The sequence below is a fragment of the Sus scrofa genome, chromosome 9 (genome assembly GCF_054392235.1).
Source record: "Sus scrofa isolate SSC_HxYL_T2T_F1_AM1 chromosome 9, Sscrofa_HxYL_maternal_Yorkshire_Landrace_v2.0, whole genome shotgun sequence".
NCBI lineage: Eukaryota > Metazoa > Chordata > Mammalia > Artiodactyla > Suidae > Sus > Sus scrofa.
Window position 1 is genome coordinate 41426481 of NC_139391.1, and position 288358 is coordinate 41714838.

Below are 288358 nucleotides of genomic sequence, written 5' to 3' on the forward strand. Positions count from 1 at the left end.
CCTTGACTTGTAATGGGTGGAATAGTTCTTGGAGCTTTCTGAGATGCTGGTCCTGGGTTATAATCCTCAATTTGGCTCAAATAAAATTTTCCATTTCTTTCTTAGATCAATTGATTAAATGCTCATCAACGCCTTATATTAGGTTAATGCCTAGACAATCCAGACTTTTTTTTTTTTTTTTTGCTTTTTAGGGCTGCATCCACAGCATATGGAGGTTTCCAGGCTAGGAGTCAAATCAGAGTTACAGCTGCCGGCCTACGCCACAGCCACAGACAGCAACAGCAGGTCCGATCCACATCTGTGACCCACACCAGAGCTCATGGCAATGCGAGATCCTTAACCCACTGAGCGAGATCAGGGATCAAATCCGAAACCTCATGGTTTCTAGTCAGATTCGTTTGCTCTGTGCCATGACAGCAACTCCAGGACCTTCTTTCTTTAAAGCAGCAATCCTCCAAGCATGCTGCCCAGACCAGAAGCATCAGCTCCACCTGGGAACTCATTAGAAATGCAAATTCTGGAGTTCCCGTCGTGGCGCAGTGGTTAACGAATCCGACTAAGAACCATGAGGTTGCGAGTTCAGTCCCTGCCCTTGCTCAGTGGGTTAAGGATCCGGCGTTGCCATGAGCTGTGGTGTAGGTTGCAGATGCGGCTCGGATCCTGTGTTGCTGTGGCTCTGGCGTAGGCTGGCAGCTACAGCTCCGATTGGACCCCTAGCCTGGGAACCTCCATATGCCGCGGGAGCGGCCCAAAGAAATAGCAAAAAAAAAAAAAAGAAAAGAAATGCAAATTCTCAAGGCCACCAGAAATAATCCTATAAAGTCAGAAACGGGGAGAGGGGGTGCAACACTCTGCATCTTAATAATCCCTGCAGGTGATTCTGGTGCATGCTAAAGCTGAGTGGTCAGGCTTCTGTTTGGACCTAATGGGGAGAAGCCCAGGCAGAATTAGGGAGATACACGTGCACAGAGCTGGGCAAGGTAAGACATCCGCCATGGAGCCCACTTCCATGTGGCTAGGACTGAAGAAGCCTCACTCCAGGTCACAGGAGTCTGTGCATCTCCATCACTGGCCAAGTGTGGAATTGTGGAGAAAGGAGCCAGAGAGAGAAGCATTGTCTGGAGTAATGGCAGTGACCTCAGACCTCAGAAGATCCTAGATCCGGGCTCATAGCAGGTTCCCATCTTAGTGTTCCAGCTGATTGGAGGTGTAATGTGCTGATTTCAACATAAACTCAAGATCAGAACGAGAGTCCTCCTCCCCCAGGCTATGCCTCTTATCCCTTTAATTGGGAACTGGGATGTTCAGTCCTCCTGTAGCCTCGGCCCGAGGCCAAGATGGTTCTGATTTCAGAGAGACAGCAGCGAGTGATAGCTTAAAGGGAGATCTTAATTCCCTGCTCAGGAATGGAACCAGAGCAGCCTGGGTGAAAACCAGGAGTCCTAGCCGCTCCACCCAGCTAGAGGCTAGGGGCTAAAAGCAAGTTGCCCTCAACCTTGCCCAGCTTGAAAGCAAAAATGTTTCAAGGAGGCAAAAACTGTAAAAACAAGTACAAAGTTTATTATTGCAAGCACAGCACATGTGGGAGAGCACACAAGGAAGCAGCTTAGAAGCAAAACAGCACATTCAGAGGGGGGTGTGGACACCCCTACTAGTAAGAAGCTGCCAAAGGGGTGATTTGAATCATTTACATAGGGGCAAATCTTCCAGGTCGTAGTTTCCCTCTGGCCGATTATCTTGCTTTGTTTCTCACACCGGATTGAACCCAGGGCCCTCCCCTCTATGCATGTGCATCTTTTAGCTGAGATGAATTTCAATGCAAAAACTTGTGGGAGGAGATCCCATCGTGGCTCAGTGGTTAATGAACCCAACTAGGATTCATGAGGATGTGGGTTCAATCCCTGGCCTTGCTCAGTGGGTTAAGGATCTGGTGTTGCCATGACCTGTGGTGTAGGCCGGCAGCTACAGCTCAGATTCAACCCCTTGCCTGGGACATTCCATATGCTGCAGGTGCAGCCCTAAAAAGACCAAAAAGAAAAAGAAAAAAGGAGCTTGTGGGAAATTTGACAAGCAATGGTGCCCCCTCCCTTTTTGACCCTGAGGAGTGTTTCTGCACAGGTATAGTTGCCCTGACCCAGGATGGGAAGCATGTGACCTCTTGATCCTTTGCCTGAACAGGGCTTAGTTATTTAAAGTATCCACAGGAGAAAGAAGCCCCATTATTTACTGTGTTCCTGCTGTGATCTCTGTCTCGAAGTATAAACAAGTGGCTAGTTGTAAATATCTATCCTGCCGCCCTCTTCTGGGGCACTGGCTCGTGGCCTGCCCTCCCCTCCATCATTCCCTGGCACATGGCGGGCTGCCCGGGCCTTGCATCCAAAAATTACCTCCTTTCTTATGCTGGCACAAAAGGTTTTGCCCCTTAAATGGATTTTTTTGTCATTCTTTCCCACAACAACCAGACCAGACCCTGAAAGAAACTTAACTTTTCCTCCTGGCTGAAGAGTGAGACCTTTCTTCATCGTTCAAACCCAGAATTTGAGGGTTCAACATTCCCCCCCGAGATCCACACAGGCACATGTGCAAGAAGAGAGGAGTGAACTCACTGGGCCACGTAAGGCTGCTAATTCTGTCACCAAAAAGCCCCAGGTAAACATGTCCTTGATGGTGACAAAGGGCTTCTGCACATCTGCTTTCATCTTCTATTCACACAGCCTTGAAAGGGGCAGGGGAGTGGGTGATTCCCATTCTCTGTTGGCAACTGAGGCTCAGAACATCAAATAACTTGCCCGAGGTCAGGGCAAGGACTGATAGCCTCCGACCCCCCCCCCCCCCCCCCCCCCCCGTGGGGAACATTCCGGCTCAGGGCCTGCTGGAAGGCACTGTGCTCTCTGCTCCTGGGCTCCAGGGAAAGAGGTGAGCTTCTAGCCTTCTGCTTAGGAGGCAAAGGGAATTTAAAAATCACAAATTTTGGAAACCCCCCCCCAAAAAATGTGTAGTTGAACCCTGTCCCTCCCCCTCCCCAGTTGCATGACCTTGGGTGTGTTACTTAGCCTCGCTGAGTCTCAGTTGCCTCATTTACACAAAAAAGAACAGACTGCCCCGTGGGAGGGTTTTTGTAAAGAGTCAGTGAGCCAATGTAGTTGGCACGCCCGGCTCAAGGGCCTGATACAGAGGAGGAGTCCCCAGAAGCATTGTTTTGAGCTGGGGGCAGTGGTTTGGTCACAAGGAAAGGGACCATGCACTCAGTTTTCAGCCGTGGTTAGGCTGGAACTGGTTCCTTGCTCGTGGAGAGACCAGGGCTCAGCGTGACCTGAGAAGCTGACACCCTGAGGTTTGGGGCTATGAGTAAGGGGTACGAGATCCCTGAGCAGGATGCTCCGGGAGTGGGTACCACACACCAGAAGCTGAGCAGAAGCCCTAGAGAGTCGTGTGGCATCATCACTGGTGTCCACTTGGGTGCCCAGGGGCACGAGGGCTTGGCGGCGGGGGTGGGGGGGATTTCCTGCTGCTGAACTTCACCGTGACCATCCATGAGCTCAGGCAGCTCCCCGCACCCCCCCCCCCACTCCCCTTTACAGCCCTTTCCCGCTCTGCGCTCTGCTCACCGGGAACTCATTAAATCCTTCCTTGGCCCTATTCTCCTCCTCTGGCGTGAACACCAGAGATAACAAGCCCCATACAATTGCTCCCAGCAGGAGACGCCTTTTGTCAATCCTGAAATAACCTCTTTTCAACTTCAAGGTGGGGTGGCCTCTCTGAGCAGGTCAGCTGCCATCCTGACCATGACCTGATGCTAGAGTGTGCAGGTCCTCTGGTCCTGCCCAGCTCTGCGGCTCTGACTGATTCGTTTATTCGGTGTCTTCATTTATTCAGTCTGCTCAGCTTAGCGCTTGTTCTTGAGAAAAATCCATCCTGGCCTCTTGGGACCTTCCCTTAATCAACGGGGTTCGCGGTGGCTGCCCCTTGCCCCTCCTCTGCACCCGCCTAGCAATGTGGCCTTTTTGCCAACCCATTTTCATTCCAGGCTCCTCTTAAGCTTTTCAACCTCCTACCTTCAGTGAAGCCTTAATGGGCTGTTTCTCTTTACTTGGAAGGGCCAAGGTCAGAAAACTGTGGGGCTGGGGAAGCTTAGGAGCCAGAACCACACCCCACCCCTCGCCTCGGGCTCCCACCACCAGTCTACACCTGGTGAGCCCCGCCCTGTTGGTATCTTGGATCCTGCAATTAAAAGAGAAACAGAGGCTGCCTGGCTCACAGACCCCCAGGACAGTTTATTAACTTTAGGATATCTGATACTTCATGATAGCATCATACACCAGACCCGAGAGGGCTCAAGCCCAGCTCCACAGAGTCCATTTTCCAGACGTTCCCACACATGTTAAGTCCCCCTCCCCAACCGTACTGCCTGTTGCACGGTGACTCCTGAAACCCCATCCTGAACCTCATCAGAAGAACCCACCTTCTACAACCAGCTCCGAGGGCCTTATTGGGAAAAATTAAGGAACCAAGGCAATGTTCATTCCCAACGATAAGGTTTTGACCTCAGAGGTCTAATGTGAATTCTTAGGCTCAAGAGGTATAAGAAAACACAGTGATTAATCATGAAGGCTCTAGAGCTAGACTGTGGATTCAGCTCTCAACTCGGCCACTTGCTGTGTGGCTTTGAGCAAGAAGATGCTTAACCTCTTGGTGCCTCAGTAGCCTCATCTGTAAAATGGAGATAATAATAGCAATCATTTCATAAGGTTGTTGCAAAGATTTAAAATGTTAGTACATACAAAGTGCACAAAATAGGGCCTAGCACATAGTAGGTGCTCAGTAAAAGGAGCTGTTACCGGGCTTGAAGTCTGTCTGTGGAAGCTCCATGCAGGTAGGGGTTTCCAGCTGGATGAGAGGTTTCTCCATAGCCTGACAGTTGGCTGGGGTTCTCCCAAAGCACACAAATCATAGACCAGACAGGTACTAAGAGTATGCAAATGCCACATGCTGTCCACGGGAAAGATGAACCCAGTGTAGCCACATCCATACACACACACCCCTGCCTGTCTTGAGAGAAGCACCTCTCAACAGCCACACTGAAGAAGTGGTACTGGTACAACCCTACTTGTCTGACTTCAGCCACGGCCAGGGCCGACTTCTGTTCCTCCATGAACGACAGACACACACACGTCACATAATACCCTTTACTCTCAGGGCAGGAGTGATCTCGCATACTTTTAGTTTTCATATAGTGCTTGGGATTTCTCAAATATTTGGTTTAAATTTGGTATAAAATATGTTTTAACCATCTAAAGCATAATGAAAATGTGATCTAGCCAATGGTGGTACATGGAGAACACCAGCCCATCAACCTAGGCTGCCAGAATGACTCATTTCTATACAGGCCGCTGAAGCACGTCTCCTTCTTCTTCTTCTTCTTCTTTTTTTTTTTTTTTTTTTTTTCTTTTTAGGGCCACTCCTATAGCTTATGGGATTTCCTGGGCTAGGAGTCAAATTAAGCCACAGCCACAGCAACACCAGATCCGAGCTGCCCCTGTGACCTACGCTGCAGCCTGCGGCAGTGCTGGATCCTTAACCCACTGAGCAAGGCCAGGGATCAAACCTGCCTCCTCACAGAGACAATGTCAGGTCCTTAACCCATGGAACCACAATGGGAACTCTGAGTTTTCCTTCTTAATTAGAGACTGTCCTGACACTAAAAGTCAAGCTGTGAAAAACTTATTGCCGTTTACAACTACTTAACTATAAAAATCAGGATTTCTCAGTGCTACAGGACTGTTATGGACTCAGTGTTTGTGTTCCCCTAAAACTCGTATGTTGAAGCCCTAACCCCCAATGTGATGGTATTTGGAGGTGGGGCCTTTTGGGGGGTAACTAGGTTCAGACCAGGTGACAAGAGTAGGCCCCTGTGATGCAACTGGTGTCCTTATAGGAAGAAAATGAGAGCTCACTCTCTCTCGCCACCATGTGCAGACAGGGTGAGAAGGCGGCCAGCCTCGAGCCAGAGAGAGGCCCCACCTGAAAGCAAACCCGTCTAGACCTCAGTCCTGGGACTTTCCATCCAGAACTGTGAGAGAGCAAATTCCTGTTGCTTAAGCCACCTAGTCTATAGAATTTGTTTTGATAGCCCAAGCTAAGACATATAAAAATATGTTTTATAGCCAATTTTGGTACATGGAGACCCTCAGTCAATGAACTTAGGATATAATATTAACTCGTTTTTATGCAGGCCTCTGAATGAAGTCTCCCCCATTAATTAAAGAGTGTCCTGAGACTAAAGTCTAGCTGTGAAAAAAACCACTGATGTTAGCAACTGCTTAACCATGTAGGTCGGAATTTCCTGGGGCTATGCAACAGTACCAAAACCTGGAGGTGAACCGTGTCCAGAAATGGATAGAACTCCGCCGTTTGATGGACGACCCCCCAGCTTCAACTTCCTATGCTCATCGAAACAACATCATTGTTCACATTGATTTTACGCTGAGTAGGTAACACCAATTTGGAATTGTAAGATAAATGTATACTAACAAAACACTGTTTCGTTCTCATATATTTAAGAGTTCCAAAGAAATATTTTATCTTTATTCTTTTTTTCTTTTCTTTTCTTTTTAGGGCCTCACCTGCAGCATAGGGAAGGTCCTAGGCTAGGGGTCGAATATGAGCTGCAGCTACCGGCCTGTGCCACAGCCACAGCAACTCGGGATCCAGCTGCATCTGCGACTCATGCTGCACGCAGCTTGTGGCAATGCCAAATCCTTAATCCACTGAGGGAGGACAGGGATCAAACCTGCATCCTCTCAGACACTATATCAGGTTCTTAACCCACTGAGCCACAATGGGAACTCCAATTTATCTTTAAAAGAAGCTTGAAATCCAATTCTCATGGTTATATCACTGTGTTCCCCTCAAAGCCCACGTGCATGCCTCTCCCAGAGCAGCCTCTCCGTTATACACTCACAGGCTCCCGTTGCATGTGGCTCTAACTCTCTTCTGGTCTAACAAGTGGCTCTCCTTACCCAGCATCCTATCTTACCGATGCTCCTGTAGCACCTCGTTCCTGGCCCTGTCCTGAAATGCACATCTCCAAGTTCCCACAGGACTGCGAGCTTCTACTGAAATAATGCAATAGTTATCTCTACATCCCAGCATTCAACAGGTCCTCAGTAGCCCCGAAGGGATGGAAGGAGAGGAGGAGGAAGGGAAGAGGAAAGGGGAGAGGGGAGGACAGGAAAGAGAGAGGAAGGGGTGGTCCAAGGCCAGCAGGGGAGATCCAGCAGGACTGGGTCCTCCAAGTGACAGTCCTAACAAAGCAGACACAAAACAAAATGTAGCCTCTCCTGCCATGGCAGCCCACCTTCTAGAAGCCTGGGAAAAGCCCCTCCAGATTGAGCTATGTTCTGGATGACCCGTGAGACTATTCTGTTAGTCCCTCTCTCAAGATACTAATACATTTGATCTCATTTTAATTGACAATAAGCCATAGGAGGCAGGATTATTCCTATTATACAGATGAGGAAACTGAGACTCGAGGACGTAAAGTGATGGGCCAGGGTTAGAACCCAGGATTCCAAGAAGAGCCTGATCTGACCCCAGTGAGGGCCCCAGTTCACCTATCATTGTGTTTGCGTGTATGTACATGGGAGCACGCTTTGGCCAGGTGCTGGTGGCTGCCGTGGTTGAGGGACTTTGCCTTTTCTATTAAAAACATGAGTCAACCAAGGTGAACCGTAGCTTTGTCTTGGGCTTTTCATTCTCACAAATATGCTGGTAAGGAAACCACACTTCTGAGGTTAAGATCAAAGCACTATTTGCTTCCATTGTTCTTGAAACCTTATAAGGTGGGAAGCTTCCACATTGACCACATTGATTCTCTCTTGGCAGCAAGCATCTGTCTGTAAATGGTTATAAAGCAGTTGTGGCAAACTCCTTCAAAATATTCATGTTTGTGCTGTTTAGCAAATAATAAACATAACCCATTTCTTTCTTTCTTTTTTTTTTTTTTTTTTTTTTTTGTCTTTTTAGGGCCACACCCATAGCATATGGAAGTTCCCAGGCTAGGGGTCCAATTGGAGCTGCAGCTGCCAGCCTGTACCTCAGCCACAGCCACGCAGGATCCAAGCCACATCTGAGACCTACACTGCCGCTTATGGAAACACCGGATCCTTAACCCACTGAGCAAGGCCAGGGACCAAACCCGCATCCTTATGGATACTAGTCGGGTTCATTACCACTGAGCCACAGTGGGAATGCCAAACATAATCCATGTCTAATGTCTATCTCCAACTAGATCATAAACCTTTGAAGGCAGTGCATTTTATTCAGTTCTGGGTGCTCAAAGCTTAGCGGGAACATGGTCCTAAGAAGCCAGTCAATACATGATTTAACTGAGTAGATATGACAGGTTGGAAACAATGACCTTTTACATTTGTCTAGATTTGCACAATCTCCAAAGCCTTCTCATCATTTCGTGTTCCTGGCCTTCCCATCTGTTCTATGTGTAACATTATATTATTAGTCCCATTACATAGAGGAGAAGATAGAAACCAGCCAAGTCCAGTAGGAGCTGGGCTCATTAACAAGCCATGGAAGCCAGGTTAGGACCAGACTTCAGCGCTCCGGGGCCACAGGACTCCTGTCTCCTCCTGCCCCCCCCCCATGCCTCCCCGACACACAAAAGGAGGGTCTGAGCCCCAGGCTCCATGTCAGGCTGGAACACCCTGGGCTGCTCTTGCATTTATTCTACTGTTTTATGAGTGTCTCTTCTCAGGTGACTTAGTTTTCTGTTCGTCCGCTACAGGCGCCATAACAGAAAACCACCGGCTAGGTGGCCAAAAAACCAGAAATCTAGGAGTTCCCTGGTAGCCTAATAGTTAAAATCCAGCATTGTCACTGCCATGGCTCAGGTTCATTCCTTGGCCTGGGAACTTTCTAGTGCTGTAGGCCCAGTCAAAAACAAAACTAAACAAAACGGAAATCTATTTCTCACAGTTCTAGAACTTGGAAGTCCAAGCTCAAGGTGCCAACAGGTGGGTTTCTGGTGAGAGCTCCCCTCCTGGCTGGCAGATGGCCGCCTTCTTGCTGCGTCCTCACATGGCCCCTTGTCCGGGTGAACCAGGAGGGAGCAAGCTCTGGTGTCTCTTCCTCTTCATAAAAGGACACCAGCCTATCCTTTTAGGGGCCCCCTCCCTGAAGACCTCATTTAACCGAATTACCTCCCTAAAGGCCCTGATCCAAATACAGCCACACTGGGGGCTGAGGTTTTGACCCCTGCCTGGGGAGGGGGGGATGCAACTCAGCCCATAACGAGTTTCCTCCAGATCGCTTCAAAATGCACACAGATCTGAATCCCAGCTCCCGTTGCATAGACTTTCCTTGACCCTACACATCCATTGTCCTAACCAGCTTTGCTTCTCTTTGGTTTTTATTGAATTCTGTTCTGTGAGAGAGTTCTGGAGGGCAGTCTCGGGGCACACTAGCATTTTCCTCCATGTTTAGCCTCAATTTCTGAGAGACCTCACGAATGGGAATCATAAACAATTGCTCCGGATATTTTTCCACTGGGTGTGACCCTGAGACCACCGTGCAGCTGGGCTCACGCGGGACGGAGCTCCGTGAAAGGCGGCAGGGGGTGCGCATACTACAGGACTTGAGGGAATTGGGGTGCCCAGGGAGGCTGCCCACTTCTGTCCTGCCTCTGTCTCCCCTGATGTGCTGGAAGCCAGGAGGCGAGGCCAGAGAAGCCCTCCCTGTTCCGGGCTGCTCACTGTCCTGTGGGGTCGAGGCCGGGGTGCGGCAGGAGCCAGCCTGCCCGGTGTGACCCTGAGAGCCTGCCTCCCCACCCCACCCCGGTCCCAGCCCTGCTCTTCCCAGCAGACCTGCCCTGAGGGGGGACCCACTGGGGCTGACTCTGGAATTCAAGTGACCCTGGGGGTTCCTGGCCTCCGACCTGGAGGGTAGACCCCACCCAGAGGGCAGACCCCCTACACACATACACACACCCTCACATACACACACCCCAACATACACACCTTAACACATACACATATATACATACACACACACACACACACACACACACATCCTACTATAAGCCTGTGTTTCTGGTCGACAACCATTGTGATTAATTCCCTCTAGTAATTTACAACCAGGTCTGCCCGGGGAAAGTGTTGGGGGGTGTGTGTGTGGGGGGCTAGCATGGTCAGCCAGAAGGACGAGGACACTTTTGGTGAGGAAGGAATATAAACTCTGCAGGAGAACTCCCCTGCCATTGACCGTGGAGGCAGCAGTGAAGGGGATGGGGCCCTGTGTGTGGAAACGGCCAGGCTCAGGTCTGCCTCATCAGCCTTAGGGGATAAATTCTGCAGAGCTGCCCCGACTCCTCCCATTTCACCTCCTCCCTCTTCTCCCCCCGGCCCTCAAGTTTCCCACAGGACACACGCACGCATGCACCCACACACACAAATACACACTCAGCAAAAAATATACCCAATGGAGTTCCCATTATGGTTCAGTGGGTTAAGAACCTGACGTGGTGTACATGAGGATGCAGGTTCAATCCCTAGCCTTGCTTAGTGGATTAAGGACACAGCACTGCCACAAGCTGTGGTGTAGGTCACACATACAGCTGGGATCCCACATGGCTGTGGCTACAGCATAGGCCAGCAGCTGCAGCTCCAGCTCCAATTTGACCCCTAGCCTAGGAACTTCCATATGCCACAGGTGCGGCCCTAAAAAAGACCAAAAAAAGAAAAAAGAAAAACCCACCCAGACACACACAGATACACAAACACAGACACATACACACAGGCACACACACATACACACACTCAGCGAAACACACAGGCACACATACACACACACTACGGATTGTGTCACCTCCCAGGGGCCACCCCTGGTCTCTCAGACTTGCCCTTTCTCCCTCTCCCCACCAGTTTGACCCATTAAAATTGATGTTTTTTGTTCAAAAAGTGGCTCATTTTTTGTGGCCCCAGGAGACGTACGATGGGATGTTGTCAAGACATGGGCTGGATAGCCTTGGACATACATGCAGAGCTAACACTGGACTCTGTCCACAACCGGCCACCTTCAGCTGAAAGGTTCCACATCACAGTCCCAGGCCAGGGTAGGCCGTGATAAAAGTCATTTCTTGATTGTGCCATTTCCAAGGCCATGAGTAACAGACCAGCCCAGCCTGAGGCCTTTTCTTTCCAGGCCCCATCAGCAGCACCCCTTCTCAGGACCACCGCGTGCCCCTGGGGTTAAAGATTCCAGGACCCAAGTGGCCTGCTATTGGTTCCTGCAGCAGCAAGGCTGGGGGTGGGGGGAGGGGACACTCTGGGCCCTGGTGGTTGAAGAGTTGGCCTAAGTGTTCCTCTCCCAGCCTCACCATCGGCTGTACCCCGGGGTCCTTGCAGAAAGACTAAGTTCTTTCGTTGCATCCCAGCATCACCCCACCTGCTCCAGCCCCTCCCCCCATCCCCCAGATCCACTGTACAAACACAGGGCTACTGCCAAGCTGTGGGAACAGTAAATCTTCCTCACTCTTTTATTCATGCCCTCGCCTTGGCAGACAGTGCCGAGGAAAAACAAACCCCACCAAATCCCCCGGGCCCTGGCAGTCTGGCAGCCTCTTCTTTGCTCCTATTCGATTCCCCCCGGAAGGCAGAGGCCAGGAAAAGAGACCCACCCAGCTCCAGTGAGGGTGCCCACCCCCATCTCCTCCTCCTGAGAGGGCTCAGCGGGCACCTGCCACATGCCGAGCCCCGTACCAGGCTCTGGGGACCAGAAATCAGCAAGACCTGGGGAAACCAGGCAGGCAGTATTCTTGGCTTCCAGGAGGAGCACCACGTCTGCCTCACCCTCCTTGCCTCCCCCAGGCTCCAGAAGAGCTTCTGGGCTGGGAAGCCCCAGCTGTTTGCTCACAACATAGGGCAAGATGAGGTCTGCTGCCTGGGAACCATCTGAGGAGCCGCCAAGGGGAAGGAGGGGCAGCCGGGTCATCACGGAGGGTCCTGCTGGAGGGCCTCTAGCTCCAACATCCTCAGGGCAGCATCTGCTGATGTAGCAATCTTTGCAAAACATCCAGATCTCAAGAATTCCCAGGAGCCTTGTCCTGCAACTCTGGGCACCAGGAAAGGCTTCCTTTAAGCTCAATCAGACCGAAGGGGGCTGCAGGAGGCCAAGGGGCACTGGATTTTGCAGAATGCCTTTTACACAGAAGAGAGGCAGTGGACTTGGTGTGACCCTCTGTCCCTGTTTGCCCAGGACTACAGGAGTTTGGGGGATGTGGAACTTTTGCTGTTAAAACCAGGACATCCTGGCAAAGTGGGGTGCCCCTAACTGAGGGGCCATGGGAAAAGCTCCCCACTCTGTGAGCCTAGCTCATGGCTTGGGACAGTGGACGGCTAGGACCCAAGCTGCCTGGTAATGGTTCTGCTTTAAAACTTAAAAAAAACCTTCCTTTTCTACTGGGCCTCATGCTGGAGGAAAGGCTGGGGGGCAGAGGGTCCCATGAGAAGCTTAGGAGCATCAAGGGGAAGTAGGCAGAAAGAAAGTGTCCACAGTCTTCAGGGCAAGGAGGAAACTCCCTCACTGTCTTTAGGGTGCTGGCACCCATGGGGCCCCACTCAGAGCCTGGGGTGTTGGGAAGTGAGCAGGGGACCCCCTGAGAAAACCTGTCCTTGAGCCCTTCACCAGGGTACATGGGACAAGGGGGAAGATGGCTTTCAAATCTTTCGTCTGGTGCATCATCCTCCCAGGGACCCAGAGGGCAGTGGGAGCGCGGTCCTGCTGTGGCCCAACGCCAGAGCAAACGTGTTCCTTTACATCTGTCCCAGGGAAGAGGCTCTCACCCAGGGGTGGTCCAACTGGAAATGGTCGGGCAGACAGATGTCTCCAGGGGCAGCAGAGGTTTGCGTTAAAGCGGGTCTGACAAGGCAGATCCCACGGAGACCACCTGGCCCAGGCCTGCTTCTTTGACATAAGAGAGGCCAGGCTCCAAGGAGGCTGAGTCACTGGCTCAGGGCAGCATGTTCTCAAGTAGCTGGAGACCCGGATAGGACCAAAGGGAGGACGCTCAGAAGAGAAGCCCAGCCCCAGAAAAGCCCCTGTGTTCCGGGCACATTAATGCGATACGGCACCTTCTGGAGCCAGGATGCTTCTCTCCATCCTGTCTGAGTCCCCAGCTTGGTCCACCCCAGCAGCAACCCCAGGAGGAACTCCCCAGCAGTGTCCCTGCACTGCTCGGGCCTGGGGGCTTCCAGGGCGCTAGAAATCTGCAGAGGGGGCCTGTAGGCTCTGCCTCACCCTTTCCTGGCCTTGTAATGTGTTAGAAAGACCAGCCTGACCTCTCAGTAGGAAGCTACTGCCTCCATAGGACAAGGAGCCTTCTAGAAGTTGAGGTATTTAGGACAGTTTAAAGGGCCATTAACCATACTGTGCTCCAATCAGCTTAGCAGGAAGCAGAGCCCCAGAGAGAGGCAAACCCAGAGATATATTCTGGGGTGTCCAAGGAGGGAGGTGGAGAGGGATCCAGACCCAGGATGCTGCAGGAGGCTTGAGGCGTGGTGGCAGGTGTAGGTGGGTTCTCCTTGGAGCAGCCAGGAGGCCCCTAAGTGCATGACCAGGAGAGGACAGAGGACGGAGAAGAGAGAAGACGATGGAAAGACTCCAGAAGATCATCTCCCGATCCAGCTTTCGGCACTGATAGCATTTCCAGTTTTGTTCTATTGTGGATGAACCCAATGTTCCCAAAAATAAAATGCAGGAAAGAGCCTGAGAAATGTTCCCGAGGAATGACAGGGCTTCCCCCTTGTTCACAGCAACTCTGCCACAAGAAGCAGGACTCCAGGGAAAGAAAGAGGGAGAACCTGCACCCCACCATACCCTCCCCAGACCCCAAAACACAGAGAAGTAGTTAAGAGAAGGGCTCTGCCCTGGGCCTGGCAGCCAGGAGCCACCTTCCTGGGGAGACTCAGGAGGCTGGCAAGCTCTGCCAGGCAGGTGGGATGAGAGACGGGTTTCCTGCACACAGAAATGCCCTGACTCAGTCAGCAATAGGCCCTTAGAGCTCCCTTAGCAATTACAATCTCCCCACTCGACGTCATGCCCGGCTGGCCACTAATAATTTATTGCAAATAAGTCTCATCACTCCAATAAAGCAGCCACTTCTCTACCTCCGAATTCCCTGCAGAGCTTAACACAGCTGGGCACCCAGCTGGTCCTCATTAAAATCCTTCTGGACCTGAATCTTCCCACCCTTCCTTGTCCCCATCTCCAGCCCTGCTCTCTAGCAGCCGGCACAGAGCACTCACTTCTCGCTTTCCTAAAGGCTGAGACCAGAAGGTGCCAGTGCAGGAGAGGGCAGCCGAGAGTCTCTGAGTCTGTAGATCTCAACTAGCGGTCTGGCAAAAAATAACAGAACCTTCTACAGGTAACCAGGGAATCGCTATTAGCAAATTCTCTAATGAGGGTTCTCTTTATCGTCTTCCTGTGGAAGAGCATTTGTAATGTTTAAGTCAGACCATGCACAACTGGAAATCTGTAAGAAGCTTGCCCAGGTACGGTCTCTGGTAGGAGCCCCTTAACTACTCAGGTTTTGGTTACCTCATCTATAAAAAGTCGGGATGCCGAGTTTCTGCTATGGCACAGTGGGATCGGCAGTGGCAGCATCTTGGGAGCCCTGGGATGTGGGTTCGATCCCAGCCCCGCACAGTGGGTTAAGGATCCAGTGTTGCTGCAGTTGCCGCTTAGGTGGCAACTGCGGCTCCGATCTGATCCCTGGCCCCAGGAACTCCATGTGCCATGGGGCAGCCAAAAAGAAAAAGAAATGAATAGGGGTGCAATGCATTGCTATAGACAGGTGACTAAACCAGGTGAAAAACTGCCTTCCTTTCTACACTTCAGTGCAATATTGGACCATCTCACTCATCTGCGTGCAAAACAGTGATGTGGATTTGAAGGAAAAAGACCCAAGGCTCACATCTTGGCTTTAGCACTTATTAGCTGGCTGGTCCTGGGAAAGTCACTTAATCTTTCTGAACTAATTTTCTTGCCTGTGAAATGGGCACCATAACAATATCTTCACCACCCAGAGATGGTGTGAGATTTAAGTGAGAAGCCAGTGTGAGCAGGATTGATAAACTGGCTTGACAAACTGGTACTGTGGTTTCCGAATGTTACTGATTTTTATTAACAGGTCATAATGACTGTGGCAAATAAAAACCTCACTTTAAATAAACAAATGGGGAGTTCCCTGGTGGCCTAGCAGTTCAGGATCAGGTGTAGACACTATTGTGGCTCAAGTCACGGCCATGGCACCTGGTTTGATCCCAGGCCTCGGAACTTCCGCAGGCTGTAGGTGTGGCCAAAAAATGCACATGGAGAACACCTCATGTGAACATAGCTGATGGATTTGCTGGCAACTCTTCCCCGTCCGGGAAGATCAGTGGCCTGAAACTCCTCTTGAAGTGGGAGCTTAGCAAAGTCAGGTAGTAAATGCTGATCTCAGGATGGAGGCTGGAGGTCAGGGCTCTAAGAGCACAGGGGAGGCCATCGGCCACCTGCCAGGGCCTCTCCCACAGGGCTTCTGCAGGTTGACAACAGACTCCCAGCAACCACTTCCCCAGGTAATAAAACAAGAGTAAATTGCAGCCCTCGCTTTTTAGTGCACTTCTGGCAAAGGAAGTAGACACTCCAGAAATGGAGATTCATTTGTACTACCCCTCCAAAAAATGCCGATAAACTCGCAAAAAAAGTTGTGTTATTGCTAAACACTAATTGCATTTCCTTGGGTAAGCACCATAAAAAATTCATTGCAGTTTTTAGAAACAAGATGCCAATTGCATTTTAATTGCTAGAGCGGAGAGAGTGGGGAGAAGCTTAACCAGGAAAATGCTAACTGGGCAGAAACTCAGAAAGATATCTCCCAGAGTCCAGACGGCCCCAATCCTGAAACAAGAGGTGAGGAGAGATGGGTCTGGTGCCGAAGCCAGACCTGCCTGGAGACAACGCCGACTCAGGGGTGCTCGATCTTGCAGAATCAGAGCACCTGGACGGGTGGGGCTTTCTGTCACCAATTGCGACATGGAGAGTTAACAAGTGTAAAGAATCATACAAAGAAGTACATGGCGGAGTTCTAGAGAGATAAGCGGGAGCCAGTTCCAGAGCTTTAAGAAGCATGTAAGGGAGAAACCTGTGATCCTCCTCCCCTTAACGTGTGTGTGAGAAAGAGAGAAAAGAGGATGGGCTGGGGGGAGGCCGGGACCAAGACCATACATCTCTTTGGGTTTTTTTGGGTTTTTTTTTGTCTTTTTTTTGCTATTTCTTTGGGCCGCTCCCACGGCATATGGAGGTTCCCGGGCTAGGGGTCGAATCGGAGCTGCAGCCACTGGCCTATGCCAGAGACACAGCAACGCGGGATCCGAGCCGCGTCTGCAACCTACACCACAGCTCACGGCAACGCCGGATCATTAACCCACTGAGCAAGGGCAGGGACCGAACCCGCAACCTCATGGTTCCTAGTCGGATTCGTTAACCACTGCGCCACGACGGGAACTCCCCATCGCTTTGTTTTAATAACGAACGTCTTGGACCAGTTCACAGAAGTGTCATTTTAAAACCTATACCCGATTCCAACACCAACCAGTGTGATCTTACAATGTGTTCTTAGCAGGTCCAACCGAAGCCAGTTGAGAGCAGAAAGCAGATGAGACTGAGAGAGGATTCCATGGCTTTAACCTGGGCTGGGCCAGCCTTGACCCTCTCTGCCCAGGAACTTCCCAGCCTGGATCTCTAGGAAGGCACACCCCCCTCCTGAGAGCACAGGGGGAAGGCAGGCCCAGGGCATCCCTAAGCATCCACCCAAAAGATGTGGACTAGGGCTGGGGCGGGGGGGGGGGGGGGCGGCGGTGCTGAAGGGCAGGCTCCCAGCTGCTGCCAGCAGCTTCTTCCTTTCCAGATGCTTCCTGCCATCTCTCTGTTCCTCCACCTTCCCAACCCAGCCCTGGCGTCTCTCCTGTCATTGAGGCTCTCTGGTGAGATGAAGGGATGCAACTCAGGGCCCAAGGGGGAGGCCCTGTGACCCGGAAGCTGGCCCATGGGTGGTGACTGTCCCTTGTGCAGTGATAAGAGATCCATGCCTTCTGCATCCAGGGCTGCTGCTTCTCCTCCATCTAGTGGACCTGCCAGAGACCCCAGGAAACATGAGGCTTGTACGCAGTGAGCTGGAGAGAACAACGGGACTAGTGGAGGGAGTTCTGGGTGGAAAGAGAAAGGAGCTGGTCCACAGTGTGCCTTCACCCACCATTAGATGAGTAACCCGCATTTTACTAAATCACTCAGCCACTTAGAACCTTCATGTTCACTTCTGTCAAATGGGGCTAAAATATCTGCTCCTCTAGGTTGTTTGCAAGGTTTGAACAAGAAGATAAATGTCTTCTGTAAACTTTAAAGTTTATTATCTTCCACCTACCCTGAGCCCAGCCTTGCAGAAAGGTTCTTCCCATTCCTCACACCCTGCATTTGTAAAGTTCTTTATACAAATCACATGTTTTTACACTTAGTCTCTTACTTGGCTTTCCCACCGAGTGGATGACGTGGAGGGGCTTGCCCAAAATCACACAGAAGGAATTCGTTGCTGAACCCATTACTGCTAAATGCTAAGCTCTCTCCCTACTGCAGGCAGGGCACAGCACCACCAGGCGTGAGCAATAGTCATAAATAAGTTCAAAATAAAACCAGGCCAAAAAAAAAAAAAAGGAGCTCCCATCATGGCTCAGTGGTTAACAAATCTGACTAGGAGCCATGAGGTTGCAGGTTCGATCCCTGACCTCACTCAGTGGGTTGGGGATCCGGCGTTGCGGTGAGCTGTGGTGTAGATTGCAGACACGCTCGGCTGTGGTGTAGGCCAGTGGCTACAGCTTGGATTAGACCCCTAGCCTGGGAATCTCCACATGCTGCGGGCGCAGCGCTAGAAAAGACAGAAAGGCTAATAATAATAATAAAACCAGGGTTTTGACTCACTCTAAGCCTACCACTGGGCAGGACTTACTGCATGTTATCAACACATATAAGGTAGCAAGGATGGTAACTAGGAAACTGAGGTTTACCAAGGTTGGGAATTTGCCAGAGGGTCACACAGGAAATGACAAATCTGAACTACAAATTCAGGCCCACGCTTCCCTAGCAAATGCTTAAATTGGTGGAATGGATTTAACGTTATAAGCATTTCTCCACCCTCCACTTTGGGAATATTCTCCAGCCCCAGCCGAGCCCAGCCCTAAGGGGGTCCCGGTTTCTGAGGGTTGGGTCCTTTACAAACCGTCTGCCCATTCGCCCTCCACTCACCTGCGCCGTGTCCTGGATCCAGTCCAGGAATTCAGCAACCTTGCTGTAGACGCCCGGGTGGTTGGGCTCCGCACAGCCGTGGCCCCAGCTGACCACGCCCACCAGGCGCCAGGTGTCCCCGTCCAGGCACACCAAGGGGCCCCCGCTATCCCCCTGAGCCATCCAGACCACAAGGAAAACAGGCAGTTAGTCCTTCCTGGTGCAGAGGCGCCAGACCTCCCGGGGCGAGAGAGCACCCTCCATCCCGGGCCGTCCTGCTTCCAGGATGTGTCCTGGCTTGCCTCGCCCCTCCTCAGTCCTCAGCGCGCTGCCCACTCCCTGGGCCCCCTGCTCCCCGCAGGCCCTGCCCACCCACGCACCTGGCAGGCATCGGCCCTCCCATCCAGGTAGCCGGCACACAGCATGCGGGGCGTCAGGGCCCCGCTGTACACGCAAGAGCTGTTGCAGAGCTGGGTGCTGAGCAGGGGCACCACCGTGTCCTGGAGCGTGTCCGAACTGTGGGCTGGGGAGGCAGACGCAGCAATGGGGGGACACAGAGCGAGGCCCCGGAAGGCAGAGCAGCAAGAAGGGTTCGAGGCCCCGGACGGAACCACGAAGACCCAAGGACGAGAGCCCAGGATGGGAGTCTCGGACTTTGGGCAAGGAGGTAGGAGTCTGACAGACTCCGGGACTGGGAGGTAAGTGGGGTAGACCTCACACATACACCCCGATGCTGAGGCCCTGGCACTCCTGGGACCAGGGGAAGGGAAAGAAAGGGCCTGGGTTGAAGGGAAACACTGGGCTTTTTTCTCAGAAAGACCCAAGCCGGGGAGGCTGGGGCCCTGGGTCTGGCCAAGGGGGATACCAGGGGAGAAGGGGACTGGCGGTGCCCTGTGGCCGGGGAGGAGGAGGTGGTGGCGGAGGTACCCCACTTTGGGGAAGGACCCCTCCCCCATCCCCACACCCCTTTGCAGCCAGGGCCCCGGGGGGCGGACTCACTGTGGCTGGGGTCAGTGTGGCCCCAGCCAGACACCCAGCACTGCGAGCCCCTCGGAAAAGCCTGCTCTTCGGTTGGCAGGCACACGGCTCCCACGGTGTCTGTGGAGAGGCAGTGGTCCTGGACCCCACTCAGGCTCGGGCTCCCTGCCCCCAAGTCCGGCCTCCTGTACAGCTGTGGGGGTCGGGCCCTGTACCACCTGGGGAGTCACCATTCACACAGGAGACAAGGGTGGAAACTGCAGTGCGCTTGTGCCCTAGGCTGGGTGGGTACTTACAGTGCAGCCCCCACCAGGGACAGAGGGGGGATAGAAACGTCTAGGTGTTTGTACCTAACCTCTCCAATGAGGACCATTTTGGATTTTCCCAGGGGGTTTGGACCCTCGTTAGGGCATCGTTTCCAAAAGCGTGGGACCCATCCGGTGAGAGGAGCCCAAGCCTAATTTTAGGTAGTGCATAGACCTGCCATTAGATAAACACCCCTTTGCTGGGAGAAAGTATTTCCTCTTGGGTTCTCTTTTAGCCTCTCTCCTGCATCAAGGAGAAAGAGTCAGTCTGATGCCACTCTGTGCCTTTCTCCCTGCACCCGTACCTGCTTCTAGCACAGAGAGAGCGGCCGGGCGCAGCAGCTCTGCAGAACACAGCACCTCACTAGGACCTGAGCACTGGTTTACTCTCACTCTGTGTTTTTGTGGTTATTATCTATTTACTATAAATTATATGCATTCTCCAGTTAGGTAGTAACCTAAAGTTTCCCTTTAAATATATTTAAGTGAATTCAGAAGTATTAACTGTGGATCAACAGTGCAGAGAGCACCCACATATGATAGAATTTGTGAACAGCATATAGCAACAACGGTGTTTGCAAAATCCAAGGCTCCAAGTAACAACAGGATGGAGGAGTGCTCAGCGTGTGTGTATGTGTGGGGGGGTGTGGATGTGGTTGAGGGTGGGGGTGTAGGCATACTTACGTGAGCCTTGCACGAGCGTGGGTTGTGTGAGGGCATGCTCATGTGTGCGTGTGTGTCTGTAGGTGAGTGCGCCTGGCACGTGCATGTGGCAGAGCTGCCCTTTGAGGGAGGGCAGGTGCTGTGCAGGAGATGCCCTGGCCCGGGAACTGTTTGCCTCGTGAACTTGAAGAGTCACTTCCCTCCCTGAATATCAGGGTTTTATCTGTGTCCACCTGGCTTGTCAGGATGTGATGAAGATTGGGTGAAAGAATCCTGGGTCAAGTAACTCTTACTAACCATAACATGGTGCTAGTTATGAACTGTTATTCTCTTAACTATATGGTTACTATTAGCAACTATAACCCAGCTGGGACCTGGCACCCGTCTGGGGACGGGGTGGAACAGCCGGTTGGCAGATGGAGCCCCCGTGAAGCTCTTCCTGGGACCTTGAGGCAAATCCTGCCTGCAGCCCAGCTGTGAAACAGGGCCAGAACCTTTGTCCCCAAAAGAGCCCATGGGAGAGTCAGTGCAACCTCCAGAATCCACGACAGTTACCACGTGCCGTGAATGTCGTAAGGTTCACAACACGAGGGACTCTTAGCAACCAGCCTGGCTCTCCCCCTCCCGGTGCCAGCTCTCCCACCACAGCCTCACCTGAGAAGTGAAGCGGGGTCCGGAGCTGCAGGAGGGCGAGGTCGTAGTCGTGATTCTGGGCGCTGTAGAGAGGGTGGGCAATGATCCGCTCCACCACGGCCCCCTGGTGTGGCCTGACTGTGCTGTGGCTGACCAGCCCCACGTGGACCCGCCAGCTGGACAGACGGGACAGCCTGAAACTGCACACAGGAGCCGTGCTGAGCCCGGGGGCCAAAGAGAGTGAATAAGGTGACAAAAGTGAGTTGGGGGGTGGAGGAAGCTGCCACCAGCCAGGTTATTAGTGACAGCAAGAGGAGAGGCCATTACCAGACTGCAAGCTCCCAGAACCCAGGGCTCTTAGAATCCCCCCAGCAACTGGCAAGACACTGGACATGCAATAGGTGCTTAATAAATGCTCAGGCACTGATGGATAGAGAAAGGAGACACCATGGGTCATGTGCAACAACCAGCCCTCTCCCCTGTGTAGCCCCCTTCAGGTGTTACAGTAAACACGGAAAGGCCTTGTGAGATGTGACTCTAAGCTGAGTCAGCACAGTTCCCATCAGTGTCATCTCCCCACTTCCTGGTGTCATCGTGGGGGAGGCGCTTCAGCTCTCCCAGCCTCGGTGTCCTCAGTGTCGGAGGGGGTCACACTACCGCCCTGCCCCCCACCAAAGAAAAAGGCTGAACAGCACATTCATTCCTTGCAATAAGTATTTATTAAGCACCTACTATACTCTAGAACTGTTCTAGGCCCTGGGGACGAGGCAGGGGAAAATCAACAAAGGGGTTCAGTACTAAACAAGCCTCTTCCCTGCTCCCCTAGAGCTTCCGGTCTAAGAGGAAGAAAGACATTAAACAAATAATTACAAGGAAAAGAATTTCATTACAGATTAATTGAGAAGCACGGAGTGCTGTGTGCGTGAAAGCATTTTAAAATAAAACCGGACAGATCTAAAGAGCCAACACTCGTATTATTACTGCTCTTGGGCAGAGCAGTTCTTGGCACGTAACAGGGAGAAGCTCACAAAGACACCCGTGCCTGCCCGCAGTGCATGGGGGAGGCAGGCAGCTGGACAAGGACACTTAACACAGGACATCCTGGCGGCCAAGCAGAGAAGGCCCTGGAGGCACTCTGCCCCGGTGCAGCCCCACACTTGCCTGTGCGTGCAGTGTGCCGCCGTCACCACCCAGCTCGGGGCCAGCACGGAGCCTCCACACGTGTGCCGGGAGCCCAGGGCCACACTGGCCTGCCAGGGCCAGCGCCCGGGAGCTACCGCCTGCCCGCCGACTATCCTGGAAGCCAGGGGCCTGGCCCCACACTCTGCAAGCAAACAAGCACCGGCAAGAGGGAGAGAAAGAGGGGTGTCAGCGTGTGCCAGCTGTTGAGAAAGCGGCCGGCGGGAAGGTAGAACTGCTGGTTACCATCACCTGGCCCATCAGGTGGTGAGCTCGCTGAGAGCAGGGACTGTGCCTGCATTCTCTGGGGGGGCCCCAGGACCTAAGAAAATGCCTGGCCCTTGGGAGGCATCAAAGGCTGGTGCGTGCACCGACGCATGGAAGGACAGAGGAAGAGAGGGTTAGATGACTCGGAAGACGAGTTAAAGGAACTCCACAGACTGTCTCCCATCTGGCCCCTGGTTCCCCACCCTCCCTAGTCTCCAGAAGCTGCTGGTCCACCTTTGGGGCGTTCCAAAAGAAGGGGGAGTGTCACAGGCCAGGGAGGGGGTGTAGCAAGGTCACACGCCCAGCCCAGTGGCTGGTGGGGGATGTGACAGAGGCATAGACAGGGCTCTGCCGAGGGCAGAATTGTGTCTGCAGGAAGGGGTCTAGCAGGCAAGTGGGCCAGGAACCCCACCCCAGGCCCAGCTGAACCTCCCAGTGGGCATTCCCACCCTTGGGGCACAGGGCAGACGCCCTCCTTCTACTGCCACCATCCCGGACCCCAGTCAGGACTCACCAGAGCATTGGAGGGACACGATTTGCCCAGAAGTACAACTGTCCCTGCAAAGCAGAGGTAGCTCTAGCAAGAAGCTGGCCCACCCCCTGCTGCACACCCAGCCAAGAGCCTGGAGCCACAGGCATCTGCCTCCTGCCCCACCCAGCACCAGGTCCCTCCCTGTGGCAGGTCTCCCCAACAGTAGGCACTGGCTCACCAGGCTTCACGCTCCTTCAGGGTCAGTTTGGGCAGGGCCCAAAGTTACAAATAAACATTCATAAGTGTGAAAATTCAGCTATTCCCACTAAGTCCCCCCCCCTCCCCCGAGTAAATGTGTGCTCAGAGGAGTGGAGAAGCCCGGGGGTGGAGGGTGGGGGGGGTGAGAGGACCAGGTTTCTTGTCCCATGTCCCTGCCTCAGCCGACTCTGCTCTACCCCCAGCCCCTCACAAGGCCCTTCGTACTCAAATGCCTGCTCTCCTCGCTCCCCTCTTCTTTCTAACAACCTCAGCTCCTTTTGGACCTAAGTCCTCTGCTCTTTCTTCACTCATCTCCAGCTCCCAGCAGCCCAGTGTCTGGAGCCTAAGTTTCTCCTAGTTGCCCAAACCCACAGCCCTCTGGCTCTCCTGGCTGAGCCCATCCCACCCTGACCTCCCTTTGCTCATCCAGGTGTCTGAGACCGGGTACCACATTCCCCTGATGGACCCTCAGGGACAGAAGCTGGACTGGAGGGAACTGAGGTGTGGACAGAACAGTGGTGTGGGGGTGAGAAGGCTTCAGAGCAGTGATGGGAGGATGCCCTGGCAGGGTGCCTGCTCAGCTTGCACCCACCCCAGGACTGGGAGGAGGATCCATCACAGAGCCCTCTCTTTTCTGGAAGGTCTCCCAAGTTCCATGTAGTCAACCACCTCTCTCCTGAGATACCAGAATTATCCAAATGAAATGTGCCAGTGGTGAGAAATGCCAAATCCAAGCCATGTCTGTGACCTACACAGCAACTCACGGCAACACCAGATCCTTAACTCACGGAGCAAAGGCCAGGAATCGAACCTGCATCCTCATGGATATTAGTCAGGTTTGTAACCTACTGAGCCACCACAGGAGCTCCCTTTTTTTCTTTTTTTGGCTGCCCTGTGGCATATAAGGTTCCCAGGCCAGGGATCAGATCTGAGCCATCGTTGTGACCTACACTGCAGTTTTAGCAATGCCAGATCTTTAAGCCACTGTGCCAGGCCAGGGATGGAACCTGCATCCCAGCACTCCCAAGACACACCGTTCCTGTTGTGCCACAGTGGGAACTCCAATCCTGCCATTCTTACAGGCGGCAAACAAGATGACATATGTGAAACCTTGGTAGAAAGAGAATCATGTCCATGGAGAGCAAACTTGTGGTTGCCAAGAGGGAGGGGGAGGGACGGGGAGGGACTGGGAATTTAGGGTTAATAGATGCAAACTATTGCCTTTGGAATGGATAAGCAATGGGATCCTGCTGTGTAGCACTGGGAACTATGTCTGGTCACTTGTGATGGAACATGATAATGTGAGAAAAAATAATGTATACATGTGTGTGTGACAGGGTCACCTCACCATGCAGTAGAATATTGAACACTGTAAACCAGCTATAGTGGAAAAAATTAAAATCATTATTAAAAAAATAATAATAAATAAAAAATAAATTGTTTTAAACCTTGGTGGGCAGGGCTCCTGTGAGCCGAGTTAATAGATCCTGGTGGGAAATGCTTCTCATTGTCATCCTGTCTCATACCTTCAGTGTCCTTGCCACCAGGCTGCCCTGATAGGAAGATTTTTGCTGGGTTGTTCAGCAGGAAGTGAGGGACATCCCTCAGCCTCCTGAGAAGCCCTACCTGGGCTGCCACACCTCCTCCAAGAGGCCTTCCAATCTAGGAGAGAGCTGAGCAAACTCCCTGGAGCCGTTGAGCCTGATGTCAGACAAGTTCACTGCCTTATGGTGAGTGAGTCTTGGCAGGAGAAGGGAACAGAACAGGAAGAAATTGGCTTTAAACTGCAGCGCAAGAGATGGGGTCAATCAAACCAGCATGTCAGAGATACAGGCATAGCGACCAAACAAGGCTTTGACCATGACCTCTTCAGGGATTTATATTTATTAAAAAGCAGGGATGCTCAAAGAGAAACAGGCTGGGGCAGCATCGTGCCCAGAGGCCAGGAGATGACCACAATGACCTCTTGCCATTTCCTGAGTACTTTGATGGTGACAAGCAGATCGAGGTCACCAGCGCCCCTCCTCCTGCCCACCAGCCCTCCCCAGGCCCAGGTCTGGCCCCAGTTACCTGAGATGCCCCAGGCTCCGGCAGATCCGCACCCCCAGGGCAGCGCTCCAGCCTTCGTGACAGACCAGGAGCCAGTCTGGCCGGGCCCTCACCTGTACTTCCAGTAAGAATTCCTCTGGGTTTATCCTGAAAGATACTGAAACCGAGGCATGAAAGCCACACTCCCCGCCTGCTGTGGGATGGAGGGGCAGTGCGGGCAGGGCAAGCCCAACCTGAAGAGGCCTTCATACTAGCATCTGAGTCGCTGGACGTCAGGTTCCCTTTTGCCCAGCCTCTTCCAAAAAGAAAATAACCGCTCTTTGTGTTCCTTTTGAGCTTTGGCGGGGGGGACCTTTTTTTTTTGGCTGTCTCAGGGGTCTATGGAATTCCCCAGCCAGGTATTAGATTCAAGCCCCATCTACAACAGCACTGTGCCAGGCTGGGGGCCGAACCTGCGTCCTAGTGCTCCAGAGACGCTGCCAATCCCATTGCACCACACTCCTAGTTTTGGGTTTTAACCAAGTGCTTTTAAACGTGCTCCATCACGAAGTGTCAGGCAGCCCTGTGGGGGGAGCATTCCAGTCCTCCCCACACTGCAGAGGGCAGTAAGGCACAGAGGTGAGGTTACCTGTCCAAGGTCACAGGATCTGCAAGTGCTAGATCCTGGTCTTCGGATTTCTAGTCTTGTGACAATACTAATGATGGTCCCCATTTATTGCACATCTGCTTTTTCCAAACCCTGTGCTAAGCTCTTGAATATTAAGCTCTTACTATGCTTACAGCTTGGTGCAGTAAATACTTTTAGCTCCATTTCACAGAGAAGGAAACAGAAGCTCAAAAAAGCAACGTCCCCGAAGGCACACACAGCTAGAAAGGCAGGCTCCAAGCTGCACCTAACTAACCTCTGCAATGGATTCTAACCCCAGCTTTGGCAGCACCGTGTCTTCTGACCCCCTACACTTACCTGGAGCAGAGGGGCTGAGATTGGGGTCGGGGAGGGGGAGATGGTGTGGTGTGAGGTCCCCAGCCCTCGATGTGCTCTTTGCCGCTGGGCCAAGACCCCTGCGGATCACACACCAGCTCCCAGACACACCTGCCCCCTCCCGCCACCCTGCAGGCTCATTGCCCCACATGGCAAGTCGCCATCACTCCTGCCAGCCTGGGCTCTCCGCCACCCGCAGCTAGAGATCAAGACAGTCCCCAGAGTGCTGAAAGCCCTAACTCAGAGGTCAGCTCTTCAAAGCTGGACGGCAGCCCCCCCTCACACCGCAGGAGACAGTGGATGACAGCGAACGCCTGGCCCGTCGTGCTGGTCCCCTCGCCCCCAGGAAGAAGAGACAGTCCCACAGCTCTGCAGGGCCCTGGCCAGGGTGGAAGTCTTGCTTCCTTGGGGGTGTCACCTACCTGTTCTGGGAAGCGAGGGATGCAGGGCTTCCTCATCACTGGCCTCTGAGCAGTTCCAAGTCATCTCCTCATCCTCTAGGGTCCCGGGGACAGGCTGAGAGGCAGCTGGCCACAGATACAGCACTGCAGAGGACAAAGACAGGAGAGGGTCTCAGAGAAGAGGCTGAGGAAGGAAGCGATTCCTGTCGGAGGATCAAGGAGCAGAACAAGAGAGCTGCGGCAGAAAGGGGCAGAGGCTGCCTCCTGGGGACTCCTCAGCACCACCCTGCCTTGGGCGGGTCCCCCCAGCACACAGAAGCATGGATCACACTCTCTCCGTCTCTGTGTCTGTCTCCCCTGCTGCCTGGGAACAATATCTGCGAAAAGTTTGACGAGGGCCCTGGGCCATCCATTTGAGTACATTTCTCATGGCAGGACTAAAACTTTTTTTTTTTTTTTTTTTTTTTTTTTTGCTTTTTAGGGCCACACTGAATCAGAGCTGCAACTGCCGGCTTATACCACAGCCACAGCCACACCAGATCCAAGCCACATCTGCAACTTATGCCACAGCTCATGGCAACACCGGATCCTAAACCCACTCAGCAAGACCAAGGATCAAACCTGCATCTTCATGGACACTGATCAGGTACTAAACCCACTGAGCCCAAACAGAAACCCCCAAAACAGTCTTCTTGATGTAGAGCCCAAGCCCTGCCTCCGGTACCCCCGGCCCACCTCCATTTGCTATCTGCTTAGAGTAGATGCAGAAGATGCTCGTTCTACCTGCCTTTAACACCTGCCAGTCTCTCCCCGCATCCCCAGATCCTGTCCTTTGCCCCTCCCCCATCCACTGAGGGTCCCAGCACTGACCTAGAAGCCAGGAGCCGATGCTCACACCAGCCAGCAGCCCTAGGGCTCCCAGCACCGCCCAGCCATGCCACCCGGTGCAGCAGCGCCCTGCCGAGGAGACTGTTGGGGAGGGCAGAGGAGTCTGGGGGCCCTGCCCCTACCTGCCAGCCTCACTCCACCCCGAGGCACCCCTGGGGCCAGGCAGCCCCTGAGGGGCTGCACCTGCCCCCCTTCCCCTGCCCCTTTGTCCTGGGATGCGTGGGGGGCACAGCTCTGATCACTGGATCCCTCAGCACCCACTCAAGCCCCCATGTGGGAAACAGAGCAAAAGCAGGTCGGGGATAGAGAGTGAGACAGCCTCTCCCCCTCAGTCATTTAAGGCTGACCAGGAAGATCTGGGGAGAAGGAATCTGGGGATATAGGAAGAGTGTCCCTTCACTGCCCGCACCCAGTCGTTCCCCTATGGCCCAGTCTGGCCTACTGGGTTGCTGCTGGGCCTCCGGGCTCTGTAGGGGGTCTTCTGGCTCTTCTCTGAAGATCCCAGATCCTGGACCCTCCTCTGCATACTGAGCCTCCACAGGGGCTGGGCCATCCAGCATCAGGCTCTGGGGAAAGAGCTGTCAGTCACTCACCACGGAGAGAAATCACCATCCACCACGAGTCCCTGTGGTGCACCCTCATTGCCACTTGAAAGCCTTTTTTCCTCTTGGGGACTCCATGTGTGTTCCTGTCGACGCCCCTCAGGGGTCCCCACTCTCCAGGAGCCCCTACCCCTACCCACCTTACTCTGACACAGCCAGTAAGTGTTAGAACAGGACGTGAACCCAGACCTGCGGACTCCAAAGCCCACACACTTCCCTGCCCCCTCCCCTTGCCTCCCACCAGCCTGGAGGGCATCGCTGTAACCTTCACTATCCCGCCTCGGATCCTAAGATCCCGCCCTTCCTCATTCCCTCCTGTCTCAGAGGAAGAAATGCCCCTCCCCAAGAAACCATCCATTCATTCACCCAGTAAACAGTCTTTAGCCCAAGTGGCTAGGCCATGATGGAAGATACTGTAAGGAGCGCAAGATAAATGAACTTTGACCCCACCTCCACTGCCTCAAAGAATCTGTGTGTGAGTCCTGAAGATAAGGGCATGTAAACAAAGCAGTACATGCTCAGTGACAGTTCAGTTTAGCTGCCACTGGACTAGGAGAGCTTACTTCTTGTTGGGGAGATCCAGAAAGGCGACCTCACAGGTGAATCGGGTTTGACCTGATAGGTGTGGACATTGGGGGTCCCAGGAAAAAGGTAGGGAGGAGGCAAAGGCATGGGGATAAGCAGGCATAGAGTGGGTGGGTCAGACATTTCCCTAAAGTTCATGTGCCATGAGGGGGAGTAATGGGAAATAAGATCTTGGCAAAAACACTAGACCAGCAGTTCAAAGATAGGTCTACAGCCTACTTCGTGAACTTGACAACTCGTCAGCCCTCCAAACTTCAACTTTATCACTTATGAAATACGAGCGATAAACCCTTCTTCCCGATGAGTGGTCTCCCCTCTGGCCTCTTGTCCATTCCTTCTCTGAGCCAGAGCAATCTTTCTGACATACGAACAGGAGCAAGTTAACCCCATCTCTCAAGTATCCAATGAGCTTTGCAGCCTCCAGGATAAACCCAAAACTCCATGGCAGGGCTCAGAGCATCCTCTGTGCTCTCACCCCTCCTCTCCTCTCCATCCTCACCTGCCAGCACGAACTCCTCCGCAGCAGAGCCCAGGGTGATACCAACACACGTGCCCATCCTTGCTTGGTATCTTCACACCCTCTCACACCATGGGAGACGTGGCACCTGCTGTCCCCTTCCCCACACACTGACTCCTGTGACCCTTCAAGACTCAGCTGAAATGTCATTTTTCCAGGGAGCTTTCTTCAACCCATATGGCACAGAGTGTAACCCTATATTATGCTCATTTATTTCTCTCTCGCTCCCTCCTCTCTGGTCTAGGCATCACAGGATCTAGCTCAAGGCCTAGCAAAAAGTGGGAATTCAGTTCATGCATATTGAATAAAAGGAAGGAAGGGAAGAAGGGAGGGAGGGAGGAAGAAACTAAATAAGTTTATGCGATTAAAAGGGCTTTATAAAGCACAACACGATTAGCAAGTATAAGAATATTACTAAGAAATATGTACACACTATGGCTCCTTTCTTCAGTGAATTTCTGGTCCAGCAGGGTAGAGAGAGCCCTTAAAGTTAATGTTGCTATCATCTCCCTTCCCGGTCAGCACAGCTTGATGCAGAGATAACTCCGGGACCGCTCAGCTCTTCTTCTGGTCTCGGTATCAAGGGAGCCTGGCTTGAAGTTCAGCCTGTGAACAATCTGGCCTCACCCCAGGTCCTGCCCGACTTCAACACTCGCCAGTCCAAGCTCATGTGTGGCAGCCTGGGAAAATGGTCTTTCATGATACAGGACTCCTTGGTCCTCCTCCTTTTGAGGAGGAGTCGTCCACGTAATAATGATTTGCTAAGCGCTGCCTGCAGCCCAAGCACCTGGCCAGGTATGTGGGGGACAAGGGAGGGATGTAGGAGTCCACCCCCGGGGAAAACAAACCCAGGAGATTGGCCACAAGGACCCCCTCTAGGACCCAGATCCTGCACCAGAGCTGCCAGAGGAGGCTCTTTCCCAAAGCCTAGAATCCCAAGGGTGGGGTCGGGGTGGGGGTTGAAAGAGAGAGAGGCCAGATTAGGGATGGCACAGAGTTGTAGCCTTACCATATGGGTCAGTGGCACCGATGTATAGCCTCAAGGTCTGCTAGGCAGCGCTCTGCCCTTGATCTTGGATCAGCATTGATTAAATAGCCGGACCAGCTTGGCTGAAGTATAAGGTCTCCCCAGTTTACACATGGCTCCTCCCTTTATCGCCCTACACACACACACACAGACACACACACACAGACACACACACACACACACACACCGGAGAGACAATGAACTCTGCTCAGAAACCATGAATAGACCCCTTGTTGCAGGAAAGAGGACCAAGGGCTAGGCAGGGGCTGGGCAGCCTCAGCCCCTCCCATTAGCTCACTGGAAGCTTAGAAACAGAGAAAAAGGTTACGAGGAGGAGGGGAAACCAACAACTGTTGCTTAGCAACCAGGTCCCTTGTGCCAAAAAGTGTGCCCCATGCACGCTAGCACAGTGCCCCCTTCCTGCTGACAGGGCTGCATTCAAGAAACTGATATTAGCATTTGTTGAAATGTTGCTCAGTCCTCTGGATTAGATCTCCCCTTTGTGTGGGTTGGCTCTCCCAGCAGTCTGGGGCTGTCACCATCCTGGAATGGGGATGATGAGGAGGAGGCATCTTTGTCACCTCCCTCCTTGGGCTGCGCCTGTCATCCAAATGCCAGGGAAAGGGCACCACTGCCCTTGGGGCCAGTGACTACAGGAGCTCTCAGTACTATGCTGCATCAAAGCACAGGGTGGCCCAGCTGAGCCTGAGATGGGCTGGGCACACCTGGGAGCTATATCTCTTTAGTCAAGGAGGCAGAAGAGGTCCCAGGGAAGGGAAAGGCTGATCTGGTTCCCCCTCTTCTAAATGCCTCTCACAGGTCCTGCAGATGGGCCAGTGAAGAATATGGACTTTAGAGTCAGGCCTTCCTGAAATCCTAGTTCTGCCTCTTCCCTTTCTCAGCCTCACCTATACAATTAGCGCCTACTTCCGTAGAGTTGATGCTGTAATTAAATGAGCTATTGAATATAAAACCCCTGGCTTTCTATCTATTATCCATCACAGACTCTATTAAGTAAATATTAGCTGCTATTGTTATTACGATTAATTATTATTACTGTTGAACCTCACTCACACAACCTTTATTTTCCTTTTTGGTCCCTATTTTCCTCCCATAATCAGTGTGTCAACTTTCACATCCTCATAGATACTAGCTAGGTTCATTACTGCTGAGCCATAATGGGAACTCCCTATCCTTCCAGAAATAGAACAAACAAGCCTAAAATTAGTGTGGATCCACAGGAGACTCTCAAATAGTCAGAAAAAAAGAACAAAGCTGGAGGGATCACACTCCCTGGTTTTAAACCATGTTACAAAGCTACAGTGATCAAAACAGAAGGATGCTGGCATAAAAACAGACACATAGATCAATGGAATAAAATAGAGAGCCCAGAAATAAACCCTTCATCAATTAATCTGTGACAAGGGATGCAAAAATATACAACGTGTAAAAGACAGTCTCTTCAATAAATAGTGTTGGGAAAACTGGACAGCCACATGTAAAAAAATGAAACTGGACTCCTACCTTATACCACACACAAAAGCCAACTCAAAATTAATTAAAGACTGGAGTTCCCGTCGTGGCGCAGTGGTTAACGAATCCGACTAGGAACCATGAGGTTGCGGGTTCGGTCCCTGCCCTTGCTCAGTGGGTTAAGGATCTGGCATTGCCGTGAGCTGTGGTGTAGGTTGCAGACGCGGCTCGGATCCCGCGTTGCTGTGGCTCTGGCGTAGGCCGGTGGCTACAGCTCCGATTCAACCCCTAGCCTGGGAACCTCCATATGCCGCGGGAGCAGCCCAAGAAATAGCAACAACAACAACAACAAAAGACAAAAAGACAAAAAAAAAAATTAATTAAAGACTTATATTTAAGATATGAAACTGTAAAAATCCTAGAAGAAAACATAGGGTATGAGCTCCTTGATCTTGGTCTTGGCAATGATGTCTTAGATTTGACACCAAAAGCAAAGGCAACAAAAACAAAAATAAACAAGTGGGACTATGTACAATTAAAAGGAAAGGCTCTGCACAGTAAAAGAAGCTATCAATAAAATGAAAAGGCAACATGTAGAATGGGATAAAATATTTGCAAATCATATATTTGATAAGGGGTTAATATGAAAAACATGTAGAGAACTTTACAACTCAACAGTAAAAAAAAAAAAAAAGTCCAATTTTAAAATGGACAGAGGATCTGAATAGACTATTTTCTCAAGACGTACAGATGGCCAACAGGTACATGAAAAGATGTTCAACATCAATAATCATCAGAGAAATACAAATCAGAACCACAATAAGATATCACCTTATATCTGTTAGAATGGCAGTCATCCAAAAGACAGGGGATAACAAGTGTTGATGAGGATATGGAGGAAAGGGAACCCTTGGGCACTCTTGGCAGAAATGTAAATTGGTGTAGCCACTATGGAAACGGTACGGAGGTTCCTGAGAAAATTAAAAATAGAACTACCATATGCTTCAGCAACCCCACTTTTGGGCATATAGCCAAAGGAAATGAAAACAGGACATGGAAGAGATGTCTGTACTCCCACATTCACTGCAGAATAGTTCACAATGGCCAAGGTGTGGAGAAACCCGTGTCCATCAATGGATGAATGGATAATGAAGATGGGGTTTATATATATACAAGGGAATATTATTCAGCCATAAGAAAGAAGGAAATCCTGCCATTTGCAACAACATAAATGGACCTGGAGGGCATTATGCTAAATGAAGTAAGCCAGACAGAGAAAGACAAATACCTTCTCCTGCCTCAACTGCAATCTAAACAGTTAAACTCACAGAGATAAAGGGTAGAAACGTGTTTCCAGGGCCTGGGGTGGGAGAAATAGGGAGAGGTTAATAAAAGGGTACAAACTTTCTGTTACAGGATGAATAGATCCTGAGCATCTTATAACTCATAGAAGTTATAACATGGTGACTATGGTTTATAGCACTGTAAGATGTAATTGAAATTTACTAAGACAATAGAACTTAAATGTTCTCACCAAAATTTTTTTAAAAGGTAAATAGATGAGGTGATGGATGTGTTAATGAACAATATGGGAGAAATCTTTTCACAGCATATACGGATAGAAAATCATGATACACACTGAACTATTTTATAATTTTATTTGACAGTTATACCTGAATAAAACATTTTTTAAAAGAGTGATTCTTGAATGCTTGGTGGCTCAGCAGTGTTGTCACTGCTGTGGCTCAGGTTTGATCCTTGGCCTGGAACTTTCCACATGCCACATGTACAGCCAGGAAAAAAAAAGTGATTCTAGATTAAATTGAGGTTGGCCCTTTCTGGCCATCCTCTCTGCCTGGCTGTTCAAGCAGTCTCTCTTCTCTATCTCTCTGATACGCCTCCCATTCCAGATGAACTCTTCTGGGTTGCCCTGAACATTTCCCTGGTTTGGACAGAATACCCTCCTCTAGAGTAAGGTGGCAGGAATTTCAGGCACTCACTAGCAAGGGGAGTGCCAGCACCTGAATCTAAGGGTGATGCATTCTTCAATTGTGTGCCCTAGGGTGCCTTATCTGAAACCAACTGAAGCATAGCCCCTTGGTATTCCTACCTGGTGATTCAGATGTAGCCTTACCCTAGTCCTGGCCTCCTCCCCATGGACCACTCCCTGACACCCCAGGACCACTTCTGTGGATGAGCCTCCATTTATGAGCCCTGAAAATCTTGCTTGCTTTCCTTCTTCAATCACTAATCTCAAAAACAAGGGACTTTTTCTTATTTATTTATTTATTTGTTTGTTTTTTAAGTCCATATGGAAGTGGCATATGGAGGTTCCCAGGCTAGAGGTCAAATTGGAGCTGTAGCTGCCGGCCAATGCCACAGCCACAGCAACGTGGGATCTGAGCTGCATTTGCAACCTACGCCACAGTTCACAGCAAGGCTGGATCCTTAACCCACTGAGTGAGGCCAGGGATCAAACCCAAATCCTCATGGATACTATTTAGATTCGTTTCTGCTACAGGGCCACACCTAGAGCATATGGAATTTCCCAGACTAGGAGTCGAATCAGAGCCGCAGCTGCCTGCCTATGCCACAGCCTACACCACAGCAACTCGGGATCCAAGCTGCATCTGCAACCTACACCACAGCTCACAGCAGTGCTGGATCTTTAACCCACTGAGCAAGGCCAGGGATTGAATCTGCATCCTCATGGCCTGCTGCACCACAATGGGAACTCAAACAGGGCATTTTTTTTTTTTTTTTTTTTTTAGGGCCACACCCAAGGCATATGGAGATTCCCAGGCTAGGGGTCAAATCGGAGCTACAGCTGCCAGCCTACACCACAGCCACAGCAACACCAGATCCAAGCCGTGTCTGCCACCAGCTCATGGCAACGCCGGATCCTTAACCCACTGAGCAAGGCCAGGGATTGTACCCGAAACCTCATGGTTTCTAGTCAGATTCTTTTCCCCTATGCCACAATGGGAACTCCCAACAAGGGCCTTTTCTACCTGCCCTTCAGCTGGGTCCTGGCACCTCCAGACAAAAAGCACTGCGGTCTTCTCCTCCACTCAAACAGAAATACCCAAGTCCAAGTTATACAGAATTCTCGGGTTTTGTTAAAGAGATCGTTGAATCTACTCTCTCTCCTATCAGAGGAGGAAAGTGATGCTCTGAAAGGTGACTATGCCACAGCACTTGGAAATCATCCAAGCCCAGGTCTCCTGATATCTGGTCCAGCGTCTCTCCCCCACTTCCCATGATGCCCCAAATCCACGTATTCACTGAACAGGCAGACTCGGAGAGAAGCAATTCCTCCTGTGGATCACAGTTCTGGCCAGTGCCTATTGAGTACCATCTGGATCATCATTTCCCCCTTGTGTCTGCCAGTGGATGATAGCGTCAACTTTGGTGTGGATTTAAGCCTGCCCATGATCATCTCTTCCTGACCACCACCCTTCCAGATTTCGGACTTGCTTAGATAGCCTCCAGAATCACTGTCTCTTTATCCTCTGAAAAGGCAAAGCTTGGTGTTCCAGGTGGAGGTGATGAAAGCATAGATGGTATAAGATGCAGACTCAACAAGACATGGAAGCAACCTAAATATCCATTGACAGAGGAATGGATTAAGATGTGGTCCTCATATACAATGGAATACTACTCAGCCATAAAAAAGAACAAAACAATGCCATTTGTAGCAATATGGATGCAACTAAGGGAAGTATGTGAGAAAGAGAAAGACAAATACCATACCATATCACTTATATATGGAATCTAAAATATGGCACAAAGGAACCTATCTACAGAACAGAAACCAATTCATAGATATAGAGGACAGACTTATGTTTGCTGAAGGGGAGGGGGAAGGACGTGGGATGGACAGGGAGTTTGGGGTTGGTAGATGCAAACTATTACATTTAGAATGGTTGAGCAGTGAGGTTCTGCTCTACAGCATAGGGAACTGTGTCCAGTCTCTTGGGATAGACCATGATGAAAGATAATATAAGAAAGGAAATGTATATGTGTGTGTGTGTGTGTGTGTGTGTGTGTGTGTGTGACTGGGTTGCTTTGCTGTGCTGCAGAAATCGGCACAACATTATAAATCAACTATAATTTTTAAAACGTGAAAAGAAAAAAAGATGCAGTCTCGAGATTCTGGGATGCTCTGTACACTGCCTTCAGTCCCATCCCTCTCCCCTCCTTGGCTCTGTCCATCAAGGATGCATCCCCCATCCTCACCCCCTCTCTATCTGTCGCATGGTCCATCAGCATCCATGATACCCCCAGATCCCCTCAAACAGCCCCCCACCTCCTTCGTATTGGGTTTGGATCATCCCACTGAGGTTACTTCAAGCCACCAGCCCCTCCACTACCACCCCACTGCCTCATGAGAGCCAATCACATACCCTTTCCATCCAGCTCTCTGGAGAGTGGTTTTCATAGAGAGAGAAGTGATTCCAAAGTCTGATAAGAGAGAAATTTTAATAAGGGAAAATTGGGAAAATGCTCCATCCAGTTACCGTATCCCAGACCATTACTGCATATCAATAAGCAGCGAAGATACCTCAAGTGTCTGTTGCCAGTTTGCTTGCTTTGAATACAAAGAAATGGATAAACGTGGATTTAGAAGGGAAAGAAATCTATGTGGTCTCATATGCTAATCAGCTGCTTCCTCATTAGCATATTGTCTCTGAGCACTCTCATGTCTTGTTATTCTAAGTCTAGAATAGGCCAAGGCCAAGCAAGTGCGGAGGGTCAGAGGGTCGGAGGGTCGGAGGGTCGGAGGGTCGGAGGGTCGGGAAAGCGTCTCTCCTCCCCACACAGGAGCCTGCATTCCCGGGGGGAAGGAAAACAAGGCCACCCTTGTTCAAATTTTCAGACCAAAAAAAAAAAAAAAAAAAAAAGACCCAACTTGTATTCTAGGAAATGATTTCTAAGCCTATAAAGAATCATCCATTGTTTCTGGACAATTTCTCAAGCTTAGAAAAAAAAAAACCACATTTGTAATTTACACACTATAAATAAAAGTGACCCCCCTCAAATTGCTCATTTTGTTAGGCAACCACTTTTTTTTTTCACTTTTTAAAAAGCCGTTTACTTTGGGAGCCATTCAAATTTATAGCGAAAGACTTAAACTTATGAAATTCTCAGCCAAATATGAACTATGAGAAGAATTCCCCACATGATGAGTCAGTGGTATCACTATTAGACACAAAGGGCATTTTTCATCTGCCTTAATTAAGATGCAAAAGAGTAGCAAAAATTATCAATCCTGTGTTAATTAATAGTACTTTCCTGGAGTTCCCATTTTGGCTCAGTGGTAACAAACCCAATTAGTATCTGTGAGGACGTGGGAGAGATCCCTGGCCTCACTCAGTGGGTTAAGGATCCAGTATTGCCCTGAGCTATGGTATAGGTCACAGCTCAGATCTGGCATTGCTGTGGCTGTGGTGTGGGCCGGCAGCTGCTGCTCCGATTCAGCCCCTAGCCTGGGAACTTCCATATGTCACAGGTGCAATCCCAAAAAAAGCAAAAAGCAAAAAAAAAAAAAAAAAAAAAAAGACCTTCCTCGGAGTTCCCAGTGCAGCACAGTGTGTTAAGGACCTGGCATTACCACAGCTGTGGTATAGGTTGCAGCTGCAGCTTGGATTCAATGCCTGGCCTAGGAACGTCCATATGCTGTGCGTGGCCATAAAAAAAAGTACCTTCCTAAACGTCTGCTCAAGGTCAGCAATAGCTAACACCTTAAATCAATGTTAAGCTGCCCTGACTGTAAAACCTTTGTCGCTCAGAGAAAGTAAGCCACTCTCTCCATGTGCAACTTTCTTTGATATCTGTTTTGTTACCCACTGGTCTTTTCTTTCTTCTCCAAGACATCATTTATCTAAAACTCATCAATGGCTGGTTGCAGACTGTGAGGGTGAGGCCCTGTGCAAAATTCTCTGCTCTTTTGGAATTCACCGTCCAACTCTGACATACTCGTGCAGAACAGAGCCAACCAAATGGCCCCAGTAACATACCATTCAGATCATACAACATAAGGAAAATCAGTTTTCTTTTCTTTTTCTTTTTTTTTTTTTTTTTTTTTTTTTTGCCTTTTTTAGGGCAGATCCTGCGGCATATGGAGGTTCCCAGGCTAGAGGTCCTATCAGAGCTGCTGCTGCTGGCCTACACCACAGCCACAGCAACGTGGGATATGAGCCACGTCTTCGACTTACACCACAGGTCACAGCAATGCCAGATCCTTAACCCACTGAGCAAGGCCAGGGATCGAACCTGCAACCTCATGGTTCCTAGTCAGGTTCGTTAACTACTGCTCCATGATGGGAACTCCAGTTTTCTTCGTTTTCACATCATTTTGTATGAGCACAGCTCCTTTGAAGTTTCCTCAGTTTTCATAACCATCCTGGGAAGTGAGCTAGGCAGGGATTTCTGCCTCCATTCGATTTGTGATCATACTGAGCAAAGGGGCTAAATGGTTTGCCCAAGTTCACACTGGTGGGCAAAAGGTAAACCTGAATATATACTTTAAATCCAGAGTTCTGGAGTCCCTGTTGTGGCTTAGCGGCAATGAATCTGATTAGTATCCATGAGGATGTGAATTCTATTCCTGGCCTTGCTCATTGGGTTAAGGATCCACTGCCATGAGCCATGGTATAGATTGAAGATTTGGCTAGCATCTGGCATTGCTGTGGCTGTGGTGTAGGCCAGCAGCTACAGCTCTGATTTGACCCCTAGCCTGGGAACTTCCATACTGAGCGGGTGTAACCCTAAAAAGCAAAATCAATTAATCAATCAATCAATCTGGAGTTCTCTCCCCCAGCCCCCCTCTCCAAGGCTGCCTCCCACAGACCTAGGAAGCCCAGAGAGAAACTGACAACATCAGTGCCCTTGGAGCAAGAGGCAGGTCTGGGGCTGGGATTTATGTGGAAGAGACAGGGAGAGGCTTGAGGAACCACACCAGCTTGGACAACTGCGGGGGAAGCAGCTGATAAATCCGACTGAAGGAGATTTTCAGGAACCTTGTAAATTATGGGAAAGAACTGACTTGACCTGAGACAAATGAGGAAAGAGACGGATGAAGCTGCAGGGCCTTGACTTTTACTGTGGTTCCCAGGTAATTTTAAGACTCATTCCAAATGCCTGTTCAGCTCCCCTCTCTTTTCCTGCCAGAACAGGAGCAAAGATCCTAGGGCCTGGGGCAGCTTCAGGCTGCCTGGAATCAGCAGTGCGCTCTGCCAGTCTCCTCTCTGATCTCTGCCAGCGCCTGAGCCAGTTACGAAAGCAGCTGTCCCAGTAACTTGGCTAATTAAATTAGAGCCACTGAATGCTTTATTGACCTGAAGCTCAATGCAGTGGGCAGGCCCACTTAGAAGGTGACTGTGTTCATGGCTGTTCATTCACGGATTAAATAGAATGGGCAAAGACAATAAGGGGCTGTAGGAAAAGGCCTGTCACTGTAAACAAGGCATCGAAAGCACAGCTGCTAGAGTGTGACCTGTAAGAGATTTATCTGATGTTATGGGTTGAACTGTATGTCCTCCCCAACATTCATATGCTGAAATCCCAACCCCAGGGCCTCCGACTACATCTCCTCACATCTCTTCCTCCCTCTCTCTCTGACTGGACACTTGAGCTCTATGCTCACAAGCCCCATCCTTCAGCTCTCCTGCCAGACTCGGGCCAGGAAGGAATTCAGCAGCCCCCAGGGCCTGCCTCTCACCACTTCACTCGAGAGCTCACGCCTGGAGACAGCCATGTGGACCTAGAGAAAAGAAAAGCACTTTGATTTGCCTTTATTTTTGCCTGCTTTTTAAAAAATGCCTTTTATTTAAACCCTCCTACCTCCACCCAAAAATAATCATGAGAATAAAACCAAATGGAAAGACACTTCCAGTAATAATAAAATCACAGAATAACGCCCTATTTTGGATTTTCCTGGTGATTCCGTGGGTTAAGAATCCAATGTTGTCACTGCTGTGGTGTAGGTTCGATCCCTGGCCCAGGAATTTCCACATGTCATGGACATGACAAACAAGAAAAAAAGGAAAGAAAGAATAAAGCTCTATTTGTCCAGATTTGTTGAGAGGTTGGCTCTTTTGGTTAACTGTCTATTCTATTTAAATGTTACTCTATCAAAGCTGAAGTCTGACTCCTTCCCAAGAAATAGAATGCAAAGTAAATATGCTAAATTCCAAGTACACTGGGACGGTTTGCTCTTTAAGGGTTTAGAAGCCTTGCAGAATTTGGCAAGGGTTGTTGTGAGGGCTTCGGTCGGTGCTGAAGAGTCCTGATAACAAGAACTAGAGGTAACTTGTACTACCAGGTGGTATACATTTTAAACAGGTTTTTATACATAAATAAAAATATCCACACACAGCCAAAGAGAGGAGGTTTTCTGGGAACTTATGCCAAATCCTTCCCATATTAGGGGTCTCACGGGCTACTGACAAGGACACTCCAGCGCTTGCCACAAAGGTTCCCCACTTTTCTCTTTATTTGGGCAGTGTTGCCAGTGTGTGGGGCTGACCTTAAATCAATCTATATTTATTTCTGATGCTTGCTCTGCCCAAGAAAAGCATTAGGCACCATTTCTGTCCTCAATTTAGTTGGAGAGCTACCTATTAAACGCTGAATTGAGTGCACTGGGCTCCAGGTGCTAAACACTAGCAACATGTCTATGACAAGTATTCGGTGTCAGGCCCTGTGCTGCGTGTTTCACATAAATTAACTCATTGGAGTTCCCGTCGTGGCTCAGTGGTTAACGAATCCAACTAGGAACCGTGAGGTTGTGGGTTTGATCCCTGGCCTTGCTCAGTGGGTTAAGGATCCGGCCTAGCCGTGAGCTGGGGTGTAGGTCACAGACACGGCTCGGATCTAGCATTGCTGTGGCTGTGGCTGGCGGCTACAGCTCCAATTGGACCCCTAGCCTGGGAACCTCTATATGCCGAGGGAGCGGCCCTAGAAAAGACAAAAAAAAAAAAAAAAAACACATAAATTAACTCATTGAAACTTCAATGAGGTCAGTTATCTTATTAACCCCATTTTACAAACAAAGATTCTGGGTCCGAGAGAGAATAATTAATTTGTCTGAGGTCGCAGAACAAAGTGACTATGGGCTTGAGTACAGACCCCAGGTCAATGTGACCCCATAGTTCCCTCCGACCCTGCCTCTCTCACCCTTCCTCTGACCCAAGTCCAGGTAGACCTGCTGGCCACCGCAAGATCCTCCAGAGGATCAGAGCTGGGTGCCTTCCGCTCCTTCTTCCCTTCTCTTTACAACATGCTCACCCACAGCTCCTGCTATGCTTTCCCAAGCAAAGCAAAAAAAAAAAAAAAAAAAAAACAGAGAGTGGAGAATAGGGGCTTCTAGGGAACCTCTTTCTTCTGCTCTGAAGCCAGTGCCAAGGGGAATATGCTTCGGTGCAAATCAAAAAAGGTTTTTACTGTCTTTGCTTCATGGAAGAATACTATTACTTTCTTAATGAGCCCATGATTTTATAAAAAAAATAGTTGTCAATACAGGTCTGTTTCTCCTCTAAATGAACTACTCTCCTTACACTCTCCTTACTGCTTTGCAGAAGTTAGCAACAGACAAAAACCCAGAAAGTTAAGATTGTATGGAGTTCTCAGGGAACGTCACGTTAAATTTTCATAGGTTTGGAGTTCCCGTCGTGGCGCAGTGGTTAAGGAATCCGACTAGGAACCATGAGGTTGCGGGTTCGGTCCCTGCCCTTGCTCAGTGGGTTAACGATCCGGCATTGCCGTGAGCTGTGGTGTAGGTTGCAGACGTGGCTCGGATCCCGCGTTGCTGTGGCTCTGGCGTAGGCCGGTGGCTACAGCTCCGATTCAACCCCTAGCCTGGGAACCTCCATATGCCGCGGGAGCAGCCCAAGAAATAGCAACAACAACAACAACAATAACAACAACAACAACAACAAAAAGACAAAAGATAAAAAAAAAAAAAAATTTTCATAGGTTTAATAAAGTAAATGTTAAACAACCAGGCACCTGGGGTAAAAAGAAACAGAAAATTAGAAACACTCCATCTGTGGGAGTTCCCGTTGTGGCTCAGCAGGTTAAGAACCTGACTTAGTATCCATGAGTATACAGATTCCATCCCTGGCCTCACTCAGTGGGTTAAGGATCCTGCATTGCTATGAGCTTTGGCATATGTCACAGATGCCACTTGGAACCAGCATTGCTGTTGCTGTGGCATGGGCCAGCAGCTGCAGCGCCAATTCAACTCCTAGACTTGGAAATTTCACACACTGCAGGTGCAGCACTAAAAAAAAATTAAATTAAAAAAAAAATCCACATGTGTGTATACAGCACCACCCAGCCAGATGGAAGAAGGTGGCTGATTTGTTGTTGTTGTTGTTAATGAACAGAGGTTGACACAGGGATACAGGAGATTTCAGCTTTCCATAAGTCTACTGGAGGTCCCACTCTTCTAAAAAACCGGAATGACCAATATGTTTTTTAATTGCCTTGCTAATAATTGCTTTTCATAAAGCCAAAGAAGCAAAGAGGGGAACATTTTATCCAAAATATCAGCTGGAGAATAATTGTGAATGTCACAGTAGGTGAGAAAGAAGTGATTTGGCCCTCGCCACAGGCCGGGCTTTAGGAAAACTCAAAGATCACAGAAAAATGCCAGAAATAATTTCATGGCCACAGACTTTTTTTTTTTTTGTCTTTGTCCTTTTCCTTTTTTTTTTTTTTTTTTTTTTGTCTTTTGTTGTTGTTGTTGTTGTTGCTATTTCTTGGGACGCGGCATATGGAGGTTCCCAGGCTAGGGGTTGAATCGGAGCTGTAGCCACCGGCCTACACCAGAGCCACAGCAACGCGGGATCCGAGCCACGTCTGCAACCTACACCACAGCTCACGGCAACGCCGGATCGTTAACCCACTGAGCAAGGGCAGGGACCGAACCCGCAACTTCATGGTTCCTAGTCGGATTCGTTAACCACTGCGCCACGACGGGAACTCCTCTTTGTCCTTTTCTTAGGGCCACATCCGAGGCATATGGAGTTTCCCTGGCTAGGGGTCTAATTGGAGCTGTTGCTGCTGGCCTACGCCAGAACCACAGCAACGTGGGATCTAAGCCACGTCTGCAACCTACACCACAGCTCATGGCAACACTGGATCCTTAACCCACTGAGCAAGGCCAGGGATTGAACCCGCAACCTCCTGCTTCCTAGTTGGATTAGTTTCTGCTGCACCATGACGGGAACTCCAATGACCATAGACTTTAAAAGAAAGACATCAGATATTATTTATACTTGGAACCCCCCCAAAAAATACAAAGAAACTTATTTACAAAACAGAAATAGACTCACAGCCATAGAAAATAAACTTATGGTTACCAAAGGGGAAAGCGGAGGGGAGGGATAAATTAGGCATGCAGGATTAATAGATACACACTACTACATATAAAATAAAAAGGATTTACATTATAGCACAGGGAACTATATTCAGTATCTTGCAATAACCCTGTAATGAAAAGAATCTGAAGCTGAACACCTGAAACTAACACAATATTGTAAATCAACTATAGTTTAATAAATTAAAAACAAATTTTTTAAGAAAGACATCATACTATGTGGGGAAAAGGGAAGGGGACTAATTGAAAACTGAAAATCTGAGCATATAATAAACATGACAACACAACAAAAAACAGGAGTGTAGCTGCAAATGAAAACCAGCAGTGAGTTCAACAAAACAATAACAACAACAACAGGACCTTCATAAGCAAAAGTATAAGAATACCCTGAACATGGAAAAATCGTGTCAGGAAAATGAAGGTGCAGAATATGCTGAAATTTATGAAAAACATGATTTCAAGGAATATTGGGGGACAGGGAGAGAGAATGGTCAGTGAAAGAAAAGGAACAAAAAGAGTTTGGCTGATAATATGATGTTAAAAGAAAATCACACAAAAGGAACTGAACAACTCAAAACATTATTTTGCTTCCCTGTTCCTATCAAGGAGAATTATCTTCAACACGGAAAAGCTAGAGCAAACATATTTGAAAGGAAAATGAAGGCTAAGATAGGCAAAAAGAAAAAAAAAAAAAAACCTGGCTTTTAAATGAGTTCACAGTTCTAGACAGGTGCACTTATATTCCATGGGACTTAAACTTCAGATGTAATCACAAAACCAGGTTCCACTGTCCTTGAGATAAGCACATGTCCCAATTTTCAAAAGGGGTGCAGAAGATCTACTGCTGCTTCAGACCAGTGAGATTAAAGTTAATTTTACAAAAGAAAAAAATTACGGAGTTCCCGTCGTGGCGCAGTGGTTAACGAATCCGACTAGGAACCATGAGGTTGCGGGTTGGGTCCCTGCCGTTGATCAGTGGGTTAACGATCCGGCGTTGCCGTGAGCTGTGGTGTAGGTTGCAGACTGGCTCGGATCCTGCATTGCTGTGGCTCTGGCGTAGGCCGGTGGCTACAGCTCCGATTCAACCCCTAACCTGGGAACCTCCATATGCCGTGGGAGCGGCCCAAGAAATAGCAACAACAACAACAACAACAACAAAAGACAAAAAAAAAAAAAAGAAAAAAAGAAAAAAATTACTAAATAGATAGATGGTGAAAAAGAAATCCTAATTTTTTAGTTTAAGTAATAATAATGTAGATACAGATATGGCAAACTATTTAGATTACACATTTAGTATGGAAATTAAATGAAATTTATAACAAAGTTAATCTGACATATTTAAATGTTATGCATAATTTTTATCATGCTGCATGGTAATTAAGCATAAAGGGAGTCCTTCAGGCACATGAAAATAATTAATATTCTTTTAAGGCAGGATTTCTGAAAGCAGAAAATGGTAATGAGACAGAAGCCAGCAAGCAGCTGCCCCATTCCTGACACCACTTCAACCAGACAGACCTTAGGGAAGGGCGTTGCTCAGCCTTAAACTAAGCCAGTCCCAGACTCCAACCAACACCCAGTCCTAGGACCCAATAGCTGGAGCTGGGTTACCATGTCTACAGGGATTCTCTCTGAGAGGAACCCAGGAGAATCTGGTTCTAAGGGGGCAGGAGATAGCCTCTCTGATGAAATAATCAGCAAGAGGAGTCTTTTCTGGGCACATTTTGAAGGTTTAGAAGTCCTGGGATTGGGTCACTTGGAGCAAACAGCTGGGCAGAGGGAAGGAAGCAGCTATCTGCTACATTTGAGGCATTTCTTATTTAATAGCAGGGTTCCAGGAATGGGAGTGAAGTGGACAGAGGGGGAACCTGAGTGAAGAACTGAGGTTGGGGGAAAAGGGAGGGAGGGAGGGGGGGCAGCTAGAGGACAAGTCCTACAGGCAGAGGGGAAGGGGAAGGACAAGGCAGAAAGAGGGAAAGAGAAAGCAAAATCCAGTTTCACAAGAATAAGCCCTGGGTTTAAAATGATACACCATCTGGCATTTGTTTCAACCATTCACTGTGGGTTTGGGGGAGGAATGAAGCGGGAAGGGGCACAGAGGAAACAAGATTGGCTGGCTGATCACAATTGCTAAAGATGGGTGGTGGGTACCTAGGGGTTTACCACTCTATCTAATGTACGTTTCCTTTTTGTTAAATTTTTTATTTAATTACGAGTTCACCACACTATTTTCTCTAATGTACATTTCCTTATTTTAATGTTTAACTAATTTTTTTACTTTTTGAAGCTACCCATTTGACTCCCCCAAGTCCTTCTAATGGCCTACACAAGTGTTGCCCCTCCTCTCCTGTTCCTTCTCTAAGCCTTCCTCCCACTCTCTCCCTCCCTCTCTGCTCCTCCACCACCAGGTACTCTCCTCCCACCTTAGGGCTTTGCAAGGGCTGGTATCTCTGCTCAGAGCTGTCTGCATGCAACTATCCACATAGCTGAGCCACCTTCTCAAGGAGGGGTCCCCTGACCATCCCATTCAGAATGTCAGCTCACTCCTTTCCTCTGGAACTCCAGTAGAGTTCACTTTTCACCTAGGTTTATTTTTTCCATACTTAAAACCTTCAAACATACTAATTTACTTATTTTATGTTATTAACATGTCTTTATCACTAGGATTTAAATCACCAGAGAAACCGGAAGTAGGGGTGAGGAGGGGTTGTTCAGTGACTAGATCAATGCCTGGCACCCAATAAATTTAAGTAGAATCGAAGTTTCCATCGTGGCTCAGGGAAAAAGAATCTTACTAGAATCCATGAGGACGCAGGCTCCATCCCTGGCCTTGCTCAGTGGGTTAAGGATCTAGCTTTGCCGTGAGCTGTGATATAGATCTCAGATGTGGCTCGGATCCGGCATTGCTGTGGCTGTGGTGTAGGCTGGTGGCTACAGCTCCAATTCGACCCCTAGCCTGGGAACCTCCATATGCAGCGAGTGCGGCCCCAAAAAGACCAAAAAAAAAAAGTAAGTAGAATCAACGGGGAAGGTTTAAAACCACTTAAAAGCCTGAGACAAGGAGGGAGGAAGTGTCTTCAGCCCTGGTACCAGTGTCTTCTTCAACAGCAGGAGTAGCTGAGACCCATCCACTCCCACCTGTCTCTTTTGAACTACAAGAAATCTGGGGCACCTGATTTCTGAGGGGGAGTGAAGAACTTATACATAGCTCATCAGAATTATTGCTCTCCTCCCCAAACTCAAGGCAGATTTCATAACATGGATTGGAGACATCTCAGGCTATCTCCAGTTACATCATGTGACATCACAAAATTCTTAACCAAACTCCCCTTGACAAAGTGAGGAATTTCTATCTCAACCGTAGAACTTAAGAACTCAAAACTGGGGCTTTATAAATTCCAGGAAACTTTAGGCTTTAGCAAAATGCATTATTTTTTTTCATTTTTTATTTTTTTTAGGGCTAAACCTGCAGCATATGTAAGTTCCCAGGCTAGGGGTCAAATCGGAGCCACAGCTGCCAGCCTATACCACAGCTATAGCAATAAGGGATCCTAGCCGAGTCTGTGAGCTACACCACAGTTCATGACAATGCCAGATGCTTAACCCATTGAGCAAGGCTAGGGACCAAACCTGCATCCTCACAATTGCTAGTTGGCTTTGTTACCACTAAGCCACATTGGGAATTCCAGCAAAATGCATATTTTTAGGAGGAAGTTAGCACAAAACTAATTCACAATCAATTCTGTGATTAGAAAGAATATGGGCATCGCAACCCAATTTAAAAGACAGACTACTTTTGCGCCTTTTTGTATAGGAGGCAGTTTTTATACAGGAGCCAATTTCCAATAGCCTCATTCCTTCCAGAATTTACAGCTACCTCCTCTCACTAAGCAGTCACTCCTAGTCATACCTTCATTTCCCCATGACACAAACGAGCCATGGAGCTTGGGCAAATTACCCTTTGGACCAGTTTTCTTACAATGAAAACTACTCTAGAGGATATGTGTACCTCTCAGAACTTTCAGAAGATAGACTCCTGGGAAGTCAAATAAACCCCACAAAAGGCTGAGTCACTGCCTGAAGTGATGGCATAAGTATTTGCATGCATGGCAAGGGGATTATCCACATTTTTTAATGTTATTAATCAAAGAAAATACTATTTGATCTATTTACAAGGGATTGTTTGGCAAAGTTTATAATATAGATTCACCAGAGTCTGGATGACATTTCTGGGCTGATCAAGGCCAGAATATAAACCTGGACAGGCTCCCTGGCTCCCATTTGCACAGACCAGGCCTAGATGCCTTGTGAGGCTCCCAGGCCTGAGCAAAGAGTGCCATCTGGAGGATCCCCATTTCAGAGGGAAACCCAGTGCATTTCAGAGGGAAACCCAGTGCAAAACTGACCGTGGAACAGGTCACCAACAATTCAAGACCCACATCGTAACAGCAGCCACTGTCAAGTCACCTCAGCGATGAAGGTTCTCTGCAGACTTGCCTTTTTAACAAAAACTTTCCTTTTTACTAAAATCTTAGGGAAACTTCCTTGAATTTCATTTCCCAGCCATTTGTACGGGTCTGGATGTTATTTGAGAAGAGGTTTCTTCTTGGCCTGCAGATCCAGAATCAAGCCTCTTAAAGTTCCCTCACTCTGGGAGTTTCCGTTGAGGCTCAGTGGTTAATGACCCGACTAGTATCCATGAGGATGCAGGTTCAATCCTTGGCCTTGCTCAGTGGATTAAGGATCCAGTGTTGCTGCAAGCTGTGGCACAGGTCGCAGATAGATCCTGCGTTGCTGTGGCTGTGGTGTAGGCCAGCAGCTGCAGCTTCAATTTGACCTCTAGCCTGGGAACCTCCATATGCCACAGGTACAGCCATAAAAAGAAGAAAAAAAGAAAACCAATCAGCTGTGAACCACCTTGGCCAGGGAAGAGGATGGAGTCTGCCTGCTCCGTGTGCTGAGATACAAACTGTTCATTAGAGGAAGCAGTCCTGAAGGGTGGATGTACACAGCCTCAGAACTGTGGTGCAGTTCTCTGTGCTAATGCAGGGAAGGAAGCAGTGAGGAGCCTACTTTTCAGCTACAAGAGATCCCACCCCCAAATTGCTGTACCTGTCAAGCAACAGGAATAGCTTCTATGAACAAAAGAAATCTGCTATTGTGTGTAACAGGCCTGTAATGCACTTCTTTCAGTTCTGTCCTTAGTTCCCCATTCTCTCAATTGCTGAAAAACGACTGCTACCTAAAATTCTGTGGATTTTTCAAAATCAGATATTTTCTTCACCTGTGAAGATGGGCCCTTCCTTCTCTCTCAAAAAAGATGTCTTTGTTCTCAAAAAACTAAAGTTGGTTGAGGCAAACCTCTTATCTGTGCATTCTCATGGTAGGATTTGCCGAATATAGACAAACAGCTTGCCACTAACCACAGCTGAGTTCTGTTATAAAAAGAAACCAGTCTTCTTCCTTCTAATGCATTCTTCCATAAACCCTAAATCGGTAAAAGAAAAACTAGCGAACAGAATGTCTAGGGGCTGTGCCTGACTAAGAACAAGGTGAGGGCAAGACACTTGAAGGCAGGAGGAAAAAACCACTTGTCCTGTGTGCCAGGAATTGATGGTGGTTGAAGCCTAAGGAAGCAGGCCCACTGTGCTGAAAACTTCCTTCACATGGCACCTCCTCCAAGGCACACAAAGATCACAGCTTTTGCCCTCCTTCCACAAGAGATCATACTTCAGTATGAAGAGACAATCCAGAGTCCTACAGAGAGTAAATTTAGCATAATATATATTTCCAACGGCTGCAAAGAGTTAAAAACGCAAAAGGTTGAGCTGAAGGCTTACCCGTGTCTGCCAAATAAAGGAATAGGCTGCAGAGCCCTGAGTTAGCATCTCATGCACAGCACATACATGCCAAAGGAACACTGGCAATGTAAAACTTTTGCCATTTGATAAGCTACAGAAACTGGAATTTGACAAACACCCCCCCCCAAAAAAAATCCAACCAATAAAATAGAATTTAGTTGAAATAGCAAAAAGTGTCAAAAACTTACACTGAAAGTCCTGGGAGTCCCGATAATGTTAACAAGTTAACAGAGGGTATATGAAGAAAGACAGTAAGTTGGTGGATCTTCTGTGAGGATCATAAATGTCAATAAAAAGAAAGGCAGAGCAGATAGGAAAATCAATGGGCTCCTTTGTCAAAGCTTCCATGTTATTAAAGACACTCACCCTCAACTCTGAAAAGCATTATTTATTGGAAAGAATATTAAAGGAAGGCTTCTTAATCCCTGCAAGACCAAATACGGTTCCTTTACCCTCCCAAATAACTCCCATTTGCTCACAAATTCTTTACCTCGACTTGTGGAATGTCCTGGATTCCTTGACCCAAGGCCAGGGCTTATATTTTCAAGGGATAAAGTTCCCAGAGGGAAGCAACATGAAATACTGTCGCCCGACAGTTTCTTATCAGGGGAGGGAGACTAAAAGGTCATCGAATTGAGGTGCTTCACGTGACATCTTAACACCCAGTTCTTCCACAAAGCCTCACACAGGCCAGGCGAAACCAAACTTGCATGACATTAGTTCACCAAGACCAATGGGTGATTCCAACAAGTCTTGAAAGGAAAAATTATGTCAAGAGAGGACTCCACATGGTCAAGACATGGCTTTCTCAGGAAGATGGAGCTATTTAATCTTAGCAAGGGCAGCTGCTCTTCTTTCTGTGTTCTGGAACAAGGCACGAATTAAAGCTTTCACTTCACTGGAAGAGAATGCAGCTGCCAAGGGCCCTTTTCCATCTGCCCACCTGAAAAATAAAAAATATAATATCCATTTTCTATGAAACACAAGATTTTAATCTTGCTTATCTGACCCCAAATGTGTACTTGTTTTAAACAGAAATAAAACAAAATCTTGGCATGCTTCCCCTTCTTGATGAATCTACCACTCAATAGCTTTGACTTCTTGTTTCTTGGCGGCATTTTGGTATCAGCAGAGACAGATGAAGAGATCAAGTTAGGAAGATGAGACTGTTCTCCCTCATCCTCTTCTAAGCTCTGTTTGAACTTGACAATTATGACCACATCCTCACATGGCTATATAGAGTAAGGGGATCTGTAACTACTTTAAAAAGTAAACCACAGGCAACACATTTTAACTGACAAAGAACAGATAAAAAAACACATATATGGAATCAAAAACAACCCAAGAGAATAACGGGTAAAAAATATGAACAGCCCATGGATACAGAGAACAAACTAGTGGTTACCAGTGAGAAGAGGGGGTGGAGGAGGGGCAACATAGGGGTAGAGGACTAAGCGATGCAAACTATTAGGTACAAAATAAGCTAAAAGGATATACTGCACAACACAGGGAATATAGCCAATATTTCATAATAACTATAAAGGGAGTGTATAACCTTTAAAAACTGTGAATCAGGAGTTCCCTCTGTGGCACAATAGGATCGGCGGTTCTCTGTGGCACTGGGACACATGTTCAATCACTGCCCAGCAGGGGGTTAAGGATCCGGCATTGCTGCAGCTGTGATGTAGGTCACAACTGCAGCTCAGATCTGATCTCTGGCCCAGAAACTCCATATGCCAAATAGGCAGCCAAGAAAGAAAAAAAAAAATTGTCAATTACTATACTATACACCTGTAACTTAGTAATATGGTATATCAACTATGCGTCAAAAAAAAAAACAAAACTGATTCCCAGTATTCAAAAAAATATATGAACAGGCTTTTTACAATAGAAGCAAATGATCAATAAAAAGATACTCAGTGTCATTAGAATTTAAGGAAATACAAATTAAAATGAGAATGAGCTACCATTTCATACCAACTAGACTAGCAAAAATGTTTGAGTCTGATAATGCCAAATACTGGTGAAAATGTGAAGAAATAGGATAAATAAACTATGAAACATGTAGCTATAAAGTAGTCATGAGAATGTAACGTACACATAAGGAATATGGTCAATAATGTAACAACTTTGGGTGATGGACGGTAACTGATTTTACTGCGATGATCATTTCAAAATATATAAAATATCAAATCACTATGTTGTGAAGCTAATATAATATTGAATATTAATTGTAATTCAAGTTTTTTAAAAAGCTATGAAATATTTATATAATGGAATATATGATATAGGAGTGAAAATGAACTGTAACTACACATAACTTCATGAATGAATTTCTTAAACAAAAGAAGATTCCATTTATAGAAAGTTCAAAAACAGGCACGTCTAAACTATATTATTTAGGGATATGTACAAATGTGGTAAAACTATAAAGGCTAGAAAACATACAACACAAAATTCAAGATAGTGCTAAGTTCCTTTGGTGAGGCCCATTTGGAGAAAGGTACACAGATTATCTTCAAAGGTAGTGGTTAATTTTTTCTTATGCTGGGTAATAGGAACATGAAGTTTTTTTTGTGGTTTTTTATTTGTCTTTCGTCTTTTCAGGGCAGCACCTGTGGCATATGGAGAATCCCAGGCTAGGGGTCTAATCGGAGCTGTTGCTACCGGCCACAGCCACAGCAAAGCCAGATCCAAGCCACGTCTGCGACCTACACCACAGCTCACAGCAATGCCAGATCCTTAACCCACTGAGCGAGGCCAGGGATTGAACTCACAACTTCATGGTTCCTAGTCGGATTTGTTTCTGCTGCTCCACGATGGGAACTCCAGATTTATTGTATACTTTTTCTTTTTTTTTTTCTTTTTCAGCCACACCCTCAGCACATGGAAGTTCCCACGCCAGGGATCGACTACAGCTGTGGCAATGCTACAGCTATGGCAATGCCAGATCCTTAACCTGCTACACCAGGCCAGGGATCGAACCCACACCTCATAGCTGTCTGAGCTACCACATAGTATCAGATCTTTAACCTGCTATGCCACAGCAGGAACTCCTTTACTCTTTTCCTTTAAAGTGTGAATATAGGAGTTCCCATCGTGGTGCAGTGGTTAACAAATCCGACTAGGAACCATGAGGTTGCGGGTTCGGTCCCTGCCCTTGCTCAGTGTGTTGTCGATCCAGTGTTGCCGTGAGCTGTGGTGTAGGTTGCAGACAGGGCTCGGATCCTGCATTGTTGTGGCTCTGGCGTAGGCCGGCGGCTACAGCTCTGATTAAACCCCTGGCCTGGGAACCTCCATATGCCACGGAAGCGGCCCAAAGAAATAGCAAAAAGACAAAAAAAAAAAAAAAAAAAAAGAAACAGCAGCTGAGTTACACCAATATTTTCATTTTTCTCATAACAAAGAATTAGTGATCATTCTTTGGCTATAAGAGGGCCTTTAAACAAAAGAAAGAAAATTTACCTGCTGGCCTCTGATGTATTGACCTGAGGCCATAACCCACTAAGAATGTGAAAATAACAAATGAATAAATCAAATTTTGAACCAAACATAGTTAAAGATATTTTGATGTGACTTTTTCAAGAAAAATCTCATTTACCTTGTTTTAGAATGGACAATATTTGCTGAGAACAACACAGAAACACCTAGGATGACTCGTCTTATATAATTGGTCATGTGTAATAAATCAAGCTAAAGCAGATAGACAAGTAGCTACAGGGATAGATACGACCTTAACACTTATTCAGTGAGTTTCCTATGCCAGGTATGAATGCTTGCTGATAACATACCCAGACAATAATAAAAGCAGCTATGGGTGTGTAACCAACCCACATCTATCCTGTTTTGCAGAGTATCAATGACCTGTTTGCACACAGTATGACATGACATAGCACACAACTACTGGGCACAGCAACGTTAACTGGTGGTGTTGAGAAAAAACCATCCACTCTATTTAGGAAGATGAATCCTCTCTATGTGTATGGTGCTGAATCTCTCCAACTACTTTACTCCCTGCAGAAAAACTGCCGGTCAAACAAAGGTTTGATGCTAAACAGTCTTACAGATAAAAGTCACTTCTCTGTCAACATATCAAAGCCAATCTTAAAATGCATTCACTGTTGGTTAAGATGGGCACACCTTTCCACCTGGGTGTCAGAAGGTTGTACTTCTTACAAGTGCAAGATCATCTACACAGCATGACAAAACAACATGTCTGAGACCAAACTAACAGAAACAAGTCTTTCTGTTATCAAATATGTGACAGTGGTCATGAGAGCCACACTACGATAGTTCATGCAAAGGACCCAGCTACCTCTATTCAAGATGAGAGAGAGAAAAAAGCACTGCTATCAATAGCACTAATACTCTCTTATCACTGTGAAGAGATATATAAATCATATAGAGGGGTTTTAACCCACCGATCCCCAATTTCTTGCAGACTCGCTTGCAACATTATCATCAATTCTTTGAACGGCATCCATTTTGGCACATAGACTGGAACCTCTTCTTGATATTTCCTGTTCCTGCTTTCTTCAGACAGAGGTGCAAATACTTGGGGTCCTTCATCCATCACTGTTTTACATAGGGAGTACAATCTATCACCATCTTCAGTAGAGATGTCCTGGTTTGACATAAAGGGAACACAAAGGGCCAGAGTAACTAAAGAACAGATCTTTGATGCATGTTATCCAGGGATCAGCTATAGCAAGATGTTTTCCAACCAATTTCACACATCTTACTAGACACCAGATTTCATCAGCTCTGCCAATACTCCTAAAGCTAGAATGACACAAAAGATGTTTCAAAAGATTGTCAGTAATTTAGTCTGCCTGCATGAAACAATCCATTTCTCCAGTAGAATACAGCACAGCTTGCTGCAAAGCAGGGGATATTATTACAAGTAAGGGTTTAGCCAATCTGTTCTTCAGAGGTATCAGGTGGCAGAGTCCAGGGAACTTGCCTTTAGGATCACACAAACAGTCCCAACCACAACAGTGGGTTGGTAAAGTGGTACCTGTACAAGGCTGCATTTCACTTTACTAAATTCAACCATTTAGTTCACTTACATTTAAATAAATATATGACTTCATGCTTTACATCTTGGGAGCACTGCTCCATTTCCAACCTCCTCATTCATAATTTACACAGATGCTAGATGGAGAAGCAGTATAATCCTACTTTCCTTTTTTTTTTTTTTTGGGGTCTTTTTTTAGGGCCGCACCCACAACATGTGGAGGTTCCCAGGTGCCGGAGGCCAGCTCCGGCAGCCAGGGAGTGTACACCTTTTCCCGATAGGAGAGGGACACGCGTTGGCGAATGTACATACGGAGACAGCCTCTTTGTCCCTTCTTTCAGGGCGCTGGACTGCTCAAATTTTACTGGCATAAGTCGTTGATTATATAGACAGTTTTTCACTACAGATTACATCACAGTGTTAAAAGTATATTGGTTAACTATTACATGGTATAGCAGCTATACATCATGTTTTAAGATCTTTATCTTAACTAAACTTAGTGGGTACAATTTAGGGGCAATTAGGTACACAATACATCATGTTTTAAGATCTCTATCTTAACTAAACTTAGTACAATTTAAGGGCAATTAGGTACAATACATCATGTGGAAAGGAGGAGACTCAGTACAAATCATCCCATGGCCAGCCAGTCTTTACAATTTGAAGACACAAGAATTTGGCATTCACAAATCTTGCTTTTAGACTGGTGCTTATCTTCAAAGCGTTATGGCAGGGAGACAGTGTAAGAAAATATAAACCAGAGTTCCCGTGGTGGCGCAGTGGTTAACGAATCCGACTAGGAACCATGAGGTTGCGGGTTCAATCCCTGCCCTTCCTCAGTGGGTTAAAGGGTTAAAAATCCGGCGTTGCCGTGAGCTGTGGTGTAGGTCGCAGACGCGGCTCGGATCCCGCGTTGCTGTGGCTCTGGCGTAGGCCAGTGGCTACAGCTCCGATTAGACCCCTAGCCTGGGAACCTCCATATGCCGCGAGAGCGGCCCAAGAAATGGCAAAAAGACAAAAAAAAAAAAAAAAAAAAAAAGAAAATATAAACCAACTTAACTAGCTATCACTTAAAAGCTTCTGTAACTCATAGCTAGGTGTCTTTTGGTCATGAATAATATATGTCTAACTTCTATGAACCTCATTAAAGTACTAACTCTAAAGTTTACTGTATAACTAGTTAGTAGATAAACACTATGTTTTAGTAGATAAACACTATGTTTTAACTAAGTTGGATTTAATAGGGGAAAGTTCTTCAGGATGAAATTCTTACTATATTATTGTTGTAATTTTGTTAAATCACAAATCACCACAGGAAAATTAGAACGGAAAATAAGAATAATAAGCAAATAATCAGGAAAGACTGAGGAAAACTGAATAACAAGTTAATAACTAAGTCATCCATGGAACAATCCCCACTCAGTAACACAAAATGGAAATTGTTTCCTAGAAAAATCACTTCCCCACCAGTATCAGCAGGCAAGCTTTATTGTCTTCTGGGGCCTGTCCTCGGAATTGCGCCGTAGAGGCAGACGTCTCCTTGTTTAGCAATCTGCCCTTGGAATTGCACCATTGAGACAGGCCCCTTTTTCTGATTAGGAGCCTGCCTTTGGAATTGCACCGTTCAGGCAAGCTCCCTTCCTCAGCTCCTTGTATCGTCTCGGCTCCCCACACCCAGGCTAGGGTTTGAATTGGAGCTGTAGCTGCTGGCCTACGCCACAGCCAGAGCCATGCCAGAGCCATGCCAGATCTGAGCCACACCTACAACCTACTCCACAGCTCACAGCAACACCAGATCCTTAACCCACTGAGCAAGGCCAGGGATTGAATCTGCATCCTCATGGATGCTAGTCAGATTTGTTTCTGCTGAGCCACAACAGGAATTCCCTTATCTTTTACAAAGTATGAAAGATAGAGCTCAGCAATTCTCCGGCAAAACAGAAGATCAAAGTGAAAAAAAAAAATAACAGTATAAGGTGTTAGACATAAAACATGAACAATTTCTTCTACCATCCATGTGGACTGAAAATGAGACTTCAGTCCACATGGATGTTCAATGTCACTAGGAAAGTAACAATCTGAAACAAGAATTTCATCTCAGGTCTGGTGAGGCATCTAATGGTCCTTACCTCTAGGGCAGTGATTCTGCCAATCATCTCAGAAATTGCTGTATTGAGTAAAGTCCCCATAGCCTTGCAATATACATTTACTGGTAGGACATCCTGCCACACGATCCCAAGTCTCTTTAGTTGGTGCAGTACCTGTCAGAAGAATACAGCTATTTACATGGAAGAGAGAGTGTTACAACTCATATTTTCTAGATTTACATTTATCATTTGTGTGCGGAGAAGAGGTATTATAGAAAGGTGAGAAAAGGTAATTAAGAATATGTGCTGGAGTTCCCGTTGTGGCACAGCAGAAATGAATCCAACTAGGAACCATGAGGTTGTGGGTTCAAGCCCTGGCCTTGCTCAGTGGGTTAAGGATCCAGCATTGCCTTGAGCTGTGGTGTAGGTCATAGATGAGGACTGGATCTGGCGTTGCTGTGACTGTGGCAAAGGCCAGCAGCTGTAGCTTTGATTAGACCCCTAGAGCCTGGGAACCTCCATATGCTGCAGGTTCAGGCCTAAAAAAGCAAAAATAATAATAATAATAATAAAATAAAGAATACGTGCTTCTTGAATACTCAACTTTAGTGATATCCCTGTTAGATGAAAAACAGACCTATCCTGAGGATGGGAAAACTGTAGTAAAGATAAGTCACTTAGGAGAGAGAGGCATTTTTTAAAAAAGAAAACCAGTATTTCAAATTTCCCAAACCCAAGTTCATGGGTTAAATACTTGCTATCACAGATTTATTAGCTATAACTAGTCATGCTATTGGCTTGATGAAAAGACAGCTTCCTGTTGACTTTGTGGGGCAGGGAAAGGAAAGGTTGTAAACATGACGATAAAAGCTACTCACATTTTCCAATGGGAGAACTACCTGTTACATATTCTCTGCTGCTTAAAAAACAAGGGTAGGAGCATCTAAAGAAAGAGTACAAATTCCAGAAATAATAACAGCCTCCCACCTGCCGGACTGCTTTACTCGCTGCAGAATAATTCTCCTCATCGTCCATGTTGGAAAAGTTTCTAGCACTTGATAATCTTTCCAGCAGTTCTCCTTTCTGTGCCCGCATTTGGGCCAAAAAACACTCTGTCCCTGTGATGAGAAAACAAAGAATTCTTAAAAGCGGTTCAATTACACACTGCAAAACCAGGGAGGAAGAGGCGAGACAAGCATGAACCATATATATAACTGTTCTGCCTATGTAAAAACAGCTGCTTGTTAGATAACATCATAAAGTTATACTAAGGTTACTAGAAACATCACTTATTTTATTTATTTATTTATTTAGCCACGACCTCAGCATGTGGAAGTCCCGGGACCAAGGATCAAACCCGAGCCACAGCTGCAACACAAGCCACAGCAGTGACAACACTGGATCCTTAACCTGCTGCACCAGCAAGGGAACTCCCAGAAACAGCACTTCTAATACATTAGTCAGTCCCTCCAAGCCCACCCTCAGGATAATAAGTCTTTTCCAACAGTTTGTCCAGAATCAGTTAAGAAAAGTTACTTATACAGAAGAAGCAACTGTTTTTTTTTCTGATATATCTACACCACCTAAGGGAAAAGTCAGGAATTGAAAAGCTGAGTAAGTCACATAGATTTTCTGCTTTTCTTAGGCTATCATAGTAAACATATTGACCTATCCCACATTTCATTTCGTTTCTCTCTCTTTTTTTTTTTTTTTTGTCTTTTTGCAATTTCTTGGGCTGTTCCCGCAGCATATGGAGGTTCCCAGGCTAGGGGTTGAATCGGAGCCATACCTGCCAACCTACACCAGAGCCACAGCAATGCCAGATCCAAGCCACATCTGCAAACTACACCACAGCTCACGGCAACACTGGATCCTTAACCCACCAAGCAAGGCCAGGGATCGAACCCACAACCTCATGGTTCCTAGTCGGATTCATTAGGACTGAGCCACGATGGGAACTCCCCACATTTCATTTCTTTTGATTTTTAATAATCAGAAGTAAAGCTAAGGGAGGTAGAAGAGAAGGGAGCTAGCTTGCGGTTTTGCAAAAGCATAGACACTGACATTAGTGAGCTCTTACCAACAATGCTAACAGAACTGTCACACTACAAATCCTGGTATGTGTCTCTCTACTGACATAACTCTGATGGCGCAAATTCAATACACTCCAGTAATGCAGTCTGGAACTTCAAAGTACCATCAAATCATGTCATGAAAATGTAATGCTTTCAAAAGTCTGCATTCACTTTATAAAGCTGAAAACTGGGAACACCTGCAAATTAAATGCCCTCCCACTTCCCAATACAGTTCAGGACCACCACCTAATATCTAACTGCCTCATTCATAAATTACAAAGCTACTAGTCTGAGAAGCTGCATTATCGATATGCTTCCCTAAATCTAAGGTATCAGTTACCAAGTCTCCTGAAGCCAGGTACAAGATCCACAAAAGTAGCAGTGCCATCACATAGAATGGGGGCCAGACGTAATCTGAACTGATGCCCGAGGGTCAGCAAGTGATGAGCAATATACATGCAGTTGTTGTGGTGAATGGCAGCCAGCTGGGGCAGTTTTTGAAGGTTCTCCCTAGGTCAGGAAGAAGCACAGGAAAAGAAAGAAATCACCTGTTACTGAAGGTGGGGTTGATGAAAAACTTACTCTTTTAATGTATTTCTAGGCATTAATCACTGTATAAATGCTGTACATAACAAGGGGAGACCTCATCCCTCCCACTGCCATTCAATCAGTGAGGTTCTGCCTGCATGGGATCTTATTCTATAAAACTATCCCAGTGATTAACAAAAAAGAGCAAGGGAATCAAGAGGTTTACCTGTGTCAACTCTTTGTACTAGAAACCTAGCAGAGCTGTACATAATAATTTCCTTGAAACTTAACACTGTTAAGTCTGTGGAAATACAGATTTACTTCTCCTTTCTCCACATTCCTATTTCATTTATATAATGAAGAACTTAACTATTTTCTACACTTGATTTTAGCCAAAAGGCCGAGAAGCGATAGCACAACTATTTTCTAATTCACCAGTTTTCAAAGCTGGCTATAGATTATACAGTCACCCAAGAAATTTTAAATATATGGATGCTTAAATTTCATCTCAAACAAATTAAATCACAACTTCTGAGTGAAGCCAGGGCATTTATATGTTTTAAAATCTTCACAGGTGATTTTAAATCTTCATGAAAGGTGGAAAATCACTGCTTTAACTCTTTTGCACATATTAGCCTATCTAGCCAGCTTGGGAAGAGATCTTGTCTTGTGCTTCTCCTGCATAACGACTAGCAGTTCTTCAATCCAATTAATACTTCCTACTTTGCTGATTCAATGTCAGGTTAGAATATACAAAGTCAGAAACTCACAATCTAAGACAGCTCTCCTCACTCTGGGCTACAGATCAGAAGCATAAAAAACAAAGCCACACATGTAAATCATACCTATAAATCCAAATTTCTACAGGCAAGATCTTAGCAATTTTTTTTTTTTTTTTTTTGGTTGTACCTGCTGCATGGGATCACACCCATGTCACAGCAGTGGCCTAAGCCAGATCCTTAACCACTAGGCCACCAGGGAACTCTCAAAATACATATTTTTTCTTTTTTTTTTTGTCTTTTTGCTGTTTCTTGGGCTGCTCCCGAAGCATATGGAGGTTCCCAGGCTAGGGGTCGTCGAATCAGAGCTGTAGCCGCTGGCCTATGCCAGAGCCACAGCAACGCGGGATCTGAGCCAAGTCTGCAATCTACACCACAGCTCACGGCAACACCGAATCCTTAACCCACTGAGCAAGGCCAGGAATCGAACCCGCAACCTCGTGGTTCCTAGTCGGATTCATTAACCACTGAGCCATGATAGGAACTCCCTCGACATACATATTCTTAAAGGTCCATAAGAGAGTCTAAAATACTTCCAAAGCTGACAACTCTAATCTAGAACAATGGTTTTTAAAGTTTGGTCCCCTGACAGGCAACATCACCATCACCTGGAAATTTGTTAAAAAATTCCAGGCTTTTCCCTGGCCCTACTGAATCAGAAATCTCAGGCATGGATCTGGTAAGGCTTCTTGGTGATTCTGATACAAATTAAATTTTGTAAACCACTGGTCAAGTATAAAGTTCCCAGATCTGGAGTTCCCCTTGTGCCTCAGTGGTTAACGAATCCGACTAGGAACCATGAGGTTTTGGGTTCGATCCCTGGCCTTGCTCAGAGGGTTAAGGATCGGCGTTGCTGTGAGCTGTGGTGTAGGTCGCTGACACGGCTTGGATCTGGCATTGCTGTGGCTCTGCCATAGGCTGGCAGCTATAGCTCCAATTAGACCCCTAGCCTGGGAACCTCCATACACTGCAGGTGCGGCCCTGGAAAAAGACAAAAAATAAATAAAGATCCCAGATCATAGAAAGGGGAAAGAGAGGCAAATCTAACTCTACATCAGTGTGAAAAATGTTTCTAAGCACAGAAACTCTTAAGCCAATTGTCTCTGAATCTCCAAGGACATGGCCCAAAGATGTTTTCTCTTTTCCTTTTCCTAAGTAGAAAGTAAAATTAAAAATTTAAGCCACAGGATCTCCCATTGTGGCGCAGTGGAAACAAATCCGACCAGTAGCCATGAAGTTGTGGGTTCAATCCCTGGCCTCGCTCAGTGGGTTAAGGATCTGGCATAGGTGTGACCTGTGGTGTAGGTTGCAGACACGGCTCAGATCCTGGAAATTTGTTAAAAAATTCCAGGCTTTTCCCTGGCCCTACTGAATCCTGTGATGTTGTGGCTGTGGTGTACGCCAGCAGCTATAGCTCTAATTAGACTCCTAGCCTGGGAACTTCCATATGCCGTGAGTGTGGCCCTAAAAAAAAAAATTTAAGCCACAGCGAAGAGAATACAAAAAACAAAACAAAAAAAAAAAACAACAAAGTTTACGATAAATAAGCTTTCTTTTCAAGCAAAAAACAACAGCTGGGCCTATTTAAAAACATCTCAATTGTCCAAAAATCTGAATTAAAAAATACTACTCTGGTTTGAAAACTTAGTCCTTGATTAAGGAATTGCTTTGTTGATATATCATTTAAACATTTGGGAGTTCCCATCATGGCTCAGCAGTAACGAACCTGACTAGGATCCGTGAGGATGTGGGTTGGATCTCTGGCCTAGCTCAGTGGGTTAAGGATCATCCAGTGTTGCCATCAGCTGTGGTGTAGGTGGCAGATGCAGCTCAGATCTAGCGTTGCTGTGTCTGTGGCATAAGCCGGCAGCTGCAGCTCCAATTGGACCCCTAGCCTGGGAACTTCCATATTCCACAGGTGGGGCCCTAAAAAAAAGGCAATAAAACAAAACATTTATAAGAGTTCCTCTGTGGTCCAGCAGGTTAAGGACCAGGCACTGTCACTGGTGTGGCTCAGTTTATTACTGCTGTGGCTCAGGTTCGATCCCTGGCCCATTAACTTTCACATGCTGTGGGTGTGGCAAAAAAAAAAACGAACAAACAAAAAAAAAAACCCCACAACACAACCACTTATAAAAGGTATCCAAAACACTTAATTTTGATAGCAGAGAGAACTCCTAGAGTTACGAGTAACTTTTTAGATTAATATTAAAAGAAACTTTAAAACTCCAAGACATTAGGTAAACACAGGCTAAGACAGCTAGGAAGAGCAGCTGATCAACAGTTAAATAGCAGTCTCTTGTGGTATTAAGTCTGCAAAGCCATGAATGCCAAGGGAAAACATGGTATGTTTACTGGACAGCAATATGGAATCATGGGTGACCTTTTGCTTTGTAACCAAGTAAAGTGAGGCAGTTTTTAAAATACCCACCATCAATTACAGGGTAAGGTTCTTTTGAGTTTTTAAATTTGTGTCACCTACTATACTGCAGGATTAGAGTAGCTTTACTAATTAATAAACCACCAACGTCCTTTAAACATATATTTTAAACGCATGTTTACCGCATTTTATTGTGAATTTTAGTAATTTTATATTCTTTGGTAGGAATATAAAATTACTGGTTTTAACCTGACTCAAGCATTTTAGGCCTACAATACTACAGAGAAGTCAGATGCAGTGGCACTTACTTGTGATATGTTGGTACAACATCATGGAACAAATGGAAGATATTTCTCACTGAGTAGAAAAGCTGAACAGCACTAAAAGGAAAACACAGTTTCAACAGAAATCCATAAGGCTATATTGGCAATGAGAAAAAAATTCAAACTAAGCACATCAGTTGGAGAAAACATCTGCCTTGGTCACTGCTGAAAACAGCATTAATCTAGATAGAGTATATTCTCAACCGACTAGACTGCAGTTCTAAAAACCTGGAACCATTAGTAATCTTAAGAATAGCAGCATTCAACCCAAAGCCTCTTTTCCATTTATCAATTTGTGTTCTGCCAGTACTCAGAGTATCCTTTCAGTAACAAATGAAGCTAAGCCTCAAGCAAATGTCACTGCTCACTGACGCACTGTGCAAAGGGCAAGGTATCAATAAAGGCACTCACTGGTGCTGTCAGACCAGTCTGCCTTTCAACCTCCACTTTTTCTCCTTCTTACCCCAATGCAAGGAGATGAATCAACATTTCTAGGATAGAATCTATCCTCAAGTTTCCTTGCCCTTTAAATCTGGTCTTAGAACATCTAAAGATTATTATTAAAAACCACTTCGAAAGAGCAAATATAAGGTTTGTGTAGCTTACTTCCACAGAAGAATATCTTAAACTATGTATCCTGAATAAGTCACAGGAATTCAACAAATATTTTTAAAAAGTAAGTCATGGTCACTATACCCTAAAACACTGTTACAACTTGATAACTATGATAACTAACTAAATTATTTTATTTTTGTTGCATATGTTGCTGTTTGACATTTGAAAATAGGCAAGTGAATTGTTTCAGTGTAGCTGAGCTTTTTTTTTTTTTTTTTGTCTTTTTAGGGCCTCACCCACAGCATCTGGAGGTTCTCAGGCTAGGAATCCAATCAGAGCTGTTGCCACCGACCTACGCCACAGCCACAGCAACGCAGGATCCAAGCTGCATCTTCGACCTACATCACAGTAACACCAGATCCTTAACCCACTGAGCAAGACCAGGAATTGAACACTCATCCTCATGGATGCTAGTCAGGTTCGTTAACCACTGAGCCACAATGGGAACTCCTGTAGCTGTACTTTTGTTTGTCCTGTTAAAACTATTTTTTTTTGGTGGAAAGAATGTCCATTAACATCCAGTATACAAAAACATTGTTTGGTGTTCTTTTAGGAAAAAGTGCTTTGCATCCCCTGATCTGGTATATTTCAGGTGAATGCCATGTGAAGAAATAGTCACTCCTATATTTTATTCTGCCAAAGGAGTATATACTTCCTTTTACATGTATTTTTTCTTTCTACTTATATTTAAAACCAGAGGGACTTGTGAATATAACGATTCATTAAAGTCATGGAAATATCCTAGTAAACATGCTCTTTCCAGAGCAGAAACAATTAAAAGGGTTTTGCACATGGAGATACAAATTGAAACTCTGGAAGTCCATCTGAAGATGCAATTGATTATGGCAGACCCTAGCTGAAAGTGTTTGGTACTGTGAGGATGAGAAGTAAAAAACTACTACACACAGATTCAAACTAAAGAGGCTTTTATAAATATGTTTTACAATCGACTTGGGCTACAGCCTATCATTTTCTCCTCAATTTAGTTTAGGAGTAGGGGAAGAGCCTATTAAACAAAAAGAGATTCAGTACAAATGAGGAAGTTTGGGTACCTTGAATAAAATGTTAATCAGAAGAGGTATTCTTGAAAGGGAGAAATCAGACTTTGGCGTATTCCATTCTTTCTCTTTACCTTTGGCTACCCAACAAACTATTAGTTTCATAACTAACATTTTGAGAATTCCCTGGTGGCTTAGCAGATTAAGGACTCAGCATTGTCACTGCTATGGTGCAGGTTTGATCTCTGGCCAAGGAACTTCTGCGTGCCATGGATGCAGCCAAAAAATAAAAAATAAAATTAACATTTAAAATGTAAATTAATTAGGGCCTAGATTTCAAAAGGTAAAAGTTTGAATATTAAGCTAAGGGGCCAGCTGACTTAGATGGTACACACTAGCACTATGACCACCACCACCAATGCTAAGAATAAACATCTGAGTATCAACTGTTTCCTAGGTGGCATTCTAAGTTCTTTACAAGTGCTTTCTCGTGTAATATCATTCAAGTCAAATAAAAAGTTAAAAGTAGATAAAAATTAAAGAGCTTTTTGTTAAAAAGTGATTAACAATCTGTCCATCCATACACATGCTTTTATTTCTCATACCTCTGTAAGATGCATATGTTATTATAAATAAACATGAATGATCAATGCATACATGTGCTGTTTCTCTACATTACTACACTGTTTCTCTAAGGGAAAAATATTAACTAGCAGAATAAGAAAACCCAAAGAATTTCAGTCAATTTTCTTAATAAATATCTAGGTTAGATATGCATTTAACCAGATCATTGCCATTTTCAGATGACTCAGAACTCGTACCACTGATCACTGCTGGTTGTTGCCTCCACTAAAGTCTGATAGGCAAGTTCCATTAATTTCTTCACAGATTCACTGATGCGGCATGTGGGCAGAGAAAAGGAATGTTGGTCCAATGCATTTTCAGGCTCTAAATTCACCACTTCATTGTACTGCGTTGTAGATACTTTCTGTACTTGTAGCTTGTCATCTTCATCAGGACTAGGTAAGTCTGGCACACTTATCTTAGAAGCAGGAGTGATCTAAGAGTCAAATACAAGAAATGCACTGTCCTCAGCATGTCACATGCAAGCACACAGCTAGGCATAAGATACTGGTTGCTTCCATGATGATTAAGCTGTGGATCTACAGAGGAATGAAAAGATGGGAGTAAATACGGCAGTACTTTAATGACTGCTCAATCTTGGGTGAGAGCACATCATAAGAAATAAGCAATCTCCAGGAGTTCCCGTCGTGGCGCAGTGGTTAACGAATCCGACTAGGAACCATGAGGTTGCGGGTTCGGTCCCTGCCCTTGCTCAGTGGGTTAATGATCCGGCGTTGCCGTGAGCTGTGGTGTAGGTTGCAGACGCGGCTCGGATCCCACGTTGCTGTGGCTCTGGCATAGGCTGGTGGCTACAGCTCCGATTCAACCCCTAGCCTGGGAACCTCCATATGCCGTGGGAGCGGCCCAAGAAATAGCAACAACAACAACAGCAGCAAAAGACAAAAGACAAAAAAAAAAAAGAAAAGAAAAAAAGAAAAAGAAATAAGCAATCTCCTTTGCTGTGCCATTCTTCTAATTCTTCTGTGCACTCACTCTTGGTGGAAACAGCAAAGCTCCGAAACTGGCCCAAGATTTTAGGTAAATGAAAGGACTTTTAAAAATCCTCTTCCTGGAGTTCCCATCCTGGCGCAGTGGTTAACAATCCGACTAGGAACCCTGAGGTTGCGGGTTTGGTTCCTGGCCTTGCTCAGTGGGTTAAGGATCCGGCATTGCCATGAGCTGTGGTGCAGGTCGCAGACTCAGCTCGGATCCCACGTTACTGTGGCTGTGGCGTAGGCTGGCGGCTATAGCTCCGATTTGACCCCTAGCCTGGGAACGTCCATATGCCGTGGGAGCGGCCCTAGAAAAAAGGCAAAAAGACCAAAAAAAAAAAAAAATCCTCTTCCTCAGACTAGACTGTTAGCTTATTGCACACCAGTGTGATTTTGAGTTCTACTGCCATAAATTATTTCTCATCAGAAACATGCTGGCTTAGTCAAAGAAACAACACATTCAGGCTAGCTTATCCTCTTAAAATCCAAACCCAAAGAAAGCAAGCCTCCCTAACATTTATATAGAATGAAAATTCCCAGACTGGTCAAGACAAAAGCAAAGAACACTAGGCTTCTCGTCTGGAAACATCAGTGATATTTTTTCCCCTAACTTTTAACAAAGTCACTTAACCTCTCTGGATCTCAATTTTCTCATAGTAACATGAAGAAACTGCACTACAGTAATGGTTTTCAAACTGTGCTTCTTAAAGATACCTCAGAGACCAGAAGAGAGACAGAGTGGGTGGAAGCAGCGGGTTCTCTACTCGCACTGCAAGAAGAGCAGCTCTGCTCTGCGAAGACTGGACCTCCACAAAAAATTTCCAATAGAAAATGTTCATTCCAGTCTAATAAAAATGTTTAAGTAACCAGACCTGCCTTTCTAATCTGTAAAATGGTATAATACTGTCTACTTTATAAGGCTTTTGTGATGTTTAAATGAGAAAACAGGAGTTCCTGTCGTGGCGCAGTGGTTAACGAATCCGACTAGGAACCATGGGGTTGCAGGTTCGGTCCCTGCCCCTGCTCAGTGGGTTAACGATCCGGCGTTGCCGTGAGCTGTGGTGTAGACTGCAGACGCGGCTCGGATCCCGCGTTGCTGTGGCTCTGGCGTAGGCCAGTGGCTTCAGCTCCGATTAGACCCCTAGCCTGGGAACCTCCATATGCCACGGGAGTGGCCCCAAAAAATAGCAAAAAGACCAAAAAAAAAAAAAAAATGAGAAAACAAATGGCATAACCGGGAGAGGTATAACCCACATCTAGTGAGTAGAATTTGGGATGCTACTAAAACATCCTACAGGACACTCCCCACCCCAAGCAAAGAATTATCTGGCCCCAAATGTCAACAGTGGCACTGCTGAGAAACTAATCTAGAGGAAGCTACATCATTAGAATTTGGGTACTCGAAGGAAAGTACACTCTTAGAGAATGTCAGTATTAGTTGATCAGGAAGCTCAGAAATTATCTAGTTCAATTCTGCCATGTTACAGAAAAAGAAAATGAGATCCAACAAAGTTAACAGAGTCACAGAGCAATCTAGTAATAATTTATATTTGCTATTTATAACAAGGAGTTATGACAGAGCTAATGTGATATACATTAATTCATTTACCAAATGTTTACTGAGAACTAAGCGCATAGGAGTATGCACCAGGTATTTTCTTGATGCTAGAGATACAACAGTGAACAAAAGAGTAAAGAAACAAAAACAAATAGGAAGAAAAAAAACCTGCCCAAGGGGAGGAACAATAATTCATACAGAAAATGTTCACTGATAAGTGATATGAAGAAAATTAAAGCAATGGGGAGGTCACAATTTTAAAAACAGTAGTCAGGAAAGGGAGCAAGTCATGTAGGTATCTGCCGAGAACTATTCAAAGCAGAGGAAAAAGAGATTCAAAAGTTCTGCAGTCAAGTAGGCCTGGCAAATTCAGGGAACAGCAATGAGTCAGAGTGCCTGGAGCAGAGACTGAAGAAGAATGCAACAGCTAATGGAGTCAGAGAGGCAGTAAGGGGACAGATCACATATGACCTTGCAGGTTACTCGACAGCTACTGGGTCTTTCTCTGAATTAGATGGGAAGCCACTGAATTTTATCCAAAAGAGTGATATAAGCAGAACTTCCCTGGTAGCTGAAGAGGTTAAGGAGTCAGCACTGTCATTGATGTGGCTGAAGTCACAGCTATGGCGCAAGTTTGATCCCTGGTTTGAGAACATCCACATGTTACAGATGGGGCCCAAAAAAAGTGACAAGTGATATTTACGTAAAAAAATCTGCAGCCCAGTGGCCAGTACTGAATGCATTTCAGCTCCCTTAGCAACCAAGCTTACATCAGAAATACGTGTGCACTTCAAATGGCTAACTAAATAATTTGCTAAAGTGGACACAATAACATGGCGCCCCCGAGGGAAATGGGTGGTAGCAGAAAGGAAGGAGGAAGGACACAGTCCTCTCAGTGATAAAAGAAAAATGGCTGAGGAATTTTCTATCAATAAGGAACTACTTTAGTCTGTTTGTTGCTTTAAGTAATACCTTATATTTGCTATGTAAGATAATAAAAAAAAAAAAAAGAAAAGAAAGAAAGAAACCAGAAAAAAAAATACACAGAATTATCTAAGGTCAAAGGACTAAATTACTCACAATGCATATTAATTTGGTACTGACTTTGCTGATAACTGCTCATACCCTACACAGATTACATATTTTTGTTTTATTAATTTTAAAATTAGTGCCTCTATCAGTCTAAGAGATGAAGTCAACAATTCCACAAATAGGATATGATATCTGGATATAACAATACCTGTCACAAAATTGTGTACTAAAATCTTAAGTGATAAGTTGAGAAAAATTTGTAGGTTGATATACTGTCTGATTTCAACAACAATTTATACAATCCTTTTATATGTATTATCTTATCTGGGCCTCACAATACCCTATGAAAGAGGCTGATATTAGGGCCACATTAAAGATGAGAAAACTAATGTATAAGAAGATTAATAACTCAACTCAGTGAACTCAGCAACTGTCACATGCTCTTCTACTCTACCACAATCATCTTAGAAATGAGCTGCTTCCTAATACAGTGCAACACACTATAACCCCAGTACCTTCACAGTGTTGTGAATTTCAGAGGTCATTAGGTTTCTAGCTGCCACAATCACATCCTGACACTTCTTGTTAGCAAAATGAGAATTGATATTTCGTGCATATTTCAACAAATCAGTTGTATTTCCTTTTAAAAACCTCATCTCCTTTAGGGCATTTTCAAATTCTTCAGTGGATTGTATGATCTGAAAAAGAAATGCAAGGAAAAAACATATATATATACATACATACATTCCATTTCCACATTAAAATTTCAAATCCAATGTACAGAAAAGAACAAGTACCAGCCGGTCAGTTAAGTTTTGGAACAGACCATCAATTACTAGGTATAAAAATATCACACATTTTTCTAGCCTTAGAAAAGGAAGAGCATTTTCAATAGAAATCTCTGACTCTACTTAGTAAAGGTGCAAAAATCTTTAAAATAAAAATACAGTAGCCCCCCCCATCTTTGATTTCAGTTACCCACAACCATGGTCTGAAAATAGTAAGTGGAAAATTCCAGAAACAAATAATTCCTAAGTTTTAAATTCTATACCATTCATTCTAAGGAGCATGATGAAAACTTGCACCATCCCACTCTGTCTTGCCCATGATATGAATCATCCCTTTGTCCAGCATATCCATACTATATACACTACCTGCCTGTTAGAGTGTGTGTGTGTGTGTGTGTGTATAGTTCAGTGCTATTCCTAGGTTCAGACCTTCACTAGGGGTCTTGGAACTCATCCCCAAAGATAAGGAGGGGACTACTGTATTTATTTTAGTGTTTGAGGAAACACTAAAAAGAAGCCAAAAAGTAAAGTGTCGCATATAGCTGACACAAATATAAAAACAATTGTTCTTCAAAGGTGTCTTACTAAAGAAAACATATTTAATAAGAAAATATACTTCCCCAATCAAAAGGGAAAAAGCCAGAAGAAAAATGAAGTTATAGGGAACTCGAGTCCACACCTTATTTATAAATTTTTTAAAGATGTCACTAAACAAGATCTCCAAGGTAAACGAATGACACCAACAGGTACCTATGGTCTCTTCAAACCTTCTGTGATACCTCTGCTCTTACCTCTTCATATTGCTGTAATTTGCTGCTGTTTGTTGGGATAGAATAAACCAAACAATTTTTAATGAGGCACTCAGATAAGTCCTCCCAGATCATGTCACCAAGCATCTCAGCCAATATGATCTTAGACGTTTTTTCATTTTCTAGGTCAGCATCAAGAGGCAAATCTGATTTCAAAAGAAAAAGTTTTAAACAAGAAACCATTCACAGTTTGAACATATTCTCAAAGTCCCCAGTTTTCTAGAATTCTTTAAGATGATATGGAAGAAAGCAGCACAGATAATTCTACAGCTATCTCAACTGAATGTGTGGGAAAAGCATGACACACAATTATTATTTAATTTGCACTGCTCAGATGAATCGTCTGCACTGTATGACTGCCTGTTCTCTATAGCAATAAGGTATTGAGCCATCTACATTATAATCATCTATTGCTAATCTACAGATCTGATTATATGACAAGCACTGAGAAGTTCTGCATACCAAGTTGAAACCAGTTTACAATAAAATCTCAATTATTCAATAGCTAATAAACACACGTTTTTCATCACTGCATAGGATCTGAGTGTTTATCCATAAACACTTTACATTATAGCCTAATAACTAGTCTATCATACAGAATATTTCAATGTCTGTTCTACTGTATATTTTATAGTGGCTTTTTTCCAACACATTTTGAGGGTGTTACATTTAGAATATACCATTAATTAATTAAATAATACATGAGAATCTTAAAAGAAAGTGACCGTACTACCTCAAAGCCTTGAGATACCTTACAATATCTGAAGTCTAGGCCTGTACTATTCGATATGATAGGAACCAGCCGCATTTTGATACTGAGCTCTTGAAATGTGGCTGGTGTGACTGAGGAACTCAATTTTTTTTTTTAAGTTTAAAAATAGAAGGAAAGGTGTGTGGTTATATGGGTAGCACTAGTGAGCCTTGTGGTGCTAGTTACATGAACCTACACATGTGCTAAAGTTGCACAGAATCATTCACACACACACACACACAAGTTCAAGTAAAACTGGAGAAATCTGAATCAGCTCTGAATCGTGCCAAAGTCAATCCCCTGGTTTTGATACTATACTATGGTTACACAAGATGCTAACTGGGTGAAGGGTACATGGGACCTCTGTACATTTTCTGAATAAAGATTTTAAATTTAAAAAAAAAAGAAAGAACGAAAGCATAAAATACTTTCCTGTTAAACACAATTTTGTTGCACTGGTTAAGACTACATCTCACCTCAACCATCACATCACAAAGCTGTTATGTTGTACTGTAGTGCTCACAACAGGCACATATGACATTTCTAGTTACATACTTATCATATAAAAACATTACCAATCTGGTCAGTATAAACAGATTTATCAGTTCAAAGGACTTTTTTTCCCCTCTGCACCAATGTAACTTCTGTAGTGTGTTTATTCAAATATTTTATGCATACAGCACAAATTAACAGTGACAACTGTGAAATGTTTAAATTGAAACTTTTTAAAATTATGACATATTTTTGTAGTTACAGAAAATTAACTATAATAGACTTTTAAATTTAAAACCAAGGTACACACACTACTGATGCAGAATCAAGTAAAGATGCAGAAGTTAGTAGAACAGGTGGAACAGCAAAGGCAAAAAAAAGACTGGAAGAAAATATGTCACAAATTTTATAATGAATGGCAGCTGCAAAGCAAAACCTTGCTTGCTGAACAAAAGAAATATTTAAGATAATAAAGCAGATAATATTAAGAGAAATTTTCAGCAAACATACTATAGGGAATTGTTAAGTTTCCTCTCAAAAAAGAATTGACAAAATTAGTCACCTGAAATCACGGTTTAATGTCTAATCCAAAAAAATGTGATTTTAATGAGATCTGAATTTGTAACTTTTGGCTAACCATAAAATGACTTGGTAAAATCATTCTATGTTTTCTCTGTGTGTACATTTTGGTATTAAATCTATGCTGATTCTTTAAAAATTAATTAGTGCACTTATCCATCTTTTTTCTATGGACCAAAAGAAAACAAAGGGATTGTCTATAATTTGAAGAGTACCTAGAATTTAGCAATAAACCATATATGCCTGATGGTGGCCTTTTTAGTGGCAAGTCTTTAACAATGTTTCAAATTTCCTCTACAACTATCTGTATGTTCAGAGTCTTTACCTCTTGGTAAATTTTAGTAATTTATACTTTCTAGGAAATCATTCACAGCAAAGTGCTTGTTGTAACAAACCCAACACCACTAGCATTTATAAAGAAAAAGCCAAATTATCCCTCTCCATACCCTTGAGCTTCTCGCTCTCTCTCTCTCTCTCTCTCGTCCAAGTGACCAGTGCTAAAACTTTGGTCTGTATTCTTCCTCCCTTGTAGTAATAATACATACACACAGACACACAAACACAGCACACACTCAAACACATACACAAACACACACACAGACACTTGATATGGACTGAATTGTGTCCCCACAGTTCATATGTTGAAGCCCTAGCCCCAATGTGACTGCATTTGGAGCTAGAGGTCACCTTTAAAGAGGTCATAAGGGTGGAGCCCTAATCCACTATGACCAGCGTCCTTATAAGAAAACAGAGACAGCAAGGACGAGCATGTACACAGGCGAGGCCATGTGAGGACAGTGTACAGGTTGTCTACAAGGCAATGAGACAGGGCACAGGAAAAAACCAAATCCACTAACACCTTGATCTTGAACTTCCAGCCACCAAAATTGTGAGAAATTAAATTTTAGTTGTTTAAGCCACACAATCTGTGGTATTCTGTTATGGCAGCCCTAGCATACTAATATAATATTCATATAACACTCCTTTTTTCCAAAAATGGGCTCGTGCTTTTGCTTGTACACCTAATTTTTAAATCTCTTAAAAATACATCACTGGAGTTCCCTTGTGGCTCAGCAGATTACAAATCCAGCATTGTCACTGCTGTGGCTTGGGTCGCTGCTGTGGCTTGGATTTGATCCCTGGCCCAGGGACTTCCACATGCCAAGGGTATGGCCCAAAAGACAAACGGATTATGGCTATCTCTGAGGTCAATATACCTAGCTCTACTTCATTTCTTTTTGGTTTTGTTTGTTTGTTTTTGTTTTTTTTTTGTCTTTTTATGGCCACACCAGTGGCATACGGAGGTTCCCAGGCTAGGGGTCCAGCCAGAGCCAGAGCTGCAGGCCAATACCACGCCCACAGCAACGTGAGATCCAAGTCGCATCTGCGACCTACACCACAACTCACAGCAACACCAGATCCCCAATCTACTTCATGAGGCCAGGGATCAAACCTGCATCCTCAAGGATACTAGTTGCATTCATTAACTGTTGAGCCACGATGGGAACTCCCTTCATTTCTTTTTAATAGCTGCATAATATCTCACAATATGGCTCAACTATAAGTTATACAACCATTCTTCAAATGATGCACATTCCAGTATGTAAATATATATGGTATTCACACATGCAAATACTTCTATAAGTAATTAAAAAGTAGGATACCTGGGTCAAAGGAATCATACTTAGCTTAACTATATAGCTTCAGATTACTTTCTAGAAAACACTCACAAAAGCAGTGAAGCAAACTAACTTCCATTTTCCTACCAGGGGACTCTTACACAGATCTTTGAATTTCATCAACCCCAAGGATGGAAAGTTCTACCTTTCCATTCCATTGCATTCCACTGTTAGAGAGATTAAGCAATATGTATTTTTATGTTGATTAACAATTTGTACCTTTTCTTCCATAAATTGCCTAACTAGTTTTTGTCCTTTTTCTATTATTATGTTCTCTTTTTTTTTTTGAAAAAATATATTAACTCCTTGTCAAATGTATTGCAAATATTTTCTCCCAGTATAATATTATCCTTTAACTTTGCTTATGGTATCATTTGCCATACAGAATTTAATATTTATAGAGTTCCTGTCATAGCTCAGTGGTTAATGAACCCGACTAGTATTCATGAGGGTGCAGGTTCAATCCCTGGCCTCGCTTGGTGGGTTGAGGATATGGTGTTGCCATGGGCTGATGTAGATGACAGACATGGGGCAGATATAATCAGGCAGATCTCATGTAAGTCACAGACGAGGCTCGGATGTGTGAGCTGCGTTGCTGTGGCTGTGGTGTAGGTTGGCAGATGCAGCTCCAATTCGACCCCTAGCCTGGGAACTTCCATATGCCGTGGGTGTGGCTCTAAAAAAAAAATTTTTTTTGAAGAAATTTAACATTTATATGTAGTTAAATTTGTCAACCATATCCTTTACACAGTCTGAGCTTCCTGAGACTATTCGAGTCTTCTCCTAAATTTTCTTCTAATATTTTTATTGTTTTATTTTTTGCACAAAAGACTTTAACTCACCTGAAACATTTCTTTTCTTTTTTTTTTTTTGTCTTTTTGTCTTTTGTTGTTGTTGTTGTTGTTGTTGCTATTTCTTGGGCTGCTCCCACGGCATATGGAGGTTCCCAGGCTAGGGGTTGAATCGGAGCTGTAGCCACCGGCCTACGCCAGAGCCACAGCAACGTGGGATCCAAGCCGCGTCTGCAACCTACACCACAGCTCACGGCAACGCCGGATCGTTAACCCACTGATCAACGGCAGGGACCGAACCCGCAACCTCATGGTTCCTAGTCGGATTCGTTAACCACTGCGCCACGACGGGAACTCCTGAAACATTTCTTTTATTGTACACTGCTTTACTGTACTTCATAGATACTATGCTTTTTACAAATTGAAAGTTTGTGGCAATCCTGCATCAAGCCAGCCTATCGGTTCAATTTTTCCAACAGTATTTGCTCATTTCCTATTTCTGTGGCACACTTTGGTAATTTTCATAATGTCTCAAACCCTCCACCAGCAAGAATGAAACTTATTTCTGCATAAAGTATGAAGCAGGAATCTAGCTTTGTGTTATTCTATATAGCTAATTTTGCTAGCACTGTTATTTAATAAACTCTGTCCCACTAAGCTGAAATGTGACTTTGATCAAATGGTAAATTTTCACTTATTTTTGGCTCTACTTCATTCCACTGATCTTATGCCAAGAACACAGTTTTAATTATAAAATTCTCCAACTAATGTTCTCAAATCTTTATTAGAAAGTCTCACAAATGTATTTTTTGATGTAAGCTCTAGAGTTTGTCCGGCCTGAAAAATATAAAACAAGAATCTGATTGGAAAATGTATTCATTGTCTATGTTATTCTGGAATGAGCTGACAATTTTTTCAGACTGTCTTCTAATCCACAACAGCTTCCCCTTTATTTGGGTTTTTACTTTATGCCCTCTCTTGCCTTTATGTGTATCCATCCCATTCTCATTAAATTTATCTTTAAGAATTTCAGATTTTGTTGCCATTATAAAAAAGATATCTTTATAGTTTAATTTATAACTGACCATTGCTAGTTTAGTGAGAAGCTGATTTTTTTAATTTAATTGCTTCCTTTATTTTAGGTTCATTCTAAATATTGGTAGTTTGATTTTTTTTTGACATTTTTTTTTTATTTTCCCACTGTACAGCAAGGGGATCAAGTTATCCTTACATGTATACATTACAATTACATTTTTTCCCCCACCCTTTGTTCTATTGCAACATGAGTATCTAGACATAGTTCTCAATGCTATTCAGCAGGATCTCCTTGTAAACCTATTCTAAGTTGTATCTGATAAGCCCAAGCTCCCGATCCCTCCCACTCCCTCCCCCTCCCATCAGGCAGCCACAAGTCTTTTCTCCAAGTCCATGATTTTCTTTTCTGAGGAGATGTTCATTTGTGCTAGATATTAGATTCCAGTTATAAGTGATACCATATGGTATTTGTCTTTGTCTTTCTGGCTCATTTCACTCAGTATGAGAGTCTCTAGTTCCATTCATGTTGCTGCAAATGGCATTATGTCATTCTTTTTTATGGCTGAGTAGTATTCCATTGTGTATATATACCACTTCTTCCGAATCCAATCATCTGTCAATGGACATTTAGGTTGTTTCCATGTCCTGGCTATTGTGAATAGTGCTGCAATGAACACACGGGTGCATGTGTCTCTTTTAAGTAGAGTTTTGTCCGGATATATGCCCAAGAGTGGGATTGAGGGGTCATATGGAAATTCTATGGATAGATTTCTAAGGTATCTCCAAACTGTTCTCCATAGTGGCTGTACGAGTTTACATTCCCACCAACAGTGCAGGAGTGTTCCCTTTTCTCCACAGCCCCTGCAGCACTTGTTATTTGTGGATTTACTAATGATGGCCATTCTGACTGGTGTGAGGTGGTATCTCATAGTAGTTTTGATTTGCATTTCTCTTATAAGAAGCTGATTTTTATAGATTTATATCTAGATAACTTAGTAAAGTTTTACTAATTGCAAAAGTTTTAATAGAGGCTTTGGTTCTTTTAGGTACACAATTATATGATTTACAAGTAAAGGTAATTTCTTCCCTTTATTATCTATAGTTATTTTCTCTTCTTTGCATCAGACAGAACCCCTAAAACAATGTTAATGAATATTTATGACAATATGCATTTCTGACTTAAATCTGACTTTAATGGAGATAAAGTTTTTAATCCTTTAGTAAATGCTTATTGCTGGCTTCTTAGAAGCAATTAGTTTCAAAATTAATCATTACTTTAAAAAAATCAACAAAGTATAACACAGTTTAGCAAAGTAGTCTACTATATAGCATATAATTTACTTGGTCATTTCCCTGTTTCTCAAGATTTCATTACTTTCCAGAATTTCAATATTATAAGCAACATTATGATGAACATCCTTATGTAGAAATGGTTTTATTTTAAGATTAGGTCTTCAAGGCAAATTCTTATAAATTGAAACTTTGATTTAAAGAATACTAACATTTTAAGACTTTTAATATATTTAACCAAATTATTTCCAAAAGAATTTTTTTCTCCTCTTTTAAAAGTTCTTTTGCTGTTGGTACAGTGATACTTAGCAGCAATGAAAACTTGGGAGAAAAAAAAGAAAAGAGCATATACCCAAAGACAAAAGGCAAAAACCTTTATGAAGTTTCAGAATAACTAAAATTCAAAGAAAATAGATGATTCCAACTAAGGATGCAAAATATGAGCATATACCCAAAGAGAAAAGGCAAAAACCTTTATGAAGAGCATATACCCAAAGAGAAAAGGCAAAAACCTTTATGAAGTTTCAGAATAACTAAAATTCAAAGAAAATAGATGATTCCAACTAAGGATGCAAAATATGACCCTTGTGTTATATTTAGGTCAAGAAGATGAAGGAAGGGAATGTTGAATAAAGGATATTAAGAGATTAGAAGAGCATCTAGGAACACTTAACTGAGCAATCTTCTACTCTGAATATCCTAGGCACTAAGAAAACCTACAGATAAAACAACAGGTTGAATACTTAATGGACCAATGTCAACTGAAAAGAAGTTTTTACTAGAATTCCCCAGAGCATCCTCTATGGCCTTATCCTAGGTAACAGTACCATCACTGACTTAGATTAAACTATAAGAAAGCATGGTTATCAATTATGCATTCAACATGAAGTAAAAAGGATAGTAAACATACTGGAAAATTTGATCAAATAAATTTTAATAGGGGTTCCCTTGGTGGCACAGTGGGTTAAGGATCCACACTGTCTGCCTCTGCTTGGGTCACAGTTGTGGCATGGGTTCAATCCCCAGGCCCAGAACTTTTGCATACACTGGGTGCAGCCAAAAAAAAAAATTTTTTTAACAAAGACTAATGTTTATTCCAAAAAGTCGAAGTCAAGCACAAGATGAGAAAGCAGCAGTTTGCACTGAGTATGACATAGGATTAACTCAATGAGTTAACTGGGTAGTAATAGCCTTTGGCTAGACCAACAGAGGCATGAAACTGAGAAAGAGGGCATGAAGGCACCCATACTATTCTGAATTGGTTCAGACTATACCTAGAACACTGTTCTGTTTTGTACATCATACTTTAATAAGAGGACTATAGAGGCAATGGAATATATTCAAATAAGATCACTGAAGATAGGAGGAACTTAAAACTAAAAAAACTAAAAAAAAAAAAACTAAGCATGTTTAAATTAATAAGATAGGGAACATAATAATAGCAACCATAAAGAATTTGAAAACTCATCTTGGGTAGTAAGAATTAGACCTTCTATATAGCTCCACACAATAGAAATAGCATCAATAATGCAGACGTACAGGGCAATACATTTTGAACATGTTTGTTTGTTTGTTTTGTCTTTTTGCCATTTTCTTGGGCCACTTCTGCGGCATATGGAGGTTCCCAGGCTAGGGGTCAAATTGGAGCTGTAGCCGCCGGCCTACGCCAGAGCTACAGCAATGAGGGATCCACGCCACGTCTGCGACCTACACCACAGGTCACGGCAACACCGGATCCTTAACCCACTGAGCAAGGCCAGGGATCGAACCCGCAACCTCATGGTTCCTAGTCGGATTCATCAACCACTGAGCCACGATGGGAACTCCTTGAACATGTTTTTTAAACAACTATTCTAAAGATTTAATTTCCAAAATGGGCATTAAATAAACTAGGTTTAACATAAGAAATGAATTTCATTCAGTGAAAGAGCAAGGAAAAAACTACCCTGAATTTTTGCAATTTATGCAAGTCTTAAAATTTTTTACTCTCTGCTGTCAAAACTAGAAAGAATGCCTTGCTTTATATATAAGCTATTTACATATAAATAAACTATATATGACTGCCAAGAAGACATATAAACAATAGCAGCATTTCCTTTTTATTTTCTCCACAGCAAGAATGCTTAATTTCACTATCCAATAAGACAACTGAGAAAGGCAAAAAGAAGCTAAGTCAAATAGACTAAGAACAACAGTATTATAATAAAACACCAGAAGGAATCTTACTTCCAATAGTATGACAGCCAAAAAATGATTCAAGGAACACAGAAACTGGCTATTTCAAGGATGAATACAAATCTAACCAGTAGGCTAGAATGAAATTCATTTATGTTAAACCTAGTTTATTTATATCAACTAGGTTGACAGGTATTTTCCCATTGAAATATTCATTTATGCTTCTCCTTTAACTAAAGCAAGAGTCCCAAAATATGTTACTAGAAGTATAGTGAGACAAATGCATCCTAAAATGCAACTAAATACTACAAACACAGAATCTGGGGTACCACTGATGACCTTACTTGTCAATACAGGGCAGAGAAGGAATGCAAAGAATAGTAAGAAATAAAAAAGTAACCAGTTTGTTCCTATGACATAATTTACTTACCTCCAACCCTCCACTTACTCAGATAGTTGGCATTTTTATCCACTTTAAAATAATATTTACTGTGAAAAACCATACTGACTTTTCTAAAATATGAAAGCACTGCTTCGGGATACATACCTAGAAGTTGTTTCTGGACCACTTCCAGTACCAGTCTGATCTTTGCAAAAACTTCAGATGGTGAAGGATGTTCCAAATCAGTCATCACAGATTCAAAGCGAATGATAATGATGTTAGGCTGGCTCTCTATCACAGCAAAAAGGGAAGGGCAAGATGCCAGAGGCCTAAGGATGTACTTCAGCAGCATCTGACCTGAAAATTATATGAACACTCATCAAAAATCACTAGAAGAATTTTAAGGTCTTTGAGCCTAATAATAAAAATACATATATCATGACATTACCCAACAACTATTATGAATCGTCAGTTTTCCCACTGATTCTGATTGTCTACAGGCTTTTACTTAACTTATTCAAAAAATCAAGTATCAATAGCTAGGGTCTTTTTAAAAAAAAAAAAAAAAAAGAAAAGAAAAAAGGAAAAGATCTAAGCCCTTAACAAAAAGGGTAATATCTATAACAATTCCACTTGATAAATCATGAGGCCAAACTCTATGATCCATCATTCATATTTATTCAGAGAATACTGGATAATTTTCTCTGTCATTTCCTTAACAATGGGCTTTCTGAAATTTCACGTAAATGAAACAAAATGGTATGACTTACCAAATGATTTAAGCTTGGTGTTTAGCTCCCCAAGAAGAGAAAATGCCAAAAGGACAGAACTGATTGGTGACATGGGGGTCTTCTCTTCTTTCTGAGGCTCTTCAGTGCATAAATGAAGTTCTGTTTGTAGGCAAGATTCCAAGTTGCTGATATCTAAGAAAAAGGGAAAAAATATCAGCTGTCTCAGCAATACAAGATGCTCCCATTTCTATCCCTGAGGTGCCACTGTCTACTGAGTCCTAAACATGTGGTTTTACTATAATACACTTCTAATGCAACCAGAGATTAATTACAACATACATGTCCTTGGCATCACTTTAAAACAGGAAATGACTTTTTTGGGGTATGTTAAAAGAATCAAACTGAGTGCAAAAGTAAGATGAGGTGCCTACAATAACTATTTATTAAATACGTATTGAATGACTGAATGAAGACAAAAAATGAGATCCTGGTTCCAATTAAGACCTCCTCTTCTAATTAAAGAGAACAGCCTGCCAAACAAGTTTAACAGGAAAGGTGTGTTACAACAAACACCTGCCATCCTCTCTTAATTTTATATTGTGCTTGGAAATAGAACCTAAAATTTTCTAGATTACTCCCTTCAAAATGCCTAAAATACATAGAGGGTGTGTGTGTGGGTGTGGGTGTGGGTGTGGGTGTGTGTGTGTGTGTGTGTGTGTGTGTGTGTGTGTCTATGTACACACATACATATATTGAGTGCGTGAGTGTGTCTATGTACACATATACATATAAAATGAATCTGAAGGCCAAAATGCCTAAAATACATAGAGGGTGTGTGTGTGTGTGTGTGTGTGTGTGTGTCTCTATGTACACACATACATATATTGAGTGCATGAGTGTGTCTATGTACACATATACATATAAAATGAATTTGAAGGCCAAAGTGGATATGGGAAAGGGAGCAAGTGGGGACTGAGAGGTTCCCCTGAAATAGACTAAATTTCAAGATTAAATGTTGGAAAACATACCAGGTTTAATGGCATATCCTTCACATACACCATCAGAGGTTTTACTTTGTGTAAATAAGACAAAGAGGGCTCACATCCAGAGGTGGGCAGAGAGGCTGAGGGCCAAGTAGTATAAATAAAAGCCAGGGACAGAGTTATCCTATTTCTTCACCATGCAAAGAATGCAAACCTCATGGTTTGGGCACCATTTTTCCCCAAAGACAAAAAAACTGGGACAAACTCCTGCCCCACTGATTCCCCGTCTTCTTTCCTTAGCAAGAATGGTTGAACAAATTCTTTAAGCTCTCTACAAAAGGTAAAACCTTTGGGAACGGGCACATCCTACAATGCAGTGAAAACTGTGTGTGGTCTTAAAATGCTACCACCTCCTCTACCACAACCTCATCACCTCCCAATCACCTTCCCTCTTCTCTGCTGCTTCCTAGTAAAAGGGACAGAAACAGAAATGCAAGGTGAATAACAAGCATTTTGGTCCTAATAAGCATTCTGCTTAATATGAGAACTCAGTATAGATTTGGGAGATGAAAAAATCTTCTCATCTACCAATACAAAGTATTGGTAATATACTCAGAGGCCAAACTGGTTCAGGCAGATTAAGCAAAGCAGTCCACCTGAGGTCAGCAGCACCTTTTGATGGTGGGAACTTCCATACAATCAGCTTCTGCCACTCTTCTCCAAGATGATAAAGTATATTCTGTTTCTGTATTGTAAGCTCCATGCTGAGAGATTTCAATATTTTTAAATCAAAGCATTTTCTTGATTTTAATAACTTCAAGCATTTCTGTGCCTGGTAGTGAAATGGAATCATTGTTACACATTCCATCTGGACTCTGGGCAATCAGAACATATTTGTATAATGATAAGGAATACATGGAACACAAAATATACTTAAAACAAGAATAGTACTAATTGCTCATGCTTTGGAGAAAGTATTTAATACCTCTTCTAGACGCTGAGCAGCAGTAACATACTTCTTCTCTGCCAATGCACAATTATATTCTTCAATAGCAGTAGAAAACTGAAGAGATAAGTATAGTTATTAGGTATTTCATTTTGTACATCCTATTATTTCAAGACTGTTTGCTTGTTTGTTTTTAAAAAACGAAAAAAACGCCATATAATCAAGGAGTACACATTTAAAAACAAGACCATCTGGGAAAAAAATAACTTTCCTACCATCAAAACACTAAAGTTTGAGTTTACTGACCTCTTGTAGCTGTTTAAGCAAACTTAGGACTACTGAGTCTCTTTCCAACTGTTGCTTCAAATCTGTAAATTCAGCAGTTGATACGTGAAGATCACGTCGGACCTAAGTCACACATCAAAGACAAATACTTTTAAGCTATATTATACCTAAGAAATAAAACATTTGTTGTAATCAATAAGCTTTATTAAGTAAAAACAAATCATGATGAAATTTAAATACTGATTAAAACTGGAATAACAATTTTTAAATGCAGGGGTTCCCTGGTGGCCTAATGGTTAAGGATCTGGCATTGTCACTGCTGTGGCTCAAGTTACTGCTGTGGCCCAGGTTCGATCCCTGGCCCGGGAACTTCCACATGCTACCACCACTTGGTAGCAGCCAAAAAAAATAAAAATAAAAAAATGTAGTAGGAAGAGACTTTAAATGGTCCAATTAGGCCAAACCCCTATCCTATGCAGGAATACTCACTCCCATCAACAACATGTCCTTGTACAACCATCTATTCTTAGTTTAAGCAATTATCTCCCATTAGAGAGCTAACCGACCTAGATTACTAGAAGGGTATCCTCACACCAAGACGAACAGTTATAACTAATAGAGAGATTTTCTTATGTTGAGTGAGAGTTCACCTCCCATTCTGTCTCACCATTTCAGGGACTTTGCAATGATTTCCTCTCTCCTCTTTCACCTCTCCCTAATTCATTCTTCATTCATGAATTATGTATTTACTGAACATCTGTTAGAGCATGGCTCCTCCCTTCTACTTCAACAATTGCCCTATTTTTCAGTAGCTACTTTATTTCTCTTTTCCCTCTCACAAACAAGCTTCTTGCAAGCCTGATCCATACTCACTGTCTGTACTCTCTCACCTCTCACTCTCTCTATAACTCACATGATCTGATTGCTGTCCCTACTATTCCATCTACTGTTAGTTCTGTCCCAACTATCTCAAAACAACTGGTGCCAAAAACATCAATCAAATCCTTATTGTTAAATCCAAAGCACATATCAGGAGCACTTAACCATTCATCAGTACAATGTTACTTTCCTTCCCTTAGTTCTAAGATACCAACTCCTACTCATTTTCCTCCCGGATCTTTGGCCATTCCTTTTCATTCTCTTTTAGGAGCTTCATTTTCCCTCTGATCACTTCACACAGACTAATACTCCTTTCTCCCTTTTCTTCTTTTTACTCTGAACCAATGGTTCTCAAAAATATAAACATTTTTGTCCCACTCCCATCCGGGGACAATTCAGCAATGTCTAGGGACATTTTGGGTGCTCCCTTCCATAACATATATACTAAATATTGTAATGATATAGAGAAGATTAGAATGACCCCTGCTTATGGATGACACACAACCTTGTGAAGCGTTCCACTTTTTTTTTTTATATTTAGAATGGATAAACAACAAGGTCCTATTATATAACACAGGGAACTATATCCAATCTCCTGGGATAAACCGTAATGGAAAAGAATATTTTTCAAAAAAAGAATGTATAGGAGTTCCCGTCGTGGCACAGTGGTTAACCAATCTGACTAGGAACCATGAGGTTGCAGGTTCGATCCCTGGCCTTGCTCAGTGGGTTAAGGACCCGGCATTGCCATGAGCCATGGTGTAGGTCAGCAGCTACAGTGTCAATGAGACCCCTAGCCTGGAAACCTCCATACGCTGTGGGAGCAGCCCTAGAAAAGGCAAAAAGACAAAAAAAAAAATAATAATAATAAAAAAAAAAGAATGTAAATATGTGTATAACTGGGTCACTTTGCTGTACGGCAGAAATTAGCACAACACTGTAAATCAACTATACTTTAATGAAAATAAATATATTAAAAAACTTTAATTAAAAAAATAGAGACATTTTGGCTTGTCACAAGTAAGGACATGCTTTTGGCATCCAGTGAGTAGAGGCCAGAAATACTGCTAAACATCCTACAATGTATAGGATAACACCACAGAATATCCAGCCCCAAACATCAACAGTGCCTAGACTGCTCTATATATTTTCTTGGGGCAATCTCATCCACTTCCATAGCTTCAATTTCTAAGTGTGGCTATCTCAAGTCTACATCATTTTCCTAACTTCCGAATGTGTATAAAGATAGTGTGATGTGCAAACTGTCCTCTAAAAACCATTCTCCCACTCTCCCACTCTCCCACAGTAACAGCACATGGCTACCCAGCTAGACTACATGTTCTAGCATCCCTCACAGTTGGGTGTGACCAGGTGTCTAAGATCCCACCAATGGAACATAAGCAGAAGTGATATATATCATTTCTAAGTCCAAGTCTTAAGAAAACTCATGTGTCTCCTCTGCCCTCTACTTGCTTTTAACCTCCAGATATAACTGGACACAGGGAGGAACCAACTTTGACCATGCAAACAATAAGAGAATCCTGGAGCAGTGCTTCTCAGACTATAACAAACATACATATTGCTTGGTGAATCTGATTAAAGGGCAGATTCTGATTCAGCAGGTCTGGGATGGGGACTGAGAGTCTCCACGTCTAACAAGTCACAGGGGTTGCCAATTCTGCTCCTCTACAGACCACTGGAAGACAATTCTTTAGGGGTCTTTCACATTTCTACACTATCTTGCAAGTGAAGCAACTGACTATCTTTTGTTCTGGACTGTCTTTTCAAAAATGTTTGTTTAGTAAATAGCTTGAAAAATAGAGATGGTATTTCCCTCCATAGCAGAAAACTGGCATGCTTACTTCCCATTAGAAGAGGCTTGAGTTCCCTAAGTTCAAGAGTTCTATCATGCAGCCCACTGCATACTGACCACCCTGTAGAAAATGGGGCCTGGCTACCACTGCAAGTAATAAACTGTCCTTCATCTCTTACTCAAGGAGCTCAGGCCTTCTAATAGCACCCATTAAACAGGCAGGCTATTTGCTGACTTCAAGTAGGTTAAAATCTCAGATCCATTCACAGTTCTTGACACAGACCATACTAAATCTTTCAGTCCCCACATCAACAAATGCCAAAGATCCTATATCTTTGAAAGTCACTAGGATTCATCCACTTTTCTCCACCCCCAATGACTACGGAGCAGGTTACCATCCTGTCTTGCCTGATTACTTTAACTGCCTCCTAATGCTTCAACTGCCTTCTCATTTCCCAGTCTCTTTTCCCTCAAGTCCTTTCTTCAAACTGCATGCAGAATGGTATTCCTAAAATTCAAATGTGATGTCACTCTCCTGCTTAAATTCCTTCATGGCTTCTACAGGGCAGTCCAGATAACATCCTTACTACTTAAACTGATACCCAGGGTCCTTGACTACCTCTTTAATCTCATCTCATGTCCCTTTCCATCACACTCTCTAAACATTTGTCATGTGGATACTTACAGCTCTCTCCCAAATGATCTCTCTCCATTACCTCCATGTCTCTACCATGCTGTCCCCTACACCTACCTCAACATTCCTCCTTCCTCTTCTGCTTAATTATCTATCACTCCAGATTTGGATTTCGACACTACTTCCTACAAGAAGCCATCCTTGGCTACATCTCCTCTCTTTAACTGCATTATTCCTATTTAGTGTGTATCACCTTATTCCACTTATCTATAGCAGGCATGAGATTCATATTCTGAACTAAAAATCTGTCTAGCTCACCAACTACAACAGTATCTGGCATCTTGTAGATGGTCAATAAATATATCAGATGTGGAATTCCCTTGTGGCACAGCAGTCAAGGATTAGGCACTGTCACTGCAGCAGCCTGGGTTGCTGCTATGGCAGGGTTTTGATCCCTGGCCCAGGAACTTTCATATGCCATGGGTATGGCATAAATAAATAAATAAATAAATAAATAAATAAATAAAATGACTGAATAACCCCTTCACAATGTCCACTTACTGAATTTTTTTTTTTTTTTTTTTTTTTGTCTTTTTAGGGCTGTACCCACATCATATGGAAGTTCCCAGGCTAGGGGTCAAATCAGAGCTACAGCTGCTGGCCTACGCCACAGCCACAGCAATGCCATATGCAAGCCATGTCTGTGACCTACACCACAGCTCACAGCAGTGCTGGATCCTTAACCCACTGAGTGAGGCCAGGGATCAAACCTGTGTCCTCATGGATACTAAATGGGTTCATTACCGCTGAGTCACAATAGGAACTCCAATACTTACTGAATCTAATTCCCTTTCTTTAGCCATATATTTGAATCTTTCAAATAGTCATACATTCAAATATTTGAATATTGAAATATTCAAATATTGAAAGTGTTTCTCACCAAGGCTAAACACCCTCAGTTTCTTCACGGTTACTAAGATGGCAGTGTTCAGGCCTGAACCTTCTCAGAGACCAGTCATCTTTCAAAATACAACAACCAGAACTGAATGAATTCCACCAGCCATAATCTGGCTGGCTAAAAGTACAAAGAACCCATTACTCTCTTGTTCCATATACTTCTTTTCTAATACCACAGTCTAAGATTCCACTATTGACTCATCTGGCTGACAAGTACTCTTTGAAAATATTATCTGAACTGTGCCAGAGTTGTAGAATAACGGATTTATTTTTATTATAAACCTCTAACCCTTGGAGTTCCCTGGTGACCTAGTGGTTGTGTAATCAGCATTGTCACTGCTGTGGATCGGGTTTGATCCCTGGCCAGAGAACTTCCGTAGGCCATAAGCGTGGGCCAAAACAAAAACAAAACACAAAAACCCACTAACCAGAATGACTGGTAAACTCACTGTTAAATAGATTTTCTAGGTAACTAGTGGTTTCCCCTCTTGCAAATCAAGCTTTACAGAGAACTTTTAAAAACACATCTGTTCACTTTCCTTTTTTTTTTTTTGTCTTTTTGCCATTTTCTTGGGCTGCTCCCACAGCATATGGAGGTTCCCAGGCTAGGGGCTGAACAGGAGCTGTAGCCACCGGCCTACGCCACAGTCACAGCAATGCAAGATCCGAGCCGCATCTGCGACCTACATCACAGCTCACAGAAACGCTGGATCCTTAACCCACTGAGCAAGGCCAGGGATCGAACCCGCAACCTCATGGTTCCTAGTCGGATTAAACCACTGAACCACGATGGGAACTCCCACTCTCCTTCTTTAGTAACTATCACATAGAGGAGACTCGGTGTCTTTCCTTGAAAACCTTGAGAATAACTCAATATCCTGATTTTTTCTATCAATGCACCCTGAGTGCAATTTTGAAATAGATAAGGAAGACGCCTAAGATTAGACTTTATTTAAACCTAATATTAGCTTGATTTTTTTTTTCAAGTGCCTATTTTTCCTAAAAGGAAACTGCAAGGGAAAAATCTGGGTGAGATAATATATGTGAAAAATATTTTAATTATAAAGTGGATATTTCTGTTTCCAGACTGGCTTACTTCTTTGTGATGACAGCACTCTGGCAAATGTGGTAAACATTCTTTAAAACTCACCAGACTTTTCATAAGAAGTACAGCAAGTACTAGCTCCACAAAGTAACACAGAATAAGACAGGCAGGGATTCTCTGCAGGTCCAGGGGGAAAGCAGTTTTATGATAAGAAGTAGAATAGTTGTGACTGGTGAACTGAGCCAATTCTCCAGAAGAAGGCCAAAAGACAAAGATTGTGCTAAGGTTTTAATGTGTTGAGGCCAGCTGCAGCTATAGAGAATGCTGGCTACTAAGAGATACAAGCATTTCAAAGTAAGAGTTGACATGAGAAAAGGCCAAATGATTCACTTCTATGCTTCATCTGTTTTTATTTTGTAATGAAGACAATAAACTCCTGAGACTTTTTTTTTGGCTGTGCCCCTGGCATGTGGAAGTTCTCAGGCCAGGGCTCAAATCTGTGTCACAGCAGTGACCCAGAGTTCCCTTCATGGTACAGTGGAAACGAATCCAACTAGGAACCATGAGGTTGCGGGTTTCGATCCCTGGCCTCGCTCAGTGGGTTAAGGATCTGAAATTGCTGTGAGCTGTGGTGTAGGCGGACAGCTATAGCTGTGATTCAACCCCTAGCCTGGGAACCTCCATATGCCACAGGTGTGGCCCTAAAAAAAAAAAACAGCAGTGACCCAAGCCACTGCAATGACAACGTCAGACCCTTAACCCGCTGTACCACAAGAGAACACCCCTGAGACTATTTTTTTAATTTATAAAGTGCTATCAAAATATAACATATTATTATTATAGCTTTTAAAAATTTACCATAAAAAAGAAATTTTTCAAATTATAGTTTCAGAAAATATTTGTGTGGGTTTTTTTATCTTTTTTTTTTTTTTAAGGGCTGCACCCATGGCATATGGAGGTTCCCAGGCTAGGTATAATCAGAACTGTAGCCACTGGCCTATGCCACAGCCACAGTGACACTAGACCCAAGCCACGTCTGCAACCTACACCACAGCTCATGGCAACGTTGTATCCTTAACCCACTGAGCGAGGCCAGGGATCGAACCTGTGTCTTCATGGATGCTAGTCATTTGTTTCCGCTGAGCCACGATGGGAACTCCAAAATATTTGTATTTTAAAATTGGAAGTCCCACTAAAATCTTCTAATTCAACTTCCATTCAACAATAAGGAGAGTGAAGCCTTTAAAAGCTGTATAAAACTGAATTGTCTTAGGAATAAGGAAGATGAACTGCCTTCCTACAAACCTACCTTACAAACTATTCTTACCTCACTCTCTATCCTGGATTTCAGCAGGTCAATGTCATCAGACAGCTTATCCACTTGGGTAACCAGGTCCTGTGCACTTTGCATGCTAGGCAAGAATTCACTGTACTTCTTGCTGATCATACTGCACACCTCACCCTATTAAATAAGATAGAAAAATTACACTGAGATGAGTAAAAACTCTGTTAAAATATGTAGCTCATCTTCTCTTAGGTATCTTCCACGTTAGTGCCTTCTTGCCAATTACCCACATCCATTCACCTTCCCTCCAAGTCAATAGGTTTCTTTGAAAACCACATTTCTCCCACCATTAAAAGTCCCATAACATTACTAAGGTGCAAGAAGACAATGATTACCAAATCCCAACAGTGCCCAAGAGGTGTACTGGAAAAGAGAAAGGTGGAGCCAGAAGTTCTCATTTTGAACCATATCAGCTCAGACTATAGCCACTAATTTTAAACCATACATCTAACAGGAAAAAAAAAAAAGTAAATGGATAAGTTAAACCCATAATCTGTATCCCTGCATCAATTTATGAATTTCTATTTTATTGCTTATAGAATTGTAAGGTCTAATCTTAAAACCCTAAGTTGATCTGAGTCCCATTATCTCTTTTAATGCAAATTAATTTAATAAAAAAATTGATGAATACTTTGCACTAAACTCCAATGCTTTGAAAGACACAAGAATAAATTATGCCTGCCTACAAAGAAACTCTTCTTTTAGGTAGGAAGGGCTGTATACATTTAAGTAATCGGAATACAGAAACTAAGATAGCAACAGAGTTAATGTCCTCCAGGAGCATAAATGAAAGAGAGTACCACTGTGTGAGAGAAAATGGAGATATTTTTCATGCAGGAAACTACATTTGAAATGGGACTTGAGGAGTTCCCGTCGTGGCGCAGTGGTTAACGAATCCGACTAGGAACCATGAGGTTGCGGGTTCGGTCCCTGGCCTTGCTCAGTGGGTTAAGGATCCGGCGTTGCCGTGAGCTGTGGTGTAGGTCGCAGACGCGGCTCGGATCCCGCGTGGCTGTGGCTGTGGCGTAGGCCCGTGGCTACAGCTCGGATTCGACCCCTAGCCTGGGAACCTCCATATGCCGCAGGAGTGGCCCAAAGAAATAGCAAAAAAAAAGAAAAAAAAAAAAGAAATGGGACTTGAAATATGAGTAGAATCACTAACAGGTAAAAGAGGGAGAAATGGCAACAGAAGCCAAATCTGTGAACTAGAAAAAAGCGGGCTTGCTTGGAGTACAGAAAGGAATTCTCAATTGTCGGAAGACTCAAGTTGGGAAAATTAGTGAAAGGAAAATTAGGCCCAGAGCAGGGAGAAGGCTTGAGGGCCCTGCTAAAGTAGCTTAACAGTCTGTCCTCCTTCCATCAGATAAAAGGTGATGAAAAATCCTAAAGCCATATTCAAGAAAAGATGCCAAATGCCTTAACATTTAGGAAATCACTTTGGTAAAAATAAGACCATGTTTGTGCCTTTATGGTACAGTGCCAAACTTGCTCCCTTAAGTCCAGACTACATGGTTACACATCTTTTTAAATGAAAGCAACGAAGACGTGGGAAAATCTGGCAGGGTTAAGGCAGCAGTACTAAGTGAAACTGCTTGTGGCTCTGTGCCTTTTGTTTTTGTTATCAGTCTCAGGAGAGCAGACGAGCCATTCCCCGTGCTTTACAACACAGCAAAGCCTAAAGGGCCTAGGGGTGGAGAAGAGAGTTTTAAAAAATACTCATGGGTTATAATGACAAATATTTCAGAGGGGAGAAAGGTACAACCCTCCCAAAGCTATTCCACAAAGCATACAGAGGAGTGGCTGGAGGATATAAACACACACCGATGAGGGGTGGAGGCATCCTGCCCTCATTTCTGTCCCGCTCCTAGGCTCCCTCTCTAGATTCCCCGGGCTTCTAGTCCCATCTCCCCTGCTCTGTTGGACTCCTCGAGCTTCGCCCTGGTCTCCCTAGCCTATCCCTCCCCAACCTAACCCCACTCCCCAACACTGCCCCAGCCACCGCCTTTTCCTCCCCGCCGTCCGAGCTTCCTCGCCTCCTCAGTCCCCAACCCCAGTCTGGGCTCTCCTCAGAGCTCCCTCCCCAGCACACATACTTCCCAACCCTCCCACTTCTCATTCCTCCCACTCAGCTCCCACACCTGGCTGTTCGCACCCACTGTGGCTGCGCTTGGCCCCACTCCTCCCTCCGTCCCTTTGCAGTCAGCCCACGGCTGCCCCGCCTTCACCTTTATCTCCTCCACCCGCTGGGTCAGGCGGCTGATCCGAGTGCACAGATCCTCCTTCTCCAGCCTCCCCGAGTGTGCCAAAACTTCCGTCACGAACGAGGCCATTTCCACCACAGGAACCTACGCTGACAGGGTCACTCTCTCACAGCCAGCGCGGCAACTCCAGTCCCGCCAGCGGCCTTGGCGCGCGGCATGCCGGGAAACGGAGTCTCGCGAGCCCAGACCTCGGCACCAAAGACAAGAGGTGCACTACAACTCCCAGAAGGCACCGCAGCCATCCCAGCGTGGACTTTTCCACGGTGTCCGGTAGTTAGCAAACTAAGGAGACGCGTTTTCCTCCTTGTCAGTTTTCCAAAGGTTGTCTTTTCCCGCCGGTGTTTCAGTAGAAAAAATGAAATGTTTTTATTGAAAAACCAGTCCCAACTGAAACTTTCTCAATTTCAAAACGCTTACCTTTGAAGTTTATCTAGCCTGAAGACCCAACGAGCCCATCCTGATCTTTTTTCATTAAATATTCTTTCTCATGGGCCTCATTGGCCATCAGCATTTATAAGAACGGTGCCCTCTGAAGTTGTGCAAGGAAGTGGCATCACTTCATTATAAATAAAAGTCGGCCCATCATGGCACTGCTTTTATATTGCACATATCCATATACATATATAGATATATTACCCACATACATATATAGATATATTACGTATATGTAAAACGTTACATGTTTATATTGTTTATATTACCTAGGTATAAATAACATTAATACTCTGTGGACTAGAACAAGATACTTAGCACTTTCAATCAGAGATTACAAATCAATTTTATGAAAATCTTTTAAAAATTGTTTCATTATTTAAATGCATTACATACTAAACAACATTCACAATATTCTATGTATAGTACTTTAGAAATAGATGCAGATACAAATATAGAGGTAAAGCATGTACACCAAATTATCTCGCTTAGTGGTAAATATACACTATTCTGTTTTTTTCCCCTGTTTTTTCTATTTATCTGCAATAAACATGTGCTGCTTTGAATAAAATGTTGCTTTTAATTTTGTTAAAAGTAACTTGGGAGGGTTGACCCCAAGTAGAGGCTGACCCTTGTAAATTTTAAGTCTGTGGGACAATCTGCTTATCCTAGTAAGTCAAGGGCAGCTTCCTGTGACATGAGCCAAGGAAAAGAAACCGGGGTTGAGACAGGAAGCCATAACATCTTGGGATGCTAAGCACCTCTTCCTAGAAAACCAGTCAAGTTGTATTTGACAGACCTGTCAACCTCACTTTAAATTCTAAATACTGCTAATAATAAATGCCCAGTGAGAAAAAAAAGGACCTGCAGATGAAATTCCTAAAAAGGCTTATCACATAATTATTGAGCAACTATTATATGACAGGCATTGTGCTAGGCTAGTAATCTGAAATATGTGAATAAATAATCTCAGTAAAATATGATCATTACTATTTTGGAGACAAATGAGGGATTAATCCAGATTTGGGGGTACCTAAGTCTTATGCAGTTGCCAGGATGGGGAGAAGTCTTTAAGATAAGGAAAATAATATAAACTAACAGATACAAAATTAAGTATAGGCCTTAGAAAGGTCCTGTGGAAGTAACAGGCCCTAAAGCTTAATCTACCTCTAAGGAAGATACAAAGGCAGAGGAAATATTGGAGGAGGAGCACCCAGCATCTGATTGAATCAGAGAGGTTTCACAGTAAGAAGAAATCTGAACTAAGAATGGAAGGAGGTGCCAGGTTGAGGTTCTGAATCTTGCCCCAGGAAACAAATCCATGCATACCCACAAATACCACTGCAGAAGCGCCTCCTCTCCTTAAGCACTGGATAAGCTACAGACTTCCTCAAGTTTCCAAAAAAGACAGGGAAGAGCCAGAGTTAGGCTGAGAAAGAAGAAAGAGCATAAAGAATGGAGTGGGATTGCTGCAAACAGTCAACGCATGCAGGCACGAATAAACACTTGAATAAATAAAAATAAATTAACATTTCTTGGATTGGAAGAATTAATATTGTTAAAATGGCCATACTACTCAAAGCAATCTACAGATTTAATGCAGCCCCTAGCAAATTACCCATGACATTTTCACAGAACTAGAACAAATAATCCTAAAATTTATATGGAACCACAAAACAAGACTTGCCAAAGCAATCCTGAGGAAAAAGAACAAAGCTGAAGGCATAATCCTCCCAGACTTCAGACAATATTACAAAAGTACGGTAATCAAAATAGTGTAGTATTGGCACAAAAACAAACACATGGATCAATGGAATAGAATACAGAGCCCAGAATTAAAACCACACACCTACAGTCAACTAATCTTCAACAAAGGAGGCAAGAATATACAATGGAGAAAAAAGACTATTCAGCATGTGATGTTGGGAAAACTGGACAGACACATGTAAATCAATGAAGAACACTCCTTCATACCACATGCAAAAATAAACTCAAAATGGCTTAAAACTTAAATATAAGACAGGACATCATTAAACTCCTAGAAGAGAACACAGGAAAAACATTCTCTGACATAAATCATAGCAATGTTTTCTTAGGTCGGTCTCTGAAGGCAATAGAAATCAAAGCAAAAATCAACAAATGGGACCTAATCAAACTTAAAGGATTTTTCACTACAAAGGAAATCATAAACAAAATGAAAAGACAGGAGTTCTCTTGTGATGCAGTGGGTTAAGGATCCAGCGTTGTCACTGTAGCAGCTTGGGTCACTGCTGTGCTATGGGTTTGATCTGTGCCCCAGGAACTTCCACAGGCTGTGAACACGGCAAAGAAGAAAGGAAGGAAGGAAGGAAGGACAACCTACAGAATGAGAGAGAAAAGGGATTCGCAAATAATGCAATAGACAAGGACTTAGTTTCCAAAACACACAAACAGCTTATACAACTCAATAAACAAACAAACAAAAAAAATCAAAAAATGGGCTGAAGATCTGAATAGACATTTCCCCAAAGAAGACATTCAGATGGCCAAAAAAAAAAAAAAAAAAAAAAACCCATGAAAAAATGCTCAACATTGCTAATTACTAGAGAAATACAAATCAAAACTGCAATGAGGTACCACTTCACACCTGTCAGAATGGCAGTCATCAAAAAGTCTACAAACAATAAATGTTGGAGAGAGTGTGGAGAAAAGGGAACCCTCCTACACTGTTGGTGGGAATGTAAATTGGTGCAGCCAATGTGGAAAACAGTATGGAGATATTTTAAAATAAAAATAGAGCTAACATATGATCCAGCAATCCCGATCCTGGACATATATCCAGAGAACATTCTAATTCAATACGATACATGCAGAGTTCCCATTGTGGCTCAGGGGGTTAAGGACCTGATGTTGTCTCTGTGAGGATGCGGGTTTGATCCCTGGCCTCACACAATGGGTGAAGGATCTGGAGTTGCTGCAAGCTGTGGTGTAGGTCACAGATGCAGCTCGGATCTGGTGTCGCCATGGCTATGACGCAGGCCACAGATGCAGCTCCAATTCAACCCTTGGCTCAGGAACTTCCATGTGCCACAGATGCAGCCATAAAAAGAGAAACAAAACAAAACAAACAAAGTGATATATGTACCCCAATGTTCATTGCAGCGCTATATACAATAACCAAGACATGGAAGCAACCAAAATTTCATTGACAGATTAATGGATAAAGAAAATGGATAGTTAGATAAAATAGATAGATAGATAGATAGAGATATATAGATATGTACTGAAATATTACTCAGCCATAAAAAAGAGATAGTGACATTCGCAGCAATATGGATGGACCTAGAGTGAAGTAAGTCAGCCAGAGAAAGACAAATAGCATATAATATCACTTACATGTGGAATCTAAAAAAAAAAAAAGACACAAATTAAATTTTACAAAACAGAAACAGACTCAGACATAGAAAACAAACTTATGGTTATGAAAGGGGAAAGGCAGGAGGGTGATCAACTAGTTTGAGATTTGCAGATACAAACTACTATATATAAAATAGATAAACAGTAAGATCCTACTGTATAGTACATGGGACTATATTCAATATCCTGTAATAAGCCATAATGGAAAAAAGCCTAAAATGACTCTTATGTACATATTCATTTTGGATTCTTTTCCATTATGTGTATATGAACTGAATCACTATGCTGTACACTAGTAACTAACACAACATTGTAAATCAACTATACTGCAATTTAAAAAATTAAAATTATAAAAGAAATTAACAAATGAACCGGGTCTGTTTTCCCTCACTAACCTGACCTTCATCATTCACTTTTATCCTGGTTTGTGTAACTCCCAACTTACAGATTTTCACATATCTCCAAGAAAGGGCTCTAAAGAAAAGCCAAAGAAATAGGAGCAGCAGCATCTGAAAGGACCCCTCCTGAGTTTTCATGGTTCGCACACATGTGGCATGGCTGTATTCAGGAAGCAAAGATGGAACACAAATCTGGACGGAACAAGTACAAACAGACTGTGTTTCCAGGGATGCATAATATTTTGCCATTGTGTGGATTAGAACATGTGCTTGTTATAAAAACCTCAGAAAGGAGTTCCCGTCATGGCTCAGTGGTTAACGAATCCAACTAGGAACCATGAGGTTGCAGGTTCAATCCCAGGCCTTGCTCAGTGGGTTAAGGATCTGAGCTGCGGTGTAGGTTGCAGACGCAGCTCGGATCCTGCGGTGCTGTGGCTGTGGCGTAGGCCAGCAGCTACAGCTCCAATTCAACTCCTAGCCTGGGAACCTCCATATGCCGCGGGAGCAGCCCAAGAAATGGCAAAAAGACCAAAAAACAAAAACAAAAACAAAAAAACACCTCAGAAGGAGCCTACAATTTAAAAGAGCACCCCAGTTGCTTCAAGATAGTTTGAAGGGAGGGAAAGGGGTGGTGGGTATAGGAATGGATGAAACAAGATTGGTATGAGTGGATAATTTTTGAAGCTGGGTGACAGCACATGAGATTTCTTTATCCCATTTGCTCTACTTTTGTATACGTTTGAAATTTGCTGTGATAAAACATGAAAGAAAAAAAATCCCAGATGATTCCGCTCACCTCCCTCCACCCCTAAAAGACTGATAATCTAATTAGGCTGCTTAGGTGTTGAGACCTTGTTCAGGTAAAACCAAGATTCTGCTTTCTGGAATTCCCATTGTGGCTTCGCAATAATAAAACTGACACATGTATCCATGAGGATGGGGGTTCGATCCCTGGCCTCTCTCAGTGTGTTAAGCCTTAAGGGTCAGTGTTGCCTTGAGCTGCGGTGTAGATCACAGATGTGGCTCCGATCCAGCCTTGCTGTGGCTATGGTGAAGGCTGGCAGCTGCAGCTTGGATTCGACCCCTAGGCTGGGAACTTCCATATGCCGCAGGTGCCGCCCCAAGAAGCGAAAAAAAACCAAAACAAAACAAAACCCAATACTGCTTTCTCAGCTGTTTCCTCCTTTCTATCTCACATTGCTTTTTCACCTCCTAGTGTACCACAAGGCAATCAGTAGGTTAAAATACGAATAGGGGAATATGTGGATCAATGTCTATATCTTTAATATAATAAATCCCAATTTTCTCCCGTATATTTTGCCATAAAGATTAACCACACCTGCCTGCTATGACACCTGTGCTCAGGCACAGTGAGGAGGACTCTCTGTTCCGGCCTGAAGACAAGAAAAGGAACTGCCGCTGTCCTAGCCACCTGGCCAAAGAATTGGATCTGTCACATAGTCAGCTGGGGGATCCTGGCAAGGTACCTAATATCTATCTCACAGCGGTGGTGTGAAAATTAAATAAAGAGGAAAAAATTCAGCCAAAAGTCTGGTATTTAGCCTCACTCAGTAAATGCAAATTATTTCCTTTCCTGTTGAAACCTGCGTCTTGGCAGCAACAACAAATCGGAAAGGAGGCTGGCATGACTACCATCTATTTATAGCTGCTGTTCCAGCAGCAGCAGGAGACCTGGAGGGAGCACTTTCCTCTTGGTATATTCTGGGTCTGGGTAGGTTCCTTAGATTGGGGAATTTTCTTTTTCTGCTTACCAAAATACTACATGATAAATTTGTAAAATGTATAAAATACATAGGTAATCATAAATAGTAAAATAATAATTATCCATAATCCTTGCACAAAAATAACCATGATTAACATTTTAATACATACATATGATACATTCATACATATAGATACAAACATGTACTTTTTGTGAAAGTGAAAGTGCATTCTATATACTCTGAGTATTATTTGGCCACTGCTTTTCTCACTGAAGATATCAAAAATATTTTTCATGTCCTTAAAATTTCTTTTACATCAATTTAAAATGGCTGCCTAAATTGTACAATTTATGCACATTAAGCATAATCATGTACAATTATTAACACTAGTTCAATGGATTTTTTCATAAAGTTTTCTAAGACCTTTATGAAAAAAGTTTATAAATTTTATTTATAAACTATACTTTATAAACTATAAAGTTTATAAAACTTAACTATATACTTAACTTAAGTAAGGAAGGAGTAAGTTAGGAGTTCCCATCATGGCACAGCGGAAAAGAATCCGACTAGGAACCATGAAGTTGTGGGTTTGATCCCTGGCCTCGCTCAGTGGGTTAAGGATCCAGCACTGTGGTGAGCTGTGGTGTAGATTGCAGACGTGGCTGGGATCTGGTGGCTGTGGGATAGGTTGGCAGCTGCAGCTCTGATTCCACCCTTAGCTGGGGGAATTTCCATATGCCATGGGTGTGGCCCTAAAAAAAGACAAAAATAAATGCATAGATAAATAAATACAGTAAGTTAAGGTAAGTTCTTGGAGTTTGGGTGCCGAGTCAAAGTATGCATCTATTTAAAAGTATAAAACATGAAGTCATGTTAACTCTTCAGAAAGATCACATCCATGTATATTCCTAGAACATCATTCTTATCTTCTCGGAACTGGGCCGTGAGTTGAAGTTCATGAATTTACACCTCAGATAGGTATTGATGTGATGGCTTCCCGTCTGGCTTCTTCGCCTCTCCTAGGACCCTCCCCCAGCATCCACACCCACATCCAATCTTGGGCACACCCCCTAAACCCAAACATTGCCAAGTTCCTGGCACCTGCCTCAGCTGCCACCTAGAAATCTGAAACAGGAACCCTCTCCAAATGTTAAACACCTTCCAGTTAGATCCCCAAAGTCTTGCCTGCTGGTCGGTCACGGAGCCACCTGGCCTCCTTTTCTTTCTGCCTCCGTTTTGCGACGGGAGCCACCATGGCTTGGAGTTCCCATGGGAAAGCCCAGCTCGGGGGACTGCTCCTCTCTCTCCTTGGCTGGGTCTGCTCCTGCGTCACTACCATCCTGCCCCAGTGGAAGACTCTCAACCTGGAACTGAACGAAATGGAGACGTGGGTCACGGGGCTTTGGGAGGTCTGCGTGGACCAAGAAGAAGTGGCCACTGTGTGCAAGGCCTTTGATTCCTTCTTGGCTCTGCCCCAGGAGCTCCGGGCGTCGCGTGTCCTCATGGTAACCTCCCACGGGCTGGGACTATTCGGGCTTCTGCTCTCTGGCTTTGGGGCCGAATGCTTCCAGTGTTACAGGTTCAGATGGATATTTAAGAGACGCCTTTGCCTCCTGGGAGGGACTCTGGAAGTATCAGCGTCGGCCACTACCCTCTTGCCGGTCTCCTGGGTGGCCTACAGCACAATCCAAGACTTCTGGGATGACCGCATCCCTGAGATTGTGCCTCGGTGGGAGCTTGGAGATGCCCTCTACCTGGGCTGGGCCGCTGGCGTTTTTCTGGCTCTTGGTGGGTTACTCTTCATCTTCTCGGCCTGCCTGGGGAAAGATGTGCCCTCTCCACGGAGGGCTGTTCCTACAACAGCCCCACCATCCTGTGCTACAGCCGAGGAGTCAGACAGCTCGTTCTAATGCCAAGACCTAGGAACCTGCTCATCTAGAACAAGCTCCTGCCAAGAAGTCTGGAACAGAGGAGTGTCAGTAGAATCTTTTCTCTTCCTTACCCCTCATCACTCTGTATTTACTTGCTTTCTTGTGTGTGTGTGTGGCTGTGGGGGGGGGGGGGTCACTCCCCCCTTTATTAAGAATTTGACTGCCTTGGTGAAGTAGTGATCCTAATTTCAGAATGCAAAATCAAGGCACAGTTTCTAAAAACGTGTTTATCTGATTTAGTTTTTATTTCTCTAAAATTATTTTAAACCCCAATCATTAATTATATACTTGACTTTGTTACTAAGGAAAACATAGAACAAAATTGCATCCCTCTTAGAAAATTTGGTCCACTGAATATTATATATATATAGATGGAAAAGCTGAAGAATATGGCTTTGGCAAATGAAAATGAATTATTAGCCTAGAAGAGCACCTCAGGACAAGAGCCCTCCTTGTGTGCATTTTCAGCCTTAGGCACATGATTTGAAAGGGAGCTTTACAATATACCTTGGTATATATCTTCGCTGTTTTATAGATTCTTTTTCCTTTTTTTTTGGCTGCTGTGTGTGCTGGGTCTTGATGTAGGATTTCAGATCCCAGATTAGGGATTGAATTTGGGCTGCAGTAGTGGAAGTGCTGCAATCCTAACCATTAGACCACCAGGGAACTCCCTGTTTTGTAGATTTTTAATTTTCCAAAGGGAAGGCAAATTCTTGTTTCTGCTACATTAGGAAGCTATGTGTGGTCTGCTCTGTCTTCCCAACATGAAGATAAGAAATAGTGTGAGACAGAGTTCCCACTGTGGCACAGAGGGTTAACGATCTGGCTTGTCTCTGTAGAGGTGCCAGTTTGAACCCCAGCCCGGTGCAGTGGGTTAAGGGTCTGGTGTTGTTACAGCTATGGTGTAGGTCATAGCTCCAGCTCAATTTGATCCCTGGCCAGGGAACTTCCATATGCCGCATAGGTGGCCAAAACAAGAAAGAAAGAAAGAAAGAAAGAGAGAGAGAGAGAAAGAGAGAGAGAGAGAAAGAAAGAAAGAAAGAAGGAAAGAAAGGGTGTGAGTGATAGGGTGACCAACTATCCTGGTTTGCCCAGAACAGGGCACTTTCAGCACGAAAACTAGAAAGGGCCCTCACATGGCCCAGTGTGAGCATATATGTGGAGAGAATTATCAGCTACTCAGAAAGGTCTTCTACCATTTGCAAAATCACATGAGAAATCCCTTAAATTTTAACCCAATTGTCAGCAGACCTTCCAGGCTATGGCTACAAATAAATTCCCTTTCACGACAGCGACCCAAGTTGCTCTGCTCGTCCCCCCTGCCTGGCCACCCACCCTGGGGCTTCCTCCAGTGCTTCTACAGGCCTCAAGGAGGAGCCTCATGCTTGCTCATAAACCTGCCCTTTGGCCAAAATTATCCCGCATCTCCACCCTCTTCCTCTCACTACCATCCTCCCCAACTCCCTTAATCAGTTGAAGAAGAGTCACTACCAACCCCGTTGACAATTCCCACGGGAGGACAGCTAAGGGTGATGGTTCCCGATGTCCCCAGATAGGTCTCTTCTCCAAATTCAGAGGTACCTGGATTGCTCGCAGGACTGAAGAGACCCCTGTGCTTTGCCCTTAGGCTCTTCTTGTGCTCAGATGCTTCTCATTCTCTATTAAATAGCCCTGGCATAGCTCTGGCATAGTCCTGGCATCTTGAGAGCACTACCACTCAAACAAGAACAGCCAGACACCAACACAAGAACAAACAAGTTAGCCAGTGTAGCCCAGACCCAGTCCCCATTTTTTTTTTTTTTCCTGAGAAAACGAGTCTATTAGGTAGGCACCACTTTATCTTCAGCACCTTACTTACCTTCTCACCTGGAATAGTGTCCTCTAGGAGTCTCAGTTTCTCCAGAAAGCTCCTTTCCCTTGTATGCATATGCTTCTGTGTATGTCTGCTTGACATACACAAATCCAAATACATTTCTGCATATCAAAGGGTGGTTTGCATCAGATTCATATTCTGGTCTTCTCCAGTTCCAATGCCCATTTTATCAACTACCCTTTCTCAAGGAAGTTTCAAAGATCCTTAGGCAAATTTTCAAATCACGGGTGAAGCTCAAATATCCTAGAGTTATCCGTGGATCCCATAGGCTCTAAAAGAAGGACCCATTTCACCATTCATCTATCTGATTGCCTATTCACTCACTGAGCAAATATTTATTGAGTACCTCCTACGTGCCAGGCCTTATGCAAGCAACCAGGAATAAAATGGAAAGACAAGATTTATCCCTGCCCCTCATATAGGCAATTAGGGAAGACAAATATTAATAGAAAAAGACTTCCATAAATGCAAATTGTAAGTGTGATAAACTTTAAAAATTTGGAAAGGAACATGGTTCTCTAAGAACATCCAGGAGGCGGAATTTAACCTGACGAGATGGAGAGAGAACAAAGTATAAGGCAAGGCTGATGAAGGAGAGTCAGGTCTCGTAGAGCCTTTAGGCCTTGCAGGGCCTGAAGAACGCTGTCTCCAGTCTCAGAACCACTGGAAGCCAAGCATGTGGCCAGGAAAAGGAACTCAGCCCCAGGTGACCACAGCAGTAGTCTGCTCCCCCTTCCCTAACACCTGTCCCTGTGCCCGACCACACAGCTGTGTTAGAGTGTACAGGACTACTAGGCATTTTCACATAGCTCCTGTTTTATTTAATGTTATCTTGGGGAGGTTTTCTGAGATTGAGAGAACAGATATTATTGAATGTATTGCTCATGAGAATATTAAGAATTCAGGCCACATGCCACGGTGGATAATTTGCTGGCTCGGACTTGAATCCAAGGACTTGATGCCATAGCAGGCTTTTGTCACCCCATCCCACCGCTTCATGGAGATGTTGCCGAGACAACCCACCCAAGCAAAGGATAAACTAGCACCAAAGCAGAAGGAAAAACCAAAGACCTATAAGAAAAATCTTGTGCTCTGTTCTTTTGTTGAGGTCTAAACAGGGTCTTTGTTGCCCAGTAGCTCACCTGCTCCTGCTGGTGATTTGTAGCTTTCATCCTAATCCCACATGTACAGGTGCTGATGCTATTTTTCATCAGCATGTGATTATGGCTTCCTCTGCAAAGAAATGGCCACAAACTAAAGATGTGTTAAAAAGAAAAAAATAAAACAGCCAGTCTTTCTCACTCTCCTTATAAAAGACACAAAGGCATTAAAAAAAGAAAAAAAGAAAAAAAGAGGAGTCGAGCACAGACTGTTGATCTATTCCAAAGCAGCCAACAGCATGTCATTCCTGGAAGGAGATGTGATCTGCATTGTGGCCAGAATCTGCTTTTTGAGAGAGAGTCTGAGGAGGAAGATGCTTTTCACCTAAAACTGCCCCTGTTTTTTATCTACTTGCTTTGTCGGGAAAATGATGAGAAATAAAAATAGAATTAATTAAATCTCAGCTTTGACTCAGTCTTTTCTCATACGTCTGTGGCAAATTATTTTAACATTAAAAACATTTCTTTATTGTGGTTACACATGGAGAGGTGTGGTGTCATACGTATTAGAAAGAAAGGGACAACAATCAATCAACGTTTCAAGCCAACGTTTTATTACGTGCAACGCATTGTAAGAAAATAATTCAGGGACTCGCTGACTTTGATGCAGTTAAAATTTGCTGTGTTCAGTGCTGTCTTCCCCACCAGCCTTCCTTTGGGTCTGAACAGTTTACTATTAGCAAAGAAGGCATTCCAGAAGGTCCCTATTAAAATACTCCTCTGGTACCCTTCTGAGCCTCTGAGACTAGATCTAAGGGGAAAGTCCCAAGGATTTCCCACTTTGGATGGGAGGGAAGTCAGAAGTATTTTCATGGGCTTCTGGACAGGAGATGGGTCTTAGCAGTCCAGGTTAGGACAATACAAAACTCAGAGCTGGGAAAATGGCTACTGATATGGAACTGAAAGAAGCTAGGATCATTTTTCACTTTTTTTTTAATGGCCTCACCCATGGCAGATGGAAGTTCCCAAACCAGGGATTGAATCTGAGCCTCAGCTGTGACCTGCGCCACAGCTACAGCAATTTCAGATCCTTAAGCCACTGTGCAAGGTGGAGGATCGAACCCATGCCTCCACAGCGGCCTGAGCTACTGCAGGGACGAAGCCTTGGCAGCTGTGTTTTTAAAAGTGACAACTGGTTGTAGACTGGTGGCCAGAGTTAGGAATCACTGCTGTAGAGCTCTTAGTTTAAAAAGTAGGGGGGAAAACTTAAGGAAAAAGAAAAATAAGCAGGACACAAAACATAGTTCCTTTAAAAGACCAATAAAGTGCTGGAAATACTAACCAAAAAAAAAAGAGAATGTCCATATCACCAGTGATGAGAAGGAAGACATTGCTAAGATCCCAGAGTCACTAAGTGCGTGCGCGCGCGCACGAAGTTATAAAGTTTCTGCCAGTCAATTTTAAATCTTAGATGAAACTGACAAATTTCTAATAATTTTCAAAAAAAAAACAAAAGGAATAACCACCCAAATCTGAAAACCCTGTATGTATGAAAGAAGCTGAATCTATAATTAAAAGCATTCCTTCAAAACACACACACAACATCTGTGGGATCAGATGGCTTCAACAATGAATTCCTGACATTAACAAAGAAATAATCCTGTCTTATATGAACTCTTCCAGAGCATAGCAAATGAGAGAACATCCCAACTCATTAAATAAGGCAATAATCTTGACACCAAAACTGTGACAACAACATCATAAGAAAAAAAATTAAAGCCCAATCTCTCTCACGAATATACATGCAAAAGTCCTGAACATGGTATGAAAAAAATTCCACATGCATATAAAAAAATGTCATGATCAAATTCACTTTACTCTGGCAACACATGGTTGGCTTAATATTAATAATTGTAGGGAGTTCCCATCATGGCTCAGCAGTAACTTACCCAACTAGGATCCATGAGGACACGGGTTCAATCCCTGGCCCTGCTCAGTGGGTTAAGGATCCAGCGTTGCCATGAGCTGTGGTGTATGTCACAGACAGCTTGGATCCTATGTTGCTGTGGCTGTGGCGTAGACTAGCCACTGTAGCTCCAATTAGACCCCTAATCTGGGAATGTCCACATGTCATGAATGCAGCCCTAAAAAAGCAAAATATGTAATATATTAATGTAATTTACACATGAGCAGAATAAAAGACAAGACCCATGTAATCATTTTAATAGATATCAAAAAAGCATTTAATAAATTTCAACACCCATTCAAAAAAATTTTTAAAAAATCTTTTTAGGGCCACACCTGCAGCATATGGAGGTTCCCAGGCTAGAGGCTGAACTGGAGCTGTAACTATCAGCCTACACCACAGCCACAGCAACCCCAGACCCTTAACCCCATGAGTGAGTCCAGGGATTGAACACGCGTCCTCATGGATGCTAGTCAGGTTCGTTAACCACTAGCCACAATGGGAACTCCCAAAATTTTTTAAAAACTCAAACTAGGAATAGAAGGAATCTTTATCAAATAAGTGGAATTTATAAAAAGCCAACAGCATGCTTAATGGTGAGATATTGAAAACTTTTCCTCTTGATACTGGGGAACAATGACGCCACTATCACCACTTCTACTCAGCACTGTACCAGAGATCCTAGTGTGACCCGGCAAGAAAAAAAAAAAAAAAAAAAAAAAAGGTAAAGTGTTGAAATAAAAGTCGTCATTCACAGATAACCTCGTGTATACAGAGAACCTAAAAATATAAGCTATTAGAATTAATAAGCTATTCTTACAGGATTTGTATAAAAACCTCTATTTCTTTCTACATGTCAAATACAAAGGGAATTTTTGTCAGTTCTCTTCAAATTATCTGTAGTCACTGCCAACCAAATCAAAATCCCTAAAGATTTGTGTGTGCATGTATGAAATTAACAAACTGATTTTATCTTTTATTTATTTTTATTTTTGTTTTTCAGCCTCCCCATGGCATATGGAGTTCCCAGGCTGAGGATCATTGCAATTCAGGATCCTTTAACCCAATGTGCTGGGCCAGGGATCGAACCTGCGTCCTGGTACTGCAGAGACACCAATGATCCCGTTCTGCCACAGCGGGAATCCCAATAAACAGGTTTTAAAGTTTATATAGAATTATAAAAGATCAAGACTAGCCAGGACATGTTGCTATGGCTGTGGTGAAGGCCAGCAGCTGCAGCTCCAATTCAGCCACTAGTCCAGCAACTTCCATATGCCACTGGTACGGCCATAAAAAGAAAGAGGAAAGATAATAAAAAAAGACTAGCCAAGACAATCTTGAAGACATTCAAAACTGGACAATTTATTGAACCAGAAATCAAAACTATAAAGCTACATTAATTAGGATGGTGTAATATTGGCACAAGAAGACAAACAGGCCAAAGGAAAAGACAAAAGAGCCCAGAAACAGATCCCCCACCACCACCCCACATAGACATTTTATGACAAAAGCATAGCACCGGGAAATGCAAAATGTTTTCAATAAATGGTGCGGATTGGTCCACTAAATGTGTAAAGTAAAACAGTGAAACTTTTGGAATAACACAGAATATCTTCATGACCTTGATAATAATTTCCTCAATAGGGCATGGTAGCAACTATGCCTGAAGGAAAAAAAGACTGATAAATTGGACTACCTTAACATTAAAAACTTGTTTTCAGCTGAAGATCTCAAGAGTGAAAAGCCAGAGTGGGAGAAGATATAGGCAATGCTTATAACCCAAAAGGTTCCATAACAGGAATATATCTTTTAAAAATTCCTATAAATCAATAACAGCAAGGGAAAATAATGGCCAAAAGATTTAAATTGTTATTTCACAATACGTATATTAGGAAATCTTTAGGACACAGGTGTGGATAAAAGAATGTTGCCCCCACCAAGCCATCAGCCACTGCAGCCACCCCTGAAGGTGCACCCTGAGGGGAATTCAGGACAGAGAAAAACAGGACACTGGTACTAGATAATTAAGATCCATATCTAGGGAATAATTTCCGTGAGACTCCTCCCCTTCGTAGAAAAACACTAAAATCATTACCTGGTAATGTCTGTTTTTTTGTGTGATTAGTGGTAATCTTTTGATGTTCTACTACATGTTTTTGTTGTTGTTGCTGTTGTTGTTGTTTGTTTGTTTTGTTGTTGTTGTTGTTGTTGTTTTTCCCCAGCAAAAACTCCTATGTATCGTGATTCCTCCCTTACCTCTTTGGCACCGTTCCTTAGGACTGAGAGTTGTCTCCAGGGCCATAATCCTCAGTAAGTTTCTCAAATAAAATATAACTTGCAACTTTTAGTTTGTGCATTTTTCTTCAGTTGATTCAGGAAGTACACATTAAAATGATACTATCACACATCTACCAGAATGGCTGACAAAATCAAATCTAGACAAGGATATGGGACAATTGGAATTCATAAACTGCTGGTGGGAGTTTAAATCAGTATGACTGCTTTGGAAAACTGTTTGGCAGTACCTGATAAAGATATCTCTATTCCTATGACCCATATATTCTAATGATCCAGTAATTTCATCTATAATTCCATACCAACAGAAATGCATTCTTGTGTACATCAAAAGACATGTACATAAATATTTCTGGTAGCATTATGTAGTACGCAAAAACTGGACACTCAAATGACAGATAGCAGAATAAACTGTAAGACATTCTTTTTTTCTTTTTAGGGCTGCACCTGCGGGATATGGAAATTCCCATGCTGGAGGTTGAATCGGAACTGCAGCTGGTGGCCCACACCACAGCCACAGAAACACAGGATCTGAGCCTCATCTGCAACCTACACCACAGCTCACAGCTGAGTGAGGCCAGGGATTGAACTTGCAACCTCGGGTTCTTAACCCAATGAGCCACAATGGGAACTCCCTGTAAGATATATTCACTCAATGAAATACAGTTAACTGAGCAAGGGAAATGAATAAATGACAGCTACAGTTAATTCCCCTTTCTATCTCGATTATATCCTAGCCCTTCATTCAATCCTTCTCTTGTTCCTTCATTATTTAAATCCTTCTCTTGTTCCTTCATTATTTAAATCCTTCCGTTGTTATGTACCCACCTTTTTATTGTGTAGTTGATTTACAGTGTCAATTTCTGCTGCACAGCAAAGTAATTCAGTAATACATACACATTTCCTTTATATTATTTTCCATTATGGTTTATCTCAGGATTAGTTTCCTGTGCTATACAGTAAGACCTTATTGTTTATCCATTCTACATGTAATAATTTGCATCTGCTAACCCCAACTCCCTTGGCACTCACAGTCTGTTCTCTATGTCTGTGAGTCTGTTTCTTAGATAGGTTCTCTGATTCCACCCATATTGCTGAGAATGGCGTTATTTCATTCTTTTCTTATGGCTGTATACACACACACATATACATCTTCTTTATCCATTCAGCTGCTGATAGACACCTCTTTCTAAAAGTGGGTGGGGTAACAATGAATTTATATGCTCCACAGTTCTTAAAAGAGATAAGAAACCCAACAGAAAAGGACTGCAATTCCAGTTAACCAGGAAAAGGCTAAACCTTGTCTCCAGGGAATTTATGCTGAGGTCAATTACTCTCCCAAACTCTTGAATCATCTCAGGCAAGGGTTGCTTTGGTTCCTCTTCCCACTCCACCTCTTCACCCTTCTTTCTCACAACCCTTTAAACTTGTAAAACCATTCTTAGCCTGAGGCAGGCTGTGGACGTTGCAAGAAGCCACACTGTACCTAAGGCAGCCCCCACATTCTCCTTGATGAGTGGAGTGGATCCAAATCTACCAACTAGTCAAAACTGCACACTACAGTGTCTAGCTGTTCCTTTCCTCGCCAACTGTAGATCGTCAAAACCTGAGTGGAGAATAACTAAAGTGGAAAGATGCAAAGCAAAGGATTTTACAAGACCAAGTGTTAGTGCCCTGGTTCTGCTATTTGGGACGCCTATGACCTTGGGCAACATAGTCTCCATCATGCCAAGGATGTTACACAACTGTGCCTAGTACTCAGTCGTGACAGGGATAACAGAGCGTGTTAAGGAGATCGTGCCTGTATACACATGACCTGTCACTGTTTTCACAATGAGGGAAACTTCTCCCAACCAGTGAGTGAGTGAACAGTTTGCTCTTTAATAAAATATTTTTTTTTCTGAAAAAAGAAAGAAAAAGAAAACGGCACATGGTGCTATTCAGAATTTTAAACAGTAACAGGTAATCAATATGTAAGAAAATGGATCCGTTTCCCACAAAACAAATCTTTGCAAGTGTGCTTGGAAACACAAAAACACATCTGACTATGTGTAAAAAAAAAAAAAAAAAAAAAAATAGCCTAACCATTACCTTCATCAAAAGATAAGAAATTACGTTTTAATAATTTTTCTTTTTGCCTTCTAAATTAGACAAATTAAAAGTGGATACATTTACCTGCCATTCAACTAGCAAACAGATGAAAAGAGATCAGCCACCACTAGGTGCTGCTCAGGAAGCGACTCTTTTAATCTGCCTTTTCCTTTCAAAGAAAACCTGAAACCTGACAAATGCTTACTGAGTTCATTCATTTTCAGAAAAAATATGTTAAATAAAGACCATACTGTACACCAAAGGTAAAACAAATACTTTTATTGCACATTTATAAAATCTGCATAGTTGTATCAAGTGTTCTTCCTGCCCACAATTCCCTCATTAATCTTAAAATTTGGTTAAAACACAATACCCAATCTAGAGCCTTTAAAAATTGTCAACAGGGGATATTTCTCTCTCTACATATACATATATATAGGTTTTTTTTCCTTTTTTTTTCTTTTTTTTTTTTTTACACAAACCCACATCCCTTATTTTTTAAAGCAAAAAAGGGGAGGGGTATCAAAATGTTCTTCTGGGCCAGCAGCAGCCTTAGCTGTGTGTTTCTGACAATTTTCAGACACTAGAAAAATTTACCTAAATGGTTAACAACTATGATCTCTTTAGTCAAGTTTCGCAATGCTGCTACTCCCATCTAAAATCCTTAACGCTTTCCTTTCTTTCACTTAGGACCGAGTGTGAGGTTTTCCGGTTTGTTTAAAAATATAAAATGAAGGAGAGAGAAGAAAGAAAGGAAAGGCAGTTTTCTTTTGCCTTTTGGGCATCACACTGCCACATGACCTCATGCTCCACCCACAAGTGAAATGGCAGGGGCTCATCAGCCCACTGTCATCTCCTGTCAAGAGCCAGGCAAGGTTTATACGTCTGGCCTCTTGCAGTTAAGAACTTTTTAACGCCATCTATATTTGATAAAATAACTAGTAGCTGTTCATCTGGTTCACGTTCTGATGACTCACCCTTCTATTCTGCTGTCAAAAATATTATGCCTGAAGGATCATTTTAAAAGTGGGAAAGGCTTAGAAAAGCCCGAGCAGTCTCATAGGTACAAGAGGCATCTCAGGTCTTCTGGCATAAATCAATACCTTGATACACTGCCTCCTGCCTTTTTTAAGTGAAATTGCTTTTATGATTCTGTACCTAAAAAGTGCATTTTTATTTTCAATCCTTCTTTACACACACGGCATGGTTGGGGTCTGGATCTGAATCTTACTTTTCTACCTAATTCCTTGCCCAAGGTAAACACTGTGACAACAGACTTCTGTGCAACAGGCAGTCAGCCAAAGGCCAGGATGGGCCTTGAACACATGGGGGCTTATTTCACTGTCACAGTTGACACTCCTTGAATTGACTCCATGACAGCTGCAAATCGGCTGCAAAGGTCATAGGGAGAATTGGGTCGAATAGTTGGAGGCTCCTTCAAGACAATGATTTCTGCAGAAGGATCTAGAAGCCTGGGTAGAAACTCCCCCAAGCACAGTTGCAGATTTTCTGTAGAGGGAAAATCAATGGTTACTATACAGCTAAATAAATCTCTGAGTAAAAACTAGTAAGTCTGCAATGATATGAGAAGCTCTTTCATACAGCCGTCACCCAGCCTCAAAGGTCAAAGCATCGTTCTGAAGAGCCAACAACAAATGATGATTCCTTCAAGCCAAACAAGGAGCAAAGACCTACTGGCCAAATATACCAAAGTTTTAGATCACCGCTTTAAGCCATCTGACATGTGGCAGAATAACACTATATATTCACTTCATTATCGACACTTCTTCCAATCAGTCATCCTTTTAAAATTTGAGAAAGTATCATAAATATAATACTATAAATATAATACTGCTATAGGCGGAAGACTGTTCTTTACCTTCAAATAATTAAAATATACTGATGTGCATACATGACATTAAGTAAAGCTATATATCACATATGGTCCAAATAAAAACTGAAGACATTCAAAGGGAATTCACAGCTACTAATTCTTAGAGAACTTTCCAATAAATATTATAAATTTGAGCACTTTAACAAGTCAGTAGAATATCTACACTGGCGAGAAACTAACAAAGAAGATTTATATTAGGAGATGCACTAACTTTCTAAGTCTACCAAACTCAGCTAAAAATGCCTGGTTTTAGGCTCCTTCTCCAAAATGCTTTGGACATGCACAGATGTTCCATTTACTAATTTGTTAACTTGAAGGCATCATAGTTCACGATAACATTTATGCTTTACAACTTCAAGTCACAGGAAAATTTAGTTACGGCACCAACAGGTAATCAGGCCATGTAAATAGATTTTTATTTTGAAGCTATACAATTAAAGTTCAGATTCTGGCGGATGAAAAAGTAACAGATGTCTGACATCCCCAGAGAACAGTGATTTCTTTTCAAACTGGGCTGGCTGGCCATGGAGGTGATTTAGCAGCCACAGAGGAGGTAAGGGGAGACTAAGAGGGAGAGGGGTCTCGGCCCCCATTCCTTGTTTCGATAGAACAGATCTACTTTAAACTCACGCATACGCTAGGGGATTCCAATCCCTTAGAAAGGTTGGAACACTGGTACTATAGAGTGAGTCCACTGTATTTTCTAGAATCCTCAATGGCCTTAGAATCACCAGGAGTGGTAACAACAACGCACCTGCAATATCTTGCCCAAGGTAAGAGCACCAATGGTTTCTCATGATCTCAATGGCATCCAGGTCATCCTTGGAGATGTCATTATTAATGATAAGGTGAATGCAGGGAATGATCAATTCATTCATCACATTAATACCCTCTGTTACAGAGTGTTCATCATTTGTTTCAAAGAGAGAAGCCGCTTTGGCATTTAGCTCCTACAGATAAAAAAGAGTGAAAAAAAAAGTCTGAAAAGGATAGATAACTATTTTAGAAGAGTCTACACAAGTAGTTTCCAAATCACTGTACACTGGAGTTGCCTGGGGATCTTTAAAACTACTGATGCCCCGCCCTAGACATGCTGATTTAATTGGTATTCAGGTGACCTGTGCACTGGGTCCCAAAGTGATCCTAGTGCAGCAAAGTGTCTGACCCAGTAGCCTTAACTTATTCAAGATCATATTTAACTGCTTCTATCAAGAGACCTATTCAAGGGTTCTCATCCTTCAGTGAACATCAGAATCACCTGCAGAAGACAAGCTGGTGCCCAGGCCCCTCCCTGGACACTCTGGTTTCCCTGTGTCTGGGGAGAGGCCAGGGCACCACCATGGGAAAGTTCCTTAGGTGATCCTGACACACACCAGAGACACAAAGAATCTGAATCCCTACTTCTGCCTCCCTGTGGAAACTGAGCAGGACATTCAAAATGTCATCTATATTTGGTGATTTAAAAAAATAAAAGCATGTCTCTAATAAAATTTAGATCCATCAAATCTATAAGGCCCTCTTTTCAGCTTCAAAATGCTCTGCCACATGTATAACTGATACAGGAATCCAAGTATAAATTAGAAAATGAAGACTTTGAGATAAGTATACGTCATGACTTAATCTTCTCCGTTTGGTATGAACAAGAGGCAGTGGCAGAAATGCTGGCCTGATTCCTCCGGAAAAGGGCAGTCCTCCCAGGCGTCCGGGAGGCCAAGTAAGCACGTGGGTCCAGGGCAGGCTTCTCTGCATTTTGCTGAAGAAAAAGCACCTGCAGAAACCCCTGGGGAGGCCTAGGGATCTGCATCTGCCTTGCCGAGTGGCCAGCCTAGATCTCCAGGGGGTATGACATCGGTATTAATAGGATGACAGGACCAATCTTTATGGTCCACACCATTTTTAAAAAGCGAGTCTCTTTAGAAGTCACTAAAACTCTCATCTGCTAGCTTAGCAGGGAACATAGAAAAAACAGACATTTATTACAAGCTTTCTACATACCAGGCGCTGAATAAGAAGAGGAGTGAGGAGTTCCCGCTGTGGCACAGTGGAAATGAATCTGACTAGTAACCATGAGGTTTCAGGTTCGATCCCTGGCCTCACTCAGTGGGTTAAGGATCCGGCGTTGCCATGAGTTGTGTAGGTCACAGACGTGGCTCAGATCCTACACTGCTGTGGCTGTGGCGTAGGCTGGCAGCTGTAGCTAGACCCCTAGCCATTCGGTATATGGGAACCTCCATATGCTGTGGGTTCGGCCCTAAAAATCAAAAAAAAGAAAAAGAGGAGGATTAAGCAGAGACACTCGGTGATAAAAGCTGTAAGCAGGTATGCCCGAAGGGCACCAAAAAGGGGTACGTGCCCCTCATCCTCACTTCCATCGGGGGTGGAGGAAGCACGGTATCCACTGAAGTAACTTAACGGTTCTGATATAAAACCACTCTTGAGAGTTTGAAAAAATCTAAAACCCTGTGGAGATTTTTTTCTTTCTTCAGTTATATTTCTTTATGGCTTCAAGGGGCAAAGGTAAACAAAGGACAACAAAAACCAAAAGGCTTTACAAACAGTACAAACCAGAAGGCATTTTCTTCGGTATAAAGCGATCACGGACTCCTTCACGCCGCGGCGAGGCCCCTTCAGCAGCAGAGCGGCATTGCTCTGGTAGGCGTACACCAGGTAGGAAAGCGCCTCCTGGTACCTTAGAAAGTGGTAGAAAATAGCCAGCTCAGGGCTTCTTCCCCAGACCCAGGGCTTAGTCCCCACTCCTTCCTTGTATAAGAATGCAACTGGCTGCAGCTATGGGAAGATCTTAAGGATGGAGGCGGCGTGGTGCAGTGGGACAAGCCTGAGGGCCAGAGACCACAGCCAGTCTCAGGTCTTCTGCAAACTGACTAAGAAACCCAAGGCAGCCCATAGAACTTCCCTGGACTTCTATTCTTCCCAACTTTAAAAACTGGCCATTATCTCTCTCAACTAATTCATCATTAGGTAAGGGATGAAAAACCACCTGTGATGTTCAAAGCAAAGCTGAAATGCAACGCTGGGAAAGGGGAGGTGCAGGGCGCATGTGAGAAGCGAGGTGGTGTGGCTGTGGTCCTGAGAATTCCGGGGTGGGCGTCAATGAATAACAGTGTCCTGACCAATAATCTTAGTGACATAAAAGCCAACTTACTTTCCTTTCTGATAGAGTTCCAGGCCGGTCAGGAGATACACAGACACTTTTCGAAACAAACTATAATCTTCATGCCACTTCTGGAAAGGAATGACAGCCATTCGTGATTATGACTACAACTACTTCCACGCTTTCCATCCCAGGACATTGCAAACTCAATACAAATGTTTATTGAACACACAGAGCCAGGCACAGAAAAATAAGAGACAAAAAAGCTTGCTTAGACAATAAAGTACTCAACATTCAGGACAGAAGTCTATTGCTGACCTTAATTTTCCATGTCTAGTTCCTTCAGCTGAGGAACAGAAATATTCATTTCATGTGAGGCTTAGAATTTAGTATCTTAATGTCCAACACCCATGCCAAAGTCATTCAGCTCTGTTTTTTTTGTTTGTTTGTTTTGGTTTGGTTTGGTTTTTTTGGCCATGCCTACAGCATATGGCAGTTCCTGGGCCAGGGGTTAAATGCACGCCACAGCAGCAACCTGAGCTGCTGCACTGACAACACAGGATCCTTAACCTGCTGCACCACAAGAGAACTCCAGGTTCGGCTCTGGTTTAAACGAATGACCTCAAGTTCTGAGGACCTATCCAGACGTAAGGAAGATGGAGGGACAAGACCATTCCATCCACAGAGAACAACACACAAGTTCAGTGGGAGTGGCAGGCACACCTTAGGTGGCACAAAACACTGTCTTGGCTACAACACAATGCTTTTTTTGGAAATCTAAGAGAGAGAGAGAGAGAAAAAAAAAAAGGAGTTCCCATTGTGGCTCAATGGTAATGAACCTGAATAGTAATCATGAGGATGTGGGTTCCATCCCTGGCCTCACTCAGTGAGTTAAGGATCCAGCACTGCTGTGAGCTGTGGTGTAGGTCACAGATGTGGCTCTGATCCCACATTGCTGTGGCTGTGGTGTAGGCTGGCGGCTGCGGCTCCAATTTGACCCCTAGCCTGGGAACTTCCATATGCCACAGGCGCGGCCACAAAAAGAAAAAGAAAGAAAAACTGTCGTCTTATATGCATTTTAACGCATATAAATTTAATTTCCAATATAGAAACAGAAAACTCTACTATTTAAAACAAACCAAAACCATGAATTCAAGAATTTTATTGCCTAGGACAAGACTAAAGTAGATATTTAAGGGAAATGAAGTACTGACTCAGTCTAACAGAACCACAGAATAAAGAACCTGGCTATTCTAAGGTTTAGAACAAATCATTTATTCATTCTTACCCAGCTTCTCTGGGGGGACGGCGGGGTGGTGGAGTCAGTCTGTTTGTTTTGCCTTAGAAATGAATGCGTTTGCTCTGTAGACGTGGAGAAGACTCACCTTGTACTCCTCCATATTCATGTCATCTGGACCAATCTCCTTCAGTTTCGCTTGAGCCACCTTCATAATGCTGATGGACCTGTGGACAAAGCTCAGAACACCATGAGGGCTCCCCCTCCAGAGGACTTAGTCAGGCCAGACCCAGGAGGAGGGTTGGTTCACCTGAGGGTCCCCTCTCACCTTTCATCGTAGCTAAGATTTTTATCTGCAAACTGTTCCAGCAGGGTCCGCTCTACTACCCTCTTGGGTGCTTCATTTTGGAAGAAGTAGACAAGCACGTGCTGAAGTCGGGGGTCACTGTGAGAGGTGGGGGTCTCCTTGGCAAGCTGATAGAGCCTGGAGTACTCTTCATGGAATGCCTAGCCAAGACAGAACTGGTAGTTACAAAGGGGTGCACAGTGGGTTCGGCAGGCAGACACTGATACTTCAGGGCTCCAGGGGTTTTCCCAACTCTAAGACTTCTAAGAAGTTCTTGCTGAGGTATTACAGAGGCAACTAAGGAACTGGTAAGCTGTTTGCATTTCACAAGGGATGAAAACTCCTCTGGCACCAAAAACACTGTCCTCACAAGAAATTCATTTTTCCCATAAAGTTCTGGGAAAAACCCCAAATATTTAGTTTTAATTGTTTCAGGCATATCCTTGCGTACTAAAGACCTGAAATTTAAAATTCCACATGATGGAATTTCTTCAAGTGCCTTAAAAAGCTTGGTCTACTTTCCTATGTTACAGCCCTCATATCACAAAGGCATGTCTCGGTCACAGCCGTACTAAGAGACCTCTTCCCACGCATGCGGGCGAGCCCTCTAGCAGGTGCGCGGGAACACCAAGGCTGCGCTGGGGCCAGCAAAGAAGGTGCCATTCGTGCTGTGCGATGGCTGGATCGTTAGCTGGGCAGAAAAGGGAGGTTTGCATTTTACTTCAATGAAAACCATTTTTCATCCCATTTTGGACTATCAAATAAAATTATTGCCCTACTGTTAGGATACCTGCGGCATAAGGATTAGAATTTTAAAAGACAGAGATACCTTAATAAGCCCTGCTTCAGACCCGTCTCGGTCAAAGGTCTGACGGGCTTTAGCTATGGCCAGGATGACCCCTTGCATGGCAGGGCTCAGCATCACCTACCACAAGAGGGCACAAAACACAGAGAAAAAGGAGAGAAGAAAGGTTCAGAGGAAGACTGCATGAAAGAAAGGCGAAGAGACAGCTGTGGGGAAGCATGGCAGTGTGCCCCTTGGCCAGCAACCGCAGGTCAAGGCTCACACACTTAGTCCTAGTCACCCCCACAGCCCCGGCCCCTCCACGCAAGGTCAAGACCCAGCCCCAAACTAGTTATTTCTCTATATTCTAATTCAGCAGATGAAGAAAAATGCATGTCTAAAAACATCTACAATACGGGCACGGCTAATGAAACAAGTTAAATTATAACTCAAAGGGGAAGTGTTTGAGGTGAGAACTCCAATTTAGTTCTGTGGTCTGGGTGTATATCCTAAAAATTTTGGAGTTTTACTAGGATGCACAGCACACTTTAAACAACCTGGAAGCTAGGGGGGATACACAAATAGGACCGTAAAACAAAAAAATCTTTTTTTTTTTTTTGGAAAAAATTTTACAACTACTAAAAAATATCCCACTAGAAAAAAACAGAAATCTGAGGACAAGATTCACGACTGTTAGTGTGCAGTGATGATTATAAAGGAGGCAGCCAGTGAACAAAGACGTATGTTTTACAGCTTCTTCCTAAAGTTATAGAACTAAAAGCAACCTCGGTTCACATTCGTTTTGCTCACTAGACAACGGAAACTGTTGTATTTGGAGGAAACACAGTGGACTAATATTAGCAAAGACAGAAACTTCTAACTTAAAAGGCAATTTTTTGTTCATAATACCAAACGAGGCGTTCAATTCTACCTTTCTGAGCCCCGTGGCCTCTGCGGTGGCTCTCACATGACAGGTCAGGGTAGACAGACACTGGCAGCAGTGCACAGCAGTAACCAAGACAGGCCCTCCTGCCCATCATTTGTGTTGGTGAGAAAATATGAACTACTGCCAAACGCCCTACACAACCGTACTTGGTCTCATGAGAAGGCAAGGTAAGACTGACGACAGACAGCTCAACCCTGCACTCATCTCTGTACCTCCTCATCATATCCATCTGCATCAGATCTAACCAGAATCCTTCCCACACTGGGAATCTCGACTTCAGAGACCTCAGAATTGGGCTGGGCAGCAGACTCTGCGTCATGAGCCTGTGGGGGCTGCTCTGACTGCTCTGCGGGGTGTGTTTCCGGGGGCAGGGGCGTCTTGGGTTCAGCTTCCTTAAGCTGTGGCAGCAGAACGGAGAGAGAGAGTAAGAAAAAAACAGAAGAAATAGAGAGGGATTGGTTAAACACAACAGACACAGAGTAAAAGGAATGTGAGAAAACTGGTGATCATTGCCAACAGCCCACCCCTTGTGAACTTGGGCTTCTAAGCCACTCTCACCTCACTCAATGCTGCTTCTACCCCACTCTTCTCGTAGGCGCGGGCCGTGTTTGCTATAGCCTGGGCAGTCTGTTCCTTCACGATCACGGCGTGCTCCGAGGACAGGCAGCGAACCCCATGGGAAGAGGCTACTGAAGACTCTGACCAAGAACAGCACAAAGGAATTAGCATCTGATGAGAAGCAAGCTCTAGAACACTCCACAAAGGCAAGCAGGGAGTTCCCATCGTGGCTCAGCTATTCGTGGCTAGTATCCATGAGGACGCAGGTTTGATCTCTGGCCTCCCTCAGTGGGTTAAGAATCCGGCGTTGCCATGAGCTGTGGTGTAGGTTGCAGACATGGCTCAGATTTGGAGTTGCTGCGGCTGTGGTGTAGGTCAGGGGCTACAACTCTGATTCAACCCCTAGTCTGGGAATATCCATATGCCGCAGGTGCAGCCCTAAAAAGACCAAAAAAAAAAAAAAAAAAGGCAAGCAGGATGGATACAAAGTTTAATGTGCAAACTTTCTAACAAATCTTTTTTAAAAAAATCAATGCAATTTCCCCTAGAAACTTGTGACTCAAAGAAATGTCTACTTCAGCAAGAAGTCACCAATGATTCTGTAAAGTTTAAAATGGGCTCCCAACATTTTAAACATCGTTGTAGTTCTTTATGCCAAGAAGCCTTCCTACAAACAACGATCTGTTGAGAAGATCACCTCGGGAGCATAGTTTGCATAGAATTTACCCACTAATCTTTCAGTTTCTTCTGCAACTTGGGAAATAAGCAAAACGTATAACAGTGAAAGTACAAGTGGCCAGTCTTTTTGATCACTTCTGCTCAGCAGAAAGGACATTCTAGAGCCTCAAGCTAGGCTGTCAGGTTGTGCAACACAAACTATATCTGAACTCTCCTGTGCAGACCGTGGCCCGACCCACTCAGCACAAGTGCACAGGGCTGGCTACAAGGGTAGAGCACAAGAGTCCAGGTCATTGGCATAAACCAGCCCTGCTTGGATACCTTGCGATGGAGAGAACTCCTGTGATGCTGAGCTGGTGGAAGAGTCCATTTGAGGGATTTTGCAAGACTGCTCTTCTTCCCACTCCTCGATTTCTTGCTCAAACCTCCAGTTATCTTCCTGAATGTAATGCTTAAGTTCAACAGAGAGGGCTTCCACCTCTCCTGACATCTGATCCAATTCATTTGGGGCTGATTCTGAGGAAGAACAAAGGACAGAGTTAAAACGGAGTCCCACTGAGCAAAAGGTCTTAAGGGATCAAAAGGTCCTTTCTAGAAGAAAGGAAAATAGGGCACTTTGTCTTTCTTCTTACTCCTAATAAATAATACATACAGATATACAAAGTGTTTCAGAAGTACTGACAATATCAGGCCCACAGTCACAGCGCCCCAGTGACAGTGCCTGGCTCATTAGTAGGTAGGCGCACTGAACATCTGTTACATGAATGAACGAATGATAACGAGTAAGGATTTGGAGTAGAGGCCAATCACTGACAAAGTAGCTAGAACAAACCAAACATTTCTTGGAAATTCAGAAAATCACATTAAGTCCACTGGAAATTTCAAGGGTAAACAACTTTATCATTATAGTCACTGCCTCTATTATTGGTAAGAAAATCCATCTCAAGACAGAGACAAATTCCAAGACATTTACACCACCTTGAGGGTCTCACAATCAGGTGCTATCATAGAAAGCAGTTTGGTACAAAGGTTAGATGGTCAACAATACCTGGTTCAAAAGGCTATGACGAAAAATGGCAAGAATACTAAATCTCCCTTCTAACCTTGTGACCAAAAAAACCCACATAAAAACCTACAGCAGAATAGCACATCCACTTACTAGTTGCTATGAAGTAGTCTTTTCACTAAGCAAATGACAGTTTCTACTTTCTCTGTTTCTGTAATATAAAAACGAGCCGCATGTGTAATAACAAGGCTCCCATATGCAACAGCCAGCACCATCATGTGTACAGTAACTCCCACGAGCAGCTGTTCCTGCTTTCACACTGCAAACGTGCAAGTATGACGACCAGTTACCACGAAGTGATCCTTCTCTCTATCCCCGATATCCCCACAACCACACTAGCAAATCAGAAAGATAATTTGCTGCCTGGACAAAATGGCTTATGTGTTTTCTTACCTATGGGACACAGGGAAGTTTGATCTTCTACGATCTCAGAAGTGAAAGGAAGAAAGAGTAATATAAATGGAAAATAGCACAGACTGTGGAATGAGGACTGGACTTGCATCTTGGGTCTACCATTTATTTACTGGCTGTATGACTTTGGACAATTAATGAAGCTCGGCTGGAAAATGTGGGTGATAAGAATTCTCACCCTGTTTACCCTCCTTTTAGAGGTATAAGTTATTAGAGAAATCAAGTTTGAAAGCATGCTGCAAGGAGTAAAGTACCTAGAGAAATAATGATTATGACTGCTCTTGGCATTAATAGTAGTATTATGAGAAGTATGAAATTGTTCAGGTAAATCTATTTATAAAATCTAGCTATTCTCCAAAGGGTGCAAAATTATGTGTATAAGAATGTCACTAAAAAAGGAAAAAATTTAAGTTCCCATTGTGACTCAGAGGGTTAAGAATCTGACTAGTATCCATGAAGATACAGGTTTGATCCCTGGCCTCACGCAGTGGGTTAATGATCTGGCATTGTGGCAAGCTGTGGTGTAGGTCTCAGATTTGGCTTGGATCTGGTGTTGCTGTGGCTGCAGCTAGGCCTACAGAGGCAGCTCCGATTTGATCCCTAGGCCTGGGAATTTCCATATGCCTCAGGTATGGCCACAAAAAGAAAAAAATAAAAAAACAAACTAGAGGCAATATAAAAGTCTATCAATAGGCGATTGGTTTAAGAAATTACATACATATTCTATGCAGTGGAATTATTATGCAGTTGTTTAAAAGTTGCTTTTATTTATAAGAATATAGAGATCTCTCTGAAAAACAATTAATGAACAAAATGCATAATAGAATGGAAAAATATTCCATTTGGGGAAAAAAACAGGGTGGCTGAGAGATAACAATAAATAAAACTGAGCATCGGCACAGCATACTTCTTGAAGATGACACAAGAAACCTAAGAATGGATCCTTGCTAGCTCAAGGATGGCAATGGGAAAAGTAATTTATTTTTCCTTTTTGTTCTCTTTTACGCTGTTTGTATGTTTTGAAAAAAATATTTTCTAATAAATCCTAGTTTTTATATATAAACTGCAAAACTGTTCCCTGCCCTGAGGAGTCCTGACTTTTCCCCATCCCTGGCTTCTGCTTAGATATCTTTACCTGCATGGCAGTGCGGCAGCTTGTCATTAATGTACATCAGACAGTAAGCACTGACGTTTCTCAGGCCCCCATAGGAGTCTCTTTCGAGTTCTTCCCAGGAAGACTCAGTAACGGAGATGTCGTTGTACTTGAGCCAGACCTGCCGGGGCTGATTATAGATGTACGCCCAGTAGTGTCCTGCGTTTGCTTGTCCCTCATGAACAAGAACCGCATGCAAGCGGTAAGGCACCTGCAGGTCAGAAAGCGTTTCCTGAGTGAGGTTAAGTGAAAAAAATCTGACAAGGGCTTAGGTTACTAAAATTCAAAATTATCCCCACCCACCAGACATAAAAAAAACCTCCTGTTTATGCAGTGTTTGATATGGGGTTCATATCAAAACATCAAGAGCTAACAAAAACATAGTCCTAGAATCTTCCAAGTATGACTCATTTACTGAATCTTTAAAACCAGAGCTGAACTAGATGACCCCTTTGAGGCCTCTTTCAACTCTAAAGTTTAGGTAATGAGACCGATTTGTGTCATTCCCCCCCCCCCATTACAAACTCAGTTTATCTAAAAACAAAATCACCACTGACGACTCATATAGAGAATAAGTTTACCACACTTGGGACCTACAAGTTTAGCAGCTCTCCTGTTCTACGCCTATTTTATGTGGCACCAAAATTTAAGGTAGCATATTTCATTATGAGTCAGTCACACGGTCCCTCTATTTCTTCTTGTGAGAAATTATCTACTTATCCGGGATAAAGGCCCTTTTAACTACATACTTGTTTGTTTCAACATGTGAAAACAAACATTTTTCCCCCCAATATGGAGAAAACAGAGCTTAAGTGCCAAATGAGCACTGATGAAAGAAAAGGAAAGTTAGCCATCAAATCAAATTAAACTTACATTTAATCAGTACCCTGACATGCTTTCACCGGAATAATACAGAAGAGCAAATGGGGAAAACCCAAGATTTACACACTGCCTTCCTGCCAGGCAACAACCGTGCCTCCACGCAGCCCTAGGAACAGGGCCATTCACACAGAAGCCAGCGGAGGGCAGGCCCCTAATGGGAGCCTCTTTCCCCCTCTCTGCCCAGAATTCTACTCTAAACAAAACCATAGGTGGACAGCGGGAACTCCCGCCTGCCTGCCTCCCTTTCGGAGTTCCTAGAGAAACAAAGCACGAAAGAACGCTGCTAAATGAAGGCTCCACCAAGGATCATTACTTTGGAAAGGACGGGGAACCATTCCTAGTCAGGTTTCCCCCTGAACTCTTTCAGTTACCATCTTAACGATAAATTTTTATTAATGTTTAACAAACTTTCCTATGGTATGAAAAAATACCACGTGGCAAAATCAAAGACAAAATATGTTTTAGGTTCTGTTGGTGACAGAAGACATACTGCTTTTTTTTAAGCTTCAAATACGGAATAATACCTATTTCTTTCCTAAATTTATTTTTATAGCTCAGGGAAGTTCCCATTCAGTTTCCAAGAAAACTAGCAAATGATCTTCTGGTGTCTACACAAGCGCCACTGGAATATGCCTTGACTACCTTCCCATCCATCAATTTTCACTCTACCTGGCGGAGGAGAGGATCACAGTACATCTGCTCAATAGTCTGCGTAGTGCTTGCAATACAATTCTTTAGATCTGTTAAAAAAGAAAACTCCGTTAAAGTGATTTCATTCCACGTCACCCAGGCTGCTTCGGCGCTGCAGAGTCCTGTTTATCCCTGGGCTTCTGACATTGTCAACTTTCCTCTATGAACCATGAAGGACAATGCAGTTCTGAAGCAGCTAGTGCTTTATACAAAGACTGAGTTTCACAGAAGTACATTAAGACTTAAAAAATTATCTCTTATAATTGGCACCAAAATATCTTAGACAGGAAATAGCCTCCAGAAAAACACCTTAATGGGTCAGTTGGGTGTAAAAATCTCTGTCCCAGAGACAGGACATGAAAGGAGAAAGCTAAGCAAAAGGTTGATTTCTGTGAATAAGAACTTGGGAGGAGCTCCCGTCGTGGCTCAGTGGTTAGCGAATCTGACTAGGAACCATGAGGTTGCGGGTTTGATCCCTGGCCACGCTCAGTGGGTTAAGGATCCGGCATTGCCGTGAGCTGTGGTGTAGGTTGCAGACTCGGCTTGGGTCCGGCGTGGCTGAGGCTCTGGTGTAGGCCAGTGGCTACAGCTTCGATTAGACCCCTAGCCTGGGAACCTCCATATGCCACGAGAGCAGCCCTAGAAGTCACAAAAAGACAAAAAAAAAAAAAAAAAAAAAAAAAAAAAAAAAGAACTTGGGAGGAATCTAGGTTTTTATTATTTGTTTATGTGTCACTCCCAGAATTAAAAAAAAAAAAGAAAGAAGAGGAGGAGGAAAAGTCTGAGTCCCGAGGCAATGAGACCAACGGATTTTAGGAACAGAATGCTGAATACTTTGATTTGATGTTGTGCATTACTCAAACATTCTTTGCCTCATTAACCTTCAATACAGCATACTTCATGTAGAAAATACTTCAAAAGTAGAGATTCAGGAAAGCTAAATTCTAAGTTTGGGTCAACTCAAACCAGAGTTCAGATAAATTCCAAGAAAAGAAATTCAGCAGATTCAGAAAATTCTCAGCCAAAGGGAACTGTCATGAGCTTCCAAGCTTCCAGGAATTCCCAGGAATTCTGAGGAGGGGATCTAGGAGGGATCTTTTCATGGTTGTGAAATGGAATTATGTGAACCAATCGTATAAGGAACAAAAAGTACCAAAGAGGTCACAATCCCCCAACCAAAATTCAACAGTATATCCATGGCAACTGCAGGAACTGTACCCAAGATGCCTAGCTTCCATGTTCTCAAACAAATAGAAAAGGTAAAGAGTAACTGTTTGAAAAGTATTAAAACAGCCGACCTTGTATATCTTGTTCAATTTCACTCCTCCACCTCTGAAGGCAGGTCTTAACAAAGTTTATCTCCTCATCTGTGACCGTTCGAGGAGCTGGATGTGCAGGCATTTCCATGGAAGACCGGGAAGGTGGAAGGGGCTGATTCACTGGCTTAGACTTGTGTGCAGAATCTTCAGAAGAAGAAAAGGTACTCTCAGCATCCTGAGACGTGCCCTCTTTACTTGTACTGAAGGAAGACAGAAAACAGGCTCACACGATAACTTTCAAAATATGCCTTAGCCTAAATGAATGTGCTTTTGTACAGCAAGCTGCTATATGGCAAAGTAAAGCTACAATTTAGTGTTTACTCATAAAGGTACTGAGCTAAGCCTTTCCTTTGTATGCATCATCCCATTCAGCAACTTGCTTTGAGGCAGGTACAATAATTATCCCTATTTTATCAGTTGCAAACCCAAGCTGGAGAGAAATTAAGCCACTTAGCCAAGTTCACCCAGCTAGTAAATGACGGACAGAGAGAGATTTAAGTGGAGATCTGCCTGGGTTTTAAGAGTCTATAGCTCCTGTTCTCCAACTACTTGTTATGTTATCATTCCTTTTCATGAAAATAGGATGAGAAGGAACATGGAAAAGACCAGATCGGGAATGGAAGAATCAAGGAATCAACTATAGTTACCAAGATGCAACTGACTGAAGTGAGATGGATAGATGGACCCGGGAACAAAACATACAAAAGAAAAAGTGCCAGCTGAACATCCAACTCAGAGGAATACCAAGTAGGTGGCACCCTGGGAGCATACAGGGTGAAGGACTTAAAAGGCAGACAAGCCCAGCTCTACCAGTTAAATGCCCAAGGAAAAGCTGGCAGCCTTGAGTAAGTATCCCAACACCTGAACTAGAAAATGTAGACATCAACTTCCTTGCATCGTTGCTGTAAACTGAGAATAAAGTATGTAAAATAGAAATTAATTTATATACTGATTTAACTACTGCCAAACAAACTGCACAAAGACAAACCAGCAGGAATATAAAGTAAGCTTCTAACTGTACTAAAGTTTTTGTTTCACACCAAAACTGAAGAACATAAACTTCCTTTAGCTTTGACTTAAAAGAAACCTTCACTCCCTACGTCTCCCACCCATCCTTCTCTCATACACAAAACAATGGAGAAAACCTCTTTTCCCTGAGGACCTGTACCTATGGAAAAATCAGCCCAATATAAGCAAAAGAGCAGATATCTCAATCTCAAAATTAAGATTAGACACACACACACAGAATAATATTTTTTTCTTTCTTTCTTTTTTTTTTTTTTTTTTTTTGCATTTTAGGGCCATACTGGCAGCATATGGAGGTTCCCAGGCTAGGGGTCCCCATAGTAGCTCTAGCTGCCAGCCAAAGCAATGCCGGATCCCCCCTTTTTTTCAGACTAACTTTAAAATATAGTATCAGGCAGTACTATTTTATGGAATTAAATAGGCTGCTCAACCACTTTTAAGAAATTTAAACCATTTATATTTTATAAAGGACATGAAAACATTCTACTAAAATCCAAACACATAGGTAGAGTATAAAAGAAAAAGAACCCACCCTCCCCCTGCCTCATGCCTCATAATCACGCTTACCATTTGGTGTGTTCACTTCTACATACATAATGAATGACTATTAATATATGTGTGTGGCGGGGGTCGGAGGGATGATTAATTTTTGTTTTAAACATAGAAGTCTAGCCGTTTTTAAAATACATTCTAATGGTTCTATTAGCCAGGACATATACATCAAACTTGGTCCGAGCTGACCCCAATGGTTCCTCCAGGCTACCAAGGCTGCCACATGCAGCGGAGCTGGAGGAATCAAGGGCTCATGTGACCGGGGCCTCCCTGTTTCTTTGCTAGGTAAGCCCCTCTCGGCTGTCCTCCTCAATTTCTAGCCAGGGCTTTTTCATATTCTAATTTTCTCTTTGGGAATAAGTCTCCCTGTCTGTGAAGTTTTCTTAGTTGGGCATACTCTGTAGACTGGAGAATGAGATGTTTTGCAGGATCGGGGACTGAGGTTTCCTCTGAGGAAGGCCTTTAGCAGCGGCTAGTTCACAGTAAGCTCCAAGCAAGGCGGAGCAGTTCAAGACACCTCTGAAATAATCCCAGCTATCCCATGGGCGTGTGCACCAGGGGGAATTACAGTTTACCCATGTGACAGCTGGCAGAATCCTTCCATTTCAGACTAAGAGCTCACGGCCTTTGATTAGCATGGTGAGTGCTAATCAGGGGGAAAGAGGGCACACAGTTCAAATTCAACCCCAAACCCCAACCTATACCATTTTAAAAACTTGTTTTTGTTACCTTTCCTCGGATGTCAGGTCAGAAGCTGCGCAGTGCACTGAAGACACTGGTGATGTCATGCATGTGTCACTTTGAGACAAAGTGCTTTCTGAGGCAGGTTTTGTACTAGCAAATTCAATCACGTACTTCAGCATATCCGGGAGAGGGAACCGAGCCGGGCCCGAGCCGTACTTGACATACCTAGGAGGCAGAGACAACAGAACTCTACTGCCAAGTCTGTCTTATGTTTTCAGGCTCACTGACAAAAGATCTGTTGTATGGAGTGTCAATGAAAAGGCTTATTCCCTAAAGACTATACGGGAGTTCCTGTCCTGGCTCAGCAGTAATGAACTTGACTAGTATCCGTCAAGACTCAAGAGCGATCCCTGGCCTCGCTCAGTGGGTTAAGGATCTGGCACTGCCTCGAGCTGTGGTGTAGGTCTCAGACATGGCTTGGATCCTGTGTGGCTGTGGCTGTGGTGCAGGCCGGCGGCTGCAGCTCTGATTCAAACCCTAGTCCGGGAACTTTCATATGCTGCAGGGGCGGCCCTAAGAAGGAAAAAATCACCTTGAGTCAGGGGTGAATCCTTTCTGGTTCACAGCAGGAGACAGAGTCTAAACGGTATAGCCATTAAGTTGACTCATTGGCACAGGTAAATGCTATAATTCTGGGATTCCCTTTACAAAAGGATAGAGTCATTTCATAAGTTTCTTCTCTGAATAAAGTGAAGGACACGGACATAGAACTAGGAAGAAGGAAAACTGTCTTCTTATAACACGATGACTCAAAAGCAACCACATGTTAGAGGGTAAGCAGCGAAGACACTTCATCTTCTCTAATTTGGAGGAGAAACAATGATTTCTCCTGTGGATGCGCCTGCCAGAGGGAGTTAGCTTTCACTGGAAAGGATGTTCAATACATAAGGCTGGAGAAACTCTGAAGAACTCTGCTATTCCTTAGATCCTTGTCAGTTACTGGCTTTTCTTGAGCTTTCATACATCAGGTATATCTGATTGTATAAAAACAATTAAAAATTTCCAGCCTTATGAAGTATCACTCAAACCTTAAAAGTGAAATACTGCCGCAGGTATAAAGTCCTGTAAATCACTTCCAGGACAGTACCTGAGGCATCGGTCTTCAGCTGAAGTCGATATTAAGACAACCAGATGATGGGTCACAACACCTCTTGGAGAAGGTCTTCCTAAGTGAGAGGGATGGAGTTGGGGAGGGGCGCCCACAGGTGCAGGGTCTTCCCTGGGCTGCCAAGCAAAGTTCTGCCTCTGCTCCCTGACCTGGCAATGATGTGGATGGAGGTCAGGTGGTGGCAGCAGCAAAACTGCTATGCAGATAAAGGGGGAAAAAGCCAATGACATTGCATGGGATTTCCTTCCTAAGTGACTCCCTAGGAAGTCACAGGGTGATTCCACACAAACAGCCCACACAAAACAGATGAACAAAAGGGAAAGGTTCTTCCACGGGAGAAAGGACGTAGCATGTCAGAAATATAAGCCCTCAATTTGAGTCAGTACCGCTTTAGGGAGAACACTACCCTTTTACCTTTCCCAAGCACCTCAAAAACTGCCTTCCCAAGACAAGAGGATTAGAGTTTTGTGAGTTACCTCTCCTGTGTTTGTAAAAAAGATGGCAAGGGGAGTAGAAAGAGAAAGGGCTGTGAAATCAGAGCTCTTCAGGACACTACCAGGAACTAACTGTGTGATGACTACAGCCCATGGATACTATTAGCTCATCTTAAAGACTGCTTCACACTTAGAAATAAACTTTTCTTAGCTATTTTATAAAACATACTGGTTAATACTTAAACTCTGAATTAATTTTTAGATATAAGCAAATTATCCAATTTTAACATCCCACTCTATCTTCCACATTTCTAAGTACAAAGGTATCTATGACTCACCTTTCCAGTTTTTGCTGCAGAACTTTTATTTCTTCTTTCAACTTTCGAATACACTCCCTCTTACTTCGAATAAGCTCTTTGCTCCTGTACATGTACCTAAGCAAATGATTATCCCACATGCAGTTTATATTTAAAAATATGAATGACATAAAATTGCAGCAAACTTGAGATTCAAGTTAACTGCCTTAATTAGCCAAAAGACATTTATGAAAACACAGAGCTAACATATTTAATGGTGAAAGACTGAACAATTTCCTCCTAAGATCAGGAACAATCCAAGAATGCTCACTCTTGCCTCATCTACTCAATGTTTTACTACAGACATAGCCAGTGCAAAAAGGAGGGGGGAAGGAAAGAAAAGTTATACAGATAGTAAAGGAAGAAGTAGAAGTGTCCTTAGTTGCAGATAACACAATGATCTACAGGAAATCTCAAGGAATCTACAAAAATGCATCAGAACTAATAAGTGAATTTACTAAGGTCAAAGGATATAAATTTAAAAAAGGGGGGAGAATCCACTGCATTTTTGTATACCCGTAATAACAAATGAAAAGTAGAGTTTGAAAAAAGCATATAATAGCATCAAAGCAATAATTATTTAGGGATAAACAATCAGATATGTGCAAGAACATCACACAAAAAAATATAAATCACTGTTGAAAGAAATGAAGACTTAAATAAATGGACCTATACCATGTTCGTGGTTTGAAGGACTAAAAATTGTTTCAATTTCTCCAAATTGATCTGCAAGTTCAACACAATCCCAATCAAATTCCCAATAACCTGGGAGTTCCCATTCTGGTGTGGTGGGTTAAGAATCTGACTGCTATGGCTCGATCCCGAGTTTCATTCCCAGCCTGGCACAGTGGGCAGAGTGGGTTAAGGATCTGGTGCTGCCACAATTGTGGCACAGGTTGTAGCTGTGGCTTGGACTCAGTCCCTGGTCCAAGAACTTCCATATGATGTGAGCGCAACCAAAAAAAAAAAAAAAAAAAAAAAAAATCCCAATAGTTACTAGGAGTTTTATAAGCTGATTCTAGTATTTAGACAGAAATGAACCAGAATAGCCAAAACAACTTAGGAAAAAGAAGAACAAAGTGGGAGGTTTATACCATGTGATGTCAAAATTTATAATAAAATCACAGTGATCAAGACAATGTGCCCTGGCATAAGATTACATAATATAATAAAATCTCTAGAAAAAGACTCACAAATATAAGTTCAACTCATGTTTGAAAAAAGTACCAAGATAATTCAATGGGGGAAAGAGAGTCTCTTCAACAAATGGTACTGGAATTAACCAGACATGCACATGCCTCCTTACCCCATGTGGCAAAAAAAAAAAAAAAAAAAAAAAACCTTTCCTCATACTATATACAAAAATAAACTCAAAAATGGGTCATAGACACAAATATGAGTTAAAATTGTAAAATTTCTAGAAGAAAAAAAAAAGAAAAGAAAACTTTTGTGACCTTGGGTTGGCAGGTTTCTTAGAACATAAAAAAGCCCTAACTATAAAGGGCAACTGACTCCAATGAAACTAAAAAATCCTGCTCTTCTAAGAAAATGGAAAAGGTAAGAAGAGATAGAAAATACCTGGATTTGTATCTATAATATATAAAGCACTCTTACAACTCAGTATGAACACAATCAACCAAATTAAAAAGCAGACAAAAGATATAAACAGATACTTCACCTAAGAAAATACACAGATGACCATTAGTGATGCACATGAAAGGACGCTCAACATCATTAGTTATCATCAGGGAAACACAAATCAAAAGACAACTAAGATATTCTGGAGTCTTCGTCGTGGCTCACTGGTTAACCAACCTGACTGGTATCCATGAGGATGTGGGTTCGATCCTTGGCCTTGCTCAGTGGGTTAAGGATCTCGTGTTGCAATGAGCTGTGATGTAGGCCTGCAGCTTCAGCTCTGATTGGACCCCTAGCCTGGGAACCTCCATATGCTGCACTTGTGGCCCTAAAAAGCCCTAAAAAAGACCGAAAACAAGGCAAACAAACAAAAAAACCACACCTAGAATGGCTAAAATTTAAAAGACTAATTCCAAGTATTGGTGAGGATTGGGAGCAAATGCAGCACTTATAGACTGCTAATAGGAATGCAAAATTGTACAGCCACTTTAGGAAACAGTTTGGAAACAGCTTATAAAGTAAAAATATACTTTTCATATGATACCCAGTAATCTTACTCCCGGGTATTTTACCCAGAAGTACTGAAAACCACACCAATACTTTTATGTGAAACTCATAGTAGCTTTATTCATAACTGCCTAAAACGGAATACATCTGAAATATCCATCACTAGTTAATGGAAAAAATATTGTGGGGCATCCCTACAATGTATTACTACTCAATAATATTAAGCAGGAAATCACTGATACATGTAACGTGGATGAATTTCAAAAACATTATTCTAAGTGAAAGAAAACAGCCACAACAGGGTTCACGCTGAATATTCATGTCCCTAATTATGACCTCAAGAAATGACAAAACTACGGGGCTAAAAACAAGTAAGTATTGTCTGAGGGTCAGGGAAAGGGCCTGACTGCAAAGGGGCAGGAGGGGACCTTCTGAGGGATGGAAACGTTCTACCTCTTGACCGTGATGGTGTCTACATTAGCTGAATACAGTGGTCAAAACCCATTGGCTGTACACCTAGAAATGGTAACATTTCTTTATATGTAAACTACATGTTAATAAAACAGACTTTAAAGAGATCAAATTCTACAAGTTTGTCTAGGATTTTTCCCCCACAAAAATACAAATAATATTTAGATGAAAAAGAAATACAGCGCAGCTACTCCAGATACTGTTTATCACTGGAGGCAAGAGAGCTTTCACCTAAGGCCTAGCTACTCCAATTGTTGTCCAGAGATCAGAAACATCAATAGCATCATCCATCCTAAGAGCTTCTTAGAGTTGCAAATCTTAGGCCCCAACCTAGATCTACTGCATCCAAATCTGCGTATCATCAAGACCTCCAGGTGAGTTCTATGTACAATATATTTAGTCACTCCTACTGCTGCAGCACATCAAGAAGACAATCAACACAGTACTCACCTGTCCATATAAATGATCTGAGGAAATTCCAGCTTATTGTGAATTTTCTCTGGCTGACCAAGGGACTGATTAAACTCAAATCTTGAGAGTTCAAAAGTCAACACTGGAGGTAGCTTTGTAAACCAACGCTGTGTCAGGGGTAAAAATGCGGGAGAGAAAAGTTAGTTTTTGGAAATAGCAATAGCCAGACCTAAACTATCCCCCCATGAGACTTTTTTCTTTTGGTATAGAATTTACATTTAAATCAAACTCACATTAGAGTTTTGTTTTGTTTTTTTAAATCCCCAATAGTACAATGACCACTTAGAATCATGCCTCCTTAGAGAATATGGTTAAACAGCCCTCAAGACTCCAAATTTACGAGCCAATGAATAACATTTTAACTCATGTATCATCCTCAGAAATAATGACCCTTAAATATGTAAACTGCACGAAGAATCTACACACGAAGTTCCTGCCATGCGTAGTGGGTTAAAAATCTGACTACAGGAGTTCCTGTCATGGCTCAGCAGAAACAAATCTGACTAGGAACCATGAGATTGCAGGTTCAAACCCCGGCCTCGATCAGTGGGTTAAGGATGCATCGTTGCCATAAGCTGTGGTGAAGATTGCAGACGTGTCTCTGATGTCGGCTGGCAGATAGAGCTTCGATTTGACACCTAGCCTGGGAATTTCCAAATGCCTCAGCTGCAGCCCTAAAAAAAGACAAAAAGACAAAAAAAAAAAAAAAAGACTACAGTGGCTTGGGTTACTGCGGAGGTGCAGGTTTGATCTCCAGCCCAATACAGTGGGTTAAAGGATCCAGTGTTGCCACAGCTGTGGCATAGGTTGCAGCTACAACTTGGATTCAGCCCCTGGTCTAGGAACTTCCATATGCTGCAAGTGCAGCCATAAAAATTTTTTTTGGAGTTCCCGTCGTGGCGCAGTGGTTAACGAATCTGACTAGGAACCATGAGGTTGCGGGTTCGGTCCCTGCCCTTGCTCAGTGGGTTAACGATCCGTTGTTGCCGTGAGCTGTGGTGTAGGTTGCAGACGCGGCTCGGATCCCGCGTTGCTGTGGCTCTGGCGTAGGCCGGTGGCTACAGCTCCGATTCGACTCCTAGCCTGGGAACCTCCATATGCCGTGGGAGCGGCCCAAAGAAATAGCAAAAAGACAAAAAAAAAAAAAAAAAAAAAAAAAAAAAAAATTTTTTTTAAAAAATGGAAAAAAAGAAAAAAGAACCAAAGAACCTATACACTATTCATCAGATCATCAGTATTCAAGAAATTTAAATCCTGAAGAAAATGGCTAGCCTAACCTAACCAAATAATTAGAAACTGACTAAAAAGACTAAATAGTATATATTTCTTATACTATTTATTTACAGTCTATCAACCAAAATTTAAATCCCCTTTATTTCTGAAAGAGAAACTTGAAATAGCCTCATAATGAGTTCTCAAGTTTGAGAAAATCCCTGAATTTCAAGAATTTACAGATCTCATTAAAAAACTTAGTCAAATCAACCTATAATATTACCTAGAGTTTTAAGAAAAGAAAGCACTGAGTTATAAAAAAAAGATCTCAATGGTTACTGATCACAGATAAGGAAAGGCACTTTTGTTCAATTCACCTGTACACCAGAGGTCTTATGAACAGCTTTATAATAATGTTCCCTTTACCAAAGGCGCGCATAGCTGCATTCCTTCTATGCACCCTTGTCGGCATGAGGTGAATCCAGATGGCCTGCCTGACCACCTCGGGGATAAATCCAAAAAGGCATTATTTTCTTCTCTCTCTCTCTTTAACAGAGAGGTCCCATTCATGAATAAAGGTCTCCAAAGGTCTAACGAACATTCCTTCTGTTTTCTAAGAGCATCATCAGCTCTGCACAGATGGTAGAGACGTTATGCTGCCCCCCAACCAGGAATTAATACTTTCCTTGAAAAGCTCCCTCCCAGTTCCAACACTGCTCTACGCCTAATGCATTTTGACAAGGCTCATGTTAGGTTCCCTATTTAATTCCAGAAAGATTTTCTTCCTCATAAAGTAATTACTGAGTTGGACTCATTTAAGGCACAATTCTGTTTCAAAATACATATGATAAAGGAGTTCCCACTATGGCATAGTGGGTTAAAAATCCAACTGCAATGGTTCAGGTTGCTGTGGAGACACAGGTTCGATCCCCAGCCTGGCACAGTGGGTTAAAGTATCCGGTGTTGCCATGGCTGCAGCTCAAGGAGTTCAATTCCTAGCCCATAAACTTCCATATGCCACAGGTGTGGCCATTAAAAAAAAGAAGAAGAAAAAGAATTACACACACACACACACACACACACACACACAAATGATGAAAGGAGAACAATCCACGCTGTGTGGTGCTGGCAATTGTGCTACAATGTAACTCACAAATTTTTTAAAATTAAAGTCTAGTTGATTATTAATATTGTGCCAATTTCCACTGTATAGCAAAGTGACTCAGTCATACATATATATATCCTTTTTCTTATATTATCTTCCATCATGGTCTATCCCAAGAGACTGGATATAGTTCCCTGTGCTGTACAGCAGGACCTCAGTGCTTAGCCATTCTAAATGTAACAGTTTGCATCTACCAACCCCAAACTCCCTGTCCATCCCACTCCCTCCCACTTTCCCCTTGGCAACCACAAGTCTGTTCTCTATGTCTATGAGTGTGTTTCTGTTCTGTAGATAAGGTTCATTTGTGCCATATTTTAGATTCCACATATAAGTGGTATCATATGGTATTTGTCTTTCTCTTTGTGACTTACTTCACTTAGTATGAGAATCTCTAGTTGCATCCATGTTGCTGCTAATGGATTAACTCAATAATTCTTAATATAACTTTAAGATGTTAATTACTTTTCTCTCCCTGTAACTTCCCTCTTTGTAACCCACAAAAATAAATAAATGAATCTTAAATTTTAAAAAATTTAGGAGTGCCCATCGTGGATCAGCGGTTAACAAACCTGACTAGTATACATGAGGACAGGGGTTCGATCCCTGGCCCTGTTCAGTGGGTTAAGGATCTGGTGTTGCCGTGAGCTGTGGGGTAGGTCACAGACACGGCTCAGGTCCTGCATTGCTATGGGTGTGGTGCAGGTCGGGAGCTGTAGCTCTGACTGGACCCCTAGCCTGGGAACCTCCATGTGCTGTGGGTGCAGGCCCAAAATGACAAAAAATAAAATAAATTAAAAAATAAAAAAAATTAAAGCAACAGTAAATACTATCCTAGGGAAAATATTCTAAATGACATACCATAGGAGTTAATCACTATATTTTTACTTCCCAAAAATATGGAGGCAGGGGGTTCTCACTAATCAAGTATAGGTAGGCTTCAGCAAAAAGAGAGAAACTTGATCATACTTAAAACATCAGAAGCAGGACCTTTATAGGTTGAACTCAAATTCATACAAGAATTTATTAAACACTAAGACTCACTACTCTTATCAACTCATGAGAAACTTCAGACTAGTCCAAGTTCTGTTAAGTGTAAAGTTATTTAACACATGATGTGAAAACAGTTTGCCCTAAAACTCAGTCCAGCCTACTTAGCTGGCTGTATCACTGGCAAAGCAAACAAGAATATCCAGCTCACCTCTTGTCCATACTTCACTGAATGATCGGAAGGAAGTGTCTCAAGGTCACCCTCCACCATGGCCCCTTCCAAACATTCGTCTAAGTTGCGATAACCATTTACCTGAAGGGGGTACTGGCCGAAGGTCTCGTTGTTACAAAATGGCTTTCCTAGACAAAGCAACAGATTGCTTTTTTAAAAAGACATCACACTGCTATCCTAAGCTTTTTCCTGGAATCACAGAGACAAGTTAATTCAGCAACTTGCTGAGAACTGGTTGAAGTATACTTAGCCTTTATGGCTCCTCTAATGAACCAGTGGATCCAGGCACAGATCATTAACAACTGCTAACATCACAAAAAGAAAAGACTATCAGACATTGTATGCCTCCTGATCAAAAACTGTCTGACAACCTGTAAATTAGTCTTGACTAATTAAAAAGCCTTATCTGGAAGTTCCCATTGTGGCTCGGGGTTAAGAACTCAATATAGTGTCTGCGAGGATGCGGGTTCGACCCCTGGGCTCTCTCAGTGGGTTAAGGATTTGGCGTTGCCGCAAGCTGTGGTATAGGTCACAGAGGCAGCTCGGACCTGGAGTTGCTATAGCTGTGGCGTAGGCTGGCAGCTGGAGCTCCAATTTGACCCCTAGGCTGGGAACCTCCATATGCCATGGGTGTGGTCCTAAAAAGAAAGAAAAAAGAAAAAAGCCTTATCTGAATCTGGTCAAACTAGATCCAATTACCAATTTACAAAAAGAGAAAGAACATGTTAAACTCTATCAGTTATGGAAGCAGCAAAATTTTAGACTATAGAGAATATAAGAGAACAAACAACCTAATTTCTTAAAAACTACATTTCAAAGATGAAAGAATGAAGGAATAGATAGTCTGCAGATTCCGAAAAGAACTTAAAAGATATATTAACCAATCACAAATGAACCACATTTGGGTCCTGATTAAAACTGTCAAAAAATATATATGGGGAAGTGTATTTATTTTTACACACATAAAATTATCTACTTATATACCTATAATATTATTAAACAAATTGGATAGGTGAACACTTGACTAGTTATCTGATATTAAGAAATGCTGTTTATTTGCAGTGACAATGGCATCAGATCGTTTTAGGAAGGCTATCAGAGGGGTGGAAAAACAGGGGTTAGATGGACACGACTGGCCATGTGTCCAACATGCAGCTTAGAGAGGCGCCTATAGTAACAACATTTTTGGCAGTCTCACTCAATGACACCTTGAGGTTAGAAACCATGCTGGAAGACATGACATGGAGAAAACTGTTAACATCAGTATCTGGCTGACATTAATACTAGATTTGAGCTGGGCAAATATCACACAGTTCAAAGACAAACACCGTGCCCATTTTACAGAGGAAGAAACTGAGGATCCATGACCTCACGTTGTTTGTCCATGATCACACACAATACTAAGAGGCAGAACCAGTATTTGGACCTACATTTGTCTGACACTCAAGCCTTTTCGCAGTAACACAGATGTGGTCACAGGTCTAGAATTAACATGTAGAGCAGAGAACGTACCTTCACGAACCCCTTCAGTGAGGAAGGTACCATAGAATAGCTGCACCATTGGATTTTCAGATTTGTTCCTGGGATTGCTACTTTTAAGACAAGGAAACAATTCTGTATCATTTGGATCAGATAAACAATACACTAAACCCAACCACCATTCAAAAGCAAAAATAATACATTTTCATCAATCTCCAAAGGGCCAGATATGGTCTAAAATAAATAACAGATTGGATCAGCTCAAATACTCATTAAACAAGTGTATGCCTGGAACTGTGCTAAATTCTGGAGAGATCAAGACAAAAGGCATGATCCCTGGCCTTACAGAGCTGAAAGTCTAATAGGGGAGTCACACATGCAAATACGTATAGGTCTATACAGTCAATATATACGTTCATATCGAGTGACAGAAATATACAAAGTATAGAAGTCGTATAAAAGTAAGAATGAACCCTCTTATGCAGTTTTACACAAGACAAATGAAATGAAAAGTTTATTTCTATAAGCCCATCTTAATTTATTATTAATCGTATAAGGTACTATTTGCACAGCTGTATGTGCACTTCTATCTAGAGTTCAAAAAAAATTTTAGGAAACTAATCTCTCTGGCTCTGTATTCGGCAAGGGATATTTATATTCTTTGCCCTGAATTTCATTTCTGTAAGTGACCAAAATAATTAAATCCAATATATCCATATTATACCACCATTTTCACATCAAGGACTGATTTCATTTTTTAGCACCTTTTACAGCACAGGTTATGACTTTAACCAACTTAATAGTTATGGCCCCTTTACTTAAAAGTTGTAGGCTCATATGGTTATCTATAGCCTTAGAGGGGTATAAATAAGACAAATATGCGTAGTTACCCCATGGGGTTTGGTAAAAATTGGTAATTACTACATAAGAAGAATTATATCCCCCCTATCATAATTCTCACTGAACCAGAAGGAGGTACGAGCAAATCCTCAACACTCACTTAACATTAACGGCTAGCTGGAATGCGTCCTCTAGCCAATCCAGGAGCTTGTGTGTGAATTCACTCACATCTTGCTACAAGAGAGGCACAAATCATGTAAGAGTTAGACCCAACACTATACTTAGGGAAATGAAAATCTGCCCTTACCCCACCAATGATTAAGATTCTATCTATTACTATGAAAGGATTTCTTTGTCAGGGCCAAATATCATGAAGATCCAAGGAGCACTGGAAGCCGGCTACTGCAGATAATGCAGAAGGCCTTAGGCCACCTCTGCCTAGGAGGAAACTGGAAAGCTACCCCTTCCGGCCACATCTATTTGTAATGAACTAACAAATAAAATCTTCCAGGGAGACCTTTAAAAAAAGATCCAAAGACCAGACTGTACTCCTCTAGAACAATATGAGATCTGAAAGGAGAAAGCAAACTTTCATAAAATGTTCTGAGAATTCTGTAGAACTGGAGGACCTCTAGACAAATGGAGAAAAAAAGGAATTCTATGAGGAAGAAGTTTCTCTAAGAGTGACAGCTTTGATTTTAATCGGAGGTTGGAAAAAGCAACAAACTAGAGTCTAGAAGAGAAAGATTGTTCAGAAAAGTCACTGAACTCAGGTTTAGCTAGTTTTAAAATAGAATTTCTATCTGGGCCATCCCAAGACAAAGGTGCAGACGAAGGATGGACTCTCCTTTTCTCCATGACCCTTTGCCATGATTCACTGAGGTTATTTTCCAATCTCCTCCCTTCTACTTCGACAGTCCCTGGAAAATTATATTCTTTCTACCATTTTTTTCTTCCTTCCTTTAGAACCGCCAGCAACCCCCCTCCCCGCACATGAGAGACACAGACACAGACACACATGTTCTTTTTACCACCTGTTTCTGCCTTCAGCACTCACTCTAAAGGGCAAAAGGAGGCACCCAGAGTCCTGTTTAATCGTGTTCACAGCATATGACACAATTAGAACAAAGCACCATCACAGTACTATTAACAAGGCATCATCTCAAACTCCAAAGTTGAGGCAAAACGAGGATTAAGACTTCCTGTACCTGCTGTTCCTCAGGTGATCGGAACGCTCCCTTTAAGAGGTCCAGGGCTGCTGAGGGGTCTACGAACTTGCGATTTGATCCTATCATCAGAGCAAACAAGTACTGAAGCTCCTGCATAAACACGATATTTCTCTTTTCCTGCAGGAAAGAGAGCGATGTGTGCACTCTTACAACCTCGTGCTTGGAAAGTGGGAACGCATAAAGAGAAAAGCTGTCAGTGATCCCTCCCTGATTTCTGTTTACAGAGATCCAGATTGGAGTCAGGTCTCAAACTTTGTTTTGGGGAAGGTCTGTGAAGGGACTGCCCTAAACTCAAGAACATCTATGGAGAAACAGAGAACACTACAGAAAGAGGCAAAGTGATGATTTTCTAGAGCCACTGGCCTCCCTCCTGTGAAGGTCAAATCCTGGGAAGAGCTAGAGATCTTGGCAGGAGACCACATCCTCCGGCAAGAATGGATGGAAGTCTCTTCGAAGAAGGCCCAGCAGGCCTGCGGCATCGGGTCATCCACGCTGCAACGCTAGTGCGAGGGGCGCAAGGAGCTGGAAGGAGGTGCAGACCAAGCAGGCCTCCTGACTCTCCCCGTTCTCCTCCCAGAGGCAGAAAAGCTGAGGCTGTCAGGGTGACTCACCACTTTCTTGGAACTGTTTATCTGATTTTATTCCTGCTTAACTTTACATTTTTGGAAACCCTTATTTCTTGTCACAAAGAAAGAAAACGAGCCATTTGAAAAGGAAAATCAATGTTGCACAAGCCAAAGAGCATCACAGGGACCAGCTTTAACCAAAATGTAAAGGCCGTTGGGATACCAGGGACTGAACAACAGGGAAGATTCCTCAGCACCAATTTACCGCGTGACTTGGACAGTTTTCAAGTGCGTTCTGTGGTCGACTATAGCCGAGGACGAGTCTGCGGAATTCAGGCAACTGAAAGAGAGACTGAAAAAAAAGATATGAATTAACAGCGTTTCTGTCAAAATAACTGCAGCAAAAAAAAAAAAAAATTACCTTAAAAGTATGTTTAACTGTCAACTTAGTAATTCTGTCTAAAGAAATAATAATGGCTACATATAAAAATTTAGCCTAAAGAATGTTAGCCCTTTTAAGGGAAAAACTGGAAACAACTGAAAGGCTAACAACAAGAAAAGATTAAATAAACTATAGTACATCTGTATAACAGATGTTCATATAGTCATTAAAATACTGTAAAAAAATGTTTTCATAAAGTGGACTACTACACAGTAGTGAAAACGCATCATGAAGAGCTACATCCATCAACATGGATACATATTCTTCGTGAGGAAAAGGTGCAGAAGAATAAAGAGTGTGATATTGTTTACATGAAGTTTAGTTATATATAAAACATGGCAGACTGCTCAGAGATAGATACACGTGTGGCTGCATCTGTGGGGAAGGGGAACCTAATAGTACAGGGATCGGAATCATTTCTTTCTGAAGTTGGGTGTGAGCAGATCGGTGTTTACTATTCACCGTTCTTTGTCATAAGAATTGTATTTTAGGAGTTTCCATCGGGGCACATCGGAAACTTATCAGACTAGGAACCATAAGGCTGGCCTCGCTCAGTGGGTTAAGGATCTGATGTTGCTGTGGCTGTGGTGTAGGCTGGCAGCTGTAGCTCTGATTAGACCCCTAGCCTGGGAACCTCCATATGTCATGGGTACGGCCCTAAAAAGACCAAAAAAAAAAAAAAAAAAAAAAAAAAGAATTATATTTTAAGGTTTTTTTGGGGGGGGGGGCTTTCTAGGGTCACACTTGCGGCATATGGAGGTTCCCAGGCTAGGGGTTCAACTGGAGCTACAGCTGCCAGTCTACACTACAGCTCACGGCAACACTGGATCCTTAACCCACTGAACAAGGCCAGGAATTGAACCCACAACCTCATGTTTCCTAGTCAGATTCGTCCCTACTGCGCCACGATGGGAACTCCTACTTTAAGAAATTTTTTACACCAGATATCTAGTGGGCAGAATTGGGGAAGAATTCCTTTTTTTGCTTATAAATCATACATTTTCCAACTATGATTATCTTTTGAAAGTTAAAGTTTTCTAAAAAAAAATCTCTTGTGCAGTTCCCGCTGTGGTGCGATGGGATCAGTGACGTCTCTGGAGCACTGAGATGCAGGTTTGATCCTCACCCAGCACAGTGGGTTAAGGATCTGGCATTGTCACAGCTGTGGCTTAGGTAGCAACTGAGGCTCGGATCTAATCCCTGGCCAGGGAACTCCATATGCCACGGATGGCCAAAAAAAAAAAAAAAAATTTCTTGTATGAATGTAACTCCTCACCCCAACACACCCCTCAAATAAAAAACCCTCCAGCCCACAAACTGGAACTCTTTTTTGTTTGTTTTCCTTTTTATGGCCGTACCCACAGCAAATGTAAGTTCCCAGGCTAGGGGTAGCATCAGAGTTGCAGCTGCAGGCCTACACCACAGCTTGCAGCAACACCAGATCCTTAACCCACCAAGCAACAATGGAACTCCCCAGATTAGAACTCTTGAAGCAGCATCCTGGGTAGCCAATAGGCCTCTGACCTCCCTCACTCCATCACAAGCCCTACTGGGATTCAGCCAACAGGAGGAGTGCACACCTGGACTGGGAACTAAAGTCAGGTTGGGCTGTGATATCAAAGTTCTGTCTGGAGCCAGGGCTGGGATGCTCAGCTCCAAACACAGCCCGCTCTCCTCTCTCCCTATCTGCCCTCTCTACCAAGCACATCTTTCTTCCTCCAGGTTTCATCCCTACCCTGCTGACTACCCCCTAACATTTTCCAGGACTTCCGTTCCACCCTGAGAAAGAAAAATGCCTTTACGCTTTCAAGTCCCTTCACTCCGCTTCCTCACCTTCGCCAAAATCTGGCTTCCCCCAAAGATGCTGTTACTCTTAAAAACGACCAGAGCATGAGCTAATATTACCCACATTTCCCCAATCCAATATCCAATTGATCCTCTGACATCTGCTTGTATTCCCGTAGTCTCTGTGTCACGAGGTACCTCCTCCTCCTCCTCCTCCAGGCATCAACATCTACAACTTCAGAATCATCTTCGACTCCTTTCCCTTTCTTAACCACTCACATCCAGTAAGTGAGAAGCCCCTGGAACTCTGCCTCTGGGGGTGATATCTTATTTGTAACTACCTCCTCTCCATCTGTCCCACGACCCGCTCTGATCAAACTCCCCCATCACTGCTCACCTGGATCAGAGCACAGGGTCTTCTGCCTCCAGAACATCCCCTGTGCCAGTTCACTCTCTGCTCAGGCCCTTCTAACTGTCGTTCTAATATGACCCAAATACAGTCCTGATTCACTGAAGACTCTCAAGAGAGCTCTACTGACTATCCCAAGTCCTGCCACCCTCACTAGGTGACTTCGGTCAACATCCAGTCCATGGGACATCCTGTTAGCTCTGTTTTCAGAATAAATCAAGATTCCACTGATGGCTAGCAGCCTGGTCCCAGCCACCACCTCCCCTCAGGGACAACTGCAGCAGCTTCCAGTACTCTCCATTCTGCTCTCCTCACAGTAGCCAGAAAGAGCCTTTTAGAATTCGGGTCAGTCCGTTACTCCTCTGCTCAGAACCCTCAGTGACTCCCCACTTCACTCAGAACAAGCCCAGTTACCTCTCTGACCTCATGCGAGGGACCCTCGCCTCTGCTCCCAGCATTCCAGCCACTCAGGACTCTGATGTCCAGTGAACATGCCAAGCTCACTCCCACCTTGGGGCTGGGGCTCTGTGCTGTCCTCTACGTGGAACGTTCTCCCCGCACAGCTGCCTGGCTCCCCGCTCACCTGCGGCGTATTGGGCGTGTGCTCCAATCTCACCCCCTCCCGAGCCCAAATCTCAGTTTATGCTGGAACCTGCTCCCGCCCTCCTGCGGCCAGTCCACTCTCCCTTATCCCGCTTTCCTCTATCACACTGACCACCATTTAACATACTATATAAACTGACTGATTTAGTTAACTGGTTAGTTTTTCAACAACTTACTGATTCTTGTTTCAACGATTTATTATTTCCTATTCATTATGCTTTGTCTGTCTTGCCTCACAAGAATCTAAATCCCTAAGGGCGAAGCTCTGTCCTGGTTTGGTCTGCTCCTAGATGTCAAGGGCTTAGAACAATGCTAAGTATACAGCAGGCATCCAATTCATTTTGGCTGAGGGAACGCAGGTACGTTCCTTCAGTCCAGGGACCGCCTGGCTTCCTGAGCACCTTACCTCTCGTGACCTGTTCCTCAACCTCATCTCTACACCCACACCCAGGATGGGCCAATACCTGAACAGCTGCCAATTCTCAGGTCACAACTCAGAAAAACCCCCTTATGAATCATTAAGCTGTCTGTCCTTTGGCTTCTTTGTTCCATTAACCACAGGACACCTGTGCTTTGACAACATCAGAAACCCAAGCAAACGGACCTCCTTCCTGTCTTCCCAGCCATTGGCGCCTTCCTGTCTTCATTTCTCCCTCTTGCCAGCTCTGAGTCCATGGTCTCTAACCAGCCTTCATTAAATTCTCAAACAGCCCTTCTGTCCTTTCGTCATACCCAGAAAATCCTCCAACTTAAATGAATTTAATTTTACACCTAAGCATTTCCAAGCACTGCTAAAAGAAAAATCCCTGATAAAACAAGACACAGCAATGCCACCCTACATTTAAGGTCAACACCCTCAAGGAGACCTTCACTTTTTTTTTTTTTTTTTTTGCTTTTTAGGGCCACATCTGTGGCAAATGGAGGTTCCCAGGCTAGGGGTCCAATCGGAGCTACAGCTGCCAGCCTACACCACAGCCACAGCAACACAGGATCTGAGCTGTGTCTGCGACCTACACCACAGCTCATGACAATGCCGGGTCCTTAACCCATTGAGCAGGGCCAGGGATCGAACCCACAACCTCATGGTTCCTAGTTGGATTCGTTTCCGCTGCACCACAACCTTCACATTTTTATGAGATTAATGCACTGCCTACTGCACTAAGAAGGCACTGACCTTCACATTTTTAGAAACTCTACTATAGTATTCTGCTGCCAACTGGTTTCCTGCTGTTTACAATGACCATTTTAAACTTTTGCTCCTTTGAAAATCCATCTCTGTCACTTTTCCATTCTGTCTCAGAAAATGGCTGCTTATTTCGGAGGAAAAAATGGCTATGAGGAACTACTTCAACTTGAATTTGTAGCCGTCGTTTCTTCCTTGTCCTCTCCCGAGACTCTCTTGCCCCTCTGCTGTTGAAGGCCAAGCCCTCCCTACCCGCTCTAGGTCCTGTCCCCCATGCTCTCCCAGAACCCCCACTCGGCCAGGGCCTCCACCTGCTAGCCCTTTCCACCATCCCTCTCAGGAGGAAAGTGAATCCAGGGAGGGGTCTCCATCTCTCTCGAAAGCAAAGAACTGACTGTTGTCCCTCATTCCACATGACCTTCCTACACGTATTCTCCACACGGAGGCCAGCGATCCTGAAATGGAAGCAGGATCACAGCACTTGTCTGCTCCAAATCTTCCAGTACCTCCCCTCCTCACGTACTTCCTAAATCCGTCTCATGACCCCAAGCTCTCCCCCTACCTCTACTACCTCTGCCCCCATGGCCAAGCTCTCCCCACACCTCCACTACCTCTGCCCTCATGGCCGTCTGCTCCCCCTCTTGCCTCACTCAGTCCTAGCCTTCTTTCTCTTCCTCAACTTTGTAAGCTCCTGCACTGGAGTCTTTGTACCTGCTGTTCCCTCTGTCTGCAGTGTTCCTTATATAACTATATGAAATGTTCTTCATGGAATGACACAGCTCATTCCCTTGCCCAATTCAGGCCTCTGACCAGATGCCCACCTTAGCAGAAAGGCCACACCTAAGCTCCCTATACAAACAGCACCTCTTCCCTCTGTTGTCCTCATTCATTCGTCTTCATAGCACGTACCACCACCTGTCTGTCCCCCTCTTTCCAAAGCACACTCCATGGGATTAAGGGCCTTGTTTTATCTGCTGCTGTTTCTCCTGTGCCAAAACAGTGCCAGGCACAGAGTAAGCTGAGTGAACCTGTGAATTTTATGTGTGGAAACAGAGGATTCCACTTTTTGGCTGAGCAGCTGGGTTGGTGACAAGCTCGCAGGGCAGGGTCAAGCGCTGCACTGTGGCCGTGTTCAGTGTAAGAGGCAACACTCTCCTGGGGGAATTCACAGGAAAGCCTGGCTTTATTGCCATCTATAAGCTACTGATTCCAGGAATTGTATCTGTAGCTCAAATCTTTTTGCTCAAAGACAGATTCACACAGATAACCGCCGACACGGTCCCTCCCTGTGGACCCTCACATCAGCATGGATAAAACTGAACTGAAACCTATTTCTAACACACACGCACATTATCCCTCCTCCCTGTCAAATGCCACTGGTCTGGAACCTCAAGCTTGGAGTCCTTCTCAGTCCCGTCCTGCATACATCCCTACCCAGTCACTTACCAAATCCTATAGCCCTGACCTCCTAAGAGCCTCTAGAATGCTTCCACTCCTCTCCTTCCGCGGCTTACACCGCGCCTCTATTCCAGGCCGCCATCATTTCCTTCCTGCCTGGTGGTTTCTGGGAGCCTCCCAGCAACCGATTTCTCCTTATTCACGCTTGCTCTGCTGTCCCATGGCATACGCACTACATGCTGACCCCAAACACCTCCTCAGCTTCTTTACAACCACAGATTTTGTTTTCAGTACTGTCCAATCTAGACACCAGAACACCTATGTCCAAAACCCAAGAAAGCAACCAAAACACAATAAAGCCACAGGAAAAACTTTCCAGTTTTATTTATCTGTTTCCATTTTTTTTTAAAGCTATGTTTCTAACATTTCTGTTTAATAAATTACAAAATTGTTTCCAGAGGACACAGTTATCTCTTTAAAAATATCATACCTGAATAACAGCACTAAACCAACACGTATTGCCAACATTTTTCAGCCCAACTGGCCAGCCATCCACTCGCCTCCAGTCATTGGGATTGGGATTTTCTCCCCAGACTTCACAGCGTTTTCTCTTTGAGCGTTTAGTTTCTGCAGAAGTTGCCTCGGGCATCCTATATTGTGCCAACATATCACACATGAAAAAGACAAAAGTTAAACAATATACTATATGGAGTATGTAGGTAACCTTTCATAGGTAATTCAAAATGCCAGATAGATTACTGCTGGCTAGTCACTGGCTATATAATAACTACAAAGTAATAACATAAATAAAAGGTCAGGTTTCAATATAGAGTGGTTAATCCTTCCATAACAGAAATGATTACTAATATGATTCTTAATGGAACTGAGTTGAGACGCGAGTATTTCTGGCTTCCATATTAAGAGTTTTAGATTTCAACAATAGTGACATATCTCAGACTTGCCACTGAAAGAGGCAAGAGACACTCTACTAAAGATAAGACCTCCAAATTGCTTAGCAGACAAACCATGGCCCTATGTTTCCCTGGAAGAAACAACTCAACAGGATGAGGGGATAAACATGTCCAGAACCTGATAGGCCACCACCGGAACTGGATATTTGTGAACAATATCAATCAGCAAATTAGCACAAATTCAAAAAACATATCTCCTAATCACTTCTGAGACAGGGTAGCTTAGTAATAACTATCATTTTCAAATTGCCAACAATATAAAGGTTTTTATAAAGTTTACAAAGGCTCAAAGTTTATAAAGAGAATACATATTTATCCGAGACTTGCACTAAGTGGATTTTGCCCACCCCTAGCAATTGTGAACTACAAAACCATGCAGGCTTCTACTAAAAGACCAGAAGCTACAATAAGACTTTATCCTATTTAGCTTCTTGAAAAGTGAACCAAGGAGTAAGGAAGCTAATGCCAATTCAAATTTTCTCCTAAAAGAAATTGCATTTAGGTGCAATGAAAGAAGTCTGGCAGAACTATTCTTCAGCAGCATTCACAGAGATACTGCCTCTGACCTACACATTAATGTGCACAGCAAAGATTATAAATTAAATCAATAACCTGTTAAGATCTCTTCCATCAGTTTGAATTTTGGGGGACTCCAAAAGACTCAAAGCAATGGCAGCCTGAAGATCATCTTTGTTATCATGAGTAAGGTCTATAACTTCTGTAAGATAAATAGAAATTTAATTAGTCTATAGGCAGGAAACACTGCCCTTATTGTAGGAAAAAAAGGAAAAACATTCACAAAATTAAGATACACTCCCCAGCTCTCACTACAAGGACTCATGTCAAAGTGTAACATCAACTTTATTACTCTATGCTAGAGTCAAAAAAGTAACTTATAGCTACATTGCCACCTTCAGATTATCTAATAAGTACAGTAATAACAACCTGCCAAAATACAATGAATCAAATACCCCTTTTGCAGTCTTACTTCAGAGTCAAAAAATAAATCCCATAGGTTAAACAATCTCTTTACTTACCATTGTAAAATATCAGCAAAAATTGAATATTAAAAGAATGGATATTTTCATTCCTACTTAAACCATTCTAGAGAAGAGAGAATATACTCCTCAACCCATTTTATGAGGTCAGCATGGTACGTTGCTATATCTCAAACCAATTAAGAACAGTAAGAGAATGGAAAAATGACAAAACCATGCATGATCACAGATGCAAAAAGCTTAAACAAAATAATAGCAAAGAGAATCCTGCTAACACACCAAAAAAGATTATACATTAAGACCAAGTTGAGTGCATTGTACAAATGAAAAACTGAGTTAGTATTAGGAAAAAAAACACACCAGTAGTTTTCCTACGGTGCAGCCGGTTAAGGATCTGGCATTGTCACTGCAGTGGCTGGGATTGCTGCTGTGCCATGGGTTTGATCCCTAGCCTGGGAGCTTCTACATGCCACGAACACAACAACAACAAAAAGAATGAAAGTAGAGGAGTAAAATCCACTATCTTAACAGTTAAAGGGAAAAATGATCATCTCGATAGATATGGAAAAAGTATTTGATAACATTTAATCTCTATTAAGGAATAAAAACTCCAAGACAAATAGGAAAAGAATATTTTTAGGTTGAGAAAGAATATTCATGAAAGCCCACAGCAAACTTCATACTTAATCATGAAATGTTAAACACACTTCTTTTAAAACTAAGATTAAGACTAAAATGTCTGTTATAAGGGCTGTATCACCATGGTTCTGAAGTCCCAGCCAGTACGATAAAAAATTAAAAAAAAAAAAAAAATAACACAGAGTTCCCGTTGTGGTTCAGTGGTTAATGAATCCGACTAGGAACCATGAGGTTGCAGGTTCAATCCCTGGCCTTGCTCAGTGGGTTAAGGATCTGGCATTGCCATGAGCTGTGGTGTAGGTTGAGCACGTGGCTCGGATCCCCTGTTGCTGTGGCTCTGGCGTAGGCTGGCAGCTACAGCTCCGATTACACCCCTAGCCTGGGAACCTCCATATGCCACAGGAGCGGCCCTAGAAAAGGCAAAAAGACAAAATAAATAAATAAATAAATAATAAATATTGCAAGGTAAGAAACAAAGCTATCATAATTTACAGATAATGATCACCTACAATGAAAACCTAAAATAATCTACAGAAAATAGTTATAACTAATAAGAGGTGGTACGATAAAGGATCAATGTACAAAAGTTAAATGAATCTCTACATATGAGCAATGAAAGTTTAATTTATAAAGGAAAAAAACTACAAAGAACACAAAACTAATAATCCAGACTGTGTGTGACCAGTATAGGAACAAATGTATGGATGGATGGAACAGACTCGATGGAATAGAATTGACAGTCTAGGAATACAGGTTTTCACAGTTAGTCAACTGGTTTTCAATACAGGTACCAAGATAATTCAATAGGGAAAGAATACCTTTTCAACATGGTGCGGGACAAATGGATATCCTCATGTAAAAGAATGGCTTTTAACCTCTCCTTCACATCATTCACAAAATGGAACTCAAAGTGGATCAAGCCCTCAGGAGAAGAGCTAAAACTATGAAAACTCTACGTAGAAGAAAATAGGTGTAAATCGGTGACCTTGGATTAGGCAATGGTTGCTTAGAAACAACATTCAAAGTACAAGCAGTCAAAGAAAATGTATTTGACATCATTAAAACTTTGGGCTTCAAAGGATACCATCCAGATAGTGAAAAGACAATCCATAGAATGAGAGAAAATTTTTGCAAATCATGTATCTGCTCAGGGACCTATATACAGAATATATAAAGAATTCCTGAAACTGACTTATAAAAAAACAAAGAGCCCAACTTTTTAAATTCGCAAAGAGGAGCTCCCTGGTGGTGCAACGAGTTAAGGATGCAGTGTGGTCATTGCTGTGGCTTGGGTTGCTGCTGTGGAGCAGGTTCAATCTCTGGCCTGGAACTTCTGCATGCTGAGGCTGCAGTCAAACATCAACAACAAACAACTACGATGAGATGAACATTTCACACCCATTTGAATGGCTAAATAACAAGTGTTAGCGAAGAAGTAGAGAAGTGAGAACCTTGTGTATTGTTGGTAGGAACGTACAATGGTGCAGCTGCTATGGAAGTTAGAAGAATGGAGTTTGGCAGTTCTTCAAAAAGTTCACAAGAAAGCTTCATGACATTGGACCTGGTAATAATTTCTTGCATGGGACACCAAAACCATAGACAGACAAAAACCAAAATCAAATGGGACTAAATCAAACCTAAAAATTTAAAAGCATGAAAGGACACAATCAAAAGAGTGAAATCCACCGATTAGTAGAAAATATTTGCCAATTATATATCTGATAAAGGGTCAATATCCAAAATATATGAAGAAATCCTACAACTCAACAACAAAAAATAAGCTAAAGACTTGAATAGATGTTTCTCCAGAGATGACGTACACGCATATGAAAACACGCTCAAAGTCACTAATCATCAGAGAAAATGCAAATCAATACCATAATGAGGTATCACTTCATATCCCTTAGAATGGCTATCCAAAAAAATAAAAACCAAACCAACCACACACACCAAAAAATAACAAGTATTGGTGAGGGTGAGGATATGCAGAGATTGGAACCCTTTTGCACAGTTGGTGAGATGATAAAATGGCACAAAGGCTATGGAAAATAGTATGGAGGTTCCTCAAAAAATTAAAAAAGAACTACCAAATGATCTAGCAATCTCAATTCTGGGTAGATATCCCAAAAAGAAAAGCAAGGTCTCAAAGAGACATCTGTACATTCACGTTCAGAGCAGCACTATTCACAAGAGTCAAGAGGTTGAAACAACCCAAATATTCACTGACGGATAGTGGATAAACAAAATTTGGAACATACATACAACGGAGTATTATTCAGCTTTAAATAGGAAAGAAATTCTGACATGCTACGATCTGAATGAACTTTGAAGACATTATGCTAAGCGAAACAAGCCAGTCACAAAACGATAAATATTATATGATTTCCACTTATATAAGGTTAAGTAAAATCATAGAGAGCTTAAGTCAAAATCATAGAAAACAGAAAGTAGAATGGTGGTTGCTAGGAGCTGGGGAAGGGAGAAATGGGGAGCTGTTGTTTAATGGGTACAGAGTTTCAGTTTTGCACAATGGATGCTTGAGACAGTTACACCGTGATACCGATGTACGTGATACCACTGAGCTGTACCCTTCAAGATGGTAATGACAGTAACTTTTCCCCCTTTTTCGGCTGCACCCATGGCATATGGAAGTTCCCAGGCCAGGGACTGAACCCGAGCCGCATGTGCGGCCTATGCTCCAGCAACGCCAGATCTTTAACCCACTGAGGCAGACCAGAGACTGAACCAGCAAGGCCATGGAGATGAGTTGGGTCATTAACCCGCGGTGCCACAGTGGGAACTCCATTAGTAGCTTTTATGTGTATTTTACCACAATTAAAAAAAAAACTGGGGAAGAAAAAAAAACAAGGAAAACCTGTCACATGCCAGAGCATGGATGAACACTGAGGACATGATGCCAACTGAAACAAACCAGTCACAAAAAGATAAATACTGTATGAGTCCACTTATATGAGGCATCTAAAGTAGTCGAATTCATAGGAACATGAAGTAGAAGGTGGTTACCGGGGTTGGGGGAAGAGGATAGGGGTTGTTTAATGGGAATAAGAGTTCAGATTTACAGGATGAAGAAGTTCTGGAGATATTTTACACATTAATATAAGTATACCTAATACTTAAAAATGGTTAAAATGTAAATTTTGTTATGTATTTTTACCACAAATTTTAAAAAAGAATTCCAACTAATAAATCATAAAATAATGATAGATAAAATACTACCATTTTGAAATCTCCAATAAAATATAAAATCTAGACACTAGGTGGGGAATTTTATGATAAAAGAATCAAGCTGACAATATCAGAACACACGAACAATTTTAAAAACACAAAAAAGAAGGCAACCAGACATTATTTGCTTCTTGATACAATAAAATAAAAGAAATACACACTATCTATGACACTGTCATGCCAGATAAGCATCTAACTTAATAAGAAAGACAGGGGACAGAAAATCCATTAAAGGATACCACAGGAATGCAATCACCAAATCCCACAATGTGCAAAACATGACAGAACAAAGGACTTATTTTTCCGAACGTCAAATTCCAAAAAAAAAAAGAGGGGAAATTTATAGGTAAAAGGGATCTTAAAAGACATTTCAAACATATTTTAATGTTTTATTTTTATGTGGATCATTACTCTCACAAACCAACTGCAAACATACTGTTAATAATGAGTCAATCAGGGAAATTTCTACAGTGGCATTTGATGAGATTAAGAAATGTTATTAATTTTTAAGTGTGATATATTGTTGCAGTTATGAAAGAGTCCTCTTTTAGATTTTTAAAAGTTAAACAGAATTATTATATAACCCAGCAATTCCACTCCTAGCTATATACCCCAAAGATTTAAAAACAGGAGTTCCCGTCATGGCACAGTGGTTAACGAATCCGACTAGGAACCATGAGGTTGCAGGTTCAGTCCCTGCCCTTGCTCAGTGGATTAACGATCCGGCATTGCCGTGAGCTGTGGTGTAGGTTGCAGACGCGGCTCGGATCCAGCGTTGCTGTGGCTCTGGCGTAGGCCAGTGGCTACAGCTCCAATTTGACCCCTAGCCTGGGAACCTCTATATGCCGTGGGAGCGGCCCAAAGAAATAGCAAAAAGACAAAAAAAAAAAAAAAAAGATTTAAAAACAGACACTCAATGAAACAGAATGGAAAACATACAGATCTAATATAACACAGAGCTAATACTGCAGATCAGTGTTAAGTACAGCAGGCCATCTGCGTGGCTATGGGGAGGAAGGTGGATCTAACTGTATCTCTACTTTATGCCTTACCAAAAAAATCCACTTTAGATGAATTAAAGATTTAAATTTGAGGAGTTCCCATTGTGACTCAGTGGAAACGAATCTGACTAGCATCCATAGGGCACAGGTTTGATCCCTGGCCTCGCTCAGTGGGTTAAGGATCTGACATTGCCATGAGCTGTGGTGTGGGTCACAGACCCAGCTCAGATTTGAGGTGGCTGTGGCTGTGGCATAGGCCAGTGGCTACAGCTCGGATTGCACCCTTCCCCTAGGAACCTCCATAAGCTGTGGGTGCTGCCCAAAAGACAAAAAAATAAAATAAAATAAAATAAAAAATAAAAAAAGATTTAAATGTGAAAGTCAAAACACGATAATTTTAGAAGAAAATTTAATAGACTCTCCTCTGACTTCTGGGTATAGGAGTTCTTAAACAAAAAGCACAAACAACAGCAGGTTAATAAATGAAAACCATTTATCAGTTCATCGCCACAGTGTTAAAAACACAAGTTATCATCAAGAAGATATCTGTTAACACGCAAATCCAGAAAAATGGGTTAATATTATATCAATAAGATAATATCAAGAATCAATATGAAAGAGGCAAAAGGAAAAACCAGCAGAAGACACGAAAAGAAATTTCACATGAAGAAACATGAATGGCCAAAAGGGAAAAGATCCTCAATCTCATTATTTAATTAAAAAAAAATTAGAGATTTTTAATTAGAATTTTTCATATCAAAAAGACAGGCAACTCAGGAGCTCCCTTTGCGGCTCAGCAGGTTACAAACACAACTAGTATCCATGAGGATGTGGGTGTGATTCCTGGCCTCGCTCAGTGGGTTAAGGATCTGGCGTTGCTGTGAGCTGTGGTGTTAAGTCGCAGATCTGGCAGAGGCCAGCAGCTGCAGCTCTAGTTCGACCCCTAGCCTGGTAACTTATATGCCGTGTGTGTAGCCCACAGGCAACAAGTTTATAATCTAACAAATTTGAGAACAATAGTTACTCTCAAATCCTATTAGTGGGAGTATAAGTAGGTAAAAAATCATATTGGAAAATGTCACTAAATGAACATACCTTAATATTTATCAATTACGTTGCTAGATATAGACACTAAAGAAACTCCTGCATAGGTGCACAAGAAACATGAATCAAAACAGGTCATAGCAGCCTTGTTTATATTAGAAAAAAAATTCAAAGCCCAAAGTCAATCAACAAATATGTAAACTCTGTTGTAACCCAGACCCAAAAAATTCTACACGAGTGAAAAGAAATTCCTATAGGTATAACCAACACGAATGTGCCTCAAAATGAAAAATGAAAAAAGTCACTATGTGCACCAAAAGACATACACAAGAATATTCACAGCAGCATTATTCAGAATAGCTCAGAACTGCAAACAGCTAGATCATCCATTACCCCACCTGACCCAGCTGATATTTCCGCCCTCCCAGAAGGCTCTCTGGCCTCCAGAGTACCACTCTCCTGGTTTTCTTCCCACTTCTTACTTGCATAAGGTAGAGATACAGTTAGGTCCACCTCCTGCTCCCCCGCAGCTACACTCTTTCCCATACACGCTTCACAGCTCCAACATCTCAACAGTGGAAGTACCCACTGCAAGTCACTGAACCTTTTCTCTTTTCTAGACCCAATCCCTGGGAGACTTCACCCCTTCTCATAAATTTTTTTTTATATAATGATTTCTATCTTTTTTTTTTCATTATAGCTGGTTTACCCCCTCTCATAACTTTACATGCCATTTATACATCCGAAGTTTATCCAGCCCAGCTCTCTTCTCTGAGCTGGGCACTAGGATTTTTTTTTTTTTTTTGCTATTTCTTGGGCCACTCCCTCGGCATATGGAGGTTCCCAGGCTAGGGGTCTAATCGAAGCTGCAGCCACCGGCCTACGCCAGAGCCACAGCAACGCTGGATCCAAGCCGCGTCTGCAACCTACACCACAGTTCAGGCAACGCCGGATCGTTAACCCACTGAGCAAGGGCAGGGACTGAACCCGCAACCTCATGGTTCCTAGTCGGGTTCGTTAATGGGCACTAGGATTTCTACTGGATTTTGACACGTTACCTGGATGTCTAACAGGCATCTCAAACTTAACATTGCCAAAACCAACCTCTTCATTTTCCACCCCAAATTTGCTCCATCTGCAAGTAGTCCCATGTCAGTTAAGCACACCTCCATCCTTTCAGCTGCGAAGGAGAAAACACCTGGCGTCATCTTGAACCCTCTCTTTCTTTCAGAACCCCTATCTCCTTATATGCAAATCCGATACAGGCAGCACTTGTCATCCTTTCACCAGGACATCTGGTCCACACCGCCTTCATCTGCAAGAGCCTCCCCATGCTTGCTACTCCCTCGCACACGGCTGTTCTCAACAGAGAGGTCAGAATGATCTTTAGAGAATGGAAAGCAGTTTACATCATTCCTCTGCACGAAACTCTCCAATGGCTAGTCCTCTAAGTCAGAGTAATAGCCAAGCAGTTATGAAGGCTCCAAGTGACCTGCCTCCTGTTCCCTTGATGGCCTTATCTCTTACAAGGCAGAGATTCTCCTCTCTTTTGTTCATCTCCAGTGCCTAAAAGAGTGCTTGGCACATAAGAGGGGCTCATTAAACAAGTGATGAATGAATGGAACCATTTAAGGGTGAGAATTGCGCCTGGCACAGAGTAATGGCCCAATAATAAGCCATTATTACCATTATTTCCAAAGGGTTGATGTGATTGATAGGACACTCACATAAACTCATCCCTCATTTTCTGCTAGTTCAGAGCAGGACCAAGACGGGATATACCTACTTGCTAACACCTCTTTGTTGGCAGCACTGCCCTCGACTTCAGATGGCTCTGTCGCAACAGTGTCTTGGCTGGGCTCTTTAACTCTTTCATCAGTGAGAAGGCTGACTGCCTGGGTGATGTCACCATTACTGGCCTAAAGGGGATAGGAGAAAAAACGCAGAAATTTCAAAAGTAAAGCATCATAGTATTTAAAATAAGCAGCAAGTTAGTTTTAGGTTATACTCCGTACTACCCTGGTGACATAGTGAGTAAGTCTAGGCCTAATTCTAGGTTATAAAGCAGGAAATAGGGTACAGGGGAGGACAGCGAGTCTATGATGCTTAAAGTGTTGCTATCGAACTCCTAGTTACAGGGAGTTGCCATGTTCTGATTTCTCACAACATGCAAACAAGAATGACATCTTGCCAGAGATTAGTCTCCATTGCTTTGGGTCTGCCTCCTGATTTCAGAATAGCTAGGACATGATGGATCAAAAAGGGGGGCTGGCAATTAACACAGAGCTTCTAAATGAAGTCTGCCCCTACAAAAAAGGTGCCAAACAGTTCTCATATTCTGTAACGGTGACCATACTTCTGTTTCTTTTTTTTTGTCTTTTTAAGGGCACACCCATGGCATAGGGAAGTTCCCAGGCTAGGGGATGAATGGGAGCTGCAGCCAATGGCCTATGCCACAGCCACAGCAACACCAGATTTGAGCAGTGTCTGTGACCTACACCACAGCTCATGGCAACATCAGATCCTTAACCCTCTGAGCAAGGCCAGGGATCAAACCTGTGTCCTCATGGATACTAGTCAAGTTCATTACTGCTGAGCTACAATGAGAACTCCTGTTTCTTTTTAAACATTTTCTTAGGCAAAAATTCCAACATACACAACAGGAGAGGGAATGTATAATTGAAACCCATGTGCCCTTCACTCAGCTTTGATAATTACCAAGCCATGGTCAAACTGATTTTATCTCTTCTGCCTCCCTTCTCCCAGATATTTTGAAGCAAATCCTAAGCATCTTATCAATTCATCAGTCAACATTTCAGAATGCATCTTTTTTTTTTTTTTAAAGGGAGTTCCCATCATGGCTCAGCAGAAATGAATCTGACTAGTATCCATGAGGATACAGGTTCAATCCCTGGCCTCACTCAGTGGGTTAAGGATCTGGCGTTGCTGTGAGGTGTGGTGTAGGCCAGCAGCTACAGCTCCGATTTGACCCCTAGCTTGGGAAGTTCCATATGCCACAAGTGTGGCCCTAAAAAGACACACATACACACAAAAAGCCACAATTCTATCCTCATAACAAATAACCAGTTTAAATTTCTCTGACTTGAATGTTTCTTAGTTTGTTTGAATGGGGATCCATAAAAGGTCCATACAGTGTAATCAGTTAGTACGTGTCTTCACTCTCTCTCACCCTGTAGGGTCCCCACCCTGTGAGTCTCTCCCTTCCCAATCTTTTTCCTGCTTTTATAACTTACACATTGAAGACCCTGGGTCATCTGATCTGCAGAACTTCTGTCTCTATACGTAAGCATTTTCATTTCAGCATAGAAATAGCTTGAACCGACATAACTGTGATGTGAACAACTGTTTTAAAACCTGTGGACTGGCAGAGGCCTTGAAACTAACCTTTAGAGCTTCATGGAGAAAAGAAGGGTCCTGAATGCCTGTAATTTCTCTCAGTTGGTTTAACAGCATTTGGCAGCTCTATAATTGAGAAACAAAGAAACCACAGACGCGTGTCAATCAGAAAGTAAACCTGGATACATTTAAAGAATAGGCAAACATTTTGGGTAAACAGATTTGAGACTTCTATTTTTTACTTTAAAAAAGCAACAAGCTTCAAGCAACAAAGTACTGACTGTCAGACATATTTTGAAATGCCCAATTTATTGTTCTTTTAAAAGCTTAATCACGAAAAATGCTTTTGGCACTTGTGGAAGAAATACAAGTCAATAATAAAACTACAGATACATAAAAGATTTAAATGTAATATTCTAGCCTTCACAGACACTTACAGTGCTTCAGGTTTTTCTCTGTCAGCAGTACGTAAGTAGGTCATTATAAGGAGTCCAGGGAATTTGCATGGATGTGACGATGTGCTATTTTAAGCTTCACTGCACATGCCATTTGTGTGTGTCATTTTTCACCGACAATAAGTCCCCAATCATGTAATTAACAAATGATACCACCAATGTCATATCTGAAACTTTTCACTGCTTAAAAAGAAGTATAGATAAAGCTAGAATTTTCTGAGTTATAAATAAAAACCCAGAGGGAGTAAATTATGTTTTTTCTTCATTAATCTGAATCATGGAAAAACCTTTCTTATTAACTTCCAGCTACAAGAACAGTTTATAAAACTTTTCAGCCTTAAAGTCTTATTTTTTAACTCAATGAATTTCATTACGTTTAGAGTTGTACAATGATTATCACAAGCCAATTTTACAGCATTTCCATCCCAATCAGCCTTAAAGTCTTCATTGAGCATGTTACCCTATTTTGCACAAAGACAAGAGTTAACACAAAATGCCTACTCACAAGTAAGCTCAATTTAAACAACTGGCTGACCCAAGTAAAGACCATGTGATCTTTCAGGTGAATATTGAAAATGGAATAGCTGAAATTTAATTCGATGAGAAGAAATCTAATTTATTCTATCCCTAAGGTTATCCTAGAATGAAAGCCCGATTCAATACCTGATGCTTGGCCATTCACTATCTTTCAGTTAGTACCATGTCTCCAAGAGGCAGCCTGCACTCACTGTCCACTGTAACAGTATCTGCCTTCTTCAACAGCTGAGGGCCCAATGCAACACACACTATCACACCGCTAGAAATAACGAACTGAAACACCCCTGTGCAGTCCTCGGAAAAGCATCAACGGCCTTTCTGTTCTTGTCATAGGCCATCGTCATAGGCTAGAAATGGAACCCTACCCTGCTGATCCCAGCAGTCCCGGAGGCTGTAAGCTGTCAACGGCAGTCACTGCCTGGGCACTGGGAGAGTGAGTCTCAGATTAAAGAGAGTCCAGATTTAACCCTGGAAAACACTGAAAGCACAGCATATGATTTGCAGAAAAATATAAAGTATGAAAAAGTTTTTCTTCAAATTCTACTTTGATTGTATTATGTAAAAGTGTGTGAATCTACGTATCTCAATCATACCCAATCTTCTAAAAAAAAAATCCAAAACAGAGTACCCCCAAAAGGGTGGAATAATTGGGAAGGGGAAATGGGTGGCATATTAGCCCTGAACTGGCACCAAAAAAGGTGACAATGGGATAGATATGGGATCATGTCTTCCCCTCGAGATACTCTGTGTACCAACAGACACAGGAGTCACAGAAGATAATCCCAGTTAAAGTCCACACGCACTGCTTATTTTTAGTGAGGTGCTGTTCCAAATACTCTATATGTATGAACTCATTTAACTCTCATAACAAACCTGGGAGAGAGACATATGCCATTTGACAGAAAACTGAGGCATAGAGAGGTTAAGTAACTTACACAAAGTTATTGCTAGTAAGGGGTGGAGCTGGGATTTGACCCCAGGCTGCCTGCCTCCAGACTGCACTCTAACCTCTAGGCCATGCTGTATCTGAGAAGACAAGACAGGCAAGAAGACCTATTTAATGCAAAACAATGCAAACATTTTGTTCTTATGATCGCTGCATCTTAACAAGTTTCGTATTTTTATTTTAGCTGCCTAAATCACAGTTTTGATTACTCAGTAGTACAATCAGTTATAAACTATCATTGGGAAGTAGAGAGGTAAACACTATACTAGACTAAATCTAAGGTGCCATCTGTTATAAAAAGGCAGCATTATTTTATGTTCCACCAAAAAGAAAAACTGCTGCCACCTAAACTATGACACAATGCCTTCATGACAGTCCCTGGAGACACACGAACTGGTCACATCAGCTTCCTGTAGCTCTAAAAAGTCTCATTTATGTTGAGAAGTACAGTAATTCTCCCCACTTCCAGGTGCACTGCCTGGCATGCAATAGGCAATTCTTTTGCTTATTTCTCAGCAACAATAACCAAGAAAGCTTAAAACACCTATTGTATCTACCTTGCTGAGGTCCCAGTGTGCACTTGGTTGTAGCTTTACAAGGAAATTTGAAATTGCCATCATTCCTCCAATGACAAATATTTTACTTAAAAGAAAATCGATGTGTACCCTGTTCTGTTTCTATGCTTTTTTTCATAGTCTTTTTCATTTCAACGTTGAATCACAGAATGATCTTTTTAAAGCCGCTTTAAATAGCAAGTAAACTAACTGTGTGGTACCAACATTGCATGTAACTTGACTGCCGCGATGGTAGGAACAGCTATGCTGAGCCCATACGTGTGTAGATCCTGATAACTACATTACATGTAAGGAGTATCTCAATTTCAGAGATCTCAGAATGCCAAATAATGCTAATCAACAAAATACAGTATTCAAATAATAAATAATTTACTAACCATCACATTTGGCTGTGGATGAAAGTCTCATTCCCTTGCCTCCCCTTTGTAACAGGGAGCAGTGGACATTGACGCATATAGACAATATACTCAGAAAAGGAAAATAAACTCTTAGTTTCTCTCTTTTAAAAGCTATTGGAGGATGGCCAACAAACACATGAAAAAATGCTCAACATCGCTGATTATAAGAGAAATGCAAATCAAAACTACCATGAGATACCACCTCACACCCGTCAGAATGGCCATCATTAATAAATCCACAAATAACAAGTGCTGGAGGGGCTGTGGAGAAAAGGGAACCCTCCTGCACTGCTGGTGGGAATGTAAACTGGTACAGCCACTATGGAGAACGGTTTGGAGATACCTTAGAAATCTATACCTAGAACTTCCATATGACCCCGCAATCCCACTCTTGGGCATCTATCCGGACAAAACTCTACTTAAAAGAGACACGTGCACCCGCATGTTCATTGCAGCACTATTCACAATAGCCAGGACATGGAAACAACTCAAATGTCCATCGACAGATGATTGGATTCGGAAGATGTGGTATATATACACAATGGAATACTACTCAGCCATAAAAAAGAATGACATAATGCCATTTGCAGCAACATGGATGGAACTAGAGAATCTCATCCTGAGTGAAATGAGCCAGAAAGACAAAGACAAATACCATATGATCTCACTTATAACTGGAATCTAATATCCAGCACAAATGAACATCTCCTCAGAAAAGAAAATCATGGACTTGGAGAAGAGACTTGTGGCTGCCTGATGGGAGGGGGAGGGAGTGGGAGGGATCGGGAGCTTGGGCTTATCAGACACAACTTAGAATAGATTTACAAGGAGATCCTGCTGAATAGCATTGAGAACTATGTCTAGATACTCATGTTGCAACAGAACAAAGGGTGGGGGAAAAAATGTAATTGTAATGTATACATGTAAGGATAACCTGACCCCCTTGCTGTACAGTGGGGGAAAAAAAAAAAAAAAAAAAAAAAAACACAAAAAAAATAAACGCTATTGGAGGGGAAAAAAAAAATCATTCTATACAGCTCCAAAAATAATGTTCATATTTACCTTACCTCCTTCAAGAACTCCAATCCCACACCCTTCCCTCCCCTTTCTAACCTCCCAAGTTGAGCCTGTGAAGGAATGGGACTTCCTGACTTTAGCTGGTATTTCTCTATTTTAAGCATGAAAATTCTTGCCTCCACAGAGTCAAGAATCACAAAGCTTGGAGTTCCCGTCATGGCTCAGTGGTTAACAAATCCGACTAGGAATCACGAGGTTGCGGGTTCGATCCCTGGCCTTGCTCAGTGGGTTGAGGATCCGGTGTTGCCAAGAGCTGTGGTGTAGGTCACATGTGTAGCTTGGATCCGGTGTTGCTGTGGCTGTGGTATAGGCCGGCAGCTGTAGTTCTGATTAGACCCCTAGCCTGGGAACCTCCACACACCGCGGGGGTGGCCCTAAAAGGACAAAAGACAAAAGACAAAAAAAAAAAAAGAATCACAAAGCTTACCATCTAATTTGAATTATCCACAGAACAGTGCTTTTTAATAATAACTAACACGTATTGAATGACTTTCTGCCAGGAATCTTCGGTGTTACCTCATGTACGTAGTACATATGTACGTACATATAATCCCTATAATGACCCTAAAAGTTAAGATTCATTATCTTTATTGTGCACATTAGAAAATTAAGGTTTACAAAACCTATTTTGTCATCAAATGTCTTGAATTAAAAGATTAATCAAAGATAACTTTTAAAAGTCTGAATAACAAATTTCATACGGCTTAAGTTATGTTACTGACACACAGAAACAACTGCAATGACTAGACTCTGTCTTCTATTTAGCTAAACCTAAATTCTCAGTAGTACCCATAACCCAAATCCTAATCGGTACTGTATATTACATGTAAACTTCACAATGAGATGAGGTAAATTCATTAGGATCCTACCTACTGTACTACTCACTCACAGTTTCTCTTGGAACTTGACAGGAAGCTGATTTAAATATTAACTTCACCCTAACTATGATATAAAGTACACACCCAACATGAGACAAGACAAAGCCTGTGCTCCAGTCATAATGAAGTCAAATAACTGGCAAGAGCCAACACGCCTGTATTTCCTTAGCTAAAGACACTTTATTTTGACAAAACAAAAAGCACTCTTTTCTTGCCCAGAGGCAGTGAAAAAGACACACACAAATCTCTAGGAAGAAGGAACTCAAGCTTTCTGGCCTCAGCTACTTAGTGCTTTGGGCACAACCCAGCGCTCTTGTCAGAACTGAGGTCTTCGTAAAGCAAAGACAATAACTCACCTCATAATAAACAATAAACAGGATTACTCATAATAAAAATATTAAGCTATCAAGTTTTTGTAATAAACAACTGGCCTAATCCTACTGCAACTAAAACTCTCTTTGATCACATGAAGCAAATTAGCGAGATTACTAATCTCACCATCTTCAAAATACCCAGTTCAGCTTGGTGACGAGGTGCTTTCTAGATTACTCCATCCCTTCAAACGGGGGTGCTATTTTCAACATTCTGATGGACATGTTTCCTGATCTCAATCATCTATTTTTACGAAGACATTTCTAAATTTAAAACTAAGTAATTGATAAAGGTTACTTTACACCAAAGAACTACCAAGGTGTACTTGATAAAATGCCCCCCAGAGTTAAAGATTTCGTTTTCTAAGTTTAAAATCAAACTTAAGTACCAAGGAAAGCAAAGGAATAGGAGTCAAAGAGAACATACAGCAGCAACTTCAGAAATGCAGTCTATAAAACAGGATCTGAACACAGACTCTGACTGCTGCTAACCTTTCCAACCTCCACAAAACGAGGGACGAAAGCGCTGGTATGTTTTCAGTTTTTCTTCCCAGTGACATCTCCGTGTTGGTCCAATTTACTCATAAAGCAGAAATCTAAAGCACCTTATGACTCTACAAATGACAAATAGCTTTTTTGTGGATAAAACTAAATCCTCTGAAACAGGCTACTTATTAATTTATTTTAATGGTGCAAAATTAGCTACAAGATGAAAATCACTATTTCAGTCCATCAACTGGCTTAAAGTTTTTAAAGGCATTAGAAGCTTTTAAAATTTAGCCAATTCTAAATATCAGAGAGGGCTTTAAACTAAAAATTAAAACAAGAAAAAAGGAACTAATAATTATTTACTCAAAAGTTTTCATCTCTGGAGTTCCCATCGTGGCTCAGTGGTTAACAAATCCAACTAGGAACCATGAGATTGCGGGTTCAATCCCTGGCCTCGCTCAGTGGGTTAAGGATCCGGTGTTGCCATGAACGGTGGTGTAGGTCGCAGACGCAGCTGGGATCCTGAGTTGCTGTGGCTGTGGTGTAGGCCGGCGGCTACAGCTCCAATTAGACCCCTAGCCTGGGAAGCTCTATATGCCGTGGGTGCAGCCCTAGAAAAGACAAAAAAAGAAAGTTTTCATCTCTCTTTTTCACATTCACAGAGTAGGAAATTCTAACAGTACAAAAGCATATCAAATGAAAGGGAAAACCTGGTCTTCCACCCAGTCCTATTTCCCAGGGGCAACCACTATTAATAGCTTCTGACATATCTTCCCAGAAATGGTCTATGCACACAAATATATTCTTTCATACTACACATCATGTCCCACACCCGGTTTTTCTCTTGCTTTAGAATACATTTAGGGAGTTTCCATAGTGGCTCAGTGGTTAACAAATCTGACTACATACCATGAGGTTGTGGGTTCAATCCCTGGCCTTGCTCAGTGGATTAAGGATCTGGCGTTTTGCCATGAGCTGTGGTGTGGGTTTCAGACGAGGGTTGGATCCCATGTTGCTGTGGCTCTGGTGTAGGCCGATGGCTTCAGCTCCAATTTGACCCCTAGTCTGGGAACCTCCATATGCTGCGGGAGTGGCCCTAGAAAGGACAAAAAAAAAAAAAAAAAAAGAATACATTTAAAATAATGTGTGTGTATATATACATATGTATGTGCATGTGTGTGTGTATGACTGGGTCACTTCATTGTATAGCAGAAATTGGCACAACATTGTAAATTGACTGTATTTTAACTAAAAATAAATTAAAATTAGAACACATTTAAGACATACAAATAAACTTATTTACAGAGACTCATACACATAGAAACTTATAGTCAGAAAGGGGAAATGCAGGGAGGAGGGATTAATTAGGAATCTGGGGTTAATATATACACACTACCATGTATAAAATAGATAACCAACAAGGACCTATTGTATAGCACAGGGAACTACACTCAATATTCTGTAAATACCTATATGGGAAAAGAATCTAAAAATATATATACATACTCTCTCTCTATACAACTGAATCACTGCTGTACACCTAAAACACAACACCATTAGTCAACTACACTTCAATTAAAATTCCCCCCAAATTTTAAAAACAGGAATACATTAAAACAATATTCTTTCATTTCTTTAAATACATATGAGCCCCAACCAAACACAAGAAACGAGACCAGCAAGCTGTTACAATAAGGCCTTATGAAATGCATCTTCAGGAGTTCCCATGCTGTCTCAGAGGGTTAAGAATCCAATTCAGTGTCCATGAGGATGAAGGTTCAATCCCTGGCCTTGCTCAGTGGGTTAAGGATCCAGTGTTGCCACAAGCTGTGGTGTAGGTCACAGATGTGGCTTGGATCTGTGTTGTGACTGCTGGAGCTGTGGTGCAAGCCTGCAGCTGCAGCTGATTCAATCTCTAGCCCGGAACTTCCATATGCCACAGGTATAGCCATAAAAAGAAAAAAAAAAAAAGAAAGAAAAAAGTATCTTCAAAAATTAAAGAAAATGCCATTTAGTAACATACTGCTGGGGTTTATTGAGAAACTAAGAAAACATGGTAAAAGATATAAGAAATCAAGCTTACATGCTTATTATAATTTTAGAAATCTAACAGGAAATTCTAAATTATTATTAGGGGGACCTTAGGGTACGGTTTTCGGTTTTTGGCAGCTTTTTTTGACCGCACCTATGGCATATGGAAGTTCTCCGGTCAGCGACTGACTCTACAGCTGCAGCAACACTGTATCCTTAACCCACTGTGCCAGGCCAGGGATCAAACCTGCACCTCTGCAGCAACCCAAGCCACCTCAGTCTGATTCTTAACCCACTGTGCCATAATGGAAGCTCTTAGTTTTCATGTTTGTTAAATAACAGGGACCAGAGAGGTGATGTGGGATTGGATTATGAAGGGTTCTAAATGCTAGGATGAGTTTAGACTTGATCTGATGAACCATGGAAAATCATTACAGCTTCCTCAGCAGGAAATAGGACTAAAAAGGTACTTTAAGGGGATTAGTCTAGCATATGTTAACAACTAGTTCAATGTGGGATGAGACTAGGGAAAGAAAGCTTAACCATGAGTTACAGGGCTTCTAAATAAACCAAATGTGATGAGAAGTAGAAAGCTAGTAGGAGAAATGAAAAGGTAGACTGCATATCTCAAAGAATGAAGAGATGAAGCTTAGTCAAATACTTGAACATGGATGCTTAAGAGAATGCGATTGCCAAAGACACAAAAGGAAACCAGTAAAAAAAAAAAAAAAAAAAAAAAAAAAAAAAACAGAAAAAACAAACAAAAACATCACCACCACCAAAAAACTCAACTAATATAATACAGCATACTAACTGAAGGAAAGGGAAAAAAACACAATCATCTTGATGTAGAAAAAGTACTTGACAAAATCCAACACCCTCTGATAAAAACAATCAGGGAATTAAGAACAGAAGGGCATTTTCTCAACATGATAAAGGGCCTTTAATTTAAAAACTCACAATCAAGGTCATACCCAATAGTAAAAGACTAAAAGAGTTCCCCCTAAAATCAGGAATACTACAAAAATGGCCATTTTCATGAATGCTCTTCAACATTATACTAGAAGTTTTAGCTAGAGCAATTAGGCAAGAAAAATAAATAAAGGGCATCCATATGGGAAAGGAAAAAGTAATACTATTTCTATTCACAGATGACATGATACATAAAATCCTAAGGAATCCACAAAAAGTTACTAGAGCTGATAATAAATCCAGTAAATTTGCAGAGTACGAGATCAATAGGCAAAAATTAGTTGTGTTTCCATACAGCAGAAATGAACAATCTGAAAAGGAAAAAATTTTTTTTGGCTTTTTGTCATTTCTAGGGCCGCTCCTGCAGCATATGGAGGTTCCCAGGCCAGGGGTCTAATCAGAGCTGTAGCCGCTGGCCTACACCACAGCTCACGGCAACACCGGATCCTTAACCCACTAAGCGAGGCAAGGGATTGAACCCAAAACCTCATGGTTCCTAGTCAAATTCATTAACCACTGAGCCATGATGGGAACTCCAGGAAACCTTAATAAAAGGAAAAACATCCAAGTTCATGGATTGGAAGACTGTATTATTCAGGGCTCTCCAGAGAAACAGAACCAATAGGGTGTGCAAGTGCATTTGTGCATGCAAAGAAACCTTGTATTCCTAGTTTCCTCTGTGTGAGAATTAAGAAATTTATTATTAGGAATTGGCTCTTGGGATTATGGAAGCTGGAAGTCCCAAGATCTGCAGCTGGCAAGCTGGAGACCCAGCTAATGGTATCATTCCAGTTTGAGTTGGAAAGCCTGAGAACCAGGAGAGCTGATGATCTAAGTTTCAGTCTTAGGGCAGAAGACCTGCACCCAGCTCAGCAGTCAGGTAGGTGAAGTTTATTCAGCCTTTTGTTCTGTTGAGGTTTTCAAAGAGTGGGATGAGGCCCATAGACATTAGGGAGGGCAATCAGCTTTACTTAGTCTACCAATTCAAATGTTAATCTCATCCAGAAGCACCCTCACAGACATACTCAGAATAATGTTTGACTAAAAGTCGTAGCACCATGTGGCCTAGTCAAGCTGACACATAAAATTAACCATCACAAAGACTTAATATCCAAAAATGTCAATACTACCCAAAGTGATCTACAAATTCAATGCAATTCCTATCACAATTCCAATGGCTTTTTTTTTTCTTTTTTTGCAGAAATGGAAAAACGGATCCTCAAGTTCATATGGAATTTCAGTGGACCCTGAATAGCCAAAATGATAATTGAAAAAGAAAAAAGTTAGAGGACTCCCACTTTAAATTTCAAAACTTATTACAAAACTACAGTAATCATGACAGTGTAATACCAGCCTAAAGATAGGCATATAGACGAGTGAATTAAATGAGTCCAGAAAAATCTCATACATCTATGGTCAACTGATTTTTGACAAAGATGACAAGACCATTTGATGGGGAAAAAAGTCTCTTCAAAAAATGGTACTCGGGGAGTTCCCGTCGTGGCGCAGTGGTTAACGAATCCGACCAGGAACCATGAGGTTGTGGGTTCGGTCCCTGCCGTTGATCAGTGGGTTAACGATCCGGCGTTGCCGTGAGCTGTGGTATAGGTTGCAGACGCAGCTCGGATCCTGCGTTGCTGTGGCTCTGGTGTAGGCTAGTGGCTACAGCTCCGATTGGACCCCTAGCCTGGGAATCTCCATATGCCGTGGGAGCGGCCCAAGAAATAGCAAAAAGACAAAAAAAAAAAAAAAAAAAAAATGGTACTGGGATGGTGCAGGGGTAAGATTGATGGTTTTAAGAGCACAAACTTGTAATAAAAATAGCCAGAGAGACTTAATGTACAGTTTATTTAACACAGATAATAATATTGCACTCTAAGTATGTAATGTGCCAAATAGCACTACAACAGCAACCATATTATAACATTAAATTTACACACACCAAAAAAAAAATGGTGCTAGGACAACTAGGTATCCATTTGCAAAAGAATGAAGTTTGACCCCCAACTTCACACAATATTCAAAAACTAACTCAAAATGGACCAACGACCTAAATACAAGAGCTACAACCATAACACTCTTAGGAGACAATCAGAGGTAAATCTTCATGATCTTGAATTTGGCAATGGATTCTTTTTATACGATACCAAAAGTACAAGCAACAGAAGAAAAATAAGGTAAGTGGGATTTAATCAAAATTAAAATGTTTGCTTATCAAAGGACACTATCAAGAAAGTGAAATGACAAGTTACTCCATGGGAGAAAATATTTTCAAATCATAAATATGATAAGGGTCTAGTATCCAGATTATATTAAGATTCTTACAATTCAAATAACCAAAGATAAACAAACCTAATTCAAAAATGAGCAAAGGACTTGAAAGGACATTTCTCCCAAGAAGACACACAAATGGCCAATAAGCATAAGAAAAGATGCTTAACAACAGCAGGCATTAGGAAAATGCAAATGAAAACTAAAGGAGATACCACTTCATGGACAACAATGACTATTATAAACAAAAATGGGAAATAAGTGTTTGGGAAGGACCTGGAGAAACTGGAACCCAGCCTCGTTGCCGGTAGGAATGTAAAATGGTATAGCTGCTGTGGAAAAGTTTGGTAGTTCCCTAAAACGTTAAACAGAATTACTCTGTGACCCAGCAATTCTACTTTTAGGTATATACCCAAAAGAATCAGAACAGGTACTCAAATATTTGTACAGGAATGTTCACAGCAAGACTATTCAAAAAGCCAAAAGGTGGAAACAATTCAAATGTGGACCAAACAGCTTTGCCAGGCCTAATATTCCTAAGAAAGTTGTAAAATGATATCAATTCAGAGATGAGGGCTTACTATGGTCCTTCTGTCTTTGATGAGACTACAGCAAATGCTTAAAAACACACTGGAAATTCTCTGAAAAAAAGCAGAACAATTGATAATAAGGAGCAATAAGATCAAGTGATTAAAAAAAAAATCAACCTAAAGTGGCAATGAGGACTCATCATAAATAAAAACATGAAAATGGGGATCCCTGGTGGCCTAGTGGTTAAGGATCTGGCCTTGTCACTGCTGTGGATTGGGTTCAGATCTCTAGCCCAGGAATTTCCTCATGCTTTGGACATAGCTGAGAAAAAAAAGAAAATGGGACCTTCGAGAGGGTACTTAATAACTACGGGAGGATGTAAAAAGAATGAGAGAATGAGTACCAAAAGCTCACTGATCTGACCAGAAGGTGGTTAGTCACTGGTCACCTCCAAGAGATGCATTATTCGCCAGTAACAAATACTGAGAAGCCTACTGCTGGCAAGGCTCTCACTGGGTGGCTTGGGAGATGCTGATCATATAAAACCACTCCCTGCCCTACTATCTAACCTACTGCTGCCTGGTCAGCCTTTCTGTAGGCCCCTGAGCCATCAGCCCTCTTCTTGCTAGAGCCTAACCTGATCCCCATGTCATCTTTTAACTGGGCTTTTGCACAAGCTGTCACTGCACCTCAAGCTCCGTGGTAGAATCTGGGAACCAACTCACCCCAGCTCTTGGCCTCCCATCAGCCAAGAGTTAATACTGCCTGGATGTATATTTTTCAAATTTTCTACAATGAGTTGGAATTATATTGCACTGGAAAACTGTTTTAGAAAAGAGACAGGTGGATTTAGAACTCTGTTCAAAATGTAAACAAACTGAAAAGGAGGTGGACAAGGCAACAGCTGGACAGAGCAGAAGAGGATTTTGCTATTGTTGCTATTTCTTTTTCTTTTTCTTTTTTTTGACTTTGGAGGGCCGCACCCACAGCATATGGAAGTTCCCAGGCTAGGGGTCAGATCAGAGCTACAGCCGCTGGCCTATACCACAGCCACAGCAACAGGGGATCTGAGCCATGTCTGCAACCTATACCACAGCTCGTGGCAACGCTGGATCCTTAACTCACTGAGCAAGGCCAGGGTTTGAACCCGCATCCTCATGGATACTAGTCAGGTTCATTACTGCTGAGTCACGAGGGGAACTCTTGGTGTTGCTATTTCATTTGAGGATTGAGGACAAGTGGGCGTAGCTGGATGGAGAATGAGAATTGTGTGGAGAGGCAAAGAGCTTCTCAACATTTACCACCCATGGATCTTGTCATAAGGCAGGTTCTGATTCAACAGCTCTAAGGTGGAGGCCCAAAGAGTGGTTTGTAGGGCTTGCTCATTTCCTTCTTAGAAATACTCCAACCGTGGCAATTTCAAGCTACCAACAAGAGGTCACTGAACGCAGTTAGGAAGAAACAATCAGCTGGAGAGGCAGTACAGGTACAAACACAAGCTGGCTCCAGCACACCCATGTTACTACATTTCCAACAAACTCCTAGGTAATGTGGATGCGGCTGGTCCATACTGCAGGTGCCGGGGCTTAGGACAGGATAAAGATCTAAGAAAACTCAGGAGAGTGAGGAGAGGCATCATCTAAAACAGGGGTTCTTAAGCTCAAAATTATTGACATTTTGGGCCAGACAACTTTTTGTTTGGGGGGTGGGGGAGCTATCTGTACACTGTAAGAGGTTTAGCAGCACTCCTGGCTTGTACCCATTAGTTGACAGGAGCATTCTCCCACCCTGGGCTGTAGTCACAATCAAACAGGTCTCTAGACACCACGGATTTTGCTTCATCTCTAAGAAGTGAAGGGAGAAGGGAAGGCTACCTCTTGCATTGAGAGAAAAGAGATGCTGAAGAAGGGAAAAAAAACCCAAACATGAGACAGACAGCTCTTTAGGTATCAGCAAGCTCAGTCAAGTAGAAAGGAAAGTTAGCTACTTAGAAAAAGCACAGGGAGGACTGAAAGCTTAAAACATCAGGAGGAACGTTCTAGAGAGTAAAGGTTCTGACCCAAGACAATGAGTTCACTGAGTATAAAGCAGGATCAGAAATATCTTGTGCTCTTGAGAGTCAGAGTGTCTGGGTGCAACCCTGGCTCTACTATTTACTAGCTGGTTAACTTTGGGCAAATTATTTAACAAGAAATAAGAAAACTTCCCGAAGTTGTCGTGGGAACTGAGATAACACATGTTATGTTCTGAGCACAGAGTCTGGCATACAGTATGTGCTCAATTAATGTTTTCTACTTCTATTATCAGTATCATTATTTTCCTTGAAAAATACATTGCACTTGTCTGCTTCTTTGAATTTCTTTGCTGAAACAAAACATGTGGAAAGATCTTGCCTGGCGAGGCATTACCTTGTCAATGTGTTTTATAAATACTATACTCACTGTGTGAGGAGGAACTGTTTGTAGCTGGAGGCATGAGAGTGAAAGCCAACCAAGCACTGACTTAGTGATGTTCCAAAAATCACAATTAATGAGATAAGGTAAGAGAATGAAAATCCAATAAATCAAAGGAAGCATTAAATTTTCACCGAAAACAGACAGGTTTTCATAGCAGAGTGTATGATGAGCCCCAGTACTGCTTCCAAGGATGATGGGTTTATAAGAGCCAACCTGACTTTGAGTTGTTTATCCTACAATAACAGTAAACATTGCTGCTCTTTTCCTCTAAGTCAAGACTTGATTAAAATAGTGCCTTCCTTGAGACTCCAGAACATATTTCAAGAGTTCTATGTTTTCCTCTCACTAAAATTCTTGGGCAGCTGTAGTGAGTTCTGCCTGTCCCATGCACAACTGACCAGTAAGGGAGGGGAAGCATTCTAGGTTTTAAATAGCTTCACAGGCTCAGGAGAGGAGAGGAGGGCTCCTGGCAATTAGAACAATGGAAGATCCTTTAAGGGCAATGCTGAATGCTTGAGGAAATTCAAAATAGAGTCCATTCCAACCTGAAACCTAGGAAGATGAGGAAGATGTTATTAAAATCTTTCCTCTGAGATATGAAAGGTTCTTTCCCCATATAGGATTCCTTCAGCTAGCCTGCTAACTTCAAGCATTTCACACTAGCAAAAACAAAAAGGGCAAACATGATAGAGCATTCCAAAGCTTATCATCCGTCTGTAGGGGGCGAATCACCGAGAAGAACAGTAAATGTTCTCACTCCGCAGGTTGCCAGGAATCAGGGTCCCCCGGCCAGGCACAGCCACTAGAGTTCCAAGCTTTCCAAAAATAGCTATGACTTATATACAAAAGTTCATCAAACACCTCACATCTAAACCCTTAAACAGAGAGCTAAGACCATGGTCACCTCTCAAACTCTGGCAGAGGTAAATGAAATGTAATTGCTGCTGACCAACAGGCACATGGTCTCAACCAACAAATTTAAATATGACTTGCTGCTCTCCCTTAAAATAGTCTCTTCTCTAAATCAACATGACTGTCTCAAAACTAAGATTTTCCCATCCGTTTTTAAGTCACCGTCCTAAAAACAAATGCAACTGATCTCCGACACCAGAGAAAATCCTGACGCAGACTCCAACTGGCATTTGTAAACACCTAACAATATTTCTATTAGAAATCAACCCATGAAATGCCACCTGCCTACTTCCATTTTGGAGCCCAGAACCTGGAGGTATCTTTTACTACAGGAGTTTAAAAAAAGGAAGTGCGGTCACTTTACACACTATTGGTCCTCTGAGTGCCTGAAAAGGAAAGGGAAAAAAAAAAAAAGGCATAAAAGGTTTCTCACGTGGAGGTATCTGACAGCTTTGTACTGTAAATATTTCATGAAATTCCTCATTTCCAAACTTGCATTTGAATACGTGGTACAGGTTTCCCATTCTGTCTTGAAAAAGCTCAGCACTTGAGGGGGGTCCGGGCAGTATTATAAGATTCCAAAGTAACATTAGAAGACATTCTCAAGTTGCCCACTTCCCGAGTTTTTTTCGCACAGACATTAGCCTTTTGATTTTCTCTCAAACCAGTGTTCTTTCACTCTCACCATCTTAGCCCAGAAATCCCTGTATTGATTTCAATCTTCTTAGATTAATAGGAATAGGGAAGCATTATCAGCATACCTTCTAATCATCGCGGTGCTCCTCCCCCTTCCTTAAAAATCTAGAGTGATGAATGCAGCAATTGGGGAGGTTGCTCTCTGCTTAAAAAAAGGAGGGGGGGTGTGGAAGACAGAAAGCGGTAACTACGACCCCCGATCTTTCACAAGGTGTTGATAAATCCTGCCTTTAAGTTAGATAACTTCGGTTATCTAACTGCTTTAGACACTTTTAAAACAGCATTGCCCCAAAACAGATTAGAAAACAAAAACAAAAACCACCAAAGCTGCCCCTTTAGGAAGTTTCTCACCCCTGCCGGGGGCCGGGAGAGCTCCCTTTAGAGATCCCTGATGAAGACAGCCCACGTCCAGCCTTTTGTATTTGATTTTTCAAAACAGCTAATCTCCCTTGAACTTCAGCCCGCCCCCGGACCCGAAGAGAGTCCTCGATCTCTGCCTTGCAGAGACTTCAGCCTCCTCCCGAGTCCCAGTCTTCACCCGCACCGGCGCGCCGCCCTCGCTCGCGCCGGGCCCGGGCGCCCTCCGCAGCCCCCTCCTGCCCGGCCCCGCGCCCGAACCCCGCAGGCCCGTCAGCGCCCCGCGCCGCTCCGGCCCGGACCCCGAACCCCCCACCCCGCGGGACCCAGAGCCCGCCCCCCGGCTCCTGCCCGCCGCCGCCGCGAAGCCCACCGAGCCGTGGCGGTCCGCTGCTCCGGCCGCGTCGTCCTGCTGCAGCTCCGCAGTCATGGCCGGGGCGCCCCTCCGCGGGTCACTAGCCTCCCGCCGCCGCCGCCGCCGCCACAGCCACCCCCAGCCGAGCCTCGCGGGAGGAGGAGGAGGAGGAGGCGGAGGCGGAGGTGGCGGAGGTGGAGGAGGAGGCCCCGCCCCCGCCCTCCACCCCGCTCCGGCCCCGCCTCCGGCCCGCCGCGCGCCTGAGGCTCAGCCCACACGCTCCGCCCCCGGCCTGAGCGCGCACGCCAGGCGCGCGGCCGAGGGCCGAGCCGCTCTGCGTGCTCCCGCGTACGCCGGGCTCTGACCCGGCGCAGGCCACGTGACCCCGGCCCCGCCCGCGCCTAACGGTCAGCGTCGGCGGCGGAGTGGTTGTGTTCCGGGCGGTTGGCTCCCAGGAAGTGGCCTTGCGGAGCGCGGACCCCTCCGAAATCCCCGTTACCTCCTTCGTCCCTGAGAACTTATTTCGAGGAGTCACCATCTGCTCAAGACTCCCCACAGACGAGTTAAAGCTATTCCCCATCTTGAGACCCTGTCTGGGGTTTCCCTCGCAGCAGTGGAGCCATTTCCAAGTCCAACTGCGGGAATAATTGATTTATCGTTCCTGAAAAAAAGAAAGCGATAGTCTGAATAGAGTGGTCTGACGTCTAAAGCTAACCAAACAGATCGGAATCTATTCACTGATGCTCAGAATGCTGCTTTAACGCTGGCCTGGGGAGCAGAAATTACCATTGTCCCATTTTAGCTGTTTATGGCATTCAGCACCTTCAGTGTGAATTTTATGTGGATGCTGTCCTTTCCTGTGCTCCTGGCATTGTTGGCCATGTGATTGTGATGTTTCACCTGCAGGCCTTTTTAGTCTGCATTGACCACAGCTTGAGACATAAGGGAACAGGTAAAGAGCAAGTGCAGCAGCCCCTGTGGGAGACCTGATGACACTCAGGAGCCTGGACCGTGACTGCTGCTACTTCCTTCACCTGAAAGTTCAGGGGGGGTCCCCTTTCCCTGGCAGATAAACTGGTGGCATGATCATAATATTCTACTTTCAGCAGACTGTGTGTTTGTCTGATGGGTGTAGAGCTTTTTATGCTTGTGGCTTTACCTTTTTTTTTTTCCTCGTGAGTAATCAACCTGTGTTCCTGGTCTCAACTTGGCGGTCATTGCAAAACAAGTTGATTTCTCAGTCCAGTTGATTTGTAGCATTGTATACCTCTAAATTGTTAGAAAGCTCTATTTCTGTCTGTCTTTATCATGTCTCTGTAGTGATTGTTTGCCTTTGCTCATTCATTTTAGGAAATTTCTTATTTACTGGTATAAATGAGGTGGAAAATTGTAACTCTTTCATGACAAGTTCCTTAAAAGACCACCAGAGAGTTTCTCTATCCATATTCCTGAAAGAGTTGTGTATAGCCATTTGAGCAATATTGCCCCCAGAGTTTTGATAAAGTGTCTTTCTGTTATATGGTTCTAAACAGGGCCCTAGATCTAATCAGTTTGATCTGAGGGCGGTAGACCTGATCAATCCTCCTGGCCCATTTGGGTTTAACTACCACCTGGTCCTGGACACAGTCATCAGCTACAGACACCCTGTCCAATCAGTATTTAACGAACACTCCACATCATTGCTTGACCATCATTTGGCAATCTTCGTGGTGATCAAATATCAAAAGTAAGTATCATGGACATGTGCTGGCACTGCAGAAAACCCCTTCTCATTCCTCCTCAAACCCAGCCTTTGGGCTCCAGAATAATTGCATTATTAATTGATAATCATTCCAAGAATATTCAGGGAAAAAAAGAAATAAAGCCATAGCAAATAATTGTGTTTTTTAAGTTTTATTGAAATATAGTTGATTTACAATGTGTTACTTTCTGTTGTACAGCAAAGTGACTGAGTTATACATATGTACATTCTTTTTCATGTTCTTTTCCATTACTGTTCACCACAGGATATTAAAAATAGTTCCCTCTGCTATACCGTAGGACCTTGTTCATCCAGTTGTTTAAAAAGGGAGTAGTTTCCAGAGTATTTGCCCGAAGGAAAAATTGGAAAAATAGAGTGCCTTGGTGGCTCAGCAGGTTAAGGATCCAGTGTTGTCACTGTTGTGGCTTGAGTCACTGCTATGGCCCAGGCTCAGTCCCTGGCCACATGCCATGGGTGCAGCAAAAAAAAAAAAAAAAAGCAACAAAATGAAAAACCTTTTAAAATAATTGGAAAAAATTTTTCCTTTCCTGGAAAACTTTTTGTCTCAATGCTAAATTATTTTATGAGGCAATGAGTTTATGTTTCTGTTCTGTTTTACCCTCAAATCCAAAGTAGTTCATAATCATACAACGACTCCTCTTCAATGTCATTGAACACTGGTGTGGAGCTTTGTGTGGGATAAATGGGAATGAAGGGAAAATGTTAGAGAAAGGGGAAAAGAAAGAAATGTATACTTATGTTTCTTCTCTGCTTCACTCTGAATAGTTTTTACTACTGGCTTCAGAGCAACTGCATTTGAAAGCTGATGGCTGAGCCTGATTGACAAGTGTGACTGTTCTTTGAGTTATGGATTCCTTTCCAGGAATGGTCTAGTCAGGAATGTCCTTAAGAGCCAGCTTCTCAGCAGTTAGGAAAATGGCCTCTCTTACTGTGGAGGAAGGAGTATGTATATTTCTGTTTTAACCCCTGGATTACAGGGTTAGATCATGTATAAGTTTAAATACAGCTGTTAAAAAATGTCTCAGAAAAGGCTCTCTTTTTGCTAGTTCAAAATAAATGGGTTTCCAACATTTCTGAAATGTGTACTGTAGGCAAATGTAGTTGTGCAAAATTGAAACAACTTTCAGTAAAGTTAATGAGTTCATTTTAATTTGAGAAACATTTGGCCTTGGTATTCAAAATAGTAACCTCAGGTTCCCTTCTTTCGTGTCTCTAGAAAATACAGAGAAATACTTAAAAAAAAAAATGCTTCTAAAATCTGCTTTCATGAATTCTGAATTCATCCCTTAAATTCTTGGGATCCAATTTTCTTCTAAGAAAGTGAAAATAACTTTAGCCTCCAGATAAAAGGTAATAATAAATAATTAGGAGTTCCCGTCGTGGCGCTGCGGAAACGAATCCGAGTAGGGTTGAATGAGGTGTGGGATCCCTGGCCTTATTCCGTGGGTTATGGATCCGGTGTTGCGATGAGCTGTGGTGTAGGTCGCAGATGAGGCTCGGATCTGATGTTGCTGTGGCTGTGGGGTAGGCTGGCGGCTGTAGCTCCGACTGGACCCCTAGCCTGGGAACCTCCATATTGCTGTGGGTGTGGCCCTAAAAAGCAAAATAATAATAATAATAGATAATTAGAAATAAGCTGATTTTTGCAAACTTGATTTTTGACAGCATTGTGACCCAGTGGGTATAAGATAAACTTTTAATAAATGGTCCTCACGAAGTTATCCATATAACAAAGTAATTTTGGACTCTTACATTATAAGCAAATGTAATTAACGGCTTAAATGTAAAAAAACAAAATTTAAAACTTTTGAAGCACTTCATTGGGGAATCTCTATCCTTAAAGCATAGGGAAACTTTCTTAAATCAGAGACAAAAGCACAATCCATTTATGAATGTGGTGCAGTGGAAGAACACTTTTACATTGTTTTGTAGTGTACATTAGCACAACCACTTTGGAAAACAATTTGACATCAACTACTAAAATTACAAGTTATGGAGTTCCCGTTGTGGTGCAGTGAAAGTGAATCTGACTAGCATCCATAAAGATGCAGGTTCGATCCCTGGCCTCACTCAGTGGGTTAAGGATCTGTGAGCCATGAGCTGAGGTGTAGGTCGAACATGCAGCTCAGATCTGATGTTGCTGTGGCTGTGGCGTAGGCCAGCGGCTACAGCTCTGATTCGACCCTTAGCTTGGGAACCTCCATATGCTGTGGATGCAGCCATAAAAAGACAACAAAACAAAACAAAAACAAAAAAACAACTCCCAAAAAACAAAGGTCCCAATTTGATGATTTTAGTGCTTTTCTATGCATGAAAAGATTCAAGAGTCCAGGCTTATTGAAATCATTCTTTTGCTATTCATCTTAACTATCTAGGATGAGTATCCTGTTTTTCTCTCTTCTGAATTCCCCTCAGGGTGCACCATCATGTAGCTCCAGTGGCCACATCATCTTCTGTTTACTGAAATGAGAGGTGGGACATTCTTTGTCCACATGTGTCAAAATTGGGGGGTCACTGCCGAAGCCAGTGGTAAAAACCAGAAAGACACCCAGGAAAAGCTAATAGAAACTAGTATAAAGCAGCAAGGACTGGGACATAATGGGGACTCCGGGCGACTTAATTTTTTCACTCAGGACACCACTGAAGTAAAAAATTTTTCTTCTCAAGATATCAAAATTTGAAAGAATAGATGAGACAAAAGTGACTCATACAATTTTGCCTTTAGAAAGGCAAATTTTTTAGCAATCTGATACTTGACTCTGGAAGGAAAAAAAAACATTTTTACAGAAAGTGATAGCCAGCTTTACTGAGCACTTACAGACTAGGTGGTGTTCTGAGTGCTTTGTGTGTACGAACTCACAAGTACTGTTATTAATACCTGCTTCACAAATGAGGAAACCACCACAGAAAGGTTAATTTGCCCAGTCTTTCTACTAATAAAGACAGAATTCTATGCTAAGTAGCCTGGCTGTCTGTAGCCTGAGGTGAAAGATAAGAAGACTCTGGTTTACAGGGACCCTTGCTGAGAAAGATGAACAATTAGAGAAGAAACAGCCTCTGGAGACTTCTCTAAGGAGGTGCTATTTGAGTTGAGAAAGACAAAGAAGGCTGAAAGACAATAGGAGTCTTAGTCAGAAGACCAGTTATAGTTGGGGTAACCACAGATACCAGTTTACCTGGTGCAATTCTGGTTTACCCATATTTTCCCAGCATGATTATTAATAACTTCACCTTTCTCAGACTTCCATGTTTGGATACAAATTACATGTTCACCCTGCTTATGGAACTTAGGCAATGGTCCTAGAGAATCTTACCATAGTATTTCCCAGAGTATTTCAGATATAGCTAAAATGCAAGTACCTAGCCAAGCCTGATAAGCATGCATCATTCAAAAGAATTGGTTTTGTTTCTAAAGAGCGCAGCCAGGAAACAGAGGGTACCCCGGGAGTGAGCCAACTCCCTGCCTTGAGTCCCATGCCCTTAGGGGACTGTAGATTTTTCACTTTTGTGAGCCAACTTCTATTGGCATTTAAGGCCTAGTTGCCTCAAGGCCATCCCTGAAGAGAAGGAGACAACATGGAGTTGGGGGTGGGGGAGAATAATTGATGATTTCTGCCCAAGGGGTAAAAACTAAGGGCAAAAGTTGAATGGAGCTCTCTGGCCTTACTGGGGAGGAGAATTTAGAATTTCAGACTTGAGGAGGCAAAGGTGAGAACTCGGAAGCTCTGAAACAATTGTTTATTGTATTTATTGTCTCTTATGCTTCTCCAGAGTGATCCAGTGCAAGCAACTCAAAACCAAAGGAACAAGGTGCTGAATAGACTGTGTGGAATCTTCAGCCACTTTTGTGAGGAAGTGCATCCCTATAGGAGTGTGTGTCAGTTGCCTTAAAGAGTACAGGTAAGTATTGCTTTCTTTGGACCAGCAGGTTTAGAGAGTTGATCTCTGCAAATCAAGGAGCTCTAATACCAAGGAGTAAAAAGCTTTAGGAAAGTATCTCGACTTTAAATTCTTGGTCATGTTATTTGAGGTAGAGGATTCTCAACTTTTGTTGGTCAGCTTTAGGAAAAGATGAGCGATGATTCTAGTAACTTATTTTATGCTACATCTCATTATTTCATTGGCAAGACCAAGTGAATGGCTGAGAGCAAATCAACACTATGGCTTGTGTCTGATCTGGTTATGAGCTTATCTGAAGAACATGAAAATATTGTGACATTATGAAGTGACATTTAAATAAGTTTTGATTTTTACAAATGCTAAATATGCATTGCTCAAGCTGGATAGGGGAGTAAAAAAAACCCCGTTCCATCAGTCTGTGAACATTACCAAATAAGTTTGCACATTCAGAACAGATTCTGGAGATTATTTGAGAGAGATTTCTCGAGGCAAATGTTTGTTTAACAAATGTGACATTTTTATTTCCTTTAATAACAACAAAAAATCTGAACCATTCAGTGATGTAAGATCTCATCTTTATCTTAAACTAAGCTACCAGATGTTCCCGCTGTGGCTTAGTGGGTTAAGAACCCAACATAGTGTCTGTGAGGATGTGGGTTTGATCCCTGGCCTCAGTGGATTAAACATCCGGCATTGTCATAAGCCTTGGCATAGGTCACAGATGTGGCTCAGATCCAGTGTCGCTGTGGCTGTGCAGGTGCAGTTCTAATTTGACCCCTAACCCAAGAACTTCTATATGCTGCAGGTGTAGCCTTAAAAAAATAAAAAAGGAGTTCCTGTTGTGGCTCAGCAAAAACGAACCCGACTAATATCCATGAGGATGTGGGTTTGATCCCTGGCCCTGCTCAGTGGGTTAAGGATCCGGTGTTGCCATGAGCTGTGGTGTAGGTCACAGATGTGGCTCAAACCTAGCATTGCTGTGGCTGTGGCGTAGACCCGCAGCTGCAGCTCTGATTCAACCCCTAGCCTTGGAACTTCCATAGGCTGTAAGTACAGCCCTAAAATGCAAAAAATAAACAAACAAACAAAAACCTAAACTACTGGAGCTAATTTTCTCTTTTACACATGACAGACTGAAAATAGTTTTATTTTTCTTACAAAAGAATTTGAAAACTTTTTAAAAATATTTAAAAATTATAGTTCATTTACAATGTTCTGTTCATTTCTTCTGTACAGGAAAGTGGCCCAGTCAAATATACATAAACATTCTTTTTTTTCATATTATCTTCCATCATGTTCTATCACAAGTGATTGGATATATTTCCTTGTGCTATACACACAATGTATGTAGCAGGACCTCATTGCTGGTTCATTCTAAATGTAATAGTTTGCATCTATTAACCCCAAACTCCCAGTCCATCCCACCTTCTCCCCTCCGGCTTGGCAACCACAAGTCTGTTCTCCTTGTCTGTGAGTCTGTTCCTTTTATGTTTAAAATAAAGTTAAAAAGTGAATCAAACAAGAGTAAAATTTTTTATATGGAGGAGTAAAATCTCAACAAACCGACTCTCCAACAGATGAATAAAAACAACTACTTGAAGGGTTTGAAAATTGAACTGGGGTTTTATTTTATTTTTTAAAGTTTTATTGAGGTATAGTTGATTTACAATGTTGTGATAATTTCTGCTATACAACAAAGTGATTCAGATATAGATATATGTATATATTCTCTCTGTTTCAGATTCTTTTCCCATGTACATTATCACAGAATATTGGATAGAGTTCCCTGTGCTCTATAGCAGGTCCCCTTGCCCAGTCATTCCCTATACCACAGTGTGCATATGCCAAACCCAAATCCCCAGTCCATCCCCTCCCCTCAGCCTGTCCCCTCTGGTAACCTTAAATTTGTTTTCAAAGTCTGACTCTGTTTCTGTTCTGCAAATGAGTTAACTTGTATCCTTTCTTTAGATTCTGCCTATAGGTAGTATCATATGTTTGTCTTTGTCTGGCTTACTTCACTTAGTATGATTATCTCTAAGTCCATCGGTGTTGATGCAAATGCCATTATTTCATTTTTTTTGTGTGGCCGAGTAATATGTCATTGTAAATATGTACCACGTCTTCTTTATCCATTCCTCTGTAGATGGACATTTAGGTTGCTTCCATGTCTTGGCTATTGCAAATAGTGCTGCAGTGGACATTGGGGTACATGTATATTTTCAAATTATGGTTTTCTCCAGATAGATCCCAGGAATGGGGTTGTTGGATCGGATAATAGTTTTATTTTCAGCTTTTTGAGGAATCTCTGTACTTTTTTCCAGAGTGATAATACCAATTTACATTCCCACCAACAATGTAAGAGGCTTCCCTTTTCTCTGCATCCCGACCCCCTTCAGCATTTATTGTTTGTAGACTTTCTTTTTTTTTTCTGCAGACCATGAAATGGACAGATAATCACTAATAAACCCACCAGTGAAATACACTAAGGAAAATGAAGCAATTTTGCCACACAAACATTCTTTTTTTTTTGTCTTTTGTCTTTTTTAGGGCTATACACACTGCATGTGGAGGTTCCCAGTCTAGGGGTTGAATTGGAGCTACAGCTGCCAGCATACGCCACAGCCACAGCAACTTGGGATCTGAACCGCGTCTGCGACCTACGCCACAGCTCACGGCAATGCCAGGTCCTTAACCCAGTGAGCAAGGCCAGGGATTGAACATGCATCCTCATGGATACTAGTTGGGTTTGTTAACCACTGAGCCTTGACGGAACTCCTGTTTGTAGACTTTTTGATGATGGCCATTCTGGCTTGTGTAAGGTAGTACCTCATAGTAGTTTTGATTTGCATTTCTCTAGTAATTAGGGATGTTGAGCATCTTTTCATGTGTTTTTTAGCCATCTGTATTTCTTTTCTTTCTTTCTTTCTTTCTCTCTCTCTCTCTCTCTTTCTTTCTTTCTTTCTTTTTTTTTTTTTTTTTTTTGGTCTTTTGTATTTTTAGCATCACACCCATGGCATATGGATGATCCCAGGCTAGGGGTCGGAGCTGTAGCAGCTGGCCTACACCAGAGCCACAGCAATACCAGATCCATGCCTTGTCTGCTACCTATACCACAGCTCACAGCAACGCCAGATCCTCAACCCACTGAGGGAGGCCAAGGATCGAACTGGCAACCACGTGGTTCCTAGTCGGATTTGTTTCCGCTGTACCAGAACAGGAACTCCCCATCTGTATTTCTTCTTTGGAGGAATATCTATTTAGATCTTCTGCCCATTTTTTGATTGGGTTGTTTTTTTGATACTGAGCTGCATGAGCTGGAGATTAATCCCTTGTCACCTCATTTGCAAATATTATTTTCCCATTCTCTGGGTTCTCTTAAGTTTGTTTATGGTTTCCTCTGCTTTGCAAAAACTTTAAATTTAATTAGGTCTCATTTGTTTGTTTTTATTTTTGTTACTCTATGCGGTGGCTCTGAAAAGATTGCTGTGGTTTATGTCAGAGAGTGTTCTGCCTATATTTTCCTTTAAGACTTTTACTGTATCTGGTCTTGTATTTAGGTCTGTAGTCCATTTTGAATTTATTTTTGTGCATGGTGTTAGAGAGTGTTCTAAATTTATTCTTTTACATGTACCTGTCCAGTTTTCCCAGCATCACTTATTGAAAATATTTTCTCTTCTCCATTGTATATTCTTGCCTCTTTTGTCACAGATTAGTTGAGCATAGGTGCATGGGTTTATTTATGGGATTTCCGTCCTTGAACATAGGTTTTAAAAAGAAATCAAAACATGAAAGAAAGGTCTGTCATGTGCCCCATTTTTTTCAGTTTACTCAGACAACAGGCCATAGTTGCAGTATGAGACAGGGTGGTTAAAGCACTAATAGAAAACCAATCAAGTTTCTGTACTGAATGAACCATAAACTAGAGCTTGGAATATTTAAATACAGGCATCCAAAAGTGAGAAAGGGAATTGTGAAAAGGACAGAGGTAAAGAGGATCCCTGGTTCTTGTGTAGATTCTGCCCAAGGCTTTGGCTGACTATACCATAGACACAAAGCACCTCAAAAACGTCAAAAGAAATCAGCTGAGCTTTCAGCTGTTACCAGCCTTAGAAGAAAGAGTTTGCAGTTTGAGGATAACAAATTAATTCATTGCTGAAACCAAAACATCAACATATACACACGCACATGCACACATCTTGTCTTCCCTTTAGATATGACAGAATTCAATCTTAACAAAATAACATAATGTGCAGGATACAATCAAAGATTATTCAATATATGAGGAACCAGGAAAATGTGACCCATTCTGAACAGAAAAGACAGTCAGTCGGCCTGATCAAGATGCTGGCTTATCAGACAAAAACATTAAAGCACCTATGATAACTACACTTGATGAAGTGAAGGAAAGCGTATGTATAATAAATGAAAAATAGGAAACCTCAACAGGTAGCTAGAAAATACAAGCAAGAACCAAATGAATAATTTAGAACTTAAAATATTCAATATTTAAAATAAATAAGTAATTGAAGATGTTCCCTTGTGTTACAGAGGGTTAAGGATCTGACATTGCTGCAGCTGTGGCACAGGTTGCAGTTGCAACACAGGTTTAATTCTGGCCAAGGGACTTCCACATGCCATGAGTGAAGCCAAAAAAAAAAAAAAAAAAAAAAAAAGAATTGAATTGGATTTTTAGCAGGCTACATATTTTTCTTTTTTTTGTATTTTTTAAAGTGTAGTTCATTTATGATGTTGTGCCAGTTTCTATAAAGTGACCCAATCTCATACATACACACTCTTTGTGTTATATTATCTTCCATCATTTTCTATCTCAAGAGACTAGATATAGTTCCCACAGTAAGAAGCAAGTTACATATTTTTGTGTAAAGGAAAAACTGTAACATGTTCTTATGGAGTACATAATACATTTAGATGGAATGCATATGACAATAGCAGGAGCTAGTAAATTGAACTAAATGATTGCAAGATTACTACATTTCATAGGAAGGTGCAGTCCTATCTCTAAAAGTAGACTGTGGGAGTTCTCGTCATGGCTCCGTGGAAACCAATCTGACTAGCATTCATGAGGATGCAGGTTCGATCCCTGGCCTTGCTCAGTGGGTTTAAGGATCCAGCGTTGCCGTGAGCTGTGGTGTAGGTCACAGACCTGGCATTGCTGTGGCTGTGGTATAGGCTGGCAGCTGCAGCTCCTATGGGACCCTTAGCCTGAGAACTTCTATATGCCACAGGTATGGCCTAAAAAGCAAAAAAAAAAAAAAAAAAAAAGAAAGAAAAGAAAAGAAAGAAAAAGAAAAGAAGAAAGGTCTTAAATCAATGGCCTAATGTTCCACTGTAAGAAGATAAACAAAGAAGAGCAAAGTATACTCAAAGTAAGTGTAAGGAAGGAAATGATAAAGGTAAGAGGATAAGACAATGAAATAATAAACAGTCAAAAAGAAAGAAAATAACAAAGACAAAATGTGGCTCATTGAAACATACTTTAGAAAATTGATAACCACCTACATTATTGACTGAATTGTGTTCTGCCAAAACTTACACATTGAAGCCCTGATCCCTGCTATGACTATATTTGAAGATAGGCATTGAAGGAGATAATTAAGGTTAAGTGAGGTCATAAGGGTGGGGCCCTAATCCTATAGGACTGGTATCCTCAGACGAAAAGGAAGCAACATCAGTGATATATGTGTACAGAGAAAAAGTCCTATGAAGACAGAGTAAGAAGGAAGCCAAGGAGAGAGATCTCATGAGAAACACACTTTGCCTATACCTTGATCTTGGACTTTCATATTATAGAAATATGTGAACGTGAATTTCAGTGGTTTAAGTCACCCAGTCTAGTATTTTGTTATGGCAGCCCTATAAGAGCCATATAAAGGCAGCGAGGGTGGCCCTCTGCATTTAGGAAGTGAGCACCAGGAATCAATCACTTTGGTCTTGGCCTTTCCAGCCTCCAGAATTATGAGAAATAAATTTCTACTATTTAATACACCAAGTCCATGATATTTTTATTAATAATAAAAAGAGCCTGAGCTAAGACAGATGGGAAAATTCAGTAATTGTTATATTGTTAATTCTTTCCAAATTGATCTACTGATTCAACGTAATTTCATCAAAATCTCAACAGGTTTTTTTGTAGAAATTGATAAGCAGATTCTAAAATTTATACATGTTCTAAAATTTATACAGGCATACTTCATTTTAATGTACTTTGTTTAAATGTGCTTTGCAGATACTGCATTATTATACAAATTGAGTTTGTTGGCAACCTTGTATCCAGCAGGTCAACTAGCACCATCTTTCCAATAGCATTTGATCACTTCATGTCTCTGTGTCACATTTTGGTAATTCTCACGATATCGCAAACTTTTTCATGATTATTATCTTTGTTATGTGATCTCCGATCATAATCTTTAATGTCACTATTGCAAAAATATTACAACTCACTAAAGGTTCACATGATGGTTAGCAAATTGTTGCAATTAAGAGTTTTAAGAGGAGCTCCCACTGTGCCCCAACAGGATTGGCAGTGTCTTGGGAGCTCTGGGATGCTGGTTTGATCCTGGGCCCAGTGGGTTGAGGATCTGGCATTGCTGCAGCTGCAGCTTAGTTCACAGCTGTGGCTCAGATCTGATTCCTGGCCCAGGAGCTCCATGCGCTGTGGGGCAGCCAAAACAAAGAATTTTAGGAGTTCCTGCCATGGTGCAGTGGGTTAATGATCAAGCATTATCTTTGTGGTGGCATGGATTCAATCCCTAGCCTGTCACAGTGGGTTAAGAATATGTCATTGCCACAGCTATGGCTCAGCTTCAACCCCTGACCTGGGAAGTTCCATATGTTTCCCGTGTGGCTGAAAAAGAAAAAAAAAATTTTTTTAATTAAGTTGTATACATTGCTTTTTTATATTTAATGCTACTGCACACTTAATAGACAATAGTATAAGCATAACTTTCATATGCCCTGGGAAACCAAAAAAATTATGTGACTTGCTTTATTGTTATAATCACTTTGTTGCAGTTGTCTGGAACCAAACCCACAATATCTCTGAGGTATACCTGTTTAAAAATGTGGAGGACCTAAAATAACTAATAACTATAGTCTTGAAAAAAAAGAATTTGGAGGCTTTATACTGTATAATTTTAAGTCATGTGGTGTTGGTAAACGGATATGCCAGTGGCTGCCCCTGACCCCTCAGCCCTCCAGGAAACATTTGGCAATGTGTGGAGACATTTTTGGTTGTCACAGTTAGGAAGGTACTACAGACATCTTATGAATAGAGGCCAGAGACACTGCTAAATGTCCTAATGCACAGGAAAAAATTCCCCACAGCAAAGAATTATTTGGCTCAAGATGCAATAGTGCTGAAATTGAGAAATCTTATGACAGAATGAGAGAGTCCAAAAACAAATTCAGAGTCAACTGATTTTCAGAAAAGTTCCTGATGCAATTCACTGGGGAAAGAAAAGTCTTTTCAATAAATGGTGATAATAAACCATGGATATTTGTATTTAAAAAATGAACCTTGACTTCAGTCTTATATTATATATAACAACTAATTCCATATGGGTCAAAGATCTAACTATGCAACTAAAATTGTAGTGTTTGTAGAGATAAGACAACATAATATCTTTTCTACCAAGATATAGGCAAATATTTGGTTGACAGAACATAAAGTACATTAAACACAAAAGAAGAAATTTATAAATTGACTTCATCAAAATGAAAAATTTCTGCTCCTCCAAAGACTGTTAAGAAAATGAAAAGGTGTAAGACAGATACCAGGAGAACATATTTACAGTGCATATATCTTACAAAATTATTTATTGCCTGATGTATAAAGAGTGCCTACAAATCATTAAGAAAAAGACAGCTCAATTTAAAAATGGGAAGAAAACTCAAACAGATACTTTACAAAGTAAGATGTGTGAATGTCCAATTCATCATTAGTCATCAGAGAAGTGGAAATTAAAACTACAATGTAGTAGTTCCGGTCATGGTGCAGTGGAAATGAATCTGACTAGGAACCATGAGGTTAAGGGTTTTTTGTTTTTTTTTTTTTTTTTGTCTTTTTTTTAGCTATTTCTTGGGTCGCTCCCGCAGCATATGGAGGTTCCCAGGCTAGGGGTCGAATCGGAGCTGTAGCCACTGGCCTACGCCAGAGCCACAGCAACGCGGGATCCGAGCCACGTCTGTGACCCACACCACAGCTCACGGCAACGCCGGATCGTTAACCCACTGAGCAAGGGCAGGGACCGAACCCGCAACCTCATGGTTCCTAGTCGGATTCGTTAACCACTGTGCCACGACGGGAACTCCAGGTTAAGGGTTTGATCCCTTGCCTCACTCAGTGGGTTAAGGATCTGGTGTTGCTGTGGCTGTGGTGTAGGCCAGCAGCTTTAGCTCCCATTCAACCCCTAGCCTGAGAACCTCCATATGATGCAGGTGCGGCCCTAAAAAGCCAAAAAAACCAACCTTCCCCCCAAAAAAACAGCAAAAATCTACAATGTAATGGAGTTCCCTGAGGGCCTAGCATGTTAGGGATCCAGTGTTGTCACTGCTATGGCTTGGGTCACTGCTTTGGTGCAGGTTTGATCTGGCCTGGAAACTTCCACATACTATGGATGCAGGGAAAAAAAAAAACCAACAACAACAACTCAAGACACTGCAGTGTGATGTTACTTCACACCCACTAGAATGACTAAAATTTTAAAGACTTTAAAAAGTGTTAGGAAGGAGATGAAGGAACTCAAACTCCCATAAGATATTGGTGGGAGTATGAAGTGGTAAAAAATGCTTTGAAGATTGATCCAGCAATCCCACTCCTGGGCATCTATCCAGAGAAAACCACGACTCGCAAAGACACATGTACTCCAATGTACATTGCAACACTATTTAAAATAGCCAAGACATGGAAACAACCTAAATGTCCATCAACAGAGGAGTGGATCCAGAAGATGTGGTACATATACACAATGGAATATTACTCAGCCATTAAAAAGAACGAAATACCAGCATTTTTTGCAACATGGATGGACCTAGAAACTATCATGCTAAGTGAAGTCAGCCATACAATGAGACACCAACATCAAATGTTTTCACTGACATATGGAATCTGAAAAAAGGACAGACTGGACTTCTCTGCAGAACAGATGCTGACTCACAGACATTGAAAAACTTATGGTCTCCAGAGGAGACAGTTTGGGGGGTGGGGGGATGTGCCTGGGCTGTGGGATGGAAATCCTGTGGAATTAGATTGTTATGATCATTATACAACTACAGATGTGATAAATTCATTTGAGTAATAAAAAAAGAATGAAAAAAATGCTTTGGAGAAATGAAGATTTCTTAAATGTTAAGCATACACCTATCCTAATACCCAGCAATCCATTCCCAGGTTTTTACCCAGGAGAAATGAAAAGTGTGCATCCATAAAAAGACTTGTGTAAGAATGTCCATAGTATCTTATTTTTAGGGCTGTACCTGCAGCATATGGAAGTTCCTGAGCCAGGGATCAAATCAGAGCTGCAGCTGCCAACCTACACCACAGTCACAGCAATGCCAGATCCAAGCCACATCTGCAACATACGCTGCAGCTTGCAGCAACGCTGGTTGCTTAACCCAGTGATTGAGGCCAGGGATCCAACCAACATCCTCATAGTGCTAGTCAAGTTCTTTGTTTGTTTGTTTTTTTTAGGGCCATACCTGCGGCACATGGAAGTTCCCACATCTTCATGGATATTAGTTGGGTTCTTAACTCATTGAGCCACAACAGGAATTTTGAATGTCCATAGTATCTTTATTCGTAACAGTCCCAAACTGGAAATGACTGAGATGTTCATCAACAGGAGGTTGGATAAACAAATTGTGTGATGCTCATAAAAATCAAAGAATTATTGTTATGCACAACAACATATTCGAATTCCAGAAGCATTTACTTGTGAGAAAGAAGCTTGGTGCAAAAGAGCAAATACTGTGTATAATTCTAATTGTATGAAATTCTAAAAGCAAAGAGTGTTAGGTAGGACAGGCAAAGGGCATGAGGGAAATTTTTGAAAATGTACTATGTCTTGATTGGGACGTTGGTTATAAAATGTATACATTTTCCAAAATGCATTATCCTGTCTAAGATCTATGTATTTTGCTATATGTAAATTATTATCTCTATTGAAGAGTAACAACAAGGCACAAAAAAAGAAGAAAATAATTAAAAAGTGAGCTAGAGTAAAAGCCTTTTTAAAAGTTGTTTCCAAAAATCACGTGATCATATCAATAGATGCAGAAAGGGCAGTTGACAAAATCTGCATTCATTTATGATTTAAAACTATCAGTAAACTAAGAATAGAGGAAAACTTCCTCAACTTGATAAAGAATATCTACCAAGGGAGTTCCGTTCATGGCTCAGCAGTTAATGAAACCGACTAAGATCCATGAGGATGCGGGTTCCATCCCTGGCCTTGCTCAGTGGGTTAAGGATCCAGTGTTGCCATGAGCTGTGGTGTAGGTGGCAGACGAGGCTTGGAGCCCTCATTGCTGTGGCTGTGGCGTAGGCTGGCAGCTGTAGCTCCAATTCAACCCCTAGCCTGGGAACTTCCATATGCTGGGGGTGCGGCCCTAAAAAGAAAAAAAAAAAATCTACCAAAACTTAGAGTTAACATCATACCAAATTGTGAGACACTCTAAATTTTCCCACTAAGGTCAGATAGAAGGCCAGGATATTCTTTACCATTCCTTCAGCATCATATTGAAAGATCTAGCTAATGCAGTAAGACAAGAGAAGGAAATAAAAGCTGCATATATTGAGAAGGAAGAAACAAATCTACATAGAAAATCCAAAATAATTGCCAAAAACCATCCTGAAACTAATATGTAATTATACCAAGTTTTCAAGACACATGATTAATATGCAGAAGTCAGTCACTTCTATATGTCAGCAATGAGCAAGTAGAATTTGAAATTATAAAAATATCATTTATATTAGTACCCTCCCTCAAAATTAAATACTTGTGTATAAATTTAACAAAATATGTACTAGATTTACATGAGGGAAAATTACAAAACTGGTGAATGAAATCAAAGAAGATCTAAATAAATGTAGCAGTATTCCAGTTTCATAGATAGGAAGATTCAATATTGTCAAGATGTCAGTTCTCCCCAACTTGATCTAAAGATTCAGTGAAATCCCAATCAAAATCCCAGCAAGTTATTTTGTGAATATCAAAAAATTGATTATAAAGTTTAGGGAGTTTCCATCATGGCTCATTGGAAATGAATCTGACTAGTATCCATGAGGACATAGGTTCAATCCTTGGCTTTTGCTCAGTGGGTTAAGGATCTGGTGTTGCCATGAGCTGTGGTATAGGTTGCAGATGTGGCTCGGATCCTGAGTTGCTGTGGCTGTGCTGGTGCAGGCCAGAGGCTATAGCTCCGATTCAACCCCTAGCCTGGGAACCTCCATATGCCGTGGGTGCATCCCTAAAAAAAATAAGTAAAGTTTATACAGAGAGGTAAAAGACCCAAAATAGTTAATATAATGTTGAAAAAGAACAAAGTTGGAGGAGTGACACTAACCAACTTTAAGACTTAATGTAGAGCTATAGTAATGATGACAGTGTAGTATTGGCAAAAAAAAAAAAAAAAACCAAACAGATCAATGGAATAAAAGAGAGAGTGCCGAAATAGACCCACATAAGTATAGTCAACTGATTTTTGACAAAGGAGCAAAAGTACTCTTTTAAAAATCAGTGCTGTAACAACTTAACATCCACTTAAAAAAAAAAAAAAAGAATCCTAATCCTAACACATACCTTACTCTCTTCACGAAAATATACTAAAAATCTGTTGCCGACCTAAAAGTAAAACTATAAAATTCCTGTACAATACCATAAGAAAAAAACCAGATGATCTTGGGTACTTTTTAGATATAACACCCAAGTCATAATCCATGAAAGAAATAATTGATAAACTGAACCTCATTGAAATTAAAAACTGCTGTATGAAAGACAGTTGTGAACAGAATGAGAAGAAAAAATAAATTAAAAAATTTTAAACAGAGAATTAAAAGATAAGCCACAGACATGGAAAAAATATTTGCAAAAGACACATTAGATAATGGACTCTAATCCAAAATATGCAAAAACTATTAAAACTCAACAATGAGAAAATGACAGGACTAAATAAGGGCCAAAGGCCTTAACAGAAACCTCATCAAAGAAGATATACAGATGGCAAATAAGCATGTGAAAAGCTGCTCCACATCATATGTCATCAGGGAAATGCAAATTAAAACAACAATGAAGTACACAGCTAATTAGAATGATCAAAATCCAGAATACTAAAGGAGAGAGATTAAGATGGGGAAGTAAGAGGATACTGAGCTTACCCCCCACATAAAAATATAAAAAATACATCTATGTGGGGAGCGTCTCTTGCTGAAAACAACGTGGAGACTGGCAGAAAAGTTCTATAACAAGGCTGTAAAAAAAGATCCACCAGTAGTCAAATTGGGAGGGAGAAGCAATTGAGTCAGGAATTACACTCCTAGCAGGGGACACAGAAGAGGAGGGGGGTATCATGGGCTTGGTGATCCTTCCTGGGGAGTAAGAAATTCAAGCCACATATCAGGCAACCCAGCCCTGGAGTCCAATACCAGGAAAATGAGTCCCCTTAGCTTGTTTGAAAACTAATGGAACTTAGTAGTGGGCTGGAAGAAACCAAGCCTCTGTTAGGAGCGCATGCACACACTTGTTTATTGCCAGGAACAGTATGGAGGCAACAGATTGAAAACTGCCTGGGCTCTGACCAGCTTGCTGGGACCACCCATCATGCACCCCAGTCCACACACGCTCCCTCTCCAATTCTTCTTGCTCTGGTGCCACTAGGATGGGGGTGCTATTGCCAAGAAGAGCGTACATACTTAAAGGGAACAGAGCTGGCTCAGACTCAACCTTCAGGGCTTCCACTGCAGCCCCTTGGACTCCACTCCCACCCCTGATAAGGTGACTACTATTAAGCAGAGAAGAAGCCCTGCCTTATACCTGCCTGTGGCCCTAGCCCCTCCATCTTCAGCCTTACCTCCCACCAAATGCTACTTGTCAGCATACTCTGGAGGAAGATGTGGCCCATGCTTGCTTCAGATTCAGCTCTTCCACCAAAGCTACTGTGCACAAGCAAACTACATAAGGGTTCTTTATGTTTCAACTAAAAGAAGATCCCCCTCACCCTAATGAAACAGGGATAAATAATTTACCAGATAAAGAATTCAAAGCAATAGTAATAAGAATGCTAACTGAACTCTGGAAGTGAGTATATGAACACAGAACCCTAACAAGGAACTAGAAAATATAAAAAGTAACAGCTGAAGAATACAATAACTGAAATGAAAAATACTCCAGAAGGAGTTAACAGCAAGCTAGGTGATATAGAAGAATATATAATCCATCTGGAAGATAGAATAATGGAAATCACCCAATCAGAACAACAAAAAGATAAATTTTAAAAATGAAGACACTTAAGGGACTTGTGGGACAACATCAAGTGTATTAGCATTTGCATTAAAGGGGTCCCAGAAGTAGAAGAAAATGTTTTTGATGAAATTATTGCTGAAAACTTCCTGAAGCTGAAGAAGGAAACAGATTTCCAGTACAGAAAGCACAGAAAGTCCCAGACAAGATGAATGGAAACAGAATGACACCAAGACATATCATAATCAAAAGGGCAAAAGCCAATAATAGGACATTTTAAATTCAGCAAGAGAAAACAAAGAGCCACATACAAGGGAACCACTATATGGCTACCAGCTCATTTTTTTTTTTTTTTTTTTTCAGAAACTTGCAGGCCAGAAGGGAGCGGCATGATATATTTAGAGTGCTGTAAGGGGGAAAAAAAAAAACCTACAACCCAGGGCACTCTACTCAGCAAATGGGCCTTAGTTACACTTAAAACTTTTGCACAGGAAAGGATACCATCACTGAAATGAAAAGACCACCTACTTCCTCAAAAAACTAAAAACAGATCTACCGTAATGTCCAGCAATTTCACTCCTGGGTATGTATCCAAAAAAAAAAGAAAACATTAATTTGAAAAGATATATGCTTCCCAATAACATTATTTACAATAGCTAAGGTGTGGAAGCAATCCAAGTGTCCACCAGCATATAAATGGACGAGGAAGGGAGTTTCCTTTGTGGCTCAACAGAAAACAAACCTGACTAGTGTCCATGAGGATGTGCATTCGATCCCTGGCCTTGCTCAGTGGGTTAAGGATCTGGTGTTATTGTGAGCTGCAGTATAGATTGCAGATTCAGCTCGAATCTGGCCTTGCTGTGGCTGTGGTGTAGGCAAGCACACAAAATAAATGAATAAATAAAATCTGAATAAAAAAATAAATCTGAATTAAAAATTTAAAAACCTGTATCCATACTCGTTTTAATTAGAAGATTGTATGCTGGGAATTTACTTATATTTCTGAATTTCTTAGCCTTAGATTTCCTCGGAGGGCTAGTCATGTAATTTGGAATTAATTCAATCTCTTAAGATTCTTTGAGCATTACAAACTAAGAATATGAAGGAGTTAGCATATTTAGCACTGATGGAACACCCCAGAGTCTTTAGCTTGAAGGATCATTATAATCAATAAAAGTGAGTTGAATAAATAAATGAATGAATATATATTGCTATGGGCTGAACCTAATCCTTGGTCCCTTCCAAATTTATGTGTGGAAGCCTTAACTCCCAGTACCTTAGAATGTTACTATTTGGAGAATATGTGGAGTCAGGGCCTTTAAAGAGGTAATGAAGTTAAAATGGGGTCATCAGAGTGGCCCTTAGTCCAGCACACCTGGACTTCTCCTAAGAAGGGACGATCAGGACACAGAAATGCACAGACGAAGAGGCAAGCATGTGAGGACACAGTGAGAAGGCGGCTGCCTGCAAGTCAAGGGGAGAGGCCTCAGAAGAAACCAACCCTCTGATACCTTGATCTTGGACTTCTGACCTCCAGAACTGTGAGGAAATAAATTTCTGTTGTTTAGGCCATCCATTCTGTGGCATTTCATTATGACAGCCCTAGCAGACTAATACATACGTATTCTATCTGACAAGCCTCAGGGTTGGGTTCAGCCGTCATGTGTTGAACATCCATCTGCTATGCGGTTTTCCTGTGCTGCCTGAATGATTAAAGCCTCTCTCCCTTAAGGGGTCTTCAGTTTAGTGAGGCAGGCAGATATGGTGGTGAAGACTGATTCTACACAGGCTCAGGAGTGCCTCTGCACTATCAACTCACATGTTTACCTAACAAAGAGATTCGGGGGCGCAAAATTGAGCCAGGCTACCATTGTCTTAACACAGGCTTCTTACTTGCATGGAAAAACAACAACAACAACAACAAACCAAAAACACCACAGAGCAGCTCTAAGTAAAAAGGGACAGGGAAGGCTTTTTTGGAGGCCTCAGGGCAACCTCTTGGGAGTGTAGCTGGGCTACATCAGCACCAAAACCAGTTCTTGAAGAGTCATTAGGAATGAAAGTCATTCCTTGGAGTTCCTGTCGTGGCGCAGTGGTTAACGAATCCGACTAGGAACCATGAGGTTGCAGGTTCGGTCCCTGCCCTTCCTCAGTGGGTTAACGATCAGGTGTTGCCGTGAGCTGTGGTGTGGGTCACAGACGTGGCTCGGATCCCGCGTTGCTGTGGCTCTGGCGTAGGCCGGTGGCTACAGCTCCGATTCAACCCCTAGCCTGGGAACCTCCATATGCCGCGGGAGTGGCCCAAGAAATAGCAAAAAGACAAAAAAGACAAAAAAAAAAAAAAAAAAAAAGGAAAGTCATTCCTCTCGGCTGCTCCACATGTTTTCTCATCCTTGATCTCTATACAGGTCTGTTTTCTTCTCACCCTCTGTCGTCCAGCGTTCTTTGCTTCTCTGCAGAAATGGTGGAAATTGACATCATCCAGCCCTGGGTTCATGGCGTTTTCCCAGCCCCAGCAGCACAAGCCAACGGGCTAGGGACTTATGCCCAAGTTCTGGGAAAGAGTCAGCTGTACCCCTTGTCCTACTGGCTTTGGTCAGAGTGGATGGGATAAGAGTATACACATGGCCATGGCATTGGAGAAGCAGGCAATTCTCAGAGAAGGGAAATGTAGGCAGGGCACACATCCCAACAGTTTCTTTTTATAAGTATCAAAGTAGAATTTGATAATAATTGAATGACGGAAAATTCATTCCATCTATCGACAAGGGAATCTGTTTGTCTTGATTTAAACTTGTGGTTTTCAGACCTGATTGCACATCAGAGTCACCTGTGGAATTTCAAAACCAGTGCCCGTTTCTTCCCTTTTGCCATAACATCAGAATCTGTGGAGATGGGGCCCAGGGAATTTAAAAAAAGCTTTTAAACACTCTAATGATCTTAATGCACTGCCAGGGTTGAAAACTACTTTATTCAATTAACTTATTTATTTTTGTTTTTGTGTTTTGTCTTTTTAGGGCTGCACCTGCAGCATATGGAGGTCTAAATGGAGCTGTAGCCGCTGGCCTATGCCACAGCCACAGCAACGCAGGGTCCAAGCCACTTCTGCGACCTACGCCACAGCTCATGGCAACGCCGGATCCTTAACCCACTGAGTGAGGCCGGGGATCGAACCTACAACCTCATGGTTCCTAGTCGGATTCGTTTCTGCTGCACCCCGACGGGAACTCTGAAAACTACTTCAGATTTCACCTCATTATAATTTAGACTTCAGATTTTATGATTTCATCTCTTATTCTTAGAAGATGTGATCAAGTTAGGAATCATGTGCCTCTGCTAAAGTGTATGTTAAAATCATCATTATCATTGACTATTTTGGGGAGAGAAGAGCTTTCTTCAGGAGGGGTAATATTAATTTGAAGAGAGCTTTTTATATTTCCGTATGATTAAGCTCTGAAAAAGTTAATCATCAGATTCTTTGGAATGTAACAGTCGTCTAGAGAAATAAGAAACTGAGTGCCTCCCATGAATCTTCACTGACCCTACAGTGGAAACTTTCAGTGATCTTCCCAGGTCTTCGCAGATCCATTTTTACTGTTTATGTGCTCTCTCTCTTTGTCTTCCCTATGCTTTTACTTCCAAAGGCCCATACCTAGAACCTTTGTTGAACTTCCCTTGGGCTACTAAAAGCTCTTTTTTTCCCCAGGAAACGAGCAGGAAATGCCTGGGAGTTCACTTCCTGTCACCCCTTCTCCCTAGGCCCAAAGCCAGTGACTGACAGGTGCGAGTATGCCAGCCAGGCTCCCTTAGAGGAACAAACTCAGTGTAGCTTTCACTGTCTGTTTCCCTGAAGTATCAGGCCAAAACCATTGTTTTTCCTTAGCTATTTCTGCTGTAAGTACTTCCATAATTCAGACTTGTTCACACATCCTTATTTCAGGTATCCTTCAGGAAAACCTAGTCTTAAGACATTCAAATTTAAGGAATTTAATCCTTTTTGTCTAATATGAAAATTCTATATGGCTTTCACAATAATACTGTTTATAACTTAGAGCATCAAGGCTTTATTTATTCCTGCTCTTAGGAACACAGTAGGGAAATTACCCCTTGAGAAGTCATTGAGCTGCTGGGGAACCTGAGGAACAGAATTTGGAGAAACAACAGTAAGTAAGCCAGGAGGAACTGGTTGACAGTTGTATGCAGAAATGGAAATAGGTTGGCATGAGTCAATGTTGGGGACTCTAAAGAAAAATATTCAGAGCAAAGAAACAAGAGTGATGACATGAATAGAGGTGAGTCGTGACTTTCAAGTCATGTAAAAATGGCAAAATGGAATAAAATATAAAACAGCCTGGAGTTTTATGGGGCTGTAGGTATGACAGCTGCCACAAGGCGGTGCTCTGACTACATTTACTTAGGTTTCCGCCAAGCTTTCCATTTTCCCACTCCTCTGCTTACGGTCTTTAAGGGCTCTAACTAGAGGTCTGTCACACTCCAGCCACAGTCAACCAGCCTATTATTAGTGCCAAGCCTTCCTCCTAGAGCAATGACAGTGTAAATTTCAGCAATGGCAGAAAGGGGACAAATACAGCTGTTGTGCATTTTAGAATAATTGCTACGGGCCATTTGGAGACAGCTTTATAATAACAGCAGTTATACAGATTTATACAATATTTCACTTTCCTATTTTATTCTTCCCTCAACACTTTGTATGTAACATGAACTTGTTAATCTACTAGACTCATGTGAATCTGGAACTATCTGCCCCCCCTCCCATTTTACAAAGTGAGACTTGCAGCCCCCTAGAAATTACCATGTTATCTCACCATCCAGCCTTTTCACGGGCTATTCCCTCTGCTCTCCTAGCTGTCTCCTCACCTAGCTGACTGTCTTTACCCAGCACCAATGCCATTTGTGAAAAGCCTCTCATCTCACCTCAAGTCTGAGCTTCCTTTTTTTCCTCACCATCTCCCCCAGTTTACTCATCTGCTGGCATTTATGTTATATTCTAGGTGTTTGTTTGTTTGGTTTTTTTTTTTTTTTTTTTTTTTTTTTTGGTCTTTTCTAGTGCTGCAGCTTCAGCATATGGATGTTCCCAGGCTAGGGGTCGAATCGGAACCACAGCTGCCAGCATACACCACAGCTCAAGACACCAGATCCTCAACCCACTGAGCAGAGCCAGGAGTCGAACCCTCAACCTCATGGTTCTTAGATTCGTTTCCACTATGCCACAATGGGAACTCCTCCCTGAACTTCCTTATCTTTTTTTTTTTTTTTTTTTTTTTTTGCCGCTCTTGAGGCATATGGAAGTTCCCTGGCTAGGGCTTGTTTTTGAGCTGCAGCTCCTGGCCTAGACCACAGTCACAGCAATGCCAAATCTGAGCTGAATCTGCGACCTACACTGCAATGTGTGGCTACACCAGATCCTTAATTCACTGAGTAAGGCTAGGGATCAAACCCACATCCTCATGGACACTATGTTGAGTTCTTAACCCATGGAGCTACAACAGGAACTCCAGCCAACTTTCTTTTATTTATTTATTTATTATTTTTTTTAAATATTTTTTTTCCCACTGTATAGCAAGGGGGTCAGGTTATCCTTACATGTATGCATTACAATTACATTTTTTCCCCCACCCTTTGTTCTATTGCAACATGAGTATCTAGACATAGTTCTCAATGCTATTCAGCAGGATCTCCTTGTAAATCTATTCTAAGTTGTGTCTGATAAGCCCAAGCTCCTGATCCCTCCCACTCCCTCCCCCTCCCATCAGGCAACCACAAGTCTCTTCTCCAAGTCCATGATTTTCTTTTCTGAGGAGATGTTCATTTGTGCTGGATATTAGATTCCAGTTATAAGTGATATCATATGGTATTTGTCTTTGTCTTTCTGGCTTATTTCACTCAGGATGAGATTCTCTAGTTCCATCCATGTTGCTGCAAATGGCATTATGTCATTCTTTTTTATGGCTGAGTAGTATTCCATTGTGTATATATACCACATCTTCCGAATCCAATCATCTGTCGATGGACATTTGGGTTGTTTCCATGTCCTGGCTATTGTGAATAGGGCTGCAATGAACATGCGGGTGCATGTGTCTCTTTTAAGTAGAGTTTTGTCTGGATAGATGCCCAAGAGTGGGATTGCGGTCCAGCCAACTTTCTTATCTTTATATCCCCAGTGTCTACCACAGTTCTCCACAGAGTGAATGAACGAACAAAGCAAGCTCTAAAGGATCAAAGCTCTCGCCCGTCTTGAGTCCACAGCAAAGATAGAAATATCCAGAAATTTAGATCCAGTCCAAAATATCTAACTGGCTGCTATGACTGACCATATCCAGGCCTCTCCTCAGTAAGACTTCCAAATGAACCTAAATGGAAAAACTCTGGGTTCTGCAATGAGCCTCGGGCCATGGGAGATTCCCCAGAGCTGGCACAACAAAACTTCAAAGCTCATGACCTGGGCAGGACACCTACACAGCACAGTGTTCTGAGTAGGACCAGTAGTTTCCTAGGACTAATGTCATTGGGGCATACACAGAAACAGCATGCCCACAGCTTTATATTCCTCTGGCTTTCGGGGGACCCCTCACTCCTGGTGACCACAAGACCCCTGAATTTTAGATACCATCTGAGGAAATCAAAGAAAGGCATGAACTTCATGCTTCTGTTTCCTATGTTTATCCTTTGCGTGGTTTGCCAGCTGGTTCAGGAACAAACCAAATAGAAGTAATCTTGCTCTGAATCCAACTCATCATTCTCACCTATCCTTTGTGAGATGGGTGATGAAAGGGTAGCATGTTGGATGTGGCTGTGAAAAAGCTAGGTCCTTCTTGATGTCATATTTCTTTCATAAACCAAAATTTTTTCTGCCTATTCATTAATTCCTTCCTCCCTCTCCTCAGTCCATCTTTCTCAAACATTAAATGAGCACTCACTAGGTGCCAAGTCTTTGCTGGAGATAGAAAGATACGAAGTGCTCTGCCTTCAAAGAATTCACAGAATTCTGGAAGAGATAGGAGGGTAAACAAATAGTCATAATACACTTGAATAAGTGCTATAATGGAGGTATCTATGAAGCCCTGGAAAATTAACGGGAGCGGGCATTATGTCTGTGGGCGTTTAGTAACCAGTTGGTGGGAGGGGCCTTGATTTATAATGTTTGCTGATTCCCTTGTGGAAAATACTCCCATCATCCCTTGCTGATTTCAAGGTACCAACCTGATGTCACTGAACACAGAGCTGGGAAGGGATGTGCACAGTTGGCCCTCCTGATGCATTAAGAGCCGGCTTCAGCACCCAACCATAGTTTCTGCTTTGTGAGACTCTGAGCAAAGAATTGATTCTTGTTGTGCCTGGGCTTCTGACTTACAGAACTCTGAGGTCAAAAATAAGCTTTGTTTTATGCTGCTAAGTGTGTGATAATTTGTTGTGCTTTCATAGAAGACTAAACAAAGCCTATTATACCCTTTTTATAGGTGAGAAAACTAAAGCCTAGAAACAGAAAGCAGTTTGACCAAGGCCATGAGCATCTGGCTAGTGATGGAGCTGGGAGGCAAAATGAGGTGTGTCTGACTCCAAAGTCTGGAACCTTAACTCCTGTATTCTCACGGAAAAGCATGTCACATAGCTACCAAAGGCCAGAGTCATGTGGGACACTATTTCTTTGTGTCTTTGTTAATTTTAAGGGATGAGAAAATGTGCATCATTTTTAAAAAATGAAACTTTGCCAGGAAAAAATCAAATGTTGAAGGTAGCTTTGGACTTGAAGTGGTACCCAAGTGGTTACCTTGATATTAATTTCAGCATTTACAATGCTATGGAGAAAAAGAAATTTCATGTGGGCCTCTACTCATTAAATATTTGAGTTTGGCTAGAGTGTCCATTTTTGCTTTTCTCCTCCAGCCTGCCCAGATGTGCTCAGAGAATTCGGTTCCCCTTGAATATGTACATCTGTCAAAATCCCTGTCAATTTTAGCACGACTGCCAAGGGAGTGAACAAAGAGAGTTAGCGATTTAACTTCAAAGAACTTTGTTGGAGAGGAATAAAGATATTTAAGGCCTATTTTGTGAACTAATTGCATTTGCATATTTATGGGATTTACTGATATTGCAGTAATTAAAAACTATTTAGTAGTCTTAAAGGACACATAACTCAGTTGCTGTTTGCATAATAAACACTTCCTTATTATGTTTGCATAATAAACCCTCTCTCTCTCCCCCTACTTCTTCCAAAAGACCCGTCTAAGAGGTGTCATATCTTACTTGGAAATAGTGGGAAAGCAAAGTGCAAGGGCCCATGGGGATGTGGAGAGTGGACTTCTGAAATAAATATATTTCTCTTTCTCTCTCTTTTTTTTTTTTTTTGCTTTTTAGGGCCACACCTGTGGCATATGGAAGTTCCCAGACTAGGGGTTGAATCAGAGCTACAGCTGCTGGCCTACACAACAGCCACAGCAACACCAGATCCAAGCTGTCTCTGTGACCTACATCACAGCTCATGGCAATGCCATATTCTTAACCCACTGAGTGAGGCCAGGAATTGAACCTTCATCCTCATGGATACTAGGTGGTTTCTTAACCCACTGAGCCACAATGGGACACCGTCTATGTCTTCTCTTAATGGTAGATTTAGCCTGAACTGCTGCCAGAGAATGGGATTCAAATCTTAGATTAATAGGTCTTTCTCTTTTTGTTCCTTTGGCCATGCCTGTAGCATGTGGAGTTTCCTGGGCCAGGAGTTGAACCCACATCGCAGCAGTGACAATGCCAGATCTTTAACCCACTGAGCCACCAGTGAGAGTCCAATAAGTCTTTATTTTACCCAGATAATATTTAATAAGCATGAATGGTTATCCACTGACCATTCTGATTTTTTTTTACTTTAATACTTGATGTGTTTGAAGGACCTGAATGGGGTTCACCCTGCACTCATCTTTCCTAAAGAGATGTCTAAGGGAGGTAAAATCTTTGATAATGGATTATAAGAATCAATGTGTGTAAAAAGTGCTGAATTTAAGGAGTGAGAAGTCAGTATTTCATGGAGAATTAAAGGTTGAACAAGGAATACCAAATGTGAAGGCACAAAGTAAACAAACCAGACAGGACAGTAAGGTCAGGAAAAGAAAGCTCTGAGCCAGTTGGTGGTGTAGAGCAGGGCGATCTTGGAAAAATCAGGAAGCATCTGTATGTAAACCACTTTGAAGACAAGTCAGTCACACAAACCTTTCCTATCTTGGCGGAATTCATCTGCCAATAAAGTGCCGCAATGGGCAGGATCACCAGACTGCTGTTAAATTAGCCAGGGAAGGTCGTAATGTACCTGTATTCCACACCATTAGCAATGGCCTTCCAGTAACAGATGGGCACGTGAGAAAGTGAGATGAAAGGGTGGGCCGCATGTCCCAGGAGCTCAGACTTAGAGCCAGGGCTTACTAAAATGTGTGGCAAGAAGATAATGTCAATTATCGTCTCAATTAAACCTTTGCATAAAGGCAAGCTTCTGTGTTCCCTGCCTGTAAAAAGGGGCTCTGCTCCCTGCAGCTTGCCTTTCCCCTGTCCTAATTCATCTCACAGGTAGACGGAACAGTTTGCAGTGCAGAGAGGCAGGGATGGGACTTTGATGGCTGGATCAATCCTTGGTGGTCTTACCTCTTGATGAAGCCTCACTTTTTTGGCCACCCTCTTTAAAGGGTGTTTGTCCAACTTTCCATGACTTTGTATCAGATGTCCTCTGCCAGGTTATGTTTCATTTCTTCCTTTTTCTTCTGAATATTTGAAAATGCGGCAAAATTGGAAGAAAGATCTCTCCACCACCCACCAGCCTTTTGAGAGTTTGTTGCCAATGTGATGACGGTTCATCTTTGTGTAGGTGGTGTTATTCTTATAAAGAGGGCGTTGTTTTACATAATCTCCATACAATCAAAATCAGAAATCAACATCGCTCTGTTACTCTGGTGTCTTCTGCAGACCCCATTGAGTTCACCACTTCTCCCTCAAATGTTCTTTTATTTATTTATTTATTTATTTATTTTACTAAAGTATAGTTGATTTACAGTGTTGTGCCAATTTCTGCTGTACAGTAAAATGAATATATATATTCATTCATATATATATATATATGTAGATATACATTCTTTTTCTCATACTATGTTCCAACATGTTGTATCCCAGGTAATGGAGTATAGTTCCCTGTGCTTTAGAGCAGGACTTTATTGCTTATCCATTCTGCATGTAATAGTTTGTATCTACTAACCCCAAATTCCCCATCCATCCCACTCCCTCCCCCTCCCTGTTGGCAACCACAGGTCTCTTCTCTATGTCTTTGAGTCTGTTTCTGTTCTGTAGATGGGTTTATTTGTGCCATATTTTAGATCCCTATATAGGTGATACTACATGGTATCCAAATGTTCTTTGGTAACAAAAGGATCCACCGTAGAATCATACATTACATTGAGTTGTCTGGTCTCTTTAATGTCCTTTTGTTTGATACAGTTTTTCAGTCTTTCTTTAACTTTCATAGCCTGACACTTTAAAAAATTATATGCCTGCTTTTTTGTAGAATGTCCCACAATATGAGGTTTCAACCTGGATAGAGTCAAGTTATGAATTTATGGAGGGCTTCCATATCTTCTCAATTCCTATCTCGTGATGTACAACTCCCATGGCTGGTGATGCTAATTTTCATCATTTGATTAAGGTTTGTCTGCCAGACTTCTCCACTGAAAGATTTTTAACTTTGTAATTAATATTTTGTGTAAATATACTGATCCTCATCAGACTTTCGCCAACTCATTTTTATCCCCCATTGATGTTTCTTGAGTGAATTAATTTCTCACTCTAAAGATTCCATTATTTATTCTACATTTATTAGTTGGCACTCTAAGGGAAAAAGCTTTCTCTTCTTCCTATTCATCTCTTTATTTTAATCAGGATGGACTCGTGGATTATTATTCTGTTTCCTGGATTATAATTCTTTGTCATCATTATTGATTTTGATGCTCACAGATTTGGTCAATGGGAGTCCCTTTAAGCTGTGTCCTTTTATCCCACCCCCACCATTCTTTTGGCACTACTTTATGATACAAGAAGGAGATCTAGGCTCTTCTTCTACTTTGCAGCCCTGAGGCATCACACATTTCTCCATTTTTTCCTTATAGGTAGGTATGCTATTTAGAGACCAAGATCTGGGTGTTAGGTGTACTCATTGCTGTTGGCGCGTCCCTGCTCCCAGGCCCTGTAGTGGACAGAGCTAGGAATATATGCACGTATGAACACATGTACACACACATTTATATTTGTATTTATTTAGCTACATGTATTGAAAACCAAGAGTTCACAATGATACTTCCTAAACCAACTCAACACCACAGGGGTCATCCTAGTTTTCTCCCTTTCCATACTGGTAACTCCTTTCACCAATAGTGGGACACCATTCAGGCTTTTATGGATAGATGAAAATTAAAAAGAGAGCTTCATAGATTCTAAACAAAGGGACCCAAATAATTAGGAGAGCAGGTCCCCCCCATCAATTTGTTCTGTGAAAACGTCTCTCAAACCTGTGCCTCTACATTTGATTTATAATAAAAAGCTGGCAGATGCTAGAAGTGGTATGAAATTTAATTTCTGTTTCTAGAGCATCTAGGTGTCTACCAATGGAAGGTAGAGTTATGTAGAATGATGCATCTTTTTCCTTAATAATGAAGAGTGAATGGGGCTTAATCAAAAAATGAAAAAATATTTTTATTGAACGATGTTAAACTTCAGTAATTTTCATCTTCAATAAGCCTAGACTATCCTCTCTTATGTAGTTACTTTCTGAACTGTGGGCAGTGAGAATTTAAGAAGTATTTCTATTTATCAAAAATCAATGTTTCTTTTAATGAAAGAGGCTTAGGAAAAACAAAAAGCACTCTTCCTACTCTAAGCAGTTGCTGCTCATTTAACAATACCAGGTTTCCATTAGCTTTGTGTAATTCAAGAGCCCAATAATCATTGTCAAATGCTGAAGATGTTACTGCACAAGTCTGATTTAGAACAGCTATTTGGATCTCAATTATTAATGAAATTAGTGTCCTGAATGTCAGCAAGAGCATTGCCTAAGGTAAAGGCTGTAAAGGAAATCATATTAGTGTGGAATTTCCCCTCCTTAGGGGCTCCTCTAAGATTACATTATTCACTTAGCTCTCTCCTGTCAGGGAAATTGAAATGTTGGCCATGATCTGATGCTGGGGCAGACCAAATGGGGAAGTTAAGGGGTATTGCAATGGCATCAAGTCCAAAACATTTGTGTGGTGCTGGTATAGCCTTTGGTCCCATTTAGTGCTTACAAAATAGCACCAGCAAGGACAGCAGAAACTGGCAGGCAAGAATGGAGTGGAAAGGATTTCTTTGAGGAGAAACTGAGTGGCATTTCCTCCAGGAGGCAAGTTGTGTTTCTCGTCTTCCGGACGTTCCCGGGGAACACTGGCAAGTGCCATGTCTCCTCTGTGGCCCTTTGTCTTGGCAGCCGCCTCAGGTGAGTCCTTTCATGTTTTTCCTAGGCATTGAATACAGCTAGAGATACAGTTTTTCTACATTGTGCTGTATAACACCTCCCAAGAGCTTGTGTTTATTCACCATATGTAAAATGCCAGTCCTGTGAAGCTACATGAAGACCAACAATTGGTTATGACTTTGCTCCTGTAATTATAGATGCACATACATATAGGCCCACACGGTGGGGCCTTAGACATAGCTTGATAGTCCGCTCTGAAATGTTACAATTGTGAATAAATCTCTGCTTCTTTAGAAATCAAGCTCTCTTTGCCAAAATTGACATTGAGAATTTGGGGCATTCTTTTTCAGATTTAGTTTTATGTCTGAATAGTGTATTTTTATTATCCAGAATAGTCTTGGCTTTTCGTAGTAGCCCAGAGAGAGACTTCTTGGATCCATCATGGCTACAGATACCTGGATGTCACTTTGGTATTGGAGACTTTACATCCTGCCATACAAAGTCTGTAGGGGTGACAAGTGTTTCTCTAAAGATGAGCTCTATAGTTTTGAGTGTACAATTCCCTTTTAAAATACTTTGAAACTAATATATACATATATATATATATTCATTTTTTTCCCAAATGTATTTTTTTCCCAAATGTCTGGAACTAAACTTCCATGGTGCCAGTATTAACTTTACTGAATTAAACCATTTGAGTTAGGGTACAGTCAAAAATTTATATTTATGCTGGTGTTTCCCAACATTACATTTTCTGGAGGATTCTCCTAGAACTTGTATCTGAATTTCCATGTTTTAAAATATAACTGGAAGTGAAATGAGTCAATCATTGAGATGAGGAAGGAATTTGGTAGCCAAGCAGCTGGAAATGATTTTTTTATTGGGTAGAGAAGAAAAATAGCCACTTATCATTAAAGTATAAAAATCCTGAATGTTGAATTTAAAGGATAAAAGCATATCTTAATTATAAAAATGAAAACAGAGGAAATTTCATTAAATGCCAAATGGGTTTCTTAGCAGAAAATAATTGTGAACATTAAACTAAGTAAGATAAAATAGAAAAATGAAGGTTAGAAAACAGAAGAAATCCTTCTTAATGATTTCTCTTTCTAATGTTTTGTATTACGCTTGATTTTTGTTCTAAGTGTGGCAGAGAAAGTGTTTTAATAGTGTCTCATAATCAGTGCTTGACCATAAATCATAATGAGAACATTTGTTGCAGAAAAATTCATGCTTTGGAATTTTTACTGGGTTCATACAAAGATAATTTGTAAATTTAGGAGCTCTTAACCCACCACTAATTCACAGAAGCACCCAGGAGGCAGTTTGCTGGGGTAGGAGGCCTGGATTAAAACCATTTAGTTCTTCCCACATGACTCATCAGCCTTGTGACCCTGGGCAAGTCAATTAACCTCTTAGAGATTCTGTTTCCCTGGAAGTTAACTGTTTTGTATATACATGAAGACCAAATAAGATGACACTATGAAATTGTAATGTGCAAGGAAAATGTAAGATATCATCAACCTGAAAATATACAGACACAGAAAATAACAATGGGCTAATATTCTCAGAAACAGTCACTGTAAAATCTTGGCCTTTGGGTCCAGATCAGTCTTGTTTCAATTCCAGGCTCTTCTCTTGCAAGCTGTGTGATCTTCCGCAGTACTAACCTCACCAAGCCTATAGTCCCACACCTGTAAGTGGCTCCACAGAGGGCTGTAGAGTGCTTCTCTCATCAAGCTCCTGCAGAAGTTAAATGAGATAGTTCATGTAAAGGGCTCTTGGCCCAGCACCTAGCATACAGCACATTATTTAATCAGGATTAGATATTCAACAGTACCACAACCTAAGTCTCTCTTTCCTTGTAACCTCTCAGATAAATGTATAACTCTGTTATAATCCTAAAGATGATATGCTCACGAAAGCAAAAATAGTTCTTCTCATCAAAGTGCCCAGAACACTTTAAGATAGGTAGGTGTGTGTATTTCATGGAAACAAGGAAAAGAAAGGAATTGTTCTACTGTATTCTTATCTTCTAAAAATCTCTCTTCACCTAAAAGTGCTTCACAGCTCAGTTCCTAAAACATTTCACTTTCCAGAAATCTTACAAGTGAATTATTCGAAGCTGATTATTAGCATTCAAGGAGGCAGTACTGGTGAGGAATCTTTCCTGGGTCTGTTGATAGCTTCCATCAGTGTCTGTTGAAACATTACTGAACTGTGAGTCATTTAGTGCTTGTGTGAATGTCACATTAGCTTTCAAGGGGCATAATTTACCGTTAATTAATGGTCACTTAAATCCTTAATCTCTCTTCTGTAATTGATCTTTCTCCTCAGGCAAATTTGCATTCATAGTAGAAATGTAATTTATTATTTCTTCCCATTTTACACAAAGAACTCTTTCCCCCGTAGTTGATTTAAGCACACTTCCATGTGCTCCCTATTTTTCTCCCATCACTGCCTGTTTCTCTTTTGTTCCTATTTCCAGCTTCCAGAACATTCTCTTTTTACCCAAAGACTTTGACACACTCTAGAAAATAGGTGTTCATCCACAGGGGACCTATGGGTTGTTTCCTAGCAAAGGAATCAGAGGGGAGTTTGAGTTTGTGGCAGCAGAGGGTGCAGGGAGCACACACTCATGTCTCAGAATTATACCTTAACTCTGACTCAGGTCGTTTCCTGTGTTGAAACACGCACATTTCAGTGTTTCCCCGACTGGGGCTTGGATTGGGAGCGTCCAAGCAACGTAAACATGAAGCTGCCCAAAGCCAAGGTCACCCGCTTTACTTTGGGCTCCAGATTTCTCTCCTCTGGGGTTTGCCAGCAAGAAACAACCTCAGGAGAGAGATTCGCAGCACCTTTTTTGACAATCACAGTTCACAAAAAACTGAAGATGAGGCCTGATGTGAGCAAGGCCCCCACCTTAGTCCTGCACGCCTGAATAGCGGCTGCCACTTCCAGCGTTTTGTGGACTGAATAGTTAGGGAGGTGAAAGGGTCATTAGATTCCCAGCTCGGATGGTAATGAGTGAATATTCCACTGCCCACAATGAGTCTGGAATTGCACCTCCAGCACCGTCGTTAGCATTTTGGTCACACTGACATTGATAAATCATAGAAATTGCTGCCTATGGCGGCAAGTGACACAGCATCATTCATAAAGAAATGGGTATCAACAGGATTGTCGCATGGGGAGAAGATATCTCATTTACAGTTACCTGCTGGATCCCTCGTACTGTCAGCAGCTCATCAAAATAACCATCAAAACCGCTGAGAGCTGAGGTGAATTCCCGTGCAGGACGCTCCAGTTAGATTTCACTCACGCCATGTGGTAGGAGGTGTGCAATTTTCTTCAGTCCAATGACTTAGCGAAGCTTTGAATTCCCCAGGGGCCGGCGAAGCTGGTGAACAAAATATCTTTTTGCAATTCCGAGAAAGCCCTCACAGATTTGTCACTTCCAATTGCTGGTGCTCATTTCTCTTGCTTCCTTTCCCCTGGCCTCCCCCAGCCTCAACACCAATCAAGATTCCTGAATTGTAGGAAATGGTTCCCTGGAACCACAGAGAATTTTGCCCAAATAAGATCTCATTTTCTGACAAGTGCATTTTAAGACGGACAGAGGGACAAATTCTGACAAGTGCATTTTAAGACGGACAGAGGGACAAAATGGATATATTTTAGAGGAGAAAATATGAACTGGAATCCCATTATTTAGAAATCCACACAGATATTTGGGTTCACAGTTTTGACCATGTTTCTGCTCCAGTTTTCCTAGGTAATTTTGGATTACAAATGGAAAATCGAAAGAAAAATTCAAAGATAAAGTTAAGTTTTGGCTAAGTACATTGGAAGTTTCCTCCTATGTACCAGGAGGGGGTGATACAGGAATAAAGAAAGGATGTTGTCTCCAAATGTAAGATTGCTGCAAAAATAGAAATGTAGGTGCAGTTTGCTTCCTCTGAGATGGGGTTGATTTATTTTTCTTTACAATGGGATTTCTCCATTGGGCACTTGGGCCATCAGCTTACTTTATTTTTAAAAAACAGTTTTAATTGAAGTATGGTTTATTTACAGTGTTTTAGGTATACACAAAAATGATTCAGTTATACATATATATTCTTTTTCAAATTCTTTTCCATTATAGATTATTACAAGATATTGAATATAGTTCCCTGTGCTATACAGTTAGGTCCTTGTTGTTTATCTATTTTATGTATAATAGTGTGTATCCGTTAATCCCAAACTCCTAATTTATCCCTCCTCCTCCCTTTCCTGTTCAGTAACCATGTTTATGTTCTATGTTAGCAGTTTATACTTTATTATTATTTTTTTCTTTTTGGTCTCGCCTGGGCATGAGGAAGCTCCCAGGCCAGGGACTGAACCTGCGCAACAGCAGGGACCCAAGCCATAGCAGTGATAGCTCTGGATCCTTAACCTGATATGCCACCAGGGAACACCCAGCTTACTTTATTTTATTTATTTTTTGTGGCCACACCCATGGCATATGGAAGTTCCCAGGCCAGGGATTGAATCCAAGCCATAGCTGCAACCTATGCTGGATCCTTTAACCCCTGTGCCACAGTGGGAACTCCTCCCAGCTTACTTTAAATAAGTGTCTGCCGAAAAGCCTACCAACTGGCTATGAACTTAAGCAGATCAGGGTGCACTGAAAACTATATTCTGCTAGTAGCCACCAAGTCCTGAGCAGTCTGAAGTCTCCTAAGGATGCTACGTTTCTCTTCCTTTTATCCTCATGATAACAGTTTTCTTTTCCAGGAATCCTGGCCATAGATTACCCTCGTCCCAGGAGTTCTACTCTACATCAGCTCACCAAGCAGCTGTTACAAAAATATCACAAGGAAGTGAGGCCAGTTCACAACTGGACGCAGGCCACCACTGTATACCTGGATGTGTTTGTCCACGCTGTGTTGGATGTGGTAAGGACAGATCATCCTTTAGTAACTCTTAGTCTTCTCATTTTCTTTTGTAAAACTACCTGCTATTTACGCAGGGGTCTAGAAGTCTTGAGACCCTCATTGTGCTGATAGAGAAGTTGTTCTAGGCTCATCTTAGCAGTGAATCTGGGGTAAATATTTGCTAGGCAAATCATGCTTTCTAGTCCCCGGTTTACATTGTGAGGGTTAGATAATCTAAATATATGAATTTCACAGAAGAAAATGTTTTAAGAATTGTGGTCATAGATGACAATACACATTTTATGAGTTATTGTTGAAACCAAAAGTGGTAATAGGTGTTATTTTCTACGGTTCACATTTCTCAGTGATAATAGTAGGTTTATGAAACATCTGCCACTTATTGCCACTTAAAATGAGAAAAATGTGCCTTGGCATCCTGGGCTTTAAAGAAACTTTATACCTCAGGTATTTGCTAAAGATGATAGGAAGATTTGTTTATTAAAGCACGTCTTTCCTACTATGTCTGAAAAAAGCATTGTTGTGGGAATTCAATGAGAAAATGCATGTAAAGCAGCTAGCAGAAGACTCTACTAAGCCCTTAGTAGATGCCGGCCCATATAATTATCTCTGCTTCTTTTTTCTACTTTTTCTTAAATTTCAAAGTCTTCAATATCAATAGATACCAGATTGACTTTGATTTCTTTTAAAAGCAGACTTTACCGAGCTTATTTTGTTAAAGTGACCCCAATTGTTTTTCAATTTGCTTCTCAAAATTGTTTTCTAATTGAGGTATAATAGGCAGATATTGAAATGCACAGATCTTAAGGTACAGTCCAATGAGTTTTGATGATTGTATGCACCCATATAATTCATAACCCTGTCAATCCATCTCACCTTTCCATCACCCCAGAGAGATCCCCCCATTTCCTTTCCAGTCAGCCACCATCCCCTCCATCCACAGAGATAACCCCTGTTTGATTCCCTTCATCATAGATTATTTTTGCCTGTTCTAGAACTTCATATGAATGAAAATTTGTTGTGTGTGCTCTATTGGGTCTGAATTTTTTACTCAGCATAAAGTTTTTGAGGTTCGTTCGTGTTGTTATGCCTATCAGTAGTTTTTCTTTTTTACTGAAAAGTAGTATTTGGTTATGTCTGTACCATGATGTGTTTATCCATTCTTCTGTTGATAAGCATTTGGGTTGTTTCCAGTGTTAGGATATTATGAATAAAGCTGCTATGAAATTTCTGTAGAAGTCTTTTAGTGTACACATGTTTTTATTTCTCTTAGGTAAAACCTGGACGTGAAATAACTGCTACTTCTTATAGGATAGATGAACATTAAATTAGAAACTGCCAGACTGATTTACAAAGTGATTATACACTCTCACCCATCACCTATGAGAGTTCCCATTTACCCACATCTTCACCAGTATTAGGTGTTATCATCTTTTTATTTTAGCCATTCTGCTAAGAGTGTAGGGGTATTTCATTGTGGTTTTTCTTTATATTTCCTATGGCTAAGAATTAGGGGCTCTTTTTTATGTACTTATTGCCCACTTATTATCTTCCTTTGTGGAGAATCTGTTTAAGTCTTTTCCTATTTTTTTATTGTGTTGGTTGCCTTTTATTATAGATTTATAGGAACTGCTTACATATTCTGGTCACAAATCCTTTGTCACCTATGTATTGCGAATGTTTGGTCTCAGTCTGTGGCTTGCCTACTCATTTTCCTAACGGGTCTTATGATGAACAGAAGTTTTAAATTTTAATGAAGTCCATTTTTAAAAAACAATTCTTTATTTATGTTTAGTGTTTTCCTACTACCCTCTAAGAAATCTTTACCACTCTAGGTTCACCAAAGCATTTTTTTTTTTTTTTTGAGGAACCTCCATACTATCTATGTTCCTGCATAGCAAATGCACCATTTTGTGTTCCCACTGGCAGTGTACAAGTGTTCCAGTGTTTCCACATCCTCACTAACATGTGTCTCTCTCTCTCTCTCTCTCTCTTTTTTTTTTTTGTCTTTTTGCCATTTTCTTGGGCTGCTCTCATGGCATATGGAGTTCCCAGGCTAGGGGTCCAGTCGGAGCTGTAGCCACTGGCCTACACCAGAGCCACAGCAACGAGGGATCCTAGCTGTGTCTGCAACCTACACCACAGCTCACGGCAACGCTGGATCCTTAACCCACTGAGCAAGGGCAGGGACCGAACCCGCAACCTCATGGTTCCTAGTCGGATTCGTTAACCACTGCACCACGACGGGAACTCCAAAGCATTTTCTTGTATTTTCTTTCAGAAGAGTTACAGTTTAGCTCCTTAGATTTAGTACTATGATTTATTGAGAATTAATTTTTGTAATGGTGTGAGTTATAGGTCAAGAGTTTTGCTGTTGTTTTGTGGGGTTTTTTTGTTTGTTGGTTTGTTTTTGCATTTAGAAAGGATTTGTTCCATAATTTTTTTTTTTTTTTTTTTTTTGTCTTTTAGGACTGCACTGGTGGCATATGGAGGTTCCCAGGCTAGGGGTCGAATCAGAGCTGTAGCCGCTGGCCTACACCACAGCCACAGCAACGCCAGATCCTTAACCCACTGAGCGAGGCCAGGAATCAAACCTGCGTCCTCATGAATGCTAGTCAAGTTCGTTAACCCTTGAGCCACAATGGGAACTCCATTTCTGCACTATTTTTTGAAAAGACTTTTCCTTCCCCTTTGAATTGTTTTGGTATCTTAGTTGAAAATTAAGTGAACTGATAAGTGTCAGACTATTTTTCTTGAAATCAAATAGTGTAAATCCTTGAACTTTATGCTTCATTTTAAAGATAGTTTAATGTAAACCAGCTATAATAGAAAAAATAAAAATCATTAAATAAAAAATATATAGCTTGGCTTTTTAGGACCTCTTCTACATAAATTATATAATGAGCTTGTCAATTTTCTTTTTCTTTCTTTTTTTGCTTTGTAGGGCCACACACAGCATATGGAGGTTCCCAGGCTAGGGGTCAAGTCAGAGCTACAGCTGCCGGCCTACAGCACAGCCACAGAAACGTGGATTCTTTTTTTTTTTTTTTATTTGATAAGTCGATATTTATTATGTTAGTACACAATAGTAACTGATACTGATAGTGCAATCTTTTTTTTTTTTTTCCCCGCTGTATAGCATGGGGACCAAGTTACTCTTACATGTATACATTTTTTTCCCCACCCTTTGTTCTGTTGCAATATAAGTATCTAGACATAGTTCTCGATGCTACTCAGCAGGATCTCGTGTGGCTCACAGCAGAAACGTGGATTCTGAGCCATGTTTTTGACCTACACCACAGCTCTCGGCAATACTGGATCCCTGAGTGATGCCAGGGATCAAACTGTAGGATACTAGTCGGGTTCGTTTCTGCTGCACCACAATGGGAACTCCTCAATTTTCATTTTTTTAAGAAAACCTGCTGGCAGTTTGTTTAGAAAGTGGGATCCACAGAGAAATTTAGGGGAGAATTGGCATTTTAACAATATTGAACTTTCCAATATTTGAATATTGTGTATCTTTTCACTTATTTGGGTCTTCAGCAGTGTTTTATAATGTTCAATGTAGAGATTTTATATATATTCCTATTAAACTTATCCCAAATTATTTTTGATGCTGCTGTAAATATTACTTAATATTTAAAATGTTCTGTTTATTCATTGTCATTATAAAGAAATAGGATTTTATATGTTGACTTTGTGTCCTGTGGCCTTGCAAAATTCACTTACTAATTCTAGTATTTTTTTGTAGATTATTTTCTACATATACAGTCATGTCATCTGCTAATAGTTTTACTTCTTCCTTTCTAATCTATGTGCCCTTTATTTTTCTTATCTTGTCTTATTGCATTGCCTAAGATCTCTACTACAATGTTAATGGACGTGGTGAGAGCAGACATCCTCATATGTTCCCATTCTCAGGGAAAATTCCTTCACCATTAAGTATGATGCTAGCAATAGATTTTTCATAGATAATCTTTATCAGGTTGAAGAAAATCCCCTCTTCTTGTATGCTGATAGATATTTTTAAAATCATGAATGATATTGAATTATATCAGATATTTTTCCTCAGTCAATTTGAATGATCATATGATTTGTCTGTTTTATGCAGTAAATATGGTAAATAATTTTTTATTGATTTTCAAATGCTAAACCTACCCTGCATTGCTAGAATAAACCCCACTTGATCTTGATATCCTTTTTATATATTTCTGTATTTGAATCCCTACTTACTATAGATTGCATCTGTGCTAATGAGGAGTATTGGGCTATAGTTTCATTTCTTTTCTTTTTTTTGGTCTTTTTGCCTTTTCTAGGGCCGCTCCTGCGGCATATGGAGGTTCCCAGGCTAGGGGTCCAATCGGAGCTGTAGCCTCCGGCCCACACCAGAGCCACAGCGACTCAGGATCCGAGCCGCATCTGCAACCTACACCACAGCTGATGGCAACGCTGGATCGTCAACCCACTGAGCAAGGCCAGGGACCGAACCCGCAACCCCATTGTTCCTAGTTGGATTCGTTAACCACTGCGCCACGACAGGAACTCCTATAGTTTCATTTCTTGTAATGTATTTGTCTTATTTTGGTATCAGGGCTATGGTGGCTTTATAAAACTAGTTGAACAATGTTCCCTCTTCTATTTTCTAAAAGAGCTGTGTAATATGGATAATTTCCTTCCCTAATGTTTGATAGAATTCACCAGTAAAACTATTTGGGACTGGAGTTTTCTTTAAAGGTATTTAAATAGGAGTTCCTGTTGTGGCACAGCAGAAACAAATCTGACTAGGAACCATGAGGTTGCAGGTTCCATCCCTGGCCTTGCTCAGTGGGTTAAGGAGCCGGCATTGCTATGAGTTGTGGTCTAGGTCGAAGACACGGCTCGGATCCCGAGTTTCTGTGGCTGTGGTGTAGCCCAGAGGCTACAGCTCCGATTAGACCCCTAGCCTGGGAACCTCCATATGTGGCCCTGAAAAGACGAAAAAAAAAAAAAATTTAAAGGTATTTAAATATAAATTGTTTGGAAAGGTGTTTAAATATAAATTCAATTTCATTAACATGTATAGGAATGTTCAAATTTTCTATTTCTTCCTGTGTTAGTTTGGTACTTTGCATTTTTCATGGAATTTGTCTGTTTCACTAAAGTATCAAATATATTTGTTCATAATAGTCCCTTTTAATTATTTTAATGTCCAAAGGCTCTCCAGTGATACTGCCTCTTTCATTTCTCATATTAGTAATTTGTGTTTTCTCTTGCTTTCCTTTGACCAATATTGCCCGTTGTTTATCAATTTATTTCTTTATGGAACCAAATATTGGCTTTGTATTTTTTTATTGTTTTCTGTTTCACTGATATCTGCTCTTATCTTTAGTTTCTTTCTCCTACTTACTGTGCATTTGATTTGTCCTTTATCTAGTTTCTTAAAGTGGAAAGTTGTATCATTGATTTCAAACCTCTTTTCTTTTCCAATGCAAGCATCTAAAGTTATCAACTTCCCGCTGAGCACTAATTTAACTGCATCTTATGAAATTTTGATGCATTTTAAAATTCAAAATATAAATTATATATAACCCTTCCCCATAGCCCCAGTCTCTGCTAACCACAAGTTTTATTTTTCTCCCTATAGTTTTGCTTTTCTAAATGCCATATAAATGGAATCATATTATATTGTACTCTTCGTTTTGGGGATTTTTGGCAGAAGTTCCCAGGTGAGGGATTAAATCCATGCCATAGCACAACCCAAGCCTCTTCAGTGACAACACCAGATACTTAACCCTCTGAGCCACATGGGAACTCTGGCTTTTTTTTTTTTCCCACTTTTTGTTTTTTTAACTGTTTGTTTTTGGCTTCCTTCACTTAGAATAATGCCATTGAGATCCATCTGTGTTATGTTGTTGCATGTATCAGTATTAGTATTCCACTGTACAGATGTACTGCAGTTTGTTCATCTGTTTACCAGTTGTTACACATGTGATGTGGGTTATTTCCAAATTGGGGCAACTATGAATAAATTCACTGCAGAAATCTTCATATGTTTTCACTTCTATTGAATAAATACTTAAGTGTGGGATTGCTGAGTTTTATAAATCTATATTTAACTTTATAGGAAGCTGATAAACTGTTTTCCAAAGTAGCTGTATCATTTTACATTCCACAAAGTGCAATATATGAGATCACCAGCACTTGATAGTCAATCTCTTTCAATTTTAACCATTCTAGTAAATTTGTGGTGGTATCTCAATGTGGTTTTAAACTTTTATTTCCCTGAAGACTAATGATATTGAACATCTTTCCTTGTGCTTATTTGCCAACTACATCTTTTTAAATAAAATAGTTGCTCAAATCTTCTACTTCCTAAAACATAGGGTTTGTTATTATCTTATTGGGTTGCAAGCATTCTTTGTATAGTTTTGATCTATTTCTAGATTCTATTATGTCCAACTAATGAATATATTTCTCCTTATACCAATACACGGTGTCAGTTACTGTGCATTATAGAAGTCTTGAAATCAGATAATATGAGTCTTACGACCTTATTCTTTTGTTTTAAAATTGTTTTGGGGAGTTCCGTGGCTCTGGAAACTAATATGACTAGCATTCATGAGAACGCTGGTTTGATCCCTGGCCTCACTCAGTGGATTAAGGATCCAGCGTTGTTGTGAGCTGTGGTGTAGGTTGCAGACTTGGCTTGGATCTGGACAGCTCTGACTTGACCCCTAGCCTGGGAACTTCCATATGCCATGAGTATGGCCCTAAAAGAAAGCAATAAATAAATAAATAAATAAATAAATTAAATTAAATTGTTTTGACTCTTCTAGGTACTTTGCATTTCCATATAAGTTTAAGAATCAATTCATCAAGTTCTATTTTAAAAACTGCCAAATTTTTTTGTTGAGGTTGCTTTAAATCTATAGAACAATTTGAGAATCAAGGTCTTAACAGTAAGCTTCCAATCCCTGATTACAGTGTATCTCTCCATTTGTCTAGTTCACTAATTCCTTCTCATAATGTTCAGTATTTTTGCTGTTTTACCTGTATCTGGTTAAATTTATCCCTAGGTATTTCACATTTTTATGCTATTATAAATGGTGTTCTAGGTTTGGGTTTATGTTTGTTGCTATCATACAAAAATACAACTGATTTATACATATTGGCCTTGAATCCTGTGACCCTGCTATCTCTTATTAATTTGGGGGTCTTTTTTGTAGACTTAGATTTTTTGTGTCTTTTCTTTCCTTTTATTGCCTATTTCACTGGCTCAAACTTGTACAATGTTGAATAGAAGGGTGCACTGTTATATAAATATCAATTCAATAAATGTGTTTAAATCTTCTGTGACCTAAATCTTTTGCAGTTGTTCTAATAATTTCAGAGAGAGATATATTAAAATCCCCAACTATAGCTGTGGTTTGGCTATTTTTCTGCTGTTATTAGATGCATACACAGTAAAGATTGTATGTTTTCCTGATAAGCAGAACCCTTTGCCATTACGAAATACTCTTCTTTATCTCTGGTACTATTCTTTTCCTTGAAATTTTGTTTTTTCTTTTTTTTTTTTTTTTTTTGTTTGTTTGTTTGTTTGGGTTTTTTTTTTTTGCTTTTCAGGGCTGCACCAGTGGCATGTGAATGTTCCCAGACTAAGGGTTGAATCAGAGCTATAGCTGCCGGTCCACGCCACAACCACAGCAATACAGGATCCAAGCCGCATCTGCGACCTATACCACAGCTCATGGCAATGCCAGATCCTTAACCTGCTGAGCAAGGCCAGGGATTCGAACCTGCGTCGTAACGGATGCTAGTTAGATTCATTAACCACTGAGCCATGACAGAAATTCCTCACGCTTTCTTTTTTTTTTTTTTTTTTTTTTTGTCTTTTTGTCTTTTTGCCATTTCTTGCACCGCTCCTGTGGCATATGGAGGTTCCCAGGCTAGCGGTCGGATCGGAGCTGTAGTCTCCAGCCTACGCCAGAGCCACAGCAACGCGGGATCCGAGCTGCGTCTGCAACCTACACCACAGCTCACGGCAATGCCAGAACCCCGACCCACTGAGCAAGGGCAGGGATCGAACCCGCAACCTCATGGTTCCTAGTCGGATTCGTTAACCACTGCGCCACGACGGGAACTCCTCACGCTTACTTTTTACATGGTATATATTTTGCCATCCTTTTTAGAAATTTTTTAAATTTTATTGTTTTATTTTATTTTAATTTAATTTAATTTTATTTTATTTTCAACTTCTGTGACATTGTATTCAAAGTCATTTCTTAGAAAGAACCTGTAGTTTGGTCTTGTGCTTCTTTATTCCAACTTTTTATTTTGAAATAATTATAAATTTACGGGAAGCGGCAAATAAATTTCTAGAGAGGTTCTGTGTACCCTTTGCCCAATGCCCCCCAGTGTCAACATCTTGCATAAATAGCAATACTAGAAAATTAATATTGGTGCAATACACAGATTTCTTCTGTTTTACATGTGCTCATTTTTGTGTGTGTATGTGCACTTCTCTGTAATTGTATCATATGTGCTGCTTTGTGTAACCACCACTACTACTACATCACCTATGCAATCATCATCACTAGGGCTCCCTGGTTCTTTCTTTATAACCATAGTCCTTTCTTCTTAATAATCCCTAACCCCTGGCAACTAATAAATCTCTTCCCCATCTTTATAATTGTGTTATTTCAAGAATATTATGTAAATGGAACCATATACTATGTTACCTTTCAGGATGGCCTCTTTCTTTCAGTATAAATCCCTTTATGTTCATCCAAGTTGTTATGTGTATCAATAGTTCACTCCTTTTTGTTGCCAAGTAGTATTTCAGGATAGTGCTACTTTAACCTGTCAATCTATGCATTTTAACTGAAGTCTTTTGTCCTTTTACCAGTACCATTTTGCTATTTGTTTTTTAGTTATCTCATCTGTTTTCTGCTCTTCTTATCCTGCCTTATATTGGGAAATTAAATATTTTTTAATATTTGATTTTAGTTCCTCTAAAATCAAATTGGCTTTTGTACAGTCCCTCTATGCATTATTTTTGGATATTATTTTAGGAATTTCCATACCCATCATTAACTTAAATACAGTGTACTTAGAATTAATGTTGTTATACTTCATATAAAATATACAGATCTTATAATAGTAAAATTCCATTTACCTGTTCCCCTTACATTTACATACGTAATATGCCCTACAGTACAATGCTATTATTTTAATGTACTTTGTTAAAATAATTTAATAATTTCTCTTTAGTTTATTTTAATGGAGGTGTTTTTCTATGTTAATATCTTAGTGCTGCATTACGAATCATAGGCTCTGATTTTTTGAGAATCAAGTATTGAAATTGATGAAAAATACTTTGAAACTAAAAGTATAATTTTTCTGTTATAACAGGGTTTAATTGCTGTTTTTTTCTCTCATGCAAGATATTTTAGCATACTTTTCCTCTAGCTTAGATAAACCCCCTACTCATTTCATCATAAGCAGATATATTTAAATGGAACACAGAAAAATCCCCCTTTTAGCAAACAATTTCATGTTTCTCAGCTTTGTTTTCCCACTCACACTAGTAAAAGTACTATATCTAAGGTCCTAGAAAATATTGTTTAATTCAGTGCCAGAATGTGCCCACCCTTACACTTCGAAAAACCTAGTCTTACACAAAGCTCCATTAGACAACTCCTTTAAATCTCTTTTCTAATTTTATTTATTTTTCTTTCTTTCCTTTTTTTTTTTGGATGCCCCACGGCACATGGAGTTTCTTGGCCTGGGATGAGATCCGAGCCGTAGTTGCAACCTAAGCCTCAGCTGTGTCAATACCAGGTCCTTAACTCACTGTGCCAGGCTGGGGATTGAACCTGCATTCCAGTCCTCTCAAGATGCCACTGATCCTGTTATGCCACAGTGGAAACTCCTCTTTTCTATTTGAATATTGAGCTAGAATTTTGGAGGCAATTTTCTGGAGCTGTATCTTAACCTACTTAGGAGATATTAGTCCTTGCTATTTAGTGGTCGGTGGGTTATTATGTCTATATTGTTTATTAGACATTGTGCAATAAGAAAAGCATGATTTGAATAAAGACGCAACGTGAACCATGTTCTATGAAACTCCAGGGCAGAGATATAATCCACCTTGAGTAAGAGATGAAGACAGATTTCTGGGTCTGTCTCCATCCTTCTGCTATCTGACTTCATATTCATTAAGATAAAGTAAAATTAAATAGCAGACGCTGGAGAGGGTGTGAAGAAAAGGGTATCCTCCTTCACTGTTGGTGGGAAGGTAAATTGGTAAAACCACTATGGAAAACAGTATGGAGATACTGCAGAAAACTAAATATGGAACTACCATGTGACCCAGCAATGTCACTCCTGGGCATATATCTGGACAAAACTTTCATTGAAAAAGATACATGCACCCCTATGTTATTGCAGCACTATTCACAATAGCCAAGACATGGGAAGAACCTAAATGTCCACACAGATGAATGGATTAGGAAGATGTGGTATATATACACAATGGACTACTACTCAACCGTAAAAAGAACAAAATAATGCTGTTTGTAGCAACATGGATGCAACTAGAGATTCTCATACTAAGTGAAGTAAGTCAGAAAGAGAGAAACAAATACCATATGATATCAGTTGTATCTGGATTCTAATATATGGCACAAATGAACCTAACTACAGAAAAGAAACAAACTCATGGACATGGAGAACAGACTTGTGGTTACCAAGGGAAAGGGGGAGTGAGTGGGATGGACTGGGAGTTTGGGGTTAGTAGATGCAAACTATTGCATTTGGAGTGGATAAGCAATGAGATCCTGCTGTATAGCACAGGAAACTATATTTAGTCACTTGTGATGGAACATGAGAGAAGATAATGTGAGGAAAAGAATGTATGTATATATGTATGACTGGGTCACTTTGCTGTACAGCAGAAATGAACAGAACATTGTAAATCAACTATAAAAAAAAGTAAAATTGCTTAGACTTTGCATTAGAGGCTTATTTGGAGATAAGGAAAAGGAGTAAAGTCTTTATATTAATGTTTTCCCTTGGAATGACTACATCAAATTGAAAATTTTTGTATTCAAGTATTGTTGATTTACAGTGTTGTGCCAGTTTCTACTGTACAGTAAATTGACCCAGTCATACATATATATGTGTGTGTGTGTATATATATGTATATATAACTTTTAATGTAACTCTTCTCTCCTACCCCAGTAAAAGAAAAAAAAATCATACTCGTTATGGTAGGTAAGGAGAATACTGTTATTTTTTTAAAATATGCCTTTGTTCATTGTTGTGGAATATAGTAATTTTTTATAAGAATGTGTTAGACATTTTATTGGACATGAAAAATTTGCTTTCAGAAATATGGAAAAATCCTATATTCCATCCCTCTAGTTTTATTCTCATCTATAGTCTTAACTTTATCTTCTACATGTACTCAGTGCTACAATGGACCTGGATTCCTTCTTGCTCTTGCCTCTATTGCTATTCATTCTATTATTTCCTCCACTGAATGTCTTCCTTTTCATTCTCCATCTGTAAAATAACATAGTCCTTAAATCTCAGCCCCTAAAAGAAATTCTTCTCAGTTCTCCAAACTGAGAGCAATGTCTTCCTCTTTTAAATCCAATGAAGTATGTATACTTCTTAATGCATGTAATTATCTGTTAAAATATCACATACCCTAGTTTATTAATAGCTACTTGAAGGAAGGATTATTTTAACTCATGTTCATATTTCCCTCAATATGCAGAACAGTATATCTTATTTCAAAGATATGGGTAGATATTTCTCTAACCAATTAAGATATATGAGTACAATTCTAGGATCATCTTTATAAATGACTTAGTCTAATATGCTTTGCAAATGTCTCTATTACATTCAAGTGGGCTAATCCTAAAGTTCCTTCTAGAGGTAAGGGCTGATTTGAAGGACTTGATAAAATCACTCACAGATTCAGCTCAGACAAGGACACTCCCAATGTGAATAGATAATTTGTTGGTTGCATCTGCCAGCAGCTGAACTGCTGGCAACTTTTGTTTGGAGTGAAGAGCTTTCAGCCCAGCTTTCATCACCTCGCTTCCATTATAATGTTTTGCCTCCTGTTTTGTTTACATGAAAGACTACAGTCCTGCCTTAGAATTTCTGGGTATTATGAGTACCTTAGGGAAATCTGATTATAGAGATAATCTACTCAACAGTGAAGAGTTTCAATTTGTTTCTATTGAGTTTTGTCAATTCCGAATCCCAGATACCTTTGTATTCCAGTCCATTGACTAGAGCCTCCCAGCCAGACGTTGAGGCATCTGTTTCTATAGTCTTTGGAACTGGGAAAGATAAATAAGAATGTGCGGGAATTATCTGTATATTTGCTAACCACCAATTTAGATCTAAATAGACTCCCTCTGTTAGGAAGACTAATGAATTCCAATTCTCTAAAATATCCTTTGCTTTTAACAAGCAAGATGGAAGGTATCTAAAGAAAAAAGAGAGAGAGATATACACAGAGGGAAAAGCTGTGAATAATGCCACCAGAGAACCAATTATGTTCACCAGCTGGCATTGAGAAACTTGTTTCTCTTGACAAAAAAAGATTTCAGTTTTAGCCTCAAACTTCTTTTTTGACATTGTGTTCTTTAGGGCTGAATGACGAATCCTCTCAGACACCCCCATAAGATGTTAGGGAAAAAAATTCTTAACATTATTGTTACATGTAACATGACAAAGGACTGGGCAGGAAGAGAAAAACAAGCTAAGGCATCAACACGGCAGTGAAAAGGAACCAACCAGGTAAAATGACGGTGACAATGAAACACTAAGACAGACAGACTTTCCTTCCCAGCCACATGATACATTCACAACTTGGTGTGACAGTGACAAAGAAAGGTTGGGACAATTCATATATATAAAAGTATGTTTGTTGTGAAAGAGCAATTAAAAGTTCTATTTCCCTGTGATAGAAACTGCATTTTGGACTTTTTCCCCCCTATTATTGGGAACCTTCATTGATGGCAACTAAGCATAGAACTGAGCTTTTCCTGCTTTTGTGGGTGAGACATGATCTATTTCATGCTCTCTCAGCCAGTAAACTTGGAAGAAAATGGTGTCACGTGACCCTGAGCTCTCAGTAGTGGTGGTTTTTGTCTTGTTTTGTTTTGGCCATGCCTGTGGCATGCAAAGGTTCCGAGGCCAGGCATCAAACCTGAGCCACAGCAGCGAAAATGCCAGATCCTTAACCTGCTGAACCACCAGGGAACTCCAGTAGAGGTCTTTTTTTAACTGCTATGAGTCCTGCAGAACGATCTTGGCTGGGAGTCCCCTCTGTATCTCCTCCAAGCTGTTCCTTGGGCAAATACTTGTGAATTCAGTGTTTTCGCTTTGTACAGTCAGTCCTCCATTTCCTTGGCCTCCGCATTTGCAGATTGAACCAACTGTGCATCAAAAATATATATTTTTTTAAAAATTCCAGAAAGTTCCAAAAAGCAAAACTTGAATTTGTCGTGCACCAACTTTTTTTTTTAACATATACGTTCTTTATTTTTTTAAAATATTATTCTCCATCATGATCATTCTAGATTAGGTATAGCCTTCTGTGCTACACAGTAGGACTTTATTGTTTTCCATTCTAAATGTAACAGTTTGCATCTATAAACCCCCAACCATTCCCTGCCCCCTCCCCCCAGCATGCACCAACAACTGTTTACATTTGCATTGTTTTGGGTATTATGAGTAATCTAGAGATGATTTAAAGTATATGGGAGGATATGTACAGGTTATATGCAAATACTTCTCCATTTTGTATATAAGAGACTTGAGAATCTATGGATTTTGGTATCCAAGGGAATTCTGGAACCAATCGCTCGAGGAGACTAAGGGACTTTAAAACCTGCCTTTCCCAAGGATCGATTTGAAGTTCTTAAAAATCTGTTGAGGGGTTCCTGTTGTGGTGCAGTGGTTAACGAATCTGATAGGAACCATGAGGTTGTGGGTTCGGTCCCTGCCCTTGCTCAGTGGGTTAAGGATCCGGCGTTGCCGTGAGCTGTGGTGTAGGTTGCAGACGCGGCTCAGATCCCACGTTGCTGTGGCTCTGGCGTAGGCTGGTGGCTACAGCTCCGATTAGACCCCTAGCCTGGGAACCTCTATATGCCATGGGAGTGGCCCAGGAAATGGCAAAAAGACAAAAAAAAAAAAAAGAAAAAAAAATCTCTAAAGCAAGTTCACTCAGACTAGCTTTTGTTGAACCTCTAAAGCAGGGTCACTGTATCTGTGCAGAGTCCCTTCTTTCTCCAGGTACCTAGAGTTCTTTATCCAGTAGAACTTGCTTTCTTGATTGCAAAGTGGGGGGGGGACTTTAAAAAGTTTGTTGTTTCTCTTTCAAATGATGCCACCCTGAGTACGCCTATACAGTCTGAGTGCTGCATTCCAGGTGCACCCCTCACAAGGAGTAATGATCAATGGCGCCTCCCTACCCACCCCCACCCCCAGCCTGGATTGAAGAGAGTGATCGTCTTGACCCTGTGCACAAAAATTATATATTTTTGATATGTTTGGAAAATTGACTGGATAATTAATTTAATATACCTTGTTATGGGGAGGAAAATGGAGCTGCTATTTGCATCCATGGCGTAATTACCCAACTCTGTTATTTTACTGAAATTGGTATTATACTAAATACTATAGAAATACAAAGGTTATTTAAATGACCCCTTAGGTTTGAACCAAAATCAGCAGGTGAAATGTTTTACACATTTTATTTAAATTTATTTATTTTGGCTATGCCATTGCATGCGGAAACTCCTGGGCCAAGTATCAAACCTCAGCCACAGCGGTGACAATGCCAGAACATTAACCTGCTGAGCCACCAGGGAATTCCTACCCATTTTATTTAACATGTTTTTGTCTTGGATTTTCCTTGCCTCCTATTCTGTTCAAATAATGTAATTTTTTAATGATGGATTATACATGGAAAGGAATGGTTTTATCAGTATTTGTATCACACTTCTTATAAATTCCCTGGAAATGTCTTCGAAAATGGTTTCCTTTTCCTTTATTAATACCTTTTTCGTCTTTTTTTTTTCTCTTTTTATGGCCACACATGCTGCATATGGAAGTTCCTGGTCCGGGGTCGAATCAGAGCTGCAGCTGAGGAAGCCGCATCTGCAACCTGTGGAGCAGCTTGTGGCAACACCAGATCCCTAACCCACTGAGCAAGGCCATGGATCAAACTTGCATCCTCATGGAGACAATTTCGTGTCCTTAACCCACTGAGCCACAACAGGAATTCCTCATTATTAATACATTTTTTTAAATGGCAGCTTTATTGAGATATAACTAACCACAAAATTCATCCATTTAAAATACACTTCAGGAGTTAACAGCTATGGCACAGTAGGTTAAGAATCCCTGGCCGCAGGTGTGGCCATAAAATTTGTTTTTAAAAAGGATATGCTCAGTGGCTTTAGTGTATTCACAGAGTTGCGCAACCAACATTGCTATCTAATTTCAGAACATTTCCGCACTTCAGAAAGAGCGCTCATACCGTTAGCAGTCACCTCCTGCATCTCACCCCCACCAATCCTAGGCAAACACTTTTGATCTCTATAAATTTGTCTACTCTAGACATTTCATATAAACAGTATCATACAATAAATGGCCTTTTGTGACTGAATTCTTCCATTTAGCATAATGTTTTCAAGGTTCCATGTTGTAGCATATATCTTATTTCATTACTGTTGTGTGCTAAAAAATATTCTATTGAATGGTTATATAATGCCGCATTTTATTGATTCATCAGTGGATAGATTTTGGGTTATTTCTGCTTTTGACATCATCAGTAGGGCCGCTAGGAACATTCCTGTACAGGTTTGTTTGTTTGTTTTCTGTACAGGGTTTATGTGTGTGTGTGTGTGTGTGTGTGTGTGTCTGTGTGTGTGTGTGTGTGTGTGTGTGTATGTGTGTGTGTGGACTTAGGTTTTCAAGTCTCTTTTTTTTTTTTTTTTTTTAATTTTTTTTTGTCTTTTGTCTTTTTGTTGTTGTTGTTGTTGCTATTTCTTGGGCCGCTCCTGCGGCATATGGAGGTTCCCAGGCTAGGGGTCGAATCGGAGCCGTAGCCACCGGCCTACGCCAGAGCCACAGCAACGCAGAATCCGAGCCGCGTCTGCAACCTACACCACAGCTCACGGCAACGCCGGATCGTTAACCCACTGAGCAAGGGCAGGGACCGAACCCGCAACCTCATGGTTCCTAGTCGGATTCGTTAACCACTGCGCCTCGACGGGAACTCCTTTTTTTTTTTTTTTTTTTTTTTTAATTTTTTTTTGTCAAGTCTCTTGATTATTCACTTAGAAGTGGAATTGCTAGGTCATATAGGTAACTTTATATTTAAAATTTTAAGGGGAGTTCCCGTCGTGGCGCAGTGGTTAACGAATCCGACTAGGAACCATGAGGTTGCGGGTTCGGTCCCTGGCCTTGCTCAGTGGGTTAAGGATCCGGCGTTGCCGTGAGCTGTGGTGTAGGTCGAAGACGCGGCTCGGATCCTGCGTTGCTGTGGCTCTGGTATAGGCTGGTGGCTACAGCTCCAATTCAACCCCTAGCCTGGGAACCTCCATATGCCTCGGGAGCGGCCCAAGAAATAGCAACAACAACAACAACAACAACAAAAGACAAAAAGACAAAAAAAATAAAAAATAAAATAAAATTTTAAGGAACTACCATGCTGTTTTGCAAAGTGGCTGCACCATTTTATAATCCTCCTAACAATGTATGAGGGCTCTAGTTTTTCTGCATCCCTCTCAACACTTGCTATTTTCTGTCTTTTTAATTTTATCTGTCCTAATGGAGTGAAGTGCTATCTCATTGTGGCTCTAATTTGCATTTCCCTAGTAACAAATGATGTTGAGCATCTTTTCAAGTGCTAATTGGTCACATTTGTATATCTCCTTTGGAGAAATATCTATTCAAGTCCTTTGCTCATTTTAAAATTACCATTTCTTCTTGTGGTAAAATGCACATAATATAACAACTGCCATCTTAACCTTTTTAAGTTTTCAGTTCAGTAGCATTAAGTATATGCTTATTGTTGTGCAGTCATCACCACTGCCCATCTCCAGAACTCTTCATCTTCCAAAACTGAAACTGTACCCATTAAACACATTTCCTATTCCCAGCTGACAACCATCATTCTACTTTCTGTCTCAATGAATTTGACTTGTCTAGGTACCCAGACTGTATATGGTGGAATCAAATCGTATTTGTCCTTTTATGACTGGCTTATTTGTGACTTAGCATGGTGTCTTCTAGGCTCATTCATGGTGTAGCATGTGTCAGAATTATCTTCCTTTTATTTATTTATTTTATTTTATTTTCCTTTTTTTGTCTTTTTGCCATTTCTTGGGCCGCTCCCTCGGCACATGGAGGTTCCCAGACTAGGGGTTGAATCGGAGCTGTAGCCACCGGCCTACACCACAGCTCACGGCAACGCCAGATCCCCAACCCACTGACCAAGGCCAGGGATCAAACCCACACCCTCATGGTTCTTAGTTGGATTCGTTAACCACTGAGCCACGACGGGAACTCCAGAATTTTCTTCCTTTTAAAGGCTGAATAATATTGCACTCTATGTATATATCACATTTTGTTCATCCATTCATCCATTGATGGTCACTTGGCTATTGTGAATAATGCTACTATGAACATAGATGTACAAATATCTGTCCAAGCCCCTGCTTTTCATTCTTTTGGGTAAATGCTGAGGAGTGGAATTGCTGGACCATATAGTAATTCTATTTTTAAGTTTTTAGGAGTAGCTGCACTGTTTTCCATAGCCATTTTATCTTCTTACAAATAGTGCACAAGAATTCCAATTCCAATTTTCCTCATTGACACTTATTTTCTGCTTTTTAAAAAAACTGTAGCCATCCTAATGAGAGTGAAATGATACTTCATTGTGGGTTTGATTTGTATTTCCCTAATGATTAGAGGTTGTGTCATCCAGCTCTAACTGCCTTAACAAATACCATAGACTGGGTAGCTTAAACAACAGAAATTTATTTCTCGCAGTTCTGGAGGCTGGGAAATTCAAGATCAAAGTTCCAGCCAGTTTGGTTCTTGGTAGGAGCTCTCTTCCCAGCATTCAGATGGCTACTTTCTCACTATATCTTCATGTGGAGGAGAAAGAAAGATCATTCTTTCTTCCTCCTTTTCTAAGGCCACCACTCCTATTAGATGAGGGCCCCCATCGTTGCACCTTAATTATCTTCTATAAGTCCTATCTCCAATACAGTCACATATGAATTTTGGAAGAACACAATTTGGCCCATAGCAGTGGTGTCGAGCATATTTTCATGGGTTTATTGGCCATTTGTATATCTGCTTTGGACAAATGTCTATTCAAATCTCTTGTCTATTTTTAATAGGGATTTTTGTTTTGTTTTGAGTTGTAGAAGTTCTCTAATATTTGAGATATTAACCCATATATTAGATATCAGATACATAATCTACAAATACTTTCTCCCATTCCGTGAATTGCCTTCTCACTCTGTTGATTGTGTCCTTTGGTACTTTTTTTTTTTTTTTGTCTTTTTGCTATTTCTTGGGCCGCTCCTGCGGCATATGGAGGTTCCCAGGCTAGGGGTCCAATCGGAGCTGTAGCCTCCGGCCTACACCAGAGCCACAGCAACGCGGGATCCGAGCCACGTCTGTGACCCACACCACAGCTCACGGCAACGCCGGATTGTCAACCCCCTGAGCAAGGGCAGGGACCGAACCCGCAACCTCATGGTTCCTAGTCGGATTCGTTAACCACTGCGCCACGACAGGAACTCCTGGTACTTATTTTTAAGTTGGGCCATTTATCTTTTAATGGTTGATTTGTAGGAGTTCTTTTTATATTCCAGATACAAGCCCCTTACTTGATGTGTGATTTGCAGATATTTTCTCCCATACTGTGGGTAGTTGTTTGACTTCCTGATGGTGTTCTTTAAAACACAAAAGTTTTAAATTTTGATGAAGTCCTTTTTATTTTTTCTTTTGTTGCTTGTGTTTGTGGTTTCCTATCTAAGACATTATTGCCTAATTCAAAGTCATGAAGATTTACTCATGTTCTCTTCTAAGAGCTTTATAGTTTTAGCTCTTATATTTAGTTTTATGATCCGTTTTGAGTTAATGTTTGTATGTGGTGTGAGCTATTCCTTTCCTTTTAATCCCTAAGAACGTAGTAACTTTAGAAAAAAAAATTTTTTTTTTTACTGGATTCAATATAAAAAATTAATAAAGAGGGTTTGTTTGTTTGTTTGTTTGTAGGATTTTTTTTTTTATCACTGACTCATTGCAGCCATGGGAAATCACATCTATTTCTGTTACTAAAAATATACGTCATTCAGATTAAGCTTTTTCTGTCTGTTCTATAAGGAGAGAAATCCAAACATAAGGTAACAGTAGGAATGGCTGCCAATGGCAGTTGAGATAATGCGCATTGAAAGATTCTGAATAACATCTTGATTACAAATTAAAGCTTGGTCTCATCTTTTTAGTCCAGAATTGGCTATGACTGTATATCATCTTTTAGTCTGATTAATGGCAGAGTAACTAATTAAGGTAGGAAAGAGATTAGCAAAATCATTTAAGATGTCAAGTGCAGTTAAAGTGTCATTTTGTCATAGATAATAATAGTAAAGCTCGTAGTGACAGGTGTGCGTAGTAAATAAGAACTGAGAATAGTCAGTTCTTACAGCATTGAGGTAATGTTTTTAAAATGAGCATTATTTTGGAGTTCTCATTGTGGCTCAGCAGTAACAAACCAAACTAATATCCATGAGGATTCAGGTTTGATCCCTGGCCTTGCTCAGTGAGTTAAAGATCCAGAGTTGCCGTGAGCCGTCGTGTAGGTCCCAAACTCCACTCAGATCTGGGGTTGCTGTGGCTGTGGCATAGCCTGGGAACTTCCATATGCCATGGGCGTGGCCCTAATGAACAAAAAAATAAATTAATTAAAAAAAGAAAACCAGGAGTTCCCATTGTGGCGCAATAGAAACGAATCCCACTAGGAACCATGAGGTTGCGGGTTTGATCCCTGGCCTCTCTCAGTGGGTTAAGGATCTGGCATTGCCATGAGCTGTGGTGTAGGTTGCAGAGATGGCTCGAATCTGGCATTGTTGTGGCTCTGGCATAGGCCGGCAGCTGTAGCTCTGATTCAACCCCTAGCCTGGGGACCTCCATATACCGCGGGTGCAGCCCTAAAAAGCCAAAAGACAAAAGAAAAAAAGAAAAAAGAAAACCAGCATTATTTAGTTGGATTTGATTTTCCTCCTCTGGATTGTCATGCTGTTGAATTAGGCTTTGATTTACTGACACACTAAGATTTGGTGTGGATTTTCTTTTTGTTTCGTAGGATGCCCAGAATCAAAAAGTAAAGACAAGTGTATGGTACTGTGAGGTAAGTGTTTAAGTTTGCTTCCGTGCATGCTGGACTCCTGAACTCAATCTGTTGCAAGATATAATTATTATCTTTGTGTTTATTGTTCCTTATATCTGCAGCAGACCTGATTTATTAGAATCTGTATGAGATACATGGTTGGAGCAACCATCTTCGGGAGTTGGTTGGAAAAACCTCCGCTCTGATAGATAGTACCAACAGGCTGATCATTTGAGTTATTTACCCAAATCCTGCTTCTGTTCTTTGTGGAGGCTGACGTTGCCCATTTGTGATGTTTCCTGTTTGGCTACAGGTTTGGAATGATGAGTTTTTATCTTGGAATTCCAGCATGTTTGATGAGATTCGAGAGATCTCCCTACCTCTAAGTGCCGTCTGGGCCCCTGACATCATCATTAATGAGTTGTAAGTGTGCTGGGATGTATTTCCGTGGGGTTTAGATGCTTAGAATATTCAGGACAGTTTCTGCTTCCTTTCAATCATTGTCACTATTTTTTTTTGTTTCTCAACTTGAAGAGGAACATATTGGTGGGAATATTCAGGTTAGAGGTACCCTGAGTCAACATCATTTAAGATACAGGTTTTGATCGCTAATGCTTGATGTTGCGCATGGGTTATGTCTGTGTTTTAGCAGCAGCAAGTAAGTTGACATACGGGGCTGTCATTGCTGAACCTGTCTTTGCCAGGGTGAAGAGCTCATGGAAAATGTGATTCTGTCTTTGCACTTCTAGGTTAGTCTTGGGTGGCACTACCATCTCGTAATCAGTTCTGGTTTTGTATTGAAAGGACTAAAGCCTTCTTTGTGTCAACAAGTTCTCTTGTGTTTCATATAGTGTGGACATTGAAAGATCCCCCGACCTTCCTTATGTTTATGTGAACTCATCTGGGACCATTAAGCACTCTAAGCCCATCCAGATGGTCTCTGCATGCAGTTTAGAGACATACGCTTTTCCATTTGACATCCAGAATTGCAGCCTAACCTTCAGTAGCATTCTGCACACAGGTAAACCATGAGAGGCGTAGTCTGCTAGTGGGCAAATACACTTGTGCTGACTGAGCACACCTAGGTGAAATTGTATTATGCTGTCCTTCAGCATATTTTATTCTCACATATAATTAACTTTTTGTACATTTAAATCCCTTCTTGCAATTATTTGGCTCCTGCTGTAATTCAGACTAAGTACTGTGTTGTGCCCTTTGCTGCTGTTAGTATGGGTATACATTAGGCCTCCACTGCCATGAAGACGGTTGTAGGGGGATTCTGTGGGTTAAGGATGCAGCGTTGCTGCAGCTGTGGTGTAAGTCACAGCTCTGGCTTGGATTCCATCCCTGGCCTGTGAACTTCCGTGTGTTGAGGGGGAGGCTGAAAAAGGAACAGAAAAGCAAAAGGGGGAAAAAAAAAACAAAGAAAAAGATAAAAAAGAAAAGAAAAAAAATGTTATAGAAGTTACAGCACCAGCTCCATCCTTCTACAGATAATGGAATACAAACCTTAAACTCATAGTTACTTTTTTTCATAACCAGAAAGTTTTTATCCCACATCCCTATGCCTAATTAAAAGTGGTATATTGAACCACATCTCAGTAAGACTGTACATGTTGGGGCAGGAGTAAAAAGGAAGGATTTGAGTTGGGTGTTGGAAAAGTGGGTTGACATCAGTGCCTCTCTCTGTGGGGAAGTGTCAACTGTTTCTGTTGTTTTCAGTGGAAGATGTAGACCTGGCCTTCCTGAGGAGCAGAGAAGACATTATGCATAACCAAAAGGCATTTTTGAATGACAGTGAGTGGGAACTTCTTTCTGTGTCCTCAACATACAACATCCTGCAGAGCAGCGCTGGAGATTTTGCACAGATTCAGTTTAATGTAGGTCCTCCCCATTCCTGTCCCTCTGTCCGCATCTCTGCCGTCTTCGGCCTTCTCTATTAGATTGAGAAGTCTCTGCTGTCTTGCATCTTCTCATTCGTTATTGCCCAAGAACAGCTGATTCGGATGACTCTGGACATCTACTTGCATTTTGGCATTTCAGAGACTGGGGGTCCAGTCCCAGATCCCAAACTCCTGCTGTAGCTATTCCATATGTGAATATAGAGAGTGGTTTTCAGACACAGACTTGAACCAGCCACTGCAGCAGGAATCCTCAAGTCTTTCAATATATATAATATCCTCACTATTTTTTTTTTTATTTTATGGCCCTACCTGAGGCATATGGAAGTTCCCAGGCTAGGGTTCGAATCGGAGCTGCAGCTGTCGGCTTCCACCACAGCCACTGCAACTCGGCATCCAAGCTGCATCTTCAACCTGCTTATGGCAATGCTGGATCCTTAACACACTGAGTGAGGCCAGGGATTGAATTCTCATCCTTATGGACACTATGTCGGGTTCTTAACTGGCTGAGCCACAGTGAGAACTCTTTTTTTTTGTTTAATTTTATGGCTTCATCCATGGCATATGGAAGTACCTGGACCAGGGATTCAAATGTAGCTGCAGCTCTGATCTATGCTGCAGCTGCAGCAATGCCAGATCCTTTAACCCTCTGCACTGGGCTGGGCATCAAACCCAAGCCTCTGCAGTGACCTGAGCCACTGCACCTGGATTCTTAACCCACTGCACCACAGTGGGAACTCCTAACATCCTCACTTTTAATTGTTATTGAGAAGGAAAAAAAAAAAGGAAATTCACACACGAGTGTCACTTTAATGCCTTGTTTGCAATTGAGTAAATTATTAATTAATTCCAGATGCAAATGCACAAAATTGTTTTATTATTCACTTGAGTATTTTGAGGGATTAGCTAACAAATCCCTGCAGGGTCTGCAGAGACCTGCATTGGTTTCCAGATCAGAGAAAACAATTGCTCTAAAAGGACTTGATGAGATGTGCCACCAGGAATGCACTTGACTTCATGGTTCTTGGGAAATTTGTCCAGCAGGTGCCTAGGGGGCAGGGAGGAGCAAGACAGCAAAGCCTGCTGCTTTGTAGTTCAGGGGTACCTTTCTCCCTTCCCTCCTGGCAGCCGGTCCTGACATGTGGTTGGCCAAAAGCTCCTGCAGCTAGTGGACTCATTGTTAGTATTCAGCATCTGCTTTTCAGCACAAAGCCAGCTGGTGGCGGTGGTAGTCGGAGGCTGGGAGGGTCCTTCACACCAGGTCATTGGATTGAAAAATAGAGACTACAGACAGGTCAGGACTGCACACAGATTCTCCTGGAAACAAACCTTTTGAATAAGAAAGAAAATTCAGGAGTTCTCTGGTGACACAGCAGGTTAAGGATCCAATATTGTCACTGCTGTGGCTCAGGTTGCTGCTGTGGCACGAGTTCGATCCCTGACCCAGGAACTTCTGCAGGCCATGGGTGCAACAACAACAACAACAAAAACAGAGAGAGAAAGAGAGCGAGAAGGAATATTCAGACTAGACTAAGGTGCTGTGGTTACAATGGATAACTATATGCTAAAGGCAGTGGTGGTGGTGAAATAAGCAATTATCTAGGGCAGAAACCCTCCTTTGGTCAAAAGGTAAGGAGGCACTTTCTAGCAAAGTGCTTGTTAAACCAAGACCTCTTAGAAACAGCTGTGATTTGAACCTGACTCATGTAAAACACTGGGAACCAGCTAATCTCAACTCATGCCTTCCTTGTGTTTAGGGCTTGGGTTTTTGCCTGTTCTGCTCAGTTTTTAGCCAAGTTTGCATTGTGGCTTGTTTGTCCACTTTTTTTTTTTTTTATAGAGGCAAAGGGAGAGGAGAAAAAGAAAGCTTTTTTAATTTCAACGAGTATCTTGGCTAAGAGTAAACACCTCATTAATTTTAAAGATATCAGCTCGCAAACATTATTAATGCAGCCCGAATAATGGAGAGCATTAAAGGGAATGTGAGGGAGGAGCACGTGCAAGGTGGAACACAGTCACCCACCAAGCACTCCGGAGAGCTGCACACACCATTACCTGCGCTGCACAGAGGAGACAAACAAAGACGAGAGATGGGCAGGTAAATAGGAGAGCACGCGAGCCCCCACCCCCACACACTCACGCTCTCCAGAGAGCAGCCATTATTTGTACTTACATGTCACCCTCTAGCCTAAATATTGTCTTCTCAATAGCGGCAAAGGGTTTTCTATGTCCTAGCTCCATTTTAAATATGATGAACGGAGGCATGAAAGATGGTCAAAGGAAGGAGAGGCTTCCCTGGACCCTGGGAACGACGGTCCTGTTGCTTTGCCGTCTTCACTGCCCTGCTTCTCCTCCGTTCCGTGTTGACATCGAGGTAGGCTGGAGGGGGCATCGATATGATTTCTTGCTCTTGGAGCTTTTCCCCCAGTTCCTTTGCCCTGGGGGTTAAAGGTGGCCTATTTAGCAGGGCTGCCTTCCACCCTGGCCCTCCAAAATGGAATGGGGAGAGAATCCAGATTCACAGATCCTGTCTCATAGGACAGGGAGCCAGACTCAGGAGCAGTTCTGCAACTTCAGAATACAAAAGGGTTTTTGGTTTTGGCCATGGCATGCGGCAGCTTGATATGGGATCTCAGTTTCCAGACCAGAGATTGCACCTGTAAAAGCACTGAGTCCTAATCGCTAGACCACCAGGGAACTCCCTGGAAGACACAGTAGATCCAGTGACTCTCCAGTTCAGTTCTTTGTCCCCATTGACCTCTCCCAGCCTCCCTACCTCCCATTCCCCACATGTGCAGCACGGTTGGCTAATGTTTTCTTACTCTGCACCAGACATCCTACTTTCAATTTAGCCATCAAATCACCCTGTTCAACGATCTTTAGCCAATGATGTAAAATTCAGAGCCCAGTTCCATGCTGCCAGGGTCCTGACAGCAAAGGACCAGCTCCCACTTAATCTAATCAGCCTCTGAGTCCCAGTCCAGGCTGCCAGCAGGGAGCTGGGGACAGGTGGGGCAGGCAGGAGGAGCAAAGATTTATTCTAAATATATCATCACTCTGGGCCTGATATGCGCACTTCCACTGATACCGAATCAAATGGTCCGTCCGAGTGGCCACTTCCTTCCAGCTAATGTGCAATCACATCTGCCGGCTTGGGGATGCATATTGTTTATCAGAGGGCGCTGCTGATACTCTGGAGTCAGGCTGCAGGCCACAGGGGGCCCAGGGCACAGACACTTCTGCCTGCAGGCATGTCCGTATGCAGCCTGGCACCTGGTCCAACAGCCGTGGGAGGGGAGGTTTCCTCTAAGACATCTTTGGAGATGCTGGTCCCCAGAAACAGTGGGGTGAGCTTTCTGTGTCTATATGGCAGTGTTTTGTTTCTTTTTATCTTTTTAAAGAATAAGGGTAGAAGTGAAAGGAGGTAGAAGTAAAACTTGAGAACTCGCATTGGATAGAAAAGGTAGACAGTTGGTGGGAACGAAAGCGAGCCCAACCACAGATGTACTCTCACTAAGTAAATGCTCATTCTGGTAGGAGCTGGGGGCCCACAGGAGACTCCTAGAAGAACACAGAGGGGCATTTGAGAAAAAAAGGGGCCTCATGAATCCTCCTTTTCAGATGTAGTTTTCTTTCCTAGATCAAGGGTAGATTAATTTTGTTGAGATAGCTATTGAATGCAGCTCATAAACTTGATAGAAGATCCCTCTAAGCTCCTCCACGTCACTCCAGAGATAGAGACAGAGACACAGAGACCCTAGATCCCCAAAGACCCTTCTAGGGTCACTCAAGCAACCCTGGAATCACAGACTTTCTGCTAATCACCCTGACCCATGATCTAGATCTAAGAAATTCTCACTCTTGTGCAAGGATCTTATGTAAATGAGAGCAACTTTCCCATTCTTTCTGAATTGGGAATGTTGGGAGGGGCTTCGGAGAGGAGGAAAATGGGCTTCTGTATGAAGCGTGAGTCTGGGCGTCAAAATTCCAACTATGTCATAAAGACGGTCATGCAAAATTGAGTACTGGTGGGGTCTACCATCAAGGAGGCAATTAGAGGCTAACCTTGGGGCCTATTCCATCTCCAAGGAGCTCTCCACACACACATTCTGAATTAGATTGATCTCTTTCATTAACATCAATAGGCTCCAAATACCTTTGTGTACTTATTATTACCTGGCTTTAATGGATAATGAAATTGTGGCATAATATTGCTAACACCTGAAGGGTGTCTAATGGAGAACACGGGCTGAAACTAAAGTGCTTTTTCTTCCTTTTCTGTGGAATTTAAAGGCACCAGCTCCTTTAGTCCATTAGAAATGATGGGCTTTAGGTAGGGGCAGTTCTGCAGAGAAGAGCGTCTCACGGAGCTGGTGACTTAACTGTTCCTCGGGTGTAGAGGGGTTGCTGCCTCTGACACAACCTGCAGAGAGGTAGCCCTCAGAAAACTGACCTTAATGGGAGAGCCCCCCATTTGGGCTCACTCCACTCCCCCATCATTTGGAACAAAAACAAGCATAATGCACAGACTAATGCAACCCAACGAACATCTTTTGAGCTTTTATCAAGTGCCAGGTTCAATGATAAGCACTAAGGATACAAGTGTGAATAACACAAGACTCTTGGTTCCTACATGGGCCTCAAAATCTGCCCAGGGAGACAGGATAACAGTAACCACCAAACCCAGCATTTACGCCACAGCACCACATTTTAAAAGTGTGTACACATGATCCTCACGTCTCCATTAAACGGGGACTCCAAGTAGCCACATTTTTGCAAGTGGTTGAATTGAGGTGCAGAGAAGCTAAGTTTCTTAACCAAGCTTACCAAGTGACCAGTGGAGCCTAGACTTAACTCCAGAAACCATGTCTGATCCTGCATAGTGATGACACACGGCTAAAGATAAGCAGTCTATTCCAGTCCATTCTCTGTCATCTTTCCACTGTGAGTTACGGGACAGGTCACCTGCATTAGTTTCTTAGGGTTGCCGTCACAAAATACTCCTTGAAAACACTGGAAATTTATCCTTTTATAGTTCTGGAGGTCAGACATCTGAAATGGAGGTGTTGGGAGGTTGGGCCAAACACGCTGAGGGAGAATCTGTTCCCACCTCTGTCTTAGCTTTCGGTGGTTGCAGGTGATCTTTGGCTTTCTTCGGCTTGGAGATGTGTCACTCTAATACCTGCCTCCATCTTCATGTGACATTATCCTCTTTTCTCTTTCTTATAAGGACATCAGCCGTATTAATTTAAGGACCCATCTTATTCCAGTAAGACCTCATCTTAACTGATTTTATCTGCAACGACCCCATTTCCAGACAAGGTCACATTGGGAGCTTCTGGAAGGACATGAATTGGGGGGGGCATTATTCAATCCAGTGCAATCTGCCACCCTCTGACTCCCTCAAATTCATATTTGTCCCAAGTGCAAAATAGAGTCATCCTATCCCAACATCCTCAAAGTTCTTAACCCATTCCAGGAGCGATTCTAAGATCAAATGTCACCTAAACATAAACTCAGAAAATCTCAAACCTCCTCATCAAATCAAGTATAGACCCTGAGTATGGTCCATTCTAGGGCAGACTTCTATCTGCAGTCCTGTGAAATATGTACCCATCAGAATCTGGTTCCTAATCCCATAAGACATGGGGGGGGGGGTCAGAGGGCAAGAATAGGGTTCTGTCCTGTCACCAGTTCTAACTCTAGTAGTTAGGATAGTGTCTGACACACTGTTCATGCTCAATTAATGTTTCTTAAACATGGGAATAAAGAGCTTTAAGGATCAAGTGAAATCATAAAACAAAATGTTTCTGAAAACCACAGGATAAAATTAGGGGGTTTTTAGGCTGCACTGGGCTTGTAGAGAAAATTTGTCTGGAATGTAGGTAATGTTGCCTCCAAATCAACTTAAAGAAAAAAGTGGGTTGTTTCTTCTTGAAGAAAAGCAAAACTGTAGGTACTCTTTGGTCTGTCTTAAGAATTGGAACATCCTTGCTAAAAGGCAAAGAAATGGATGAGGTGGGTTTTGGGGGTTTTTTTTTGTATTAGAGTATAGTTAATTTACAGTGTTGTGTCAATTTCTGATGCACAGCATAGCAACCCAGTCAGATATATATATATATACACCAATATATATATACATATATATATATATATACTTTTTTTCATACCACCTTCCATCATGTTCTATTCCAAGAGATGGGATATAGTTCCTGGTGCTGAGGTGGTTTGGGAGGGGCTGTCTAGCTTCACAATTTTACAAGCCAAACCTGGACAGGGAGTTTCTACCTCATGTTACAACCCGAGCTAATTGTCTGCTCTTGTACCTACCTGTTTCTTCTCTACTTTCAGCTACTGTTGATATCCAGAGAGGAATATCCTTGCAGCAGGATTGGCTACATAATTTGTGGGGCCTAGTGCAAAGTGAAAGTGCAGGGCCCCTTGCTTAAAGATTGTTAAGAATTTCAAAATGGTACCAAACCAAGCATGGGCCCCTTCTTTTTAAATTTATTTATTTAGAATTATAGTTAATTTATAATATTGTGATAATTTCTGCTGTACAACAGAGTGATTCAGTTATACATATATGTAGTCTTTTATTTTTTTATTTTTAATTTTTATTGTCTTTTAGGGATGCACCTGCAGCATATGGAGATTCCCAGGCTAGGGGTCAAATTGGAGGTGTAGCTGCCAGCCTGTGCCACTGCATCATGGGATCCTAGCTGTATCTGTGACCTACACCATAGCTCACAGCAATGCTGGATGCTTAACCCACTGATTGACAGACAAGTGATAGCATATGGTATTTGTCTTTCTATTTCTGACTTATTTCACTTAGTATGAGAATCTCTAGTTGGAGTCATGTTGCTGTGAATGGCATTATTTGGTTCTTTTTTATGGTTGAGTAGAATTCCACTGTATATATGTACCACATCTTCTTAATCCATTTCTCTGTTGATGGTCATTTAGTTTGTTTCCATGTCTTGGCTATTGTGAATAGTGCTGCAATGAACATAGGGGTGCATGTATCTTTTTGAACTATAGTTTTGTCTGGATGTATGTCCAGGAGTGGCATTGATGGATCACATGGTAGTTCTGTTTTTAGCTTTCTGCGGAACCTCCACACTCTCCTTCATAGTGGCTGCACCAGCTTACATTCCTACCAGCAGTGTAGGAAGATTACCTTATCTCCACAGCCTCTCCAGCACTCCAGCATTTGTAGACTTTTTTTTTTTTTTTTTTTTTTTTGTCTTGTTAGAACCACACCTGCAGCATATAGAAGTTCCCAGGCTGGGGGCTGAATCGGAGCTATAGCTGCTGACCTACACCATAGCCACAGCCACGCTGGATCCAAGCCGCATCTGCGATTTACACCACAGGTCATAGTAATGCTGGATCCCTTAACCCAGTGAGTAAGGCCAGGGATTGAACCCGTGTCCTCATAGATCTAGTTGAGTTCTTTACTGCTGAGCCCCAACTGGAACTCCAGCATTTGTAAACTTTTTTTTTTTTTTTTTTTTTTTTTTTGTCTTTTTGCCATTTCTTGGGTTGCTCCCACGGTATATGGAGGTTCCCAGGCTAGGGGTCGAATTGGAGCCGTAGCCACCGGCCTACGCCAGAGCCACAGCAACTTGGGATCCGAGCCGCATCTGCAACCTACACCACAGCTCACGGCAACACCGGATCCTTAACCCACTGAGCAAGGCCAGGGATCGAACCTTCAACCTCATGGTTCCTAGTCGGATTCGTTAACCACTGAGCCACGACGGGAACTCCAGCATTTGTAAACTTTTTAATGATGGCCATTCTGACCAGTGTGAGGTGGTACCTCACTGTAGTTTTTAAAAAATGTTATTGAAGTATAGTTGATTTACAATGTTGTGTTAATTTCTGCTGCACGGCGAAGTGATTCAGTTATACATATACATGTATCCATTCCCATGTAGGTCATCACAGAATATTGAGTAGATTTCTCAGTGCTCTACAGCAGGTACCCATTGACTATTCATTCCATGAACAATAGTGTGCGTATGCCAATCCCAAACCCCCAGCTCATCCCTCCCCCAACTCTTCCCCTCTGGTAACCATAAGTTTGTTTTCTCATTGTAGTTCTGATTTGCATTTCTCTAATAATTAGCCATGTCGAGCGTTTTTTCATGTGCCTATAGGCCATCTGTGTTTCTTCTTTGGAGAAATGTCTATTTAGGTCTCCTGCAGCATGGTGCCCTTCTAAGTGCAAGGCTCCTTGTTACTGCATGAAGCCAGCCCGTCTGTCAACCTCTTAGCCCCTGCTATACCTCTCCCCTGGCACCTTGGGGAACATGTGGTTTGGTGAAACCGCACTTCCTTGGAAACCAGGGACCCTAATGTGCCACCCTGCTTATCTTTGGTTCTGACCCAGATTTCCATTCAGTCTCTGCATCAGCCTCTGGGTAAAGAGAGGAATCATCTCAGCATGTGCCATTTACATGGGAACTTTATTTAAAGAGTACGACAGCTAATCTCAATTGTACCCAAGATGCTTGGCAAGGCAAAAGTAAACTGCTTTTGAAAAAAGGGAATAATCAGAGTTCCCTGGTGGCTCAGCAGGTTAAGGATCAGGTATTGCACTGCTGTGGTTCTGGTTACAGCTGTGGTGCAGATTCGATCCCTGGCCCGGGGAATTTCTGCATGCCTCCGGGTGCAGCCAAAAAAAGGGTGGGTTGGAAATCAAGGCATGAAGAAGTCCATTATTGCCCAGGATCACTTCAAACAGCATAGAGAATTGAGGGGCTGTAAGTCTAAGCTCTTTCTGCTTAGCTATCATACCTCCTTATACTTTTCTTGAGGGTGGTGTTCTTATACTTTCCATCTCCTTTATGTAACATTCACCCTTAGGTCTCTGTAGGTCTTTTGCGCATCTCCCTTCCAAAGACAGCAGGCTTGGTCGCCCTCACCTCCGCGTATGGCCAGAACACCAACAGCCCTGGTGGGGCCGCAACGCAGGGCCCGGTGGCCTCAGACCCCTTGACCCCTTCTCCCTGCCCCACCTGCCCACAGCCATGGCTATCACAGCACGACAAAGGGAGTAGAGAAGTGCCAGTTGATGACAACTCAGGGCTTTTCTTGTTGACTGCACTTTGGTAAAAATGTATTTTAACCACATGATTGCAAAGCAGTGTGTATTACACTGGTTTAGATATTTGTAGCCAGTTATGTTTAACGTGAAAGACAACAGCCAGACTGCAGTCTGCTGAATGACTGTAGTCTGCTGATCTCCACGGAGCTGGGATCTACTTCCAGACCCAAAAGCTGGGGAGCCCACCCCCACCCCACCCCACTATTACCAGCAAGGTGACATCTGGTCTCACCCAGCTAGGCCTTTCTTCTGCTTCCTGCTGCTCCAGCCCTGGCCTCTGCCTTGCCTCATTTCTATGTGATTCTCTTCCAGAGAGAGAGAGACAGAGGTGAGGGAGAGGAACTTGCACTCAGCTCAGAGGTCTGATCAGACCATGAGCATGCCACATGGGAAAGAGCACAGGGCTTGGAAGCAGAAGACGAGGGGGCACACCCCAGCTCTGCCACTTACTCAGCTCACTTCAGGGGATGAGTTGTTTTTTTTTTTTTTTTTTTTTTTTTTTCAAATTATTGCAGTTCCCTGTGGCACAGCAGGGTTAAGGATCTGGTGTCATGGCAGTGGCTTGGGCTGCCGCTATGGCACAGGTTCAATCCCAGGCCTGGGAACTTCCACATGCCTTGAGTGTGGCCAAAAAAAAAAAGAAAAAAAGAAAAGTCTGTTAATTGAGGTTGCTATTATTACCTGCTAACAAACTCACAGGATTAAATAAACAACATCCCTTTGATTTCTAAGTTGTTTGGTGAGTCAGAGAAATGGGAACTTTCAGACATTATTTTTTTCCAAATCTAACAGCAGAGGGCCAAGAACATGCATTTGTTTAGTAAATATTTATCCAATATCCACTCTAAGATATTATTTTTAGCCCCATGAGGGATTTTAAAAAATGCTATCCTCTGGAGCTCCCTTGTGGCCCAGCAGTTAAGGATCCAGCATTGTCATTGCTGTGGTGTATGTTCAGTCCCTGGTCTGGGAAATTCTGCATGCTGTGGGCAAAAGAATGCTGTTCTCACCCTCAAAGTGTCCATCAGAGGGAGAAGCAGCCCTGTTGTATCCTGATTACTCTCCAGGAAGGATGAAAATAGATTTTGTGTTAATTACAGACACTTGCCATCACCATCCCAGAGCAGCGAGGTCTAAAAAAATGGGACCAGGGAATTCCCGTTGTGGCTCAGCGGAAATGAACCTGACTAGCATCCATGAGGATGCAGGTTCAATCCCTGGCCTCGCTCAGTGGGTTAAGGATCCCACGTTGCTATGGCTGGGTATAGGCTGGCAGCTGGAACTCTGATTCCATCCCTAGCCTGGGAACTTCCTTAAGCTGCAGGTTTGCCACCCCCAGCCCCCAAAAAAGGCAACAGCCATCATGGTAATTTTATAAGACAAATTCCTAGCTATAGAACCTGCTCAGCAGCTCTCTACCCAGCCATGCTGCAGGCCCTGCAGAATATCTTCTGTTGCCCCCACTCACATCTACTTTTGCTCCCAGGCTGGGGCCCACAAAAGTGAAATCCCCAGTGACAGGGCCAGTGGCAGGCAGGGGGAGCAGTGGCAAGAGATTGGAGGGACGGGGAGAGAGCATGGGATGTTTATCTCTGCATTTCTCTCCGTGTGGAGTCTCTGCCAGGGTGGCTGTGCTCCTGAGAGGAACTACAAGCCCACCCAGCTTTCTTTCCCCTCAGATTCCAATAATATCCCTGCCTTTGGCCCCTGCAAGCCTAAGCGTAGGAACAGCTCACCCAGTCTCGATCCCCTGGGCACTGCCCTCCTCCTTGGGGGTTCTTTATGTCCTGCTCACACCTTTTCAAGCCCTCCTCAATTTTCCCAACTTTATTATGCTCTTTGTTCTTGCCCAGACTCTGGCAGACACACAGGAGCTGAGGTGTTTGCATGCCAAGTAAGAAGAGAGACTAAACCCAAAACCAAACAATATGTTACGTACTAAGTGGTTTAAGAAGAAAGGTTTTGGTGTAAGACCTGGTTCTAAAACAGTTTCTCATTCACCTGCTATGTGAATTTGGACCATAATTACATCTTTAGGAACCTGAGTTTCTAGCTTTGTAAAATGGAGATAATACCCAGCTGTCAGAGTAGTTGTGAGGATTAAATAAGACAAAGCATATGCAATAGCCCAGTGCCTGGCATACAGCAAGTGCTAAATAAATGGTAGTTTCTTCTTCTTCTTTTTTGTTTTTTCTTTTTGCCATTTCTTGGGCCACTCCCACGGCATGTGGAGGTTCCCAGGCTAGGTATCTAATCAGAGCTATAGCCACTGTCCTACACCACCACAGCAACGCAGGATCTGAGCCGCGTCTGCAACCTACACCACAGCTCACAGCAATGCTGGATCCTTAACCCACTGAGCGAGGCCAGGGATCGAACCTGCAACCTCATGTTTCCTAGTCAGATTCGTTAACCACTGAGCCACGACAGGAACTCCAGCTTCTTCTAAGTATTAATAATATTAATATTATTCTATGCAAAAGCTTAAAGGATTTTTGGCCACGCCCATGGCATGTGGAAATTTCTGGGCCAGGGATTGAATCCATGCCACAGCAATGACCAGAGCCACAGCAGTGACAATGCCAGATCCTTTAACCGCTAGGCCACCAGGGAACTCTAAGGATTTTTTCCTATATTTTCTAAATCATAGAGTAATCTCCCATTTATAAATTGCATAGGCTTTTCATATTATGTAAAAATGTCAGGACTGCAGAAAGTGTTCTTGGCTGGGGGTTTGGTCAAGACCCTCTTTTCAACAGATTCCTTGTCCGCATCCAGGTGGTGATTCGCAGGCGCCCACTGGCCTATGTTGTGAGCCTGTTGATTCCCAGCATCTTCCTAATGCTTGTGGACCTGGGGAGTTTCTACCTCCCGCCTACCTGCCGCGCCAGGATTGTGTTCAAGTCCAGCGTGCTGGTGGGCTACACCGTCTTCAGGGTCAACATGTCTGATGAGGTGCCAAGGAGCACAGTGAGCACCCCTCTGATAGGTAAGCAGCCCCGGGGCCCCCCAGGCACCAGTCTTACCTCACCTCTGCCCAAGATTGGATGCTGCCTTTCTTTGGGGGAAGGTGGGGGCCCAGAGACTTCTCCTAACTCCGCCTCCTCTGGCTCTGCCCTCAGAGGTCTTCTTCACAGTCTGCATGGCCTTCTTGGTTCTCAGCTTATCCAAGTCCATCCTGTCAGTCAAGTTCCTCCACGATGAGCGGTGCAGCCAGCAGGAGCAGACCCTCTTGTGTTTTCGAGGGGACGCTGATGCTGATGGGCCAGGAATGGATCCCAGGGCCCAGCGTGCTGGGGTCACAGGTTTGTGAGAAGCCTTGAGGTCCCTGCCCTGTCTTGCTTTATCACCCTCAGCCCTAGGTCTTATGGGTGGAGTGGCAGGCTGTGAGTCGGCCGTGTGAAAAAATGGACTTCCTAAGCCTCTGCCCTGCATTTTACATTATATCTTCTGCGGGCTTTCCAGAAAGCCTCGTTTTAGCCTAGCGATCAGGCCCTGTGCCCCCTTACCTTGTTTTATTTTCCAGTTGGAGCCATTGACTCCAGAATAGTAGAGTGTGCACGCGCGCGCACACACACACACACGTTTCTATATACTTGGGTTTTAGTTGCTTGATGCGAAAAAGTGTCCCAACCATGCCCGTGCTCCCTTGGCCGCACTTATACGAAAACTGGGACGATACAGAGGTTATCACGGCCCCCATGCAAGGATGATGGACAAAACTCATGAAGCATTCCAGATTTTTATTGTATCCTTAAAAGTTTCCAAGAGAGTATATTTTAAAAGTTCTCACCACAAGAACAAAAATTTCCAGCTGTGTGTGGTAATGGTTGTTACCGAGGCTTGTTGTGATCTTTTCACAATCTATACAAATATTGAATCATTATGTTGTACACTTGAAACTAATATAATGTTATATGTCGATTATATTTTAACTTTTTAAAAAAAGAACCATTCCAGCAGCTAAAGCTCTTAAATCAATGTGAGCTGGCTTCTAGCTCAGAAAATCTCCAGGATAGATGTAACCTAGACACCCTACTCACACAACACCCTACTTGCATAACACACTGCTTACACAACACCCTACTTGCCATGTTCTCTGGGGGTTCCTTCAGTACCCTTGCCTCCCCTCAGCAGGCAGGCAAAGTTCTCAATCCTAACCCAACCCACTCCTCATTTTGCCCCCAACCTTCCTAGAAGGCATAAGAAAGGCATGGGAGCCTCAGCAGCCCCTGATTCACCTAGAGTGTCTTCCTCTCCTGCAGAGCCCCCTGTCTGTCAAGAGCACCAGGCCCAGTCTGGGGCCCTGAAGGAAGTGTGGTCCCAGCTTCAATCCATCAGCAGCTACCTCCAGACCCAAGACCAGGAACACCAACAGGAGGCTGGATGGCTGGCCCTCCTGGGACGCTTTGACCGACTGCTCTTCCAAAGCTATCTCGTTGTGCTGGGACTCTACACTGTCACCCTGTGCTCCCTCTGGGCGTCATGGAGTCACCTGTGAAGACCCGTGTTTGCTGGTCGCCGTCCGTGTGCTCCACGGTACTCAGGGAAAGCTGAAGAATGTTTGTGGGGATACTGGGGGCATGGAGCGGTGGGTTAAAAAGCTCTCCAGCCCCTGTTGCCTCTGTTCATTCAGCCCAGGGACGCACATCATCTAGTGAGTTACTGAAACGCCCAGGGGTAAATCGTTCCCATGAAAATGCAGAAATCTTACTAACTATGCAGTGAAAGTAAGCCTGCCTTCTTACCCTGTCCCTGCCCCAGAAGTCACCACCTTTAGCCATCTCTTTCATAAAATTTCTAGGCACGTACAAGCATACAGGAATGTTTAAACGGTTTTTTGAAAGGTGTTTAAGATATCTGCATCTGTCTTGATCACTTAGTCATTCAACAAAACTTTTATTGAGTGGCGCTTAAGTCCTAGTCATTATGTTAAGCACAGCAGAGAATACAGAAGTCGTCATTCTTCATTTGACTTCAATCTGGTGGACCCTTGCTCTACCCGGAACACAGAAATCCCATCCTATCTGTTTCTTGAAGCCCTTATTCCCAGTATCCCAGATGAGTCTGTCTCTCTCTGTGCCTTATCAGCAGTGCATCACTATTGGAGGGGACCCTGATGTTAAGGCTTCTAGGCCCAGTCTATCACATAAACACACATCATGTGTGAGGCCCTGAGCTGCAGCATAGGCGTAACGCATGGCCCTTGGGTTCCAGGAATTTATAATCTGCTATCCTTGTATCCGTCTGCTCAGGCTGCCATAACAAAATACCACAGACGAGGCGGCTTAAACAGAGATTACCTCCCAGTGCTGGAGGTTGGAAGTCCAAGATCAAGGTGTTGGCAGAGTTGGTTTCTTCTGAAGCCTCTCTCCTTGGCTTGTGGGTGGCTGCCTTCTCCGTATGTCCTCACATGATCTTTCTTCTGTGTGTGTGCATGTGTGTCTGAAATTCCTCTTCTTAGAAGGACACAAGGCAGAGCGGATGAAGGCCCACCCCAGTGAACTCATGTAACCCTAACTACTACTTTAAAGCCTCTCTTTCTAAATACAGTCCCATTGTGAGGTGCTGGTGGTTAGGACTTCAACATAGGTTCTTTTTTTTGGTTGTTTGTTTTATTTTTATGGTCACACCCATAGTATACGGAAGTTCCCCGGCTAGGGGTCAGATGGGAGCTGCAACTGCTGGCCTACACCGTAGCCACAGCCACAGCAACACCAGATCCAAGCTGCACCTGCAACCTACACCACACCTTGCAGAGCTTTAATCCTTTGAGGGAGGCCAGGGATTGAACCTACATCCTCATGGATACTATGGCACTTTCTTAACCTGTGGAGCCTCAATGAGAACTCCCTTTTTTTAATATTCTTTTTTTTCTTTTCTTTTCTTTTCTTTTTTTTACTTCAACATATGAATTGGTAGTGGGGAGTGGGGAGGGCATTATTCAGCCCATAACACTCACGTGACTGTGGCGGCTTTTGGCAGATCCACAATCTGTAGGATATTCTGTCAGGCTAGAGGCCCGGGAAAGAATTGCAATTCAAGTCCAAAGGTGGTCTGCTGCAGAAATTTCTCTTCTTTGGGAAAGTTGGTCTTTTTTCACTAAGGCCTTCAGATGATTGGATGAAGCCCAACCCCCTTCTGGAGGATAGTCTGTCTTGCTCAAAGGTGACTGATTGAGACGTTCATCTCATCTAAGAAATACTTCCACAGAAACATCAAGAATAATGTTTGAGTAAATGTCTGGGGACGTGGCCCAGCCAAGCTGACACATAAAATTATCCATCAGAGTCCTGATGGCCCCTTGGCTTCCCATCTCTGCCACAGCCACTCGTCCAGACAGAAGAGCCCTGATCACTTTGCACTTGGGTAATTATCAGCTTCTGGTTCATACTTCTCAGTAGCCAATTCTGTCCTGAGTATCCTCACTTATGGCAGATCCTGTGGCCTCATAACTTTAATTCTAAAATGAGAATTAAGCCTTCCACAAACTTCCCCTCCTCTTACAGTTGACTTTTTTCATTTTTTCCTTGTTTCTAATTGCAGAGTCTTCAATCTATCCAAGCCAGCCTGCCTGCCATCCTCCTCAGGAACAGTTTTCCTTCCATCAAAGCCTCTGGTTGTAGTCACCCTACTCTGTCACCCATCTGTGTGTCACTGTCTGAGGACTCTGCTCAAAGCAGCCTTCTTCCAGCACCTTTTCCACCTGGTCACCCTGGGACTCTGCCCCCTCTCCTCTCACTTCAGACATAACACTATCTCCTACCCCTTTGAGTGTTTTGTGGCTGTGTGTGTCCATGTGTCCATGTGCCCATTTGCATGCGTGCAGCACCTGTCAAATAGATCACACACGCTTAGGACAGAAATCCTAGTTCATCCACATCTCTGCCCTGGTCCGTACAGAGTTTCCTCGTGGTGATTCTATCTTAACTATTGCAGAGAAGCTCATTCTAGCTCACCGCTGGTGGGGGACACATTTCTAGTGTGTTTCCCCAAGTTGAAGGGACTGAATCTGCCCGGGGTCAGACATGCGGTCCCGCAGCATCCCACACATAGGGCCGCCATTGGGAGCTGGTGGCTGGAAGAACACCGTGGGCTGAGTGACCGGCAGCACGCCTAACACTGTTTACAGAGGACTGCAGTTTGCTAGGAACTTTTTCCAGCCCTAAAATTGCCGTCTAAAAAGTCTGCCCCCCAACCCCCCTGAAGAAAAAGAATTTAAATTCAAACAGCCTCTACCTGCATCCTCCCTCTCTCATTACCTCCCAGTTAGTGCTCAACGCCAATTGTCCATGAAATTCCACTGCTGCTGTTAATGAAATGAGGAACATAAGAAGTTTGTGAACAGGAAGTGTCCATGCAAACCTCCTCCTGTTTCCCTCCTCACTTCCTCCTTTCTGCCACTGGCCTCCTCTGCCTCGACCTCCTCTAAATTGCTTCCGAAATCTCTCTTCACTTCCTCGGTTCTTGGAGGAGGAAAAGGCCTGCAACGAACTCCCCACTACCGAGTTTCCTTCCTTTCCCACCATGTCTTGGAGAAAACACCTGACTTTCCCTCCTGGCTCCATCACTACGTAGCCAGGGGGTCAGAGCTTAAGCTTAGCCTTTTTGGCATGGGGCTGCTTATCCTTATTCTACCCATCAGAGTGAGGAAATGCGTTTAACAGCATTGAAAAAGCAATAATACATCATGAAATAAAAAGACCTGCCGGCTCTCAACAAAAGGATTCCAGTCTTTGGTGTGAGGTTCTCTTCCAGCTATCTCTAGCACAAGCCAGTTGTGGACTCTGGTTCTACCCAGAAATGCCTTTATTTCAGGTAGGATCCAGGGTCCAAGGGCTGAAGCCATCACGTACCCCTTTGTCAGGATTCGGGTGGGGGGGAGCTGCCCAGGGACTCCCCACTTCACACCCTATGCAGCTCACCTTGGCTTCCTCCCTAGGGAATATCTCCCAGGATCTCTCCGGGGGCCCCTAAGAAGTAGCCCTTCAGGAGTGAAGCCTGGCAGCGCAGCCTGGGTCTCCTCTGTCCAAGTTCCAACATGGCAGCCAGGCTCATTCTAAGCCCTGGGCCAGATCTGCATCCTGAAGCAAAGCCACTGTTAACAAGTGGCACCAGAGTCCTCCTTCAGAAGAGTGTTCCTCTGCAGTGGGAGGAAGGCAGGGTGCCAGCAGCCCTTATTTCCAGAGCAACCTTAGCACAGCCTCTGCACATTTTGTAAATGTCATGATTCCTCCTTCATAGAGGAAGGAAACTGAGGAACGGAGCAAAATGGGATTTTCCCAGCTGTGAGTGCTCCCACCACCTGCCATCCCAGTATTGAAGGTGGTTTTCGGCACTCACCAAGAAATTGCAGCTCCAGTTCTGAGGATTTCACTGACATCTAGAATAATGAGTGAGTTAAGCACAGCCCCTGGCTAGACAGGCAGCCCTCTGTCTGTCATCACATCTCAGAATAACTTCCAAGTGCTGCTGCTAGCATCTCCCACAGCCTCTGAAGCCTTTTTTATGACCAGTAATCTGGGGGGGGGGGGGCTGGAGGTCTCACTGTCCTGCTGGATGTCCCCACCTCCCTCTCCAGTTGTCCTAGAGGAGAGGAGCCATGTGGTTAAGGAAGCTGAGCTCCTCACCTCTCACTCCTCCATAACCCTCCAGCCTCTGGGGGTCCAGCTTTAAGCCTGGATGGGTCAGACTCAGAAGCCAACCAAGGAGCCACCCCACAGGTAGTCAGCATGAGGCTGGTCCTGAAGCCCTGAGGGCTCCAGGGCCCTCTGACTTGTCACGGATCTAACTGTACATCTAAAGGCAAGGTTGGGAGAAGGAGGCGGTGCTTAAATTTTTGCCCTACCCTGTGGCTCTGAGGTTCCTGATAACTTCAGGTCTGGGTTTTCAGGTAAGGAGTTCCTCCACTAACTCCCAGATGGGGGATGGTCACCCCAGGGAGGAGACTCCAGGTCCTACATTCCCTCTGGGAAGGCTGTGCCTCCCTCCCTGCCACCCCATCTGTGCCTGGGGCCCAGCTCAGGCATCTCCCTGTCCTGTTCCCCAGCTCCGTCTCAGCAGCCAGAAGCTCTCAGTCCTGAGCTATTCACCTGCCGAGACAGTAAGAGCTTCACAATTAGCTGAGCGCCAGCATGGAGGAGTTTATGAGCTGCCACGCCCCCAGCACACTCCAGTATGGAATTGAAACAGCCTACGCCAATGATTCGATTAGGGGATGAAGCAGCCCAGCATGCCACCCCAGCCCCTCCTGTCCTGTCGGGGGGGTGATGTAGTTAAGTTTGTGCTTCATTTGGCAGAGACCATTAAGTGGGAATTGCGGCAAGGCTTTCTGCTGGGGCAGGAAGGGACTGCTGGGCAGGGGGCGGGTTCTGTGATAGAAAACTGATTGCAGATCTGGGGGGGTGGGGCGGTCCTTGCTTATCCCTTACCTCGCCTTCTCTACCTCTCCCTGAGCCTAGGGCCAGGCTCCAAAGACCTGGGGTCCAGGCAGGCCTAGTGGGATCATCAGCCCTAATTGGTGTCACTAGGGACACACTTGCAAGTTGATGGCCAGCCCTGGATGGGACCTCACTCCTTGTTAGTTTGCTCATCCAGGCTGAGAGCAAGGAAGTTGAGGGGCTGTTAGCAGCTCATTTTCTTCCCCATTCCTGGTCAATCTCAGCTCTTCCCCATGTGAGCTTCCCTCTCTTATCTCCATCCCATCTGCCTCCTCCTAGGTGCTGCTACCACAGGCTTTGAGGTCAGAAACAGTCGTTTGTTCCACTAGAGCACAGTTACTCAGAGGTCTGGTCTCAATGCAAACCTGAAGCTTAAGCAGAGCCTGCCTAGAGTACTGTTTTGAGATTCATTTGGGGGTCACAGGCTGACTCTGTGGGAAAGAATGCTGTGATCAGTGATGTCTGCCACAGGCAAGAGAAGGGTAAGAGGAGAGGGTTTTGCCATGTGCCAAGCATTGTGCTGAGTGCATAGGAGGTATTATTCTAGGATCCCTAGACTGTCAGCCCTGGGAGAGTGGGACATCTCCTGTTTCGCTGCTGTATTTGCAGTGCCTATGACAGTGCCTGGCACACAGTAAACAGTCAATATGTGTTGCATGAACCACACTGGGTTCAAATTCCAGCTCCATCACTTATTAGCTATGCCTCTGTTTCCTCATCTATACAGTGTTATTTATATTAAACATAGCTTATAGGGGTTCTCTTGTGGTGCAGCAACTTAAGGATCCAGCACTGTCACTGCAGCAGCTTGGGTTGCTGCAGTGATGCAGGTTTGATACCTGGCTTGGAAACTTACATATACCAGGGCATGGCCAGAAAGAAAGAAAGAGAGAGAGGGATGGAGGGAAGGAGGGAGGAAGGAAGGAAGAAGGAAAGAAGGAGGGAGGAAGAAAGGAAGGAAGAGGGAAAGAAAGAGGGAGGGAAGGAGGGAGGAAGGGAGGGAAGAAGGAAGGAAGGAAGCACTAGATTACTTTTTTAAAAAACCTTAGCTTGGGAGTTCCCATCGTGGTGCAGTGGTTAACGAATCCGACTAGGAACCATGAGGTTGCAGGTTCGGTCCCTGCCCTTGCTCAGTGGGTTAACGATCCGGTGTTGCCATGAGCTGTGGTGTAGACTGCAGACGCGGCTCGGATCCCGCGTTGCTGTGGCTCTGGAGTAGGCCGGTGGCTACAGCTTCGATTGGACCCCTAGCCTGGGAACCTCCATATGCCGCGGGAGCGGCCCAAGAAATAGCAAAAAAAATTAAAAAATTTAAAAATTAAAAAAAATTAAAAACCTTAGCTTATAGACATGAGAATTAGGTGTTACATGTAAAATGCTTAGAAAAGTGTCTGACATGTGCTAAGCACTTGATTAAATGATAGTTTTTATCCTTAGTGTCAATATCCCCATTTCGTAAGTAATCAATATCACTTATATCTGTGCCAGACTCTTCTCTAGGTGCTCCCTCTATATAATCTCATTAGATAGAAAACATACAAGTTAATAAACAGAAACCTCAATTAAAATTAAGTTGGGAAGTCAGATAGGGGAGTTCTCACACCTTAGTGATAGCAAAGCCCAACTGGAAAAAGGATAATCTTCCCTTCTAGCCTAGCAAGAGCTCAGCCAATGAAAAGCCACTCTACTTCTAACTCTCAATTCCTCCAATGGACCTTTGTTTACTGCCATCCTCCCAGCTTCCTTTTATCCTCTATAAACAATTTCTCCTCTCCTTGTTGCAGGATCGCAAATTGCAGATCCCAAATTGCAATTCTTTGCTGATCCCGATAAACCCATTACTACCAAAGAAGTAACTCTTCGTTTATGGTCAATGATAGATAGATACATAGATACATAGATATATAGATACATAGATATATAGATATATACACACACAGATACATAGATAATACTATATTATAAGGCTTATGTATATTAGGAGATGTGCATACATAATAAGATTTCATAATATATACAGTTGTCCCTCAATATCTGAGGGGGACTGGTTCCAGGACCCTCTGAGGACACCAAAATCTGTAAATCCTCAGCCCTCCATATCTGCAGATTCCACACCCACAGATCAGAGGACTGAATGTATAATCCTCATAATAACCCTTGTGTTATCATTCCCATTTCACGGTTAAAGAAACTGAGGCACAGAGAGATTAAGTAAATTGCCCCAAATCACTAAGCCAGCAAGTAACAAAGCTAGGATTCAAATCTAAGCAGTCTGGGTCCAGACTCTTGAGCTCTCTGCCAAACCCAGGCACACTCTGACTCCAGAGCTTGCACCCTTGATCATTACAAGAAGCTTATATGTAAATAGAGGAGGGACCAGTGTTAGAAGATGGAAGTTAGAATTCCAAGGCCAGGAGTTCCCATCATGGCTCAGCAGAAAAGAATCTGACTAGTATCCATGAGGACACAGGTTCGATCCCTGGCCTCGAGCAGTGGGTTAAGGGATCCAGCATTGCCATGAACTGTGGTGTAGGTCACAGATGTGGCTCGGATCTGGTGTTGCTGTGGCTGTGGCATAGGCTGGTGGCTACAGTTCTGATTCGACCCCTAGCCTGGAAACCTCCATATGCCTCAAGTGTGGCCTTAAAAAAAGACAGAATTCCAACTCCATCACTCACTGGGTTCATGACCTTGGGCAAGTTACTGAGTTATCTCAGAACATTTTTTTTTCTCCTCATCTGTAAATTCTGAGAAAGAGCTCTTTTGCAAAGGTGCTCTGAGGGTTGAGATAGGATTTATGAAGTGGGGAGCTCAGTACTCTGCATTGGAGTCATCGAGAATGACAGTGATTATTATTATTTTTCACCATCTTTCCCCAGGGCTGTTACAAGAGCCAAGAGATGATATACATGAAAAAGCTGGGTAAATGCTAAAGATTTCCTCCTCAAACTGTGGTCCCTGGACCAGTAGCATCAGCACCATGGGGAACTGGTTAGAAACATAGAAAGTTGGGCTCTAAATTGGAATCTGAATTTCAACCAGATCCCAGATGATTCACTTGCACATGACGGGTGGAGAAGTGAGGATCTAAAGAATGATGAAGGGAAAGGGGGACAGTCTGTTCTGGACAGGCCTGCATAGGAGGCCTGGGAGCATCACGTGGAGCCTGCCTCTGCTACCAGGGCAGCTGGGCCCCTGGGCACCTGCCCATCACTGCGCTCCACGCGGTAATCTGCCCTCCCCACAATCAGAGCAGCCAAGCACTCAGTGCAGCTGGTGGCTGAATTATAGGCTTCGGGCAGATGGCGGAGGTGGCTCTGTGTGAGGAGGGAGAGGAAGGCCCCTTCCACTGCCCTCCTTCCCCTGACAGCAGACACCCTCTTTTTTGGAGAACTAGGCAGCCAGCACCAGGCATCAGGCACCCCCTTTGCCCAGAGCGCACTCGCTGCCAGGGAAATTCAATGCAGCAAACTTCAGAACCCCACTGGGGACCAGGTCGCGGCCACTGTATCTTCGTGGACCTCCACTGTTTGGATCCCTCCCCTTGAGGGAGGGTCTTCCTTCAACAGACTGGCCTCTGACAGATGTAGCGCATTTGTTCATCCAAAACCTAGCTGCTCCCCAGAGCTTGGCACATCAGAGCATCAGGCGGAGGTAGACCTGAGACTACAGGGACCGTTCTCATAGCTCCGGCTTGCAGCGTGGGCCCAGACAGAGCACTGGCACTGGAGTTCTGCCGGAAGGAATATGCACTTCGGTTTCTCGGAAGGCAGCTGGCCAGGCTGCAATGGCTCAAGTGCTGCACTTGATGCCATGTAGGACCAAAACGCTGGGTGTTGGAGGTGGAGAGAGGAAGAACCCCAGGTGACAGGGTGCCCCATACAGCTGTCACCACTCAGTCTTCTGCCTCCAGAGGTGCTTGACCTGGGAGGAGGTACCACTCACATGGAGCTGACCCTGTGTCTCCACCCAGGCCCCCAAGGTGGCCCAGTGTTCTGCTCTCCCTGCCACCAAGTCTCAGCCCCAGTCCTGGTGAGGGACAAAAGCTCTCTCCATCTCCCGCACCTTCCCCAGCTAGAGATACTTCAAAGGGCCATTAGACTTCATGGGGCACTGCTTCCTGGGCTGCAGCAGGTGGCTCTGGACTGCACTCTCGGCCCTTCAGTCTCCCTGCAGCCCCAAGGTCCTCCTGGCCATTCATCCCATCCCTCCCACCCCCACTGCCCTCTTACCTTTTGGCTACCAGCCACTCTGCCTGCCCACTGAACTTGACACTACAAGACTGGAAGTGCAATTTTTCCAAGAACCCAGAGAAGTGGAGAAGTGGCCTATGTGGGGCATAGTGCTATTAGTCACCATATCCAGTTTCTAATCACCACACTTGGCTGTGTCAATAGTATCTTGGCCTCAGTTTCCTCATCAGTAAAGAGGGAGTAATAATTCTCCCTTTCAGAATTATCTTGCTGACTAGTATACAAAAAGCCCAAGCCTGGCAACCCTGCATCATGGCACTCTGTGTTCATATGGGAATTCAGGGATCATCTGGGGCTGGTCAGTTCCACCTTGGTTTGATGGAATGACAAACTGACCTACAGAATATGGAAGGTTCCCAGGGAGTGAGAGGATATGCTTTAGAAAGTGCTTCTGCTCTCAGAGGCCCTGAAATCACCTTCCCAGGAACCAGAGGGGAAGGAAAGTTTTAAGGGTGACAATCAGTGGCAACAGCAACTGTACAAATGGGATTGTGTCGGCAGATGTGCAGTGCTGACACGTTTGGAGGACTCCTCCTTCAGGACTAATTAAATACTCGGAAGTAGAGAGGAGCATTGAGAGAGTCCTTTGTGGGGAGCTACTCCAGGCCAGCAAGCCCTTTGGGAAGCATTTGGAAAGCTGCAGAGGAGGGGGACGAGGGTGGCTCAACTCAGAACAATTCTGGAGGAGGAACACGAGGCCATCAGGGCTGCGATCACTCCAGACATTGCAGGGTTCTCCCATCCCCACATTAGTCTGGAAGGGTCTTTGGTTTTGTGTGACATAGGAAAACACACCTGGGGTTTGTGCTTGTGGCTGTGGAATGGCCTGTATTAGTTTCCTACGACTGTTGTAACAAATCACGACAAATTTAGTGGCTTAACACAGATGTGTTTTCACAGCTCTGGAGGTCAGAAGTCCAAAATCAGTTTCACTGGGTTAAAGTCAAGGTATTTGGGCCAGACTGGTTCCTTCTGGAGGCTCTGTCCTCCTGGACCAGAGCCCTTCCTGCTCTGCACTCAGTGCTAAAAGACTTGAGGGCTGGGGCCGATAGATGGGAAGGCATGGTGATGGAAGGACTTTGATATTGAAAAGGAATTAGACGTCCTCTGAGTAGCCCCAAGGATGGCACTGAATGGGTAGAAATTTTAGAGAAACAGATCTGGGGAACAAGATAAGAAAGACGTCTGCAAAAATGAGATGGGCTGTCAGGAAAGGTCTTCTTGGACATCTGCGAGCAGAGGCTGGAAGGTCATTTGCTGGAGATGTCATAGAGATTTGGGTGCTGGATGGAGGCTCGACTGGGTGGTTTTTAAGACCTGAGGGAGTTTTCTCTGCTCTCTGCCACTCTGGAGGGTGTGGCTGCCAAGGCAAGTTGTGTCTGTAGGGATGTGTTGAGGGCCTTGCTCCAAACTGAGGGATAGACTGCTCTCCCACAAATGCTGAGGCGAATGAGACAGTGGCCCCTGAAGCAGGAGGGCCACGTGAGCTTCTCAGTGGGTTTTGCCTCTCCCCTGGGTGGTGTGGGAATAATGCCCCTTAGTTGAGCCTCTTGTGGGCTCACTGCCTCCTCTTGGAAGAAGGGAGGCTGCGGTTTCTCCCACGCCTGCCCTCTCCCATAGTCCCATCTGTCACATAGGACTACAGACTCTGTGTCCCAGAGTATTTTCTCTTTCCGGGTAATGGCAGCTCAGGGGGTCAGTGTTATTGTACAAGCCACCCAGTAGCCAGCTGGGTCCTATGTGTCACTGTCCAAGAGAGAGAAGTCCAGAGTCATGGCGGCTGTCGGCCCATAACGGTCTGCTCAGTACATCACCAGAACCAGAGGAGGCAGCCAAGCATCCCAGCTCCAGGGCTGATGGCATCCTCCTCCCTTCGTTGACACCCTCTACCCCCCCACCCCAGCCGCCCACAGGGAGGCCAGGAGAGTTCTAGAGCACAGGAAGATTTGGCCAGATAGCCCCACTTTTCTTCTCTTCTGCTAATGCCCTCAGTTCTATCACTCAACAGACATTTATTGAGCCTCTGCTATGTAACAGGTACTCTTCTAGGCTCTTGGAATTTGACAATCAACAAAACAGATTTTTTTAAAAATCCCTGACCATAAAGAATCGTCTCTTTAATAAATGGTGTCAGGGAAACTGGATATTTCACATGCAAAAGAATGAAATTGGACTCTATCTTACACCACTCACCAAAATTAACATAAAATGAATTAAGGACTTAAAATATATGATCTGAAACCAAAAAATTCCTAGAAGAAAACACAGGGAAAAAGCTTCTTGACATTGGTGTTGGCAATGACTTTTTTCGGATATGACACCTAAAGCACAATCAACAAAAGCAAAAAGAAACAAGAGGGACTACATCAAACTAACATCTTTTGCATAGCAAAGGAAACAATTAAAAAATAAAAAGGCAACCTGTGAAATGGGAGAAAATATTTGCAAACCGCATACCTGATAACAGAGTAATAGCTAAAATACATAAGAAACTCAAACAACTTAATAGCAACAACAAACAATCTGTTGAAAATGGGCCAAAGACTTAAATAGACATTTTTCTAAAGAAGACATACAAATAGCCAACAAGTACATTAAAAAAGTGCTCAACATGTCTAATCATGAGGGAAATGCAAACAAAACCACAATAAATATCACTTCACAGCCCATCTGTTAAGGTGGCTATTATCAAAAGACAAAAAAGTGTTGGTGAAGATGTAGAGGAAAGCAAATCCTTGTATACGTTTAGCAGGAATGTAAATTAGTACAGTCACTATGGAAAACATTATGGAGGTTCTCTGAAAAATTAAAACAGAACTACCGTTAGATTCAGCAATCTCACTTCTGGCTATATATTCAAAGGAAATGAAATCAGGCTCTGTGAAGGATTTCTGCACTTCTGTGTCTCATAGCCAAGATACGGAAACAAGATGAGTCTCTGTCGATTAATAAATGGGTAAGGAAAACGTGGTAAGTATACACCATGGAATATTTATCATTCTTTCACAAAAAAGGAAATCCTCCCACTTGTGACAACATGAATGAACTTGGAGGGCATTATACTCAGTGAGCTCATCATACAGAGAAAGATAAATACTGTGTGGTATCATTTTTATATAGAATTTTTTTAAAAAGGTTTGAACGCATAGAAAGAATAGAATGGATGGCGACTATTAATTCTATGGAACTTTTTTATTTGTAATGGAAGGAAACTCTATAGCTTTTGAGTATAGACTGGGTCCTGGGCACTATGCTTTATATCTACCACTTAATTTAATCCTCATGAAGACCTATGGGGATAAGTACATTTGTGCCTGATTTAGACGTGAGAAAGATGAGGTTGGCCACTTTGGGTATCTCGACCAGGATCCCACAACTGGTAAACTGAGCACCTGAGATTTGAGCTCAGGCCAAGTCTGACTTCAGAATCTGTGGGTTTTTTCATAACACCATGAGTTATGGCTTTCCTAATTGTGTCGTGGGGAAGAGGGAGCAGGTATCAGAGTACCTGGGAGAGGGGGATGCATAATTTTATCCAGGTGATGCTGATATCGCCTTTCCCATTCCAGATTAACAGTTATTGGACTGTATGATTCTCAAGAAAAGTCCTGGGAATTTGGCAGACCGGTGAATGTAGTGGTCAGGGCAAGTATTCCTTATCCCTACTTGATGGGCGATGGAATTGATAGTTTTCATCCATAGTTGTCCATAGATAGTTATCCATATATTTTATTTATTTATTTATTTATTTATTTATTTATTTATTTATTTATTTATTTATTTTTGGTCTTTTTAGGGCCAGACCCTAAAAAGTCTTGATCTGCACATATGTAAGTGGGGAGAACAGCATGCCCCTTGTAGGGCAGAGACGGTTATTGCTAAATTTTGATCAATGCTTCCTCCACTATCCTGCCAGAATGACTCATCTAAAGTGTAAATTTCTTTTTTTGTTTGTTTTTGTTGTTATTGTTGTTGTTTTTAGGGCCACACCTGTGGCATATGGAAGCTCCCAGGGTAGGGGTCAAATTTGAGCTGCAGCTGCTAGCCTGCGTCACAGACACAGCAATGGCAGATCCGAGCTGTGTCTTTGACCCACACCACAGCTCAGGGCAATGCTGGATCCTTAACCCATTGAGTGAGGCCAGGGATCGAACCCTCATCCTCTTGGATACTAGTTGGGTTCGTTATGGCTGAGCCACAATGGGAACTCCTGAGTCACAGATAGGTTAGTTGGTTTATGCAGGTTGTACAGATAGTTTATGCTGGGGCCATGACTAGAATTGGCTTGTTATTCCATTCTTCCTATAGCATCTTTTTAAAAATTCATTTAATTTTTAATAGGTAATATATTTTCACATGGTACAAAATTATTTTTGTTGTTTTTTTGTCCTTTTAGAGCCATACCCCCGGCATATAGAGGTTCCCAGGCTAGGGGTCTAATCCAAGCTATAGCCACCAGCCTAGGCCATAGCCACAGCAGCACCAGATCCAAGCCGTGTCTTCGACCTACACCACAGCTCACAGCAATGCTGGATCCTTAACTCACTGAGCAAGGCCAGGGATCGAACCTGCAACCTCATGGTTCCTAGTAGGATTCATTTCCCCTGCACCACGACGGGAACTCCACATGGTACAAAATTTAAAAGCATAACAGATAGATCCAGAAAAATCTACCTTCCCACCTTGCCTACCCTGTTTCTAGAGCCACATGCCACGCCCTCTAGAGGCAACGCCCTCACAGTGTGTTGTGTTTCCTCAGTTTCCTTCTTACCTCAGTGGAAAAGGTAGAAACAGCATCCGTTCTCCATGTGTTGCTCTAGCCTGGCTTATGTTTCCCAAGTAGGCTTGGCCATCTATTAGCTGAGTGACTTTGGGCAAATCACTAAATGTTTGGGTGTGGTAGTTTTACATTTATAAAATGGGAACAGTGTCCACTACCTCACAGTGCTTTAGTGCATTTCCAAGGGAACTCGAACACGCATGAAAATGCATTGTTAGCCATGCATGACAGCAGCAAGTTTGGTTAATGTTAATTATTCTCCGCCTCTGCTTTCTTCTCTCTGGAAGAGCCCAGAAATGACCACTGCGTTCTCACCGCCTCTCAGAGATGATGGAGAAGATGGATGGAGAGCAGACTCATTTCTACAGGATGGGAGGAAATGATTCAAATTGTACCAAGTGCAATTAAAGTTAGAAATGAGAAGAAACTTGGTCTTGGAATCCCAAAGGAGCTTATGAGGTTTCTTTCTTTGAAAATTTCTCAGAAAATACCAATAACCATATATTAAAACTCTATTCTTCCCAGAAGCAAGAGGATGGGTAAAAAGGCCACTCCAGTACCTTCCTTGCTAGGAATTAGAATTCAAATGAGAGAGAAATTTAAGCCACACCACCTTCTTTCCCCAGGTCCAGCTCTGCAGTGCCCATCACCAGCCCCAGGAAGCCCTGGCCTTTGCTACCAGCCTGCAAATTCTAGATGCACTGTCCTTGGAGACCAGCCTGGAATTAACTCTGCTTAGGGGGCACAAAAGAACTCCCATCTTTGATTCTTTGTTTCTTTCTTCATTTCTTTCTTTTTTCTTTCTTTCTCTTGGGCCACACCCATGGCATATGGAAGTTCCCAGGTTAGGGGTCGAATCAGAGCTGCAGCTGCCAGCCTACGCTACAGCCACAGCAACACAGGATCCAAGCTGCGTCTGCAATCTGCACCACAGCTCACAGCAATGCCGGATCCTTAACCCACTGAGCGAGGCCAGGGATTGAATCCTCATCTCCGTGGACACTGGTTGGGTCCTTAACCCAGTGAGCCACAGTGGGAACTCCTTAGAGATCCCTTCTTAAGGAAATAAAAAAGCTAGAATTTGATGGAGATTTGGGGAGAGGAAGGGGGCAAGTTTCATCTTCAGGAGGGAGATGTATTCAAGAGGCTGGGACCTCCCCTTCTAGGATACTTGCAAGCACTGGAGACCTCCAGCCTTCAGTGCTAGAAGGACCCTGCCTGCTCAGCTGTTTCTCACACCCACGACCCCATCCATGCCCCTATGGCTCATGTGAAGGATTACCAGCTCCCATGGTAAAATAAGTCCCTGATCTCCAAAGTTTAGCAGCAGGATGATCTCCAGCAGGCAGGGCAGTGGGACCAAGCTGTCCATTGTGGTCCCTGGGATTTCACTGTGCTTGGCGCTTCTGTCTCAGACCATGGCTTCTGCCACCACACTGGCCTAATGGAGAGCAAAGTCCCCTTCCTCCTCCTCCCCTTAGCGTGGAGGATGAAGGTGGGGAATACTGTGTGAATATGTATTAAGGGAAGAGACGAGGGAAGTAAGCAAAGGAGAATATGACGACTGAGACAATCCATCTTGTCCGGTCCAGGGCACTTGGTCACCCCGACCTTGCTTCCTGAGTAGCTTCAGGGAGTCGCAAAGGAGCAGCACAACTTCTCAGGCCCCCTGCCTAGGTCTCTTCATTCCTACTCCTTGCCTGTCTGCATGTGGAAGGTGACTATATAAGCGGCTACCTCCTAGGAACTAGCCCTTAGTCATCGTGACCTTGGGGTCCATATTGAGAGAAAAAGTCCACTGTGTCACTTCCTTCAGGATCTCCAGGAAGGGCTAGAAAACGCCTCTTTCCCAGGTGGTAGGACACAGGAAATAACCCCATCCTTCTAATGTAGCTCCTCCCTGGGCCTCTGAATCTACAGAATAATATCAGACTCCCGAGACTCTAGCCTCACGTCCATACCATGAGGAGGGGCTGCAGAGGTCACCCATCCCACACTGACCGTGCAGCTTCATTCCTGACACCAGCAGAAACGGGCTTTGCTGGGACTGGGATGGTAGAGTATGCTACTTCGGCATCCACTTCGTACTGGGAAGATAGTACACTTAACAGTCCATTAAGTTATCATATATTCTTACTTAAGACACTTGGCAATAAAAATATCTTTAATTAGCAGGCTCAGGTAGGGCCAGCCCAAGGAGCCTGCCCTTTCAACAAAACCTGTGAAGACAAGAATGAGGACCCCCATCCATTCCCGGGATTGGAGCCAGAGTCCAATCAGCCTGGGTCTACATCAAATACAGTGCTCTGGAACTCAGTGTAATCAGGTGGCTGAAAGCCCAGGCTTTCAAGTCTCTAGGACTTAAAACCACACTCTCCACTTATCAGCTATAGGTACGGTTGCTTAACTTCTCTGCATCTCCATTTTCTCATCTGCAATATGGGAGTAATAGCTTCTTCACAGAAGTAGAGATTCTATGTGATAAAAAGCTTAACACAGCGCCCGGCACATCGGATGCTTGATACACACAGGTACTGTGGGCGGAGTGCTGTGGACCCAGGCCATTCCAAAGACCTGTTCTCCAGGGTCTTGATGGAGAACAGGTCATGATGGGACCAGATGGGACAGGAGGGAAGAGACCCTCCAACATCTGAGGATACCACTTCTCTTCTCTCCTCCCTATAAGACCACTGCTACCTCTTTGGGCAGAGGGACTAGGAAATCTGAGTCAGGCATCCTTCCATCCTCTGGCTTCCATTCTCCTGTGAGGAGACAAGCTCTGCTCCAGGGTGGGTCAGGTCCCTGGAACTGGGCGGTAGAAAGGCTTCAACTGTCTGTCCTTCCTGGGCCACCGGCAGAGCAGAGGGAGGAGGGTCTCAAAGGGACTCTATGAGCAAGTGCCAAGTGTCCCGCCACCAAGGCTTCATGAATCCCTCTCCCCGAAGTGATGGGAGGACGAGGTCAGAGCTCCCATTTAACACCCTCATGACAAACCACACCCCTCCGCCAGCCCTGCTCTGGCAGATGGGCCTCTAGGGGGGCCAGCTGTTACTACAGTTGCAGAATTTTTTTTTACAGGTTTATAGGTTTGAAGAGATCAGGCTCTTTGGTGGTAAAAGTTTTACAGACCAGTGCAAATCTACCGGAGAAGATGGGAAACACAGCCGTCATGGGAAAGGCTGGAGCCAGGAGTCTGGAGGGTGTGAGCTCCATCCAGAACCAGCTTGGAGAATTGAGGCAAGTCTTGGAGGCTCTCTGGCCTCTGTGTTTTAACCTCGAAAATGGGAGCAAGAAAAGTGAGAAGGGGTATGTCCTGGGGCAGCACCGTGAGGGGCTGAGTCCAGCCCTCCTTCCCAAGGTGCTGGGAGCATCGGAACACAAAGGAAGGCCCGGACCTGCAGGTCCTGCAGCCCCAGAGCTGTTCACTACCCACTCTGGCTCGCTGCCATCTGCGTGTCTGCCTCCACTCCCTGGGAGGAGTCTGGCCGTCTGCAGGCAGAGCTCCGGAATCAAATTAGCCAGGCCTCTGCTTTTCCCTCATCCCCACTGGCCAAGGAGAGTTCATCAAGGCCTCGCACTAATTCTTATCTTGTTTGAAAGGGCCAAAAGTGACTCCACAGTTTCATCGAAGGCAATTTACACCCCGCCACTGGCCACGGCTCCAGCTCCCCTTGTCTGTCGTGCCATCACATCCATTAATAGGAAATTTCTTCAGGGAAAACTTGATTGCCACTCTATCAGAGAGGCACACGGGCAATACATCTCCATTGGAGGCTGCGGCCTGCCCGGCTCACTCTAATCCTGTTACCTAAGAAGCTAATTCACTAATGCACACACTGGGCAGAGGACATCCTCTTCCCTCCTAACACAATTGGACGGTCCCAGAGGGTCCCAGGAGCTCACTGCAGACAGGAAAGCTTGGGGCCCATGGGACAGGGTCTCCAGGCTTCCTCCCTGCCCCCGAGATGGCCACTGCAGTGTGGAGAGCCCGTTTCCCAGAGTCCCATTTGAGGAGGGTTGGTCACGTGCAGGCCACCGCGGGCTTGGCTCAGCTCCTTCCCACAGTCTCCAGTTCATCCTCCCTTCTCCTCTTTTTTCACTTCTTATCCTCTTTGTTTGTTTGTTTGTTTGGTCTTTTTAGAGCCACAGGTTTGGCATATGGAAGTTCCCAGGCTAGGAGTCAAATGAGAGCTGCAGCTGCCAACCTGCACCACGGCCACAGCAACACGGGCTCTGAACCCCATCTGTGACCTGCACCAGGGATTGAACCCCAGTCCTCATGGATGCTAATCGGGTTCCTTACTGCTGAGGCATGACTGGAACTCCCACACTTCTTTTCCTCTCCCTTGTCCTCTTTTTGCCTCTGCCCTACTTGCCTTTTTCCCTATTTCCCTCCTCCTCTGGCTCCTACCAATTTTTTCTTCTCTTCTCTGACTTCTCCCCCTTCTCCTTCTCCAGATCCCCTTTTTTATAGTTTTATCTTCAGTTTCTTTTTATCTTCCCTTTGCTCCTTTCTCTTTCTTCTCTTCTCTGACTTCTCCCCCTTCCCCTTCTCCAGATCCCCTTTTTTATAGTTTTATCTTCAGTTTCTTTTTATCTTCCCTTTGCTCCTTTCTCTTGTGGCTCTGTCCCTTCTAGAACACGTTCAGGGTCTGATGCGTCTGCCTGGCTCTCGTCTCCAGGGGGCTCACTCTGTGGAAGGAATGGACCCCAGGCCACGCCGGCTTGGGTTTGGAGCAGGAGACGGGGCCTGGGAGCCCTCATGGATACACACGGGGAGCCCCAAGGATACTGAAGGGGGCATTTGGGGGCAGTGGTGAGCGTGTATGAGGAGAGCAGTTAAATGTGCATTTGTTCTTTAATGAGGAAAACAACCATAATGAAAACCCCAAACAGGTTCCTTACTTCTAACAGCCAAAATCTGGCCAATGGTCATATGAAGGAACCCCATTAATAGATGGTGTAATGTATGCTTTTTGGTCTTTCATTTTATTAAAGTATAGTTGATTTACAATGTTGTGCCAATTTCTACTAGGTGGTATAATGTTATATGCGGACTTCATCATGCACATAAGCAGAGGAGAAATCTTCCTAGGAATCTGTAGCACGTTTCTAAGAGGCAACGGCCACAAATGGAGGCAAGCAGGAGCCTGACCATTGTTATCACTCTACATGTTGGCCTTGAGGATACAGGCAGAATCTGCAAGTGCCCCTCCTGAGCTTGGGCCCCTTCAAAACTTCAGCCTGGAGCCCTGGGCAGCTTGGTTCTTCTTGCCTCTTCTGTCCTGCTCTGGAGTCTCAATAATTCGTTCTGGGGTAGAGGGTGTGGCTCTTTAAATTCCCTAAAAGTTCAAGGTCACCTCTTTTCTCTGATTTTACCACTAACTTGTCTTCATTACCACCACCATCACACCCCCACACCCCCACACCCCCCGCCACAAGGAATTCATGGAAATGATTTTCCTTGGTTTCCTGGACTGTGCAATGAGGAAGCACATGCTTTAAGAGAAGCATGCCTCAACCTCCTTGAGCTTGACTGAGCATTCCAGGGCCAGCCTCTGGCTAACGGACCTATGACGGGACTCCATCACATGCCCTCTATGAAAGGTGTCATGCTGTGGGCTGAAGCCATTCTGCACTTGAGTAAGAGGAGAATTTCAGACAGTACCAGAAAGGATTCACCCCAATTAAGGTTTTTTGTCTGTTTTTTGTTTTTTTTGTTTCGTTTTGTTTTGTTTTTAGGGCCACACCTGTGGCATATGGAAGTTCCCAGGCTAAGGGTCAAATCAGAACTGTAGCTGCTGGAGTTCCTGTGGTGGCGCAGTGGTTAACGAATCCGACTAGGAACCGTGAGGTTCCGGGTTCGATCCCTGCCCTTGCTCAGTGGGTTAAAGATCCGGCGTTGCCGTGAGCTGTGGTGTGGGTCGCAGATGCGGCTCGGATCCCGCGTTGCTGTGGCTCTGGCGTAGGCTGGTGGCTATGGCTCCGATTAGGCCCCTAGCCTGGGAACCTCCATATGCCGTGGGAGCGGCCCAAGAAATGGCAAAAAGACAAAAAATAAATAAAAAATAAATAATTAAAAAAAAAAAAAGAACTGTAGCTGCTGGCCTACAACACAGCCATAGCAACACAGGATCTGAGCCGAATCTACGACCTACACCACAGCTCACAGAAATGCCAGATCCTTAACCCACTGAGCAAGACCTCATCCTCATGGATACTAGTTGGATTCATTTCCACTGCACCACAATGGGAACTCCAAGGCGATTTTTTAAACTTAACTACAAACAGAAATTTCCTTCCTACAGTGTCCTCAGCCTATTCCACACTTAAATTCAACTGGAAGAGGATTAAAAGGAATGAAATATTTGTTGTAGAAGCTGCTGTGACAGATACAGGTGCATCTTGCCTTAACACCTTAGAGGTGAAAAAGTCCAAATCGACTCAAATGGTGAAGTGGGAGTGGGATTCCTTCAAATAGAAATCTGGGCAGTTCTTTTGTCAGACCATTCCGTGCCAGGCAATTGCGTATCTGGGGAATAGATAGTTGCCAGTGTAAGTTACAAAAGAAAAAGACCCCTAGCCTGGGAACCTCCATATGCCGCGGGAGCGGCCCAAGAAATGGCAAAAAGACAAAAAAAAAAAAAAAAAAAGAAAAAGAAAAAGAAACATGTCTTTTAAGGAAACAACATTTAAAGGAAAGTATGGAAAATGCTCCTGAAATGATACTAGGCAAAAAAATGGGTCAGGGCACAAAATGATATCTATGATATATTTACTTCATTGTATACCTATTATAGAAAGGAATTATTTTTAAATGTACATAAAAATATTAATAGCAGCTGTCTCTGGGCAGTAAGCCCATGGATGATTTTAATTTTTCTTCACTTTTTTCTACACTGAGCACATATTATATATTTTTAGAACACATATTTAATATCATATTAAAATACATAAATACATATGTATATTATATAGTTTTATAAATGTATATATGCAGGAGTTCCCTGGTGGCCTAGTGGTTGAGGACTCGATGTTGTCACTGCTGTGGCTTGGGTTTGATCCCTGGCCTGGGAACTTCTGCATGACTCCAGTGTGGCCCAAAACATTTTTTTAATTAAAAAAATTAAATTAAATAGTATTTATACATTAATAAGACTACTTGAATATTTAAATATGAAAATATAGGCAGACATATGATGACCCCAGGTCTTCTTCCTCTCACTGCAGAGACACCTTGTCACCAGCTTGGCTAGGGGCACTGTGTCACCTGTGGAATAAGAGGATGGCCCTCCAGCTTCTCTGCCCCCACCCCATCCTGCCACAGCCCACAGCTGCTCAAGGACATAAATGAAAGCAGCAGCCAGGAGCACCTCCAGCCCACAGACTGCATCCTTGCTCCAGGAGCTCCTGCAGCCCCCTGTCCCCAAGTTATTCCTTGGGGAACCTGGCCTGGCCACCTGGCTGAATGGGTGGTCTGAGCCCCATGACATCAGCCTGGAGGGCTCCCCTCTCACTGGCTCCCTCCTTTGCCCTCCCACCCTGAAACCTGATCCTGCAGAAGGATTGATTGCAAGAAAACTTGGCAGCTTCCCAGCCCTAGTGGCCCAGGCAGTGTGAGGCTGCAGCCACAGAAGGTGCCGGAGCAGCCAGCCGGGAGAAGCAGGCTGGCTGGGACATCAGGCTGGCAGAGCGTGGGTAGGCTGCTCCTCTGCCGAGCTCACCCTGAAGTCCACTCGGAGGCAGCCAGCGCCGCAGGAGTCTCGCCATGCTGCTGTGGGTGAGGCAGGCGCTGCTTGCCTTGCTTCTGCCCATGTTCTTGGCACAGGGAGAAGGTAAGGAGACCGTGGGAAAGCACGCAGGACCTGGCTGGCAGCTGTGTGGTAGGAGATGCCCAGTTCCTCCAAAAGTTGAGGGAAGGAGGGTTTTGGAGTGGGTGAGGCTACAGGAGAGCCAGGAATCTTAGCACTTCTGAGCATGAGGGAATTTTAAGGGGTCCAGCTAGAAAGTTGGGGATGTTGAGCTGAGCGCCAAGTGAGCAGGGCTTGCAAAGGGGTTCGAGAAATGCTTAGCCGGGGCTGGCCAGGACAGGGGTTCCTCTCCTCTTTGCCCTGCCCCCAAACCCATCAAATGGCAGCTGTGCATGGAAACTCTGAGCTCATGTGGTCCACCCTTTCTTGTACAAATGGAAATGCTGTGGTCCAGAGAGGTGAGGAATTCACTCCGGGTCACACAGCACACTAGCAGTAGAGCAGAGACCCGAACTAACAGCATCATCTTTCCCCAGCTTCCCTGCTTTAATTGCACGGGTTCTCCAGGCCTTTGCCTTCGAAAGTTCCCACTCGGGGCCAAACTCCAACACCAAACTTCTCTCTGCATTCCCCCCACCGATCCCTTCTCTCCTCCCTGGACACCGGGTGTTTTCAGCACAAAAGGATGCCTTTCCTTTTGCTGCAGAGAATATTCCTTCCCCATTTGGGCAGGTTTTCTATCCAGAGCTGAGCTGAAGCTCGTTAGGATGTGCTGAATGGGACAGATCTGAGGGGCTTATGGGCATGGTGGTGGTTTTCCTCCCCCTGAGCTGTCATTTGCAGGGCGGGCTGCAGGTTCTGACTGTGGTCAGGGGCGTCCTTGGCTAAGGAGGCACCCTGTCCCTTCCAGCACCGCCCTTTGCTCTGAGGCTTCAGGGACCCAGACTGGTTCTCTCCAAACTGGTCAGAGTCCGAGATAATAGCATGTGGGCTGTTGCCAGTGCAGGGAAGACACACAGGGACCCAGGTTTGAATCTCAGTTCCTCCCCTTGCCGGGCAGGCTACTCAGCTTTCTGAGCCTTGGGGATCCTTTTCTGTAAAATGGGCTATTGTGACAGCCTCCCCTGTGGGCTCTGCTAAGACCAAAACAAGCAATATGTTCATTGATATTTTTCCAGAAGAGACACTCAGTAAACGCCCTCTCATCTTCCTCTCTCTCTCTGCTCTTCTCCGTCTTCCTGAGGGAAGCTGCAGGTTTCTGAAGGACCAGTGGGTGGGAGGCAGGAAGGGGATCTTCAGGACCCACTTGCTGTGCAGGTTCATGCACGATAGACAGGATGGGAGAAGAGGCAGCTGGACCCGGGGCCCCTGGCCTGTGAAGGACCTGGTCTCACCCTGCAGCCCCGCATGGCCTGGCAGCCTGTCCCCCGCCCTCCTCCCCACCCTGTCTCTCACCTTGGTATTTCTGGCACCCTTCCAGAAGGGCTTCTGCCCTTTCCCAGAGGGACGAGTGAGGCGCCGGTGAACTCCCATAGGACCTAGGGTTGGGGTGTGCCGTCGCTCTTTCATCCTTGCAGGCCTCCTGTTCTGGGAACAGTTTGGTTTCTCTCGCTCCCTCCCCCTGGCCCTCTTCCGAACCCCAGCCCGTGGCCCCGTATTGCTGCCCTAAGAAGGAGGCTTGACAGCCCTCCCCCTCGCTCCCCCCAGGAGTTAGGGTGAGGGGTAGGGATCTTCTGGGGGTGGGCGGGTGTCCCAACAGGAAAAGTGCATTTTCCCTGGATGCCCACCCTCTCTCTCTGTCAGTTGCGGGCTGGGGTCAAGGGCGCCAAGAGCAGCACAGATGCTGTGATCTGGCCTTGGCTGGGCTAACCCTCAGCAGACCATTGGGCTTAGACACCATGCACTTGGGGCCATACTTTCTTGTGGCCTCTGCCTTCTCGTATCACACCCTGGGGTCAATGTCCCTTTAGCTCCCAGAGCCCCACATCCAGGGCCGAACCTCTCTCAGACCTTGGCCTACTTAAGACCTCACCTGTCTTCCACCTGCTCTTAGAGCCCAGCTTCCCTTCTCATGTAAATGGGTGCCTAGGTTGCCCTTAAGAGACAGTACTGCTGGATCTTGGCAGGAATCACTGCTGACTGAATGCTCTAGTGATGGCAGTGCCTGTCTGTGGGGGCATCTGGGAGTGGTGGGGACCCGTCTCTTTTACTAGCTTTGACATCAGGGCCAGAGAACTGGGGCAACTAGGCTCTGCTGTCCGATTTGAACCACTCTCCTTCCCAGTCATGCACAGGGGGGACCCCCAGGCCAGGAACACATCCAGGCCTGCTATGCTGAGGCTGTCCAACCACCTCCTGGCCAATTACAAGAAGGGCGTCCGGCCAGTGCGGGACTGGAGGACGCCGACCACCGTGTCCATTGATGTCATCGTCTACGCCATCCTCAGCGTGGTGAGCGCCTGGCCCCATCACCCGGCTCAGAGGTGGACCTTTTGGGTGGGAGACCATGTGAGACCAAGTCACCCCCGGGCAGCACAGTGGGCATTCAGGTGCCCCCAGGACCTGTGCTCTGACATCACAGCTTAGGACAGCTGCCCGAGCCAGAAAACTGGGGTCATTTGTGTGGCTGCCTCTCCTGCATCCCAGGAGGTCACAGCCAGCGGGTCACTTACCACTTGGGGTCCCTCACACCCTGTACCCCCTGTGTGTGGCGGTTCACAGCGTCCTGTCATCTGGGCCCCTGCTGTCTTCCTTGTGTCCCTGGTACATGGTGGGGGTCACGAAATCATTGTTGAAGAGTTAATCAGAAATAAGTCAATTATCTATTACTGAACTAGGGTGGGGGGTACTGCCCAGCAGAGGCGGTCCGACATGGGGCAGAGGTAAACAAGGGGGTGACTGCAGAGACAGGGGCGCTATCTTGGGGCAGGGTAGGCGGAACCGATGTCAACATCTCTACTGCAGTCAGTGTGGCTCTTTCAGGAAGGGAAACTGGGAATTGGATGGAAGGGAGGGGAGTGATGAATTTTCTACTCTGTGTGGTTTTGTACAGCTTGACTTCATACTAGGGCAGAAGATAGCTATAGATGTGTAGATAAACATATGTATATCGATACAGAGGTGTTTATATGTATATCTATATATACATCTACCCATACATACATAAACATACAGATTACATCGATATGATTTTGTTATATATGGCTTGTATTATCTTCTAGTTTACTATTATATATGTATATGTAAAATATATACAACATAAAGGAAGATATATATATACACACACTTACAGTTGTATACACACACACACACACACACACACACACAGCTCTGTGTGTGTATGTACATATACATGTATAATGTCCAAGGAAATCACTGAACTTCTTTCTAGGTGTGTCCTAGTAAAAGATCAGCTTTTCCTGGCTGACCCCTTTTCTCCACCCCATTTCCTCCCTCTCACTTTGCAAGCGAACAGGGACACAGCAGTAGCTCCTGCTGGGGCTGGTATCTGCAAGGTGGGCCCCCAGCCCGTAGACCCACCTGTGCTGTGCTCTCGTTCCTTCCACAGGATGAGAAGAACCAGGTCCTGACCACCTACATCTGGTACCGGCAGGTGAGCCGATCAGAACCCACCCACCACCCTGGGAAGATTCCATCTCCGAGGAGTCAGGAATCTCAGAGGCCTTGGGGAGGGGAGGGGAAAGGAGGGGTGAGAGGCAAACTCGCGAGATCTGGGGTCTCCTGGCTCTGGCCTCCTCTAGCCTCAGGACTGGGAATGAAGGCAGCTTAAGGACCAGTGGAGGAGAAATCCTTCAACCCCCAGTCTGGCTTCTGAGACTTTTTTTTTCCTTCTTCTTTTTACAACTGCACCCATGGCGTATGGAAGTTCCCAGGCTAGGGGTTGAATTGGAGCTGTAGCAACACAGGATCCAAGCTGCATCTGTGACCTACACCACAGCTCATGGCAGTGCCAGATCCTAAACCCACTGAGCGAGGCCAGGGATCTAACCGGTATCCTCATGGATACTAGCTGGGTTCTTAACCCCCGAGCCACAATGGGAACTCCTCTGAGGCTTTTTCATAGCATCTTAAACAAGTGCTGGTCCTTCCTCTGTTGATCAAACAAAAACTTGGTGCCAGCAAGCTCAGAAGGCAGCCACTTTCAAAGCATTCTAATTGCTAGAAAGTTCTTCCTTTTATGAGGCCAAATTGGACAACAACCAAATTGGGTGATTGAAACAGGACAATTCTATCCACTCAGTCTTCCCATCCTCAGCCACGTCCCCACCCTTCCAGCTTCCGATGGGCATCGCCCAGGCACTGGTATGCAGAGGACTCCAAGGTCTTGGCAGCATTTCTGGCTTGGAGCTGGCCAGTGAGGCTGCAGTCCACAGGCTGGTCCTGCTCTGGCAGCCCCTGAGACTCTGGGGGAGATGGCAGAGCAGCAGGGGTCACCAAGGTGGCTAAAGAGAGGGTGGCAGAAGGTGGGGGACAGGTCCTAGAAGTCAAACTCCAGGGAGGCTCTGGGGACCCACCTGGCCCTGGGGGTCTCTGTTAAATCTCTCCCCGCTCCTCACGGGTACATCCCACTGCCACCACCAGCTTACGGGGCACGGCGAGGGTGGAGGAAGAAGCCCAATCACTTCTGATTCCTGACACGCTGCTCCCTTTCTGCCTTAGACAGATCCCTTCATACAGAGCGCGTCTGCCTCAAGGGAGGGAACCCAGCAAGAATAGGCAAGACCAGGCGTTCCCTGGTGGCTCAGTGGGTTAAGGATCCAGTACTGTCACTGCTATCACTGCTGTGGTGCAAGTTTGATCCTTGGCCCAGGAACTTTCAAATGCTCTGGGCATACCCCTCCCAATACATAAAGAAAAAGGAATGGGCAGCCTAGGGCTCCTTTCCCTAGGCATCTGACCTAAGTCCCCCTTGTGGATCTCTAGGGTCACTTGTCTGCCCCAGCAATGAGGGGATGCCAGTCAACTGTGTACCAGCAGCTGCCCTAAGGGACTGGGATTAGAGACACCAAGTAGATGCAGGCCCTGCCCACAGTGAGCTCACAGACCAGTGGAGACCACAGACACGTGAACAAGGTGCACCCTGTGAGGGCACAGAGGAGGCACAAGGCCCAGCCTGGGAGGTGGGGGTCATGAGAGTTTCCTGGAGAAGGAAACAGACAGGTGTCTTGGTTAAGTCCGGAGGGGTGAGGAAGACTCACGTAGAAGAGAGGATCGCAGGATGGGGAGGGAGAAGGGTCGGCAGCAGCATAGAGGTTTCAGACAAGGTTGAATTCCACGTGGCTGGCAGGCACTCTCCGCAGAGTGCCACGGCAAGAAAATGAGGCTAGACAGCTGGGCGGAGGCAGGATTATGAGGCTTTGTGACCTGTAAGGTTTAACGTTATCCTAATGGGAATGGGGCGCCACGGAAGAATTGTAACCAAGGCATGACATGATGAAATTTACATTTTAGGAGTTCCTGTTGTGGCTCAGCAGGTTAAGAACCCAACACCGTGTCTGCAAGGATGCGGGTTTGATCCATCCCTGGCCTAGATCAGTGGCTTAAGTATCCAGTGCTGCCGCAAGTTGCAGCATAGGTCACAGATACAGCTCAGATCAGACGTTGCTGTGACTGTGGTGTAGACCTCAGCTGCAGCTCTGATTTGACCCCTAGTCTGGGAACCTCCATGTGCTGCAGGTTCAACCCTAAAAAGCAAAACAAAAAAGAAATTTACATTTTAGTTCAGTTATTCTGGCAGGATAATGGAGGAAGCATTGATCAAAATTTAGCAATAACCATCTCTGCCCTACGAGGGGCAGCTGTTCTCCCCACTTACATATGTGCAGATCAAGACTCAAGAAGCTATCTGTGGAGTTCCCACTGTGGCTCACTGGATTAAGAACCTGACAGAGTATCCATGAGAATGCAGGTTCGATCTCTGTGGTTAAGGAGCTGACGTTGCTGTAAGCTATGGTGTAGGTTGCAGACGTGGCTCTGATCCCACATTGCTGTGGCTGTGGTGTAGGCTGGCAGCTATAGCTCTGATTCAACCCCTAGCCTGGGAACTTCCCTGTGCTGCAGGTGCAGGCTTAATAAGGGGGGTGGGGGGGAGAAGCTGTTTGTCTAAGAGCCCTGAGTTGGTGGCTGACAGATCTGCAACATTAGAAGTGACTGAATGCCTTCCTGCAGAGAGGCTGTGTCCATGTTGCGTTCACATGTAGGGGTGTGTGGGTACAGAGGTGGGGGACTCTTAGGTACCACTTAGTGGTCTGGGTACCACTGATAGCCAGATTCACCTAAGAAAATGCCCACCTGTTGCCTGGGCTCTGAGTGCTGAAGTTGGCCTGAGTTGAGGACAACCGCCTCTGAGACGGACAGGGTTGCCTGTGACTGTTGCTGCTCCTGCCCTAGTACTGGACCGATGAGTTTCTCCAGTGGAACCCTGAGGACTTTGACAACATCACCAAGTTGTCCCTCCCCACAGACAGCATCTGGGTCCCGGACATCCTCATCAACGAGTTGTGAGTCCTGTGACCTGGCAGCCAGGGGGCACGGGGACTGGGGAGGGGAGGGGGCGGGTGACAAATCCCTGCTGTTGCATTTGAGATGTCCCCTCAGACCTACAGAGCTATAGGTAAAGTCGGCTTGGGCCCCAATTCCCCTTTGCCTGTCTCCCTCTCCTTTCTTTTTTAAAACGCCTCTTTTTCTATGTTGAAACTGCACTTCTCTATCCAAGAGCCCCCTTCCAGGGGAAAGGAGGCCAGCGAATGAATCCACACTGAGTTATAATAGTCTAATGAGGGACAGCTGCGTTTTTAAAACGGGCAGTAATGTTACTGAAAGGAATGACGTGCCAGCGGTGGTTTTCGCTCCTGGTCACGGAGGAGATTTGGGATCGGGAGACGCTCAAACTTTTAAGTCACGTGTGTGCCTAACTGGCCACAAATTGCACCCCTAATATGAAGTAGGTGCCCGCAGCCTTTATCCCCAGCAGCCAACATCCCTTCCCCCCAGCCTTCAAGCTCCACTGCCTGGGCTTCTGAATCCAAGGGCTGGGAAGATGGCTGGGGAGATGGGTGGAAGGAGAAGGTGGGGTGGGAGTCAATTGCCCCACATCACCCAACTCCGGAGGTGGGGGCACTCACGTTGTTATTCGGGGAGACAGCTGACCCAGAGCCCCACGCCCTGCATAGCTCAGGCTGGAGGGGTTGAGGAATCCCAGTTCCCAGCTGGATCTCCAGTTTAAACAGTGAAGGAGCCTTGCTCTTGACCTCTCATCTCTCAGCCTGATGCCACAGAAGGCCGCAGGCTCAGAACCCAGCTCCCAGCCACTGTGGTCCCATGGGAGAGCCCAGCCTGGGGTCAGCCGAGAGAATGGGATGAAATCTCGCAGGACTTCACTGCCTTGCCCTGATTTCTCGTGATGATTTCTCTAGTTCCTTTTCCTCCCAGAAATGATTGTCCTCATTTCACAGGACTTCTAGGGATGGAGCCCAGGGTTCTGCTCTCCTACCAAGGCTGCCTGTTGCTACCAGGCTGACAATCCAGGGAGCTGAGCACTGCCCAGCCCGAATGGGTGGCAGGTGGGGACAGCTGGGCCTTCTCCTTACAGCACATGGCTTTGAAGTCCATGGACTCCTGGCCTGCCTTTTGCAGCTAGGTTGCCAGGGGAATAAAGGAGAAAAGCCCTTTCCTGCTTGGAATGTGGCCTTGGCAATGGCAGGTAATGATGCTTAAGATAGATAAGAAGCTTGGAAAACTGGAGGCCAGAAAAAGCTGCCAGGTTGTCCTGCTGCCTAGACCCTCCCTGCGTTTCTTCCCTGCCGAGTTGCTCAGAAACCTTCAGACCCCCAGGCCTTGACCTGCTTCTTGAGCCCCAAAGTGACCCCTCTTCCCCGGCCAGTGTGGACGTGGGGAAGTCTCCCAATATCCCGTACGTGTATGTCCGGCACCACGGTGAGGTCCAGAACTACAAGCCCCTCCAGGTGGTGACCGCCTGCAGCCTCGACATCTACAACTTCCCCTTCGACGTACAGAACTGCTCACTGACCTTCACCAGCTGGCTGCACACCAGTGAGTCTGTGGGCTTTGGGAAGTGGGGGCACAGGCTGAGGGGCCCCCTTGGGGATGCCTGCGAGAGGGGCCCACGCTAGGGCACGTGCAGTCTCCCTCCAGCTCACTCACCGCTCATTGGTTAGTCCTGCTGAGCCTCTGTTTCCTCACCCTCCAGAGGGAGGTGCCCTTGTCACCTCCCTAAGTTGTCCTAAGGGTTGAATGAGACAGTGTCAAGCGAGTCAGAGACAACTCTTTCCCAATATCCCAAATAGCATCTGGCACTAATTGTCTTGCAGATTTGCCCCCTTCTCCACCCATGGCCCCTGCCCCCCATGCCAGGCACCCTCATGTCCTGCCCAGGCTGCTGCAGTAGCCTCCTAGCTGGTCCCCACCCCCCATTCATTCTCAAAGCCTCCCTCCACCAATTCACACTCCTCAAAGCAGCCAAGGAGGCCTTATTAAAATGCAAATCTGATCAGGTCCCTCTCTATTTAAAACCCTCAATGGCTTCCCAGAGCTCCTGAGACACAGTCCAAACCTTACCTGGCTGACAGGCCCCTGCAAAGTCTGGCCCCTCCCACGGCCCCCACCCGGGCCTCACCTGGTACAGGTTCCCCAGACCTGCTGCTCACCTTTATGGGCCCCAGAGCCGCTTGTTCTTTCCCTACTCATAGGCCATTTCCTCTCCTAGGGCACCTCACCCTCCTCTCCCTCTCCCTTTCCTCTTCCTGTCCCCTGACACCTAGCTTGGTGGACTCCTCTACTCACTGCTGATCACAGCATCCCTATCAGGTCCTCAGGGAAACTCCCTCTCCTTCCCCAGACGAGCATCCCCATTGCCCAGCTTTATAGCCTCCCGTTTCCACCCCACTTCCATTCACTTGTAAGGACTTGTTCAATGTGTACTTCTCCATCGCCAGATAGAAACTTAGAAAGAGCAGTGACATAATTTCTGGCTACTGTTAGATCCTCAGGGCAGTGCCTGGCACAAAGGAGGATGCTCGGTAAACTTTTATGGAGTGGACAAATGCTAGGTGCCCTCTGAGGCCCAAGATCTAGTGAATTGAGCCTCTCTCTCCTGCAAAAAAGCATCCTCCAGTTCTTTTTTTTTTTAATGGCCACATCCACGGCATATGGAAATCCACAGGCCAGTGATTAAATTCAAGCCACAGCTACAGCAACAGAGGATGTTTTAACCTATTGCCCCAAGCTGGGGATTGAACCCATGCCCCTGTGGTCAGATTCTTAGCCCACTGTGCCACAGTGGGAACTCCAGGCATCCTCCAGTTCTATCCTGACTTTATTGAATACTATAAATGACAAAGGTAATATGTAACTCTCTTGAACAAAACCCATGATTAGAGATAATCTTTGACCTTTGACTTCTACTCTCAATCCCAAACTCTTAGCAACAAATTCACACATTAAGATTTAATTTTTATCAGTGTAAACCATGTAATTCTTCCAAGATCTGGATTCCTCCAGATCCTTCTCTATTCTTTTCATATATGCACATGTATAAGCATCTTTGGAGAGTGCAGGGCTTTATTTTACATAAATGTAATAGATTTCATGCTCTGTTACATACAGGCACCTGAGGTTTTTGACTCAACAACAGGTCTTGGACATTTTCCATAGCGAGTGCAGGTGCTCTTGCTCATGAATTTTGACTGCTGTAGAATAGCTGATGATTTGGATTGCATAATACTTTATGAAGCTTTTTCGTGATAGATGGTCATTTACATCTTTCTCAACATTTTGCTGCAATGGCTAGTCCTGTCCTTCTGCGCACATGTATTTCTGTTTCTCTAGCACACATCCAGCAGTATGACTGCTGCCCTCTAAGTGAGGATTTTGCTTATTTTCCTAAATCACCTTTAAAGACAGGCAGCTCTCTCTAGGCAAAGGTGAAGAAAGCTGATGCTCGCTCATTGCCTAAATGAGAAATTCTAACAGGAAACCCTAGAAGGGTGCTTGAAGGGGTGTGTGTATGTGTGTGTGTGTGTGTGTGTGTGTGTGTGTGTGTGTGTGTATGTATGAGAGAGAGAGACAGACCAGACAGACAGACAGAGGGGAGGGAGCCTCTGGTTTGCCTGGTTCTTTGCAATTTGCTATGTGTCTCCCAAGACTTCTCCTCCCTCGCTGCAGCCCCGCTGCACAGACAGGTAGAGGGTACGCTATACCTCAGCCCATAGCTGAGGACACTGAGCTGAAGACTGAGAGCTGGGACTTGAGCTGCACCACGTGGGTGCTGGCTTGCCATCACAGGGGCCGGCACCCTCCTGGCCTCGACCCTGGAGCTGCTTGGTTTCTCCTCTCTCAGTCCAGGACATCAACATCTCGCTGTTGCGCCTGCCGGAAAATGTGAAGTTCGACAGGAGTGTTTTCATGAACCAGGGCGAGTGGGAGCTCCTGGGGGTGCTGACCCAGTTTCAGGAGTTCAGTATAGAAAGCAGCAGCTCTTACGCAGAGATGAAGTTCTACGTGAGTGGGACAGGCAGCGGATGTGGGTGAAACGGCAAATAAAGCCCCCCTGAGTAGACTTAAGGAGGCATATGGGGGGAGTTCCCTGGTGGCCTAGTAGGTTAAGGGTCTGGTGTTGTCACTTCTTTGGCTTGAGTGGCTGCTACGGCGCACGTTCGATCCCTGGCTGGGGAACTTCCACATGCTGTGGGTGTGGCCAAAAGAAAGGAGGCATTTGGGGAGAACCTCCATAGTACTTTTCCAGGATCACCCTCATTCCCTGGAACCTCAAGGAAATAGATGGGAAAATGCAACTGAATAGTCCCCTGCTTTTCCTGAACAGCCACAAGCCTGGACCCAGAGGCAGAAGATGGGGGTCTGTCCATTTCCTTCTCGGAGCAATCCAGGCTGAAGGCTCCAGGAAGCAAGGGGTCTGGGAAGGGGAGGTGGTTCCTGGGTGCAGGGCCCGCTGTCCCAGGCTCCCCGAGAGCTCCTCTCTCCATCCCAGGTGGTCATCCGCCGGCGGCCCCTATTTTACGCGGTCAGCCTGCTGCTGCCCAGCATCTTCCTCATGGTCATGGACATCGTTGGCTTCTACCTCCCCCCGGACAGTGGGGAGAGGGTCTCCTTTAAGATCACGCTCCTCCTGGGCTACTCGGTCTTCCTGATCATCGTGTCAGACACGCTGCCGGCCACGGCCATCGGCACGCCTCTCATCGGTAAGGCCCGCTCCCGGAGAGCTCAGTGCGGCCAAGGAACCGGGGAACGGTCCTCTCCTACCGGCTATGTGTCCCCCACTCCCGCCCCGCCCGGGGTGCACAGGTGTCTACTTCGTCGTGTGCATGGCCCTTCTGGTGATCAGCTTGGCCGAGACCATCTTCATCGTGCGGCTGGTGCACAAGCAGGACCTGCAGCAGCCCGTGCCCGCCTGGCTGCGGCACCTGGTCCTCGAGAGGGTCGCCCTGCTCCTCTGCTTAGGGGAGCAGTCGACCTCTCGGAGGCCCCCAGCCACCTCCCAAGCCACCAAGACCGATGACTGCTCAGGTGAGAGAGGGAGCGGGAGAGTCCCACATGGAGGGGCCCGTCTGGCCTGGGTGTGGGGACGAGGTGAAGAGTCCATGGAGAGCGTGCTGGGCCAGGGAGCCTGGCCGGGGCCGGGGAACTGGGTACCATCCTGCACCGAGCGCCCACCATACACTTCAGCCAAAGGCATCAGTCAGACCCATTTCTCACCTTTGCATCTGCTCATCCGCCTGGGTGGGACAGAGAGGGGCAGGAATCCCAGAGCTGAGCATGTCGGGAGCTGAGACCTCTGCACTGAGGTGGCCTCTTCAGAGATGGACCCCAAGGTGGGTCAAATGGATGCCCCTCAGGCATTTATGGGACAACTAGCTTCACATGCTTCACGCCACCACCGGCATCCTAGAATCATTACAATTGGCCAGAGACCAGACCCTTTGGAATTTCAAACCCCTACGAGGCACTGAGGGACACAAAAGTCCTCTTGCCCCTGAGGAACATGTCATCGTTGTTGGTGGTGATGGTTGGTTTGCTGGTTTATGTCTGCAGTGCTTTACCAGGTGTGTGCAAAGCATTTGCTGTGCATTCTCACAGGTGATTCTCATGGCTACCCAATAGGATTCTCAGTCTCAGTTTCAAACGAGCCAACAGAAGCGTAGAGAAGCCAAAGAGCTTGCCCTGTGTCACAGAGCCAGGACCTGGTGAAACCAACTTAAACCCAGGCCCATCTGATGCTAAGCTGGTATTTTAAACCCTCCACCTTCTCCCTCCTGGCTAGGGCCAGGCCTTTTACAGATGTTTGTTTGATCTAACACCATCTCATCACAAGCCAGTGAGCTCATGCATCAGCCTAATACTTAATTCCTCTGCTCACCTAGTGAAGGTAGTGATCTGAGGGTGTATTTTCTGCTCCAGAAGGACTCGAAGTCATGGAGAGGAGGGCAGTGAGGCAACATGACGTGGTGGACAGAGCAGTGGGTTTGGAGTCCAGATGCCGAGGCCTGGGTGGCCTCGCCATTAAATGATGCTCCAGCTGTGTCGTCACTTAGCCTCTCCGAGCTCTAGCATCTTTATATGAAGATACTAATCGATCTGCCTCTGCCTCTCCCTCTTCCCCTGCCTCTCGCTGGGGCTGCTGCAAGGCTCAAGTGAAATAATGGCTATCCAACTGCTGGGGAAAGCCCGTGGGTTAAGAAAAACACATGGGAAGGATCAACATCAAATTCATGATCTTGGGAAGGGACGAAGGCTGTGGCTAAGGAGGGCATACAGGGCTCTTCCACTCTGTTGGCTTTCTTCAGTTGCTTAAGTTGAACGGCGGGTCCCCACACACAGAAGTTATTCTCTATACTCTTCTGGTCTGAAATTGTACATCATGAAAATGTCTGAGGCCACAGGAACATGAGGGTCCGTGTTCAGGCAATCCTGCTGGGCCTCCCTCTTTGCCAGTGTTCTGCTCTTCTTCCAGACGTGGGAAACCACTGCAGCCATGTGGGGGGACCCCGAGACTTGGAGAAGACCCCGAGGGGAAGAGGCAGCCCTCCCCCGCCGCCGCGGGAGGCCTCCCTGGCAGTGCGCGGGCTGCTGCAGGAGCTGACCTCCATCCGGCACTTCCTGGAAAAGCGGGAGGAGAGCCGAGAGGTGGCCCGGGACTGGCTGCGCGTGGGCTCCGTGCTGGACAGGCTGCTCTTCCGAATCTACCTGCTGGCTGTGCTGGCCTACAGCGTCACCCTGGTCACTCTCTGGTCCATCTGGCAGTATTCCTGAGTGGGTACAGTCCAGTCAGGGGCGGGTAATGATGCTGGTTAGGAGGGGATGGGGGCATTTTAGGGCCCAGGGGAAATTTCCCCATCCCAGGGGATGCCAGGGGCGTTCTCAAGACGCATGTACAGTTCCACGCTTGTTCCCCGTGCCAATGTATCTCAGCACCCCCAATCTAAGGCCTTAACTCTTCTCCTCCTAATTTGGTATTTAGGACCCTAACACCCTCCTCCGCTCCCCTCTCTGCCCATTATAGCTTTAAAATTTGCTATCTTAGATCACGACAAACCCATGCATGCCCTGATGTCACTCTGTCTAAGCGTCAAGCCTCAGTTTCCCCAGCAGCACTTCCTTGAAATGGCACTCTAGAATTCTGCTCCCTCCCCCAGCCTTGCTTTTAGATGGAAGGTAAATCGGCTCTCTAGCACGTATACCTGATAACTCTGCATTAGGTTTATCCAATTCTAATGTCTCCCTGTTCACTTCACCTATGGCCACTTCCCTAAATGCCCATCACATGGGGTGGGGCGGGGGGAGTAATAAAATACAGCGAAGCCCTAATCTCTCTTCTTGACCATTTGCAGAAGCTGGGTGGGTGGAAGATGAGGTTTAAAGTTCCTGGTGGAAATGAGGTTGGGGAATGATCTATAGCTTCAGATGTTTGGTGCTTTCTGTCCCAAGGAATTAAGAGGGCACCAAGCAGTGGCTGTACTGAAGAAGAAACACTAGGAGGTGGGATTCAAGGTGTGAGGGTCAGGAGCCTGAACATTTAGCAGTGGAGTGGTGGAAAGTGGGGGTGCGTGGTTCTGTGAGCCCCTGGAAGGATCCTATTAGCATCCTGGGCTCCGTGTCTCTTGGAGAATCTGGGAGCCAGCTTTCTCCCTGCAAGAACATCAGCACCACGGCCAGCACCAGCTGGTTTGGTGTTTGAAAGCTGAATGCTGAGGCTTGAGTTGATCACTTTTGGGAATTCTCAGCAGCCAGCCCATGGCACATCCACCAGAAGGTAGGACCATGCTGGCGGGGGGCGGGGGGCGGGGAGGTGGGGTGGGTGGGCAGCGTCTGGGGCATGGTCTTTGATCTTACCTCTCATATCCTGGCCCCTCTCCCACACATCAAGGTTTAAGACATGCTAAGGAGCATCCCAAACTCTATCATTCCAACCACCAAATAAGCATTCAGAAGAAAGGAATGCCAAAACCCACCAAGAATAATGGCTTAGTGGCTGCCATCCTTGCCTGAGGCCTTCTCTGGTTCTCTCCTTCTCGTTCTAGCCTCATCCCTCTCTGTCTTGGGCTGCCTCTCTCTCAGGGATTGGAATCTGCCAGGCTAAAAGAAAAGGACCCATAAAATACCTAGGATGAGTTGTTCCAGGCTGGCCAGCTAGAAGGATTCAGTTTGGAACACCTGAACCCATACCTTCCTTTGACCCCAAACTCCGCAGCTCTAGTTTATTGACCATCCAAGGAGGGTGGACGGAGGGCAGAACCTTGGGCCCTGGAGAGTTTTATATCTGAAAAGCCTAGAGGCAGAGGACGCTTCTCTGAGCTTCTTCTTACCCTCAGCTTCCCCAGCATGCAGCAAGAGCTTATTAAATATTGTCTGACTGCTGGCTTCAACTCACACATATGTGCTTTTGATCTTGGCAAGGATTTTACATTGTTTTGTTGACAGATAGGTGTCAGGGTTTCCAGAAAAAAGCAGGAGACTGTGGGGTTAGAGACTGGCCTCACTCACAATTGTTGTCTCCTGCTGAGCAGAGACTGGGCTAAAGAAGACTGTTTATCCTGACTCCTTCAGGATGGTCCTGGCAGCCCATACCTGGAAGCCTGGTCTTGGGATCAAAGCTATCCCACTTGACTTGGACTTGCTGGGCCAATCATGGTGCTGGATGGTTCTCATGTCTCAGGCCAGAGAGACAGAGCAGGTTGGACAGCCGGCACTGTCGATGCACTGCTGATCAGTAAGTGAGTGGGTGGCTATTGACAAAGTGTCCAACCAGAGAGCTAGTAAGACACTAATCAACCTATTGATTCCCTATCTCCCCCTCCCGACTCTTCACCCACAATCAATGGGGCAACAGAGCCCTGCTTCGAGGTAGCCAATTAACCACCTTGAAAATGAGCCGCCACGCGTAACATCTTCTGCTCCACTAGCCACAGCCAATCAGCTCATCAATCCAGTATCCACTGCCCAGGGATGGGAAACTGAGGCCTAGAGCCAGAGAATCCCCTAGTGTACCAACTCTTGTCCATCAGTATTGATCCTGGTCTCCTCCCGAGGAGGCCCTTACCTTGTCTGGGTGATGAGAACACCCAGAATCTCCCTCCCACCTGTCCTATCTCCTAGAACTTGCTTGCTTCCTTCCTCCTGTCATTTCACCTCCTTCCCTCTCCTTGGGTCCTAAGCAGAGAGAGAAAACCAGAAACCACCCAGGTCTTTAAAAGGGCTCTGAGAAGCATCCTGGTTCTCGATATCTCATCGCCACGCCTCTCTCGCAGCATTCTCCTTTCATCTGCAAAGAGTCCCAGTTCTCACCTCTTTTCCCATCCACACTGCTTTCCAAACCTGTCATTTCTACTCAAAAGATTCCCTTCAAAGTCTCAAACGTGCCCAGCCTGGAACCCCCAACCCTCCATGATGCTCCAAGCTGCAGGGCCCACTACTGCCACCCGGAGAGTCCACCTCTCCTGGGCGAAGGCCGTCTGTGCTCAGTGACCACAGGGCCCCTTGCAGGAGTGGACTCTCTGGGGCTCTCGGGAGAGTCCAGGGAGAGTAGCTGAGCTCAGAGTGAGGGTATGGGCTTCCGGGCGATGTCCCAGAGAAAATCGGAGGGGATGTTGCCTGGAGCGGGGAGGGGAAGAGCCAGGGCGCCCGCAGAGAGGTGTGGTTCAGCAGTCCCCAGCCAGATGCTCCTCCCTCCCTCCCTCCCTGCCCCCCACCCCCAGCCTCGGAATCAATACGTTTTGAATCTAATCTAATAACAGAGATTTAACGAGGGGATAATGCTTGTGGAGCGGCCAGGCGCTTTGTCTCTTCTTTCAAGCGGCAGCTGGGGCCCATTATCCGGGGACAATGCCCCATGCTAATCACTCCCTCTCTCCTCCGAGCGTCTGGGGAGGGCGGTGGGCGAGAGAGGGCAGCCCCTCCCCTGATTGGAGGGGAGTGGAAGGGCGGAAGAGGGGGGAAGAAGTCGAGAAGCGTCTGGCCATGGGCCCCTCACCATTGTCTTGACCTGACACCAACTCAATGGCCTTCTCCCTGGGCCGCACTGTCCGCGGTCCTCCGGGAGCGGTCAGGGTCGGGAGACCGAACAGCGCACGCAAACAGCACATAATTACCTATCAGCTGCAGAACCAGTGGCTGGGAGCCGAGTGCATTTTGTTGGTTTGGTTTTTTTTCCTTCGTCTTCTTTCCTCTGACTTGGTCCTCTATAATTTAAGCTCTCCCATGAAGGCTTGTGATTGGTCAGCCCTGACTGTCATGGTTAGAGAATTAAAGCCTGGTTTTAGAGACCAAGAATACCCCTCTCTGAAGCAGACGCCTGCTCTTCTTCCTCTCCCATCTAGGACCTTATATCTGGGCTTGACCTGCTGGAGGAAGGTTGGAGGTTAGGCTGTAGGAAGAACTTCCTGATAGCCCTATTCCTGATGCAAATTAGATGGGGAGTCTGAAAGTGGAAGAATGGAATCTCATTTCCTAGAAACCCTTAAAGAAATACCTTTATCTAGGTTGGGAAGGGGCAGACGGGGGAGAAGATCCGTTTCAATTTCCACCCTCAAAGCTCGAGTTGAGAGGGAGCCAGAGCTAGGACACCAGAAGCGTGGCCACCTTTTAAAGCACATTTATTGGGTACAAGATGGAAACACTGTGTGGAGCGGGCTTCGTCAAATTTCACATGCTAGCTGCGAAATCTCAGACAAGCACTTAACTCCTCTGTGCCTCAATCTTCTCATCTCAAAAATGGGACTCATTTAATACCTGTCACAGGTGCTGTGGGGCACCACACTCCCAGTAGGGGCCAAAGCCCGGGGAAGTCCTGAGGCTGGAGTGGAGGGAGGTCTAGTGGCATACGGGCCCTTCCTGGGCCTGCTCACATCATATTCTGAATGTGGGAGAACTTCTCCCATTCCTTGTGTCCCCAGTTCAAAGATGGGCTGGGTGAAGTGAGCTGGTCACTCACCATAAGCCAAGTGGGGGCTGAAGTTCCTGTCCTCACCACGCCGAATTCAAATCTCTATGTCCTACACCTTCCTGCCCCATTTCCTCCTATTATTACCCCTCTGCCTCTCCCTTGCACAGTCCCAGGCTCCTCTGTTCAACATTCGTCCCTAAAACTGCAGCTTTGAGTTCCTGCTCTGGGAAAGTGTATGGATACTGTGCACAAGTTAGGTGAATTATCCTGATCCTGATTGGGTCTCTGTTCAATTTCACCCCCTGTGTCCCTGTCTGCAAAGAGAACTAAATTCTCGGACATATCATGAGTATGACATCTAGGAAATGGCAGCCTAGGATTCACTTCCATGTGCCCAGGCAAACCCTCAGCTCAAAACTCAGAAAGAGGTACCATCCTAAAGGTGCAGAACGAGGTGTCCAAACTTTGGTCAAGGGCAGCCACAAGCCTGTTCTTCTAAGTTCTGTCCACAAGGTGGCAGCAAAGTCCAGAAGTTCTATGGAGGGGACTATGGCACACATTTGGTCCCCTCCTCCCCCCTTTAACATGTCCCCATTCCTCCCCAGAAACCTCTGACTCTTTTTTCAAGACCAGCCTCTTCTTTCTGGCCAGCACTAAGGATCCTGTTTCAAAGTGTTTGATGCCCTGGTCTGATGCTGTGGGCAGAGGCTTGTGCCTGTGCTGATCCCTAAGCAACTGCCCTCTTGTCTCTTCGCTCAGGCCTGGGCCCCACAATTCCTTTATTTTCTTCTTTCTGCTTCTGTGATGAAGATACCAATGCCTGGAGTTCCCGTTGTGGTGCAGCGGAAAGGAATCCGACTAGGAACCATGAGGTTGTGGGTTCAATCCCTGACCTCGCTCAGTGGGTTAAGGATCCAGCGTTGTCATGAGCTGTGGTGTAGGTCACAGACACGACTCAGATCTGATGCTGCTGTGGCTCTGGTGTAGGCGGGCAGCTGTAGCTCCGATTAGACCCCTAGCCTGGGAACCTCCATATGCCGCAGGTGCAGCCCTAAAAAGACCGAAAACAAACAAACAAAAAAAAAGATACCAATGCCTGATGGTGAAGAAGCTGTTTTATCCAAAACCTATACAAATACAGGTCCATGGCTTCCTCTTCTGCCCACATCGCTAGGGCCCAAACTTGAGCCCATCCCACACTGGCTCTGAGATGGTCCTCAAGGGTCCTAGGAAAAGAAGAGTAAGAATAAGGTGCTGCCCCGAGCAGAAGCCGGGGGCAGTGGGGGTGAGTGGTTAGATCAGGAAGGGGGGACGTTGGGAGACACTCATCCAGTGACTCTGGGCTAAGGACCGAAGACACGATGTGGGTCCTAAACAGGGTTAATGCCATGATATCTTTCCCCATCCCGGGGCTACACCCCAACGTTGCTGTTGCCACATGCTGGCTGTGCATCTCAGTTTTCCGAGGCGGCTGTACCAAATTACCACTGTAAAAGCACAAATGGGGAGTTCTCATTGTGGTTCAGCCAAAATCAATCTGACTAGTGTCCATGAGGACACAGGTTCCATCCCTGGCCTCGCTCTTTGGGTTAAGGATCTGGCATTGCCGAGAGCTGTGGTGTAGTTCACACACATGGCTGGGATCTGGCGTTGCTGTGGCTGTGGCATAGGCCAGCAGCAGTAGTTCCGATTAGCCCCCTAGCCTGGGAACCTCCATGTGGCCTCGGGTGCAGCTCCCCCCAAAATAAAATAAAAAATAAAAAACACAAATGGATCCTAAGTCAGCAGTCCAAAGTGGATTAGCAGGGCTGTGTCCTTTCTGGAAGCTCTAGGGGAGAATCTATTTCTTGCCCTTTCTAGATTCTAGAGGCCGCTTGTAGTCCTTGGTTTCTGGCCCCTGCCCCCAGCTTCAAAACCAGGAGTGTACTATCTTGTAATATCTTACAGATCTCTCTGCTTTTTCACGCCTCCTCTGTCTCTTCTGCCTCCTTCTTCCCCTTATAAAGACCTTTGTGAATACAGATGAGCCAGGATAACACCCCACCATCTCAGGATCTTCAAATTAATCACACCCGTAAATACCCTTTTACCTTGTAATGTAGCATAGTCACAGGTTCCAGGTATTAGGAAGCAGTGACATTTGAGGGGGACCGTCGTTCTGCCTATCACTCTGTGAGGTCCTGGGCAAGTTGCTTAACTTCTCTGCCTCCTAGTCTCCTCATCTGTAAAACAGACACAATAACAGTACCCCCTTTATGGGATTATTGGGGAGATTAAAAGAAGAAATGCAAGTAGAGGGTTTGGTATAAAGTAAGTGCTGGATAAAGTTCATTTTATTTTATTTTGGTTTTTCTCTTTTTAGAGCCTCACCTGGAGCATATGGAGGTTCCCAGGCTAGGGGTCGAATCGGAGCTGTAGCCACTGGCCTACGCCACAGCCACAGCAACATCGGATCCAAGCCACATCTTCGACCTACACCACAGCTCACAGCAATGCCAGATCCTTAACCCACTGGGATCAAACCCCCATCCTCATGGATACAAGTCGGGTTCTTACCCCACTGAGCCACAATAGGAACCATTGATAAATTTTAACTATGGTTTTATGATGGCTTGTATGCAGAAATCTAGAAGCTGCCTGCCCAGGCCCTTGCACAGCAAAAATGAGGTGTGGTCCATTTCAGACCCATGTAATTAATACTATATAAGAGGTAATACTTTCTCTTAGGCAGCATTCATTTGGGCAATAGCTTTATGGTGATGATTTTCAGCTTTTTTATGACTTTGGGGAGGAGGTTATGAAAGCGGTGGGTCCAGGACCCCAGCCTGGTAGGAGATGGAAGATTGGGCCGAGGCAGCCTCTCTCTTCCTGCTCCCAGAGTCTGCACATTCCTAGGGCTTCTTGAGGCAAGAGGTGTTAAACACACAATGGGGTGCTGAATCGCCTCCCTCTGAAGGCTTGGAGACACCCTCGTCCCTTCCCCTGATCCACCCTCTTGGGGAAAGCAGTTCAGGCAGGGCTGGGCAGGGCACCTTCCAAGGACCTTCCCAGGTTAGGGTCCAGGAAATCCTGTCTCTCCATCTACGTGACACATCATCATGGCCAGAGGCTCTAACTCTGTGCTCTGTCCTTTTCTCTTTGCTGACACATCCACCCCCTGCCCTTTTCACCCAAAGGCTCATTTTTCTGCTTCTTGCTAATAAAACTCAAACCCATCCACCATATGGGTTGGTCCATGGGCTTACAATTCCCAAGAAAGGTTCACCCCTCAAAAGTCTTGGAGGGCAAGCAGCGTGTTTCTCCCACTGCTTTAGCCTCACCCAGCATGTGCTCTTTCAACGCCCCCTCCCATTGTTTCACTCTCTCAAGAACCACAATTCATTCATTTATTGCTGGGTGATTTGTTTAGCATTTATTCTGGCTCCCAGACTGTATGTTCCCAAAGGCAGGCATTTCTCGTCCTGTTCACCCCTCATACACTGCCTGGCACATACAAGTGAATGAGCAGATGAGCTGTTGTTGGGGAAAGGGACTGTTTACCGTGAGAGAGGAGCCCCTATCTGCAACCACTTTTCTTCTTCTTTTTTTTTTCTTTCTTTTTTGGCTGCTCCTTGGCATATGGGGTTCCTGGGCCAGGGATCATATCCAAGCCACAGCCGGGATCCTTAACCTACTGTGCTGGGCAGGGATCGAACCTACTGTGCAGGGCAGGGATCGAACTTGCGTCCCAGCGCTGCAGAGACCCCACCAATCCCATCGCACCACAGTGGGATCTCCTGCAACCCTTTTCGAATCTACTCTTCACCCTCCTCCTCACAGCCAGTTTGGGTGGGGAGCAGAGAGTAAGGCGTAAGAGAGACCCAGAAAGCCAAGGGCACTGGAGGTCTCTTGTCGGGGAGCAGGGGGGTTGAACTTGAGGAGCTGGATGGGGAATCTGGGGGTGTGGCTGGTTGACCACTGAAGCCCCTGATGTCACTTCTTCAGTGAATCTTGTCTGAGATCCTTTAAGAAATGAATCAGTTCCCCCCAGAACGTCCACGTGGGGCCATAGCTGGTTTGTGGCTGTAGCTGCCAAAATCCATGAGCTCCCACAGCTGGGACTCACTACCTCTTACTCAGCTCTGATTCTCCAGGGCCAAACCTGTGCCAGGCTCAGGATGGTAGCTCAGTATTTGAATGAATGAAGGGGGTGGTGGTGTGGATTCTGTGGGAGCCCCTTTCTGCCTGGATGATCCTGTGATTCTCATTCAGACCAGAGTATTTCTGTCCTGGAAAGGGAGGCACTATTAATAGTTGCCTGGGGGCTGTCCCAGGCTCCTCACTCCTTTATGAATGCCTTGACCCCTGTCCGTGGCTGAGACCCTGCCCAGGCTGGCCAGCTGGCAGAGTGTCCATTCCTGCACATGCTAGAGAGGAGCAATCTTGGGCTGGGGGAGGGGAGGGGAGGCCTCAGCACTGCCCTTTGTCCACTGTGGGGTCACGGTTTTCCTCCCGAGGTTGGTCTCAGAGGTTGGAAGGATTTCCTGTGGGGTCACAGGTCAAATGCCGCATGTCCTCTGCAGAGCTTCATGGAGTCCTAGCTTGGCGTCTGCCCCCCTGCCCCCAGGAAGAAGGATGGGCTGATTCTGGAGCAGGAAGTGGAGCTGGGCAGGCCGAGGCAGGCAGGGGGGCTCTGAGGGTCCCCCACCATCTGAAAGGCGTGGTCCTGGGGACTCCCTCCACCCCTCCAAGCAGGAGATGCCGCCCTGTACTTGCATGTGGGGTGGGGTGTGGTGTGAGGGGGTGCTGCTGGCAGGGGATAAGCTCTATGGTGTTGAAAATTGGCTAAATGGGCCTGGATTGACAAGGAATCCTCAGGATAAACCATTGCCTTAAAAGTTTACTTTTTCTTAATAATCCCTTTTGTGGAGGAGGAAACCCTTCATGAGAAAGAACAATTGTGTTACTAAAGGGGAAAAGGATTTGAGCCCCTTCCTAGATTCCTGAGAGTTCCCTGGGGGTTCCCCAGAGTTTAGGAGCAGACCAGAATTCCCCCTGGGGCCAGGCCACATTTAAGCAGTAACATCCCAGGGGGCCTGATCCGAGAAGCCGCTGGGAAGTGGGGGGTGGGGTGAGAAGTCCAACCCTTAAGATCTACTGTGTGCATGCTGGGGCTTGGGGCAGCCTCACCATGCCCTGCAGGCACCTGGGTGCCAACTTCATGGGGTGGCTGTGTCACGCTGCACAGGTTGTGCACTGTACAACCCTAGAGACATTATTTACATGCCCCCCAACATGTTCACTCAGGAAGCTCTGGTCATGGGCCTTTAAACATGCTAGTCCCTTTGCCTAATATGTCATTCTGGCAAGTTCCTATTCAACCCCAAGATGCAGCTCAGATGTCACCTCCTCGGGGTTCTTAGAGTAGCCATCACAACCACGCATGCTTCTGTTCCACCACATATTACATGGAATTGCAATCATCTTCCCTGCTATTCCCAGTTCCCTAAACTGCCTTCCCAC

The 288358-nt window shown here is 43.7% G+C and overlaps 6 protein-coding genes, 1 long non-coding RNA gene and 2 other non-coding genes across 84 annotated transcripts; 6 read left to right on the top strand and 3 right to left on the bottom strand.

The window, feature by feature from the left end:
• Positions 1 to 16598: 16598 nt before the first annotated feature.
• On the bottom strand, positions 16599 to 30236 carry TMPRSS5 (transmembrane serine protease 5). 24 transcript variants are annotated; one of them, XR_014815293.1, is made up of 13 exons: positions 30116 to 30236; positions 29540 to 29786; positions 27845 to 27968; positions 27385 to 27471; positions 26536 to 26658; positions 25153 to 25288; positions 24709 to 24822; positions 22867 to 22910; positions 22068 to 22230; positions 20928 to 21106; positions 18708 to 19425; positions 18349 to 18501; positions 16599 to 17183 (listed from the first exon to the last, which is right to left on the bottom strand). XR_014815293.1 is itself a non-coding variant. In XM_084976067.1 (13 exons), the coding sequence occupies exons 1-13, from the start codon at positions 30116 to 30118 to the stop codon at positions 17175 to 17177; spliced, it is 1377 nt and encodes a 458-aa protein (XP_084832193.1). In that variant the 5' UTR covers positions 30119 to 30236; the 3' UTR covers positions 16599 to 17174. The 24 variants fall into 24 exon arrangements, 9 of the variants coding, with proteins under 9 accessions (XP_084832193.1, XP_084832192.1, XP_084832190.1 ...); XR_014815288.1 differs by having other exon boundaries at positions 16599 to 17258; positions 27812 to 27968; XM_084976067.1 differs by lacking the exon at positions 29540 to 29786 and having other exon boundaries at positions 18708 to 18850; positions 19327 to 19425.
• Positions 30237 to 49226: 18990 nt separating this feature from the next.
• On the bottom strand, positions 49227 to 90619 carry ZW10 (zw10 kinetochore protein). 3 transcript variants are annotated; one of them, XM_021062840.2, is made up of 16 exons: positions 90476 to 90619; positions 88233 to 88367; positions 81599 to 81700; positions 81332 to 81409; positions 81019 to 81178; positions 79403 to 79555; positions 78798 to 78989; positions 69441 to 69604; positions 68377 to 68559; positions 64477 to 64715; positions 62028 to 62099; positions 58373 to 58542; positions 56945 to 57075; positions 56000 to 56131; positions 53275 to 53477; positions 49227 to 49796 (listed from the first exon to the last, which is right to left on the bottom strand). In XM_021062840.2, the coding sequence occupies exons 1-16, from the start codon at positions 90578 to 90580 to the stop codon at positions 49676 to 49678; spliced, it is 2340 nt and encodes a 779-aa protein (XP_020918499.1). In that variant the 5' UTR covers positions 90581 to 90619; the 3' UTR covers positions 49227 to 49675. The 3 variants fall into 3 exon arrangements, 2 of the variants coding, with proteins under 2 accessions (XP_020918499.1, XP_084832197.1); XM_084976071.1 differs by having other exon boundaries at positions 81003 to 81178; XR_014815299.1 differs by lacking the exons at positions 49227 to 49796; positions 53275 to 53477 and adding an exon at positions 54040 to 54811 and having other exon boundaries at positions 55600 to 56131.
• Positions 82877 to 82984, top strand: LOC146399860 (U6 spliceosomal RNA). The gene has a single exon (XR_014817004.1). It is a non-coding gene; the product is annotated as a U6 spliceosomal RNA (small nuclear RNA).
• A 7095-nt stretch (positions 90620 to 97714) lies between the features above and the next one.
• Positions 97715 to 98400, top strand: CLDN25 (claudin 25). The gene is given in 2 exon segments (XM_005674463.4): positions 97715 to 98366; positions 98369 to 98400. Coding segments are annotated over 2 exon segments (684 nt in total).
• A 9581-nt stretch (positions 98401 to 107981) lies between these two features.
• USP28 (ubiquitin specific peptidase 28) lies at positions 107982 to 171295 on the bottom strand. 50 transcript variants are annotated; one of them, XM_084976073.1, is made up of 30 exons: positions 171212 to 171295; positions 170547 to 170623; positions 156814 to 156904; positions 156244 to 156356; positions 154935 to 155012; positions 153316 to 153448; positions 145214 to 145319; positions 144121 to 144280; positions 138076 to 138162; positions 137224 to 137361; positions 136176 to 136249; positions 135209 to 135288; positions 133676 to 133824; positions 130080 to 130207; positions 126996 to 127091; positions 126203 to 126277; positions 125101 to 125280; positions 122773 to 122993; positions 121454 to 121524; positions 119885 to 120113; positions 117594 to 117788; positions 116595 to 116734; positions 116249 to 116434; positions 115136 to 115231; positions 114289 to 114467; positions 114109 to 114187; positions 112775 to 112854; positions 112177 to 112300; positions 110366 to 110561; positions 107982 to 109226 (listed from the first exon to the last, which is right to left on the bottom strand). In XM_084976073.1, exons 5-30 carry the CDS (start codon positions 155001 to 155003, stop codon positions 109051 to 109053), a joined length of 3447 nt encoding a protein of 1148 aa, XP_084832199.1. In that variant the 5' UTR covers positions 155004 to 155012; positions 156244 to 156356; positions 156814 to 156904; positions 170547 to 170623; positions 171212 to 171295; the 3' UTR covers positions 107982 to 109050. The 50 variants fall into 50 exon arrangements, with proteins under 50 accessions (XP_084832199.1, XP_084832200.1, XP_084832202.1 ...); XM_084976074.1 differs by lacking the exon at positions 170547 to 170623; XM_084976076.1 differs by lacking the exons at positions 156244 to 156356; positions 170547 to 170623 and having other exon boundaries at positions 135209 to 135285.
• A 301-nt stretch (positions 171296 to 171596) lies between these two features.
• LOC102166826 (uncharacterized) lies at positions 171597 to 184567 on the top strand. 2 transcript variants are annotated; one of them, XR_014815308.1, is made up of 4 exons: positions 171597 to 172145; positions 172726 to 172919; positions 176727 to 177569; positions 181971 to 184567. It is a non-coding gene; the product is annotated as an uncharacterized LOC102166826 (long non-coding RNA). The 2 variants fall into 2 exon arrangements; XR_014815307.1 differs by lacking the exon at positions 181971 to 184567 and adding an exon at positions 178092 to 178374 and having other exon boundaries at positions 176727 to 176855.
• Positions 184568 to 199224: 14657 nt separating this feature from the next.
• HTR3B (5-hydroxytryptamine receptor 3B) lies at positions 199225 to 246922 on the top strand. The gene is made up of 11 exons (XM_021062866.2): positions 199225 to 199291; positions 202752 to 202847; positions 207603 to 207763; positions 228156 to 228200; positions 228493 to 228602; positions 229031 to 229200; positions 229902 to 230059; positions 241977 to 242187; positions 242321 to 242503; positions 243464 to 243737; positions 245745 to 246922. The coding sequence occupies exons 1-10, from the start codon at positions 199225 to 199227 to the stop codon at positions 243697 to 243699; spliced, it is 1437 nt and encodes a 478-aa protein (XP_020918525.2). The 3' UTR covers positions 243700 to 243737; positions 245745 to 246922.
• On the top strand, positions 242840 to 242943 carry LOC146399861 (U6 spliceosomal RNA). Its single transcript, XR_014816926.1, has one exon. It is a non-coding gene; the product is annotated as a U6 spliceosomal RNA (small nuclear RNA).
• Positions 246923 to 265316: 18394 nt separating the features above from the next.
• HTR3A (5-hydroxytryptamine receptor 3A) lies at positions 265317 to 279269 on the top strand. The gene is made up of 9 exons (XM_003357301.5): positions 265317 to 265506; positions 267707 to 267873; positions 268991 to 269035; positions 271834 to 271943; positions 273326 to 273495; positions 275801 to 275961; positions 276449 to 276659; positions 276763 to 276984; positions 278429 to 279269. The coding sequence occupies exons 1-9, from the start codon at positions 265440 to 265442 to the stop codon at positions 278725 to 278727; spliced, it is 1452 nt and encodes a 483-aa protein (XP_003357349.3). The 5' UTR covers positions 265317 to 265439; the 3' UTR covers positions 278728 to 279269.
• The last annotated feature ends 9089 nt before the right edge of the window (positions 279270 to 288358 follow it).

What these genes read in the sequence shown, in the direction of transcription:
- TMPRSS5 (XM_084976062.1), bottom strand. An exon ending in CATCGGCTCCTGGCTTCTAG is followed by an intron (nt 26,659 to 27,384) that starts GTCAGTGCTGGG and finishes TGTCCTCTGCAG; the next exon opens with TGCTGTATCTGTGGCCAGCT. An exon ending in GCGGCACACTGCACGCACAG is followed by an intron (nt 21,107 to 22,067) that starts GCAAGTGTGGGG and finishes TCCTGTGTGCAG; the next exon opens with TTTCAGGCTGTCCCGTCTGT.
- ZW10 (XM_021062840.2), bottom strand. Translation starts at nt 90,580, where the DNA reads ATGGCCTCGTTCGTGACGGAAGTTTTGGCACACTCGGGGAGGCTGGAG. An exon ending in TGCTTAAACAGCTACAAGAG is followed by an intron (nt 81,410 to 81,598) that starts GTCAGTAAACTC and finishes TTATCTCTTCAG; the next exon opens with TTTTCTACTGCTATTGAAGA. An exon ending in GGTCCAGAAACAACTTCTAG is followed by an intron (nt 69,605 to 78,797) that starts GTATGTATCCCG and finishes TTTTGAAATCAG; the next exon opens with ATTTGCCTCTTGATGCTGAC.
- USP28 (XM_021062841.2), bottom strand. Translation starts at nt 171,268, where the DNA reads ATGACTGCGGAGCTGCAGCAGGACGACGCGGCCGGAGCAGCGGACCGC. An exon ending in GATGGAAGAGATCTTAACAG is followed by an intron (nt 144,281 to 145,213) that starts GTTATTGATTTA and finishes GGCACAATATAG; the next exon opens with GATGCCCGAGGCAACTTCTG. An exon ending in TAGAAGCAGCATTGAGTGAG is followed by an intron (nt 116,435 to 116,594) that starts GTGAGAGTGGCT and finishes CTGCTGCCACAG; the next exon opens with CTTAAGGAAGCTGAACCCAA.
- HTR3B (XM_021062866.2), top strand. Translation starts at nt 199,225, where the DNA reads ATGTGTTTGAAGGACCTGAATGGGGTTCACCCTGCACTCATCTTTCCT. An exon ending in CAAGTGTATGGTACTGTGAG is followed by an intron (nt 228,201 to 228,492) that starts GTAAGTGTTTAA and finishes GTTTGGCTACAG; the next exon opens with GTTTGGAATGATGAGTTTTT. An exon ending in GACATCATCATTAATGAGTT is followed by an intron (nt 228,603 to 229,030) that starts GTAAGTGTGCTG and finishes TGTTTCATATAG; the next exon opens with TGTGGACATTGAAAGATCCC.
- HTR3A (XM_003357301.5), top strand. Translation starts at nt 265,440, where the DNA reads ATGCTGCTGTGGGTGAGGCAGGCGCTGCTTGCCTTGCTTCTGCCCATG. An exon ending in CCTACATCTGGTACCGGCAG is followed by an intron (nt 269,036 to 271,833) that starts GTGAGCCGATCA and finishes CTCCTGCCCTAG; the next exon opens with TACTGGACCGATGAGTTTCT. An exon ending in CATCGGCACGCCTCTCATCG is followed by an intron (nt 276,660 to 276,762) that starts GTAAGGCCCGCT and finishes CGGGGTGCACAG; the next exon opens with GTGTCTACTTCGTCGTGTGC.